General features: G+C 44.1%; 3 protein-coding genes, 5 long non-coding RNA genes and 1 pseudogene across 13 annotated transcripts in view; 4 read left to right on the top strand and 5 right to left on the bottom strand.

The window, feature by feature from the left end:
• The window catches only part of LOC127299277 (putative pentatricopeptide repeat-containing protein At3g16890, mitochondrial), a 2,375-nt gene extending 828 nt beyond the window's left edge, over positions 1-1,547 (top strand). Inside the window, exons 1-2 of the mRNA XM_051329224.2 lie at positions 1-1,321; positions 1,441-1,547. The exon at positions 1-1,321 is cut by the window's left edge and continues 828 nt beyond it. Of these exons, the coding sequence (XP_051185184.2) occupies positions 1-1,233 (1,233 nt within the window). The 3' untranslated portion in view covers positions 1,234-1,321; positions 1,441-1,547. The remainder of the gene's footprint in view (positions 1,322-1,440) is intronic.
• Positions 1,546-3,195, top strand: LOC139830015 (uncharacterized). Of its 2 annotated transcripts, XR_011744806.1 has the most exons (3): positions 1,546-1,565; positions 2,608-2,722; positions 2,800-3,195. It is a non-coding gene; the product is annotated as an uncharacterized lncRNA (long non-coding RNA). The 2 variants fall into 2 exon arrangements; XR_011744805.1 differs by lacking the exon at positions 2,608-2,722 and having other exon boundaries at positions 2,761-3,195.
• A 4,623-nt stretch (positions 3,196-7,818) lies between these two features.
• LOC127299278 (uncharacterized) lies at positions 7,819-9,714 on the bottom strand. Of its 2 annotated transcripts, XR_007850363.1 has the most exons (4): positions 9,657-9,714; positions 8,984-9,249; positions 8,296-8,395; positions 7,819-8,152 (listed from the first exon to the last, which is right to left on the bottom strand). It is a non-coding gene; the product is annotated as an uncharacterized lncRNA (long non-coding RNA). The 2 variants fall into 2 exon arrangements; XR_011744807.1 differs by having other exon boundaries at positions 8,296-9,249.
• Positions 9,715-67,507: 57,793 nt separating this feature from the next.
• Positions 67,508-209,013, bottom strand: LOC127299280 (uncharacterized). Of its 3 annotated transcripts, none has more exons than XR_011744808.1 (4): positions 208,495-209,013; positions 68,814-68,910; positions 67,694-67,796; positions 67,508-67,608 (listed from the first exon to the last, which is right to left on the bottom strand). It is a non-coding gene; the product is annotated as an uncharacterized lncRNA (long non-coding RNA). The 3 variants fall into 3 exon arrangements; XR_011744809.1 differs by lacking the exon at positions 68,814-68,910 and adding an exon at positions 208,302-208,397; XR_007850365.2 differs by lacking the exons at positions 67,508-67,608; positions 67,694-67,796; positions 68,814-68,910 and adding exons at positions 206,580-207,609; positions 208,302-208,397.
• On the top strand, positions 156,351-159,715 carry LOC139831163 (protein FAR1-RELATED SEQUENCE 5-like; annotated as a pseudogene).
• LOC127304660 (uncharacterized) lies at positions 161,768-163,233 on the bottom strand. The gene is made up of 3 exons (XR_007853483.2): positions 162,498-163,233; positions 162,305-162,418; positions 161,768-161,881 (listed from the first exon to the last, which is right to left on the bottom strand). It is a non-coding gene; the product is annotated as an uncharacterized lncRNA (long non-coding RNA).
• Positions 185,205-187,914, bottom strand: LOC127304661 (uncharacterized). Of its 2 annotated transcripts, none has more exons than XR_007853486.2 (8): positions 187,348-187,914; positions 187,070-187,187; positions 186,750-186,967; positions 186,471-186,660; positions 186,282-186,365; positions 185,896-186,148; positions 185,727-185,801; positions 185,205-185,621 (listed from the first exon to the last, which is right to left on the bottom strand). It is a non-coding gene; the product is annotated as an uncharacterized lncRNA (long non-coding RNA). The 2 variants fall into 2 exon arrangements; XR_011745941.1 differs by having other exon boundaries at positions 186,282-186,371.
• Positions 209,014-234,885: 25,872 nt separating the features above from the next.
• Positions 234,886-236,110, top strand: LOC127303364 (uncharacterized). The gene is made up of 2 exons (XM_051334107.1): positions 234,886-234,948; positions 235,598-236,110. Exons 1-2 carry the CDS (start codon positions 234,886-234,888, stop codon positions 236,108-236,110), a joined length of 576 nt encoding a protein of 191 aa, XP_051190067.1.
• Positions 236,111-240,220: 4,110 nt separating this feature from the next.
• Positions 240,221-241,318, bottom strand: LOC127303365 (serine/threonine-protein phosphatase 7 long form homolog). Its single transcript, XM_051334108.2, has 4 exons — positions 241,301-241,318; positions 241,104-241,220; positions 240,606-240,884; positions 240,221-240,520 (listed from the first exon to the last, which is right to left on the bottom strand). The coding sequence occupies exons 1-4, from the start codon at positions 241,316-241,318 to the stop codon at positions 240,221-240,223; spliced, it is 714 nt and encodes a 237-aa protein (XP_051190068.2).
• Positions 241,319-288,358: the final 47,040 nt, after the last annotated feature.

Raw genomic sequence — 288,358 nt, forward strand, 5'->3', positions numbered from 1 at the left:
GGCGTGTCGCCGAATGAGGCCTCGTACAGGGCGTTGGTCCATGGCGTGTTCCGGTGTTTGGGGAGATACAAGGCGTATGAGATGCTGAGTAAGTGGCTAGGCCGCGAGCCACCTCTGCACCCAAGTGCATGGCATACTATGCTCTACTGCTTATCAAAGAACGAGATGGCCAAAGAGGTAGTTGAGATTGCGAAGAAGATGAACACTCGAGGTTATCTCATCGACAATGCAACATTTGGCACTGTGGTCTCATGTGCCATGAAGTGCCTGGAGTTGAGTAGTTTGTGTCAGCTGCTTGATGATTTCGTGAAGAAAGGTGGGAATCCTGCATTTGATGTCTACATCATGGTTATCAAATCCTTACTAGTAGACTGCAAAAGTTCTTCAAAGGCAAATCAGTATTTAGAGTGCATGGTTTTGGATGGGCTCTTGTCCAGTGTGGCATCCTATAACATGGTCATAGATTGCTTTGTCAAGGCAAGTGCAGTGGATAGGGCAGTGGAGATCATAGAACAGATGCGAGAGAAAGGTTTCCTTCCTAACCTTGTGACCTTTAATACACTGCTAGATGGTTATTCAAAGTTAGGGGATGTACATAATGCAAAGGCTGTTCTTGAGATGCTTATGGAGCATGGGTTCATGCCAGATATCATTACCTTTACCTCCCTCATTGACGGGCTATGTCATACCCATCAACTGGATGATGCGTTTGATTGCTTCAAGGAGATGACAGAGTGGGGTGTTAGACCAAATTCTCATACTTATAATGTACTGATGCGTGGGCTTTGTTCAGCAGGGCATGTTAACAAGGCTATTGATCTTCTTAGTAAAATGAAAATAGATGGTATTACTCCTGATGCATACTCCTTCAATGCCCCCATTTTGAGTTTCTGCAAAATGCAGAAAGTAGATAAAGCTCGGATTGTTTTTAATGCCATGCTGAGATTAGGTGTTGTTCCTGACAGTGTTACATGCAATACCCTGATTAAAGCTTTTTGCGATGAAAGAAGAGTTGACGAGGCCAAAGAAATTCTACTTGCAACTGAGTCTAGTGGCTGTAGTGTGACCGATCATCACTCATACTGGCCAATTGTTTCCGCACTTACTAAAAGGGGTCGATTCAGTGAGGCAGGACAGTTGATGAACAAATATCACACCAGAAATGTTCAATTGGGTTGTGGTTCTAATCGTACCACAGAGCCTGGTATTGATGTCCGAGTTGTCAATGTGTGAATGCGAGTTGGTATCTAGATGCTATTTGATACATGAATGATGCCCTCTGTTGCAGTGAAGGGTGCAAAGCAGTATCATCTTTACTAAGGTGCAGTAGACCAACGCCACTATCCGTAACTGCTCCTCACAATCTGTTTAGATGTTTTTTTTTGTCCTACTCTCTTTTCTTACTGATCCACAGCATAACTGTTAAATCTAATTTTCCAGATGAAGCACTTGGACCTTCTCTACGCTTTTATGCTCACTGCTATGTACTACTGCATTTCAGGAAGGATATGGTGGATGGGTGCTTTTCTGTCTGGAAGTCTTTGCAGTCTTTGCAGAAGAAGTCGGTATGTTTCTTCTAGCTCTTTACATGTTTCCATGTATTGCTGATTTTGAAGTGGTGAACTTCATACAAAAAATTGTAGCTGCTTTTAAGTAGACCGCAAGCTAACAAAAAGTCAAAAAGTGAATTTCATGTACTTCCAGCATTAGTTTCATTTTATTTTGAGTCATATATGGAAATTTAAGTGAAGACGGATCAGAATATTTAGTTTGAAATGAAGGGTAGTCAGAAAATATCAAAATAATCACTCTTGAGGAAATTCTGAACAACAAAAGAACCCTCAGAATTCTGAAGCAAGTATAGCTCTAAGTGTCACACCTGCAAGTATCGTGAATGCACCCCCTAAAGAACAAGTTGACACATATGCCAGCAAGTATGGCACCAAGATCAACTCCATTGTTGAGCGCTCCATCCAGCTCATGTTGTTGGCCCCGATGATGTTGTTGCAACGGTGTCATTGTAATCCCTCCTGCAAGTGCAACACTTTACATTGTGATGTTTCTCATCAATGCTAAAAACCTCACCTAGCTTAATTAATTCTCTCTGAAGTAATCAAGAAATGCAGAACACAGGCATATCTTATATATTCATAGAGCATCAGTGTATAGATTGTATGAACTAAACCTTGTTGGTTGGTTTAGAAATCTCATGTACATTTTAATTTGCAGAGATGTACATATTATGTTGCAGGCATTACAACCCTGACTAGTTATTTATATCCAGCCAGCTCTATTTAACGAACATAACGACACTTGTTTCTTGTATGAACTAAACCCTGTTTCAGTCACAGAGACATAAAAAAACACCATTTTTATTGTCCAGAACCGGCACTTGCATCATCATAAAATTAGTACAAAAATGATTACATAGTCCATTGATTCCTTTGTGCATATTACACAAAATGTAAAATAGTTTTCCCAATTCATGGTTTCCTATCACTAGAGTCCGTAGTAACTAGTAAATATTGGTCAAGACTAAGCTAGCTAAATAACCATATGAACATCATCCTCTGCAACATCATCAGTATTCTTTTTCTTCAACTGCAGCCTTTTCAAGGCAGCCTCTTCCTCTGCAACAACCAGCAGATGGATTTGTTCCTTGTCAATCATTGCATCACCCAACTGTTGCAGCTGTTGCCCGTTTAATGTGCTTCCAGAGGAGGTAGACTATAATAACATTGACATGAATTTATTAAACAGATGAAGAAGTGAAAGTACTCATCACTACTACGTCATCAGAAGTTTAACCAGATGGAAGGCGCTGGGCGGCCAGGAGCGGGGTGCAGGGCGGTGACAAGCTATGCAGATGATCATATGCTGGGCGGCGACGAGCGACGCGCCGGCCCGACCGTGGCAACCAGCGTGGTGGGGTACCCCTGGTGGCCCAAGTGGGCACTGTCCTTGAGTCCGCCCCGCTTATGTGGCCTGGCCTCTACGCTGTTTGGGCCGTTTTAGCGGCGGACGAAGCGGATGTCCGCCTCTGCCTGCATCGCGAGTCCTCAGTAAACATGTAACACCAGGGGCAACATTTCTGTAATTATGCGTATTGTTTGTTAGAGGCTTAAAGTTGCTCAGGTGCAAATTTGGCCATGGAGAGTTGGAGACAGCCATGCTTTGTTTACAGAAACTAGCACAGTGGCCCTCGCAAATGCGAGGGCACCATCTTTAGTTACCTGAGATTGCAGAATTAAATTTTTGTTTCATACATTATTTTGAAATTCGTATTATGTGATACGAAATAATACTACTCCACTACCACCAAAAATATTATTCAAAGCAGATAGAAAATCATGATGCAAGGTAATATATGTAATACTTAATTTGTGGGTGATTGGCATGCCATACGACTTTCTAATAATTCAATAGTGAGAATCTAAATGCACCAGATAATCACAGCACAACATTGCAAAATAAATATATCAAATCTCCACTTATTCATAGCTAGATAAATAATAAAAAGCTAACAATAAATTATGTAGTGATTACTCTATTCATTTCCACACAAATTACAGCTGTATACATGGCAAAAAAAATTACAATTGTATCTGAATTTCTTTAAAAAGCTATAATTAGCTTGTGAAAACTAAATTTTTATTCAGTTTCCACACAAATTACAACTGTATATATAATTTCTTACAATACAACTAAAATTATCTCATGAAAACTTAAGCTAATATTTAACATACCTTTCGGATGTATCAAACTCACCACTCCAAGCCTGAACCCGTAGACCGATTGTGCTGGTAGCCAAATAGCCAAACCGATGTTTTTATGCATAGGCCAAAACAATGTTAATATGTAACGATGCACTTGTCCTGCATGGGTGCAGCCGTATGCTACCTCCGCTGTGTACATACACTGATACACCAGCACCCACATTGCTGTCTAAGTTGTGCTACGCCTACGCGTTTGTTTGAAGCTGTGATTCAGACGAAGCATTAGAGGAGGTTATTAGGTTGAGGCCAGCGTTATTAGGTCGTACCGCAACCAAACTCTATTGATACAGTCGTACAATGCATGGTCATCATGTAACTTGTTGTTTTTTTTCTTTAGCTTTGTAGTCAGCGGAAAACTCGTACATGTGCCTGACCCATTATAGCCATTAGTTTTCGTTTGGACTTACCGTGCCATGTACTCATCTGTACAATTTTAATGTTATACGTAATAATTATAACTATTAAAGTATATTTATCTACAATATATGAATTAACATGGTGTCTCTATTTTAGATATCCGTATATTGTAGGCGAAACATACCGGTATTCAAATTATGAATTTTGATAAAATTTGGATTATTTATAAATATGTTCGCAAAATAATTGGTGGTATTTTGATCAGTATTATTGATATTTCCGAAAATCGGTAATACCATTGGCCAATGATTGTACGCAATACTTTTTATCTTTTAATCTCAACCGTTAAAATAAAGATCAATAGAGTATTTTTTTAGTGTATTTGGATTAACATGGTGTCTCTATTTTAGACAACCGTATATATCTGGCGTAATATAAGGATATTCAAATAATTTGTGAATTTTGATAAATTTTGAATTTTTTTTTTGCAAAAGCTCAGGTGGTATGTTGATAAGTGGTACCGCTATTTACGAAAACTGGTAATACCGTTGCCAACGGTGTTTTTTCCAACTGTACCACTGGGTGTCTCTATTTTAGGCAATTGTATATTCCTGGCAAAATTTATGAGTTTTGATAAAATTTTAATTGACTTATAAATTCATCGGGAAAATCTCGGGCGGTATTATGATTAGTACCGTTATTTACGAAAACTTCTAATACCGCTGGCGAACTTTAATTTCTCCAACTTTACCACCGGAAAAATCTAGTATAGAGATATATACCGGTATTCCAATACTTTATCAATTTTGAAAAATTACGGACAAATTTATAAATTTGATTTGGAAATATCAGGTAATATTTTGATCAATATTTACATATATCTTCAAAAACTGGTAATACTGCTGGCCAACGATTTTTTTTCCAACGTTACCACCGAAAACTTCAATACTGACAAAATACACGGGTATTAATTTATCAATTTTGATATACTTTGGAAAAACTTATATGTTCATTTACAAAATCTCAGGTTGTCTAGATTAAAAAGAGGAATCAGTCACAAGTACCACGTGGTTTCAGCAAGTTTTTTTTTATTCACAAGTTGACGGCTGTTACATTTTTTTAGCAGATACGACTGCTCCAAGTCCATGTCTAACACGATGATCTAGCGCAGATACGGCCTCTTATATTGTTTTCTTTGTATATAACAATAGATACATATTTTCACGTGAAAGCACCCCGTTTTAATTTTTTTTGATGCTATCCTACCGAATTCAATCTGCTGAGTCCAATCTATATTGTATATGGAAGCTATCCTACGGGACTCTTTTTGTGAAACATAACATGCATCATTTTTTTCTTTTCAAACAGACTGATCTCTTTGTTTTCTCACGTACGGTCTATTCCATACACGTCACACGTGTAACAGAAAAAATGAGGTAATACATCGATCATACCCTTTGTTAATATAAAACGTACCTATGTAGGTTCAAACGTGCAATAAGTTTTCTTTGTACAGCTAAACTGTTGTACGTAACACTTTTTATCTTTTAATCTCAAACGTTAAAATTAAAATCTATGGTTAATATATTTTAAGCATATGTGGATTAACCTGGTGCCTCAAAAAACATCCTTATTTTGCTTTTAGTATATAATAGATTAGGACAACAAAAGTTCTTTGGTTTTGTCAGCTACCTATGCCCTTGCATATTTCGTAGCGACTTTGTAGTGGTAACAATTAACATAACACCCAGTCACCCAGTACGGCAATGCTCAACTTTAGTTGCACTAGCTTCTCTCAACTTCTAATCGAAGATGTATTCAGAATTGTTCATTTATCGCATTGTTTTCTTGCAGGGCTGCTGATATCCAAAAGGATTCTTAGTCTTGTGTGCAAATGCTGCTCTTTCTGGAAACAAGCATTTCATATCATCCAAACTCAGATGTGAGAAGGACGGTTGCTCTCATGTTGTCTTTTTTGAGGAAGTATATGGTGCTTCAGATTGCACCCCAACAACACTTATTGCGGAGTATGTTTTCCGGCCGTGGGGGAGTCTGTTATGTGAATTCTCATCACTGGTCTAACTTCCGTCAAACCTTATTAGGGTTCGCTTCTTTTCTTGTTAAGAGCATCTCTAGTAGCGAAGTGAAAAAGTGGAGTTCAGTTCACCGAAAACGTAAGTTCTGTCGATTTTCGCAGTGGCGCAGAATAGAAACCGTAAAAATGGAACTGAACAGCGGAATTCAAAAAGGCGCGGGTAAATTAGGCGATGATCATAGTTCGAAATGACATAGATGCTCCGACTGAGCATCGATACTTACATTGTTCGATAAATTGAATCTAAATTAGTGGTACACCAGCAAGGGCGACCTAGCTAAAGCAAAATGCGGCCTATAATGACCTATGGCGCGCGGCGGTGCCGGTGGTGGCGCAGCTTGTCGGCGGCAGAAGGCGCCGACGCTGTTGTCGAAGATCTTCACGCGTCGTCGGCGTCAAGCTCGAATTGACACGGCGGACGCGGGCCTCCCGGCGGGCGGCCTCGTACCCCGGACCTGGTGGACGGCGTCCGCCTCCTCCCAGCGGAAGCGCGCTCGAGCCTCCACCTCGCTGACGGCCTTCGTCTGTGCAAGGACGGCCTCCTCCTTGTCGCCGCCGTGGACGTAGTCCCCGGCGAGAAGGTCGGCGACCGCGCGGGGACGAGGTCGTCCTCGTCGCTGCTCTCCGCGACGGGGAGCCGCGGTGCGCGGCTAGACTGGCCGGACGAGGAGCCCTCGCCGGCGTTGCCGTAGCGCGCGAGCTTCCCTGGGGGCGTGAGCCCCCAGTTCGTCCACCGGCGGGCGCTGCGCTTGCGCGCACCAACGCTCTGGTTCCACTTGCGCCGCTCGGCGTCGGTGCGGAAGATAGGCGGACGCGGCGGCGAGTCGCCACCGCCCAATCCGGTGGCACGCCCGTCGGAGCCTCCACGGGACGCCATCGCGTGGTGGCGGGCGCTGGGTCGCTGGCTTGGGCGAGCTGGATTGCTCGTCGGAAAATGGTGAGTGGCGGCAGCGGAGGGAGAGGAACGGCGGAGGGGAGTAGCGTCTTGCGAACCGAACTCCCCTCCGCGAACCCTTTTAATACGGGGCGTGCGGGGAATTTCTCGGGCCCCTGAACTTCTTTTACGGGTCGGCACATGTTTTCAGCCTCCGTTCTGCGACTGATTCGGCCCGAACCCGTAAATCCGCCGGAAAAATTCAGTTCCAGCGGGATTTATGGGCTCTGTTAGAGATGCTCTAATGGCCAGTTTATGCCGAGGAGTTGTGCCCCGGTCTCAAGGCCACCGTGAGTGTCGAACAGTGTGACCTAGAAATGAAGAAAGCTGGTTAACATACAGGGCCTGTTGTGCCCATTGGTTACAGTTGTTCATATAGTTGCTGATAAAATTCATTGTACAAAAAATTACATTTGTTGCTTCAGACCAGATGTATATATAACTCATTGAGTCAGACATCTCCTTATTATGGGCACCGTGTTGCTTACAGAGACCAAATGCTGCACATAGATATAAAATCAGTTTCTGAGCTAGGAGAACCAAGGTGGGAGAAAAATGCAAGTACCAGAATGCAAGTAGTTTTTGGACCATTTCCACTTCAATAGATTGCTGCTGGAAGGTTCACGTGGGAGAAACAGAATGCAACTGCCAGAGTGTTTCATCGGAATAAATTGCTTGCCAGGAGAGTTAACCTCGTCGCTTATTTTCCTTATACATCGTGCTTACATGCTTTACTGAACTTGCAGTTGCAGAGTTGTAACCTATATTCCATAGTTATGAACCTCCCCATACTACACTCCTCACTAATTTGAATACAACCACTTATATTAATTAGTCCTTGGACAACAAAGGACCCATTTGTAAGAGGTTAAATTAGCAGCTCCGTGGAACTGTGGCCATCGGTGATCAAAATGCTCATGGTCTGCCTTCACCTCTGCTCGACATGTTCATGCCAAACATGCATTGTCACCACCCCTGAAAGAGCTCTCCCTGGAAAACATTTGTAAATAGTAAGTTGCTAGAGAAGTAGACTACTGCCGAAGCTTTTATATATGTAATTTATCAAACCAAGATGAATTTATCAAAAAAGTCTGATGTGCATAATATTATGAAAAGCAGAATCAGTCACTCACAGTCAATTTCCTATGTCATCCATTCCTGAATATGAAGACATGTAACATGCAAATAAAGTCAATATCAAATTGCAGTACCCTGTTTTATGTGTATAGTGCCCTGTTTTATGTGTACAGACAAAAAAAAACTTAGTTAGAACCTAGAGAAGGGATATGTGTAATTGGATAAGGAAGGTGTGTAGATGAGAATAACATAATAACTTGGATGGTATCTTTTCAATTGCTGAAGGTTTGGATCACTGAAACAAGAGGGATGAGCTGCTATTGAACCATGTAGAGGGAAAGTTTGAACTTATCAATTTTACTAGCTACTTATTGGGGAGGTTAAAGTAAGAGGGGTGTTTGAAAACATGTAAAAATCAAATCATATATAACTATGTTCGTGCATACATACAGGTCATTCTAGCATTCAGATTTTGTTCGCATATAAATGTCAGTCCAATGACTAAAAAATAAGTTGAAAATAGGGTGTTGTTCCGTCTCGTTAAAACAGATAGACAAACAGGTAGACGGACACATTAAAACCTAAACACTATGAAAGAAAGATTATCAAACTCATTTCTTCGAAAGACGGTTCTGGCAAGTGCACACACAACATGAATCTTTTAAGGTAATTAATAAATGCTATAAAAGTGGGTATAGCGCAGATATGTTATAGTAACAGATGCGCAATAATCATAATGCTTACCTAAAAAATATCATGATCAATGAATATTTTTTAATGATAGAATAAATATGAAGGTGAAGACCATCTTCCTCCAGGACACCACCAGCTCCACCTCTCCCCATCAGCTTCTATGTAAGGATGATCCAGGTCCGCATCAATTTCATCCAACTGACAGATTTGAGGCGGTTCATATAATTAGGTAGCAAGAATCATTGGTAACACAACGATCTTTTTCTCCATGAACTTCCCACTCTTCAATTACATAATAGTGCGTGGTCGCCTTAGAGCTGAGAATAGCAAGAAAGGTAACAAAAGCTTCAACAAACTTTTGAACAATATTATATGATGTATAGAATAACGAAATAGATACATCAAGAGATACCAAAATTTTGAACAATATTATATGATGTATAGAATAACGAAATAGATACATCAAGAGATACGGCAGAACCACAGCAGGGCCTCATTCAAACTCAATTTCTTTTTTGATTATGTCATATTCCTTAATGGCACCATCAACCCATCACATGATATTATCTGAAACGTAAAAACTATAAGACTAAAATGCAGAACTACATAAGCAGCTCTGGATATGCATAACAAGAGAAATCGGCCATGAACAACGAAATAGAGTAGAACTAATAGCATAACAAGAGAAATCTGCCATGAACACCGAAAGAGTAGAACTAAGTACCTGCTTAGCGATAAATTCATCCATAATTGTTTTCCCGCCACCTTTTCAGCTTTCTCAAGCGCTGCTGCTGGCTGATTGCGGACATCGCAATATTTAGTGCACTATGTGGCAAACCCCTTCCAGAATTGCCGCTGACGGCTAGCCGATCTGTCCATGCTGCCAAAACTTTGTCAGTGCTTCAGGCCAAAACAAGGTAGTATAAAACACCGCTTTGCTCTCATCTGCACAAAACCAGCAAAAAAAACATATTAGAGGTAAAGGTAAACACATAAAAACTATGTACATAAAACTAGCGTCTCCTTTTGGTAAACATAGAAAAACTATCTAGATAAACCAACTTTGTTTTCACTATACATTCCTCACAGTCTCAAGGGTCGGCTTACGAAATTCGTAATTGGAAATGCTCACGCTTATGCATTCACTTTAATTACTTGTTTGAACAATCTGAGTACTGGATTTGTAAATGGATTTCTAAATTATTATTTTTTCTCATTGCACAATATTCATATTCAATCAAGACCAACACAGACTCTGACGGCAGATCAAAGGCAACCTATTGCAAAAAAATAAGATTGAAATCAAGCAAGATAAGAACGTGATAGAGCACGATAAAATAGTTTGATGGATGAGAAAAAAGAGGAGATAAATGCAAGGCAGTGCACATCAATGCAAAGCATAACTTATGAGAAGGGGTGGTTAGCAGGCTAAACGTTGCGGCCAGGAGGAACACCCCGTGCACTGAATCCATCAAGATGTCGTGCCCAAATGCAACATTTTTTCCTACGAAAAGAGTGCCACACACGGATGGGATCACCCACCAGAGAGGAAACTACTTCAGCTCCTGCCTCCCCCCTTGAACGAGCACGCTCGGCAGGCATGGGGTCCGGACTACTGCAGTCCCCGCGGCGTGGCTCCCAATGGCTGACCGCATCGCATCGGGCATTCCGGATCCATTGATTGGAGTTGTGTGCCATGATAATTGGGTACATTCCGCGCTGCCGATGCCCACGTTGGAATTTGGAATTGTGAATGGGCCAAAATTAACATTAAGATCCTCGCCATTAAGGACAGTGGAAAGGATAAGACCAAAAAAGAGAAAAAAAAAAGACTCCTTAGTAACGACCACACTGAACATAGTCTACCAGGAAGTCCTTAGCACTTGAACTGGATGAACCAGATTTTAACATATTGCATTTGCCTATTTCATGCTCAGCAATAAAGCGTAACAAAATCTGTATTGAGGGAGAAGCGGCGAGCCTTCATCGTTCAGGATAATAACTAATAAAACTCGAGCACTATCAGTTGGAAAATTCCACCGTTAAATAATTAAATATTTGATCTCTTAGCATAAAACAGGTCTATCAGCTCCTCATTTAGTATATGTGCATCACGTGTTAGGGAAAAACATACCAGGTTATGCAGAATCAGGCCCCACTTTGAAGATTGAGAAACAGTATTGCAGGACTGCAGACCAGAAGTATTATCTTCGCTTAAACTCCTTTTTTTTGCCTGCTTTTGGCGTAGGTTCTCTTATTATTTCCTTCGCCACTTCATATACACGCTCCCTGGTAGATTTTGCATTCTGAATATATGCCTGTTTCTGATAAATCAAACTGCAAAAAATAAAAAGTTCATATGTTGTGGCGTTAGTAGAGTCGTGCCAGCTTACAATTACCCTAAAGAGTCCAGATCCATTAGTAGTCCAGACAGCTGAATAAAATATGGTTATATGAGTCCTATTCGTAGTTGGATACTTCAATTCATAGTGCATTGGTCCTCCTATAAGAGCACCTGTATCTAGTGTCTTTTGAAAAGCAATAAGCAATCAATCTACCTTCTACATGATATCCCCAACCCCTCTGAATTATCTTGACCTACTCCTACTATCACATCTAATCGCAGATAACAGCACCGAGACACAGAGGACAAACTCGTCCTCATATATCACCTTGGAAGCTCTAAGCAGCCACAACAGCATATGTTACATAAATTTGATTAAGTAACATACCTCAAGATTATTTCCCAGTTCTTCCAGATCAGCCTGCATAATTGTGGAAGCTGATTCCACGGGACTACAAGAGAGGGGCGATAACACAGGCAGCTCATTTGCCTACAAGATGAACAAGGGAACAAAGCAACTCAGGAAAATACCGACTGTGGAACAATTTGCACCGCTTTCTCATTATCAACATAGAAAAGAACAATGCAATAAAACAACTAGGTACAGAACAGTGCATATGTTACATAAAACAATGTTCATAAAGTTAGCTTAAATTACTTGATGAAAAATTGAGCAAAACAGTCATAATCCTGAGTTGGATACTTCAAGTCATGGCGGGTTGGCCCTCCTCCTACAAGAGGACATGTATATGGTGTCTTTTGGAAGCAATAAACAATCAGTCTACCTTCTACATGCTATTCTTGACCAACCGCATCACATCTAATCGCTGGCAACGACACCGAGACGCATAGGACAACCCCTATCACCTTCCAAGCTCTAAGCAGCCACAACAACATATGTTACATAAATTTGATTAAGTAACCTACCTCTAAGATTATTTCCGAGTTCTTCCAGATCAGCTGATTCTACAGAACTACGAGAGGAGCAATACCACACTTGCCTGCAAGATGAACAAGTTAACAAAGCAACTCATGAAAATACCGAATCAACATAGAAAAGAACAATGCAATAAAACAACTATGGGTAAAACAGTGATATGTTACATAAAACAATGTTCATAATTCGGCAAAACGGTCATACTAATATACTCACATTCTCTTCCAGATGTCTCTTTCCTTTTAGTCTCGAAAGGAACCGAACTTTGCATATTGTGTTGACCACCTTGCTCGGACTCTGCAGTATGCAATATCAGTATGTACTCATCCATTTCACCTACCAGCTTCGTATTAGATTCGTCCATAAGGTGTCGACTAAATATTTGTTTCTTACAAATCGTACTTCTGTGAAGAAGCACTAATTAGGATTTCTTAAAAAATGAGCGAGTACCTTCCTACAATATGAATCAGACTGACGCCAAGCATGTCTAGTGACATACTTACCTTGATCTAAGCAAGACTGACAAAGTTCAGCCTAAATTTTCTGGTTTTGTTTACCATGGACTTGCACTAAACCAACGAGCGACTCCTTGTGCTTCTTAATCTCATCTATGATAGATGCCCTTTTTGCATTTAAATTGTCCTCTAATAGAGCAAGGTCGTTCTTATTTTCATCGGACGCCTTCTGCTTGAAATCCTTAATCAAGTTGGCTTCTTCTTGATGTGCAGCAGATACCTTAAGCTCTAATTCAGAGACCCAATTCAAAGTCACCTGACCAGGCAGGAAAAAATTAAAGCTTTAGCGGCAATAAGAGTTTTTATACTTAGGTTGTCCAGGAGCTATTTTCAGATGATGATCGTACCGATATTCTTGCATTAGCCGCTCAGGGCTCGCCACCTCTCCCACTTGGTAATCCTCCTTGTACACCGTTTGATCTAATGGCTTGACCTGCAAAAAGGTTTCACATGAAAATATTGGTAAACCAGATTTGAAACTCCAAGGTGCACGCACAATCGGTACGATATCTTACTTCCTTCGATAATTCAACCACGTTCTTATGGTAGAAAAGGTAAAATAATATTCTAGAGCTGATCTTTGAGAGCAATATGTTCTTTTCCTGTTTCCAAACGTTTATCATCAGTGTAAGGAAGGCCTAACAACATGATTTGCATGTTTATCTGGTCCGGAGTGACTAAATAGCATGGTTCCTATCATCCTATGCTCCGAAGCACCGATACTTCAAAGTCTGCCGTGTTCGCGTATAATACTCCGCCGATACTCCGATACCCCGATACACAGGCGATACACGCATCCCAGGAGTATCGGCTTTTCCGATTTTAAAAAGAAAGAAAAAAATACCGATACACCACCGATACACCGCCAGGGACATCATCGACACATCTAGGACACTGTGAATCCCAATCAATGCCCACTAGTGACCCTAATAGCCAGTGCGCTATCTATCTATTTGCTTGATTAACCATGTAAGTGGTTTGGATTGAGGCCTCAGGATTGAGCGCACCGCCACCGTCGCCGACTGGAGTCGCTCGCCGCCATCTAGAATCGCCTCCCCACAACCTGGAATCGTTCTCTCCTCCGCCGCCTCAATTATTCTTGGACTTCACAAGTCATTGCATAGCATTTCATTAATTTTATATGTATATTCGCCGTATCACTAAGTAATTTAATATCACATATCATTTCAATTACTACTTTAGAAACAATTTAATATCACTAAGTAATAAAGTATGAGGTTCTATAGACTAAGGTCATTACCTCATATTGAATTACTTAGGACAATGATTTAAATGAGAGAATACCTCTCATACTATTTAATTAATTAATTGGGGTAATTTAAATGGACTAGAAATGGCCACATAGCCATTATTTTGCTCTAGCCCATGATCATGGTAAACACCACTGTCATATTTTTGCATAAACAATTAGAGTTTTTGAAATGTGAATTATGACAATTGGAATCACCTCAAAATTCATTATGGTTGATTTTTAATAATTGTTTGTATTTGAAAAAGGCACTGCCTTGTTATTTTTACTACATGAGTTCTATAATGAACTAGGGTTTGAGACCAGTGGGGTTTGCTAGATAATTTCATCTACTTTCAGACACAATTGGAATTACTCAATTTGGATTTGTAGATTTGAAGTTATTCAATTTCTAGCAAAGCACCAGTATTGAAATTAACTAACTAAACAAATTTGAATTCGTGGGCTCTGGCGGGAAAAGAAACTGGGCCAGAGAGAGAAAAGGAAATGGGCCGGCCCAACTGCGCGTCTCGCACGCGTGGGCCTGACAGCAGGACCCACCCATCAGCGGCTATTTAAACAACGAAACGGTACGCTAGCGGTGGACCGTAGGATTAGAAGTAGATCGAACGGCGGTTGATCATCGTCGTCTCCGACGAGATCGAGCGCTACTGGCGGCGAGGCTAGGGGGTCAGCGGCTCACCGAAGGTCCGGCAGTCGTTGGCGTTGATGTAGGGCGGCGTTGTCGATGATGGCGAGGCTCCTGGTACCGGCGGCGTCTCCTGGGGCGGCTCCTAGCTTCGTCTTCGTCTGCGGCTGCTCCGCGGCACTCCGGCGACGAATTGGTGGGCTACGGTGTCAATTGGAACTGGAGAATGCTCGAGGAGACTCAGGGATGAGAGGGGAAGCGACTGGTGTGGTGAGATTGTGCTGGGGCGTGCTCTATTTATAGCGGCGAGGGGGTGCTGCGGGGCATGCTCGGGTCGTCCATGGCGATGGCTCTATGGGTTGCGAAGGGGCAAGGCGAGGACGGCGTGAGGTTGCTGGCATCATGGCGATCCTCGAGTGCTTGCTGGCGCAGAGAAAAGGGGACGGGATGGCTCGGGAGGCTTCAGCGTCTGCCACGGGTCCGGCGGAAATCTTCGACGAGGACGACGGCGACAGGGCACGCGCGGGCAGATGAGCATGTCTAGGAGGTAGCTGGTGGCGTGGTGATGCTCTGTGCAGAGGCAAGGGTGAAGGGGAGGACTGAGGCGACGAGGCGAGCTCGCGCTCTGGCGCGTCCGTGCGTCGCGCGCTGGCATGCCTAGGCGTCCTGGGCGCGTACGGTGCTGGCCAATGTGAGCCTCTCCTGGGCCAAGGGGCTGGCGTGGTCATGATCAGGAGAGAGTGGAGAGTCTCCAGGACATGGTGTAGGGGAGAGGAGAGAGCAGAGGTGATGAGTGGCATGGTGGGTGGCATGGTACAATGGCATGGCCAGGTTTAGTCATATCTTTGTTTTGATCATTGAGGGAAAGTGCATGGCTTGGTCCAGGGGGTGTAGAAGTACAGTAATGATCACATTTGATCTCTGGTTTAGGCAAAAATCCAATGGATATAAGCATGTATGATCAAACCAGATTCATGCCTGCCAAGTGTTTGATGAAATGGCTGCATGAACTTTATTTTTGAATTTTGCCAAACTTTTGCATGGCTGTGATTCAAATAATGTTTGGAACTTATTGGTGGTGTTGGTTTGCAAAATGGAGCTGGTTTGGTGAAATCCAAATGTGGGGTGATCTTGTTTCTATTTCAATGTTGCCACTTTGCATTCTTATATTAAGCAATTGAAAAAGAATTTGCAAGGTTGGTCTTTACCAAAGATGATCCTCTCGATGAGTTCTTGGATGAGGTGCAAAGAGTTGAGAAGGTTTAGTTTAAATATTTCTAAATACAGGGGCTCAAAGTGGGTACCTGATATAAAAGTCAGATTTGACCATTATCTTATGTGAGTGTGTTTTGCTGTTTCTTTTGATTTGCTTTGCCTTTCCTTGATTCAAATGTTGTTATTATTGGTTTAGTAAGGTTTCCAAACTATTGGCACAAGGTCAAATGGCCTAGATTAAGACTTTACAAAAATGGCCATAGGCTCATATGTGGGGTTATTTTGATTTTATTCTATTTTTCTTTGTCCCTCTTGGATACCATTTGGCATGGTTTAGGGTTTAGAGTCTTGTTAATTAAATTCAAACAATCATCATAACCAGATCACAATATTTAGGCATGAGCACTATGCACACCATATAACTCAATTAAAGTTTTTGTTGGTTCCAATGTTTGAATAATAGAAATTAATTCTCTTTATTGATTTGAAAACTTGGATGTTACGAACCCTTCCCCCTTACAAAAGATCTCGTCCCGAGATCTTAAATAAAACTAGGAACTAAAGAGATCTGGGAATTCAGTCCTCATATAGTCTTCTCGCTCTCAAGTGGCTTCTTCTTCGGTATGGTTACTCCATTGAATCTTCAGGAACTTGATACTCCTGGTGCGGGAGGTTTTGAATGCTTCCTCCAGGATACGAATAGGTACTTCGTGATAGGTCATGTCCTTGTTGATATCCACAGATCTGTGATCGATGTTTTTGAAAACCTCGGTCTTCTTAGGAACTCCCAAGCATTTCCAAAGTAACGAGATGTGAAACACATCATGCACAGCTACCATTTCCTCCGGCAGTTCCAGCTGATATGATACTTCTCCTCGGCGACTCAGAACTTTGAAGGGTCCAACATATGGTGCAAGCTTTCCTCTAAGTTGGTATCTCTGCATTCCTTTAAGGGGTGATACTTTGAGATACACAAAGTCTGCGATATTGAAGGTCATTTCTCGGCGTATCTTGTCAGCATAACTCTTCTGTCGAGATTGGGCAGACTTGAGGTATTCACGGATCTTGTGAACCTTCTCTTCAGCTTCTCGGAGAATATCTGGTCCAAAGATTTGACTATCTCCGACTTTTGACCAGTTCAGAGGGGTACGACACTTCCTTCCGTACAATGCTTCAAAGGGGGCCATTTGCAAACTGGCTTGATAACTGTTGTTGTATGAGAATTCTGCATAAGGCAGACAATCTTCCCATTTAGATCCATATTCTAGCACACAGGCTCTCAACATATCTTCAAGTACCTGGTTGACTCTTTCGGTCTGTCCATCAGTCTGCGGGTGATAAGCTGTACTGAAATTCAGACGGGTTCCTAGTCCTTTGTGTACCTTCTGCCAAAATCTTGAGGTAAATTGGTATCCTCTATCTGATACAATTGACTTGGGTGTTCCATGCAGGCTGACTATTCTTGAGATATATAACTCTGCTAGGTTGGGGCCTTGGTATGTGGTCTTGACTGGTATGAAATGGGCTACCTTGGCTAATCTATCGACCACTACCCAAATAGAATTATTTCCTCTACTTGACTTGGGCAATCCAGTTATGAAATCCATTCCTACAGAATCCCATTTTCATTCAGGGATCTGTAGTGGCTGTAGTAATCCTGCGGGTCGCTGATGTTCTGCCTTGAGTCTTTGACAGATATCACACTTGGCTATGTAATTTCCAATCTCCCTCTTCATTCCGTGCCACCAAAATTGTTCCTTCAAATCTTGGTACATCTTTGTTCCACCGGGATGAATGGAGTAAAGGGTATCATGGGCTTCCTTCAAAATGACTTGTTTCAACTCCGAATCTGCTGGCACACATAGGCGTCCATTGTACCAAAGAACTCCTCCTTCATCTTCGGTAAATCCAGGTGCTTTTCCTGCAGCTATTTGGCTCTTGATTCCATCAATGCTGGCATTTCCATTCTGGGCTTCCTTTATCTGACTAATCAAGGTAGGCTGGAGCTCAATGCTTGCTAGGAATCCTTCACTAACTAGCTCCAGTCTAAACTGCTCAAATTCCTGATGCAAACTAGGTTGCTCTTCTGCGATCACATGGAGTTCAATCGACACGGCAGTCTACTCAGGGCATCCGCTACCACATTGGCCTTGCCGGGGTGGTAGTGAATTTCCATGTCATAATCCTTGATTAACTCAATCCATCTTCTCTGCCTCATATTTAGCTCTTTCTGGGTGAAAATGTACTTCAGGCTCTTATGATCCGAATAGATCTCGCATCGATTACCCATTAGGTAATGACGCCATACCTTCAAGGCTAAGACTACTGCTGCTAGCTCTAAGTCATGGGTTGGATAATTCTGCTCATGTTGCTTCAGTTGCCTAGACAGATATGATATCACTTTGCCTTCTTGCATCAACACACATCCAAGACCAATCTTGGAGGCGTCACAATAGACGTCAAATGGCTTGGTGATGTCCGGCATGATCAATATTGGGGCTGAGGTTAATCTGCTCTTGAGCTTCTGGAAACTCTCTTCACATTTATCCGCCCATTCAAACTTCTTGTCTTTCTTCAACAACTGAGTCATTGGTCTGGCTATGCTTGAAAATCCTTCAACAAACCTGCGGTAATATCCCGCTAATCCAAGAAATGCACGGACTTCAGTCTGAGTGGTTGGGGCTTTCCATTCTTCAACGGTCTTGATCTTTGCGGGATCAACGGCAATTCCTCCTGCAGACAGGATATGTCCCAGGAATCCTACTTCCTTTAACCAAAACTCACATTTGCTGAACTTGGCATACAACTGATGCTCCCTAAGGGTATCCAGGATAACTTCCAAATGTTGCTCATGTTCTTCTTCTGACTTGGAGTAGATTAGGATGTCGTTGATGAATACAACGACAAACTTATCCAAAAAGTTCATAAAGATCTTATTCATGAGATTCATGAAATAAGCTGGGGCATTGGTTAATCCAAATGACATGACATTGTACTCATACAATCCATATCTGGTGGTGAAGGCAGTTTTGGTGATATCCGTTGCACGAATCTTCAACTGATGATAACCAATCCTAAGATCAATCTTAGAGAACACTCTGGCACCGGTCAGCTGGTCAAACAGGTCTTCTATCTTCGGCAAGGGGTATTTGTTCTTGATGGTGACGTCGTTCAATTTACGGTAATCCGTACATAAACGAGTGGCACCGTCCTTCTTATCCACAAACAATACCGGTGATCTCCAAGGCGACGCACTTGGTCGAATCAGACCTTTGTGCAACATGTCATCCAGTTGCTTCTTCAGTTCCACTAACTCTGCCGGGTTCATACTAGTCATGGTGATGGCCTTCTTGGTACAATCAATCAATCCATGATGTTTTGACATCCAATTCATACCCAGTACTACTTCCAAACCTTTTGTTCCCAGAACAATCAAATTTGCATAAAACTCTATTTCATGCATTCTTATAGGCACATCTTTGCAAAATTTTCTAGCTTTTGTAGTTGAACCAGGTATTTGAACTATCATAACATGCTTCAAACTGATTGGTTGAATCTTACTAGTGCATGCAAAATCCTCAGTAACAAACGAATGCGATGCTCCAGAATCAAACAACACTCTTGCAGGTACTGAGTTAACAGAAAACATACCCAGCACGACATCTGGCGCTTCCTGGGCTTCTTCGGCACTCATGTGAAAGAGACGGCCGCTGCGGTTGTTCGGGTTGCCTGGGGCACACTTCCTTCCGGTTGAGACACGGCGTTGCTGCTGAGCAGGTGCAGCGGTATTGGGGGCAGTCTTGGCAAGCTTCTTGGGGCACTCATTGGAGTAGTGACCCACAACTCCACATTCATAACAAGTCACAGTTGACTTGTCCTTTGGGGTAACGGGGACAGCATTGCTCCCAGTCCTTGGAGCAGTGCTGGTGTTGTTGTGGTTGCCGGGGGCTCTCATCGGGGCACGGTTGAAGTGATTGTTGTTGGTATGGTTGTTGTTCTGGCCTCCTGGCCTTGGGTGTCCTCCACTCCGATTGGGGAAACTCGGACGTGACAGCGGCACATGTGGCTTGTTGTTTCTTGGGGCAAATCCTCCACTTGAGCTAAAGCGATATCTTGCGGTATTGCTGGGCCCACTCTGGTTCATCATTCTGTGCTTGCGGTTCTCATTGGCTTGATGCAGCTTCCCTTCCATCTGGATGGCAGAGTCCACAAGGGCTTCCAGGTCAGCAAAGGGGATGTTCACAAGTACAGTCTGCATCTCATCATGCAGTCCATTCAGGAATCTCTCATTCTTCTCGTTGGTGTCGGTCTCATCAGGGGCATACCTAGACAGAGTGAGAAATCTGTCACGGTATTCCACCACGGACATCCTTCCTTGTTTCAGTTCCCTGAACTCATCCCTCATCTTCTTGATTAGACCCGGGGGCACATGGTACTTGCTGAACTTGAGTTTGAAGTCTTCTCAGGTCATCATCTGTCCTGCATTCATTGCACGGGTACTTGTCCACCAAGCTCTGGCAGGTCCTGACAGGTAGTGGGTGGCAAACAGTACTTTCTCAGCGGCTTCTACTCCCGCAACTTCCAGATTGTTTTCCATGGTTTGGAGCCAATCATCTGCATCTAGGGGCTCTTCAGTCTTGCTGAACATGGGAGGATTTGTGTTCTGGAAATTCTTTAGCTTAGATCCAGGATGATCGTGGTTTCCATGGCCTTGATTGTTATGGGCTATTTGCTGCAGTGCGGCAATATTGGCTTGTCGTTCAGCTCTCTCGGTTTCTCTACCTGCCATCAGTGTTTGTAAAAGTTGCAGCATTGCATCTTGATTGTTGTTGCAAGTTGGAGGGGCCATCTGAACATTGAGATAGATCATGAGATAAGAGGGAATTTTCTATGGCTTGTTTGGGTAAATTTTCAAAAGTTTAAAACTTGAGTACTTGTCATGTTGAAATCAAACAACACTTTCATTCATTGCAAACAACACACCTTACAAGCTAACACATCAATGGTTTTAAGAACCATTCCTTCATGCTACGATACAAGGGATTGGATACAAACTCACACCTACGCAAGTGATCAAGTGATACTACTCCTCATCATCGACATCTATCGGAATGAAGCCATCTTCTCCGGTTTCCATGAACTCATAGCCTTCCACATCAGTGTGGAAGTCCAGGTCTTCATCCTCCTCAAAGTCATCATCATCACTCAGGAAGGTTGTTCCTCCCTGAATGTCTTCTCCTTCTCCTTCCAAGTCCTTCAGCTGATCCTCTTGTGCCTTGACAGTTTCCTCCAGGGACACTATCTTCGCGCGAAGGCGAGCGATGGTGTAGTCCTTCTTGGCACGCTGCTGGCGGAGTGACTTGCGCTCCTTTGCAAGGATCTTGATGGTCTCGATCTGCTGTGACATATGGATGTGAGTCTGGTTGGCGTAGACGCGGGAGTTGTCCAGCTCCTTGCGGGTCTCGTGCAGCATGAAGTCCAGGTGCTCCACGTGATACTTCAGCTCGGGGTGCGGTGACAGGTCCATGGGTCCTCCAATGGAGTCATGCCTTGCAAGGTGAGCAAAGCGAGTCCCCTGGATCTGAGTCACATTCTGAACGCACAGACGGGCAAATGCTTCCTGCAGAGCACGAGCGAGTCCATCCAGCCAGTTGTTCTCCCTAATGGAAAACTGGATCCTCTCGGACATGGGTGGCTTCATCTTCCCCCTCAGATCTGCAACGACAACCCACTGTAGTTCCCCTCCGGGCAGGTCGTTGACTTGAGTTCCAAAGAACTCCGGGTGCGGGCGCTCGAGAAACTCAGATAGGGCATCTAAGTCCCTCTCGAAGATCAGGCTCCCGCCGTTGCCCAGCTGGTAAAACTTGGTGTTGTTGACTTGCTCCATCTGTAAGTGAATTGGATGAGTAAGTTAGAGAAGTGAGCAAGTGTGTTAAAATTTTATGTAGAATTACAAAAAAAAGTAGAGCATGGATTTCTCATTTTGAAAACATCTCAAAGGTAAGAGTGTCAATAATTTTTCGTAGATATTCACTTCATTTGTTTTTGAAACTAGTCCATTCTAACTAGGGCATCCTATGGTCAAACAATGGCTCTGATACCAACTAAGAAGAAGTCTACGAAGAAGAAGAAGAAAACTTTGATCACTACACCACTCAAGGCAAGCTATACTCTTGCAAGCTACCCTAGTGCAAGCTCTACTAGAGCAAGGCACCATTACAAAGTTACTTTGTGCTTAAGGATTCCAACCCCAAGTTTTTATCTTGCAAGCTTTTACTATTGGTTATCAAAGTTTATTTGTCCATAGTTCACTTTGGTCTAGATATGGAGTATTACAAGAGCATCAAATCTAACCTAGAGAGCTACAAGTTAGTTAGCACCCCTCATGACTAGTTGCTGGTGCTAAAACTAAAATTGACTACTCTAGATGGGAACATGTGAAACAAATTACTTTGAAAACCTTGGAATGATAAGTCATTCTATTGAAAGATTTTGAAGGTGAAAATGACTTGATTGACATGGTGATCTTGATAAAAACTGATGATTGGGTTCGGATGCGATACCATTCCAATTTTAGAGTACCCCCACAATACCTGATTATGGGTAGGGCTTAACTGGAAATTTATGCACTTTAGTATGGGTTCCCTCTAAACAAGCGTCATAGGGGTTATGCCGAGGCTGCCTCCGTGAAATGTGAAATGACGTGAAAATAAGGTGAATGTCCTACCCAAGCCCTGTGCAGTTCCCAGGATAGCAGATTGCTATCACTAGGAGGCCAAGCTCATGTGGAGAGGTGCCTATACTAGGGTACGTAAGTGAAAGGTTAATGGTTGATGATCCGCATACTTTAGTATGATTATTCAGGGTTATCCCTGACGGATGTAATCAAAAGTTGTGGCAGAAGTGTACAACCTCTGCAGAGTGTAAACCTATTCGAATAGCCGTGTCCGCGGTTATGGACGGTTGGATGGCCATACTGTTCTGTTGTCAGATGTTTTCTAACAATGAATGGTGAATTGAAAAGTGAATTTCACTTGATCACAACAGAGTTGTGGGAATGACACTAATTTTCCCACTTGAGTTAAGTTAGACAAATAAAGAGTCTTTTACTACTAAGTGCTTATGAAATAAAACTAGCTTTATGCAAATGAACCTAGAACTTAGAACCTCCTTACTATAGTTAATAGTGCTTACACTAGCTTTATGCCATGAGTACTTTAAAGTACTCATGGCTGTGTCCCTGGCTATTCAAATGGCCAGACTATGAAGAGGAGCAGCAGTATCAGGATGATGGACAGCAGGACGTCTACGATAACTAGGATCGTCTCCTGACGTCAAGCGTTGCCTGTGAAATAGATGGACCACTACTACTTTGCTTCCGCTATGTGTTTTCTATGTTGATCTGTAGATCAACTGTTGTTGAATATTGGATCATGTGATCCCTTGTTGTAAGACATTTATGGTTTGTAATGAATGATGTTCTATGATATCAACTGTTATGTCTCGCAAAAACAATTTTCCTGGGATTGCGATGTATGGCATAATAGGCATCTGGACTTAAAAATCCGGGTGTTGACACGTGAGCTGCCTGACAGAGGGCTCCACTTGTCGGTGGCTATTTGTCAACACCCGGACTTTTAAGTCCAGATGCCTATTATGCCATACCTCGCAATCCCAGGATAATTGTTTTTGCGAGACATAATAGTTAAGTAGCATAGAGTCATCATTTATTACAACACGTAATCGTCTTACAACCATAGATCACATGATCCAATATTACACAAATAGTTGACCTAATGATCAACGAACACAAATACATAGCGGAAGCGTAGTAGTAGTGGACTATCTATTCCACATGCAACGCTTGACGTTAGAAGATGCTCCTAGTTATCGTAGACGTCCTGTTGTCCGTCCTCCTGATACTGTTGCTCCTCTTCATAGTCTGGCATTTGAATAGCCAGGGACACAGCCTTGAGTACTTTAAAGTACTCGCAAACTACTACTAATGTAATTACTTATCAATTTTAATAAGGGGTGCTAAGCTCTACGTTTATTTGCATAAAGCCAAGTTTAGTTTATAAACATTTAGTAAAGATGCTTCATTTTGCTAGACTAACTCAAGTGGGAACATTAGTGTCATTCCCACAACTCAGTTGTGATTCAAGTCAATTCACCTTTCAATTCAACATTCATTTTCAAGATAACGTTCTGACAACAGAACAGTATGGCCTTTCCAATCGTCCGTAACCGTGGACACGGCTATTCGAATAGGTTTAACACTCTGAAGAGGTTGTACTCTTGTGCCACAACTTTTGATTACATCCGTCGGGGATAACCCCAAATCATCGTAACTCAGTACGCGGATCATCAACCATAACCTTTCACTTATATAACCTAGTATAGGCACCTCTCCCCATGAGCTTGGCCTCCCGGTGAAGACAAATCGTCAACCCGGGAACTGCACAGGGCTTGGGTCGTACATTCACCTCATATTCACATCATTTCACTTTTAACGGAGGTAGCCTCGGCATAACCCCTATGATGCTTGTTAGAGGGAACCCATACTAAACTACACAAGTTTCTAGTTATGCCCTACCCATAATCAGGTATTGTGGGGGTACTTGTATAATCAAAAAGGTATCGCATCCGAACCCAATCATCAGTTTTCATCAAATTTCACCAAGTCATTCATGTCATATTCACCTTCAAAATCTTTCAAAGTCATTTCATTTCACATGTTCCCATCTAGAGTAGTCAATTTTATTTATTTAGCAATAGCAACTAGTCATGAGGGGTGCTATCTAGCTGTGTTTGCTCTAGGCTAAATTTGATGCTCTTGTTCTATCCTAGACCAAGTGAATCATGAATCAAAAAGTAAACTTTGCAATACAAAGCAAAAATAATTGCAAGGTAAAAACGTAGGATAGGATCATTAAACATAAAGTAATATGTAATTGTGCCTTGCTCTTGTGGAGCTTTGCATTAGGGTGGCTTTCAAGAGTGTTAGCTTGCCTTGAGCAGGGTAGTAATCAAAGTTCTCTTCCTCCTCCTGGGAGTAGCCCTCCTCCTCTTGATACTCCTTGGTACTAGCGTCTATACACGAATACGAGGTATACAATCACCACACCAAACTTAAGTGCTAAGCTAAACACACCAAAGGTTCACACAAGCCTATGCTAGCATCACATCCTTATTAGCATGGTGATTTACTTTGTTTTATTTTAAAGAAAAATAATTTCCTCTCATTATAAATATTGATTGGTATAGCTATTTAATTCTTTGGAGGAAATAATTTCCTCTCATTGAATCTTATTAAGATTTAATCTCTTCAAATAATAATAAGGTATGTATGAGTATAGGTTGACCAAGGTCAACACTTCATATCTATTATTTGAGAGTATGATTTAAATGAGATGCTACACCTCATGCATTTTAATAATAGCATGGTAATGATTTAATATCACTAAGTAATAGAATATGAGGTTCATTAGACTAAGGTCACTACCTCTTATTGAATTACTTCGGATCAAGATTTAAATGAGAGAGTAGCTCTCATACTATTTAAATAATTTAATTTAGATGAGTTAAATGGACTAGAAATAACCACATAGCCATTGTGTTGCTCTAGTCCATGATCATACAAACAACTATGCTATCTTTTTGCAGAAACAATTAGAGTATGTCAAATGTGATTTATGAGAGTTAGAATCAACTCAAAATCAATTATAGATAATTTTTTAATAATTATTTGAAGTTTAGAAAGGCCCTGCCTTGTTATTTTTGCTATTTGAATTCCACATAGAATCTACAAGTGAGACCAGTGGGGTTGTGTAGATAATTTTACAAGCTTTCCAGATATATAAAATTTGATGAATTTGGTTCAGTGGATTTGAAACTATTCAAATTTGAAAACAGTGCCATTATTGAAATTCTAACCAATCCTGAAATTTGAATTCAAACTAATGGGCCTAGGCGGGAAAGGAAAGTGGGCCGCAGCGATGAAAAAGAAGTTGGGCCAGCCCATCTGCGCGTCTCGCGCGAGTGGGCTGCCTGACAGTGGGGCCCTTCTGTCAGCGAGCGTTTCACAGCGAAACGGTACGAGCGACGTGGGGCGTTTGATTAGATTGGAGATCAACGGCGCACAGGCATCATCGTCTCTGACGAGAGGCCGTGGCTCTGGCGGCGAGCCTAGGGGGTCGGAGGGCGTACCAGGCCTCCGTCGGTCGACGGCGAGGTGCGCGGCGACGTTGGCGAGGGTGAGGAAGCTCCTGGTACCGGCGGCGTGGCGTGGGGAAGCTCCAATCGCCGGCGATGATCTCCGAGTACTGGCGGCTCCGATCTTCAAATTGCGGCTACTCCGGCGACGATCGAGTGAGTGGCTTGGTCGAGGAGAAGCAGAGAAGGGAGGAGAGCTGGATGGTGTGAAGGATTGAGACGCGGGAGTGCTCTATTTATAGGGTCATGAGGGTGCCGCGGGTGCTGAGAAAGGTCGTCCATGGCGTGGCGTCTCCGGTGCTCGAAGGGGCAATGCGAGTACAACACTCGATGGGCGACGACATGGCGGTGCTCAACCTGCTTTCGGCGCTGAAAAAGGTGGACGGGATCGATCATGCGCTTGTATTGAGTGCTACGGTACTGGCGGCTCGATTCCGACGAGGACGACGGCGGTGTTGCTTCTGCGCGCTCTGGAGCGTGTCTAGGAGCTAGAGGAGATGGAGGCGTTGCTCGATGCAGGAGTAGGGATGCAGGGAGGTACTGAGGCGATGGGGCGTTGCCACGCTCTGGCGCGTCCAGGGCGTGGTGATCACGCGTACTGGCGTGCACTGGCATGGTTCTCGGCGTGCTGGGCGTGTCTGGCTCGGCCAATGCCGTCCTTGCGCGAGCTTGGGCCGTGCGGCGTGATGATCAGTAGTGCCAGGGGAGTGTACTGGACAAGGTTTCGGTGAGAGAGAGAGAGATCAGAGAAATCAAGTGTGTGTGTGTTGGCATGTGCACGGCATTGCATAGTTTAGGGCTTCTCCACGCTTTAATCAACCAGGGCAAGTACTGGCATGATGCAGGGGACACAGGGGATCAATGATCATCTCTGATCAAAAGAGGTTTAGGCCAAAATCTGTTGTGTAATAGGGTGTGTGCAATTTCTGAAATATTGCCTGCAAGGTGTTTGAGGAAATGGCCGCATGAAGATTCTTTTTGAATTTTTCAAATCTTTTTGGTGGAATGTGTTTGAATATTAAATGGAGTAGAATGGTGGTGGTGGTGTTCATTTTGGTGCTGGTTTGCAAGTTTTCAAAAATGGGATGATCTTCTCTTTACTCTCATGTTGCAACTTGTCCTATTTACCATGGTCAAACTAGGCAGAGTCAACACTCATGGTCAACACCAAAAATGTTCAACTTGACCTTGTCTTGGATGAGGTGGAAAGAAGTAGAGGGTTTTAAACCAGGGGTGCAAAGTGAGCAACATTTTATAAATCCCACTTTTGACCATTATCATATGTATGTGTGTTTTGAATTTTCCTTTGATTTTATTCTTGTTTCTTTGATGCAATTGTGTTTGTTATTGATATATAAGTGTTTCACAACCAAGAGAGCAAGCCATGGTGGCCTTGATTAGGGTTTTGCATAATTGGCCAAAGTTGTATGTGAGTGAGATGTGCAATATTGCATTTCTTTTATTTTTCTCTAAAAGGGGTTCTAGATTCATGCATTAGGGTTTAAGATCACTTGATCAACAATAAACACTCATCATGGCAAATGCACACAAGAAGAATGCACACTATGCATAAAACTATATGTAGCACTAGATGCATAATAAAAGTTTTTGTTAGTTGCAACTTTTGAGTATTTGAAATTCACATCTCTTTATTATGTTGAAACTTGGGATGTTACAAACCCTTCCCCCTTACAAAAGATCTCGTCCCGAGATCTTAAAGAAAACTAGGTACTAAAGAGATCTGGGTATTCAGTCCTCATGAAGTCTTCTCTCTCCCAAGTGGCTTCTTCTTCAGTATGGTTACTCCATTGTATCTTCAGAAACTTGATACTCCTGGTGCGGGTGGTTCTGAAAGCTTCTTCTAAGATGCGAATAGGTACTTCGCGATAGGTCAAGTCTGAGTTGATATCCACTGCTCGATGATCGATGTTCTTGAAAACCTCGGTCTTCTCCGGCACTTCTAAACATTTCCGGAGTAATGAGATGTGAAACACATTGTGTACCGCTGACATTTCTTCCGGTAATTCCAGTTGATAAGACACTTCTCCTCGGCGACTCAGGACTTTGAAGGGTCCAACATATCGGGGCGCAAGCTTTCCTCTAAGCTGGAATCTCTGCATTCCTTTAAGGGGTGTGTTATCACCAGATTTTGGCCAAATCAGGAGATGGGCCGTAAGTGAAGATGGGCTTTGAAGATTACACGTGGAGCGTCTTTGAAGCGGCCTTGCGCTAAGAGTTTGGGCTAGATTGCCCGTGTATCTGTAATATAGTAGATCGCATCTTAGTTTGGAATTAACAGATAGAGTTTAGCCCGTGCACGTTTAGGTGCACGCCTCAATTAGAAAGTCCCTTGGACTATAAATATGTATCTAGGGTTATCGAGAAAGGAGGACAATCATCGTTCAACAAACACAAAATCAGGCGCATCGCCACCCCTTCCTTCGAGGGTTTCTCCCGGGTAAGCACCATGCTGCCTAGATCGCATCTCGCGATCTAGGCAGTATACGTTTATTCGTTTACCATGCGTTGCTCGTGCTGAAGCCTTGTTGATGGCGAGCAACGTAGTTATCATAGATGTGTTAGGGTTAGCATGGTTTTACCTCGCCATATGCTATCGTTCATGCAACCCTTAGACGTCTAGCCATCCTTACGCCTTTCTTAGGCGTAAGGGCGGCACCCCGCTTGATCATTATCTAGTAGATTTGATCTGTTATGATCGCTCCTTGTTCTTCAAGGATTAGTTTAATATCTGCATAGTTAGGCCTTGCAAACGGGTTGAAGGATCCGGTGGCGCGTAGGGTGCAGTCTACTGACCCTAGATAGGATGTTCCGGAGATCAACTTCATGTTGGTTTTTAGGCCTTATTTAGGGTTGGTTTACTGATACCGTGCGTAGCTGTTAGGCTCAATCACGAGCAGGATGTTCCGATTATGCGGTGAAAACCCCAGATCGTCGTAGGTCGTTTTAGCTATATTCCGATCAAGCAGGACCACCATGTGATCGTAGACCTCATACGAACCATGGGTGGATCGGCTCCTTGAGCCGATTCACGGGAATACCTGAGAGCCGATCGAGGCTCGTATTTAATGTTTACGTGTCTACCATGCAGGAACAATCGAAGCAATCTAACACCTTCCTGATCGGGTCTAGGTCAGGTGGCACGCCCAGGCAACCGCCAGGTCGTGGCTGGAAGATTTGCGGGACGACGTGAAGTGCCAAGGTCCACTAAGCGGCCTTGGGAGCTTCCCGGCTCTTCGTGTTGCTTAACCATTGCCCGTCGGTGGGTTTTGGCAGGTAACACATTCTGGCACGCCCGGTGGGACACTTCTACAACATCCATGTCAAAATCGGCATCCGAGATGGCAGAGGAAAAGATCAAGTACGAAGATCTGCCTCCGAAACAAAAGAAGAAATACGATGAGCTGAAGGCCATCTGTGAAGCCGAACTCATCGGCTCCTTTGAGAAGACACGTTCGCACGGCATCAGGTTCAAAGGCTTCACGCCCCAAGGCGCACTCGAGGGGATAGACATGTCTCTCCCTTCAGAGGAACGTACCAGAGCCCTGCGACAAGAAATCAACTACGTGGTGGCCCATTCACTGCATCGGCATGCTGAGAGCCTGATAAATTCTTTGGAGCGCGTTGCGCTTCATGTGGTGCAAGAGATCATGAAGCATCAGTACTCCCCTTCAGGACCTGCTCTAGGGACTCTCCAGGGAGAGATGCAACTCCACAACAGGCCACCACTGCCGTACACGATGGCAGCTCCGCCACAACAAGGTTCACCGGCATACGTCGTCTACAAGGTTGGAGGTGATCCGGGCGACTACCAGTTCTTATACGAGCCGCCCAAGGAGATCCCACACGGATACGTGTGCATGTTTGTGCCGGACTGCAACAGCTGGACGCAATCGATCCAGGCTCCAACAGGAGCGTTTGCCGGAACATGAGCCATTGTTCCGGCAGGAGGGATGGCTGCAGCAGCGGGGAGTTTGGGAGCAGACGTTGAGAAACAGGCGTGGCTAGCTAAATATGCCACTGCGCCAAGTCATGAAAGCTCAGCTACTACTGCCCCCACCGCGGATCAGATCTCTGCAGTCTTGAGAGACCAGTTCGGCATCTTGCCGAAGAAGAAAACAATCGGCTACTCAAAGCCGTATCCCAATGAGTTTGACCTGATCCCGCTGCCACCTAAGTATCGGCTCCCTGACTTCACAAAGTTCAGTGGATCAGAAGGCTCTAGCTCCATCGAGCACGTAAGCCGGTACTTGGCCCAGCTGGGCATGGTTTCAGCGTCGGACCCGCTACGTGTGAGGTTCTTTTCGCAGTCCCTCACCGGTCCAGCTTTTGGATGGTACACCTCGTTGCAGCCAAATTCTGTGCGATCATGGAAGCAGCTAGAGGAACAATTCCATACACAATATCATTCAGAAGCTACTGAAGCTGGTATTGCCGAACTAGCACAGGTTCGGCAAAGACGAGGAGAGACAGTGTCTGAATACATTCAGCGTTTCAGAACTGTCAAGAACCGATGTTATTCGGTTCATTTAACTGAGAAAGAAGCAGTCGAGCTGGCCGTGGCAGGCCTCGCAGCGCCACTCAAGGATCTGACGTTCCAAGTGGAGTACAGTTCGTTGGCACACATGGTCCAGAGGCTGACTTTGTATGAACAGCGCCATCCAGAACTGTACCAAGACAAGTACAAGCGCGCGATAAGCCTGGTCGATGCTGATGATGAAGATCCTCCGGAGGGTCAGGAAGTCGCGGTGGCTGAATGGACTCGGACGTCAGTGCCCGTGTCCTGCAAATGGGTGAACCCGCCAGGGCCTCTAAGAGGGTTTGACTTTGATGTGATCAAAGCTGAGCAGATTTTTGATCTGCTACTGAAAGAGAAACAGTTAAAGCTACCCGAAGGCCACAAGATCCCTACGGCACAAGAGTTGAACGGAAAGCCATACTGCAAATGGCATCATACGTTTACTCACACTACCAACGACTGCAAGGTGCTGCGCGCACAAATTCAGATGGCGATAGAATCAGGCCGATTAACTTTCGGACAGTTTGCTATGAAGGTAGACATGCGTCCGTTTCCGGACGTTAACATGGTGGATTTCAGCCACTCCATAAGGGAGCCAGAGTTCTCCTTTGGTGTCAACATGGCAGGACTTGCAGGCCGCCATGGCAAAGACGAAGCAGAGAGCAGCCACTCCCGTGGCAAGGACAAAGAGGAGGCCGTTCCGCGCGACCGGCCCCAAGATGATGACAGACGGTACCTGACTGAGGAGGAGGTGAGAAGCATACGGTATCAACGCCCACTCTCCGTGCATCTCCTCAACAAGTATGAGCAGCAGTATGACCGACGTCGGCGCTACGACGAAGACGATGAAAGGTATCGTCGGTCTGATGCAAAGGACAGGAGGTATCGTCAACATGACAGAAACAACGACGGGTATGAGCGTCACGCTAGAGGGAGGTCAAGGGAGCAAGACAACATGGATAAGCACTGGAACTGCCCTTTCTTCAAACATTGCTGGGACTCAGGAATGAGCCGATTGCCAACAATCGAGAATTGCCCAGAATGCAAACAACAAAGGAGGAAGGCAAATGAAGTTTCAGTGTTTGAGCGTCTAGGACCTCTCCCACCTCAGAATAAACGAGCTGAGTCATCTCAAGAAGAAGAGTTTGAAGAGTCAGATGAAGAAGATAGGTATCACCGACCAAGGTGGTGCCCTGATGGACTCAGCCATTCTCAAAAGCGTAGGGTGCAGCGGCTGCGAAACCTGGAAGAAGCCGAGGCACAGTACCTGTACACGTTGAGGAAGGCACGGCCCGATCTGGCCGTGAAAATTCAGCAAACGCTGGAGACAAAGGCGCGCCAGCCAAAGAAAATATGGCGCCCTAAACAGACGAAAGCCGATGCACAGACATCGGCTGACGCCGATGCAGAGGCATCGGCTGATACCAATATGGTATTCATACTCCCGTCGGAATTTCGCGTTCCATACGACAAGGAAGTATCGGTGGCTCAATTTGACTGCGGGCCGAGGCCAATCGTCTTCGAGAAGCCACAAGAGAGAAGCTACAGGCATTTGAAAGCCCTATACCTGAGAGGTTACATCAATGGGCACCCTGTCAGCAAGATGTTGGTCGACACGGGAGCGGCAGTCAACATAATGCCGTATTCCATGTTGCGACGTTTGGGACACTCAAGTGATGATCTGATCAAGACCAACGTCACATTAAGCGATTTCAACGGCCAAGCTTCAGAGGCAAAAGGTGTACTGAATGTAGACCTGACTGTAGGCCGAAAAACAATACCCACTTCGTTCTTCATCGTCGACAACAAAAGCAATTACGCTGTCTTACTAGGAAGGGATTGGATTCATGCTAACTGCTGTATTCCATCCACAATGCACCAGTGCATCATACAGTGGGATGGAGATGAAGTGGAGGTCGTTCAGGCAGATGACTCAATCGATATATCACTAGCTGCCATGAATATCTGGGAGGCAAACGACCAAGAGCCACTTTCGGGAATCAGTCTAGAAGGCTGTGAGCGCATCGAGGCTTCGAAAAATGGGGTGAGGCTGGTTTTATCTACTGGCCTGACAGAGTAGCAGATCCAAGACATTGGACGAACGTGGCAAGGCCGATCCTTGCGATCGGCCCCAAAAAATGGAAAGTGGAAATCTTATCTCAAGCACGCCACGTAGCTACAGTGGAAATCCAGGAAGTTGCAAACCATCATCAAACATTGCAACGAGAAAGGAGGCCGGTTCCAACAATCGGCCAAATTTATCCTCAGCATACGTTTTGTTTGGATTCAGTATTGGTCCAACAGATGCCTGAAGAGCCGATACCATCAATTCCTTGACAGAATCGGCTCGGGGGGCACATATAAGGATAGAACACGAGGATACAGAGTGTGAAGCAATTCAAGATATACTCTCTGATAAAGTATGGGGGCCGATACGTAAGCAAATCGGCCGTAAAAAATTGAATTTTTTTAAGCAAAGCCGATGCATGGCCATCGACTCAAGAAGCCCAATGGAGCAGATATCGAGTTACATGGAGAGACTCTACTGGATCCTCAATGGAACTGTTTGGCGTCCTCTCTTCAAGGACCCCTAACTCCAATTGGCAAGACTTCAAGTTTAGCGGTGCTAGCAGGAGCGTCAGTTTTGGCGTCCAGAGCCACGTTTGGCTCATTTAAGGCTACTGGTAGTTGTCTGCAAGACGGAGGATCACAGCCCTGGCCAACAACAGGAGCATGCAGATCAGGTTAGGATCATGAGAACAGCCGATGGGCTGTGACGTTTTCTCCTGGGGCTTGACCATTTTCACCAGAAACTGCATCAGTTTGCCCAAGATATTGGGCCAATCTAAGCAGCAAGACGCAGGAATGGAGCTGGGAGGAGTTGGAGGGCCACTATGTTGAGGCTTCTTGGTTCAAGGGAGCTGCTGATCCTTCCAAAGCCTTTCCAGCGCGCTGGCTCATTGGGCGTAAGCGTTCTTGCCCTGTTTTTGATGGAAAGCTGGAGTAGCTCGGGGGGCAGCTCGCCCTGAAACATCGATGATCTGGAGAGCCGATTTTGTTGAAATCGGCTGACGCAACACTACAGTTGGGAAGCCGATGATAGCCCATTCGGCTGGTCCACTTTTATCCCCGCCTTGACTGAGGCTCGGGGGCATCTCGCCCTTAAGGTTTCTTGTTTTGCGGAGCCGATTTGGTTGGAATCGGCTTGCTCTGCATCACGGCTCGTTGAAAAATGGTGAGTTATTGCAGAAGGGAACTGCTGGAGCTAATGGGAGGAATTTGGAGAGGGATCAACGATCGTTGATGGGCTCCGGACCAGTTGTGGCTGCAAAGAAATGAAGCATCACAAGGACAGGTGTGGGCGGATAGTGCCTGTTCCGCAAAAGTGTTAGCTTCAGCAGTCGAGTTGATCTAACGACGGTCCTAAGATCTCCTGAAGGCAAAGAGGATCTGGAAGAGGAGGGTGCGGCAGAAGAATGTCTGAAATTTAAAGTTAATAAGGGGACTGGACATTATTTCAGGAGTTTTGCCGCTAAAGTCTAACATTCCATTCAGTTGGATCTGCATTTCCGAGATCTGGTTTGCACGTCTGTGGCTGGACCGGGAGTTGGAGGTCCGAATGGATCTATCTCGAATTGGCCATGAGAGACCGATGCGCTGCCATCGGCTCATTGAGCACTGACCAAATTGACAGTCGGCAGGCTCAGTACGGAGGGCAATCGGCTAAATTATCATGAAGAAAGTCGGCAAAATCAAATTGGGGAAATTCTTCATTGATAAACTAGATTTATTACATAAAGAGCTGATTGCTCTCAAAAGGAGGTCCTAGGGGATACATTGCCCCGTCTACTACTGCTGGCCCTAAGCTAAGATCCTATCTAGGGGTCGTTGCTGCCCTCGTCGTCGTCGTCGTCATCGCCGTCGTCGGCACTGCTCCCAGCCGGCTCGTCGTCGCTGCTGTAGCGACCACCGGCAGGACCCTCGTTGTCCTCGTCCTCCTCGTCAGCATCGTCGTCGTCGCTGTCGAAGTCGCTGAGGTTCCCGGGCCAGGGGCAGTGGCGCTTGGCCGGCGGCTCGTCGAAGGAGCTGTCATCCTCTTCCTCCTCCTCCTCCTCCGCCTCCTCGGAGGAGGGGGGCCCGTCCCAGGGAAGGTGGTCATCGTCGCTTTCCTTCACCGCTTCCTCATTGGCGAGGAAGCGGAGGTCGCTCTCCCCGTCGGTCAGGGACTTGTCGTCCTCTGACCAAATGGAGAAGTTGTGGCTCGGTTCGTCCCCTGCCTCGATGGCGCGGCGGATGTTGGCCGCATGGGCCTCCACCGGGTTCCACTCCGGCGTCGACTCGCGGAAGGGGGAGGACTACGCAGAAAGACCCGACGAAGAGGAAGAAGGGGAAGACATGGTGGCAGAGAAGGGCTTTTTGGAGGTGCTAATGCGAAGAGGATGGAGAAGAGTACTGTTCGATGCGGTTAAATAAAAGGAGACGGAAATTAAACTCGAACGGTTCTCGAGGACGTGGTGCCAAAACCGTCAAATCGTCCAGAAGAGTTGGGAAGGCAAGTCGTCATGATGAAACATACTGCGACGGTTCTGCTCTGCCACGACATGACCCTTCGAAGAAAAAACAGAGTGGTTTTGGAATTATCATTACCAAAACCAGGGGGGCATGTGTTATCACCAGATTTTGGCCAAATCAGGAGATGGGCCGTAAGTGAAGATGGGCTTTGAAGATTACACGTGGAGCGTCTTTGAAGCGGCCTTGCGCTAAGAGTTTGGGCTAGATTGCCCGTGTATCTGTAATATAGTAGATCGCATCTTAGTTTGGAATTAACAGATAGAGTTTAGCCCGTGCACGTTTAGGTGCACGCCTCAATTAGAAAGTCCCTTGGACTATAAATATGTATCTAGGGTTATCGAGAAAGGAGGACAATCATCGTTCAACAAACACAAAATCAGGCGCATCGCCACCCCTTCCTTCGAGGGTTTCTCCCGGGTAAGCACCATGCTGCCTAGATCGCATCTCGCGATCTAGGCAGTATACGTTTATTCGTTTACCATGCGTTGCTCGTGCTGAAGCCTTGTTGATGGCGAGCAACGTAGTTATCATAGATGTGTTAGGGTTAGCATGGTTTTACCTCGCCATATGCTATCGTTCATGCAACCCTTAGACGTCTAGCCGTCCTTACGCCTTTCTTAGGCGTAAGGGCGGCACCCCGCTTGATCATTATCTAGTAGATTTGATCTGTTATGATCGCTCCTTGTTCTTCAAGGATTAGTTTAATATCTGCATAGTTAGGCCTTGCAAACGGGTTGAAGGATCCGGTGGCGCGTAGGGTGCAGTCTACTGACCCTAGATAGGATGTTCCGGAGATCAACTTCATGTTGGTTTTTAGGCCTTATTTAGGGTTGGTTTACTGATACCGTGCGTAGCTGTTAGGCTCAATCACGAGCAGGATGTTCCGATTATGCGGTGAAAACCCCAGATCGTCGTAGGTCGTTTTAGCTATATTCCGATCAAGCAGGACCACCATGTGATCGTAGACCTCATACGAACCATGGGTGGATCGGCTCCTTGAGCCGATTCACGGGAATACCTGAGAGCCGATCGAGGCTCGTATTTAATGTTTACGTGTCTACCATGCAGGAACAATCGAAGCAATCTAACACCTTCCTGATCGGGTCTAGGTCAGGTGGCACGCCCAGGCAACCGCCAGGTCGTGGCTGGAAGATTTGCGGGACGACGTGAAGTGCCAAGGTCCACTAAGCGGCCTTGGGAGCTTCCCGGCTCTTCGTGTTGCTTAACCATTGCCCGTCGGTGGGTTTTGGCAGGTAACAGGGTGATACCTTGAGATACACAAAATCTCCGATCTCGAAGGTCATCTCTCGACGTCTCTTGTCAGCGTAGCTCTTCTGTCTTGATTGGGCTGTCTTGAGGTACTCGCGAATCTTGTGCACCTTCTCTTCAGCTTCTCGGAGAATATCTGGTCCAAACACTTGGCTCTCTCCGACTTCCGACCAATTCAGAGGGGTACGACACTTCCTTCCGTACAATGCTTCAAAGGGGGCCATTTGCAGACTGGCTTGGTAGCTGTTGTTGTACGAGAATTCTGCGTAAGGCAAACAGTCTTCCCACTTGGATCCATACTCAAGCACACATGCTCTCAACATGTCCTCAAGTATCTGATTGACTCGTTCAGTTTGTCCATCAGTCTGCGGGTGATACGCTGTGCTGAAATTCAGCCGTGTTCCTAGTCCTTCATGTACTTTCTGCCAGAATCTTGAGGTGAATTGGGATCCTCTATCCGATACGATTGACTTCGGAGTTCCGTGCAGGGTGACTATCCGTGAGATATACAACTCAGCTAGCTTTGGTCCTTGGTAGGTGGTCTTGACGGGGATGAAATGAGCGACCTTGGTCAATCTATCAACCACTACCCAAATAGAATCATTTCCTTTACTAGATTTGGGCAATCCGGTGATGAAGTCCATTCCTACCGAATCCCACTTTCACTCGGGAATCCGCAGTGGCTGCAGCAATCCTGCGGGTCGTTGATGTTCTGCTTTGACTCGCTGACAGATATCACACTTGGCTATGTAGCTTCCGATTTCTCTCTTCATTCCATGCCACCAAAATTGTTCCTTCAAATCTTGGTACATCTTGGTTCCTCCGGGATGAATGGAGTAAAGGGTGTCATGGGCTTCCTTCAGAATAACTTGCTTCAACTCTGAATGTGACGGCACACATAGGCGTCTGTTGTACCAAAGCACTCCTTCTTCATCTTCGGTGAATCCCGGTGCCTTTCCTGCAGCTATTTGGCTCTTGATTCCGTCAATGCTAGCATTTCCCTTCTGGGCTTCCTTTATCTGACTAATCAGGGTAGGTTGGAGTTCAATGCTTGCTAGGAATCCTTCACTAACTAGCTTCATTCTAAACTGCTCAAATTCTTGATGCAAACTAGGTTGCTCTTCTGCGATCATGGAGTTCAACTGACACGGCAGTCTACTCAGGGCATCCGCTACCACATTGGCCTTGCCGGGGTGATAGTGAATTTCCATATCGTAATCTTTGATTAACTCTAACCATCTTCTTTGCCTCATATTCAGCTCCTTCTGGGTGAAGATATATGATACGTCTCCAACGTATCGATAATTTCTTATGTTCCATGCCACATTATTGATGTTATCTACATGTTATATGCACACTTTATGTCATATTTATGCATTTTCTCGAACTAACCTATTAACAAGATGCCGAAGAGCCAGTTGCTGTTTTCTGCTGTTTTTGGTTTCAGAAATCCTAGTAAGGAAATATTCTCGGAATTGGACGAAATCAACGCCCAGGGTCCTATTTTGCCACGAAGCTTCCAGAAGTCCGAAGACGAGAAGAAGAGGGGCCACGAGGGGGCCACACCCTAGGGCGGCGCGGCCCCCCCCTTGGCCGCGCGGCCCTGTGGTGTGGGGCCCTCGTGCCGCCTCTTGACCTACCCTTCCGCCTACTTAAAGCCTCCGTGACGAAACCCCCAGTACCGAGAGCCACGATACGGAAAACCTTCCAGAGACGCAGCCGCCGCGAATCCCATCTCGGGGGATTCAGGAGATCGCCTCCGGCACCCTGCCGGAGAGGGGATTCATCTCCCGGAGGACTCTACGCCGCCATGGTCGCCTCCGGAGTGATGAGTGAGTAGTTCACCCCTGGACTATGGGTCCATAGCAGTAGCTAGATGGTTGTCTTCTCCTTATGTGCTTCATTGTTGGATCTTGTGAGCTGCGTAACATGATCAAGATCATCTATCTGTAATACTATATGTTGTGTTTGTCGGGATCCGATGGATAGAGAATACTATGCTATGGTAATTATCAATCTGATGTTTATGTGTTGTTTAAGATCTTGCATGCTCTCCGTTATTAGTAGAGGCTCTGGCCAAGTTTTTGCTAGTAACTCCAAGAGGGAGTATTTATGCTAGATAGTGGGTTCATGCCTGCATTGATACCTGGGACAGTGACAGAAAGTTCTAAGGTTGTGTTGTGCTGTTGCCACTAGGGATAAAACATTGATGCTATGTCCGAGGATGTAGTTGTTGATTACATTACGCACCATACTTAATGCAATTGTCTGTTGTTTGCAACTTAATACCGGAGGGGGTTCGGATGATAACCTGAAGGTGGACTTTTTAGGCATAGATGCAGTTGGATGGCGGTCTATGTACTTTGTCGTAATGCCCAATTAAATCTCACTATATTTATCATGTCATGTATGTGCATCGCGGTGCCCTCTCTATTTGTCAATTGCCCGACTGTAATTTGTTCACCCAACATGCTTTTATCTTATGGGAGAGACACCTCTAGTGAACAGTGGACCCTGGTCCATTCTTTTATACTGAAATACAATCTACTGCAATACTTGTTTTCTACTGTTTTCTTGCAAACAATCATCTTCCACACAATACGGTTAATCCTTTGTTACAGCAAGCCGGTGAGATTGACAACCTCACTGTTTCGTTGGGACAAAGTACTTGGTTTGTGTTGTGCAGGTTCCACGTTGGCGCCGGAATCCCTGGTGTTGCGCCGCACTACATTTCGCCACCATCAACCTTCAACGTGCTTCTTGGCTCCTCCTGGTTCGATAAACCTTGGTTTCTTTCTGAGGGAAAACTTGCTGCTGTGCGCATCATACCTTCCTCTTGGGGTTCCCCAACGAACGTGTGAAATACACGCCATCAAGCTCTTTTTCTGGCGCCGTTGCCGGGGAGATCAAGACACGCTGCAAGGGGAGTCTCCACTTCTCAATCTCTTTACTTTGTTTTTGTCTTGCTTTATTTTATTTACTACTTTGTTTGCTGCACTAAAACAAAACACAAAAAATTTAGTTGCTAGTTTTACTTTATTTATTGTCTTGCTCTCTATATCGGAAACACAAAAAAATTAGTTACTTGCATTTACTTTATCTAGTTTGTTTTATTTACTGTTGCTAAAATGGCCAACCCTGAAAACACTAAGTTGTGTGACTTCACAACCACTAATAATAATGATTTCTTATGCACACCTATTGCTCCACCTGCTACTACAGCAGAATTCTTTGAAATTAAACCTGCTTTACTAAATCTTGTCATGAGAGATCAATTTTCTGGTATTAGTTCTGATGATGCTGCTGCCCATCTTAATAATTTTGTTGAACTTTGTGAAATGCAAAAGTACAAGGATGTAGATGGTGATATTATTAAATTGAAATTGTTTCCTTTCTCATTAAGAGGAAGAGCTAAAGATTGGTTGCTATCTTTGCCTAAGAATAGTATTGATTCATGGACTAAATGCAAGGATGCTTTTATTGGTAGATATTATCCTCCCGCTAAAATTATATCTTTGAGAAGTAGCATAATGAATTTTAAGCAATTAGATAATGAACATGTTGCTCAAGCATGGGAGAGAATGAAATCTTTGGTAAAGAATTGCCCAACCCATGGACTGACTACTTGGATGATCATCCAAACCTTCTATGCAGGACTAAATTTTTCTTCGCGGAATTTATTGGATTCAGCTGCTGGAGGTACCTTTATGTCCATCACATTGGGGGCGGCTACAAAACTTCTTGATGATATGATGATAAATTACTCTGAATGGCACACGGAAAGAGCTCCACAAGGTAAGAAGGTAAATTCTGTTGAAGAATCCTCCTCCTTGAGTGATAAAATTGATGTGATCATGTCTATGCTTGTGAATGGTAGATCTAATGTTGATCCTAATAATGTTCCTTTAGCTTCATTGGTTGCCCAAGAAGAACATGTTGATGTAAACTTCATTAAAAATAATAACTTCAACAACAATGCTTATCGGAACAATTCTAGTAATAACTATAGGCCATATCCTTCTGCTAATAGTAATGGTTATGGTAATTCTTATGGGAATTCTTACAACAACAATAGGAGTGTACCCCCTGGTCTTGAAGCTATGCTTAAAGAATTTATTAGTACACAAACTGCTTTTAACAAATCTGTTGAGGAAAAGCTTAATAAAATTGATATTCTTGCTTCTAGAATTGATAGACTTGCCTCTGATGTTGATCTTTTAAAATTGAAAGTTATGCCTAATAATGATATTGATAATAAGATTACTACTACAGCAAATGCCATCCAAGTTAGAATTAATGAGAATATAAGATTAATGGCTGAACTGCGTGCTAGGTGGGATAGAGAAGAAAATGAAAAACTAGCTAAAGAGAATAATGTAGCTAAAGTTTGGACTATTACCACCAAAAGTAATGTTGATTACTCACATGTTGCTGCACCTCCTACTATCAATGGTAAAATAATTGGTGTTGGCAATGTTTCTACTCCTAGTGTAAAGCGTGCAAAACTGCCTGAAATTGCTAAAACTGCTGAAACTGCTTGTGATAAAGCTGCTGAAATTTTTTCCAACCTTGGGGATGATGATCCCATTGCTGTAGCTCATAATGATTTAGATTTTGATGATTGCCACATCTCTGAAGTTATAAAGTTCTTGCAAAAACTTGCTAAAAGTCCTAATGCTAGTACTATAAATTTGGCTTTCACAAAACATATTACAAATGCTCTCATAAAAGCTAGAGAAGAGAAACTAAAACGTGAAACTTCTATTCCTAGAAAGTTAGAAGATGGTTGGGAGCCCATCATTAAGATGAGGGTCAATGATTTTGATTGTAATGCTTTATGTGATCTTGGTGCAAGTATTTCTGTTATGCCTAAGAAAGTCTATGATATGCTTGACTTGCCACCATTAAAGAATTGTTATTTGGATGTTAATCTCGCTGATAATGCTAAAAAGAAACCTTTGGGGAGAGTTGATAATGTTCATATTGTGGTTAACAATAACCTTGTCCCCGTTGATTTTGTTGTCTTGGATATTGAATGCAATGCATCTTGTCCCATTATATTGGGAAGACCTTTTCTTCGAACCGTTGGTGCTACTATTGATATGAAGGAAGGTAATATTAAATATCAATTTCCTCTCAAGAAAGGTATGGAACACTTCCCTAGAAAAAGAATGAAGTTACCTTATGACTCTATTATTAGAGCAAATTATGATGTTGATGCTTCATCTCTTGATGTTACTTGATTACACTTTCTGCGCCTAGCTGAAAGGCGTTAAAGAAAAGCGCTTATGGGAGACAACCCATTGTTTTTACTACAGCACTTTGTTTTATATTTGAGTCTTGGAAGTTGTTTACTACTGTAGCAACCTCTCCTTATCATGTTTTTGTGCCAAGTAAAGTCTCTATAGTAAGGTTCATACTAGATTTGGATTACTGCGCAGAGACAGATTTCTTTGCTGTCACGAATCTGGGTCTAATTCTCTGTAGGAAACTCAGAAAATTATGCCAATTTACGTGAGTGATCCTCAGATATGTACGCAACTATCATTAGTTTTGAGTTTTTCCATTTGAGCAAGTCTGGTGCCATTTTAAAATTCGTCTTTACGAACTGTTCTGTTTTGACAGATTCTGTCTTTTATTTCGCATTGCCTCTTTTGCTATGTTGGATGAATTTCTTTGATCCATTAATGTCCAGTAGCTTTATGCAATGTCCAGAAGTGTAAAGAATGATTGTGTCACCTCTGAACATATAATTTTTTATTATGCACTAACTCTCTAATGAGTTTGCTTGAAGTTTGGTGTGAAGGAAGTTTTCAAGGATCAAGAGAGGAGTATGATATACTATGATCAAGAGGAGTGAAAGCTCTAAGCTTGGGGATGCCCCGGTGGTTCACCCCTGCATATTTTAAGAAGACTCAAGCGTCTAAGCTTGGGGATGCCCAAGGCATCCCCTTCTTCATCGACAACATCATCAGGTTCCTCCCCTGAAACTACATTTTTATTCCGTCACATCTTATGCACTTTGCTTGGAGCGTCGGTTTGTTTTTGCTTTAGTTTTTGTTTTGTTTGAATAAAGTTGGATCCTAGCATTCACTTTGTGGGAGAGAGACACGCTCCGCTGTTGCATATGGACAAATATGTCCTTAGGCTTTACTCATAATGTTCATGGCGAAGTTTCTTCTTCGTTAAATTGTTATTCGGTTGGTTAAGGAAATGTTGCATGTGGTAGTGGTATAATGAAACACTTGCATAATCTTGTAGATCATTGAGCTTTGATAACTTGATTCTTTGCAAATGTTTTGAGGTATTTAGATGGTAAAACTTGTTGGTTGAATAAGTTAAAATTAGTAGTGGATTGTTGTCTTTAAGCTTGTGCCGTACTACAAACTCTATTTAAATAGTTGAAGGCGTAGTTGGACTTGATAGCTTTCCATGTCTAAAGGTTTATCGTAATGACTAAGTTGCGCTGAAGGTCGGTAAAATTTTAAATTATGTTCCTAATGTTGAACCTGCTAGATGTTTGCAATAAGCTTGTGAGTTCTTTTTGACTAATGTTAAGCTACGGTTTTTGGCACTTCCACCATCCATATTTGCTAGCCTCTTCGGTACTGTGCATTGCCTTTTGCTCACATTGAGAATTGTGCATACTTCGCCTGTACATCCAAACCCGTGGGAGGACTTCCTTTTGTTCTCCTGCACATAAGCCCATACATCTCCTCAAAACAGCCACCATACCTACCTACCACAGCATTTCCATAGCTGTTCCGAGATATATTGCCATGCAACATCCATTTTACATTACATGCCATGTTGTCATTTATTATTTGTATATTGCTTTGCATGATTCTATACAGCTGACGTGTGGTTTACCCATGTTACGCTAGATCATTGCACATCCTGCTACACTGGCAGAGGCATACAGTTTCATACTTCATGTTTTATTCATTATGAGTTATTTGTACCAAAAAGTGTGTTGTCATATTAGGATGTTGCCCCTAAAAGTGAAAAGAGCCGTGGAGGCCATCAAAAAGAAAAAAAAAGAAAAAAAATAGAAAAGAAAAAGAAAAAGGAAAAAAAAAGAAAAAGAAAAAAAAAGAGAATAAAGAAAAAGGGGGCAGCATTACTATCTTTTATCCACACTTGTGCTCATGTTTTAGCACCTACATATTCATAGTCATCATTTGTGCTCATGTTTAGCACCTACACTCCATATGAGAGAGTTTTCATGTTTTACTAGTATAACTATGTGGGGAATTTACACTATAGAACTTGGGTTGTATATTCCAATGATGAGCCTCCTCAAAAGTGCTCTAGGTCTTCGTGAGCAACCAAGTTGGATGCACCCCCACTAGTTCCATTGGAGAGCTTTCATACACATATAGCTCTATGTGCATCCGTTGCATGGCAATCACTACTCCTTGCATAGATTCGATTATAAGACTTCCTCTTGTCTAGTAATCATTTACAGCTGTGTAAGACTTTCTCTCATTGGCCTTCCAAACCCCCATTAACGTTCTTTATGCCATAACATCCTGGTGCTAATACCAAATGCTTGCGCTCACCGGTTGAGTAGACTTCAAAACAGTTGATTCATGACGTTCATGTTTATGTTTACTTGACTGAATCCTTCTTATGTTGTGAAAATTTACTTGATGCTTGGAATGAAGGATAGAACTTCTACGCTGAATACTTAACACATCTTTAATGAACCTTGTGCGGTTTCATGTCTTTGAAGCAATAGTTCATGAAAACTTCTAGCTTGTTTAACTCTTGCATTATCATCTCTTATATCAATATAGATATTTGCTTTGAGTGATTTGATCTCAGTTCATATGCTTTACATTATTATATGATCAAGATTATGTTGGTAGCATGTCACTTCAGAAATTATCTTTGTTATCGTTTTACCTGCTCGGGACGAGCAGAACTAAGCTTGGGGATGCTGATACGTCTCCAACGTATCGATAATTTCTTATGTTCCATGCCACATTATTGATGTTATCTACATGTTATATGCACACTTTATGTCATATTTATGCATTTTCTGGAACTAACCTATTAACAAGATGCCGAAGAGCCGGTTGCTGTTTTCTGCTGTTTTTGGTTTCAGAAATCCTAGTAAGGAAATATTCTCGGAATTGGACGAAATCAACGCCCAGGGTCCTATTTTGCCACGAAGCTTCCAGAAGTCCGAAGACGAGACGAAGAGGGGCCACGAGGGGGCCACACCCTAGGGCGGCGCGGCCCCCCCTTGGCCGCGCGGCCCTGTGGTGTGGGGCCCTCGTGCCGCCTCTTGACCTACCCTTTCGCCTACTTAAAGCCTCCGTGACGAAACCCCCAGTACCGAGAGCCACGATACGGAAAACCTTCCAGAGACGCAGCCGCGAATCCCATCTCGGGGGATTCAGGAGATCGCCTCCGGCACCCTGCCGGAGAGGGGATTCATCTCCCGGAGGACTCTACGCCGCCATGGTCGCCTCCGGAGTGATGAGTGAGTAGTTCACCCCTGGACTATGGGTCCATAGCAGTAGCTAGATGGTTGTCTTCTCCTTATGTGCTTCATTGTTGGATCTTGTGAGCTGCCTAACATGATCAAGATCATCTATCTGTAATACTATATGTTGTGTTTGTCGGGATCCGATGGATAGAGAATACTATGCTATGGTAATTATCAATCTGATGTTTATGTGTTGTTTAAGATCTTGCATGCTCTCCGTTATTAGTAGAGGCTCTGGCCAAGTTTTTGCTAGTAACTCCAAGAGGGAGTATTTATGCTAGATAGTGGGTTCATGCCTGCATTGATACCTGGGACAGTGACAGAAAGTTCTAAGGTTGTGTTGTGCTGTTGCCACTAGGGATAAAACATTGATGCTATGTCCGAGGATGTAGTTGTTGATTACATTACGCACCATACTTAATGCAATTGTCTGTTGTTTTGCACTTTAATACCGGAGGGGGTTCGGATGATAACCTGAAGGTGGACTTTTTAGGCATAGATGCAGTTGGATGGCGGTCTATGTACTTTGTCGTAATGCCCAATTAAATCTCACTATATTTATCATGTCATGTATGTGCATCGCGGTGCCCTCTCTATTTGTCAATTGCCCGACTGTAATTTGTTCACCCAACATGCTTTTATCTTATGGGAGAGACACCTCTAGTGAACTGTGGACCCCGGTCCATTCTTTTATACTGAAATACAATCTACTGCAATACTTGTTTTCTACTGTTTTCTTGCAAACAATCATCTTCCACACAATACGTTTAATCCTTTGTTACAGCAAGCCGGTGAGATTGACAACCTCACTGTTTCGTTGGGACAAAGTACTTGGTTTGTGTTGTGCAGGTTCCACGTTGGCGCCGGAATCCCTGGTGTTGCGCCGCACTACATTTCGCCACCATCAACCTTCAACGTGCTTCTTGGCTCCTCCTGGTTTGATAAACCTTGGTTTCTTTCTGAGGGAAAACTTGCTGCTGTGCGCATCATACCTTCCTCTTGGGGTTCCCCAACGAACGTGTGAAATACACGCCATCAATATACTTCAAGCTCTTGTGATCCGAATAGATCTCGCATCGATTACCCATGAGGTAATGACGCCAAACTTTCAGGGCTAACACCACTGCTGCAAGTTCTAGATCGTGGGTTGGGTAATTCTGCTCATGTTGTTTCAGTTGCCTAGACAGATATGAGATCACCTTGCCTTCTTGCATCAGCACACATCCAAGACCAATCTTGGAGGCGTCACAATACACGTCAAATGGCTTGGTGATGTCCGGCATGATCAATATTGGGGCTGTGGTTAACCTTGTCTAGAGCTTCTCGAAGCTCTCTTCACATTTGTCAGTCCATTCAAACTTCTTGTCCTTCTTCAACAGTTGAGTCATTGGTCTTGCTATGCTTGAGAATCCCTCAACAAATCTGCGGTAGTATCCGGCTAATCCGAGAAAAGCACGGACTTCAGTCTGAGTGGTTGGGGCTGTCCATTCTGCAACGGTCTTGATCTTTGCGGGGTCCACGACGATTCCTCCTGCAGACAAGATGTGTCCCAGGAATCCTACTTCCTTCAACCAAAACTCACACTTGCTGAACTTGGCATACAACTTGTGTTGTCTAATGGGTTTCTATGATGATCTCCAGTTGTTGCTCATGTTCCTCCTCGGACTTGGAGTAGATTAGGATGTCATCGATGAAAACAACGACAAACTTGTCCAAGAAGTTCATGAAGATCTTATTCATGAGGTTCATGAAGTAAGCGGGGGCATTCGTCAATCCAAATGACATGACGTTGTACTCATACAACCCATATCTGGTGGTGAACGCAGTCTTCGGGATATCCGTTGCACGGATCTTCAGCTGATGATAACCAGTCCTAAGGTCAATCTTAGAGAACACGGTGGCACCGGTCAACTGGTCAAACAGGTCTTCTATCTTTGGCAAGGGGTATTTGTTCTTGATGGTGACATCGTTAAGCTTGCGGTAATCCGTACATAAACGGTTGGCACCATCCTTCTTATCCACAAACAAAACTGGCGATCTCCAAGGTGATGCACTTGGTTGAATCAAACCTTTGGCTAGCATATCATCCAGTTGCTTCTTCAGCTCCACTAATTCTGCCGAGTTCATGCTGTAAGCTCTCTGGGCTATGGGTCCTGTTCCAGGGATTAACTCAATGATAAACTCGATATCCCGATCTGGGGGCATACCGGGTAGATCATCAGGAAACACATCAGGGTATCTACAGACGACCCTGATCTGATCCAAGGTGGGCTTGGCTAAACTCTGGTTGCAGGTAAACTTTCTGGGTAGTCTTTCAGATATGTGTTCTACTAACACTCCGGTGCTACTAGTCATGGTTATGGCCTTCTTGGCACAATCAATCAGTCCATGATGTTTGGACATCCAATCCATACCCAGTACTACTTCCAAACCTTTTGCTCCCAGAACAATCAAATTTGCATAAAAATCTATTTCATGAATTCTGATGGGTACATCTTTGCAAATTTTTCTAGCTTTTGTAGTTGAACCAGGTATTTGAACTATCATGACATGCTTCAAATTGATAGGTTGAATCTTACTAGTGCATGCAAAATCCTCAGTAACAAACGAATGCGATGCTCCGGAATCAAACAACACTCTTGCAGGTACTGAATTAACAGAGAACATACCCAGCACGACATCTGGCGCTTCCTGGGCTTCTTCTGCACTCATGTGAAAGAGGCGGCCGCTGCGGTTGTTGGGGTTGTTGGGGGCGAACTTCTTGCCGTTGGTGACACGGCGTTGCTGCTGAGCAGGTGCAGCGGTGTTGGCAGCAATCTTGGCCAACCTTTTGGGGCACTCGTTGGAGTAGTGTCCCACAATTCCACATTCATAGCAGGTGATGGTGGCCTTGTCCTTGGGAGTGACGGGGATAGCGTTGCTCCCAGTCCTCGGAGCAGTGTTGGAGTTGTTGTTGTTGGCGGGGGCTCTCATCGGAGCGCGGTTGAAGTGGTTGGTGTTGGCATGGTGGGGGTTGTTGTTGTTGTTGTGGTGCCCTCCTGGCCTAGGGTGTCCTCCACTCCGGTTCTGAAAACCCGGACGTGACATCTGCATCTGGGGCTTGTTGTTTCTTGGGGCAAACCCTCCGCTTGAGCTGGGGCGATACCTTGGGGTATTGCTGGGCCCACTCTGGTGCATCATGCGGCGCTTGCGGTTCTCGTTGGCTTGGTTCAGCTTGCCCTCCATCTGGATGGCGGAGTCAACCAGGGCTTCAAGGTTAGCAAAAGGGATGTTGACCAACACAGTCTGCATCTCATCGTGCAGTCCGTTCAAGAATCTCTCCTTCCTCTTCTCGGTGGTATCAGTCTCATCCGGGGCGTACCTTGACAGAGTGAGGAATCTGTCGCGGTATTCCACCACGGTCATTCTGCCCTGCTTGAGTTCCCTGAACTCGTCCCTCATCTTCTTGATCAGACCCGGTGGCACGTGATACTTGCTGAACTTGAGCTTGAAATCTGCCCAAGTCATCATCTGTCCGGCATTCAATGCGCGGGCACTCGTCCACCAGGCACGTGCAGGTCCTGCCAAGTAGTGCGTAGCAAACAACACCTTATCATTGGCTTCCACTCCGGCAACTTCAAGATTGTTCTCCATGGTTTGGAGCCAATCATCAGCATCAAGGGCGTCTTCAGTCTTGCTGAACACATGTGGGTTAGTGTTCTGGAAGTTCTTCAGCTTGGATCCCGGGTGATCATGGTTTCCATGGCCTTGGTTGTTCTGAGCGATTTGTTGCAGTGCAGCGATATTGGCTTGCCTTTCAGCTCTTTCAGCCTCTCTATCTGCCATCAGAGTCTGCAGCAGTTGCATCATAGCATCCTGTGCACCGCGGCCTGGAGGTGCCATCTGAACATTGAGATAGATCATGAGACGAGAGGGAAATTTCTATGACTTATTTTGGATAAGGTTCAAATTTAAAACTTGAGTTCTTGATATGATGAAATTAAACACAATTTTTATTTCATTCAAGGAGCACACATTACAAACTAACACACCGGAGGGTTTGAAGAACCCTTTCATCATTCTACGATACAAGGGACCGATACAAATCACGCCTACTCAAGTGCTCATGGGAAACTACTCTGCATCAACATTGATCGGGAAGGTGTTATCCATCCCGGCTTCCAGGTGCTCATAGCCATCCACATTGGGGTGGAAGGCCAGGTCTTCGTCTTCCTCTTCTTCATAGTCATCATCGTTGCTCACATAGGAGTATCCATCTCCCTGGATGTCTTCTCCCTCGCCTTCTCCCTCCAGGTCCTGGAGCTGTTCGGCCTGGGCTTCGACAGTCTCCTTCAGTGAGGCTATCTTTTCCTTGAGGCGGTGGATGGTGTAGTCCTTCTTCGCGTTCAGGCGGCGAAGAGCCCTGCGCTCCTTGGCGATGACCTTGATGGTCTCGGCCTGCTGAGCCAGCTGGAGGTAGGTGTGGTTGGCGTATGCGCGGGAGTTGTCCAGCTCTGTGCGAGTCTCGCACAGCATGAAGTCGAGGTGGTCCACATGGTGCCTCAGCACGGGGTGGAACGGCAGGTTCAGGGGTACTCCAAGGGAGTTGTGCCTTGCGAGGTGAGCAAAGCGTCCCCCTTGGATGGCCATCGCGTTCTGCCCGCACAGACGGGCGAGTGCTTCCTGCATGGCGCGAGCGAGTCCATCCGCCCAGTTGTTCTCCCTGAGAGAGAACTGGATCTTTCCAAACATGGGGGACTCAGGCTTCCCGGGGAGGTCGGCCATGATGACCCACTGCAGCTGTCCTCCGGGCTGGTCGTTGACTTGACCCCCGTAGAACTCAGGAGGCGAGCGTCCAAGAAACTCCGAGAGGGCATGAAGGTCCCTTTCGAAGATCATGTCTCCGCCATTCCCTAGCTGGTAAACCTCGGTCTGGACATCTGTAGAGGAATTTGATGAGTAAGTTAGAGAAGTGCAAGTGTTCAAATTTTTACATAACTTCTAAGGAAGAGCATGAACTTAGGATTTGAAAAAGTTCTTAAAGGTAAGAGTGTGAATATGTTTTCATAGCTATTGACTCTCACCGTCCTGGGAGGGTACTGGCAGGTTCAGTGGAGCTAGGGGGAGGTACTAGACATGGATGGCGAGGATGGGAGGGAGTGTGGCAGTGGGCATGGTGGAGGTGGCCAAATGGGCTCGGCATGGCCATGCCATGGTCAAAATGAGAAAAGGCACAGGGTTTGCAGGACAGGGCATGAGGTCAGGGGTGTAGAGGACATTGTGGAGAGGCAAGGGTGACATGGGCTAGGTCAGAACAGTGATGGAAATAGTGTTTATACCTTATTTGATTCTTGCCCACCAAGTGTTTGTGAAAATGACCGCAAGAAACTTTTATGTAAATTTTGAATTCATATTTTTACAATAGGTTGAGGTTGATCTAGATGATCATTGTGTAGCACTTGTTGGTAAAGGAGAGGTGGTTTGGGTGAAATTCATATTTGGGGTCATGTTAAATCTGTTTCAAAGTTGCCACTTTGGATGCTTATTATAAGCAATTGAGAGTGACTCGGCAAGTTTGGCCAACACCAATTTACTCACTTTTATGTGTACTTGGGATGTGGGCAAAAAGACTATGGTGTTTGATTTAGAAAAGAATACCCACAGGGGCTCAAAGTAGGCATCAGGCTAATAAAGTCAAAAATGACCATTATCATATGTGCCTTACTTTTTATTTTTATTTTTATTTTTATTTGCTTTGCTTTGCTTTTCTTTGACTCAAATGTTATTGTTTTGGGTTCAGTGAGTATTATGTTGAGTTTATTAATGTTTTCAAACCATCTAAACAAAGTAAACATGGCATATGCTAATATTTGCAAATGTGGCCATATGCTCATATATGCTTCTATTTTTATTTTATTTTCTTTTGCTTTGTTTCTCTTTGATCCAATAGGCATGGTTTAGGGTTTAGAAACATTTTCCAAACACAAATATGGCAATTGCAATCATTCACTCCTTCACCTAATAGAAAAGATTTTGAAACAGGCAAGTTTTTGTTGACTCTAAATTTTTGATAAATGAAAATTGATTTTTCTTTGTTTTGAAATTTTGGGGTGTTACAAGACCTGACTCTATGAGAGAGCACGGCGAGACAACAACAGGACCCGGACAGAAAAAAGGCCGAAAACAACTAGCAGGGTGGGACAAAGGATAGAGACACGCGCTGTCAACACCCGAATTTTTAAGTCCGGATGCCCTATTACATCATACATCGCAATCCCAGGAAGATTGTTTTTGCGAGACATAATATTAAGTAGTTCAGAGTCATCATTTATTACAACACATAATGTCTTACAACAAGGGATCACATGATCCAATATTACACAAATAGATTGTTCAACATCACAAATAAGTAGCGGAAGCGTAGTAGTAGTGGACTATCTATTCCACAGGCAACGCTTGACGTTAGAAGACGATCCTAGTTATCGTAGACGTCCTGTTGTCCGTCATCCTGATACTGTTGCTCCTCTCCAAAGTCTGGCATTTGAATAGCCAGGGCAAAGCCATGAGTACTTTTAAAGTACTCGCAACTAATACTAAGGTAAAACATATTAAGTGTAGTAAGGGGTGCTAAGCTCTAGGTTTATTTGCACAAAGCCAAGTTTTAATTTGATAAACATTTAGTAAAAACCCATCATTTGCTAGACTAACTCAAGTGGGAACATTAGTGTCATTCCCACAATTCCTTTGGAATCCAAGTCAAATCACCATTCAAATTCCTCATTTCAAAAATTCTGATAACGGAAGTAGTATGGCCTTTCCAATCGTCCATAACCGCGGACACGGCTATTCGAATAGGTTTAACACTCTGCAGAGGTTGTACTCTTGTGCCACAACTTTTGATTACATCCGTCGAGGATAACCCCGAATCATCGTAACTCAGTACGCGGATCATCAACCTTAACCTTTCACTTATATGTCCTAGTATAGGCACCTCTCCCCATGAGCTTGGCCTCCCGGTGAAAACCAACTGTTAACCCGGGAACTGCACAGGGCTTGGGTCGTACATTCACCTCATATTCACATCATTTCTCATATACGGAGGCAGCCTCGGCGTAACCCCTATGATGCTTGTTTAGAGGGAACCCATACTAAAATACACAAGTTTCTAGTTAAGCCCTACCCATAATCAGGTATTGTGGGGGTACTTGTATAATTGGAAGGGTATCGCATTCAAACCCAATCATCAATTTTATCAAAAATCACCATCTTCTCTTGTTCACATCCACCTCCACTTTACTTTCTTTCAAAGTCATTTCACTTCACCATGTTCCCATCTAGAGTAGTCAATTTTAAATTGATTAGCACTAGCAACTATATGAGGGGTGCTATCTAGCTTTGAGTTGTGCTAATCTAAATCCAAGTATTGTTCTACTCTAGACCAAGTGAATCATAAATCAAAAAGTACCTTGAAATAAATAAGCAAAAATAAAAGTAAGTAAAAACCTGGGATAGGTAATACATAAAAGTAAAGTGTGATGGTGCCTTTGCTCTTATAGAGCTAAGCACTTGTGTTTAGCAAGGGTTAGCTTGCCTTGAGCTGAGTAGGTATCGAAGTTCTCTTCTTCTTCCTGAGAGTAGGCCTCCTCCTCTTGGTATTCCTCGTTACTAGCGTCTATATACGAATACGAGGTATAAATACTAAACCAAGCTCACATACAATACTAGAAACACTTAAAAGGGTTCACACACTAATCCTATCACCAATCAAACATGGCATGGTGAATTGTTGGATGAGTTCTTAGTAATTTCCTCTTATTATTACTATTTCTTAACTTTGGTATGTAGCTCCTTAGAGAAATTAATTTCTTCTTCTTACCTCATATTAAGATTTAATCTCTTCATATAATAATCAGGTATGAAATATAGGTTGACCCAAGGTCAACATTTCATATCTATTATATGTGAGTATAAAATAATTGAAGTGCTATACTTCACATAGTTTTAATACTTAACATTTAAATGAATTAAAATCTCTAAGTAATAATTATCAGAGGTTCATGATGTCTACGGGTGCTTCTATTCTTGTAGACAGTGTTGGGCCTCCAAGAGCAGAGGTTTGTAGAACAGCAACAAGTTTCCCTTAAGTGGATCACCCAAGGTTTATCGAACTCAGGGAGGAAGAGGTCAAAGATATCCCTCTCATGCAACCCTGCAACCACAAAGCAAGAAGTCTCTTGTGTCCCCAACACACCTAATAGGTGTACTAGTTCGGCGAAGAGATAGTGAAATACAGGTGGTATGAATAAGTATGAGCAGTAGTACGGCGCTAGAAAATAGCTTGCTGGCGTGCAGTTGATGGTAGTAATATTGCGGGAAGTAAACAAGCAGTAGAACAGTAAACAAGCAGCGATAGCAGTATTTAGGAACAAGGCCTAGGGATTACACTTTCACTAGTGGACACTCTCAACATTGATCACATAACAGAATAGATAAATGCATACTCTACACTCTTGTTGGATGATGAACACATTGCGTAGGATTACACGAACCCTCAATGCCGGAGTTAACAAGCTCCACAATTCAATGTTCATATTTAAATAACCTTAGAGTGCATGAAAGATCGAAACGACTAAACCAAGTACTAACATAGCATGCACACTGTCACCTTCATGCTTATGTAGGAGGAATAATACACATCAATACTATCATAGCAATAGTTAACTTCGCAATCTACAAGAGATCATGATCATAGCATAAACCAAGTACTAACACGGATGCACACACTGTCACCATTACATCGTGCAGGAGGAATAAAACTACTTTAATAACTTCACTAGAGTAGCACATAGATAAATTGTGATATGATGCACATTGCAATCATAAAGAGATATAAATAAGCACTTCACTATGCCATTCATAACAGTGAATAAGTATTCTGTGAAATATAGCCTAAGAGACCCACACGGTGCACACACTGTCACCTTTACACACGTGGGACAAGGAGTCTCCGGAGATCACATAAGTAAAACTCACTTGACTAGCATAATGACATCTAGATTACAAGCATCATCATATGAATCTCAATCATGTAAGGCAGCTCATGAGATTATTGTATTGAACTACATAGGAGAGAGATGAACCACATAGCTACCGGTACAGCCCCGAGCCTCGATGGAGAACTACTCCCTCCTCATGGGAGACAGCAGCGTTGATGGAGATGGCGGTGGTGTCGATGGAGGAGCCTTCCGGGGGCACTTCCCCGTCCCGGCGGCGTGCCGGAACAGAGACTCCTGTCCCCCAGATCTTGGCTTCGCGATGGCGGCGGCTCTGGAAGGTTTCTCGTACCGTGGCTTTTCCGTATCGAGGTTTTAGGTCTGGGACCTTTTTATAGGCGAAGAGGCGGAGTCGGAGGGTCGAAGAGGCGGTGGCACCATAGGGCGGTGCGGCCAGGGCCTGGGCCGCGCCGGCCTATGGTCTGGGGGCCCAGTGCCCCCCCTCTGGTCCTTCCCGGGTGTTCTGGAAGCTTCGTGGAAAAATAGGAACCTGGGTCTTTATTTCGTCCAATTCCGAGAATATTTCCTTACTAGGATTTCTGAAACCAAAAACAGCAGAAAACAGGAACTGGCACTTCGGCATCTTGTTAATAGGTTAGTTCCAGAAAATGCACGAATATGACATAAAGTGTGCATAAAACATGTAGATATCATCAATAATGTGGCATGGAACATAAGAAATTATCGATACGTCGGAGACGTATCAGCATCCCCAAGCTTAGTTCTGCTCGTCCCGAGTAGGTAAAACGATAACCAAGATAATTTCTGAAGTGACATGCCATCATAAACTTGATCATATTGTAAACATATGTAATGAATGCAGCGATCAAAACAATGGTAATGACATGAGTAAACAACTGAATCATAAAGCAATGACTTTTCATGAATAGTACTTCAAGACAAGCATCAATAAGTCTTGCATAAGAGTTAACTCATAAAGCAATAATTTAAAGTATAGACATTGAAGCAACACAAAGGAAGATGAAGTTTCAGCGGTTGCTTTCAACTTATAACATGTATATCTCATGGATAATTGTCAATGCAACGCAATATAACAAATGCAATATGCAAATATGTAAGAATCAATGCAAAGTTCACACAAGTGTTTGCTTCTTGAGGTGGAGAGAAATAGGTGAACTGACTCAACATAAAAGTAAAAGAATGGTCCTTCAAAGAGGAAAGCATCGATTGCTATATTTGTGCTAGAGCTTTTATTTTGAAAACATGAAACAATTTTGTCAACGGTAGTAATAAAGCATATGAGTTATGTAAATTATATCTTACAAGCTGCAAGCCTCATGCATAGTGTACTAATAGTGCCCGCACCTTGTCCTAATCAGCTCGGGTTAACACTGATCATCATTGCATAACATATGTTTCAACCAAGTGTCACAAAGGGGTACCTCTATGCCGCCTGTACAAGGGTCTAAGGAGAAAGTTCGCATTGGATTTCTCGCTTTTGATCATTCTTCAACTTAGACACCCATACCGGGACAACATAGACAACAGATAATGGACTCCTCTTTTAATGCTTAAGCATTCAACAACAGTTAATATTCTCATAAGAGATTGAGGTTTTATGTCCAAACTGAAACTTCCACCATGATTCATGGCTTTAGTTAGCGGCCCAATGTTCTTCTCTAACAGTATGCATACTCAAACCATTTATTTGTGAAAACCGCCCTTACTTCAGACAAGACGAACATGCATAGCAACTCACATGATATTCAACAAAGAGTTGATGGCGTCCCCAGAAAACATGGTTATCGCACAACAAACAACTTAATAAGAGATAAAGTGCATAAGTACATATTCAATACCACAATAGTTTTTAAGGCTATTTTGTCCCATGAGCTATATATTGCAAAGGCGAATGATGGAATTTTAAAGGTAGCACTCAAGCAATTTACTTTGGAATGGCGGAGAAATACCATGTAGTAGGTAGATATGGTGGACACAAATGGCATAGTGGTTGGCTCAAGGATTTTGGATGCATGAGAAGTATTCCCTCTCGATACAAGGTTTTAGGCTAGCAAGGCTATTTGAAACAAACACAAGGATGAACGGTGCAGCAAAACTCACATAAAAGACATATTGTAAACATTATAAGACTCTACACCGTCTTCCTTGTTGTTCAAACTCAATACTAGAAATTATCTAGACCTTAGAGAGACCAATTATGCAAACCAAATTTTAGCATGCTCTATGTATTTCTTCATTAATGGGTGCAAAGTATATGATGCAAGAGCTTAAACATGAGCACAACAATTGCCAAGTATCACATTATCCAAGACATTTTATCAATTACTACATGTAGCATTTTCCAATTCCAACCATATAACAATTTAACGAAGAGGAAACTTCGCCATGAACATTATGAGCTAAGAACACATGTGTTCATACGAACCAGCGGAGCGTGTCTCTCTCCCACACAAGGATGAACTTATTCAAACAAAAGCAAAAACAAAAACAAACAGACGCTCCAAGTAAAGTACATAAGATGTGACCGAATAAAAATATAGTTTCAAGAGAAGGAACCTGATAATTTTGTCGATGAAGAAGGGGATGCCTTGGGCATCCCCAAGCTTAGATGCTTGAGTCTTCTTGAAATATGCAGGTATGAACCACGGGGGCATCCCCAAGCTTAGACTCTTCACTCTTCTTGATCATAGTATATCATCCTCCTCTCTTGACCCTTGAAAACTTCTTCCACACCAAACTTTAAGCAAACTCATTAGAGGGTTAGTGCATAATTAAAAATTCACATGTTCAGAGGTGACACAATCATTCTTAACACTTCTGGACATTGCCCAAAGCTACTGGAAGGTAATGGAACAAAGAAATCCACCCAACACAGCGAAAGAAGCAATGTGAAATAAAAGGCAGAATCTGTCAAAATAGAACAGTCCGTAAAGACGAATTTTAAAATGGCACCAGACTTGCTCAAACGGAAAAACTCAAAACTAATGAAAGTTGCGTACATATCTGAGGATCACTCACGTAAATTGGCATAATTTTCTGAGTTACCTACAGAGAATTAGGCCCAGATTCGTGACAGACAGCAATGCTGTTTCTGCGCAGCAATTCAAATCTAGCATCAACTTTACCATAGAGACTTTACTTGGCACAAAAACATGATAAGGAGAGGTTGCTACAGTATTAAACAACTTCCAAGACACAAATATAAAAACAAAGGTACTGTAGCAAAATAAACACATGGGTTATCTCCCAAGAAGTTCTTTCTTTATAGCCATTAAGATGGGCTCAGCAGTTTCAATGATGCACTCTCAAGAAATAGTAGTTGAAGCAAAAGAGAGCATCAAGAAGCAAATTCAAAACAAATTTAAGCCTAACATGCTTCCTATGCATAGGAATCTTGTAAATAAACAAGTTCATGAATAGCAAAGTAACAAGCATAGGAAGATAAAACAAGTGTAACTTCAAAAATTTCAGCATATAGAGAGGTGTTTTAGTAACATGAAAATTTCTACAACCATATTTTCCTCTCTCATAATAATTTTCAGAGGCATCATGAACAAACTCAACAATATAAGTATCACATAAAGCATTCTTATTCACATGCATAAAAGTATCATTACTCTCCACATAAGCATAATCAATTTTATTAGTTGTAGTGGGAGCAAATTCAACAAAGTAGCTATCATTATTATTCTCATCAAGTGTAGGAGTCATATTGTAATCATAATTAAACTTATCCTCCATAGTAGGCGGCACCAAAAGACCAATATCATTATAATCATCATAAATAGGAGGCAAAGTATCATCAAAGTAAATTTTCTCCTCAATGCTTGGGGGACTAAAAATATCATGCTCATCAAAGCCAGCTTCCCCAAGCTTAGAATTTTCCATATCATTAGCAACAATGGTGTTCAAAGCGTTCATACTAATGTGTTCCATAGGTTTTTTAATTTTCGCATCAAACCATCCATGTCTTAAATCAGGAAATAGAATAAGAAGCTCATTGTTGTCCATTATGCCTAACTAGTGTAAACAAGAAACAAAAAGATGCAATTGCAGGATCTAAAGGAAATAGCTTCGAGTACTTACAACGGCGCCGGAAAATAGCTTAGTAGCCGAGATCCGGAGTGTGAGTACCTTTTACCTTTCCTCCCCGGCAACGGCGCCAGAAAATAGCTTGATGTCTACGGGTGCTTCTATTCTTGTAGACAGTGTTGGGCCTCCAAGAGCAGAGGTTTGTAGAACAGCAACAAGTTTCCCTTAAGTGGATCACCCAAGGTTTATCGAACTCAGGGAGGAAGAGGTCAAAGATATCCCTCTCATGCAACCCTGCAACCACAAAGCAAGAAGTCTCTTGTGTCCCCAACACACCTAATAGGTGTACTAGTTCGGCGAAGAGATAGTGAAATACAGGTGGTATGAATAAGTATGAGCAGTAGTACGGCGCTAGAAAATAACTTGCTGGCGTGCAGTTGATGGTAGTAATATTGCGGGAAGTAAACAAGCAGTAGAACAGTAAACAAGCAGCGATAGCAGTATTTAGGAACAAGGCCTAGGGATTACACTTTCACTAGTGGACACTCTCAACATTGATCACATAACAGAATAGATAAATGCATACTCTACACTCTTGTTGGATGATGAACACATTGCGTAGGATTACACGAACCCTCAATGCCGGAGTTAACAAGCTCCACAATTCAATGTTCATATTTAAATAACCTTAGAGTGCATGAAAGATCGAAACGACTAAACCAAGTACTAACATAGCATGCACACTGTCACCTTCATGCTTATGTAGGAGGAATAATACACATCAATACTATCATAGCAATAGTTAACTTCGCAATCTACAAGAGATCATGATCATAGCATAAACCAAGTACTAACACGGATGCACACACTGTCACCATTACATCGTGCAGGAGGAATAAAACTACTTTAATAACTTCACTAGAGTAGCACATAGATAAATTGTGATACGATGCACATTGCAATCATAAAGAGATATAAATAAGCACTTCACTATGCCATTCATAACAGTGAATAAGTATTCTGTGAAATATAGCCTAAGAGACCCACGCGGTGCACACACTGTCACCTTTACACACGTGGGACAAGGAGTCTCCGGAGATCACATAAGTAAAACTCACTTGACTAGCATAATGACATCTAGATTACAAGCATCATCATATGAATCTCAATCATGTAAGGCAGCTCATGAGATTATTGTATTGAACTACATAGGAGAGAGATGAACCACATAGCTACCGGTACAGCCCCGAGCCTCGATGGAGAACTACTCCCTCCTCATGGGAGACAGCAGCGTTGATGGAGATGGCGGTGGTGTCGATGGAGGAGCCTTCCGGGGGCACTTCCCCGTCCCGGCGGCGTGCCGGAACAGAGACTCCCGTCCCCCAGATCTTGGCTTCGCGATGGCGGCGGCTCTGGAAGGTTTCTCGTACCGTGGCTTTTCCGTATCGAGGTTTTAGGTCTGGGACCTTTTTATAGGCGAAGAGGCGGAGTCGGAGGGTCGAAGAGGCGGTGGCACCATAGGGCGGCGCGGCCAGGGCCTGGGCCGCGCCGGCCTATGGTCTGGGGGCCCAGTGCCCCCCCTCTGGTCCTTCCCGGGTGTTCTGGAAGCTTCGTGGAAAAATAGGAACCTGGGTCTTTATTTCGTCCAATTCCGAGAATATTTCCTTACTAGGATTTCTGAAACCAAAAACAGCAGAAAACAGGAACTGGCACTTCGGCATCTTGTTAATAGGTTAGTTCCAGAAAATACACGAATATGACATAAAGTGTGCATAAAACATGTAGATATCATCAATAATGTGGCATGGAACATAAGAAATTATCGATACGTCGGAGACGTATCAGTTCATTAGGCTAAGTCATTCCCTCTGGTTGTACCAGAGGTACATCTTGGTACCTCTGGTTGTATTACTTAGGATCAAGGTTTAAATGAGAGAGTAGCTCTCATATTACTTATTGAATTTGAATTCAAGTTGAAAAGCACTAGAATTGACTACATAGCTATTTTATTTCATCTAGTCCATGATCATACAAATAACATGTCTATATTATTGCATAATCAATTAGAGGACATCATTTGTGATTTATTAGAATTGGAATCAACTCAAAATCAATTATGGTTGAATTTTAAATTAAGTTTCAAGTTGCAAAAGTCCCTGACTTGTGATTTTTAGCATTTAAATTTTACTACGAATTTGGAGATGGGGCCAGTGGCCTTGGTTAGATAATTTCATGGGCTTTCCAATGGTATAAAGTTTGCTAAATTTGGTTTGGCAGATTTCAAACTATTCAAATTTTACTAAACCATCTGCTGAACAAATTTGAGTTAAGATTAAATCCAAATTTGAATCGTGGGCTTAGGCGGGAAACACTACTGGGCCGAAACAGGAATTAATTTCACTGCGCAGCCCAACAAGCCACGGGTGCGAGTGGGCTGCCCTGACGAGGTGGGGTCCACCTGTCGGCGACGTTTTAACCAGCGAAACGGTACGCCGCATCTTAGCCGTAGGATTAGAAAGGAGATCGACGGCGTGTGAGCGTCGTCGTCCCCGACGAGATTCCGGCGAGCTCCAGGCGTGATTAGGGGGTCGGAGAGCATACCAGGCCGTCGGAGAGGGAGGGCAGGCTGCTCGGTGAAGTGGAAGTGGATGAGGAAGCCCCTGGTACAGTTGTGGAGCTCGGCGAGGCTCCAGGCGAAGCAGGGCTTCCGCCGGCTCCGGCGGACTCGAGCTCGCAATTCGAGCGTCTCCGGCGACGATTGGTGAAATTGATGGGTGGAGGTGGCTCAGTGAGGAGAGGGGAGTGAATGGTGTGAGGAATGGAGGAGCCGATCGCCTCTATTTATAGGGTCGAGAGGTGGCCGTGGGGTGCTGCAAGGGCGCGTTGACGGCGTGGCCTCTCCGGCGATCGAAAGGGCAAGGCGAGGACGGCATCTTGTAGGAGGCGTTCTAGCGATGCTCTAGGACTAGCTGGCGCAGAGAAAGGGTGAGAGGATGGCTCGGGCGCGTGTGATGAGTGAGGCAGTACCCGCGGTACTTCGCCGGCGAGGACGACGGTGACGAGGCCTCCGCAGTCGCTCGAGTATGGCTAGGTGGTAGAGGGCATGGAGTAGATGCTCAATGCAGCGGTAGGGGTGCTGGTGGAGGACGGCGTCGCTCGAGCGCGCGACGTACTGGCGCGGCCAGTGCGCGGTGAGCGCGCGTGCTGGCACGTCCTGGCATCGTTTTGGACACGCGCGTTCCGGCCAATGGCGTTCGTGTGCAAGGTACTGGCGCGGTCCTTGTGCTTCCAAGATGCTCCAGGACAAGGAGATGGGTTGAGAGGAGGGCTGGAGAGAGGGATGCCAAAGGTGGCCGGCATGCTACGGTGAGGTGCATCTCTCCTCACTTTTCTGCTTTAAACGACCAAGCCAAGTACTGAGCTAGATGCAGGGAGCATGGAGGGAGCTAATGATCACGAAATGGGAGTGGTTTAGGCAAGAAACCGATGGACAAAAGCATGTAACCTAATTTGCAAATGATGCCTGCCAAGTGTTCGATTAAATGGCCGCAAGAACTTTTTGTTTGAATTTTGGTTTTCTTTTTGGTGGATCTCATTTATATAATTAATGTGTTGGATTGGTGGTGGTTTTGGTCAATTTGGAGTTGTTTTGCAAAATGGCAAATGTGACATGATCTTCTTTTTATTTCAGCATCACTACTTGTCACCTTGTTACTGGTCAACCTAGTCAACTCTAGTCATGGTGGTCAACATCAAAGTTACACACCTTGACATGGTCTTGGATGACATGGCTTTGGTTGACCTAGTTTAGTTTAAGAATAGAGAAAACCAGAGGGGTAAAGTAGTGAAGAAATTATTTTTGGGCCATATGACCATTATCATATGTATGAAGAAATCTTGATTTCTTTGGGTTTGATTCTTGATCTAAGGATGCAATTGTGTTAGTTTATCATATTAAAGTATTTTACAAGCAAGAGGGCAAGCAATTTTGGCCTAGGTTGAAGAGTTGCAATTTGGCATATTGTGTATGTAAGTGAAATATGGGTTTTTCCCATTTTCTTTATTTCTTATCAAATTAGGGTTTGATCATCTTTGTTAGGGTTCATATAGCAATTGATAAACATACTAACACTCATCATGGCAATTGCACATAAGAAAAGCACTCAAATGCATAAAACTATATGTGGCACTATATGCATATAAAAAGTTTTTGTTTGTTGCAAATTTTGAATAGTTGAAACTCTCTCTTGATTTTATTATTGTTGAAACTTGGGATGTTACAAACCCTTCCCCCTTACAAAAGATCTCGTCCCGAGATCTTAAAGAAAACTAGGTACTAAAGAGATCTGGGTACTCAGTCTTCATGAAATCTTCTCTCTCCCAAGTGGCTTCTTCTTCGGTGTGGTTAATCCATTGTATCTTCAGAAACTTGATACTCCGGGTACGGGTGGTTCTGAAGGCTTCTTCCAGGATGCGAATAGGTACTTCGCGGTACGTCAGATCTGAGTTGATATCCACGGCTCGATGGTCGATGTTCTTGAAAACCTCGGTCTTCTCAGGTACCTCTAAGCATTTCCGGAGTAACGAGATGTGAAACACATTGTGCACCGCTGACATTTCTTCCGGTAACTCCAGTTGATAAGATACTTCTCCTCGGCGACTCAGGACTTTGAAAGGTCCAACATATCGGGGTGCAAGCTTTCCTCTAAGCTGGAATCTCTGCATTCCTTTAAGGGGGGACACTTTGAGATATACGAAATCTCCGATCTCGAAGGTCATCTCTCGGCGTCTCTTGTCGGCGTAGCTCTTCTGTCTTGATTGAGCGGTCTTGAGGTACTCGCGGATCTTGTGCACCTTCTCTTCGGCTTCTCGGAGAATATCTGGTCCAAAGACTTGACTCTCTCCGACTTCTGACCAATTCAGAGGGGTACGGCACTTCCTTCCGTACAGTGCTTCAAAGGGGGCCATCTGCAAGCTGGCTTGGTAGCTGTTGTTGTATGAGAATTCTGCGTACGGCAAGCAGTCTTCCCACTTAGATCCATACTCTAGCACACATGCTCTCAACATATCTTCTAGTATCTGGTTGACTCGTTCAGTCTGTCCATCTGTCTGCGGGTGATAGGCTGTGCTGAAATTCAGACGAGTTCCGAGTCCTTCATGCACTTTCTGCCAAAATCTGGAGGTGAATTGGGATCCTCTATCGGATACTATCGACTTCGGGGTTCCGTGCAGGCTGACTATTCTTGAGATGTATAACTCTGCAAGTCTCGGTCCTTGATAGGTGGTCTTGACGGGGATGAAGTGGGCGACTTTGGTCAACCTGTCAACCACTACCCAGATGGAATCATTCCCTTTACTAGATTTGGGCAATCCGGTGATGAAGTCCATTCCTACCGAATCCCACTTCCATTCGGGAATCTGCAGGGGCTGTAGCAGTCCTGCGGGTCGTTGATGCTCGGCCTTGACTCTCTGACAGATGTCACACTTGGCGATGTAACTCCCGATTTCTCGCTTCATTCCATGCCACCAGAATTGTTCCTTCAAATCTTGGTACATCTTGGTACCTCCGGGGTGAATGGAGTAAAGGGTGTCATGAGCTTCTTTCAGAATGACTTGCTTCAACTCTGAATATGACGGCACACAAAGGCGTCCATTGTACCATAGCACTCCTTCTTCATCAATAGTGAATCCCGGTGCCTTTCCTGCAGCTATTTGGCTCTTAATCCCGTCAATGCTTGCATTGCCCTTCCGGGCTTCCTTGATTTGACTAATCAGGGTGGGTTGAAGTTCAATGCTGGCGAGAAATCCTTCACTCACCAGCTCCATTCTAAACTGTTCAAACTCTTGAAATAGGCTAGGTTGCTCTTCTGCGATCATGGAGTTCAACTGGCACGGCAGTCTACTCAAAGCATCCGCTACCACATTGGCCTTGCCGGGGTGGTAGTGAATTTCCATATCGTAATCCTTGATTAGCTCTAACCATCTTCTCTGCCTCATGTTCAGCTCCTTCTGAGTGAAGATATACTTCAAGCTCTTGTGATCTGAATAGATCTCGCATCGATTACCCATGAGGTAATGACGCCACACTTTCAGTGCTAAAACCACGGCTGCTAGCTCTAAGTCATGGGTTGGATAGTTCGCTTCATGTCGTCAGTTGCCTTGACAGGTAAGATATCACTTTCCCTTCTTGCATCAACACACATCCAAGACCAATCTTGGAGGCATCATAATACACATCAAATGGTTTGGTGATGTCCGGCATGATCAGTATTGGGGCTGAAGTCAGTCTGCTCTTGAGCTGTTGGAAACTCTCTTCACACTTGTCCGTCCATTCGAACTTCTTGTCCTTCTTCAACAATTGAGTCATCGGTCTGGCTATGCTTGAGAATCCTTCAACGAATCGGCGGTAATATCCCGCCAATCCGAGAAATGCACGGACCTCAGTCTGAGTGGTTGGGGCTTTCCATTCTTCAACAGTCTTGATCTTCGAAGGGTCAACGGCAATTCCTCCGGCGGACAATATGTGTCCCAGAAATCCTACTTCCTTCAACCAAAACTCGCATTTGCTAAACTTGGCGTACAGCTGGTATTCCCGAAGGGTATCCAAGACCGCTTCCAGGTGTTGCTCATGTTCTTCTTCGGATTTGGAATAGATAAGGATGTCGTCGATGAAAACAACGACAAACTTATCCAGGAAGTTCATGAAGACCTTATTCATGAGATTCATGAAATAAGCGGGGGCGTTGGTCAATCCAAATGACATGACATTGTACTCATACAATCCATATCTGGTTGTGAAAGAAGTTTTGGGGATATCGGTGGCACGAATCTTCAGTTGATGGTAACCAGTCCTCAGATCAATCTTCGAGAACACTTTGGCACCGGTCAGTTGGTCAAACAGATCTTCTATCTTCGGCAAGGGATATTTGTTCTTGATGGTGACATCGTTAAGTTTACGGTAATCCGTACATAAACGATTTGCACCATCCTTCTTGTCCACAAACAAAACTGGTGATCTCCAAGGTGACGCACTTGGCCTAATCAGACCCTTGAATAGCATATCATCCAGTTGCTTCTTCAGTTCCACTAACTCTGCCGGGTTCATACTATAGGCTCTCTGGGCTATAGGTCCGGTTCCAGGGATTAACTCAATGATGAACTCGATATCCCGATCTGGGGGCATACCGGGTAGATCATCAGGAAACACATAGGGGTATCGACAAACAACCCTGATCTGATCCAAGGTGGGTTTAGCTAGACTTTGGTTGCAGGTACTGGGCAGTCTTTCAGATATGTGCTCGACTAATATTCCGGTGCTACTAGTCATGGTGATGGCCTTCTTGGCACAATCAATCAGCCCATGATGTTTCGACATCCAGTCCATACCCAGTACTACTTCCAAACCTTTTGTTCCCAGAACAATCAAATTTGCATAAAATTCTATTTCATGAATTCTGATAGGAACATCTTTGCAAATTTTTCTAGCTTTAGTGGTTGATCCAGGTATTTGAACTATAATGACATGCTTCAAACTGATAGGTTGAATCTTACTAGTGCATGCAAAATCTTCAGTAACAAACGAATGCGATGCTCCAGAATCAAACAGCACTCTTGCAGGTATTGAGTTAACAGAGAACATACCCAGCACTACATCTGGGGCTTCATGAGCTTCTTCCGCACTCATGTGAAAGAGGCGGCCGCTACGGTTGTTCGGGTTGTTGGGGGTGAACTTCTTGTTGTTGGCGACACGGCGCTGCTGCTGAGCAGGGCCAGAGGTGTTGGCAGCAGTCTTGGCGAGTCGCTTGGGGCACTCGTTGGAGTAGTGCCCCACCACTCCGCACTCGTAACAAGTGATGGTGGACTTGTCCTTGGGGGTGATGGGAACAGCGTTGCTCCCAGTCCTTGGAGCAGTGTTGGAGGTGTTGTTGTTGTGGTTGGGGGCTCGAGGTGGAGCGCGGTTGAAGTTGTTGTTGTTGTTGTAGTTGCTGTTGTTGTGGTGGCCTCCTGGCCTGGGGTTACCTCCACTCCGGTTCTGATAACCCGGACGTGAGTTCTGCATCGGGGGCTTGTTGTTTCTTGGGGCAAACCCTCCACTTGAGCTGGGGCGATACTTGTGTGTGTTGTTGGGCCCACTCTGATTCATCATGCGGCGCTTGCGGTTTTCATTGGCCTGATGGATCTTTCCCTCCATCTGGATGGCGGAGTCAACGAGGGCTTCTAGATCAGCAAAGGGAATGTTGATCAGCACAGTCTGCATCTCATCATGCAGTCCATTCAGGAACCTCTCCTTCCTCTTCTCGTTGGTGTCGGTCTCATCCGGGGCGTACCTTGACAGAGTGAGGAATCTGTCGCGGTATTCTACCACGGTTAGACGGCCTTGCTTCAGTTCGCGGAACTCATCCCGCATCTTCTTGATGAGACCCGGTGGCACATGATACTTGCTAAACTTGAGCTTGAAATCTGCCCAAGTCATCATTTGCCCCGCATTCAATGCGCGGGCACTTGTCCACCAGGCACGCGCAGGTCCTGCTAGATAGTGGGTGGCGAATAGTACTTTGTCATTCTCCTCCACTCCGGCCACTTCAAGATTGTTCTCCATAGTCTGGAGCCAATCATCGGCATCAAGGGGTTCCTCCGTCTTGCTAAACACCGGTGGATTGGTGTTCTGGAAGTTTTTCAGCTTTGACCCAGGGTGGTCATGGTTTCCGTGGCCCTGATTGTTCTGTGCAAGCTGTTGAAGTACAGCTAGGTTGGCTTGTCTTTCAGTTCTCTCAACTTCTCTATCAGCCAACATCTGTTGCAACATCTGCATCATCGCCTCTTGAGTCATGTTGCGAGTTGGGGGTGCCATCTGAACAGGGATATGGATAATGAGATGAGAGGGAAATTTCTATGGCTCATTTTGGGATAAATTCACACAAATTAAACTTGATTCATAATAATAATATTACACATACGAACATAGTCATGAAGGTAGCAAATATTACAAGCCAACAATCCGGAGGGTTTGAAGAACCCTTTCAACAATCTACGATACCCGGGGCGGGTACAAAGGACCGATACATATCACGAGACGCAAGTGCTCAGAGGGGGATGGAAACTATCCATCGATGCGGAGCGGGAAGGTGGTGTCCATCCCGGCAGGCAGGTGCTGGTGGAAGTCCAGGTCTCCATCTTCCTCCTCCTCGTAGTCATTGTCATTGCTGACATAGGAGTAGCCATCCCCTTGGATGTCTTCCCCCTCACCCTCTCCTTCCAGTATCTGGAGCTGTTCCGCCTGAGTGGCGATAGTCTCCTTCAGGACGGCGAGCTTGGCCTTCAGGCGGTGGATAGTGGAGTCCCTCTTCGCGACCAGCTGGCGGAGAGTTCTACGCTCCTTTGCGATGACCTTGATGGTCTCCGCATACTGGTTCAGCTGGTTCTGGGTGTGGTTGGCGACGGAGCGGGAGTTGTCCAGCTCAGCACGAGTCTCAAACAAGACTTGGAATTAAAAAAATGTATTAGTGACTTCAACTTGGACCTTGCTGACGCTCAACTCAGGGAGGAAGAAGTATGGGGTTCAATACCTGATGACTCCCCTCCCTCGGTAGGGATGCCTATTTCCTATGCGATCCATTCCAAATATGAGGACCTGTTAACGTGCAAACAGAGACAACAAAACAATGTCAATATCAAGTTGCAGTAATCTGATTTATGCACGCCATTGAAAATCTTACATTTTGTTCTTGATCCGGGGGTTTCTTTTTCTTCATATTAAGGGAACTGCAGACGTAAGTGCTCACTACCCGATCAGCCCAACTTTTTAAACCATGCATAAACCTAAGATCCAAGAGAAGCAAGTACGTGAAAATGGTTCTCTGCCGATGTGGTAAATGGAAAATAAGGTGCGAACACAGCTGAGGGCACTCTGTACGTTTCGTACCTGAAGTTGTATCATAGAATTTGAATAGACATATAGATACAATACTTCCAACGATTTGTTTTGCCATCTACTAGCATTACAGGTTTGTTCCATGTTTCTGGCATCTTCTCAAATAAGATTGCACAATATCAGAGCAAAACTTTCAACTGGACAGATCCTTCTGCGCACAAGAATTTATCTGATGAATTATCAATTTGATCAAGAACTGAACTAGTACCTGGACAGATTACATGCAAGTATTTGATTACGGAATCATCAAATTCGAACAAGAAGTCAACTCTTAACTAGATAGATAGTTGTGCTTGTAATAATTAGCCACGGAATCAAGTTCTTAACTGAAAGTATAAACTGATGACAAAAAGTTTTATATTTAATTATTTATCAACAATTTACCAAAGAGAAGTGTACAGCATATATATACTATATAAAGTTATAAACCATGTTCTGTAGCTTCATGATAAAATTTCTGAAACCAATCAGAGAACAAAATCCAAGAACAAATCTTCAGTGGATAATCAGCTGAGGTGGACAAAGTAATGAATAACAATTCCAGCAATTTGTTCCCCATCGAACAAACATGAACTAAGAAAATAAAAGATTGCGAACAAACATGAACTAAGAAAATAAAAGATTGCTTGGGTGCAAGAATTTCACACCAGGTGCGGGTATGTCAATTAGCAGTCCTAATAAATCTACAGAAAGCTTGTGGTAACCGCGTGCAAATCAATACATGAAACAAAGAAGCGCTATCAGTTAGTAGTATGCATCAGATGAATAGATGATTCAGATCTGCCAAACTCGATCAAAGATTAGCACTTTAGCAGTGCATGCCGGTCGATGCAAATAATGTAGATGGAAGCAACATAGATGGATCCTGTGATAGGGAGACCAAGTGAGGACTAGCAGTAACTTACTTAGTGCGCTACGGATCTAGGCGGGCGTGTGGAAGAAGATTTCTTGAAGCGACTCACTCCTTAGCTAGCTGCTCGTTCGTCGGCGAGTTCACAGCCTCTGCACAAGGATATGGAACAGCTACTAGCTAAAGATGGCAAAATGCATTTACACAACTAAATGATAAGTATAGAGAGAAGGGGTTGCGTTCTGCTGACTCACCTTGTCTATTCTATTCTCTTGGAAAAGACGGGAGGCGGAGCTCGCTTTCTCAGCGGCGGGGAGCAGGTGAGTGAGGAGATCGTGGACAAGGCCGCGCGTAGGGGAGTGGTGGTCTCGTCGCCCGACAGCGGAGAGGCTGGCGAGGAAAAGATCTGCAGCAGCGGCTGCAGTTCCACGCGGCTCGTGCTTCTCGTCGTCGAGGTGGAGTTCAGAGTAGGAGCTGCGGAGCTCGCTTTCCCGGTGGTGGAGGCCTAACAGAGTGGCGGGCGGCGGAGCTCGCTTTCGTCGAGGTGGAGTTTCGGCGAGGGATCCAGGCCGCGCGCAGGGTGAATGGTCGTCGATGGAAGCCCAGTCACCTCTCTCCCTTGAGTCCAGCGGGGGAGGAGAAGGACAGCAGTTGCTACGCCCGGGACGTGTGCACTTCGTTGGCTGCTCGTCGGCGATGAGAAGAGGAGAAGGGAGCTGGAGGTGGAGTGGAGTCGTGGAGAGGACAATGGTTGTCCGGCGCTTCGAGCTTGCTTGGAAAGTTTGAACCAGCTTGGCCTCTATTAATGGCCTCGCCGGTGGCTGGAGCTGAAAGGTCTTGTCACTGCATCACTGGACCTGAGAGCTTGCTTCGTGCTCTGCCCTCTGTCAGGAGACCGGACCATCGCTGCTGTCATCGGTGCCTTGGCCGCTGGCACACGACGTGCATTTATCAAGCAAGGACGGACATGCACAATAAGTTTTCAACAGTTCTACGAACTTTATTGTTGTCTACCAACTTTGTACCGGTCAAATACGTTGCACTGCACTGCCATCAGTTCTTAATTGGGATTTCTATTTTCGTGCCCTCAGGTCCTTAGTTGTACTCAGTTTTTCCCAGCTACTTAGTTTTTCCTCAGTTTTACCCAAACGTTTGTCTGAAACCCGCAGAAGCAGCTCAGACGGTAGGATTCCCGTTTAGTTGACCGCTCTGTCACGTGTGGGGCCGCGTCGCGTGGGGCTGGTAGAAAGAGACCGCGTGGGACAGGACGAGAAGCGTTTGGTTGCACGTGAGCAGGAGCTGGGTTCTGTCTCTCTCGGCCCAAAATTGGCATTATTAAGTGCACTTTTTTCCCCTCTTTCTCTCTGTCCTTTTCACCAAATTAGTATAAAATCTAGAGAAGCTTGCATTTCTGACTTTCTTCAATTATTTGTGCATTTTGGCCCTCGTTGTTTGCCCAATATGGCAGCAAATCTAGTACTCCCTCTGGTCCATATGTATGTAGTTAAATCTAGAAGCAAATCTCCAGGATAATGTACGATAAATTCACAGTCATAGTAAATCAAGAAAACTAAGTACGGCCAACAAAATATAGTAGACTAGGGATAGATAATCCCTAGATAATATGGATAGATAATAGGCTGCATATACAGCAGCCAACATAGTAACAGGTTCTTCACAGCACCATCATACTAACATAACAACAAGGGATCCCTAGCTAACAACAAAGGGATCCCAACAACAAACTAGGAGGCAGCAGCAGCAGCACAAGTCCAGGACTCCGCCTACCCCATCTGGCTCTGCCTCCACTTGTTGCTCTTGCTCCCCTTGGGAGCCTTGGGCTTGAGCGGAGGCATGCGCCCGGCGGAGATCTTCACCCGCTGCAAGCTGCGGAGGTGCATGCCGAGCGCCCTGTGCTTGGCGCGGAAGGAGTGGACGTTCACCGTCGTGCCGACGTTGGGGAAGGTGTTGCTGATGTTCTCAGCATGCGTGACGAGGCAGTTGAAGTCCGTGGCGCCGAGTCTCCTGGTGCAGAAGGGGCACCTGTACACCTCCTTGGCGAAGTAGGAGATGTACTGGCCGACCTGCAGCCTCCGCAGCACTTGGCGAGTCTTGACGTCCTCCTCCTCTTCGTCGCTGCCGACGTCGCTGCTAGACATCTGATCCATATCAAACAGAAACTAGTGAATGAGTTGCAACGATGACTAACGTACATGATAACAAAGTTAAGAAAAACAGAGTCAGCCTCAGTTAGAGTGGACATGATTATATATCTACAGGGAAGGTGTTAGCGAACTAAAGCTCATGCACAACAGATTTGTACACAGCAATGGTTCGCTGAACCCTCCCTGTAAAAATTTGTGCCCAACCATTCATCATAGGCAAAGAAACAGATTGTAGATCTGAACTAGATCTGAACTTGAACACATTCGAGATTATTTGCAAAATTAAACGGTTGATATCTTTTGATTAGTGCATAAAATAACTGATTGAGATCCCATGATTACTTGCATAAATTAACTGATTGAGATCCAATATTACTTGCATAAATTAACCGAACAGCCGAATCCCAAATCTTAAACGAAATCAAGAAGTGATCAAAACAAAATGGAATAAAATCGGCGCAAATATTAGCCCAATACTCATCCATCTACAGATCCATCTACACCAGCAAAAATAGGGTTCAAAAAGGAATGGGGAACAAAAAAGGAAGCAAACCGTAGTTACCTCGTTCCATGGGTCTTCCAGGGAGGTGTCGTAGGGGTTCAGGGGCGGGACGTACGGCACGGGGTCGTAGGGGTCCCATCCCGCCGGGATCTGACTGCCACCGGCGGCAGCAGCCTCCGATGCACCGGCGACGGCGGCGGCGGCGGCGGCCGTAGAGGGGACGGCGCCGAAGATGGAGGCGTCGCGCTTCGAGGCAACCTCGACGATGGGATTGGCATTCTCCTTGTCCATCTCTCCGGCGGAGGAAGAGGAAGAGGGAGAGGGAGAGGGTTTTTTGCTTTGAAGAAGATGATGGGACGTGAGAGAGTTGGCGATGCGTGAGCGAGTGAGAGTGACAGAGAGAGTGCGAGGAGGCGTCTATAAAGGCGAGGGGTGGTTAATGCGACCCGCGTCCTACGCGTGCACAGGTGCACGTCTGCACGTCTTGGACTCTGCAACGCGACACGCGTCCACGATTGCACGTCTCGACTTCTCCAATGCGACCCGCGTCTACGCGTCAACAATTGCACGTGTCCTCGAGTCTAACCCTGGAAATTTAGATATACTCAGGTATACCCTCGAGTCTTATACTAGCATTTTTTGTGTGCTCAATTTTCCCCTCGAGTGCTAATACTGGCTAGTGCAATATACTCAGTTTTACCCTCAAGTGGCTGGTCAATAGAGAGTCAACAAATGGGATTAACTAGTTAAATGAGTCATTTAATGTGCAAAAAAATCCGAAAAAGAGTGGCACTTACTCATGGAGTCTTTACCACAAATTGCCACTTCTCAAATCATAGATAAATCATAGATAAATCAAGTTTTACCACAAATTGCCACTTCTCAAATCACCTAGTAGCTATGAAGGTGCATGGTTTTCCACAATAAGCCCTTCCCAAAACAGCTTCCCCCAAATCATACTTTGTCTAAATGAGGCCACAATTCTCACACTGATGTATATTGGTATTGCAAATAGTTTGAGGTAGGCCAAGATGGGTTTCATTGTACAAAACACGCATTTTCCATTTTTTAAATCTCATATTTGAATCCCTTAGTCTATTTACTACTCAGGTGCCCTTGGTTTCCTGATAGTACTCAGTTTTGTCCTCTCTCTTCACAAATTCTCGCAGACGTGCATCATCGCCCTGATTGGTCTAGCCCATGTCACGCGAATCGTGCCCGCCGACCGTTGATCGTATGATATAGGGAACGGGCAGGATAACCCCTCTCTCTCTCTGTTGGCGGTTAATTAGCTTCCACCCTCTAAGTATGCTGAAGGGCGGTTTTCTGTATTATTTTTCACGCGCTAAAAATTATAAACTATTTTAGGCGTTACTTTTCACGCAAAAAAATGATAAACCATCAACAATTTGTTGTAGCCATTACTTTTCACGCAAAAAAAATGATAAACCATCACCGATTTGTTGTTGCCATTACTTTTCACGCAAAAAAAATGATAAACCATCAACAATTTGTTGTAGCCATTACTTTTCACGCAAAAAAAAATAATAAACCATCACCGATTTGTTGTTGCCATTACTTTTCACGCAAAAAATGATAAACCATCAACAATTTGTTGTAGCCATTACTTTTCACGCAAAAAAATATGATAAACCATAACCGATTTGTTGTAGCCATTACTTTTCACGCAAAAAAAATGATAAACCATCACCTAATTTGTTACAAAAGCTAGTTTCAGTGAGACCTAACCAAGTTTGGCATACATGATGGCATACCTATAACAACAAGGAATATCTAAAAGGGAAAGTTTCAGAAAATTTGAAATTTAGGGTGAAAATGATGCCATACATGATGCTGTTTTTCGAGGTTTTGACCTGAAAATCAATTGGGTATTATAAAGGGAAATAAAAAGTTCGAAAAATGTAAAAACGAAACAATCTATCTATCTATGTATAGAAGATCAGCTGTATGAAATTTGAGGTTATTTAGAGAAGGTAGAAAAAATCACCTTGTTAGAAAAGCTGGTTTCAGCGAGACGAAACGGCATGCGCTTAAGCAAAGTGATTTTTTCGAACATCTCCAAATGACCCCAAATTTTCCATACATGATGCCATACGTGTAACAACAAGGAACCCTATCTAAAAAGTGTCAAAAAAGTTTACCCAACCGTATAGCTCTATCAAAAAGAACCTCACCATGGCGCTAGTATAATTTTGGGATAGTTACAAACTTTCGTTACCTAACCTTCAACATGAAACTTGTTTCAAATTCATTTTGGCCTACGAGAAACAAATCCCAACTTGATTCGAGCACCACAGCCTCCAAACGATGCCGATGCCGATATCGGCATGGTCAGAACGGCTATGCTCGCCGCCACTGCTAGGTCAACGTCGGGATGCACCCTCAATCCCGTCCCCTCATTCGATCACTGACACACCAGAGATACCGCCGAGGCCAATGCCGAACGTACATGTTGATGCCAATGCCGAACATGCATGCACGCCGCTGTGGGCACGGCCACGCCGACCCGCTATGCTGGACGCCACAGACCGCCGCGAGGTCTTTCCCTTCGCCACCATACTCTCCTAGCACCCACCTATACACGCCAGAAAGGAGAGACACTAGTTTTCTCTACATTGCTCGCGTTCGTGTCCGACACGGTCAGTCAAAGTTTTGAGGTGGTCGTCGATGTCGTCGACCATTTCTTCTCTTCTTTGCATGGTTAATCGCGTCTAGTTCATATCTATCTAATGCGTCTGGTCTCGCCTCATGCAGTTCTTTGTGGACGTCGATCTCATCTCGGCACCCCGCATGCCACCTCCTCCGTGCCATCGCTGTAGAGCTCCGTTTAAAAATCTAATCCTACCCGTGTATTGCCCCTTGTATCAGCATCATGGCCCCACTTGTCATTTAATATACCGAAGCCCCACTCGTTCGCGTTTTGGTCAGGGATACAGCGATGCTTACGGTCAAACAAAGATGGATGGTCTGACGTGTCTTTGCAGGCTCTACGTGGCCCCACTAGTCAGAAGATAACGGTCAACCGTCGGGCAACCGGCCGTTACATCACGTGTGATGGTTTCAGACAAACGTTTGGGTAAAACTGAGGAAAAACTAAGGAGCTGGAGAAAACTGAGCACAACTAAGGACCCGAGGGCACGAAAATAGAAATCCCATTAGCTTAATCGACCTATTTCTTATGTATCAATGTCTACTTAAACATGCTAATTTTCTCAGATCTAATTCGTCAACAAATTTTGTGTACGGTTCATTTTTTGGACAGAAAAATATATTCCAACAATTTGTTTAGTTTGACACGATTATTTGCAAATATAAACAGACCAAACATTCTTATAGGAAACATTAATGTTCAATATAAAAGGGATCTACTACAGATTTACAGCCTATGGTGCACCCAAAGTAAACATATTTTTGATGGATAATTGTTCCTTATAAATTTTGTACAATTTACAAATCTTGTGCATGACCCACAACAGTGATATGTGAGATAATCTTTTCACGCCTAAGAAAGAGGAAGGTCGATCCGTAGCTTACGCAGCCATCAATGTTGGGAAAATATCCCTCGCAGTATTCTTCAATCGTGTAGATACCTCCATAAATAGCTCGCGATACTCCATGCGTTTGAAGCAATGACCATGAACGTAGCAAAGTGGTGCATCGGTGAATATCCTGCAACAAAAAATAGTTTTATTATTAAAAACCTTCTCATATATACATAGCCATAGCGACCAAATAAGAACAATCGCTGCCACACTAATAAAAGTTTTAAACATATTATCCACCCTATTAAGCCAGTTGCCAAAAATATTTACAACTCTCAGCGACGGGTACATGTAAAGCCACTTTAGGTTACTGGCCATACATATCTTCCGAATTGGCACTGGAAGAAAAGATGTTTTATGGTTTCTCACTATCACCTCGCAAAAAGAATCTAGATCAAACTCCTTTGAGTAATTAGAAGAAGGAAATCATATACAATATCATATTACTGAGTACTGAATAAAGAGAACCAAACATCCATCAAGAGATAGTAATTTGACTTTCCAACTGGATAAACGCATATGTAGTCTTTCCCTGACGTGTTTCCATTCAGCTAAAGTTATGCGTCCGTAATGAATCGGATACCCAAATAACTAATTGGAAACTGACCGATCCAGCAGCCAAAGAGCTCATCATAGAGGGTGTCCTTGTCGTTAGTTTTGTTCACTTTTATGGAAGTTGATACGTGAGATATGACCATCTATTTTAATGTTGCCGCGCTAAGCAGTGTATGAAGTGACAATTGGTTGAATATCAAAATCTGAGACATAGAAGTGGTGAAAACTACAAAAGAAATCATTAAAGTCGTGATACTTACAAATCTTCTTGTGGAAGCCGGTGAAACTGCAGCTTTCTCCGATAATGCAAAAGCGTGAGATGAAAAAAGAAAGAGATTTCTATTTTCGTGCCCCTGGTTCGTTAGTTGTACTCAGTTCCCCAGCCGCTTAACTTTTCCTCAGTTTTCTCCTCCCTCTAGTTTGAAACCCCTCGCAGGCGCTCGGACGGGAGGGTTGCCGTCTGCTCAGAGGCCTTGACCGTTACCGGTGACGGATAGGGAGCCGCGAATTTACCGTTGCTTTCGAACTGTGTTGACTGTTGACTGGAGGAGCTCACACACCGCCCCTCCGCCCGAGATTGGAGGAGCTCACACACCGCCCCTCCGCCGCCACGCCGTCCTGCCCACCTAACTTATGGCGTCGTCCGCCGCCGAGCCGCCCCCTCCCCCACCACCACCCCCGGGAGGCGGAGAGGGATCCGCCTCCACCAGATCTAGATTTACCCCTGTCGCGGTAGAGTTTGTATTTCCGTCTGGTGTGCCGCCTCATCCCGTCAGCCGCGGAGAAGATTGGGAATCGGAGGGATCTAACGCATGGATTCCATCTGGGTAAGCATCGTCTGCCTATGTGAATTAACAGTAGGCATTTTTTGAGCGCCAATCGTTGTTGCTCAACTAACTGCGTTGCTTTTCGAATAGGATTGATCCAGCGCTGGCTTTTCGGCTGGTGGTTAGGCTGGATTCTAGCTTTACGCGTGATTCTAAACGTCAAATGAATGGGTTTAACTTCCCTGCGGTGGTTGCAACCACCATCTCGTTGAGGGATTTGAAAGCTAACATCTGCGATAAGTACTCCTGGAGCCCTCGCGATGCAGTTCATTCCGAATATTTCAACAGCACGGAGCGAAGATTTGTTCCACTAATTCCCGACGATGATCTGTGAATTCTTTTTTGCTTTGAATGCTTCTTGCCGTTTCGGTAAAATTCGTATCCATGTGGACAGGGGCCAGGCATCATCTGGTGTTGGGGCATCATCAGGTGTTCGGGCATCATGTCTCTCTACTTCTGCTGCCTCTGCTAATAGTGTGGGCGCGGCGCTCCTTGTAGGTCCACAGCAGCACCATCTGTCCCCAGTGCGAGTGGTAGCCAGATCGTTCCTGTGGTCGATGTGGAGGACGATGCAGAGATTGGGGATCAGTCTCCTGAAGATGATGAGGATGAGTTGATGTTTCCTGAATTGGTAGATCGATGCAGTAAGCAGGCAATGGAGGATCAATACATGCAAGATATTGCTTTTGGTGCCAGATTTGATGAGACTGATGATGAAGAGAAGAATGAGAACGATGACAGCCTCGTTTTAGCCGATTACGAAGGTGAAGACTTGCCAACAATTGAGTGGAACAGGGAGGATCCTCAGCTTGCAGAAGGCACCGTGTTTCAAACGATGATGGACTGCCGTAATGCAATTACTACATATCACATTCTCACTAAGAATAATTATGAGGTTATTAAAAGTGAGCCAGGTAGGTTCACAATTAAATGCCCATACCTAAGGTGTAGGTTTAGGCTGCATGCATCCACAATGCACAGAAGCAGCTTGGTTCAGGTAGGACGCCAACCAGTTGTGTATTTAGATCACGGTGTAAAATTTGGTATCTATTACTGACATCCCTTATCATTATGTTTCAGATAAAGAAGAATGAGCACGTACATGCTTGTCCACCTCTAGGGGGAGAGCCAGAGCTGAAAACAAATCTAGCGAAGACTACATGGTTGGCAGATATAATTCTAGATTGGCTGAGAGAAACTCCTTCACTTAGTCCAACAGCACTCCTGAAAAAGGTGGCTGACAAGTATAAAATGAAAGTACCTTACATGAGGATGTTCTATGCAAAGGAAATGGCTCTTGACAAGATCAATTGTTCATGGAATGAAAGCTTTCAGTTGCTTTACACTTTCAAAGCTGAAGTGGAGATGGCTAGTCCAGGCAGTGTTGTGGCGATAGACAAGCATACAGTTCCCTACAAATTGAAAAGCGGGAAGGTAATGCACAAGGAATGTTTTAGAAGGGCTTTTGTTTGTTTCAAAGCTTGCTGGAAAGGCTTTTTGGACGGTTGCAGGCCTTATTTGGCCGTGGATGCATCAGCTCTTCATGGCAGGTTTAAAGGACAGCTAGTTGCTGCTACTGCAGTTGATGGACATAATTGGATGTTCCCTGTTGCTTATGGAGTTTTGGAGGTTGAGTCAGAGGAAAGTTGGACTTGGTTTCTGCAGAATTTGCGCGACCTTATAGGTCATCCACCAGGACTTGTTATCCACACAGACGCTTGCAAAGGTTTGGAGAGTGCGGTAGAAGCAGTATTCCCTGGAGTGGAGCATAGGGAATGTATGCGACACTTGGTACTGAATTTTACAAAGAAATTCAAGGGTAAAGTTTTTACTGACAACCTATGGCCAGCTTCATACACATGCAGCTCTAGGAAGCATATGTTTCATTTGGATGTGTTGTATAAACAAAAAACCTGGGGTGAAGGAGTACTTGGATGAACATCATGGTAGGGTGTGGTCAAGAAGCCAATTCAATGAAATTTGCAAGGTAGACTATGTAACAAGTAACCTTGCGGAGAGTTTCAACTCAAAGGTCAAGTCATTGTAAGGGCTTATGATGTGGCAAATATTTGATAAGATTAGGCAGATGATCATGATAAAGATCGATCTGCGTCAAAGAATTGCATCCACAAAATATGCTGGCCATCTCATGCTCCCATCTTTGATTAAGTCTTTGCATGACAGGGCAAAACAATTCAGGATGCAATGCGTCATAAAAGGAATGGAGGCTGAGGTAACCTACACTGACAGTAAAAACAGGCAGTGGAGGTATCCAGTGAGTTTGGTTGATAGGACATGCCATTGTAGGGGATGGAAGATCCGTGGGATACCCTGCATACACGCATTGTTTTTCATGAGTGTTATAGGGGGTGAAGATGGTGAAGTTGATCAGTATGTGTCAGAGTATTTCTCTGTTGCCAAATTTAGGGCTGCATATGCTATGAATGTTCCTACCTTGTTGGGAAAAGACCAATGGATGAAAGTCGATCCATGCTTCAAAATGTACTCTCCAGTATTGACTAGACCGGCAGGTAGGCTGAGGAAGAATAGGATCAGAGCTAGTGCAGAGGGTGGTGCACCGATTCGAAAACGTAAGTGCAAACGTTGTGGAATCCCTGGACACATTGCCAGGCTTTGTAAAAATGATGTTGACCCAGCTTTTGGAATGGAAGATCAGGCGGGAGCAGCAAATGCAGAGGAGATTGAAGCAGCAATTCAACTTGAGGAGATTGAAGCAGCAGTTCAACATGAGAAGATTGAAGCAGCAGTTCAACATGAGGAGATTGAAGCAGCAGTTCAACATGAGGAGATTGAAGCAGCAATTGAACATGAGGAGATTGAACCGATAGATCGAGAGCAGAGGGAACAGATGGATGTAGAATGGCTTCGACCGATGAGTCCAGAGGAGAAGGAACAGTATAATCGAGATTGCTACGACAGTACCTTTGCCCAGATTGCTGCTAACTTCGAAGAGCATATTCAAGAAGAAAAAGCACAAGCTTCGCAGAAGAAGAAGAACAAGAAAGAGGGCAAAAGGAAGGTAGACACCGATAATATCCCTGGTAGGGTTACCCGGAGTAAGGTGGTGGCCCCAGCGAGTCACACCAGGAGCAAGAGAAAGATTTTATTCTGAACAACTAATTTGTATTTGTATGAACAATTTGTATTGGGGTTCCCTTTGTATTGGGGTTCCCTTTGTGTTGAACAATTTGTATTGGGGTTCCCTTTGTATTGGGGATGCCTTTGTGTTGAAAAATTTGAATTTGAATAAGGGTTCCCTTTGTATTGGGGATCCCTTTGTGTTCAACAATTTGAATTTGTATGAACAATTTGTATGCCACATTTAAGCCACATTTATCATTTTCTCTAGGGTTTAGGGTTTTAGGGTTTTAGGGTTTTATTCAAAATAATTCAAAACATGGTGGAACCTTCTCATGGAGTCTTGTTATGTTACCTACAACCTAGAGAAATAATAATGGAAAAGGAAATATAGAGATATGAAGTTTTTATGCCAAAAGCTTCAAAACCACTTCCTAGTCCATGAGCTACTAGCTATGAAGATGCAGGGCTTTCTGCTCAATACACCTCCCAAATACCCACTATGCTTACAAACTTCGTCCAAATGAGTCCAAATTCGTCACACTTGTGTATCTTTGTATTGCAAACAATATCACGTCAGCCAAAATGTAATATATTGTTCAAATAACACAATTTTACAATTTTTATGCCAAAAGCTTCAATTTCCCTTAGTCCCTTTATTATTTGGGTGCCCCTGTTTTACTTAGTGTTACTCAGTTTTCCCCCTCCGGGCCCACTTGTTTTACTCAGTCCTACTCAGTTTTGCCCTTTCGATAAACATTTCCTCACTTTTCCCCCTCTTAGTTCTACTCAGTTTTCCTCACTTGTACTCACTGGCTGATCTCTGATTGGTCGAGATGTATGTCACACGGATCTTGGTTGGTTGAAAGCTCAACGAACGCTTGCACCGTTCGATCATTTATGATCGGACGGCCTGTATATCTCTCTCTACCACGATGGACGCATACGGAGAGAAGAGCAGAGCACATACCTACCAACCCTGGCAGTCGCATATTCCAGTCGCATCTTCCTCTCTCCTATTTCCTCCCTTACTCCGGCGGTCGCGGCGGCGCGGATCTAACCGTGCGTGCGGCAGCGTGCGGCGGCGCGGATCTAACCGTGCGGCGGCGTGGATCTAAGAGTGCCGGTGAGGATCTAACCCTTAGAAATAGTTGAAATATCTCTCTCTGTCTCACTTTCGTTTCTCTTCTCAGATCTGTTGAATGATGAAGAGCACCAAGACGGCGGCAGATCATTGAAGCCATCTCCTACAACATCGCTTCGACGGCGCAGATCCAGCATTCAATGTCGGAGCCTGTTGATGTCTCACTTCTGTTGCCCTCCTCAGATCCGTTGCTGATGAAGGACACCAAGACGGCGGCGGTGCCGACAGTGGTCATCGATGTCACGAACATTGAAGCCATCGCCTACAACATCGCTTCGACGGCGCAGATCCAGCATTCAATGTCGGAGCCTGTTGATGTCTCACTTCCGTTTCCCTCCTCAAATGCGTTGCTGATGAAGGACACCAAGACAGCGGCGGTTCCGAGAGTGCGAATCGATGCCAAGACGATTGAAGCCATCGTCTACAACCGCGCTGCAAAGCCGCCGATGCAGCCCTCCTCAGATCCGTCGCTGATGAAGTACACCAAGACAGCGGCGGTTCCGACAGTGGTCATCGATGCCACGAACATTGAAGCGATCGCCAACAACATCGCTTCAACGGCGGATGGCGCAGATGACCACCCCTCAGCCGCCCGTCGTCCCGGCCTTTCTTGCCCATCGGTGCGCAGCCGTGTTCGACGCCGCAAATTGGGATAAATTATGATAAATTTGTATTTTTCAATTTCCAATTGGGATAAAATTGTTCAAACTACTACGTCCGTCTCAAAAAGAGCTTCTCCACGTTCTTGATGTGTCCATGTACATCAGTATGTATGATTTGAATTCTATCCCAATTTGATTGGGAAGATTTTGATATGTATTTGATTCGAGAGGCTGGTACATGCTTTCACTTTTGGGATTGTACGCTAAAATACAGTGGTTAGAGCCATCTACATGATTTGAATTGTACGCCAAAATACGGTGCTTAGAGCCACAACAAAATACAATGGTTAGAGCCATCTACTGAATAACAATTCTATACTAAATCGTCTACCAGAACCACATAACTGCTAGGACAGGGATGACACCTAATAAAACTGCCCAGATGAATCTACTTTTCTCCTCTCCCATCACTTGAAGTTCATGTTCTAGATTTTCTACCACTTGATCAAATACGGCAAGATCTGTCTCAAATCTCAACTTCTCCTTGCGAATAAGCTCTGAATTCTTCTTTTCTTCCTCCACAGTACGCTTCAGCTCGAATATCATCAGGTTTTTACGGGCCAATTCATCACCTAAATTGGCCACCTTCTCCTCCAAATCCATCCTCTGGCTACACCACTGGGTTGATTCATCTTGGTATGCAATGTACGATGGATCATCGGCTTTCCTGGCTAACTGTAACAATAATGGAAAAAAGAACAACTGAAATCACTCCAACAGGCCATGGCGGCACTTCAAATTCAATGTTAGTACAGAGAGCTGAAGCTAGATACCTGCACTTCCGACGAGGTAGGAGAAGTAGAACATGGCCACGACATGATCGAATCCCCACCCTCGCTGGTGTACCCGCTACGACCAGACATTGAGGACTATTTCGCACCTGCAAACTCCAATAAATTACGGGACGAATCGATTAGGGGGCGGGGGAGGCAGAAGCGGAGGTCTTACCAAGCTATACTACCAATTGGTGCGCGGAACAAATCCCGGTCGTCGTGGGCGGCGGATCTGCTTGCGGCGGACTTTCCTGCGGTGGGTACAATGCATGCGGACGAAACAAGTGCTGGAGCCGTGGTTGACTTGCGGCGTCGCAGTCCGTCCAACGCCGCCGGGGGACAGAGACGGCGGTGCGACGAGGCGCCGGCGATGGCTGCTCCGTCCGACGGTGGGGAACGAGCTCCGGCGATGGCTGCTCCGTCCGACGGTGGGGAACGAGCTACCAGCGGTTCTCCGGTGACTAATGATGGGTCTAGCTTATAAGAATAATTAATTAGCGAACTTGTTGCTTCTCTCTATGATATTCTCTAAATAAATAGACGACCCCACTGGTCATTGGCTGCGGCAGCCCCACAGAGCGGCAATATATGTCTTTTCCTGAAAAATAGACGACCCCACTGGTCATTGGCTGCGGAGGCCCCACCGAGCGGCAATATATGATTTTCTCTAAATAAATAGACGACCCCACTGGTCATTGGCTGCGGCAGCCCCACAGAGGGGCAATATATGTCTTTTCCTGAAAAATAGACGACCCCACTGGTCATTGGCTGCGGAGGCCCCACCGAGCTGCAATATATGCTTTTCTCTAAATAAATAGACGACCTCACTGGTCATTGGCTGCGGCAGCCCCACAGACCGGCAATATATGTCTTTTCCTGAAAAATATACGACCCCACTGGTCATTGGCTGCGGCAGCCCTATAGAGCGGCCCCATTTGTCATTGGCAGCACCGCGTATAAAATCATGAAATAAAACGGCCCACAGGTCAGCGATAGATTGATGGCTGCTCCGACGTGTCTCCTGACCCTACCCGTCAGCACGAGACGGTCAGGGAGGAGCTGCCCCTCTGCGGCCTCACCCGGTCAGACTAACGGTCAAGGCCTCTGACCTGATGGCTACCGGCCGTTCCAGCACTTGTGCGTCTTCCAAACTAGAGGAGGGGAAAACTGAGGAAAAACTAAGGGGCTGGGGAAAACTGTGTACAACTAAGGACCTGAGGGCACGAAAATAGAAATCCCAATAATTTAATATCACCAAATAATACAATATGAGCTTATATAGACCAAGGTCATTTCCTCATGTTGAATTGCTTGAGACAAAGATTTAAATGTGAGGATACCTCTCATACTATTTAATAAATAATTCTGGATAATTTAAATGGACTAAAAATAACCACATAGCCATTATTTGTTCTAGCCCGTGATCATATGAAACAACCATGTCATATTTTTACATATTCAGATAGACAATATGAAATGTGATTTTTGAGAGTTGGAATCAACTCAAAATCATTTATGGTTGATTTTTAATAAATGTTTGAAATTTCAAAAGGCCCTGCCTTGTTATTTTTAGTTTTTTACTACATGAGTTCTACAATGAATCTAGGGTTGAGACCTGTGTGGTTGTTTAGAGAATTTCCTAAGCTTTCCAGCAATATTAAATTCATGCAATTTGGCTCAGTAGATTTGATTCTATTAAATTTTGAATATGGCATCACTAAAGAATTTCAGTTAAATGAATAATTCCGAATTAAAATGTTTGGGCTTGGCAGGAAAGGAAACTGGGCCAGAGAGAGAAAAAGACAGATGGGCCAGCCCAACTGCGCGTCTCGCACGCAGCGGGCCGCCTGACAGTCGGTCCCACTATCAGCGACACTTAAACCGTGAATCGGTACGAGGGATGTGGGGCGTTGGATTAGGCGGGGATCCAACGGCTGGCGATCATCGTCGGCTCCGACGAGATCGAGCACTGGCCGCGGCGAGAGTAGGGGTTCGGCGGCTCACCGGTGCTCCGGCGATCGTCGGCGAGGGTGTATGGCGAGGTTGTCGACGACGGCGGTCCTCCTGGTACTGGTGGCGTCGCCTGAGGTGGCTCCTAGCTCCGGCTCCTTCTGCGGCGGCTCTACGGACTCTGGTGATGAAATTGGCGAGCTACTGTGTAAATTGAGGAGAGGGAGAGCTCGTGGAGGATCAGGGATGAGAGGCGATGAGAATGGTGTGAAGAAATGTAGAGGGGAAGGCCCCTATTTATAGCGGGTGAGGGTGCTGCGGGTGTCCGGGGAGGTCGTCCATGGTGTTGCCTCTCTGGGCCGTGAAAGGGCAAGGCGAGGACGGCGTGAGCTTGCTAGCATCATGGCGATGCTCGCGTGCTAGCCGGCGCGGAGAAAGGGGGACGGGATGGCTCGGGATGATGCAGTGTCTGCCACAGGTCCGGCGGGAAAGTTTGGAAGGGGACGACGGCGACAGGGCTTCCACGAGCATCTGGGCGTGTCTAGGCGCTAGCTGGAGGTGTGGTGATGAGTTATGCAGAGGCGGAGAGGTAGGGGAGGACTGAGGAGACGGGGCTTGCTCGCGCTCTGGCGCGTCCAGGGCGTGGTGAGCGTGCACGGCTGGCATGCCTGGGCGCTCTGGGCACGTACGGGGCTGGCCAATGTTGGCCTCTCCTGCGTCGAGGGCGTGCATGGTCATGACTAGGGATGGCTGCTGAGTCTCCAGGACATGGTGGAGTGGAGAGGAGAGGGCAGGGTGCTTGAGTGGCAAGAGGAGTGGCATGGTGCACGACATGGTGGTCATGATCAGGGATGGCTGCTGAGTCTCCAGGACATGGTGGAGTGGAGAGGAGAGGGCAGGGTGCTTGAGTGGCAAGAGGAGTGGCATGGTGCACGGCATGGTCATGTTCTAGTCCTCTCCTTGCTTTAATCATCAAGAGCAAAGGCATGGTTTGGTCCAGTTTGTGTAGAAGTACAGTGATCATCAAAAATCCTCTCTGGTTTAGTCAAGAATTCAGTGGATAATAGCATGTGTTCATAAAGCAGATTCTTGCCTGCCAAGTGTTTGATGAAATGGCCGCATGAGTTTTGAATTCAAATTTTGCCAAACTTTTTCTTGGGAGTGGTTCAAATAATGTTTGGCACACAGTGGTGGTGTTGGTTTGCAAAATTAACCAAGTTTTGAAAAATCCATAATGTGTATGATCTAGTTTTTGTTTCAATGTTGCCACTTGGCATGCTTGTATTAAGCAATGGAGATAGAGTCAACAATGTTGGTCAACACAAAAAGTGTTCACCTTGATGTGCTCTTGGATGAGGTGGAAAGAGTTGGGAGGGCTTGGTTTAAGATTTGCTTAGTACAAAGGCTCAAAGTGGGTAACATATTAATAGTGGCAGATTTGACCATTATCACATGCAACTTGAATTTTATTTTTCCTTTGATTTGATTTGTGTTTCTTTGGTTCAAAAGTGTTTGTTTTTGGTTTATTGATGTTTCCCAACCATCCCCACAAAGTAGAAATGGCTTAGGCCAAGATTTGAAAAATGGCTATTTGCCCTCATATGTCTTTTTCTTTTATTTTCCTTTTCTCTTATTTGATTTCTTTTTGACCTCAAATAGCAAGGGTTAGGGTTTTAGAGGTATTAGTAACACTCAAGCAAACAATCATGGCAAACATCAAACCAAACATGCATGATCACTATGCACACATATTAATTCTATAAAAGTTTTTGTTGGTTTTGAAATTTGAATAATTGAATTTGTCTCTTTATTGATTTGAAATATTTGGGATGTTGCAAACCCTTCCCCCTTACAAAAGATCTCGTCCCGAGATCTTAAAGAAAAACTAGGTACTAAAGAGATCTGGGAATTCAGTCCTCATGTAATCTTCTCGCTCCCAAGTGGCTTCTTCTTCGGTATGGTTACTCCATTGGATCTTCAGAAACTTGATACTCCTGGTGCGGGTTGTTCTAAAAGCTTCTTCCAGGATGCGAATAGGTACTTCGCGATAGGTCAAGTCCTTGTTGATATCCACAGCTCGGTGATCGATGTTTTTGAATACCTCGGTCTTCTCTGGTACTTCCAAACATTTCCGGAGTAATGAGTTGTGAAACACATCATGTACCGCTGACATTTCTTCCGGTAGTTCCAGTTGATATGATACTTCTCCTCGGCGGCTCAGAACTTTGAAGGGTCCAACATATCTAGGTGCAAGCTTTCCTCTAAGTTGGAATCTCTGCATTCCTTTAAGGGGTGATACCTTGAGATACACAAAGTCTCCGATATCGAAGGTCATCTCTCGGCGTCTCTTGTCCGCATAACTCTTCTGTCCCGATTGGGCCGTCTTGAGGTATTCACGGATCTTGTGAACCTTCTCTTCAGCATCTCGGAGAATATCTGGTCCAAATACTTGGCTATCTCCGACTTCTGACCAGTTCAGAGGGGTACGTGATGTCTACGCACGCTTATATTCCTGTAGACAGTGTTGGGCCTCCAAGAGAAGAGGTTTGTAGAACAGCAGCAAGTTTCCCTTAAGTGAATCACCCAAGGTTTATCGAACTCAGGGAGGTAGAGGTCAAAGATATCCCTCTCAAGCAACCCTGCAATTAAGACACTACAAGAAAAGTTGCCATGGCCGACGAAGTTGAAGTCGCGCCGTGGTTGCTGGTGTACCATGGCCGACGATTTTTGGTCCCTCCGTGGTTCATGTCAAAACTTTTTTTTCTCGTTTTTGAGGCCACCTAGCCCGACGAAAGCGGCCAAAACGTCGCGTATGGTGGCCTGGGACGTGGTGCATCTCGAAATCTCGGGTTCGCCGGCCGAGTCAACGCAAATCCGCACCGCCGAGGGATGTAGGGCCCAGATGGCAGCCTCTCTGGCATTGTTTTTTTTCTAGATCGCGCCATCTCGTTCAACGTTCTCCGATCGAGCCGTTTACGATGCAGGATCATGGGTCCCGCATGTCATCCTCTATGAACCAAAATTCTTTCTATTCTTGGATTTTTTTTGACCCCCTGATTTCTGGCTACTTCCTTTTTCTTTTGATCCCTTGCCGCCTTGGAAACGTTGAGACCGCTGCTGCTAAATGGGACCCGCATGTCATCCTCTATGTGCAATCAACTTTCTTTTCTTGGAGTTTTTTTTGGCACCTCAAATTTGCTCACTTGCCTTTTTCTTTCGATCCCCTGCCGCCTCTTAAACGGTGATACCGCTGCTGCTAACTGGGACCCGCATGTCATCCTCTATGTACTATAAAACTTTCTTTTCTTGAATTATTTTTGGCACCTCATATTTGGTCACTTACCTTTTTCTTTCGATCCCCTGCCGCCTCTCAAACGGTGATACCGCTGCTGCTAAATGGGACCCGCATGTCATCCTCTATGTACTATAAAACTTTCTTTTCTTGAATTATTTTTGGCACCTCATATTTGGTCACTTACCTTTTTCTTTCGATCCCCTGTCGCCTCTCAAACGGTGATACCGCTGCTGCTAAATGGGACCCGCATGTCATCCTCTATGTAATATAAAACTTTCTTTTCTTGGATTTTTTTTGGCACCTCATATTTGGTCACTTGACTTTTTCTTTCGATCCCCTGCTGCCTCTCAAACAGTGATACCGCTGCTGCTAAATGGGACCCGCATGTCATCCTCTATGTACTATAAAACTTTCTTTTCATGGATTTTTTTTGGCACCTCATATTTGGTCACTTGACTTTTTCTTTCGATCCCCTGCTGCCTCTCAAACAGTGCTACCGCTGCTGCTAAATGGGACCCGCATGTCATCCTCTATGTACTATAAAACTTTCTTTTCTTGGATTTTTTGGCACCTCATATTTGGTAACTTGACTTTTTCTTTCGATCCCCTGCTGCCTCTCAAACAGTGATACCGCTGCTGCTAAATGGGACCCGCATGTCATCCTCTATGTACTATAAAACTTTCATTTTTTGGATTATTTTTGGCACCTCATATTTGGTCACTTGACTTTTTCTTTCGATCCCCTGCCGCCTCTCAAACGGTGAGACCGCTGCAGCTAAATGGGACCCGCATGTCATCCTCTATGAGCAATCAACTTTCTTTTCTTGGAGTTTTTTTGGCACCTCATATTTGGTCACTTGCCTTTTTCTTTCGATCTCATGCCACGTTTGAAACGTTGAGGTACCTGCTGGCTCATGGGACCCGCATGTCATCCTCTGTGTGCTATAAAAGTTTCCTTTGTTGGATTTTTTTTCACCCTCTGATTTTTGGCTTGCCTTTTTCTTTTGATCCCCTGCCCCCTTTGAAACGTTGAGTAAGCTGTTGGTTCAAGGGACCCGCATGTCATCCTCTATGTCCATCAACTTTCTTTTCTTGGATTTTTTTCACCCCCTAATTACTAGCTACTTTCTTTTTCTTTTGATCTCAAGCCGCATTACAAACATTGAGACCGCTGCTGCAAAATGGGACCCACATGTCATCCTCTATGTACAATAAATCTTGGATTATTTTTGGCTCCTGATATTTGGTCACTTGCCTTTTTCTTTCGATCTCATGCCGCCTTTGAAACGTTGAGTAAGTTGCTGGCCCATGGTTCCCGCATGTCATCCTCTACGAACAATAAAAGTTTCCTTTCTTGGAGTTATTTTTTACCCCTAATTTCTGGCTATTTGCCTTTTTCTTTTGATCCCCTGCCCCCGTTGAAACGATGAGGACGCTGTTGGCAGGTCGGTCCCACATGTCATCCTCTATGAACAATAAAAGTTTCCTTTGGTGGATTTATTTTTGACCCCTAATTAATTTCTGGCTATTTCCTTTATTTTTCTTTTGATCCCCTGCCGCCTTGGAATTGTTGAGAATGCTGCTGCCTCATTTTTCTTTTGGTCCCGTGCCGCCTTGGAAACGTTGAGACCGCTGCTATAAAATGGGACCCGCATGTCATCCTCTATGTATAGTAAAGTTTCTTTTCTTGGATTATTTTTGGCTCCTGATATTATGTCACTTGCCTTTTTCTTTCGATCTCATGCCGACTTTGAAACGTTGAGGATGCTGCTGCCTCATGGGTCCCGCATGTCATCCTCTCAGAACGATAAATGTTTTCTTTTCTTGTATTTTTTTACCAACTGATTTTTGGCTTTTTTTATTTTCGATCCCCTGCCGCCTTTGAAACGTTGACTCCGCTGCTGGCTCATGGGTCCCCGATGTCAGCCTCCCCGTACAAGAAACATGTGATATTTTATTTTGCAGACAATAAACGTTGTATTTCGCTCTGAGCTATTGCAAACGGATAAATTAAATCTTTATATCTACATAAACAAACTTATATGTTGAATCTCCTTGTTTTTTGTTTTTGCGAAGCATAGGACTTTCCTGTTTTTTTTTGAGAAAAATCCGACCTTTCCTGTTTTGGAGTGGGCTGAAATTGTACGAGTCAAAAGGCCCAGCAGGATAGTTCGAAGGCCCAGATGTCCAGATACAGCCCAATTGAAATCTTTCTTTTCTTGGATTTTTTCACACCCTGATTTCTGGCTACTTCATTTTTCTTTCGGTCCTGTGCCGCCTTGGAAGCGTTGAGACCGCTGCTACAAAATGGGACCCGCATGTCATCCTCTATGTATAATAAAGTTTCTTTTCTTGGATTATTTTTGGCTCCTGATATTATGTCACTTGACTTTTTCTTTCAATCTCATGCCGACTTTGAAACGTTGAGGAAGCTGCTGGCTCATGGGTCCCGCATGTCATCCTCTATGAACAATAAAAGTTTTCTTTGTTGGATTTATTTTTTTCCCCTAATTTCTGGCTATTTGCCTTTTTCTTTTGATCCCCTGCCCCCTTTGAAACGATGACGACGCAGCTGGCAAGTCGGTCCCACATGTCATCCTCTATGAACAATAAAAGTTTCCTTTGATGGATTTATTTTTGACCCTAATTAATTTCTGGCTATTTCCTTTTTTATTTTGATCCCCTGCCGCCTTGAAATAGTTGAGGATGCTGCTGCCTCATGGGTCCCGCATGTCATCCTCTCAGAAAGGTAAATGTTTCTTTTCTTGAATTTGTTTACCAACTGATTTTTGGCTTATTTGGTTACCACCCGATTTTGGCCAAATCAGGAGATGGGCCGTAAGTGAAGATGGGCTTGAAGGACGTACACGTGAAGCATCTCCGAAGCGGCCTTGCGCTGAGAGTTTGGGCTAAGTCGCCCGTGTATCTGTAAATTATTAGATCGCGTTGTAATTTAGATTAAAGAGATATAGTCCGGCCCGTGCACGGTTAGGTGCACGCCTCAATTAGAAAGTCCCTTGGACTATAAATATGTATCTAGGGTTATCGGAAAAGGAGGACAATCACCGTTCAACCAAAACAAACCAATCTCGGCGCATCGCCACCCCTTTCCTACGAGGGTTCTTACCGGTAAGCATCATGCTGCCTAGATCGCATCTCGCGATCTAGGCAGCGTAAAGCTTAGTATTGTTCATGCGTTGCTCGTACTGAAGCCTTTTTGATGGCGAGCAACGTAGTTATCATTAGATGTGTTAGGGTTAGCATTGTTCTTCACGTAATATGCTATCGTAGTGCAACCCTTGCATATCTAGCTGCCCTTACGTCTATCCAGACGTAAGGGCAGCATCTTGCTTGATCATGCTTAGTAGATCCGATCCGTTACGGTTGCTCCCTGCATCTGCAGGGATTAGTTTGATATCTGCATAGTTAGGCCTTATGCTGGGGTCGGAGGATCCGGTGGTGCGTTAGATGCTGTTTACCGTCCCTGCGAGGGATGTTCCGGGGATCAACGTTATGTTGGTTTTTAGGCCTCTCGTAGGGGTAGTTTGCATCATCTCTCGTAGCTGCTAGGCCCGATCGCACGTAGGACGTTCCGATTATGCGGTGAAAACCCTAAACTGTCGTGGATCGCTTCAGCTTTGTCCTGATCAAGCAGGATCCCCATGCCATTGCTAATCCATCAAGGACCATGGGGCGATCGGCTCGTTGAGCCGATCCACAGGGAAACCTGAGAGCCGATAAGGCTCGTATTTAATGTGCACGTGTCTACCATGCAGGAACAATCGAAGCACTAACACCTTCCTGGCCAGGTCTAGGTCAGGTGGCACGCCCAGGCAACCGCCAGGACGCGCGCCAGAAGATTTGCGGGACGACGCGAGGTGCCAGGGATCCACTAAGCGGCCCTAGGAGCCTCCCGGCTCTTCGTGTTACTTAACCAAAGCCCGTCGGGGGGTTTTGGAGGGTAACACATTCTGGCACGCCCGGTGGGACCTCTTCTGCAACATCTACGTCAACACCGACATACGAGATGGCAGGGGAGCAGATCACATACAAGGATCTCCCTGCGGAGCACAAGAAGAAATACGATGAGCTGAAAGCCATCTGTGAGGCCGAACTCATCGGCTCCTCTGAGACAACCCGTTCTCGCAACATCAAGCTCAGAGGAAACACGCGTCTGTCGCATGGCGTCAATACGGTAGATCTCAGCCACTCCATAAGAGAACCAGGGTTCTCTTTCGATGTCAATATGGCAGGGTTCGTGATTCGCCATGGCGCGGACAAAACAGAGAGCAGCCACTCTCGTGGCAAAGATAAAGAGGAGGCCGTTCCACGTGACCGGCCCCAAGACGACGATAGACGGTACCTGACCGAGGAGGAGGTGAGAAGAATACGGTATCAGCGCCCATTATCCGTGCATCTCCTCAACAAATATGAGCAGCAGTACGACCGACGTCAACGCTACAATGAAGACGATGATAGATGTCGTCGGTCTGATGCGGAGAACAGGAGGTATCGTCAGAACAGCGGCAACAACGACGGGTACGAACGTCGCGCCAGCGGGAGGTCAAGGGAGCAAGACAACGTGGATAAGCACTGGAGCTGTCCCTTCTTCAAACATTGCTGGGACTCAGGAATGAGCCGATTGCCAACAATCGAGAACTGCCCAGAATGCAAACAGCAAGGAAGAAGGGGGGCAAACGAAGTTTCAGTGTTCAAACGTCTAGGACCTCTCCCACCTCAGAGTAAACGAGCTGAGTCATCTCAAGAAGAAGACTTCGAGGAGTCAGATGGAGAAGAAGATAGGTATCACCGACCAAGGTGGTGCCCTGATGGACTCAGCCATTCTCAGAAGCGCCGGGTGCAGCGGCCGCGAAACTTGGAAGAAGCCGAGGCACAGTACCTGTACACGTTGAGAAGAGCGCGGCCCGATCTGGCCGCGAAAATCCAGCAAATAGTGGAGACGAAGGCGCGCCCGCCAAAGAAAGTATGGCGCCCCAAACAGGCGAAAGCCGATGCACAGGCATCGGCTGATGGCGATGCAGACGCATCGGTAGACACAAACATGGTTCAGAAGTTGACAACATATGAACAGCGCCATCCAGAATTGTACCAGGACAAGTACAAGTGCGTCACCCTGATCGAGATGGACGAAGATGAAGACTCTGCAGGAGATCAGGAGGTCGCTGTTGCTGAGTGGACCCGGGGGGCAAAACACGTGTCCTGCAAGTGGGTGAAACAACCAGGGCCTGCAAAGGGGTTCGACTTCGATTTGAGCAAAACGGAGCGAATTTTTGATTTGCTGCTGAAGGAAAAACAGCTGAAGTTACCCGACGGCCACAAAATCCCCACGTTACAAGAGATGAACGGTAGACCATACTGCAAATGGCATGACACGTTCACCCATGCCACCAACGACTGCAAAGTCTTGCGCGGACAGATTCAGATGGCGATAGAGCAAGACCGGTTACTCTTCGGTCAGTTTGCCATGAGAGTTGACACGCAGCCGTTTCCGGAGGTCAACATGGTCGATCTCAGCCACTGCATAAGACGCGAGCCAGGTTGCTCGTTTGATATCAATATGGCAGGGCTCGCAGATCGCCATGGCGAGGATAAGCCCGAGAGCAGTCGCTCCCGCGGCAAAGGTGAAGAGGAGGCCGATCCACGCGATCGGCCCCAGACAATGAAAAGGGGTGAATTCTCAGTAAGCATTACGATGAAAATGGACGCCGACTCCAGCGATTGGCCAATATTATCCTCAACATACGCTTTACCTGTGTTCAGCATTGACCTAGAAGGCGATGGAGAGCTGGGGTATGGGTTTACATCAGCTGACGAGCTAGAAGAGATTGAGAAAATCGAGAAGGAGATCAAGAAGTTGTTGGACGCCGGGTTCATCAGGCCATGCAGGTACGCTGAAAGGATTTCCAATGTAATACATGTGGAGAAAAAGGATGGCCGATGGCGCGTTGCCATAGATTTTCGAAATCTCAACAATCTGTAAATAGTCGGATCGACAACTACAAGGGAAGACGATTCCAGCAATCGGCTAAAATTATTCGCACCACCCGTGTTTACTGATGTGCTATTTCGCATGGTGAGTGGCGAGAGAAGCTTGAATTGGCTGAAAAGCCGATATCTTCAATCACTTGAAGGATTCGGCTCGGGGGGCATACACACGGAGAAGGTACAAAGCCACGAAGTATGTACCCAGGGGAAGCCGATTCATGAATCGATCGGCTAATAAAAAAATCGAAAATACAAAAAATTTCAGCACAGCCGATGCTCGGCATCGACTTTAGAATTACAGAGTTTAAGCTGCCACTTGATCAGGCCTCACGATTGGCCAGGGCTTCAACTGCAGAGTCATCGTCAAGGATGGTGAACTGATCTAAGCAGCGAATCGCAATAATTGAGCCAGGAGGAGTTAAAGAGCCATTGCATGAGAAGCTTCTTGGTTCAAAGAAGGGATTTGCTGGTTCTGCTGAGCCCTCGTGGTACATCGACTCCTGGTGCATAAGCTTTCCTATCTTGTTTTGATGAGAGTGAAGGGCTGACCCTTTTCGTGGAAGCCGATGGTGACATATATGGCTAGTTCTACATGGTGGTGTACCCGGAGGTGTCCAAGTTGGGGCTCCGTCAGCTGGATTGCATGTCCTTGATGATATCATCTTCGGGGGAAGTCTACAAGAGCAGGATTACTGGACTAGAGGGGTGTTTGCCCTTCAAAGTTTTCCTGGCAGCCACCTTCTTTGCTACTATTCTCGCCTTGACTGAGGCTCGGGGGGCAGCTGCCCCTGAAGATCCTTTGCTCTTGTGAGCTGATTTTAGTTAAAATCGGCTAGCTCTGCACCACAATTGTTACAAAACAGTGGTGAATTGTTGCAGAAGGAAACTGCTGGAGTTGGTGGGAGGAGTTTGAAGAGGGAGCCATTAACAGTGAAAGGCTCTAGACCAGCTTGTTGCTGCAAAGAAATAGAGCATCACAAGGAAAGTTGTGGGCAAATGGTATCTGTTATGCAGAAGTTCTAGCTTCAGCATCAAGGTGTTCAACAATAGTCCTGGGGTTCTCCTGAAGGCATTGACTCCGGAATTTTGGCCGTTAGAGCTACCATTAAGCTCAGGAGGTTTGGATTTCCAAGATCTGAGGTTTGCACAATTGCAATTTGGTCCTGTTCGATTGGATCTGGACTGATCTATCTTGAAATTTATCATAAGAGACCGATGCGGTGCCATCGGCTCATTGAGCGTTGATCAGGTTAACAGTCGGCAAAATCAGTTTGAGGGGACATCGGCTAAATTGACGTAAAAGGGATCGGCAAAATCAAGTTAGAGGAAGTTCTTCATTGATAATAAGATTTCTTACATAGAAGAGCCGATTGCTTAAGAAGGGAAGAACAAAAGAAGGGGTCTGTTGACCAATCTGCTACTACTAGGCCTACGCTAGTAGATCCTAATCTACGGGCCGTCACTGCCTTCATCATCATCCTCGGAACTCTCATCGGCGCCGCTACCGACGGGCTCCTCATCGCTGCTCCCGTAGCCCTCTGCAGGGGCTTCATCCTCCTCTTCGTCATCACTGTCGTCGTCGTCCCACCACATGCGGAGGCGTTTCGCTGGTGGGTAACCTTCGAGGGAGTCATCGTCGGCGTCTTCCTTTTCTTCCTCTTCCTCGTCGGAGGAAAAGCTCCCTTCCCAGGGGAAGAGGTCGTCGTCGCTTGGTGCTTCCAGTTCCCCGTCGACGAGGAACTGAAGGTCTTCTTCCCCATCGGTGAGGGGTTCATCATCTTCCGACTCGTTGGAAGAGTCCCAGTCCCGCGCGTCCCAATACTCCGGGGCGCAGGCTTCGTAGATGGCCATCAGATCGACCTCTTGCTCGAGTTCGCTGGAGGAGGAGGACTGGAGAGACAGGCCAGAGGAAGCGGAGGAAGAGGAGGAATCCATGGGGACTGAGGAGGGTTTTTTGGTTTGCCGATGGCTACTGTGGAGCAGGGGGATGAAGAGAGGAACCACAGGATGTGGCCAGATAAAAAGGGAAATAACGATTTAATGCCTAAGCAGTTCCCGAGGACACGGTGCCAGAACCGTCAAGTCGTGCAGAGAAGGCGAGGAGGCAAGACGTCATCATGAAGAAAACTGCGACGGTTCTGCCACGACATGACCCTTCGAAGAATGCAGATGGTTTTGCAATTATCATTATCAAAACCAGGGGGGCATGTGTTACCACCCGATTTTGGCCAAATCAGGAGATGGGCCGTAAGTGAAGATGGGCTTGAAGGACGTACACGTGAAGCATCTCCGAAGCGGCCTTGCGCTGAGAGTTTGGGCTAAGTCGCCCGTGTATCTGTAAATTATTAGATCGCGTTGTAATTTAGATTAAAGAGATATAGTCCGGCCCGTGCACGGTTAGGTGCACGCCTCAATTAGAAAGTCCCTTGGACTATAAATATGTATCTAGGGTTATCGGAAAAGGAGGACAATCACCGTTCAACCAAAACAAACCAATCTCGGCGCATCGCCACCCCTTTCCTACGAGGGTTCTTACCGGTAAGCATCATGCTGCCTAGATCGCATCTCGCGATCTAGGCAGCGTAAAGCTTAGTATTGTTCATGCGTTGCTCGTACTGAAGCCTTTTTGATGGCGAGCAACGTAGTTATCATTAGATGTGTTAGGGTTAGCATTGTTCTTCACGTAATATGCTATCGTAGTGCAACCCTTGCATATCTAGCTGCCCTTACGTCTATCCAGACGTAAGGGCAGCATCTTGCTTGATCATGCTTAGTAGATCCGATCCGTTACGGTTGCTCCCTGCATCTGCAGGGATTAGTTTGATATCTGCATAGTTAGGCCTTATGCTGGGGTCGGAGGATCCGGTGGTGCGTTAGATGCTGTTTACCGTCCCTGCGAGGGATGTTCCGATGATCAACGTTATGTTGGTTTTTAGGCCTCTCGTAGGGGTAGTTTGCATCGTCTGTCGTAGCTGCTAGGCCCGATCGCACGTAGGACGTTCCGATTATGCGGTGAAAACCCTAAACTGTCGTGGATCGCTTCAGCTTTGTCCTGATCAAGCAGGATCCCCATGCCATTGCTAATCCATCAAGGACCATGGGGCGATCGGCTCGTTGAGCCGATCCACAGGGAAACCTGAGAGCTGATAAGGCTCGTATTTAATGTGCACGTGTCTACCATGCAGGAACAATCGAAGCACTAACACCTTCCTGACCAGGTCTAGGTCAGGTGGCACGCCCAAGCAACCGCCAGGACGCGCGCCAGAAGATTTGCGGGACGACGCGAGGTGCCAGGGATCCACTAAGCGGCCCTAGGAGCCTCCCGGCTCTTCGTGTTACTTAACCAAAGCCCGTCGGGGGGTTTTGGAGGGTAACACCTGCCACCTTTAAAACGTTGACGACGCTGCTGGCTTATGGGTCCCCAATGTCAGCCTCCCCATACTGCAAATCCTCTTTCTGCAAAGGTTGTATTTCTAGATAGATAAGGTGGATTCGAATCTGCCATGGTTCAAATTTCGGGTAAGCCTTCTTGCACTGATTAATGGAAGTAGTGTATCGCAATGTCAAGACATGTGGCTCGGTGTAATGAATCTATATAAATCATGTTGTGGGTTCAATCTGATAGTTCTCTAACAGGTCAGCCAAAATAGAAATTAAGTTTTTTTCTAAAACGGAAATGCAAATTAAGATGAACACGAACATTAGTTATCATAATAGCTGATCATACATACATACTTGCTAAGAGCAAAAGCTTGCCAGAGTTTTACCACCCATACAATTAATTAGTAGTTCAGATAAGATAACCTTATATAAGTATAACTACAAATGCATTTGCTAAGGGCTCATGGGACAACAGAACTAGACAACCGCGAACTTTATGACCAGCATGTCACAGCGGCATCGAAAGATCTTGACCTTCAACTTTGATCCAATGCGAAGTTTGGCACCGTCAATGAACTTTTTCCACCTGGAAGTAACAGCCAAGCGGCCATCTGTGGGACTGACAGAGTACCGTCCCTCCACGGTGAGACCTTCACTCTCCATGACGAGGGATATCTTGCCCCTTCGGCCAGCATTGAGATCCTTGGAGATACTTTTAGGCAATTTCTGATTCAAAGCAAGAGATACCACCAAAAATTAGTCAATGGCACCAATGCACTGAACCATGTGAGACTTTGAGCAGAGAAGACATCAAGATAAGAGCAGTTATGCTGTCATATACTCACGAACATAGCCTTCAGATGCGTCCTGGTCACCACACGGGTGGCCACAGCAATGAGCTGAGACCTCGGTGATCTGGCTGGGGCAGGTGCATGAGCCTGGGCTGGTACACGAGCTGGTGCTGATGCAGGAGACTGCTGGGCAGGTGCAGTAAACGGTGCCTCTAGAGGAACCGGTGCTGATGCAGGAGACTGTTGGGTGCAGCTAGAGGAACCAATGCTGATGCAGGAGCCTGCTGGGCATGTGTAGTATATGGGGCCTCTACAGGAACCAATGCTGTTGTAGGGGACTGCTGGGTAGATGCAGTAAACGGAGCTGGTACAGGAACCGGTGCTGATGCAGGAGAGTGGGAAGCCGGTGCCGGTGCTGGTGTGGTTGCCCTTTGTGACATCCGCTCCTGTTCCATCAGGGGATCTGCAGCTTTGATCATGTTAAACCCAGCAAGCTAGAACAGAGGGAATGGTTTAGAACAACTGCTCAGAATGCAGTTATCAAAAGATATGAGTAGAAAAAAGTTACATATTATATATTTGGAAGTGTCTCCAACTCTGTAAGCAGTTACGTATATCTGCCCGTTTGAGTTTCTGATCCTCAGCTCGTCGCCCTTCTTCAGACCGTAGTCAAAAGCAAACTTTCTCCAATCATGTCCATACAAATATGTGATGGCCTGCGTCTTGTAGACATACACCTCATAGACCGTGTAGGTGTTCATCAATTTGCCATTGCCATGCATAGTGAAAGATCCTTCATGCGGACACATCTGGTTAATCATTGGACGAAGTTCACAAGGTACAGTCTGCATGTGAAAATTGATACAAATGTAAGAAGCAGGAAGACTAAAAACAAGACTTTACTATATGCCAATTCATGCTAAACCACGGAGAATACATACCGTAACTCGTGAAGGAGCTACTAGAAAGGTAGATAGAGCCATAGGAGGTGTTATATGCGGGGTATGTACATGGGCCCGCCATATCCCCGCAAGCTCGGCATCGGGATGGTGAAGGAAACATGGGAGGTACTACTGGTGCGTAGCGCTGAACGTAAGTGGAAGAATTAGGTTGTGTAAAGTGCATAGTTCAGAGCAATGCAAATGTTGACAAGCAAGTGCATAACACTATGTTACAAACTGAACAGTGAAAAATTAGTGTATGATGAATATAAGCATGCTAATTTGGTGTTTCCGAATTCCAAAAAGCATTAGACAGAGCCGGTGATAATATCAGACATAAATCATGGCATGTATATGTGGCTTAAGAAAATATACCCGAACCCTTGGATGGTTACGGCCCGGCTGGTCCTTGGACTTGAGCTTATATAAGCATCCGAAGGTGGGGCCGACAAGAACTTGGTGGCAGCCTCTGCAGATGCCTCATCAAGAAGCTTGCAATCATTTTGACCAATGAAGGCTTAGCAGCTTTGATCTGCATATAAAAATTGAAGAGCAACAGACATCAGCAGTGATATATAAAATGAATCTATGAGACACTGATGCATATAGTGCTGGATGTAAGTGGAAGAATAGGTGTGTGTGTTTCTGAACTATTGGTAAACATTAGACAAAGCCGGCAATAAACAGACAAAAATCAAATCATGTATGAGGATTAAGAAAATATACCTTCTTGAAAAGGGTACCACCCAAATGGCCCGTGGCCTTGTGCTTGAGGAGGTTTTCAGAAGATGGTGGCAGCACCATCGTCTTCACAAAGCAGCCTCATCAGATCATTTTTTATCCATTTGAGTAGAGGCACGTAAGTTTCATCCCGCATATGAATAGCAACAGAACTCATCATTGATATTTAATAAATCTATGAGATAGACTGATGCAAATAGTGCGGGGTGTAAGTGGAAGAATAGGGTTGTGCATAGAGAACAGTTGACAACAATGCAAATGATTACAAAAGAAGCCAATGGAAATCAACAGTTTATATATCGGATGAGACAGATCAAAAGTGAAAAATTAGTGTATGATGATTGTAAGCAAACGCAGTGTTTCTGAACTTTTGGTAAGAATTAGACAAAGCCAACAGTAATTAAACAGATAATAATGAAATCATGTATGTGGATTAAGAAAATATACCAGATTCATTAAAAGGTCACCACCCAGCTGGCCCATGGCCTCGTGCTTGTAGAGGTTTTCGGAAGATGGTGCCGGCACCATCGTCCTCACAGCAGCCTCATTAGCCTCATTTTGCATCCACTTGAGTAAAGGCGCAGCAGTTTCAGCCTGCATAAGAATGGGAACAGATCTCAGCAGTGATATTGAATGACTCTGAGACAGACTGATGCATATAGTGCTAGATGTAAGTGGAAGGGTATGGCCGTGTATGGACAACAGTTCACAACAATGCAAGGGTGTGTTCGGTTCAAACAGCGTGGAATGGAATGGAATGGTTCCATTTCAGAGGAATGGAATGGTTACATTTTTGTTCGGTTGGGAAAAATGGAGAGCAGAAGAGATCGAGGTTAAACTAACCAATTGTCTCAAAATTGTAATTAACAATTGCAAATGACATTTTAATCTCAAAGTCGTAATTAACAGCGCCTAATGGTGCTCTTTTAATCTAAAAATCGTAATTAACATCATTTTATGTTGGGTTAGGGGAACTGGAGTAGATGAACATTACTGTATGATGATTGTAAGCAAACGAATTTGGTGTTTCTAAACTTTTGGCTTCGAGATCTTATGGGTTTCAACTCTAGCCTACCCCAACTTGTTTGGGACTGAAAGGCTTGGTTGTTGTTGTTGTTGTAAACTTTTGGCAAGCATAGAAAAAACCGACAATAAACAGAGAAAAATCAAGGCATGTTTTGTGGATTAAGAAAATATACCATATTCATTAAAAGATCACCACCCAGCTGGTGCGTGGCCTTGTGCTTGTAGAGGCATTTAGAAGATGGGGGCGGCATCAACATACTGGCAGCCTGATCAGCCGCAGTTTTGATCTTCCTTTTGAGTAAAGGCCCTAAAGTTTCGATCGCATATGAATAGCAAAACAAAAGGCAGACCTCACAAAGGATATTGAATTACTGTATGAGATAGACTGATGCATATAGTGGATGCTCTTAGCCTTTTGCAGCGTGAACACTAGCTATGGACAGACAAAAAAACTAGTTAACTCAGCTTTGTCTAGATATGAATGTACTACCACCATCCAAAAGCTTAAGCCTTATTTATTTTTGAGAAATCAAAACAAGCAAAGTTTGACAAAATTTTTAGAACATTCTATCAACAAATATAATACTCTGTAGATACCGTAGGAAAATATATTTTATTATCTATTTAATGATATTAATTTTGTATTTTGCATGTTACTGATTTTTGGTAAAAGCTTAGTCAAACATGGTATAGTTTGACTTTCTAAAAATAATATAAGCCCAAAGCTTTGGGATGGAGGCAGTAGTATCTAGAGCTAAAACACATCTAGATACATCCGTATCTACAGATAGTTGAGTCAATTAATTTGGATCTGAGGGAGTATCAGATTCAGACTACATCATGGTAAGTTGGTTAAAAAAAATTACCCCTGGGCGGTCCCTGCCCAGCTCGGCAGTGGCATTTCGCTTCTTGTGCTGCAGATCGGGCCATGCTCCTGCAGCAGGTGGGGCGCTATTCTCGTTCCCCATAGCCTCAGCACGGAACCTGGAGGTACCAACCTGATACAGAGAATATAGAGCATGGTGTCACAGAGGCTTTACGCACAAACAGCTGAAGACATGTGCTACTTTAAGCATATTCCAGAATAGGAACAGATTGAGGATGCAGAGACCAGAGAGACACTTAAAAGGTAAAGAGTGGATAAGCCAACGGAGTACCTGCTTCGCGGGGCTGGGGACGTAGCTCAGGCTCAGCCAACTGCCCACATGCGTGGTGGCCTTACGCTCCATTGCCCCCACCGCCGAGGTCTTACCTTTCCTGTACAAGCTGACAAAAGATACAGTGAGGATCAGCAGAAACTACAAAGGTTGCAAATGTCGACAAATAAAGGAAGAACACCCCAATCCAAGCAAAGGTAGCCCCCGCCCCCACCCCCATCAATCACTCCCAGCTCGAGGGTGACCAGAAAGACACCCCTTCGCCCAGAATAGGAAAGAGATGCGCAAGATATCGAGGAGAGGAAAAAAGAACCGATCTCGAGAATAGAGAGAACATTACTAGTCCTACCTAATCCGCCTGGGCTAGATGCAGCTTGCCCCTCCAAGCTGGATGCCTGGACGGTGGAGGCGAAAGGAGGGGATCGAGCTAGCGGCTTGCATCCGTCGGCAATCGGCACTCGATCGGGAGAGAAGGGGTGCTACATAAAGGGGAGGGGTAACATATTTTATTACACAGTGAACTTACTGATGTGACTAGTCATTACATGTCTCACTGAAACTAGGGCCCATAGTGTGGCACCCCAAATTTACTTGAAGCTGCCCGGCGGGACGCATTGGCGCGTCAAGAAACCCCCGAATTGTAGCGGGGAAATGAAACATTTCACAAAAATTCGAAATTCAAGCACACCGCCACGCGCCAAGCACGCGACTGTTCCTTCCTCTTCCTCGGTTCCTCCTCCCCTATCCGAAAAAACCCCAAATCCCAAGCTCAAACCAAAAAAAAAACAAACAAATCCCCTGGCCGCCATGCATGTCCTCGTTAACCCGCTGGAGATCGTTCCCGGACGATGCGGACCACCCGCCCTGAGATCCAGAATTCCGTCCACCTCGAGGCACTGCGTGCTGTCTCGCAGCAGCGGCTTGAGGGCGCTGAAGAGGAAGTTCCGCCGGAAAGTGCTCATGGCAACCGTGCAAGCTCACCGGCGTGCTGTATCCCGAGAGGAACTGGTCAAAGCTTTGCTATTCGCCACACAAAAAAAATTGCGGGCCAAGATCTGGTCAAAGCTTCGTCGATGGCTTGCCGCGAGAGGCTTGGAGTCCAGAGTCAATAAACTAGCTGCTCGAGGACTTGGGCGGTTTACACGGATTCATATTAACTGACTCAAGTTTGTTAGTCTAGTTAACAAATGCATCTAGATACATCCATATCTAGACAGAATTGAGTCAATTAATATGAATCAGAGGGGAGTACCTGAAAGTGTTTCATGCTACCAACTAATGCGCTGGCAGGAATCGCTGTAGAAGTAATTGTGCTACTACTCATACGATGAACTGATTGTGTGGGTGTCGAATTTTGCAACGCGATCATCCACTGAATGCTTAATCTAGCGCCAAAGGCGTACAAATCATAACATACTACAGCACCAGAACATAAGAGTACGAATCATAAAGTAGCTCAACATTTTGCATCAGGGCTGGGTGGCCCTGAGACTACCGGGACGCCCCTGATGATCTCCGGGTGTGCATCCTCTTCAACGCAAAGCTGTGTACTCGGTCCACGGCCTCCTTCTGTAGGCTGGATAATCTCAGGTGCAGGACCTTCGTCTATGAGAGGCTCGTCATCAGTACCATCCACAGGTGCATCAGGGCTGGGTGGTCTTGAGACTACCCGGACGCCCGTGATGATCTCCGGGCGTGCATCCACTTCAACGCAAAGCTGTGTACTCGGTCCACAACCTCCTTCTGTAGACTGGATAATCTCAGGTGCAGGACCTTCGTCTATGAAAGGCTCGTCATCACTACCATCCACATGTGCATCAAACTGAGATTCATCTTCAAATCTCCCATCAAACTGAGAGACCTCTTCAACTCTATGCTTCTGCAATTAGTACATCAACCGATTAGACAAACATCTAAGGGATGCAACCTGAACAAATGCCGTTTTACATATTTACCTTCTCATCTGGCACAGCACATGTCCCAGAGCTGAAACCCGTTTCCTGAAGCAAGCGCTTTTTCTCTCCTTCCCGCCCATCCATCTGCAACAAGTTAAATTTGAGTACAGAACCTTGCACAACAATGCAAACTATTGATTGAAACAGCGGCAGCATCAATATAAATAATTAACTACATATGCCAGCACACATACAGTGTGAGCAAGATCTGCTTCTCCTGCTAAAGGATCATTATATGGTTCACCATGCTAAACCCGCCTAACATATGTGCGGTCCATCCCAAAAATGTGTAAATGATCTGCCACTACAGGGTGAGGCCTCTTCTCACCATTCATACATGTGCAGCGCGGGCAATACACGTCCAGGTTGTGACCAACATGAGCTCTAATAAACCCCATAAAGGGTTGAACACCATTTATATATGAAGGGGAACATAAGTGTCCATGCAGTATCCAAGTTCTGTCCATCTGTTTAATTATGAGATACAGTGGTTGGTGATTAATTTAAGGCGAAGTAGGAAATGTATATCCATCGAGTACAAAACTATACTACATGATTATGCATTTCAGCAATCATGTCGAGTACACAACAAAAAATGCCCATCGACATTTTAGCAAACAGATCGTGTACAAAACTCTGCCATGGCATTTCAGCAAATTAACGGATCGAGTGCAGAACTGACTCTATATGCCCACGCAAATGAACAAATTGATCGATGAAAAATCGAGCGGAAAACTATAAAGTGCCAATTAGTTCGAGCATACTGACGATTTTTTTTAGCAGCATCAAGAAAATATAAATCGTTAGGCTGTCTTGCCCGATACATGATTGAGCTAGAGATAGTAGCCCTACCGTGGATCAACTTGACCGCCGGTGCGTCTCGAGAAGAACGACGGGGAGGAGAAGCTTCTTCTTCGCACGGACGGGACGGGGAGGGGAAGCTCTTCGCACAGACGGGGATAAGTTGTGTACGGGTGGGTGGGGGGTCATGCGGCCGGGCCGCCGGGGTGATAATTAAGGTCGGTAGGTGGCGTTTAATGGAGTTGCGTGTGTAATTTGCCGTGCACAAGGTTGAGGAATAAGCGGTTCCCTTTGCCGCGCGCACAATTCAAACTATCCCGCCCATGTAGTTTAAATTCGCCATATTTTCGTTAAATCGACATAAAGTCATGTGAGTGGGGGAAAATTAGCAAAGTTGCTTGAAAAATAGTAAAACTCTGGAATTATCCTTTAAATATGCTCTACTTCGTGTGAAAATCGGGGTGTGGAAGCATGTTGAGCTGTTTTATTTGTACTTTATTCATTAAAACTCCCATTTTATGCACTTTGGATGGAAAGAAATCATTTGTACATAAATTTTGACAATGCCATTTGCAAACACTAATTGTTTACATGCCAAGATGCACCCATCCACCAAATATATATGTGGCAAAAGTTTATCACAATCTAGCAGATATGCATAATTAGTGAGGGACCCCTTTTGATTTTGTGCAATTTCCACTAATTAGGTAGAGATCGAGAAGGGTTAATTAATTAGGCCATGTTAGGGGTTATGTGTTTTAGATAAGGTTGTGTGGATTCAAATACAACTTCTTTATTTGTGTGCTATGATTAATCAAAACTAGATCGATCGACTGCGCACACATTATTAGAGGCGCATGCCTTTGCGCACAAAGTGCATGTGTGTGTTGTTGGCCACCAACGAGAGAGAGAGAGAGAGACAGAGAAAGAGAGAGAGGTAGAGAGAGCTACATACGAGAGAGCGATTGAAATCCCCAAATTAAACACATATATATGCATGGCACATTTAATTTAATTAGAGGACCGCGAGGCACCCCTGGCCTGCTTGATGCACAATTAAGTGTCATTGGCCTATATATAGGGTTTAATTAGGGTTTAGGGTTTAGGGTTAGGAGGTTAGGGTTTAGGGTCTAGGGTTTAGGGTTTAATGTTTATGGTGTTTAGGGTTTAGGGATTAGGGATTAGGGTTTATTTAGGGTTTAAGGTTTAGGGATCATCGATCGAGTGCGCACACACACATTATTAGAGGCACACGCGCCTTTGCGCATAAAGTGCATGCGTATATGTGTGTGTTTTTTGGCCACCAACGACATATAGATGATCGAGAGAGAGAGAGATTGAAATCCCCCAAGAATATGTTCAAATATATATTAAAATATATGCACGAATGCATGCATGGTAGGCCATGCATGCACACTAATTATATATATATTATGAGGAAACTTAATCAAATGTGTTTTCATTCGAGAGAACTTGTCAAAATTCAAGTTAATTAATTTATCATCGATAATTATATAATTAATTAATGAATCTCAGGGAGATGTTATACAACATATGATCGATATAGGCCATGTATATATTAATTGGTTTTAATCTACCGTTTAATTTGCTAGCTAGCTGCATGCTATATATAGAGCATGTTTTTATTAGATCGGGTTATAGCTAGTATAGTTTAGGGTTATGTGTTTTAATTAACTAGGGTTTGATTAGCTAGGGGTTAGTTATATATATATGGTTTAGGGTTAATGCATGGCACATTTAATTTAACTAGAGGACCGCGAGGCACCCCTGGCCTGCTTGATGCACAATTAAGTGTCGTTGGCCTATATATAGGGTTTAATTAGGGTTTAGGGTTAGCTAGCTGGGTTTAGGGTTTAGTGTTTAGGGTGTTTAGCTAGGGTCTAGGGTTTAGGGTTTAGTGTTTACGGTGTTTAGAGGGTCTAGGGTTTAGTGTTTAGGGTGTTTAGGGTCTAGGGTTTTGGGTCTAGTGTTTGGGGTCTAGGGTTTAGGGTTTAATTAGTGTTTAGGGTGTTTAGGGTTTAGGGTTTAGTGTTTACGGTGTTTAGGGTCTAGGGTTTAGGGTTTAGTGTTTAGGGTGTTTAGGGTCTAGGGTTTAGGGTCTAGTGTTTAGGGTCTAGGGTTTAGGGTTTAATTAGTGTTTAGGGTGTTTAGGATTTAGGGTTTAATGTTTACGGTGTTTAGGGTCTAGGGTTTAGGGTTTAGTGTTTAGGGTGTTTAGGGTCTAGGGTTTAGTGTGTTTAGGGTGTTTAGGGTTTAGGGGATTAGGGATTAGGGTTTTAGGGTTGTTTAAGGTTTAGGGATCATCGATCGAGTGCACACACACATTATTAGAGGCACCCCGCGCCTTTGCGCATAAAGTGCATGCGTATATATATGTGTGTTTTTTTGCCACCAACAACGATATATAGATGATCGAGAGAGAGAGAGATTGAAATCCCCAAGAATATGCATGTTCAAATATATATCAAAATATATGCACGAATGCATGGTAGGCCATGCATGCACACTAATTATATATATATTATGAGCTAGGCAACTTGATCAAATGTGTTTTCATATGAGAGAACTTGTCAAAATTCAAGTTAATTAATTTATCATCGATAATTATATATATAATTAATTAATGAATCACAGGGAGATCGATAATTAATTTAGGGTTTTAGGGTTGTACGTTTAAGGTTTAGGGATCATCGATCGAGTGCGCACACACATTATTAGAGGCACCCGCGTCTTTACGCATAAAGTGCATGCGTATATATGTGTGTGTTTTTTGCCACCAACGTTATATATAGATGATCGCGAGAGAGAGAGAGAGAGAGATTGAAATCCCCAAGAATATGTTCAAATATACATTAAAATATATGCACGAATGCATGGTAGGCCATGCATGCACACTAAAATTATATATATATATATATTATGAGGCAACTTAATCAAATGTGTTTTCATTCGAGAGAACTTGTCAAAATTAAAGTTAATTAATTTATCAAGATAATTACATAATTAATTAATGAATCTGAGGGATATGTTATACAACATGATCGATATAGGCCATGTATATTTTAATTGGTGTTAATCTACGGTTTGCTAGCTAGCTGTTATATATATAGAGCATGCTTTTATTAGATCGGGTTATATCTAGTATAGTTTAGGGTTATGTGTTTTAATTAAGTAGGGTTGATTAGCTAGGGTTAGTTACATATATATGGTTTAGGGTTAATGCATGTCACATTTAATTTAATTAGAGGACCGCGAGGCACCCCTGGCCTGCTCGATGCACACAATTAAGTGTCGTTGGCCTATACATAGGGTTTAATTAGGGTTTAGGGTTAGCTAGGGTTTAGGGTTAGGGTTAGGGTTAGGGTTAGGGTTAGGGTCTAGGGTTTAGGGTTTAGTGTTTAGGGTGTTTAGGGTTTAGGGATTAGGGATTAGGGATTTAAGGTTTTAGGGGTTGTTTAAGGTTTAGGGATCATCGATCGAGTGCGCACACACATTATTAGAGGCACTCGCGCCTTTACGCATAAATTGCATGTGTATATATATATGTGTGTGTTTTTTGGCCACCAACGATATATTGATGATCGAGAGAGAGAGAGATTGAAATCCCTAAGAATATGTTCAAATATACATTAAAATATATGCACGAATGCATGGTAGGCCATGCATGCACACTAATTAATTATATATATATTATGAGGCAACTTAATCAAATGTGTTTTCATTCGAGAGAACTTGTCAAAATTCAAGTTAATTAATTTATCACGATAATTATATAATTAATTAATGAATCTGAGGGATATGTTATACAACATGATCGATATATATAGGCCATGTATATTTTAATTGGTGTTAATCTACGGTTTGCTAGCTAGCTGCTATATATAGAGCATGTTTTTATTACATCGGGTTATATCTAGTATAGTTTAGGGTTATGTGTTTTAATTAAGTAGGGTTAATTAGCTAGGGTTAGTTACATATATATGGTTTAGGGTTAATGCATGGCACAATTAATTTAATTAGAGGACCGCGAGGCACCCCTGGGCTGCTCGATGCACAATTAAGTGACGTTGGCCTATACATAGGGTTTAATTAGGGTTTAGGGTTAGCTAGGGTAGAGGGTTAGGGTTAGGGTTTAGGGTTTAGTGTTTAGGGTGTTTAGGGTTTAGGGATTAGGGATTTAGGGGTTTTAGGGTTGTTTAAGGTTTAGGGATCATCGATCGAGTGCGCACACACATTATTAGAGGCACCCGCGCCTTTACGCATAAAGTGCATGCGTATATATGTGTTTTTTTTGGGCCACCAACGATATATAGATAATCGAGAGAGAGAGAGATTGAAATCCCCAAGAATATGTTCAAATATACATTAAAATATATGCACGAATGCATTGTAGGCCATGCATGCACACTAATTATATATATATTATGAGGCAACTTAATCAAATGTGTTTTCATTCGAGAGAACTTGTCAAAGTTCAAGTTAATTAATTTATCACGATAATTATATAATTAATTAATGAATCTCAGGGATATGTTATACAACATGATCGATATAGGCCATGTATATTTTAATTGGTGTTAATCTACGGTTTGCTAGCTAGCTGCTATATATAGAGCTTGTTTTTATTAGATCGGGTTATAGCTAGCTAGTATAGTTTAGGGTTATGTGTTTTAATTAAGTAGGGTTGATTAGCTAGGGTTAGTTACATATATATGGTTTAGGGTTAATGCATGGCACATTTAATTTTATTAGAGGATCGCGAGGCACCCATGACCCGCTCGATCGATGCACAATTAAGTGTCGTTGGCCTATACATAGGGTTTAATTGGGGTTTTGGATTAGCTAGGGTTTAGGGTTAGGGTTAGGGTTAGGGTTAGGGTTAGGGTACGTTTAGGGTCTAGGGTTTAGGGTTTAGTGTTTAGGGTGTTTAGGGTTTAGGGATTAGGGATTTAAGGTTTTAGGGTTGTTTAAGGTTTAGGGATCATCGATCGAGTGCGCACACACATTATTAGAGGCACCCGCGCCTTTACGCATAAATTGCATGCATATATATGTGTGTGTTTTGGCCACCAACGATATATAGATGATCGAGAGAGAGATTGAAATCCCCAAGAATATGTTCAAATATACATTAAAATATATGCACGAATGCATGGTAGGCCATGCATGCACACTAATTATATATATATATTATGAGGCAACTTAATCAAATGTGTTTTCATTCGAGAGAACTTGTCAAAATTAAAGTTAATTAATTTATCACGATAATTATATAATTAATTAATGAATCTCAGGGATATGTTATACAACATGATCGATATAGGTCATGTATATATTAATTGGTGTTAATCTACGGTTTGCTAGCTAGCTGCTATATATAGAGCATGTTTTTATTAGATCGGGTTATAGCTAGTATAGTTTAGGGTTATGTGTTTTCATTAAGTAGGGTTTATTAGCTATGGTTAGTTACATATATATGGTTTAGGGTTAATGCATGGCACATTTAATTTAATTAGAGGACCGCGAGGCACCCCTGGCCTGCTTGATGCACAATTAAGTGTCGTTGGCCTATATATAGGGTTTAATTAGGGTTTAGGGTTAGGGTTAGGGTTTAGGGTATAGGGTTTAGTGTTTAGGGTGTTTAGGGTTTAGGGATTAGGGTTTCAGGGTTGTATAAGGTTTAGGGATCATCGATCGAGTGCGCACACACATTATTAGAGGCACCCGCGCCTTTGCGCATAAAGTGCATGCGTATAGTTTAGGGTTATTTGTTTTAATTAAGTAGGGTTTGATCAGCTAGGGTTAGTTACATATATATGGTTTAGGGTTAATGCATGGCACATTACATATAGTTTAAATCTCAAGAATGTTTATACATGATAGGCCATATGTGCAAAGGAATTTTTTTCCCTGTGAACTTGTCAAAATTCAAGTTTATCAGTGCCAATGGAAACTAGTCCAAAAAATTACATAGAGGACCAAAAGTACTAGACAATAACTAATAGAACCTGCAACTTTACAAAAAGGACCCCAAAACATATAGAAGGAAATCAATCGAGTCCTTCTCGACCGCACATCAGATCTCTGCTCCGCATCCTTTCCAGCAACTCCGTCGCCGGGGACGCACCACTTGGGACGGTGTCGCCGGGTCGCCAGGACGAAGGAGAAGAAGGGCCTCAGCAACGGCATATTGGCTCTGAGAAGGGCCGCTGAAAGTACAAGATGTGCACGGGCAAGACGGATGACACCGTCGTATGCCCCGAGCTTGTGAACTTTAGCAGCTTGACTTCCCCATTGGCCAGATCTGAAGCACTGACCAAAGCAAGCCTCACCGTTAGCGCCATCACATTGATGGCACCAGATCGGGGTTTGGCCGGCAAGATCCGCCAGATTCACCATAGGCCAGATCTGAAGCCGATGACGAGATCCCCGACTCCATTGCGCCATTCTGCTCATGGGAAACACTGGATCTAAGCTTACAACAACACTAACTCCCTCGGATCCAAATTAGCTGACTCAACTTTGCTTATCTAAATATGGATGTATCCACACATGTTTTTACTCTAGATACATACACGTCTAAGGAAAGTTGAATCAATTAATTTAGTTCGGAGGGTGTACAATATACAGAGAGAAGTCGGCCTCGTCTCCGGCCGGCGAGGCCGCCGGAGAGAAGGGGGAGAGGAGCCGGGGGAGTGGGAGAGACTCGAGAGAGAAAGAGAAGAGGAAGAAATGAGAGCTCCCTGGGGAAGAACATTATTTTTGTCGTTCTGCTCGTAGCTTGAAACTGAAAATTTCGGCCGCGCGCCAAATCATCCCGCCGCATCCATTCGAAAATCCCGTGACCAGTTTTACCCTTTTAACCCTGGTCCGGAAGCTACAACCCACCGACCATGGAGGGCTCATTCGGTAACAATGAAATATCTTGCCTAGATCCCGAACCCTCCCCACAGGCCCACACCCACCCACCAACCATTCGCCCCATTAGCTCAAAAATACTCTCACACGCCAAAGCTCTGACTCTCTACAGTACTAGATCTGCTTCGCCGCCGGCATACTCCTCCACAGCGTAGCCTTGATCGTGTTGGCTGTCCACCCACCTGATCCGCTCCCCCGCCGCCCTCGTCACCGACGGATCTGCTTCACCGCCGACCTCGCCACCGACGGATCTGCTTCACCGCCGACCTCGCCACCGACTACCTCGCCGCAGCAGCTGTATCAACTTCACCGAATACCTTGCCAGCTAACCAGATCTGCTTCACTAACGCCCGCTTCTACTGAAACAGGGTCGATTCATCGTCTCCCGCGTTCGCCACCGCTGGAATGCAAGTTGCCGCCCCCGTCCACCCCGCCGCAGCTTGGTTAGTACGCTGGCCCGTTAGATCGCGGTGTTTCTTTAGCCATGTTTTGTGTAGTTATTTGCAGATCTCATATGCCGTTAACTTTCTTGATGTGTTGCTTCGCATGAAGTTTGTTTAAATATTGTACAGTACAAAAGCATTATCCGGTCGCTACCATCCTGTTCATTCTACTGACACCTGTGTGCATCCACATATTTATAGCCTTGTACCCATTCATTTGATGCCAACTGTTTTTGTACTACATGCTATTGTCGCACTGCTTTTATAGTCGTGCTATGGGCATTTCCAATCTGCTTGTTCTTATACCACGTCATTAGCTCACCGCTAGCTGTTTTCTCGTGTCTGCTATTCTCACACTGCTTTTATAATCATGCTATGTGCATTTCCAATCTGCTTGCTCTTATACCTCGTCTTTAGCTTATATAGTTATTGTTGCGTGCATGTCTGGTCTTTGTATTATCGTAGACTGACTTGTCAATGTTATTTTTCCTAGGGATTGATCATGCGAACCACTTATTAGAACATCCAACATTAACAGCGGGGACGCTAGGTAAGGTTGGAATCTGAGTTCGTGGTTGGTAATTTTGGCAGTTTACTTCCGTTATTATCTATAACCTATATGCATTGTTCCTTATGCAAGAGATTAACACTTGGAACCCTGCCATAGCAATGCCATTCATGCTTTACTATGTTTCTGCCTATTTGATATGCTTGTCTTGGAGAAACTGCGAGGGTGATTTGAACCTGACATTTGGTCATTCTTAATGCCAGTTTATTTTATGTGTAAAACCTTGGCATTACCCTACTCTAAATCTGAATGTCTGAAATTCGTATCTCATGCAAAGCAACATCTAGTTGGTTTTAATCTGATATCTGGTAAATATTGGCTTATTCATTTGGCAGCTCAAGTTTTTTGTTATTTGAAACCAGCTGACTTGGTCTTAAATGTGATATCTAAACACAGATTAAGGACAATGGAGCAGGAGGATTAGCATTTCACTTGATGGCTGAACCTAAAATGATAGGCATGTTGACCACGACTAGTGCACGCAAGAGAAGGACCTGCAGTGAGCCAGTATGTGCTTAGTACATGCATCTTATCTTATCTTGTGCTTATTTCTGCTACATGCTGTTATCTGATCTCTACATTGCGTAATACATGTTTGAATAGTTAATTGTTGTAACTATGTTTACAATGTTACCAGAATGCAGTTTTAATGAAGCAGTCATCATTAGAAGATAGTCGCCAAAAAAGGATCTGTAGCGACCCTGTGCAACATTATGATGTAAGTTTGTGCTTAGTACAAGTTCCATACATGTCTTATTTATGCAACTTGTTATTATCTTATATCTACATTGCATAATAAATGTTTGCATAGTTCATCGTTTAACTCTTTTTGCATTATTATCAGAATACAGTTGTGATGAAGCAATCTTCATTAGAAGTGAGGCCCACAAAAAGTTCTGATCTTTCTTCTGATGCATCTTCTCATAGCCGTCAACCTAGACCATTTCTTTCATCAAACAGTAAATATCTCAAGGCTGTACTTTATAAAAGACATGGTATTGCTGCTTTAAGATCTGTAGCTGATATGTTGACAAAGAGTACACAAGATTCAATCAAGGCGATTGCCAAATGTCAACGTGTTATTGATGATGCTAATAGAAGTCCTCAATGATTCTATGTAATTTTTTTATTTGGGCACATTAATTGCCTTGTAATTTTCCTATTTGTTTTATTTGTGTATGTACTTGTGTGTATCATTGAAATCAGATTTTAGGCTCATGAAATTTAATGCAAGTTGACTAGTCAAACAAGTAGGGCCCTACAACAGATTGGGCCGGCCCACTTACAGTAGTGTGGGACCCACTTTCATTTTGGGCCGGCCCACTTCTTTAGTAGGCCGGCCCGGTTACACGATAATGGGCTCCACATGCTTATTGGGCCGGCCCACTATCTTGTTGGGCCGGCCCACTTGCTCTATGGTGGTCCCGCATGGTAAATGGGCCGGCCCTTTAATAGGAAGGTGGGACCCACTTGTGTTTTTGGCCCGGCCCACTATCTTGTTGGGCCGGCCCACTTTCTATATGGTGGACCCCACATACCAAATGGGCCGGCCCATTAACAGGAATGTGGGACCCACCTGTGTTTTTGGCCCGGCCCACTATCTTGGTGGGCCAGCCCACTTGCTATATGGTGGGCCCCACATACTAAATGGGCCGGCCCTTTAACAGGAAAGTGGGACCCACCTGTGTTTTTGGCCCGGCCCACTATTTTGTTGGGCCGGCCCACTTGCTATATGGTGGACCCCACAAACTAAATGGGCCGAGCCTTTAACTGGAAAGTGGGACCCACCTGTGTTTTTGGCCCGGCCCACTAGCTTGTTGGGCCGGCCCACTTGCTATACGGTGGACCCCACACACTAAATGGGCCGGCCTTTTAACAGGAAAGTGGGACCCACCTATGTTTTTTGGCCCGGCCCACTTGCTTCTTGGGCCGGCCCAGTTGCTGTAAGGTGGACCCCACATGTTAAATGGGCCGGCCCATTTAAGTTTTGACCAGTCAACCTTAGAGGTTAGGCCCGGCCCACGTAACTAATGGACCAGCCCAGCTATATAGTTGACCGGTCAAACTATGTCATCTGGCCCGGCCCGCTTAATACGTGGTAGGCCTCGTGTGGGCCTACCATCTACCACGGGGTTTCAGCCGGTTAACGCCATTAACTGGCAGTTAACGGCGTCTGCCACGTGTCAGTTTGCATGACGTCAACAGTCAACGGGCTCCCGAAAACACTTCCGCAACGGTCTGATTTTCCGTGGCGGAAGGGCGCCCAAGCGCGACGGACCGAAAAAATCGTCGTTGGACTTTGCCTGACGCAGTTTCGACAACAGAACCCATATCGTCGGGTTAGGCCCATAGGCGACGAAAAATGCCCCTTAGTTGACGATTTTGGGACGTTGTCTATCAGAACTTTTCTTGTAGTGAGATACAAGAAGTCTCTTGTGTCCCCAACACACCTAATACACTTGTCAGATGTATAGGTGCACTAGTTCGGCGAAGAGATAGTGAAATACACGTAATATGGATGATTATAAGTAGTAATTGCAATCTGAAATAAAAATGGCAGCAAGCGAACATGTAGCAGAACTTGTTGGAAACGGTGTTTCAATGCTTAGAAACAAGGCCTAGGGATCATACTTTCACTAGTGGACACTCTCAACAATGATCACATAATTGAATAAATAAATGCTACTCTCAAACACTCTCTTGTTGGATAACAAACACCATTCATTGTGTAGGGCTACAAAAGCTCCCTCAAGCCGGAGTAAACAAGCTCCACAACTTCATAAAGGAATCACACATGATGCGCACACTGTCACCATCACACCGTGGAGAGTGACTCCGGAGTTCATATTAAAGTAACCTCTAGAGTGCATAATAGACAAGAGTAACATCTACATATTCAACTAGATTACAAAGCTCATGATCACATAAAGATCACACCATGGGAGAGAGAGATGAAACACATAGCTACCGGTAGAGCCCTCAGCCTCGGGGGAGAACTACTCCCTCCTCATCATGGGAGACAACAACAACGATGAAGATGACGGTGGTGTCGATGAAGATGGATTCCGGGGGCACTTCCCCGTCCCGGCGGCGTGCCGGAACAGAGACTTCTGTCCCCCGAACTTGGCTTCGCGATGGCGGCGGCTACGTAACTTTTCGTGGAGGAAGACCGATTGATTTAGGGTTTTCGCGACGGAAGGAATATATAGGCGAAGGGGCAGCGTCGGGGGAGCCAGGGGGCTCCCTCCCCACATCTGGGCGCGGCCAGGGGGCCACCCGCGCCGCCATATGGTGTGGCCCCCCTGCTGCCCTTCCCCGACTCTTCTTCGGTGTTCTGGAACACTCCGTGGAAAATAGGGTCGTGGGCTTTTGTTTCGTCCAATTCCGAGAATATTTCCAGTGTAGAATTTCTGAAACCAAAAACAGCAGAAAACAGGAACGGGTGCTGACATGGGCATACCCTTCGGGTACCCATTATTAGTATACCTGGCTCGGCCCAATATAGAGAAGACTCAATATGGAGAAGGCCCAACAAGGCAACCCGAAGAAGTAGTCGACTAGGACTCTTGTAAAACCCTAGGCTGGTTGCATATATAAAGCTAGCCAGGGCACCCGAAATAAGGAGGCCAACAGATAGACACAATAGATAGACACATAGCTCCGCCTATGGCGGCACCCTGTAAACATACTTATGATCATATAGTGGATTGCTAGCAGCACGTAGGGATCCTCCACCGAGGGGACCCGAAGCTGGGTACGTCGTGTGCCTAATCTCGTCCCCGGAATTTCCATCGTCGCTCTTCCCGAAAACCCTAGTCTACAATACGTAGGCATTGGCTAGGTGATCCTTCGTCAATTGGCGCCGTCTGTGGGAATCGCGGCGACTGGATTTTGTTATCCGGGCGAGATCCTTGTCATCTTCAAAAGTTTGGTCGTTTCCGTCGATCTACGTCAACAAGCAGGCCACGGTGCGCCGATCTACATGACCGGAATATCTGCGGCGCTGCAAGCAATAGATCTCATCCGAAGAAGATACAAACATATCGGGACTGTTTCCGTGTGTGCGGCTGGGTGCAAGAAAAAAAAAATCAGATCATCTAGGTGCAATTTTTGCGTCGACAGCAGGCATCGCAAGGTCAGGCCAAAATTACACCCGGCGTTTACCTTGGACCGGTCCAAGATGCTGTTAGCAGATATCCAGGAAGTTAAAAAAAAAATCAACCAGGGCGGCAGGAGAGATACGCGGCTAAGAGAGAGGAGCACATGTCTCCTCGAGGAGAGTGCATGCACATGCACCCATCGTTTTGTGTCCAAGATCTAACATCTTGTGCGGAAAATCAGATTGGGAAACTAGCTGACCGATTCATCTACGTAAAAGGGAATCCGAAAAGATTTTCTACGGCACGAACGCCTGAACCAAGACTCAACATCAAACACTGGATCAAAAAAAAGACTCAACATCAACACTGCCTGCCATGTGCCTTGAAGATCGAACGGGAGAAAGCATCGGGATGGCGGCCGCACTCGGCGAGATCGGATCAAACTTCGTTCCGTCTTGTTGAGTTGCTTCCACGAAATTTTTTCCATCGGATCAAGAGATCCTGGATCAAGTACTAAGGCGCGCACCATGGCCAGTAATAAGAACAGTATATACCAAAATCAGATGAATTTCCATCCGCCGCAAGGACCAAGTCAAAGGCCAGCACTTTGCTAATTCGCGCCATCCGCCGCATGGATGCTGCTACATCGACTACATCCACAAAAGGATTATCAGGTGTTATATTTTCAGTTAATTACTATTCGCTAATTTACTTGGACAAGTATTTGTCGGCTCGTACTATTATTTGCGCAGTTTTTTTTTCCGCTTCAATACAACTGCGGATTGGAACAAGCTTCAGTTACTTCGTCATCGCACGTCGGTCACGCTCGGGGGCTCGCCCGCCGCGAACTCGAAGATTCTCTCCTCCATGCCGATTACTACCACCGTGTTGAATATTTTCGGCTAAACGCCGCACGGCTCCGCTGTATCGTCTACATCCGCTTCATCGACTCCGTCTGCCGGATGAACTATTTCCACCTCTACTCTGCCGCATCCAACAATAAAGCTAAGTATTCCTCTTCCAATAGTTAATTATCATTTACTTTTGCCACATCCAAATACTCGGGGCTGTACCATTACAATATTACAGCACATACACCCAATACTTGGACTGCGCTATTACTTCGTTACCACAAATATACTTGGTTACTTGGTGAATTTCTTTTCTTCGGCTCTGGATATATCTTCTCCGGCTCAGTGAAATTATTTTCTTCGGCTCAGTGGAATTATTTTCTTCGACTTAGTGGATTTATCTTCTTCGGCTCAGTGGATTATTTCTCTCTGGATTACTGGACTGTTTTTCTTTGGGTTATTATTGGTTCATTTATACAATATTACCCGACGCGTTTCCGAGTCAATGGATTCATCTTCTATGGTTATTACTGGAACTATTTTCTTCGGCTCAATGGATTCATCCTCTATGATATCAGCGGATTCATCTTCTATGATTATTACTGAATTATTCGGGTCAATGGATTCATCTTCTATGATGTCAGCGGATTCATCTTCTATGATTATTACTGGATTCTTCGGGCCAATGGATTCATCCTCTATGATATCGACGGATTTATCTTCAATATATGCATTATATTTAAATGGTGTAATCTTCAATATGGATTCATCTTAAATACTTCATCTGGGATTCATCTTCGTATATTATTGTCTATGGCTTCATCTTAAATGGCTTCACCAAATATGACGCTGCGATCCCGTCAACTTCTTTCGACATTTTGGCTAAACACTCGGGGGCTCGATCATGACTTTGCCTCGAGTAACAACTGTGGCACGACATCTAAGCAACAATCATGACATCACCCCAGCAGTGCTCAGGGGCTTGGCTATTTCTTCATCAATAATATGGCGGCATCTACTTTCGTTATTTGGTGGTTTCTACTTTGGCTAGATTTCTTATCTACACTCGAAGACTTCATCATGCATCGACTTCGTCATGTCCAAAAAGCTAAGTGTTCCTTTGATTTGCATAAAGTTGATTATCATTTACTTTCGCCGCACCCGACACTCGGGGGCTGCGCCATACTTCTTCACTTTACGTCTCAGGTCGACAGAAAGAATAATTGTGCCTACAAAAAGTCTTCAAGGATGAACCCGACAAAATTGTCTTCAAGAATGAACCCGACGAAATCTTCTTCAGGGAAGAACCCGACGAAATCAAAAGAGAACCCGACGAAATCTTCTTCAGGAAGGAACCCGACGAAATCTTGAGAGAATCCGACGAAATTGTCTTCAAAAGAGAACCCGACAAAATCTTATTCAAGGAGGTGCCGAAGAATTATCCTCAAGGAGGTGCCGAAGAATTATCCTCAAGGAGGCGCCGAAGAATTATCCTCAAGTAGGTGCCGAAGAATTATCCTCTAGGAGGTGCCAAAAAATTACCTTCAAGGAGGTGCCAAAAAATTATCTTCAAGGAGGTGCCGAAGAATTATCTTCAAGGAGGTCCCGGAGAATTCTCTTCAAGGAGGTCACGAAAAATAATATTCAAGGAGGTCCCGAAGAATTATCCTCAAAAAGGACTCGAAGAATTGTCCTCAAAGAGGACCCGAAGAAATTTTCCTGAAGGAGGAATTCGACGAAATTTTCATCAAGGAGGAACAAAAAAAAAAAAAGAGGTGGACAAATCTTCGGGTCCATTGACTCGTCATATTGTTCCGAGCAAAAGCATCAGTGATGTACCCGACAATATAGAAGAATCAATATATTCGGCTGTCTCATCAAGCCCGAGAGAAAAATAGAAGAACCCGCAAAATGGGTCATTGCATCAGCCGAACAAGGCACTCGACAATATATTCTCAGAGCGCTAAAAGTCGCGAATAATCTCTGAATGCCGCAAAACTCTGCGAAGGTAAGACCCCGGATCCGTCCTGTGTGGCGTGGCATCGCCAAAGACTGCGCTCTGCTACTTTTTTCCATATCAACAGATACGAAGAAAAATCCTAACGGACGCGTTAGGTACCCGATAAAACATGACTGGGACTCGACAGAATGGTAAGACCTTAAGCGGCACCTGTCGAGTTAACACCAGTATCCCGAGATCATGTCCAGGGACGTGATCTTGAAGTAGGTTTTTGCGGATTGCCACTAGAGCAGTTAACTAGTACCTGATCCGTCAGATGAACTAGCCCCAATTACCATTATCCCTGAACAATATAGATATGGATGTCAAATAAAAATAGCAACGGCCTGGAGTCGATAAAAAGAGGGCTGCGCCCAGAAATATAGTCAAGTTCCTTATCGAGTAGTACAACTTGAGCCTATGTCTAGGTGCAAGCACCTGCCCATAGGCTCGGGGGCTACTCTTATCGAGAGTATTGTTCACCCTCCCGATAAGATACAAGAAAGAGGAAAAATTGTGGTGTCGATTAAAAGCAAGTTGAGCCTACACCCAAGTGCAAACACTTGGCTGTAGCCTCGGGGGCTACTCCCATCGGGAGCGCTGGTCGCGCACCCGATAGAAAAATAACTTCGACAGCATCTACGACAACCAATCTTTGTAGACTCAACTCGATTCTACGATTCGAGTGGAGCCTACTCCCATCGGGAGCCCATGGATTTCATCAAGTCCTCCAGAAATATAGTTAAGTTCTTCATCGAGTAGTACAACTTGAGTCTATGCCCAAGTGCAAGCACTTGCCCATAGACTCGGGGGCTACTCCCATCGGGAGCGCTGCCGCGCACCCGATAGAAAATTAACTTCGAGAATCATCGACATCATCAACGCTACACATGATCTACGGCATGGACCTCGCCTTGTATTTTCTTCGACTTCGGAGATGGTTATGCTTGGAGTTTCTACGCAAGTCTTCGACTTCCCTTTAAACTCGGGGGCTACTGACATGGGCATACCCTTCGGGTACCCATTATTAGTATACCTGGCTCGGCCCAATATAGAGAAGACTCAATATGGAGAAGGCCCAACAAGGCAACCCGAAGAAGTAGTCGACTAGGACTCTTGTAAAACCCTAGGCTGGTTGCATATATAAAGCTAGCCAGGGCACCCGAAATAAGGAGGCCAACAGATAGACACAATAGATAGACACATAGCTCCGCCTATGGCGGCACCCTGTAAACATACTTATGATCATATAGTGGATTGCTAGCAGCACGTAGGGATCCTCCACCGAGGGGACCCGAAGCTGGGTACGTCGTGTGCCTAATCTCGTCCCCGGAATCTCCATCGTCGCTCTTCCCGAAAACCCTAGTCTACAATACGTAGGCATTGGCCAGGTGATCCTTCGTCAGGTGCTTCGGCATCTTGTTAATAGGTTAGTCCCGGAAAATGCATAAAAATGATATAAAGTGTGAACAAAACATGTAGGTATTGTCATAAAACTAGCATGGAACATCAGAAATTATAGATACGTTGGAGACGTATCAGTACGGCACTTCCTTCCGTACAATGCTTCAAAGGGGGCCATTTATAAACTGGCTTGATAACTGTTGTTGTATGAGAATTCTGCGTAAGGCAGGCAGTCTTCCCACTTAGATCCATATTCAAGCACACAAGCTCTCAACATATCCTCAAGTATTTGGTTGACTCTTTCAGTCTGTCCATCAGTCTGCGGGTGATACGTTGTGCTGAAATTCAGTTGGGTTCCTAGTCCTTCATGTACTTTCTGCCAGAATCTTGAGGTGAATTGGGATCCTCTATCTGACACAATTGACTTTGGAGTTCCATGCAGGCTAACAATTCTGGAGATATACAACTCTGCTAGCTTTGGGCCTTGGTAGGTGGTCTTGACGGGGATGAAATGAGCTACCTTGGTTAATCTATCGACCACTACCCAAATAGAATAATTTCCTTTACTTGATTTGGACAATCCAGTTATGAAATCCATTCCTACATAATCCCACTTTCATTCAGTAATTTGCAAGGGCTGCAGTAATCCTGCGGGTCGCTGATGTTCTGCTTTGACTCTCTGACAGATATCACAGTTGGCTATGTAGCTTCCAATTTCTCTCTTCATTCCATGCCACCAAAACTGTACCTTCAAATCTTGGTACATCTTGGTTCCTCCGGGATGAATGGAGTATAGGGTGTCATGGGCTTCCTTCAGGATAACTTGCTTCAACTCTGAATCTGCTAGCACACATAGGCGTCCGTTGTACCAAAGAACTCCTTCTTCATCTTCGGTGAATCCTGGTGCCTTTCCTGCAGCTATTTGGCTCTTGATTCCATCAATACTAGCATTTCCTTTCTGTGCTTCTTTGATCTGGCTAATCAAGGTAGGCTGGAGCTCTATGCTTGCTAGGAATCCTTCACTAACTAGCTCCAGTCTAAACTGCTCAAATTCTTGATACAAACTAGGTTGCTCTTCCGCGATCATAGAGTTCAACTGACATGGCTGTCTACTCAAAGCATCCGCTACCATATTGGCCTTGCCGGGGTGGTAGTGAATTTCTAGGTCATAATCGTTAATCAATTCTATCCATCTCCTCTGCCTCATATTCAGCTCCTTCTGAGTGAAAATGTACTTCAGGCTCTTATGATCCGAATAGATCTCGCATCGATTACCCATGAGGTAATGACGCCATACTTTCAAGGCTAAAACCACGGCTGCTAGTTCTAAGTCATGGGTTGGATAATTCTGCTCATGTTGCTTCAACTGCCTTGACAGGTAAGATATCACCTTGCCTTCTTGCATCAATACACATCCAAGACCAATCTTAGATGCGTCACAATAGACGTCAAATTGCTTGGTGATGTCCGGCATGATCATGATTGGGGGTGTGGTTAATCTTTCCTTGAGCTTCTGGAAGCTCTCTTCACATTTATCAGTCCATTCAAACTTATTGTCTTTCTTCAACAGTTGAGTCATGGGTCTGGCTATGCTTGAAAATCCTTCAACAAATCTGCGGTAATATCCCGCTAATCCACGAATGGCACGGACCTCAGTCTGAGTGGTTGGGGCTTTCCATTCTTCAACGGTCTTGATCTTGGCGGGATCTACGGCAATTCCTCCTGCAGACAAGATATGTCCCAGGAATCCTACTTCCTTTAACCAAAACTCACATTTGCTGAACTTGGCATACAACTGATGTTGTCTAAGGGTTTCTAGGATAATCTCTAGATGTTGCTCATGCTCTTCTTCTGATTTGGTGTAGATTAGAATGTTGTCGATGAAGACAACGACATCCAAAAAGTTCATAAAGATCTTATTAATGAGGTTCATGAAATAAGAGGGGGCATTGGTTAATCCAAATGACATGACATTGTACTCATACAATCCATATCTGGTGGTGAAGGCCGTCTTGGGGATATCCGTTGCACGGATCTTCAGCTGATGATAACCAGTCCTAAGATCAATCTTAGAGAACACTCTGGCACCGATCAGTTGGTTAAACAGGTCTTCTATCTTTGGCAAAGGGTATTTGTTCTTGATGGTGACATCGTTAAGCTTACGATAATCCGTACATAAACGAGTGGCACCGTCCTTCTTATCCACAAAAAAAATTGGGGATCTCCAGGGTGATGCACTTGGTTGGATCAAACCTTTGGCTAGCATATCATCCAGTTGCTTCTTCAGTTCCACTAGCTCTGTCGGGTTCATACTATAGGCTCTCTGGGCTATGGGTCTTGTTCCAGGGATTAACTCAATGATAAACTCGATATCCCGATCTGGGGGCATACCAGGTAGATCATCAGGAAACACATCGGGGTATCTACAGACGATCCTGATCTGATCCAAGGTTGGCTTGGCTAAACTCTGGTTGCAGGTAAACTTTCTAGGCAGCCTTTCAGATATGTGTTCTACTAACACTCCGGTGCTACTAGTCATGTGATGACATTCTTGGCACAATCAATCAATCCATGATGTTTGGACATCCAATCCATACCCAGTACTACTTCCAAACCTTTTGTTCCCAGAACAATCAAATTTGCATAAAAATCTACTTCATGTATTCTGATAGGCACATCTTTGCAATTTTTTCTAGCTTTTGTAGTTCAACCAGGTATTTGAACTATCATAACATGCTTCAAACTGATTGGTTGAATCTTACTAGTGCATGCAAAATCTTCAGTAACAAACGAATGTGATGCTCCAGAATCAAACAACACTCTTGCGGGTATTGAGTTAACAGAAAACATACCCAGCACGACATCTGGCGCTTCCTGGGCTTCTTCAACATTCATGTGGAAGAGGCGGCCGCTGCGGTTGTTCGGGTTGTTTGGGGTAAACTTCCTGCCGGTAGAGACACGGCGTTGCTGCTGAGCAGGTGCAGCGGTGTTGGGGGTGGTCTTGGCAAGCTTCTTGGGGCACTCATTGGAGTAGTGACCCACAACTCCACATTCATAACAAGTCACTGTTGACTTGTCCTTGGGGGTGACTGGGACAGTGTTGCTCCCAGTCCTTGGAGCAGTGTTGGTGTTGTTGTGGTTGCCGGGGGCTCTCATCGGGGCACGGTTGAAGTGATTGTTGTGGGCCTGGTGATTGTTGTTGGGGTGGCCTCCTGGCCTTGGGTGTCCTCCACTCCGATTCTGGAAACTCGGACGTGACATCTGCATCGGGGGCTTGTTGTTTCTCGGAGCAAATCCTCCGCTTGAGCTGGGGCGATACCTTGGGGTATTGCTGGGCCCACTCTGGTGCATCATGCGGCGTTTGCGGTTCTCATTAGCTTGATGGAGCTTTCCCTCCATCTGGATGGCTGAGTCCACCAGGGCTTCTAGGTCTCAGCAAAGGGGATGTTGACCAGCACAGTCTGCATCTCATCGTGCAGTTCGTTCATGAATATTTCCTTCCTTTTCTCTGTGGTGTCGGTCTCATCCGGGGCGTACCTTGACAGAGTGAGAAACATGTCGCGGTATTCCACCACGGACATCCTGCCTTGTTTGAGTTCCCGGAACTCATCCCTCATCTTCTTAATCAGACCCGGGGGCACATGGTACTTGTTGAACTTGAGCTTGAAATCTGCCCAAGTCATTATCTGTCTTGCATTCATTTCACGGGTGCTTGTCCACCAGGCTCTGGCAGGTCCTGCTAGGTAATGGGTGGCGAACAATACTTTTTCTGCGGCTTCTACTCCCGCAACTTCCAAGTTGTTGTCCATTGTTCGGAGCCAGTCATCAGCATCTAGTGGCTCTTCTGTTTTGCTAAACATTGGAGGGTTTGTGTTCTGGAAATTCTTGAGTTTAGATCCAGGATGATCATGGTTTCCATGGCCTTGGTTGTTGTTAGCAATCTATTGCAGTGCAGCGATGTTGGCTTGTCTTTCAGCTCTCTCGTCTTCTCTATCTGCCAGCAGGGTTTGCAAGAGTTGTAGCATTGCATCTTGATTGTTGCTGCGAGTTGGAGGGGCCATCTGAACATTGAGATAGATCATGAGATAAGAGGGAATTTTCTATGGCTTGTTTTGGGTAAGTTCAAAAGTTTAAAAACTTGAGTTCTTGTTATGTTGAACACAAACACACTTTCATTCATTTAGAACAACACACATTACAAGCTAACACATCCATGGTTTTAAGAACCATTTACTCGCGCTACGATACATGGGGATCCTGATACAAACTCACACCTACACAAGTGCTCAAGTGAAACTACTACTCATCATCCACATCTATCGGGATGAAGTCATCCTCTCCGGCTTCCATGAACTCGTAGCCCTCCACATCAGTGTCTTCATCCTTCTCAAAGTCAGCATCATCACTCAGGTAGGCTGCTCCTCCCTGAATGTTTTCACCTTCTTCTTCCAGGTTCCTTAACTGGTTCTCCTGTGCCTGGACAGTCTCCTCCAAGGATGCTATCTTCGCGCGGAGGCGAGCAATGGTGGAGTCCTTCTTGGCACGCTGCAGGCGGAGTGACTTGCGATCCTTGGCAAGCATCTTGATGGTCTCGGTCTGCTGGGACAGGTGGAGGTGAGTCTGGTTGGCATAGACACGAGAGTTGTCCAGCTCCTTGCGGGTCTCGTGCAGCATAAAGTCCAGGTGCTCCACATGATACTTCAGCTCCGGGTGGGGTGACAGTGCCATGGGTCCTCCAGTCCAGTCATGCCTTGCAAGGTGAGCAAAGTGAGTCCCATGGAGCTGAGTCACATTCTGCCCACACAGACGGGCAAGTGCTTCCTGTAGGGCTCTAGCTAGTCCATCTAGCCAGCTGCTTTCCCTGACGGAAAACTGGATCCTCTCAGAAGTAGGAGGCTCCATCTTGTCTCTCAGATCCGCAACTACAACCCAGTGTAGTTCTCCTCCGGGCTGGTCGTCGACTTGAGTTCCAAAGAACTCCGGGTGCGGGCGCTCGAGATACTCAGACAAAGCGTCCAAGTCCCTCTCGAAGATCAGGTTTCTGCCATTGCGCAACTGGTAAAACTTAGTGTGGTTGAGCTGCTCCATCTGTAAGTGAATTGGATAAGTAAGTTAGAGAGGTGAGCAAGTGTGTCAAAATTTTATGTAGAATTACAAGTAGAGCATGTCTTCCTTATTTTGAAAAGATCTCAAAGATAAGAGAGTGAATAAGTTTTCATAAATATTCACTTCCTTTGTTTTTGAAACTAAATTTTTCAGACGTCCATTCTAACTAGGGTCTCCTAAGGTCAAACAATGGCTCTGATACCAACTTGTCAACACCCGGATTTTTAAGTCCAGATGCCTATTATGCCATACATCGCAATCCCAGGAAGATTGTTTTTGCGAAACATAACAATTGATATCATAGAGTCATCATTCATTACAAACCATAGTCGCCTTACAACAACAGATCACATGATCCAAAATTACAATAATAGTTGATCTAATGATCAACGAACACAACACGTAGCGGAAGCGGAGTAGTAGTGGGCTAGCTATTCCACAGGCAACGCTTGACGTCAGAAGATTCTCCTAGTTATCGTAGACGTCCTGTTGTCCGTCGTCTTGATATTGTTGCTCCTCTTCATAGTCTGGCCATCTAAATAGCCAGGGACACAGCCATGAGTACTTTAAAGTACTCGCAAACTAATACTAGTGTAAGCACTATCAATTGTAGTAAGGGGATGCTAAGCTCTAGGTTTATTTGCATAAAGCCAATTTTAGTTCATAAGCATTTAGTAAGAGACTCTTCATTATCTAACTAACTCAAGTGGGAACATTAGTGTCATTCCCACAACTCTGTTGTGATCAAGTCAAGTCACCTTTCAATTCATCATTCCTTTTTAGAAAATATCTAACAACGGAACAGTATGGCCATCCAACCGTCCATAACCGCGGACACGGCTATTCGAATAGGTTTACACTCTGCAGAGGTTGTACACTTGTGCCACAACTTTTGATTACATCCGTCAGGGATAACCCTGAATAATCATAACTCAGTATGCAGATCATCAACCGTAACCTTTCACTTATATACCCTAGTATAGTCACCTCTCCCCATGAGCTTGGCCTCCCAGTGAAGACAAACCGTCATCCTGGGAACTACACAGGGCTTGGGTAGGATATTCACCTCATTTCGCGTCATTTCACTTTCAACGGAGGCAGCCTCGGCATAACCCCTCTGACGCTTGTTTAGAGGGAACCCATACTAAAATACATAAACTTCCAGTTAAGCCCTACCCATAATCAGGTATTGTGGGGGTACTTGTATAATTGGAATGGTATCGCATCCGAACCCAATCATCAGTTTTTATGTTATTCCAGACACATTCACCTTCAAAATCTTTCAATAGAATGACTCATCATTCCAAGGTTTTCAAAGTCATTTCATTTCAAATGTTCCCATCTAGAGTAGTCAATTTTAGTTTTAGCACTAGCAACTAATCATGAGGGGTGCTAACTAGCTTGTATTGCTCTAGGCTAACTTTGATGCTCTTGTACTACTCTATATCTAGACCAAGTGAATCATGAATCAAAAATAAACTTTGTTAAACAAAAGTCAAAAACTTGTAAGTTAAAAACTTGGGTTGGGGTCATTAAACAATAAGTAATATGTAATGGTGCCTTGCTCTATTAGAGCTTTGCATTAGGGTAGCTTGCAAGAGTATAGCTTGCCTTGATTGGTACAATGATCAAAGTTTTCTTCTTCTTCCTCGAAGTAGACCTCCTCCTCCTGGTATTCCTCGGTACTAGCGTCTATAAACGAATACGAGGTATACAACCACCAAACAAATCTTAAGGGCTAGACTAAACACAAAAATGGTTTACACAAGCTATTCTAGCATCACATCCTTATTAACATGGTGGGTGGCTTTGTTTTCCTTTTAAGAAAAATAATTTCCTCTCATTAAAAATATTTATTAGGGTTTCTATTTAGTTATTTGGAGAAATAATTTACTCTCATTGAATCTTGTCAAGATTTAATCTCCTCAAATAATAAGGTATGAACACATGTTGACCATAGTCAACACTTCATATTTATCATTAGGGAAAATGATTTAAATGAGGTATTACACCTCATGCAATTTAACACTACTATGGTAATAATTTAATATCACCAAATAATAAAATATGAGCTTATATAGACCAAGGTCATTTCCTCATGTTGAATTGCTTGAGACAAAGATTTAAATGAGAGGATACCTCTGATGTCTACGTTCCCCCTCCTTTCCTGTAGACAGTGTTGGGCCTCCAAGTGCAGAGGTTTGTAGAACAGCAGCAAGTTTCCCTTAAGTGGATCACCCAAGGTTTATCGAACTCAGGGAGGAAGAGGTCAAAGATATCCCTCTCATGCAACCCTGCAACCACAAAGCAAGAAGTCTCTTGTGTCCCCAACACACCTAATAGGTGCACTAGTTCGGCGAAGAGATAGTGAAATACAGGTGGTATAAATATATATGAGCAGTAGCAACGGTGCCAGAAAATAGCTTGCTGGCGTGTAGTTGATGGTGGTAGTATTGCAGCAGTAGTAACGCAGTGAAACAGTAAACAAGCAGTAGTAACGCAGTAGTATTTAGGAACAAGGCCTAGGGATTACACTTTCACTAGTGGACACTCTCAACATTGATCACATAACAGAATAGATAAATGCATACTCTACACTTTTGTTGGATGATGAACACATTGCGTAGGATTACACGAACCCTCAATGCCGGAGTTAACAAGCTCCACAATAATGCTCATATTTTAGTAACCTTTAGTGTAAGATAGATCAAAACGACTAAACCAAGTACTAGCATAGCATGCACACTGTCACCTTCATGCATATGTAGGAGGAATAGATCACATCAATATTATCATAGCAATAGTTAACTTCGCAATCTACAAGAGATCATGATCATAGCATAAACCAAGTACTAACACGGTGCACGCACTGTCACCTTTGCACACATGCAGGAGGAATAAAACTACTTTAATAACACATCACTAGAGTAGCACATAGATAAATTGTGATACGATGCACATTGCAATCATAAAGAGATATAAATAAGCACTTCACTACGCTCTTCAACAGTGAATAAGTACTTCGTGAAATATAGCCTAAGAGACCCACACGGTGCACACACTGTCACCTTTACACACGTGGGACAAGGAGTCTCCGGAGATCACATAAGTAAAACCCACTTGACTAGCATAATGACATCTAGATTACAAGCATCATCATATGAATCTCAATCATGTAAGGCAGCTCATGAGATTATTGTATTGAAGTACATAGGAGAGAGATGAACCACATAGCTACCGGTACAGCCCCGAGCCTCGATGGAGAACTACTCCCTCCTCATGGGAGCAGCAGCGGTGATGAAGATGGCGGTGGAGATGGCAGCGGTGTCGATGGAGAAGCCTTCCGGGGGCACTTCCCCGCTCCGGCAGGGTGCCGGAACAGAGACTCCTGTCCCCCAGATCTTGGCTTCGCGATGACGGCGGCTCTGGAAGGTTTCTCGTATCGTGGCTTCCCTCGTAAGGGTTTTCGATGCAGGGGCTTTATATAGGCGAAGAGGCGGCGCAGGAGGGTCAAAGGGGCGACCACACCATAGGGTGGCGCGGGCCCAGCCCTGGCCGCGCCACCATGTCATCTGGGGCCCACAGGGCCCCCCTCTGGCGGCTCTCGGGTGTTCTGGATGCTTCCGGGCAAAATAGGAACCTGGGCGTTGATTTCGTCCAATTCCGAGAATATTTCGTTACTAGGATTTCTGAAACCAAAAACAGCAGAAAACAGGAACTGGCACTTCGGCATCTTGTTAATAGGTTAGTTCCAGAAAATGCACAAATACGACATATAATGTGCATAAAACATGTAGGTATCATCAATAATGTAGCATGGAACATAAGAAATTATCGATACGTTGGAGACGTATCAGCATCCCCAAGCTTAGTTCTGCTCGTCCCGAGCAGGTAAAACGATAACAAAGATAATTTCTGAAGTGACATGCCATCATAACCTTGATCATACTATTTGTAAACATATGTAATGAATGCAGCGATCAAAACAATGGTAATGACATGAGTACACAAGTGAATCATATGACAAAGACTTTTCATGAATAGTACTTCAAGACAAGCATCAATAAGTCTTGCATAAGAGTTAACTCATAAAGCAATAAATCAAAGTAAAGATATTGAAGCAACACAAAGGAAGATTAAGTTTCAGCGGTTGCTTTCAACTTATAACATGTATATCTCATGGATATTGTCAACATAAAGTAATATAACAAGTGCAATATGCAAGTATGTAAGAATCAATGCACAGTTCACACAAGTGTTTGCTTCTTGAGGTGGAGAGAAATAGGTGAACTGACTCAACATAAAGGTAAAAGAATGGTCCTTCAAAGAGGAAAGCATCGATTGCTATATTTGTGCTAGAGCTTTGGTTTTGAAAACATAAAGAGAGCATAAAAATAAAGTTTTGAGAGGTGTTTGTTGTTGTCAACGAATGGTAGTGGGAACTCTAACTACCTCATCAACCAGACTTTCAAGAGCGGCTCCCATGAAGGACGTTATCTCTACCAGCAAGGTAGATCATCCCTCTTCTCTTTTGTTTACACATGTACTTTAGTTTAGTTTTTCTTTATTTATGGATGACACTCCTCCCAACCTTTTGCTTACACAAGCCATGGCTAACCGAATCCTCGGGTGCCTTCCAACATTCACATACCATGGAGGAGTGTCTATTTGCAAAATTAAGTTGCTTACTGATGAATCAGAGCAAAACATGTGAAGAGAATTATTAATGCAAGTTAATTAATTGAGGCTGGGAACCTCATTGCCGGCTCTTTTTGCAAGATTATTGGATAAGCGGATGAAGCCACTAGTCCATTGTGAAAGTCTGTCAGAAGTAAATGACAAGATTGAAAGATAAACACCACATACTTCCTCATGAGCTATAAAACATTGACACAAATAAGAGGTAATAACTTTTGAATTGTTTAAAGGTAGCACTCAAGGAATTTACTTTGGAATGGCGGAGAAATACCATGTAGTAGGTAGGTATGGTGGACACAAATGGCATAGTGGTTGGCTCAAAGATTTTGGATGCATGAGAAGTATTCCCTCTCGATACAAGGCTTAGGATAGCAAGGTTATTTGAAAAAAACTCAAGGATGAACTGGTGCAGCAAAACTCACATAAAAGACATATTGTAAACATTATAAGACTCTACACCGTCTTCCTTGTTGTTCAAACTCAATACTAGAAATTATCTAGACCTTAGAGAGACCAATTATGCAAACCAAATTTTAGCATGCTCTATGTATTTCTTCACTAATAGGTGCAAAGTATATGATGCAAGAGCTTAAACATGAGCACAACAATTGCCAAGTATCACATTATCCAAGACATTTTAGCAATTACTACATGTAGCATTTTCCAATTCCAACCATATAACAATTTAACGAAGAGGAAACTTCGCCATGAATATTATGAGCTAAGAACACATGTGTTCATACGAACCAGCGGAGCGTGTCTCTCTCCCACACAAGGATGAACTTATTCAGAGAACTAAGATAACAAAACAAAAATAAAAGAACATAGACGCTCCAAGTAAAATACATAATATGTGACCGAATAAAAATACAGTTTCAGGGGAGGAACCTGATGATGTTGTCGATGAAGAAGGGGATGCCTTGGACATCCCCAAGCTTAGACGCTTGAGTCTTCTTAAAATATGCAGGGGTGAACCACGGGGGCATCCCCAAGCTTAGAGCTTTCACTCCTCTTGATCATAGTATATCATACTCCTCTCTTGACCCTTGAAAACTTCCTTCACACCAAACTTCAAGCAAACTCATTAGAGGGTTAGTGCATAATCAAAAATTCACATGTTCAGAGGTGACACAAACATTCTTTTCACTTCTGGACATTGCATAAAGCTACTGGACATTAATGGATCAAAGAAATTCATCCAACCATAGCAAAAGAGGCAATGCGAAATAAAAGGCAGAATCTGTCAAAAACAGAACAGTCCGTAAAGACGAATTTTAAGATGGCACCAGACTTGCTCAAATGGAAAAACTCAAAACTAATGAAAGTTGCGTACATATCTGAGGATCACGCTCGTAAATTGGCAGATTTTTTCGAATTTTCTACAGAGGACTGTGCCCAGATTCGTGACAGACAGCAATGCTGTTTCTGCGCAGCGATCCCAAATATAACATCAACTTTAACATAGAAACTTTACTTGGCACAAAAACATGATAAGGAGAGGTTGCTACAGTAGTAAACAACTTCCAAGACTCAAATATAAAACAAAGTACTGTAGTAAAAAAAACACATGGGTTATCTCCCAAGAAGTTCTTTCTTTATAGCCATTAAGATGGGCTCAACAGTTTTAATGATGCAATTGCAAGAAATAGAAGTTGAAGCAAAAGAGAGCATCAAGAGGCAAATTCAAAACACATTTAAGTCTAACATGCTTCCTATGCATAGGAATCTTGTAAATAAACAAGTTCATGAAGAGCAAAGTAACAAGCATAGGAAGATAAAACAAGTGTAGCTTCAAAAATTTCAGCACATAGAGAGGTGTTTTAGTAACATGAAAATTTCTACAACCATATTTTCCTCTCTCATAATAACTTTCAGTAGCATCATGAGCAAACTCAACAATATAACTATCACTTAAAGCATTCTTATCATGAGTCTCATGCATAAAATAATTACTACTCCCAACATAGGCATAGTCATTCTTATTAATCGTAGTGGGAGCAAATTCAACAAAGTAGCTATCAAATATAGGAGGTATATTGTAATCATAATCAAATTTATCCTCCATAACAGGTGGTAACAAAAGACTACTATCATTATAATCATCATAAATAGGAGGCAAAGTATCATCAAAGTAAATTTCCTCCTCATTGCCCGGGGGACTAAAAAGATCATGCTCATCAAAACCAGCTTCCCCAAGCTTAGAATTTTCCATAGCATTCGCAACAATAGTGTTCAAAGCATTCATATTAATAACATTCCCATTAGCATGCATATAAAGTTCCATGGGTTTTTTAATTCTCTCTTCAAACACATCATGTCCTAATTCAAGATAAAGTTCATAAAGATCTCTCATATTTTTGTTGTTTTCCATTATGCCTAACTAGTGTAAACAAGAAACCAAATGTCGCAATTGCAGAGTCTAAAGGAAATAGCTTCGAGCACACACACAATGGCGCCAGAAAAGTACTGTTACCTGGAACCGAAGTATTAGTGCCTTTTACCTTTCCTCCCCGGCAACGGCGCCAGAAATTAGCTTGATGTCTACGTTCCCCCTCCTTTCCTGTAGACAGTGTTGGGCCTCCAAGTGCAGAGGTTTGTAGAACAGCAGCAAGTTTCCCTTAAGTGGATCACCCAAGGTTTATCGAACTCAGGGAGGAAGAGGTCAAAGATATCCCTCTCATGCAACCCTGCAACCACAAAGCAAGAAGTCTCTTGTGTCCCCAACACACCTAATAGGTGCACTAGTTCGGCGAAGAGATAGTGAAATACAGGTGGTATAAATATATATGAGCAGTAGCAACGGTGCCAGAAAATAGCTTGCTGGCGTGTAGTTGATGGTGGTAGTATTGCAGCAGTAGTAACGCAGTGAAACAGTAAACAAGCAGTAGTAACGCAGTAGTATTTAGGAACAAGGCCTAGGGATTACACTTTCACTAGTGGACACTCTCAACATTGATCACATAACAGAATAGATAAATGCATACTCTACACTTTTGTTGGATGATGAACACATTGCGTAGGATTACACGAACCCTCAATGCCGGAGTTAACAAGCTCCACAATAATGCTCATATTTTAGTAACCTTTAGTGTAAGATAGATCAAAACGACTAAACCAAGTACTAGCATAGCATGCACACTGTCACCTTCATGCATATGTAGGAGGAATAGATCACATCAATATTATCATAGCAATAGTTAACTTCGCAATCTACAAGAGATCATGATCATAGCATAAACCAAGTACTAACACGGTGCACGCACTGTCACCTTTGCACACATGCAGGAGGAATAAAACTACTTTAATAACACATCACTAGAGTAGCACATAGATAAATTGTGATACGATGCACATTGCAATCATAAAGAGATATAAATAAGCACTTCACTACGCTCTTCAACAGTGAATAAGTACTTCGTGAAATATAGCCTAAGAGACCCACACGGTGCACACACTGTCACCTTTACACACGTGGGACAAGGAGTCTCCGGAGATCACATAAGTAAAACCCACTTGACTAGCATAATGACATCTAGATTACAAGCATCATCATATGAATCTCAATCATGTAAGGCAGCTCATGAGATTATTGTATTGAAGTACATAGGAGAGAGATGAACCACATAGCTACCGGTACAGCCCCGAGCCTCGATGGAGAACTACTCCCTCCTCATGGGAGCAGCAGCGGTGATGAAGATGGCGGTGGAGATGGCAGCGGTGTCGATGGAGAAGCCTTCCGGGGGCACTTCCCCGCTCCGGCAGGGTGCCGGAACAGAGACTCCTGTCCCCCAGATCTTGGCTTCGCGATGACGGCGGCTCTGGAAGGTTTCTCGTATCGTGGCTTCCCTCGTAAGGGTTTTCGATGCAGGGGCTTTATATAGGCGAAGAGGCGGCGCAGGAGGGTCAAAGGGGCGACCACACCATAGGGTGGCGCGGGCCCAGCCCTGGCCGCGCCACCATGTCATCTGGGGCCCACAGGGCCCCCCTCTGGCGGCTCTCGGGTGTTCTGGATGCTTCCGGGCAAAATAGGAACCTGGGCGTTGATTTCGTCCAATTCCGAGAATATTTCGTTACTAGGATTTCTGAAACCAAAAACAGCAGAAAACAGGAACTGGCACTTCGGCATCTTGTTAATAGGTTAGTTCCAGAAAATGCACAAATACGACATATAATGTGCATAAAACATGTAGGTATCATCAATAATGTAGCATGGAACATAAGAAATTATCGATACGTTGGAGACGTATCAACCTCTCATACTATTTAATAAATAATTTTGGATAATTTAAATGGACTAGAAATAGCCACATAGCCATTATTTGTTCTAGCCCATGATCATATGAAAAAACCATGTCATATTTTTACATAATCAGATAGACAATATGAAATGTGATTTTTGAGAGTTGGAATCAACTCAAAATCATTTATGGTTGATTTTTAATAAATGTTTGAAGTTTCAAAAGGCCCTGCCTTGTTATTTTTACTACATGAGTTCTACAACGAATCTAGGATTGAGACCAGTGTGGTTGTTTAGAGAATTTCCTAATCTTTCCAACAATATTAAATTCATGCAATTTGGCTCAACAGATTTGATTCTATTAAATTTTGAATATGGCATCAATAAATAATTTCAGTTAAATGAATAATTCCGAATTCAAATGTTTGGGCTTGGCGGGAAAGGAAACTGGGCCAGAGAGAGAAAAAGACAGATGGGCCAGCCCAACTGCGCGTCTCGCATGCAGCGGGCCGCCTGACAGTGGGTTCCACTGTAAGCGACACTTAAACCGCGAATCGGTACGAGGGATGTGGGGCGTTGGATTAGGCGGGGATCCAACGGCTGGCGATCATCGTCGTCTCCGACGAGATCGAGCACTGGCCGCGGCGAGAGTAGGGGGTCGGCGGCTCACCGGTGCTCCGGTGATAGTCGGCGAGGGTGTACGGCGAGGTTGTCGACGACGGCGGTCCTCCTGGTACTGGTGGCGTTGCCTGAGGTGGCTCCTAGCTCCGGCTCCCTTTGCGGTGGCTCTACGGACTCCGGCGATGAAATTGGCGAGCTACTGTGTAAATTGAGGAGAGGGAGAGCTCGTGGAGGATCAGGTATGAGAGGCGATGAGAATGGTGTGAATAAATGTAGAGGGGAAGGCCCCTATTTATAGCGGGCGAGGGTGCTGCGGGTGTCCGGGGAGGTCGTCCATGGCGTTGCCTCTCTGGGCCGTGAAAGGGCAAGGCGAGGACGACGTGAGCTTGCTAGCATCGTGGCGATGCTCTCGTGCTAGCCGGCGCGGAGAAAGGGGGACGGGATGGCTCGGGATGATGCAGTGTCTGCCACAGGTCCGACGGGAAAGTTTGGAAGGGGACGACGGCGACAGGGCTTCCGCGAGCAGCTGGGCATGTCTAGGCGCTAGCTGGAGGTGTGGTGATGAGCTATGCAGAGGCGGAGAGGTAGGGGAGGACTGAGGAGACGGGGCTTGATCGCGCTCTGGCGCGTCCAGGGCGTGGTGAGCGTGCATGGCTGGCATGCCTGGGCGCTCTGGGCACGTACAGGGCAGGCCAATGCTGGCCTCTCCTGCGTCGAGGGCGTTCATGGTCATGATCAGGGATGGCTGCTGAGTCTCCAGGACATGGTGGAGTGGAGCGGAGAGGGCAGGGTGCTTGAGTGGCAAGAGGAGTGGCATGGTGCACGACATGGTCATGTTCTAGTCCTCTCCTTGCTTTAATCATCAAGAGCAAAGACATGGTTTGGTACAGTGTGTGTAGAAGTACGGTGATCATCACAAATCCTCTCTGGTTTAGTCAAGAATTCAGTGGATAATAGCATGTGTTCATAAAGCAGATTCTTGCCTGCCAAGTGTTTGATGAAATGGCCGCATGAGTTTTGAATTTAAATTTTGCCAAACTTTTTCTTGGGAGTGGTTCAAATAATGTTTGGCACACAGTGGTGGTGTTGGTTTGCAAAATTAACCAAGTTTTGAAAAATCCATAATGTGTATGATCTAGTTTTTGTTTCAATGTTGCCACTTGGCATGCTTATATTAAGCAATGGAGACAGAGTCAACAATGTTGGTCAACACAAAAAGTGTTCACCTTGATGTGCTCTTGGATGAGGTGGAAAGAGTTGGGAGGGTTTGGTTTAAGATTTGCTTAGTACAAAGGCTCAAAGTGGGTAACATATTAATAGTGGCAGATTTGACCATTATCACATGCAACTTGAATTTCATTTTTTCCTTTGATTTTATTTGTGTTTCTTTGGTTCAAAAGTGTTTGTTAATGGTTTATTGATGTTTACCAACCATCCCCACAAAGTAGAAATGGCTTAGGCCAAGATTTGCAAAATGGCTATTTGCCCTCATATGTCTTTTTCTTTTATTTTCCTTTTCTCTTATTTGATTTCTTTTTGACCTCAAATAGCAAGGGTTAGGGTTTTAGAGGTATTAATAACACTCAAGCAAACAATCATGGCAAACATCAAACCAAACATGCATGATCACTATGCACACATATTAATTCTATAAAAGTTTTTGTTGGCTCTAAAATTTGAATTATTGAATTTGTCTCTTTATTGATTTGAAATATTATGGATGTTACAGGGCCGTTGGCGTGCAAGGCGGACACCCATTGCTAAGACTCAGGAATCTACATCGTTGCAGCCATTAACTCGCTTGGCAGAATTTTGGGCGTGTTTGCGTTCCCGTGGATAGACCGGATATTTTACATCGGCCGCTGGACTTGGGTGTGGACCTATTTATCGACCGTACTGACGCACTTTGCGTATGGTTACCTAAGGGCATCTCCAACGGGGCGACGCATTTCAGACGCCGAAAAGTTATCGCGAGCGTCCGTTTGCGTCACCCCGCGGACATATTTTGTCCGTGCGTCCGTTTGCGTCTGGGTGTACTCCCACCGGGGCGACCCATTTTTAGTTTTGCAACATATTTGATAGCAAATAAAGTAGTACATTTGAAAGCATAGAAACCATACAAAATAGTTCTAGAACCCTAGACTACTTGCTGCCTGACGGGCCTGCCCCGTCGTTGCGTCGCTCCCTCGCCTGCTTTTCTACCGCCTCCCGTGCGGCCGCTATGGCTCGGTGCGCCGCCGCGTCCTCTTGAAAGCACTGCTGCAGCCTCGCGTTGGCGGCGTCGCCCTTGAGCATCTCGAAGGACTCGACTATAGCCCTTTGCTCCGCCGCCCTCTCCTCCGGGGTAGGCGCAATAGGGTTATCGGAAGACCATGATATGTCGGAGTCAGAGTTCCATCTCGGCGTTGACCGCCGCATGCGTCGCCCGCTCCTCCTCTGCTTCCTTCTCCGCTTCAGCCAGGGCCTCGGCGTCCCTGTCCGGGTCAAGGAGAGGTCGGTGCTGTCGTCGGAGTCAAAGTCCTCGTCGGAGCTCGAGGCCGGGGGAGGTGGAATGGGAGGTGGAGGTGGAGGCGCGGCAGCCTGGCTGCGACCGGCGCTGCTAATGGTGGCTCCGGTGGAGTCTGAGCGGCAGCGGCGCTACGGTGGTGGTTGTGCGGCGGCTAGGGTTTTGTGGGGAGGAGATGAGATGCTCGCGCCCTGATACGTCTCCAACGTATCTATAATTTCTGATGTTCCATGCTAGTTTTATGACAATACCTACATGTTTTGTTCACACTTTATGATGTTTTGATGCATTTTCCGGAACTAACCTATTAACAAGATGCCGAAGTGCCAGTTCCTGTTTTCTGCTGTTTTTGGTTCCAGAAATCCTACACAGGAAATATTCTTGGAATTGGACGAAATCAACGCCCAGGATCTTATTTTTCCACGAAGCTTCCAGAGAGCCAGAGAGGGGCCAGAGGGGAGCCCAGGGGGCCCCACCCCACAGGGCGGCGCGGCCTGGCCCTTGGGCGCGCCAGCCTATGGGGGGCCACCCCCTGGCTCCTCCGAGGCAGCCCTTCCGCCTATAAAGTCTCTCCGCCTCGAAAACCCTAAAAAGATAAGCCACGGGACAAAAAAAATTACGCAGCCGCCGCCATCGCGAAGTCAAGTTCGGAGGGCAGAAGTCTCTGTTCCGGCACGCCGCCGGGACGGGGAATTGCACCCGGAATCCATCTCCATCGACACCACCGCCATCTTCATCGTCGTTGCTGTCTCCCATGATGAGGAGGGAGTAGTTCTCCCTCGAGGCTGAGGGCTCTACCGGTAGCTATGTGGTTAATCTCTCTCTCATGCACCTCAATACAATGATCTCATGAGCTGCCTTACATGATTGAGATCCATATGATGAGCTTTGTATCACTATTAATCTATGTGCTACTCTAGTGATGTTATTAAAGTAGTCTATTCCTCCTTCATGATGTAATGGTGACAGTGTGTGCATCATGTAGTACTTGGCATAGGTTATGATTGTAATCTCTTGTAGATTATGGAGTTAACTATTACTATGATAGTATTGATGTGATCTATTCCCCCTTTCATAGTGTAAAGGTGACAGTGTGTATGCTATGTTAGTACTCGGTCTAAATTGCAATGATCTATTATGCTCTAAAGGTTACTTAAATATGAATGCCGAATGTTGTGGAGCTTGTTTACTCCGGCTTGAGGTAGCTCTTGTAGCCCTACACAATGAATGGTGTTTGTTATCAAACAAGAGAGTGTATGTAGCACAAGTGAGGAGAAGTTATTTATTTATTATGTGATCAATGTTGAGAGTGTCCACTAGTGAAAGTATGATCCCTAGGCCTTGTTTCCAAATACTGCAAACATCGCTTATTTACTGTTTTACTGCATCTTTACTTCCTGCAATATTACCACCATCTATACCACCTGTGTTTTACTATCTCTTCGCCGAACTAGTGCACATATACATCTGACAAGTGTATTAGGTGTGTTGGGGACACAAGAGACTTCTTGTATCTTAATTGCAGGGTTGCTTGAGAGGAATATCTTTGACCTCTACCTCCCTGAGTTCGATAAACCTTGGGTGATTCACTTAAGAGAAACTTGCTGTTGTTCTACAAACCTCTGCTCTTGGAGGCCCAACACTGTCTACAAGAATAGAAGCACACGTAGACATCACGCCCCTGTTTATATAAATCGGAGGCAGGGCGACGGCCGCGGTATGTGTGGCATCGCCATTACTTCGTGCGCAGAGGTAGGCGACGGCTGCACGCCACGCGAGGCATCGCTATTTACGCGGCCGCAGACTGCCGAAGCCACGCCTCGGCGCCAGTACTGGCGGAGAAGACGCATCGACGCCGGGTCTCTGCCAGGCTGGCTAGACGAAACGTCCGCCAGACGCGAGCGGACACTTTGTGCGTCCGCGCAGCGGCCGTAGAGACGCATATTTGGGCCAGATTTCGTCACCGTGGACGGCCCAGTTACTTTGTATCGCCTCGCTGAAGGTGGTACCAGAGGCATTTTTTCGGCTTGGCGGACGCAAACGGACGTTCACGCGCCGCTCGTGAGCGACCGTTTGCGTCCGCTTTGACCGAAAATGCTGGCACCCTCTCCAACGGCGCGGCGCAAAGTGACCGGGCCGTCTGCGGAGACGCAAACCTGGCCCAAATATGCTCCAGGTTTGCGTCTCTGTGGACGCTACGCGGACGCGCAAAGTGTCCGCTCGCGTCTCCACCGGGCCCGCCTGGCAGCGAGTCTGCATCGAGGGCACCGCTTCGGCGGTCAGCGCTTCCGCGTCTGCGCCGCAACCTTCGCCATCAATGGCGCGGCTGCCTGTTCTGCGCGCGCACTTGCGGAAGGCGGCTGGGCTTCTGCGCCGCCTTCAATGGCATCGTATCCCGCGCGCGGCCGCCCTTAAAAGTCCACCGACCGCGTTGCTCCTTCGCCCACAGCTCCACTCGCACCACCACCGCCGCAGCGCCATGGGGAAGAAGAACGACTTCGAGGCCTCCGGCAGCGGCAGCAAGAGGATGCCGCTCCCCGTCACGGTGGGGAGGCTCATGCACGGCAAATGGTTGCCGTGCGACGACGCCTGGCCCGGCGTGCAGCTGCCTGGCGGCTGGCGGCTCAGCTGCCGCCGGGTGCCCATCCCTCATGTCCCCACGCGCGAGTCCGATCGGAGCGCGGAGATCCGACGAAGGAGGCGGTATCTGCCGGCGGACCTCCGCGCCGATCCGGCGTGCGCCATCGACTCGCAGAGTTGGCGTACGTACCTGTCAATGGAGACAGATAGAAGAAGAAGGGCGGGCTTCATGGGCGACAGGGATTATCCCTTCGGCCTTGCACCGCCGGCTCGTCGTCAGCAGGCGCCGACGTGTCGTCAGCAGACGCAGCACAACGACGCCGACGACCGCGACGACGACGACGACGACGAAGCCTACGACGTGTACGACGACGACGACGACGACTACATCGAGGCGCTCGCGTACTATAGCGAGGAGGTGAAGGACGACAGCGACGACTACGTCGCTGTCGTCTTCCCCGAATGGCAGCAGGCCATGGCGGAGGGCCGCAACTTCGACTTCCCGGAGAACATGACGGACGACGAGATGGCGAAGCTCGGCATCCTCGTCTCCGAGAACGACGCGCCTGTGCAGCCGCCGCTGCCCCGCTACGCCACCGCCGTCATGCCGCCGGGCCTGTCGGCGGAGGAAGCCCTTCGACAGGCTCTCCTGGACTCGGCGGCGCCTCCTCCACCGCCGCCACAGCCTTATCCCTGGGCGCCTCAACCGCCGCCACAGTCGCAGCACCTCCAGCACCGGCGGCGCGCCCGGCGTACCCTCCCCCGGCTGGCTACTGGTCGTGGGCGATACCGGAGCTCATCGTGCTCGGCAGCGACGAGGAGCAGCACAGCGACGATGAGCAGCAGTAGGCATTTATGTTTTTTTTTATGTTTTAAGTATGTAAATTTGTTTCATGTTAAAAAAAAATTCGTCCAAAAAAATGCGTCGTTACGCTGGAGCCACCTCCGACGCAAACAGACGCGTGGTCGATTTCGACCAAAAACCAACGCAAACGGATGACGGGCGGACGCTGAAATGCGTCGGACTGCTAGAGATGCCCTAATTCAAGATGAATGAATTCAAGAGTCCGTTGATAAATGTGGCATGGTATGGCATCTATTGCTGCAGGCTGTAGAGTCACGTCCCGTCGTGTGGGTGCTAGATTCTATCGATTGAGGCGATCGAGGAGACTGCTTAAAACCACGGTGAAACTTGCAGACACACTTGGATGGCGACAATACTCGTACACAGGGGTTCCTGCCCGTACACGTTCTCATCAAAGAAAGCATGGAGAAAAGCATGGCCGACATCAAATATTAAATGTAGCACCGGTGAGAGACAGCAGGAGAGACCACAAGCCAAACAGTGATAAGCATGGCCGACATCAAATGTTAAATGTAGCACCGGTGAGAGACAGCAGGAGAGAGCACAAGCCAAACAGTGATAGGCACCAGAGGGTTGAAATATTGTCATAGTCAATATCGTGTTGTGGTGTGAAGCCATCCCTGCCCTATATATAAAGCCATCTCCAACCGGACGATATATTTTTGACATAATTTATATTCATTTGCGTCAGACACGGACACAAAAAATATCTCATGTTCGCATGGCTCTGCCCCTTTTTCAACTGTAGGGGCGTATTTTTTTGACCGCAAGGTTTGCTATGCATGATTAGGGAGGAGAGAGGAAAAGATTTCATTTGTGTGGCTAGGAATAACTAGCGCATGGGTCTGCCCTGCATTAAAAGAGGAGAGGAATGGCTAGAACATGTTCACATATTTAGTTCACTTGTGTCAGAACGGAAGCTACGGTCATTTTGCGTTTAGTCGCTGGAGCGCGTTTTTTATCCGGCGCAGACACAAACGGACGTTTTTAATTCGTTTGCGTCGTCCCGTTGGAGATGCCATAAGCCTTCTATCTGCTAATAGAACCATCATGATGAAATTTTACCCTGCCAACATTATTAGTACGGGGCAGTTGAGGATTATTGAGGAACTAGTGTTCATTCTAATTTAATCGAATAGCTCAGAGCATCTCCAGTCGCGTCCCCCAAATGACGTTTGGGGGATCGCGGATAAGAAATGGGGAAAAAAGTTATCCAGTCGCGGTCCTCAAAGCTAAATAGCGTCTCATTTTGTGTCCGGCAACCCCGGTAGAGACTCTATACCGGAGATGCCGGACACAAAAACAGCGTCCGCATGCATGCATGCAGCCCCTAGTCCCCACATGCCATTCTCTTTTCCCACACTTTCTCTCACCTATTTTGCCACATGGGGTGATACCTTATATTAAAATGCATGCATCCGGACACTGTTTGAGGGACACGGCTGAGAAGGATTTTTTTTAAAAGGTTTTTACTCTTTTTGTCCGACGCGGTCTCAAACGTGTCTCAAATCATTTGTGCCGGAGAGTTTTTGAGGGACGCAATTGGAGATGCTCTCAAAGTCGTTTTTCATTGTAGACCACCAAACAGGCTCGGAGAGAGAAGTATGATGTGATGCCGAAATACGTAGAAAAGCACCACGCCGGTATGGGTCATATGGAACGGTGTCATCCGTGTAGATCCTGGGAAGAGAAACAACAGTGTGCTGCCGAGTCACCACCGAGCTGAACTGCCGGTGCAGGTCTAGGAGGAGCTGTGGTCGCCCGAACGTTCGTAGGCGCACTAGCCTGAGGCGTGAAAGAGAGCGACCTAGCCGATGGTGGGCTAGGTGTTGGCGACGACCAAGACTCGCAGTTAGAGTCGTCAGAAAACGACCCCTACTCCCCGAAAGAAAATCTAGGCTCCCACCCCGTTCCCCCTCCTCCGCCGTCAGAGGTCCCGCTGGGCAAAGCCTGGGCGGTGACGGCGGCGGGGGGGCCTCTCCCACGCGCGATGGCGGCCTCCTTTTTCGGCGGCGACGGTGCGTGACGCGGCGGCGCTCCGGCGGCGAGGTGCTGCAGGAGTCCAGCGATGGGCGCATCTCGGTGACGTCGACGGAGGTGCTGCTCTCCCCCGCGATGGAGGCGTCCCCTGCGGTGGCGGCCGGGAAATCAGGGCCCGCCATGGCTGCAGGCCGGCGCGTGGACGCCTATAAGCGTTGGCTGCTGGGCACCATGGAGGTGTCGGCGGCAGGCTGGAGTCTCACCATCCAGTCCCCGTGCTTCTTGCGGTGAGACGGAGGTCAGCACCTCCCTCTCCGACGACGGCAGGGTTGCTTCTCGACGGCGGTGTGGCCAAAAGGCGGCTCCTTGCGGCGCTTCTCTGACGGGTTTGAGCTTGGCGGCAGGACCGGGGAGAAATCCCTGCGTAAGCTAGCGACGGCGACACCCGCGGGAGCTGTCACCTCGTTGGAGGCGTCGCTATGGTGCTGCTCGCTCTTCCCCGCGTCGAACATCGGGGGGAAACCTTGATCCGGTCTTCGGATCGGGCGGCGGCGGCACGGCTGTGTCGTTTTCCTTCTGGGAGGCGTCGCCTAGATGGTTTGGGAGTCCTCGGTGCGCCATTTGGAGTCGGTGGTGGCCGTCGCTCTGAGCTTGGGCTTCCGGGGCGCTATGTACATCGTGGCGGCACTTCTTCATGGTCGACACCTCCTTCGATCTGGTTCAGCCCTGCCGTTCACTCGCCGTTCCTGGGCACTTTTGGGTGGGCGGTGCGTTGGCTTGTGCCATCATGGAGTTGGAGTTGGCTTCCCGGAGTTCCCTTCTTCGGTCGTGACGCGACCCAATAACTTAGTGTATCGTCTCCTCTTGACGGTGCAAGGCGAGTTTATTGTTCGGCTGGTGTGTTGTGTTGTAATCCGTGTGGCATCGTGTTTGTATCGGGTTGCCTTTGTTGGCGTTGTTCGGCCGTCTTGGCCTCTTCTTCTATGAAATTCGATACATCTTTCAGGGTGTATCCTTGAAAAAAAAAGACTCACAATTAACTGGAAATGCGAGGTCGGGTGGAGCGGGTGGTGCTATATGCTGACCTGGTCGGCGTCGGCCACGTCCCGCACACCTCGGTCGTCTGTGGGCTTGGCCCATTAACGTTGATTCCCTGGTGGTTCGGTTCCCGCTCGTAACTGTCGCGCTGGTTCATTTCGGAACGTGTCAGCCTCTGGACCTTTTTTTTGAAACACTTTACTTTTAAAAAATTTGAACAATTTCGAAATTTGAAAATATTTTAAATTTGAACTTTTTGAAAAAAAATCAATAAATTTTATTTTTTGTGCATGAACATTTCCGGATTTTTTTTGAATATTAACAATTTTCAAAATTAAACGCTTTTTGAATAGGAACAAATTTCAAATTTAATTTTTTTTTGAATTTGAACAATTTTCAGATTTGAACATTTTTTGAATTAGAACAATTTTCAGATTTGAACAATTTTCAGATTTAAACAAAAAGAAAAATAAACAAAAAAGTAACAAAAACAAAAAAAACAAAAAACAGAAAACAAAAATAAACGACGAACTGGGCAGACCAGGCCGGCCCAAACCGCGCGCGGGGGTGTGCGGCGCGCGGTAATGGCAGACCTGATCGTTGTATAGGAATTGCCGGTAGAGCCAACCCATCCGAGGGGGCGGCCCAATACTGGAGGAGCTAGACACTATGGGTGTGTTTGGTAGGTCGGGGCAACTCAGAAATTCTCCTCCCAACCAAGATTTTCAGGAGATCCGGTGTTTGTTAGGCCGGCTCGTGCCATCTCCACACTGCTGAAGAGATACGAAAAAGTGCCCAGAGCCGGGATGAGGAGCGAAGCCCAAATCGAGCTTCGCTGCGGATGAGCTAATCCCGCAATACACTGTACCAGTGGCCCGCACCACCCCCAGACCCCCACCCCGCACGAAATCTCTCCTCATTTCCCCCATTTTCTTCTCTCCCATCGGGCTCTAGGCCGCCTCCCTCCCTCAGGCCGGCGCCCTTCCACGCAAAGGCCGGCCTCCCGCCGGCGCCGTCCTGCCCCGCCGCGTCCCTCCCTCCCTCCCGCCGACGCCGGCCAGCCCCGCCGTGTCCCTCCCTCCCTCCCGCCGACGCCGGCCAGCCCCGCCGCGTCCCTCCCTCCCGTCGGCGCCGCCCCGCGGCCTCCATCCCTGCAGAAGGCAGCAGCTCGCACCTCCACGCCCACCACACGACGCCGCCTCCTTCCGCCGCACCAGCAGCAAGCTCCGCCGCGTTTCCTCATACCAGCGGTTGGCATGACCTCGTGGAGGAGCAGCGGGCAGAAATTCCACACGCCTGCGCCGTCCCGCGCCATGGAGACGAATCTTCTCCACGAGGTCGACCAGGCACGGGGTCCTCTGCCCCAAGGTCGGCGCCGGAGCTCCCTCGACTCGCCGGAGCTCCCTCACCGGAGCTGCCAGGGACGCGTCTCCACCTCTCCATTGACGCTCCAGGACGAAGAGTCGCTGGTTGTAAACTAACAGAAGAATTGGAGAAGGCGAGATGGCCCTCAGGCTCATCTACCACATGTATTTATATGCCAAAGACTTGTACAAGGGTTCAGCTAACAACCACAGATCGCATCTACAGCTGACGATCATATCCTATACAACAACCTCGTATCTATCTGAAACTAGATACTAACAAACTATGCTACACAATCTTAACTGTCTAACACGCCCCCTCGATCTGAGCAGGGTAAGCTCATGTTCAGATCGTTTCTGAACTTTACAAAGGACTGTGTAGCAAGAGGTTTTGTCAGAACATCAGCCAGTTGATCATGAGTGGAAATAAACCGAATGTCAAGAGCTTTGCGCGCTACTCGCTCTCGAACAAAATGGTAATCCACCTCAATGTGTTTGGTGCGGGCATGAAACACTGGGTTCATTGATAAATACGTAGCACCGAGGTTGTCGCACCAGAGAACGGGTGCTTGACGCAGATAAACTCCAAGTTCCCGCAGTAACCCTTGTATCCAGATGATTTCAGCAGTCGCATTCGCGACAGATTTGTACTCGGCCTCCGTGCTTGATCGTGAAACAGTGGGTTGCTTCCTAGAGCTCCATGCAACAAGGTTGCCTCCAAGGAACACCGAAAACGCTGATCAACATAGCCAGGAGGCTGTACCATGTAGACATCCTCTTCAAGGTGTCCATGAAGAAATGCATTGTCAACATCGAGCTGCCGAATTTGCCATCCACGTTGTACTGCAAGTGTCAAAATCACACGGATGGTAGTGGGCTTGATCACAGGGCTGTAGGTGTTGTCGTAGTCAATGCCATGACGCTGTTTAAATCCCTTGGCGACGAGACGCGCCTTAAACCGATCAACGGAGCCATCTGGTTTGCGCTTCACCTTGTAGACCCATCGACTATCAATGATATTGAGGCCGCGCCTAGCAGGTACCAACCTCCAGGTCTGATTGCGCTGCAGAGTTGAATATTCTGCATCCATGGCAGCCTTCCACGCCGGAATCTGCAAAGCAGCACGGACTGACAAAGGCTCGCCGTCCGCCACACGAGCAGCAGAATAGGTGACCGCGCCATCTGTCCTCTGTTTGGGGACGGTTTTGCCAGCACGAAGACGCGTTTGCATCCGATGCTCACGATCAGGTGCAGGTGGTACAAGCACAACTTGAGAAGAGGTGGACGACGACGAGGAGCTCGGTGCAGGCGATGGCGAGGGCGAAGCAACCTCATGGACCGCAGGATCTGTCGTGCGCGAGTCCGGCCCAACATGGGCCGAATCACCGTCCGCAGACGGCCCAGCATGGGGAGGCTGGGGCACATGATCGTCGCGATCGACGTGAACACCAGGGACGCCGACCGCTGGAGACCCTGCATGAGGAAAAACAACGGGGTTTTGCACATCGATACGATCATTAGTACAAGAAACAATGTTGCCAAGGTCAAGAAGAGACTCATATGTGTAAGATGGGAAATTTTGAGAGGAATCAAGCCGAGAAAATGGAAAGGATTGTTCATCAAAGATGACATCCCGTGAAATATACACTCGGCCCGTGGCTACATCGAGACATTTATACCCTTTGTGGTGACCACTATAACCAATGAAGACGCACTCCTTGGATCTGAAAGAGAGTTTTCGAGCATTGTAGGGACGAAGAAGGGGCCAACACGCGCATCCAAAGGATTTGAGCATATGATAATTTGGTTTGGCTTTGTCACCTAGGAGACGCTCGAGAGGAGTGGCATTATCAATAACTCGCGTGGGTAGACGATTTATGAGATAAGTGGCAGTGCAAAAGGCTTCATCCCAAAACTTAAGAGGCATAGAAGATTGTGCTAAGAGTGCAATTCCCGTTTCAACAATGTGTCTATGTTTCCGCTCGGCGGATCCATTCTGTTGGTGGGTGTGAGGACATGAAATGGTGTGAGAAATTCCAGTGGAATCAAAATATTTGTGAAGACGACGATATTCCCCACCCCAATCAGATTGTACCCCTTTGATTTTGTGATTAAGAAGGAGTTCAACATGTTTCTGAAATTTGAGAAAAGTGTCCTCAACTTCAGATTTAGCGTGGAGAAGATAAACCCATGAAAATTTGCTAAAATCGTCAATGAAACTCACATAGTATTTAAACCCTCAAACAGAAGTAATGGCAGGACCCCAAACATCAGTATAAATGAGTTCAAGTGGAGAGGTTGAAACATGTCTAGAAATCGAATAAGGGAGCTGATGGCTCTTAGCAAGTTGACACGCATTGCAAACATTTGCATGCTCATTATTACAAAACGATAAATTGTTCAATCGTAAAATGGATTGCACTACTTGAGATGATGGATGTCCTAGGCGCCGATGCCATTGCTCTTTGCTGATCCTAGCAGTGAACATGGCACACTTGAGGGCGCTTATTTCTGATGACTCGATGGGGTAAAGTCCTCCCTTACACCTGCCTCGAAGCAGAGTTCTCCCCGTCTCCAGATCCTTGATAAGAAAATAGTGAGGATAAAATACTATGAATACACCATTATCTTTGGCAAGTTTATGAACTGACAGAAGGTTTTTGGAGATTTGGGGAACTCGAAGGACATTGTTAAGGACAAGAGGATTGGCAACAGTGTTAATTGAACTTTGACCAGTATGGGTAATGTGCAAACCTGTCCCGTTGCCGACCTGCACGCGATCATTGCCGTTGTAGCCATCGCGCATGTGGAGACGCTCTAGGTCTCCGGTGATGTGGTCGGTCGCTCCCGAGTCCATGTACCAGGAGGGATCCATCTGATAGGAGGTGGAGGCGTGGTTGGCGAAGTGGTGCTCCTCCTCGCCGCCGTAAGCGTGGTCAAAGCGGCTATAGCAGCGAAGGGAAATGTGCCCAACCTTGTTGCAGATTTGGCAGACTGGGCGCGATCCACCAGTGCCACCAGAGTGGCCACCGCGCCCTTGGTTGCGGCCTCCATTGCCACGGCCTCCATTGCCGTGGTTGCCACCGCCATTGCCGCCGCCACCGCGGCCACCGTTGCCGCCACCACGGCCTCCATTGCCGCTGTTGCTATTGTTGCCGCCACCGCGGCCTCCATTGCCACGGCCTCCAGGGTGACCACCAGGGTGGCCGCCATTGCCACGCCCCTGGTTGCGGCTGGTGAAGTTGGCAGTGATGCCGCCGCCGATGGTGTACTCGGCGTCTTGAACCTCGTGGCGATGCTCGTACGCCAGCAGGTGAGAGTAGATCTCATCGAGCGTCAGATCATCCTTGACGCTGAGCGAGGTGACGAGGGAGTCGTAATTGGGGCCGAGCCCGGCGAGGATGTAGGAGATCACCTCCTCCTCTTGCAGGGGCTGGCCGATCGCGGCGAGTGTGTCCGCCAGCATCTTCATGTTGCGGAAGTAGTCCGCAGCAGAGACTCCTTTCTTCTTGGCCGAGGTGAGCTGCGATCGGATCTGAATGACCCGCGCACGCGACCTTGAAGAGAACATGCGCTGCAGGATCTGCCAAGCAGTGCGCGCCGTGGGCGCGTTCATGATGTGCGCGAGGATCTTCTCCGTCACCGTGGAGAAGAAACCGCTCAGCACGGTCTGGTCACGGATGTACCAGGTTGCATACTCAGGGTTGACAACCTCAGCACGGCCAGCATCAGTGGTGGTGAAGATAGTTTCCGCCGGCGCCTCGATGGACGCGTCGATGTAGCCGAGCAGGCTGTGAGTCCGCAGGTGGGTGAGCATCTGCGCTTGCCACAGCATGAAGTTGGAGTTGCTCAGCTTGACGGTGACTGCGGCGGTGACGGAGGGCGCCATGGCGTTGGTGGAGGAAGAGGAAGACATATGCCGTTGTGGCTCTGATACCATGTAAACTAACAGAAGAATTGGAGAAGGCGAGATGGCCCTCAGGCTCATCTACCGCATGTATTTATATGCCAAAGACTTGTACAAGGGTTCAGCTAACAACCACAGATCGCATCTACAGCTGACGATCATATCCTATACAACAACCTCGTATCTATCTGAAACTAGATACTAACAAACTATGCTACACAATCTTAACTGTCTAACACTGGTCTAGGACCCGATTGCTTTTTCTCTTTTTTGTTAAGGTCCTTTTTGTAAAAAAGTTGGAGGTGGGCAGTGCCCCGGTGAGAAGCGATGCCAAACACACTCTCTATTCAGCCTGTTGCAATACCTACGAGCTAACAAACAAACACCAAATTCTCAGCTCAGCTAGTCTCAGGTGGAAAATTCTTAGATGAGAAAGTGATTCCCAAGTGAACCGGGCTACCAAACACACCCTATGTCTCCCTTTCGTGGTTGAGGCCGACTCGTTAAGCAAGGCATTCACGCACTAGTGGAAAACGGGGCTATAGGCCCGGTTCATTTGGGCCTTTAGTCCCGGTTTCCAAACCGGGACCAATTAGGCGGGACTAAAGGTCCCCCCCTTTAGTCCCGGTTGTAAAACAAACCGGGACTAAAGGTCCCGCCACGTGGGCTGCTGGCGCGCGTCGAGGAAAAAACCCTTTAGTCCCGGTTTGTAACACGAACCGGGACTAAAGGTTATTTCGTTATTTTTTTTTCTATTTGGTTCCCAATTATTTTTCGCTCCTCTCTTTTTTCCTATTTTTTCAGAATTTCTAGTATTTCAGTTATTTAACTAGTTTAGTTTCTAACTCCACTTAATCTCTAACTATCCTTAATCTCTAGTCAAATTACTTACTCGTGGTCCAACTTCCCGCTCGGTCACCCATCCTCCCACTACTCCAGCACTAGCACGCTTAACTTCCAAGTTCCTTTCCCATCCCGCTTCCAAGTGCTTCGCGCGCATGTTGTGATACTAGTATCATATCAATCCTATTAACATGTTGGTCGATGTCACACTTATTTATTATTCGAAATCCAAATAATTATTTTAATAAACAAAACTAATAACGTACATGTTGTGGTAATGGTATTATAATTATAATTTTTTAAATCTGTATTATAATTGTTTTTTTAATTTATTATTTTTTAATATTTTTTTGCCAAACTTGAAAATTTGAAAATCTAAAAAATTGGCTAACTTTGTGGTTAAGTAATAGTAATCTTTATGCATGATGTAATTATTATTTTAAAAAAATTTAAAAAATAAAATTCCGAATTTCTGGCAAAAACTAAAATCTTCCTGCTTTCATATTTTCATTTGGAATTTTGAGAATCTAAAAATTGGCTAACCGGGTAAACCCTGGTGAATTCGGATGTAACTTTTTCCCAGGATTTTTTTGATATATTATACGTTTTTTTTCGACGTCGTACGCAAAAGTTATTGCGGTTTTACCATTTTTCAAAACATTTTTGCAAAATAAGTGAAAATTCAAATTTGTTAATTTTCCCTAATAGTAGGTTGCATAACATACAAGAATCCGAAAACATTTTATTTTTTGAATTTTGTATCATTTTCTTTTATATTTTACAGTGTTGAAAAAGGCGATCCACGGGGGGGGGGGGGGGGGGGGGAGGTGCATGGGGAGGCAAAAAACCCTTTAGTCCCCCTTCGTATTACGAACCGGGACTAAAGGGTAGACCTTTAGTCCCGGTTGGTAATACGAAGGGGGACTAAAGGGTTTTGCCCCATAGACCACCCTTTAGTCCCGGTTCGTAATACGAAGGGGGACTAAAGGGTCCAAACGAACCGGGACTAAAGGGTTTTCATGATGAACCGGGACCAATGCCCCTCATTGGTCCCGGTTTGGTTCAAAACGGGGACTAAAGGGTGGGACGAAAGGCCTCTTTTCCACTAGTGACGCTTGTGGTTCAGTGCATGTTGATCGTGTCAGAGGCTGGAACCTACACAGGAGCACCAGAAGCAACACCAAAGGCATCAACTTGTAACATGGGTGCCATAATTACACATGTTAGTATTGTGAAGAGCTCGTTCATGCGGGGAAAGACACCATGTGCACTTTGGAAACATCAACCGCTACTACATGGTGGCAAACGGAAAACACTCTTGTCTAAGACGACATCACGTGAGATATAGATGCGATTGATGCAACGATCAAGGAAATTTTAGCCTTTATGTATAGGACTATATTCAAGAAAAACACACATTTTGGATCGAAGTTCGAGTTTATGCCAATTTACTTGCGTAGTCTCGGCCAATACACACAACCAAAGGTGCACAAAAAAGAATATTCATGAGACATGTTGAGGAGTCAAAAATATTGGTGTGGTATTTTCAAGCACCGGTGAGGAAATTTGGCCATTATATTTATAAGATAGCAAGTGATGAGAAAAGCTTCATCCAAAAACCAAAGTGGGAGAGACGAGTGAGCTAGGAGAGCTCGACAAGATGTCGATTCTTGCACTCGGCAATACTATTTTGTTGAGATCTATGAGGACAAGAAACACGAGGAGAAATACCCGTGCGCTGAAAATAAGCATGGAGACAATGGACCGCAAAATTTTTGGTGCTTAGGAGGCGCTCAAAATGGTTCTGAAACATATAGAAAACACTCTCAACATAAGATTTGTTTTTAATCAACTATATCCAGTGAGGACGACTACAATCATCAATAAAATTAACGTAGTATTTAAAATCTCCATAAAAGGCAAGGCAGGTCCCCATTCATGGTTATGTATAAGCTCGAGAGACATGTGAGAAACATGTGAAGAATAACTATATGACAATCAATGACTCATAAAACGTTGACAAGCATCACACACAGATGAATCAAAGTTTGGGGAACATGAAATATTGAACTTGACAATATGAGGAACTACATTATTGGAGGGATGACCAAGATGTTGATGTCGATGGGGCAAAAGCTTGACGCATGTCATTCAGAGGATATGGCTCGACCGAATGGAAGCACATAAAGACCACCGCGACTCCTGCCGCAAAGAATGATTTAACTCATAGCCTTGTCCTTGACAAAGAAAAAATAAAATCGATAAATATGTTATTAGCGGAAACAATGCGATAAATCGAGAGCAAAAAAACTCTAATGTTGGGAAATTGGAGGATATTTTTCAAGTCAAGGAAGCTCAAGGAACCAACTAAAGGAGAATGATCAACATGATGCATAATAGACAAACCTACATCTGACAACGGGGCCAAAAGCGGTCGTTGTAGTTGTTGTCGCCACCGCCATGATTGTCATTTTACCGCCACCATTGTTGCCAGCGCCACCGTTGCCGTTGGCATAGTTTCCTTGCTGGCCACCGCCATAGTAACCGCCACCGCCGCCTCCTTGTTGTCCACCATTCATGCGGCCTCCAGAGTGGTCGTTGTTGGTGTTGTTGTTGAAGGGCCGCCCACCGCCACGACCGGAGTCACTGCATGAGGCACCGTGTCGACTAATAACGTTAGACGAAGTGGAGTAATCTCCGATCGACTAGCAAACTTTTCTTGTGGATAGCCTCACACGAGAGCATCATCGCGTAGAAGTCAAAGAGGGTTAGCAAGGTCGTAGAAATGTCGAGGACGGTGAGCGAGGCATGCAGCTCCTTGAACTAGGACCCAAGACCGATGACAATATAGTCAACTAGTTCATCATCGCTAATGGGGAAACCAACCATCGTTAAAGCATCGCCAAATCCCTTCATGTTGTTGAAATACTCGCCAGCGGACAAGTCGTTCTTCTTCACCATACGCGAGGTTAGGCCCCGTGAACCCTGCATCTCCTTCCCCCCGTGGTGGTCATCATGGGTGGCGCGGCGCAACTCCCGTCAAGGAAGCCATACCAGCCCTGGCCTGCAATGTTGGGGACGACTTGAGTCTTCCATAGAAGGAAGTTTGTGCAATCGAGACACACGGTGATGGTGTTGGTGTATGTGGTCGGCATGGTGTTGGAACTGGAAGCAGAGGAGGTGAGAGCGCCTGTGGTGGTGGAAAGCTGCAGCCCGGAGGTTGTCATCGCTCGCAGGCCCTAGGAGCGAAAACAACACTATGATACCACGTTAAGAAAAAGAAAAAAAGATTTTGTCATATGACCTCGATCGGGTGTCTCTCTATTTATACAACAAGTGGAGATACAAATCATAAACTTTTAAATTAAGGGTGTTTGGTTTTACTGAGAGAGCGGTAGGTCGTTGCCACCCGCATTCCGATTTCCGATGATAGTTAACAGCAAAAAGATAAGAGTTTCACCACATTCCCGTTGCAACTTCCAGGGATTCAGATATACACATATTTTCAATTTCTTTAATTTATTTGAAGATTCTTCTTTGATTGATCATTGGGATGTCTGAAATCATCGGAATTCCGCTTCAAATATGGTTCAGTCGGAAAGTCAGGTATAGTTTGACCAAAAACTAAACATTGAATCAACCAAATTATTTTAGTCCATAGATGAACGTTTAATTTCTGCCCCAATAGGGAATAGGCATGTCGTTGGTTATTTTTAGTTGGGACAGGAGTAACTCGGAGTTTATCTGTTGTTCTACGACAGAGAGGATGATGGGCTTACAGCTCATCTATATGACTATATAAGAACGTAGTACCTCAAAACAAAGTCACACAAAATATCGAAAACCATCAGTGTAGACCGAGCTACATGTAGCTCGCTTTTGAAAAACTCAAAACCGGCAGTTCAAAGTTCCAAAAAATCTTTTCTGTAGACAATGTTGTGATCTAAGTACCTGCAAAATTTCAACTCGAAATACCATACATTCGGGGCTGTGCAAAAATGACAAAATCTGACACCCATTGTAGCAAACAGTGCAAGATTTCAAAACCTCCAAATCTGTCTGATTTTGTTATTTTTGTGGTACTCCGAATATGAGGTATTTCGAGTTGAAAATTTTCACATACGATAGATCCCAACATTACCTACATCAAGATTTTTTTAGATTTTTTTGAAACTTTAAAGTATCATTTTCAATTTTTTGAAAAAACCCGAGCTATGTGTAGCTCAAGCTACAAAAATCCAGACTCCACAAAATATGTTCTAGCTTACCCGCAAAAGAAACATGTTCTAACTATGTTGTACTCCCTCTGATTCATATTACTTGCCACTAGTATGGATATGCCTAGAACTAAAATATGCCTGATACATCTATATTAGTGGCAACTAATATGGATCGGAGGAAGTACCAACAAAAAGAAATTGTTAAGACTTTTAGAGCAAAAAATGTACTCAGACAAGTAGATACAATGAACACTGAAGCGTAAGAAATGAGACAGAAAAGGTGACACGTATATTTCCGGTTAAAATTAAGGTTAAGGTCACAAAGCGGAACAGAGATTGGTCACCGAGAAACAAATATGCACATTTATACATGTGTAAATAACATAGGATGACCACCGGTCAGAACTATATTGTGCAGTCTTTGCATCGTTTCTACAACACACGTGTGCATACATGTGAGAAGGGAATAAGGCAGCATTATAATTAGGCACTCGATCATGAGAAAATCCTCAAGTCTACACCATTGCATTAGCTCAAGTACCTGCGCATGCCCTTGACGTCAAGGGTCCTTTCATAGTCGTCAAGATTGGCGGCGTCGATTTCGTCACCAAGGTAGGAATAGAGAGAAAGATCATGGTAATCGTCGTAGTCGTAGTCACTCAGTTGGCCATAGGACATTGGTGAAACGCAGTCGCAAGGTTCAGATGGCGGGAAGTACTCACGGTAATCCATGATGATATTGGCGCACTTCACAGTTAGGTTGCCATCCATGCTGACATTCCAGCAATCGTGAATGCACAGATATTTTAGATTGGGACAGTTGTCGATGATGGCTGCCAGGCCTTGGTTACCGAGACTGTCCTCGACGAGCTTCAAGGAACGTAGCCCGTGCATCCTTGCGATCGCGAAAGCTTTTCTGTCATCAGCGCACACCCTGATACGATAGGAGTGACATCTAATTTCGTGGACAAGTTCGAAGTGCGTCAGGCATGGGCACGCTTTTGCGATGAGTTGGAGCGCTTCTTCATTGCAATAACAGTTAACAAGCGTGAGGTACTCTAGCATAGGAAACTTCTTTATTGCATTCGCAAATCCTCCTCCGCGGAAGATGGGATAGCAATCCGTGAGATTAAGGCTCTTCAGAAAAGGCGCTCTGCAAGATAAAATTAATTTATAATATGCCACTAATTCAACGATCTGCCTAGCTTTTCCGTTCAGAACAAAATTGATGGAAATCTTTTTTTTCTTTCAAGTGAGCCAGTAAAAGCGCAGAATTGAAAACGTGAAGGGTAGCAGTTCCAACATTTCATAGCTAAGGTTCAATCGACTGTCTGAATATTTGCACGGGAAGTCGGAAAGTAATTGTTCTTTCTGTCTATTATTGTACTGTACAAGTCTAGGCTGTATGATAATCCTCTAATTTGGGCCTAAAAACATATTCCGCTACAGAAGAGTAGTAGTACATAGGTTGATTAAGAAGAAGAAAATATGTTACCGCTGAGCGAGGAGCATGAAGAGGCGGTCGTCGAGATGCTCGCCGGAGAAGCTCCGGCACTGCCCCGCGCTGAGCCGCAAGGCAGACCTCATGATGTTTTCGAGCGTGGCCCGGTGGGTGAAGGGCGGGACCTTGGGCAGCCAGCGCACGTTGATGTACCGCCATAGCTCGGGCTCCTCCCTTGCGGCGCGGCGCCAGGAGCGGCACACCTCCGCCACGCCACCCAGCAGGAGCTCAGGAAGGCGCAGCTTGTGCAGGACGCACGAGATGGCGTCCGCCGGCAGCTCCGCCCAGTCCCGCTCCCACGGCTTCCATGGCTCCGGCATGCAGTTGAACACCGAGACGTGGAACGTCGGGGATTTCCTTGCTCGCCCCCTTCGGGTCCGGTTACGCCGAGCAGCCGGCGGCGGCGGCATCGCGATGTGGAGCGTTAAATAGATCGGGGCAATGGCTTGGTGTAGTATTCTTTTTTCTTGCACACTTTCGGGGGGATTATGGAGAGTGGTAAGTCGGTGCCTGGCCCAGGGGCGCAGCTCCTATGCAGTTCAAGTACTACTGTAACCCGTACAGTACTGTATAATATCTGCCGTTTATTCAATCTAACGGCCCTCCTTTTAGTCAACTGGTGGACATAAAATTAGAAACAAATTTCCTACGTTTAAGGAGGCATGGAGATATCACACGTATCTCTCTTTTTATTGGCGCCAAATTACTTTCTAAACTGGCGCCAAAAAAATCAAAGCACGATACTCTCCTCGGATTGAGGATCAATCGGGCCAAACAGGTGCATCGCGGGATGTGCATCTCTAGTCCCTCCTCCAGGTAACACCTCCACTGGTAGCGACACAGGGCTCGTCATTGATGACTTGCGGCCGGAAGATTGACACAGTGTCTTTCCTCGACGCCGGCAGCGACCTTCGTCGACGCCAGCAGTGACTTGGAGCCCATCCTCAACGCTCGTCGCCGCCGCGACACAACTTCGTCGACTCCAGCAGTGACTTGGAGCCCATCCTCAACGCCTCGCCGCCGCCGGCGACACAACACCTTCCTTGATTCTGTGCTTCCCTTGTCGTCTGCTGCCTTCGGAGACCTCTCCCCCCGCCTGTCCAAGGTATTATCTGTTATATATTGCAAATTCAGAATATGAGTCTAGATAATCTATAAGAGTAAAATTTACTTTCAGTGTAGGTAATCTATGCATAGACGATGATTGGTAGCTTTAATATGCTATTCACTTGTACATTGTAAATGACACAGATATTAACTTTTTGGTACATTGATACATTTTTTAAGTTCCGCACTTGCACAATTCAATTGAGGCACACAATTTTTGAACAGGTCAAATATGATACCTAGTTGGATGCCTCAGATTGGGATGAAATTTAAATCTAGAAGAGAGGCTTTGGACTTTTGGACACTGATGGGGTGGTAACTTCTGCAAGATATGTTTGCTCCAATGAGGGTTATCGAGCAAAATACAAAAGAGATCATCAGACACGATGTCCTCGTGCGGAAACAAGAACAGGTTGCAAAGTAAAGATGGACATCACATTAGATCGAGAAGTAGGGGATTACCAGATCCATAATTTGAATCTTGAACACAACCATGTTCTTCAATTTCCAGGAACATGCCACCTCATGCCATCACAACGTAAGATATCAGCTTTGCAAGCTTTTGAAATTGACACCGCAGACGCTTCAAGAATACTTCCGAAAGCAGCACATGAGCAAGCAAGCCGGCAAGTTGATCGATCAGCAAACTTGGGATATTTGCGCCGTGACCACAAAAACTACTTGCGTACAAAGCGTCAAAGGGGGTTGGTGCATGGCGAAGCCGGAAGTATGCTGAAGTACTTTGGAGACAAAGTTCGGGAGAACCCTTCATTTGAGTCTGCAGTACAACACGATTGTGAAGGAAAAATAGCAAACATCTTTTGGGCTGACGCTAGGATGATCATTGACTATGCTCTTTTCGGTGATGTTGTGACCTTTGACACTACTTTTGGGACAAACAAAGAGTATAGACCTTTTGGGATCTTCGTCGGATTCAACCATTTTAGAGAAGCTGTGACTTTTGTGCTGCTCTTCTATATGATGAAACATTTGACTCTTTCAAATGGCTATTTGAAACATTTTTATCAATTCATAAGAACAAACAACCCAAAACCATCTTCACCGATCAAGATGTCGCCATGGGAAATGCAATTGAGGTTGTATTTACAGAAGCATGGCATGGATTGTGCACTTTTCACATAATGTAAAATGCTGTGAAACATTTGCCTCCTCCCAAGAAAGATGAAACAAATGTGCTTTCAGATTTTAGTGCTTGCATGTATGGGTACGAGGACGAGGAAACATTTGAAGAAGTTTTTCATGTCATGAGAAGCAAGGTGGATACACAGACATGGTTGGATAGCATTTATAAAGTAAAGCAGAAGTGGGCAAATTGTTACATGAGGAATGTTTATACACTAGGAATGAGAAGCACACAATTAAGTGAGAGCTTGAATAGTGACTTGAAAAAGCATTTGAAGTCAGATCTTGACATCTTGCGTTTTTTCAAGCATCTAGAGAGAGCCATCCAAGGAAAGCGAGATAACGAGTTAAATTCAGAGTACGAGTCTCGGAAAAAGTTACCTAGACTGAAAGTGAGAACTCCTATGTTATTGCAGGCAAGCAAAGTTTATACTCCAAATATATTTGAGAATTTTCAGAACGAATATGAAAGGTCCATGTCAGCATACATCAAGGCAGTAGAACACAATGAATATATAGTTGCAATTGGAAGTCTCGACAATGAATCAACATTTGAAGAAGAGTGCAGAGTTCTAGGTAATTATTCAGAGCAACTGGTTACATGCAGTTGTGGGAAGTTTGAAAGAGCCGGTATACTTTGTAGTCATGCTTTAAAAGTCCTTGATGTGATGAATATTAAGTCACTTCCAGAACGATATATATTGAAGCGATGGACTCGAGAAGTTCGAAGTGTTTCTATTGAGGACATGTGTGGCAATATTGTTTTGGAGGACCCTAGGTCTGAAGATAGGCACCGCTTGAAGTTTCTCATTAAAAAAATTATTGGTATAGCTTCTCGAGCAGTGAAGTCCGAAGAATGTAGCACACTGCTAGATAATGCTCTCGATGATTTCAGCAAGCGAGTTGATGAAAAAGCTCCTAGTTGTATGTCTAATATTGAAGCTACGCTTGAACAGCCAGATGACCAGTTCCAGAGTGCATGCTTAAAGAAAAAGGAACCTCAGAAGAAAAGTTCAAGGCGGAAGAGGACATGGCTTGAGGAGCAGCGCCCCCGTAAAAAGAAAAAGGAATCAAGTAAAGAAGTACCACAGGAAGAACTTGGTTCTGTAAGTTACTTATCCACATCTTTGAAAATATTAATTGAAGTTATTCAATTTAGAGTAATATTTTGTACATTTATTTGCTTAGAGAGAGGGGGAAGAAACGGCACCACTGCAAGACCCAACTCCTCTGAAGCCAACCACTAGAACAAATGAGAATGGGTTTGGGGAATATGGATGGATCCCGAGCTACACCCAACTACTCATGGTATTCAACTTAACATGTCTAAATCCAATTATCAATCTGTACTATTGGGCTAATCATACCCAATTCTCTCTGTCATCTGTAGGGCTCTAGCACAGGGCAGAACATACCTGGTGATACTTGGAACTTTGGGAACAGCACATATTTTACTGGCTGGCCAAATTAGCTTCATACATACTGAAATAAATTCTGCTATTAAGTGTGTTAATTTCTGCTATGTAAAGATCTACTTATTCTGAAGATACAAATGCTTATTCTCATGTACATTATGCTATGCAAATTGAGTACACCGTAAATTTCCAGTAAAGCCTCTTCCTATGGATATTTCTTATTGTCTCTTTTCTTTTTGGCTAGAAAACGCTGCCGGCGGTTGACTAAAAGAAGGGCCGTTAGATTGAATGAACGGCAGATATTATACAGTACTGTACGGGTTACAGTAGTACTTAAACTGCAGAGGAGCCGCGCCCGTCTGACAACCGTCAGATGCGTTGATTCCGCCCATGCAAATCGTCGCTCTTCTACAGCGCACATGTTTCGTGGCCTCTTTCATTTTCTGCAGGTGGTCCTTTCCAACCCCGTGAGACATGCAGTCACTTTGGTAGCACTGAGCCATGCAAGCTTTTCTAGCTGTGAGACATTCATGTCGCATTCAATACTACTAGGAAGTGGGCGGCGCGGCGCACGCCGCCGCGCCCATGCTGTCTACCGGGTGGGAGAATTTTTTTTATTGTAGATGGCTCCACATAGAACCATTTTGTAGGCCAATTTAGACTGCAACATAGCGTTGCTGATGGGATGTGGTTGTCTGAAACACGGAATTCTACGGGGTCTAGTCAGTGAGTGGAATTTATCTTTCCTCAGTGAAAAACAATGCGAACGAAGCTTCTATTACCTCCCCCTTGTTCTTCTTGGACGATGATTTTTTGCGGTAGGATCCGTATGAGCGATAGACAGAGTTGTTTTGGGATAGGAGGAAGAACGGAGTGCTCATTGAAATTTCGTCTGTCCCTTCTAGATTCGACGATGGGTGAGTTGTCGAGCACGGACTGGAGAAGCAATTAGTAATGACCCCCGCCTTGGATGTCTCGGGATCCGAGGCAGCGGAGCACATAGGGCAAGCGGAGCTAGGCTAGGATGCTTCGCTTTTATTGGGGATGTGCATATGCAAAGGAGGCGGCCATCAACTTTGCCGCAGACAGCGGTTCTTCGTCTCCTCCCTCCTTGTGCTCTTCCTATCGCATCTCAAGCGGAAGCAGACCACCATCGCCGCGGAGGTAGATGCTTGATTTGACCGTTTCTTCATGCGTGCAGGTGGGGCTGGTGGTCGGCAAGCTCAGGGCCTCCTCCGACCGCACCCTCATCTACTCCCTACGCCGCCCACCGACGCGGTGAACCTGCTTGCTCCCTTCCTTCAGGTGGCCGCCCCGTAAACTGTCAAGGCCAAGTCCAAGGGGGGAGGGAAAGGGGTGCCACACCTTCTTCAGACGTGCCGCCGACGCTCCAGTTTGATGTCGATTGAGGCAATGAGCATGCTTGCAGGTGCAATCTCCTGTCATCCATTTAGGGTTGCAAGATTTGGTCTTCCTAACATTGGCGAGAGGATAACATGAGTCGCTAGGCATATACCCCTTTAATGTTTTAATGTGCATGGGCTGCCACCGTGCCGCTACCCTGTTATCATACAAACACATAGTTCTAGCTAAGAGCTGAGTGTTGTTCTTCTGTTTTATTTCTTTTGTTCATAGGAATAACAAAAGTGTGTTCTCCTCTTTATCCTCTCCCTCCATGAAAGGGGAGAAATTAGAGGGAAAGCTCCTGTGAAACACACTGGCTCGTTCTTTTGACGTTTTCAGCTGATTCTTCTTGGCAGTAAGAAATAGATCCCTCATTGTTAGATTGTGCCATGATTCCGCGCATGAATTGAACTTCAAATTTATTTCTGTATTTTGTTTATCATTCTTCATCTAGAAACCACACAAATTGTAAGAACTATCTCCATTGTTTCTCTCTCATCTCGGCATCTACAAATCGCCAGTTGTTCGTTTCTTGTCCAATAGGGAGCTAAAAACGTTGGCGATATAGATGAAAATCTTGAACAATGAAGGTAGACAACATCATTAGTGATATACTTAGATTATCCATGGTACCACAGCTTTTGTTACGTAGTAAGCCAGTATAAAGAGTTGGGGTACGGTTTAAACAGGAGATGGTGGAGAAACACAGACTGATTGCAGAGCACACATGTGTACAGAAACAACGTGTCATCCCAAAAGACTCCAGTTCCGACTACCCGCTGCACAAACGCTTTAGAACTAACTATCAATATAAGAGACTGCAATTTAGCGCTGGCAATAAAAAAAACCTCACCACTGCTGTACTGTTATAACAAAAGGCTTCAGCATAAGGCACTGGCATACAGCGGAAGGGTAAGCACCTATCTAGGTTGGTGGAGCTGAAAAAGATCCTGAAAAGGAAGAACATAAAACAACATTAATTCAGTAAGCATGCAGTGTATACATACTGAAAGCATAGATCTTTTCTAAAAAGAAGTTAACTCCATTTGGCAGCTCCAATAGGAGGATAAATGTGGCACGCGCTGTACTCTATAAAGCACCGACAACAAATCCCTATTATACAAAACCGCTTATCAAAAAAGTGATGCAGACTTTGTAGATGGCACCATTTTAGTAATTAGTTTGCCTGAACCAATACATGACCACATAATGTTCCGACAGGGTGCTCTATTTTCTAACAGATCTGATATAGTGCTTGGCCTGAAAATAGCAAGTTTGTGCTATAATCCACTGAGCTAGAGAACATGACATAAGCTATTCGGAAAATTAATTGGAAAATTTTGAGCCCTCTGCTACTGAAGTTAGTACATTACCTGTCCTGTTGCAGGCAAAAACCATCTTGAAATCAGCCTGTAGTTGAACACTGTGGAGTAATACTTTGAAACACGGTCCCTTTAATTCGTCTGTACGGCACAAAAAAACTGTAGCTGCAGCAAGACGTTTGTGAGGAAATTAAGCAATGATTCCTGAAGAAATAAATTCTTAACTTGTGATCAATATAGCTACCTGATGCAGTGATGCCTTATCTCTGTCTCATGCACTGGCTACTGTATTATAGTTGAACAAATTACTACCTCTGGTCGCTTTTAATTGACGTTGCTCCATGCCTAGCTGCGTGTATGTAGTGAGCTAACCCCGCGTCGATTAAAATCGACCGGAGGGAGTGCTTGTGAACCCTATATAAATAACAATTCACCTGTCAAGGGAGGGAGCAGCTTGAGGTCAAAGTTATAATCAGATCACCTTCTAGGAAAGGAAAACGTTATCTGAACGGTAGCAAGCAGATGGTTCAGAATCTCAAATACAGTACAGTGCTTAATCTCCATCAAGGAAGATGTCATGGAAGATCATTCAAAATCTCAAATACAATGGTACAGTACTTAATCTCCATTAAGCATATATCTTGTCAATTTCTAGAGAAAACCACACCATTTATGGCATTGGCTACATTATTAGTAGGATAACCTATAGCATGCTGTGCCAGATAAGATGGATCGGAATAATTTCCAGAAAATTAATCATATATTGCATTAACAATAGTAGAAACATGGCGAGAATCAGGTTACAATATCATATTAGGTCGTATAAATTCTAAGAAGGGGTAGCTTATCCCCTTTTGGAGTCATTAGTACAATTCCGTTCATTGAGAACCCACTGTGCAAACATCGCTAGATCCTGCCGCTCTTCAGGAGAGACCGTAGAATTAAAAAGCTTCATATTCATGTGCAGCAGAACCACAGTAACATGCTGAAACAGTGGCGAAACAGCTTAGTAGTTAGTACATATATGAATCATCTGAACAAAAAACTTTCCGAATACAAAAACCTTCGTCAGGTTTGTCAACTGAAAGATGAACACAAAAATATATTCAGTTATACTTAATCTAAGAAGAAAAATCAGCTTTCACCTGGTTCCAGCAGATCACAACTTGAACCTGTGTTCAAGTTGTCCACTGAATTTCAAATATTGCTAAAACATACAACATTGCCATAAATATGTTCTCGAAAAATAATAGGAAGAAGTTGAAGGACCATTTTCTTTTATTTATTTATCTTGAGGAGTAAAAATATAAATACCTATCCAGAACTCCCGAAGTAGAAAAGGGCATCACACACTTGCCTCTCCATGGTATCCATAGGCCGATCATTTGCTATTGGAGCAGAAGCTAACTTTATACATCACCATGTCGAAGCGATTTATCTTTCGGGTTTGCAGGTTAAGCAAGCAAAGCATACATGACTTCCCTTCAATGCATCTTCATCAGATTTTCCACTTGAAACATGGATAAGAACATCTGCACTTTGTCTTACCCCAAGAGGCAATTCAACAAACAATCTGCAATATCACCAACAAAGGCTCCAGCTAAATATAACTAAAGTGAGTTTTGCTTAAGGCTCCAGCTTCAATTTGTATATCTAGCTGAGAGTAAGAACATAAAGTTGAAATAAATAGTATGCTCACAGTTACATACCTGCGAGTTTTTAAGTGTGGATCTTCATTGGTAAAGTGAATATTAAAAAAAATCCTTGGAAAATAATTCAGAGAGAAGAGCTAGCGTATTTAAGTGAATGGTGGAGTTATCTCCACTGATAATGACAACACTACCTCCATTGATAATGACCACACCGAGATAGAGCCTGCAACCCCATTCATATATAATCATGTTGCCCTTCCAAATGCTAAAAGACATGTTTCATTTATGGTTAAGAACACTTCATAGTGCCCCTATGCACCTACATGTTTGAGGAAAGATTTATTAAGCCACCATTTCATCTATCATTTGTAGGACCATAACATCACACTCTGTTAACTAAAGGATCAAAATAAATTGCACAGAACATACATGTATAATCAAAAAAGGTTTAATATAATGCCATTTTTTTACATCTCTCCCTTTGTGAGATCATCGACATGGCTAACATGTAACTTATCAAGAATAAGTAGAGAAAGAAAATACACTAATTGCTATTTCCAATGTTTCTTTTAGGCTCACCTCAAAATTCTATTTTTTTTGTGCTACCAAGCTCAACATTGTGAATGAGATAAGTTCCTAAAGAGGCGCATGATCCAAATACTTATATAAGTAAGCATAGTAGAACATAACCAGACAGCTGGCCATATGCCATACATATAATGATATCATTTTAAAGAGAGCTTGTATTTTGCCAAATCATAGACAATCCTTACTATAAAAGTCATGAACAGAATTGCATTTAGTGGAAGAATGATAAATTGAAGAATAAGAGTTGGTAACATAACTAAATTCTGATGCGAACAAAATGCATGTCAGTTTTTTATGAAGCGATGACCACTCTTAAGCCTGCACTCATCTTTTTTTTACAATCTTCTCTGCTGCTGGTAGCGACACTCGGGAGAGTAACATCTGCAAGGTAAGAGGAACCAGACGATAAATAAGGTGCTTGAAGGTTGCAAAGTTTCCCCATGCACAAAGAAAATGATAGCTTAAGAAGAACAGCTAGAAGCTAGATTTTCAGAAGGAGAAAATGACATGAGAATTTGATGGACTTGACCGAAACATGTAACACCATAAATGCTAAGAAACTGAATCTGCCTAAGCAACGAAATAGCTAGAAAGTACAGAAGAGCATGGAACTAACCTGAATATATTACGGAACAGTTTTGACACTCCTCATGGGTACATTCTGGTTCCATCACCTAGGTTGTCTGTTGGAACTACACCAGAATAAAGGCACATGAGTATCACATGTTAAATCGTTGTGCATTTCAAGCATGACTACTGGTACGGACATTAATAATGAAAACGATGTTAAGCTAAGGGATCAACATATTTACTTAATCAACCAAGATTTGGAATGAACAGTCGGTTTCCTAGAGGAACTCTTGTGCAATCACTGCTGGCATACAAAAGAGCAAACAAACAAAATTTATTCTGGTGTAGATTGATCATACCATGGTGCAATTAAGGAGCAAAATACTTCTAGGAAAAATTAAAATGTATATAGGTACAGTCGTACAGACTAAGCTAATGAAATCTGGTTAGAAAAAATAGAAACATAATTTCTTAGTTAACCTGGCAATTCTTTATTTTCATACCAAGCAGTTGGTTGTTTTGGTTCTCTAGTTAAGCACGGGTGAAAGAATATGACATGTCACCTATGTACCAGCACAGCAATAACAACAACAGATGCCTTCATGAGGAGAAGGAGCAACGAAACGCAAACAGCAGGGAGGGATAGTGCAGGCTTATAATATGCATATATGCATCCATATGAATTCGGAGAGATGGGAATCGCGCTAAGCGATGCATCGACTCCTCACCCTGACCTCTGAAACAAATCTAACCTGCATACAGAAACAATTTCGTCAGGAACCAAATAACGAACGGAAAGAAAAGAAAGCTTGCAAGATGAGGTGGAGGAACGATGAGCAGGAGGTTGGCTGTTCGCTTACTTGAGATTTGAGAAGGCCGTATGTGAGCAGTGAGAGTCTGATTTCCTTCACCCTGGCTACCGCGGAAGGGTACGGGAACACCGACCTGGCCGACACGGTGTGCTGTGGACCGCCAGCGAGATACAACTTCTCTCGTCCAGTCGTCCTGCACGTCGTCATCACCGCTGCATTAGAGAGAGAGAGAGAGGGAGAGAGAGAGAGATCACCAGGAAGAAGATGATGTATTACGTCAAATTGACCTGGAGGGGAAGGAGGATGCCGAGATCCTCCACCGCATTGCCAACCACCTCGAGGGTGAGGTGCTCGTCCGCGTGACCAGCCGCCTCATGAAGGAGATGACGGCGCCGACTTCTTCTTCAGGTCGCTAGCCGCCCAAGGAGGGAGAGGAGGGCGCTGAACCCGAGGGAGGGTGCGGGTGGTGGCGATGCGGCGATGGGGATGTAGGCGGCGGCGATGGGAAGATCTGGCTCCCTCCGATGTGTGGCGACATCGCTGGCGCTGCTCCTCCGGGTGCAGCCGGGCGACACATCGACTCATGGCCGTGGCGGCGAACGGACGGGCCAACGATATTGCACGATTTTTTTTTCTTTCTACCCAACTCTTGTCGCTTCGGTGGTGGAGCCTCTAGAAGTTTACCCTTCGGTCGGTTTCTAGACGGTGGACACGCGTACACATGTAACCCATCTACAATATCCATCGCCATCTACGGTAAAAATCAGAAACGTGGCAACATTTGATTAGACAAACAGCTACCATGAATGTGTAACCCATCTACAATATCCATCGCCATCTACGGTAAAAATCAGAAACGTGGCAACATTTGATTAGACAAACAGCTACCATGAACAGTAGCTAAACTTATGAGAATTCAGCAAAGTGGTTCAGCTTTGATATATAGTAAATATGTAAGACAGCCGGCCAATCTCCGAAAAATTGGTGTTGAACCGAGCGGTACGTGAGCCGGCCGCATCGACGGCGGCAGGCGCCGCGAGATTAGGGCATTGAGTAGCAAGCGCCACGGTATTCGTACATGGGTTCGAGGAGATATAGCGTATTTAGGGCATCTCCAGCGGCGCGACGCATTTTGGACGCTCAAATTGTCCACTGGCGTTCGTTTGCGTCGCCTGGCGGACACCAAAATGATCGCCAGGGGCAAAATATCCGTTTGCGTCGGGGACTACCTCCAGCGATCCGACGCATTTTGGACATGCAAGTGTTTTTTTTGTGCTACTTATTTTCAAATTTGTTGAATGATCAAGTTTAAACGTGAAAAAGTAGTACTCAATGATGTCATGTTGCTCCAATCGAATAGATTATAGCCTAAACAATTAATCGGATACTTCAATCGACTAGATTCAAACATATTTAACATACAAAGAAGAACAAATTTAAAAACATATAAACTAAAACTATTTTTTGGCCTTCTTGTTAGAAGGCCCTGCCTCGTCGTCGATACTCCTGCGCCTCTTGCTTGTCACCTCCTCGTCGGAACTGGAGGACGACTCGCCCGTCGAGGAGTTGAAACTGGAAGAAATGGCGTCTTCGTCATCGTCGTCGGTGAACGGACGACGACGCGCCGGCCGCGCTAGCGCCCTTGCCCGGGCCCTGGACTTCTTCCTTGCCGCCGCCTTGTCGTCTGCCGCCTCCTGCGCCTCCAACCGGGCGGTGTCGGAGTCCTCCTCCTCCTCCTCCTCCTCCTCCTCCTCCTCCTCCTCCTCCTCCTCCTGGCCCTCCTCCTCGTCCTCGGCGTCGCTGGCAGCGCCGCCTCCGTCCTCCTCATGGCCTTCGCTGCCATTGCCGCCTTCGTCCTCCTCCTCCTCACTCGGCGTGGAGGCAGGGTCGCTGGGTGTGGAGCCCGGATCGCATGGCGTCGCAGGGGATTCCCACCAGTGCAGAAATCCGGGCGACTTGCCCTCGCTCTCCGAGTTGGACGACAGCGTGTAGTCGCTCATGGCGTGCCGGTGTTGGAGAAGAAGAACAAGAGGAGGTTGAACTTGAATTACCGTAGACGCGGGGGTTATAATGTGCGGGGATTAACGGCGGCGCGTATAACGAAGAGGCCGGCGGTTGCTCTTCCGCGGCGGTTCGGCGCTCCATGGCGGTGGTTGCTCTTCGCGGTTGCCACACCGGCGCGCGTTGTGAATTCGAGGCCGATCGAACCTAGGTCGCTGCCATGAGGGCCCTTGGGGAAGCGAGCGGACGCTAGGTGATACGTCTCCAACGTATCGATAATTTCTTATGTTCCATGCTACTTTATTGATGATACCTACATGTTTTATGCACATTATATGTCGTATTTACGCATTTTCTGGAACTAACCTATTAACAAGATGCCGAAGAGCCGATTCTTTGTTTCTGCTGTTTTTGGTTTCAGAAATCCTAGTAAGGAAATATTCTCGGAATTGGACGAAATCACCGCCCAGGGTCCTATTTTTGCACGAAGCTTCCAGAAGACCGGAGGGGAGTCGAAGTGGGGCCACGAGGTGGCCAGGTGATAGGGCGGCGCGGCCTAGGCCCTGGCCGCGCCACCCTGTCCCCTGGGCCCCTCGTGCCGCCTCTTGACCTGCCCTTTCGCCTACTTATAGCCTCCGTCGCGAAACCCCCAGTACCGAGAGCCACGATACGGAAAACCTTCCAGAGACGCCGCCGCCGCGAATCCCATCTCGGGGGATTCAGGAGATCGCCTCCGGCACCCTGCCGGAGAGGGGATTCATCTCCCGGAGGACTCTTCATCGCCATGATCGCCTCCGGAGTGATGAGTGAGTAGTTCACCCCTGGACTATGGGTCCATAGCAGTAGCTAGATGGTCGTCTTCTCCTAATTGTGCTTCATTGTTGGATCTTGTGAGCTGCCTAACATGATCAAGATCTGTTGGAGATATGCCCAAGAGGCAATAATAAATGGTTATTATATATCTTTGTGTTTATGATAATGTTTACATACCATGCTATAATTGTATTAACCGAAACATTGATACATGTGTGATATGTAGACAAACAAGAAGTCCCTAGTATGCCTCTTAAACTAGCTTGTTGATTAATGGATGATTAGTTTCATAATCATGAACATTGGATGTCATTAATAACAAGGTTATGTCATTGTATGAATGATGTAATGGACACACCCAATTAAGCGTAGCATAAGATCTCGTCATTAAGTTATTTGCTATAAGCTTTCGATACATAGTTACCTAGTCCTTATGACCATGAGATCATGTAAATCACTTATACCGGAAAGGTACTTTGATTACACCAAACACCACTGCGTAAATGGGTGGCTATAAATGTGGGATTAAGTATCCGGAAAGTATGAGTTGAGGCATATGGATCAACAGTGGGATTTGTCCATCCCGATGACGGATAGATATACTCTGGGCCCTCTCGGTGGAATGTCGTCTAATGTCTTGCAAGCATATGAATAAGTTCATAAGAGACCACATACCACGGTACGAGTAAAGAGTACTTGTCAGGAGACGAGGTTGAACAAGGTATAGAGTGATACCGAAGATCAAACCTCGGACAAGTAAAATATCGCGAGACAAAGGGAATTGGTATTGTATGTGAATGGTTCATTCGATCACTAAAGTCATCGTTGAATATGTGGGAGCCATTATGGATCTCCAGATCCCGCTATTGGTTATTGGTCGGAGTGAGTACTCAACCATGTCCGCATAGTTCACGAACCGTAGGGTGACACACTTAAAGTTGGATGTTGAAATGGTAGTACTTGAATATGGAATGGAGTTCGAATATTTGTTCGGAGTCCCGGATGAGATCCCGGACATCACGAGGAGTTCCGGAATGGTCCGGAGAATAAGATTCATATATAGGAAGTCATATTCCAAGTTTGGAAATGATCCGGTGCATTTATGGCAGGTTCTAGAAGGTTCTAGAAAAGTTCGGAAGAAATCACCATGGAAAGTAGAGTCCCGGAGGGACTCCACCTTGCATGACCAGCCAACCCTAAAGGGGAGGAGTCCATGGTGGACTCCCCTAGGGTGGCCGGCCAAACCCCCTCATGGAAAGGGGGAATCCCACCCCAAGTGGGATTCCCACCTTGGGTAGGTTTTCCCACATATGGGAGGTTTTAGTGTTGGGGTCTTATTCGAAGACTTGGACTAGAACTCTTGGTGCTTCCACCTATATAATGAGGAGGAGAGGGAGGGGGGCAGCCACTCTTTTGGCTCAGCCTTGGCCGCACCCCTTAGAGGGCCGGCGCCCAACCCCCCTCTCTCCCCAAACCCTAGCGGTCTCTCTCCTCCACCACATCCCGCACGCTTAAGCGAAGCTCCGCCGGATTTCTCCACCGCCACCGACACCACGCCGTCGTGCTGTCGGATTCAAGAGGAGCTACTACTTCCGCTGCCCGCTGGAACGGGGAGGTGGACATCGTCTTCATCAACAACCGAACGTGTGACCGAGTACGGAGTTGCTGCCCGTTCGTGGCGCCGGAACCGATCGTGATCAAGATCTTCTACGCGCTTTTGCAAGCGGCAAGTGATCGTCTACCGCAGCAATAAGAGCCTACTCTTATAGGCTTTGGAATCTCTTCAAGGGTTAGTCTTGATCATCCCCTCGTTGCTACCGTCTTCTAGATTGCATCTTGGCTTGGATTGCGTGTTCGCGATAGGAAATTTTTTTGTTTTCTATGCTACGTTTTCCTACAGTGGTATCAGAGCCGTGTCTATGCATAGATGGTTGCACGAGTAGAACACAATGGTTTGTGGGCGTTGATGCTTTTGTTATCTTTAGTTGAGTACTTTGCATCTTTGTGGCATAGTGGGATGAAGCGGCTCGGGCTAACTTTACATGACCGCGTTCATGAGATTTGCTCCACGCTCGACATGCAACTTGTATTGCATAAGTGGCTTTGCGGGTGTCTGTCTCTCCTACTATAGTGAAGATTCAATTTACTCTTCTATTGACAACACTAGTATCACCGTTGTGGTTCATGTTCGTAGGTAGATTAGATCTCACTCGAAAACCCTAAACCACGTAAAATATGCAAACCAAATTAGAGACGTCTAACTTGTTTTTGCAGGGTTTGGTGATGTGATATGGCCATGATGTGATGATGAATATGTATGAGATGATCATTATTGTATTGTGGCAACCGGCAGGAGCCTTATGGTTGTCTTTAAATTTCATGTTGAGTAGTATTTCAAAGTAGTTGTAATAGTTGCTACATGAGGTGAACAATCATGAAGACGGCGCCATGGACCTTGACGCTACGCCGACGATGATGGAGATCATGCCTGTTGATGATGGAGATCATGTCCGTGCTTTGGAGATGAAGATCGAAGGCGCAAAGACAAAAGGGCCATATCATATCACATATGAACTGCATGTGATGTTAATCCTTTATGCATCTTATTTTGCTTAGATCGCGACGATAGCATTATAAGATGATCCCTCACATTAATATCAAGATAATAAAGTGTTCTTCCCTCGTATGCACTGTTGCATTGTTCGACGTTTTGAAGCATCTCGTGATGATCGGGTGTGATAAACTCGACATACAACGGGTGTAAGCCATGTTGCACACGCGGAATACTTGGGTTTGCTTGACGAGCCTAGCATGTACAGACATGGCCTCGGGACAACGGAAACCGAAAGGTTGAACACGAGTCATATGGATGATATGATCAACATGTTGATGTTCACCATTGAAGCTACATCATCTCACGTGATGATCGGTTTTGATGTAGTGGATTTGGATCGTGTACCACTTAACAACTATGAGGGATGTTGTATTAAGTGGGAGTTCATTAGTAATTAGATTAAAACATGAACTAATTATCATAAACATAGTCTGAGTAGTATTTTGAATTAATTTTGTAGTATTGGCATCCGTTTACTACTATGCGCTAGTCTTGTTATTGAGATAGAAATACTGTTAAAATCTGATAAGAAACTTTACGGATTAGTACCGTATTGTTAAAGAATCAAGAATTGTTTAAGTCCTATTGCAAACTTTTAGTAAACCTCACTTTATTGATTCAAAGAGCTATGGTTTCAATTAGTACCTAAAGTTATCTTGTCTCCGTGAAACTTGAAGTTCAAATCTGTTTGAAAAGTAAGGAGCTGAAAATTTAGTTTTCAGAAATAATCAAGGTATGAGATATATATGATATCTAAGACCTTATTGCAAGATGATAGAATATAATTTGGTGAGACTACATAAACTCATAAGTTTTATGGGAATGTATGAAGGTTGAAGACGCCAGGCGTCACAATCCTCCAACTATTGGAGCACTAACGATATTCGCATATCCATGAAGTTATCATCCTTAGTATGCACCGTTGCTAAGACTCGTCGTATCGAAGCATCACGTGATGATCGGGTGTTATAGATTCTACGTGTGCTTACAATGGGTGCAAGCCAGATTTGCACATGCGAATACTAAGGTTAAACTTTATGAGCCTAGCATGTACAGACATGGTCTCAAAAAGTCGTCATGATATGATGGATAAAATTATGAGTGAAATTGTTCATCATATTAAAAGGTTACTAATAGTGAAATCCGGAACACTTGTCATATGATGATCAACTTCAAAGAACCTCAAGGTTATTGGTATTTGATCAACAAACCTAGAAGTTATTGATATTGAAGTGTTTTTCTGAATAATGAGGAAAGCTAAAAGAGAAACTATAAAAGATATTTTGGCAGAAAGAAAAGAAAAGACTAGAAAGTCTAGCTCAGGTGTATATAAATGATATACATGTTATGGTTGTCTTCCTAGTTTGGTCACACAATAAAATTCTTGGGTATTTGTACCATATTGGTTGGTATGAAGTGTCATACAAAACAACGCAATACAAGAATTCAATGGCCTAAGTGACTGACAAGGAATATGATAGGAATACACGTCTGGAACAAAAATAAAGTGTTATTATGTTCGTCGTTGGTATTCTATCTAGCCCTTAGAATTTATAATAAAGAACTTAATAATTGTCATTTTGCTCTGGTCAAATGAAGACAATAAGTTGTTAAAATTATGACATTACTCCATGTACGATGGATAAGTTATTATAAATCTTAATGGTGAAACACACATACATAACACTGACGCTAAAATGCCATAAGGCAAATGATTTGAATTCCACTCATTTGTGGAACCGCCATTTAGGTCATGTTAGAGAGGAACGCATTAAGGAACTCCATGCAAATGGATTTTTGGAGTCACTTGATTTTTGAATCATTTGACGCTTGCAAATCTTTTCTAAAGAGAATGATTAAAATACCGTTCATAGGCCAAAAGTTGAACGGGCAACTAACTTAGTGGAAAAATACATGATGATGTATGTGGTTCACTGGGCATAGTTGTGTGTGGGAGATTCTTCTACTTCATGAAAACTTTCAACAATGAATTGAGTATATATATGTTGATATATTCAATAAGGAAGAAGTTTGAAACATTTGAATGGATTCAAATAAATTTCAGCATGAAGTGGAAATCATCGTAATAGAAAAGTCAAATATCTATGATTGGATCATGGTAGAAATATTTGAATTACGAGTTTTAGCGAACATCTAAGAGAGTTATGAAATTGTTCTACAACTCACATTTCTTGGAGTATCGTAATGATGATATAGTATCCAAGATATGTATCCAAACCTTGTTGGATTAATGATGAGATAAAATATTATGACGCCATTATATTTTTGTGGATTATGCTTTAGTGACTACCGCTTTTACACTGAATAGAGCATCATCATGATCCGTTGAAATGACACCATACGAGTTATGGTATGGGTATAAACCCTAATAGTCTTTCTTTAAATTTTGGTCTAAGAGTTTACAACCAAAATCGGATGAATGTCTTTGTTGGTTATCCCAGAGAATTAATTGGGAATTCTTCCCACGAGACAAAGACAAAAGTGTTTGTCAATGTTTCTTATTTCCGAGAAATTGTTTCTAGTAAAGTATTTGAGTGGGAGGACAATATAATTTGATAAGGTTTATGAACCTGAGCATAATGATCAGAGTAGCGCAGCATCGGAATTTGTTTCGGAAGCGGCCACGACGATCATGGCTCCCATGACTACAAAGTGTTTTTGCCATGGAGATCGAAGTACATATTGAACCTTGTAGGTATGGTTTACTTTGTGATCAAATAAATGATTTGTGAACAAAGGATTGATTTTGAATAATGATAAACCAACTACAAACAAAGAAGTTATGATGGGCCCTGACTCCGTTAAAATGGCTATACGCCATGAAATCCAAGATAGATAAATACTTTTTGAAAGTAAATGGATCTATAAAATTGATGGACTTGGATGGAATATCCTTAAAGAAGCTCGACTTGTCGAAAAATTGTTTACGACAAAGTTCAAAGAGTTGACTACGATAAGATTAGATCTTCCGTAGCAATGCTTATAGTCTATGTGGATTATTCTAGTAATCACTACATATTTCTTTTATGAGATATGCTAGTAGGATGGCAAAATACACTACTTAACAGAAGTGTATATTAAAGGTGTATACAAGATACAACCAAGAGTTTTGCTGGTCCGTGGAATACTAGATAGGTATACGAACTTCAATTGAATGAAGTAAGTATCACGGAGTTAGAATCTTCACCAGATGAAATAGTCAAAGAGTTTTTGATTTCATCAGAGACGATGAAGAGGCTTGCATTTGCAAGAAATTAAGTGGGAGCGCTAAGACACATTTATAATACTTTATGTAGGTGACATATAGTTGGTTATAAATGATGTAATTATATACTTGATTAAAAGGTTTCATTGAGAATTAACTTCAATGAAAGGATATGGACTGAAACAAATTTAGTGTCAAGATCTATTAAGATAGATTGAAACACATAAATAAGTTTAAGTCAAAGTACATATGATGGATATTGAAGTAGTTCAATATAGAAATATTAAGAAAATGTTCTTGTCATGTGAAGGTTTAACAAGACTTGAGTGTATCTGACACTCAATGAGTAAAAACACATGACTGATTATAGATCACAAATAACATGTACACAATCAGATATCATGTGCTATAAAGTGTTATGAGCATATACCAGAATGATTCATATGATGATCATTGAACGACAGTAAGAATATCCTTAAGTACTTTAGAAGAACTAAGGATATATATATATTTTTGTATGAAGAAATGACAAACAAATTGCTGTAAGGTGTTACACCAATATTGGTTTTGTCACATATAAAATATAATTTCAAATCTCAAATTAGACTAAGTGTTGTTTAAAAGGTAGCACAATGAGCTAGAAGTTGTCTATGCTAGATTTAGAAGAGTTCTAAATATTGTGATGGATTCTACAAAAGAAGGCAGAATATGTCATTGTTTTGAAAATGACAAAGGATGTTAAGTCAGGAGGTTCTTTGAGAATTTGGTGTAGTTCCGACAAAGTCAGAACTTTGAAGCTATATTGTGTGTGACAATATTAGTGACATATTTCAGACCGCGGAATTAAGGTTCCACCAGAGGACTAAGCATATATGCCGACTCATTTGGAAAATGAGTGATGCGCTGAGACGCATATGAATTGCAAAATACATACGTTTCTGAGCATGTCAGAACCGTTGACTAAAACCTCTCCCGTGAGCAAAACATGATAAAGCACCAGAAGGCCAAGGTGTTATATCTTTACATATGTAAACTAGATTATTGACTCTAGTGCAAGTGGGAGACTGTTGGAGATATGCCCAAGAGGCAATAATAAATGGTTATTATATATCTTTGTGTTTATGATAATGTTTACATACCATGCTATAATTGTATTAACCGAAACATTGATACATGTGTGATATGTAGACAAACAAGAAGTCCCTAGTATGCCTCTTAAACTAGCTTGTTGATTAATGGGTGATTAGTTTCATAATCATGAACATTGGATGTCATTAATAACAAGGTTATGTCATTGTATGAATGATGTAATGGACACACCCAATTAAGCGTAGCATAAGATCTCGTCATTAAGTTATTTGCTATAAGCTTTCGATACATAGTTACCTAGTCCTTATGACCATGAGATCATGTAAATCACTTATACCGGAAAGGTACTTTGATTACACCAAACACCACTGCGTAAATGGGTGGCTATAAAGGTGGGATTAAGTATCCGGAAAGTATGAGTTGAGGCATATGGATCAACAGTGGGATTTGTCCATCCCGATGACGGATAGATATACTCTGGGCCCTCTCGGTGGAATGTCGTCTAATGTCTTGCAAGCATATGAATAAGTTCATAAGAGACCACATACCACGGTACGAGTAAAGAGTACTTGTCAGGAGACGAGGTTGAACAAGGTATAGAGTGATACCGAAGATCAAACCTCGGACAAGTAAAATATCGCGAGACAAAGGGAATTGGTATTGTATGTGAATGGTTCATTCGATCACTAAAGTCATCGTTGAATATGTGGGAGCCATTATGGATCTCCAGATCCCGCTATTGGTTATTGGTCGGAGTGAGTACTCAACCATGTCCGCATAGTTCACGAACCGTAGGGTGACACACTTAAAGTTGGATGTTGAAATGGTAGTACTTGAATATGGAATGGAGTTCGAATATTTGTTCGGAGTCCCGGATGAGATCCCGGACATCACGAGGAGTTCCGAAATGGTCCGGAGAATAAGATTCATATATAGGAAGTCATATTCCAAGTTTGGAAATGATCCGGTGCATTTATGGCAGGTTCTAGAAGGTTCTAGAAAAGTCCGGAAGAAATCACCATGGAAAGTAGAGTCCCGGAGGGACTCCACCTTGCATGACCAGCCAACCCTAAAGGGGAGGAGTCCATGGTGGACTCCCCTAGGGTGGCCGGCCAAACCCCCTCATGGAAAGGGGGAATCCCACCCCAAGTGGGATTCCCACCTTGGGTAGGTTTTCCCACATATGGGAGGTTTTAGTGTTGGGGTCTTATTCGAAGACTTGGACTAGAACTCTTGGTGCTTCCACCTATATAATGAGGAGGAGAGGGAGGGGGGCAGCCACTCTTTTGGCTCAGCCTTGGCCGCACCCCTTAGAGGGCCGGCGCCCAACCCCCCTCTCTCCCCAAACCCTAGCGGTCTCTCTCCTCCACCACATCCCGCACGCTTAAGCGAAGCTCCGCCGGATTTCTCCACCGCCACCGACACCACGCCGTCGTGCTGTCGGATTCAAGAGGAGCTACTACTTCCGCTGCCCGCTGGAACGGGGAGGTGGACGTCGTCTTCATCAACAACCGAACGTGTGACCGAGTACGGAGGTGCTGCCCGTTCGTGGCGCCGGAACCGATCGTGATCAAGATCTTCTACGCGCTTTTGCAAGCGGCAAGTGATCGTCTACCGCAGCAATAAGAGCCTACTCTTATAGGCTTTGGAATCTCTTCAAGGGTTAGTCTTGATCATCCCCTCGTTGCTACCGTCTTCTAGATTGCATCTTGGCTTGGATTGCGTGTTCGCGATAGGAAATTTTTTTGTTTTCTATGCTACGTTTTCCTACAAGATCATCTATCTGTAATACTATATGTTGTGTTTGTCGGGATCCGATGGATAGAGAATGCTATGTTATGCTGATTATCAATCTATTGTTTATGTGTTGTTTATGATCTTGCATGCTCTCCGTTATTAGTAGAGGCTCTGACCAAGTTTTTACTCTTAACTCCAAGAGGGAGTATTTATGCTCGATAGTGGGTTCATGCCTTCATTGACACCTGAGACAGTTAGGGCTGGACAAAAAGCTCGAAGCTCGGCGAGTTAAATGAGTGCTCGTTTGCTCGACTCGTTTGACCTCGGCTCGTTTTGTTAACGAGTCGAGCCGAGCATCAGTTTTTGCTCATTAAGGTTAACGAGCTAAACAATCAAGCCGATTATGTTCGTGAGCTACTCGTTAAGATCGGTAACAAGCTAGGCTTCACCAGTTTTGACTACGAGTCATTTTAGTTATCTCAAATAGGGCCAAGCAAAATAATGTTCTTTAACCATGCTTGAAACTCCTACATTAGGATCTAAAAACCTATGCTTCCTCTCTTCCTCACCTGGCAATGCACACATGTTTGTTTTTCATTGCCTCCTGAACGATCCTTAACGAGCTGCTCGCGAGCGCTCGCAAGAACATAACGAGTCGAGCCGAACAATGATTTCAGCTCGTTATTCTTAGCGAGCTTAATGATTCGAGCCTTAACGATCACGAGCTTAACGAGCCGAGCCTTAACGATCCGAGCAGCTCGTTAGTCCACCCCTAGAGACAGTGACAGAAAGTTCTAAGGTTGTGATGTGCTGTTGCCACTAGGGATAAAACATTGATTCTATGTCTAAGGATGTAGTTGTCGATTACATTACGCACCATACTTAATGCAATTGTCTGTTGCTTTGCAACTTAATACTGAATGGGGTTCGGATGATAACCTGAAGGTGGACTTTTTAGGCATAGATGCAGTTGGATGGCGGTCTATGTACTTTGTCGTAATGCCCGGATTAAATCTCACTATATTTATCATATCATGTATATGCATTGTTATGCTCTTCTCTATTTGTCAATTGCCCAACTGTAATTTGTTCACCCAACATGCTTTTATGTTATGGGAGAGACACCTCTAGTGAACTGTGGACCCCGGTCCTATTCTTTACATCGCATACAATCTACTGCAATACTTGTTTACTGTTTTCTTGCAAACAATCATCTTCCACACAATACGGTTAATCCTTTGTTACAGCAAGCCGGTGAGATTGACAACCTCACTGTTTCGTTGGGGCAAAGTACTTGGATTGTGTTGTGCAGGTTCCATGTTGACGCCGGAATCCCTGTTGTTGCGCCGCATCACATTTCGCCACCATCAACCTTCAACGTGCTTCTTGGCTCCTACTGGTTCGATTAAACCTTGGTTTCATACTGAGGGAAACTTGCTTCTATACGCATCATACCTTCCACTTGGGGTTCCCAACGGACGTGTGCATCTACGCGTATGAAGCTAAATTTCTGGCGCCGTTGCCGGGGAGATCAAGACACGCTGCAAGGGGAGTCTCCACTTCTCAATCTCTTTACTTTGTTTTTGTCTTGCTTTATTTTATTTACTACTTTGTTTGCTGCACCTAAACAAAACACAAAAAAATTAGTTGCTAGTTTTACTTTATTTACTGTCTTGCTCTCTATATCAAAAACACACAAAAATTAGTTACTTGCATTTAGTTTACTTTTGTTATCATGACTAGTTCTGTACTTGTTACTTCTTCACCTGAGGAATTAGTTTTTACTTTTAAACAAGGGGATGAGGAAAGTTTTAAAGATGCTTGGTCCAGGATTTTTACTTCTTATCGTAGAACTGAACCTCAAATGACTCTAAGTTTGCTCCTTAGTAATTTTTATTTTGGTCTTATGATTCGCTATAGATATGCCTTGGATGCTCTAGTGGGAGGAGATTTCCTTCATTGTAATGGGGATCAAGCTTTTAATGCCATAAAAAATTGGTTGCATCACATGATTCAACTAATAACTTTGATTCAGCCCTTATTAGCATTTATAATAGATTAAACACTCTTGAAACAAGTGCATGTCGCCTAAATGAAAAGTATGAATATATTTGTAACCGTCTTGATCAAGTTTTAGTGAACTCTGAACCTTCATTGTGGGATCCTACTATTAAAATTGTCATGGGAAACCAAACTCGTCGTGCTAATTGTGATATTATGACTGAATTTTGCCTAATGCCTGAGAGTATTCATAAATCATTGAAACTTTGGGAATTCTCTGAAGGGGGAGAAGGAATAACTCTTATTGAGAACTCTGTTATAATTCCCAAAGGGATAGCTGCGGGTGTGCATACAACCATTCTTGGGATAACAATATCTATTGATTACCTTGTCATTGAATGCGCAGGAACAGGACAAATCACACTCGGAAGATCCCTGTTGAAACTGTTGGGAGCAGTCATAGACGTGAGAGAAGGCACTTTAAAATTCACCTCTACACCCGGGGGTAGCCATACATTCCCTAATCCAAAAAGTAAGAAAGAGGACAAGAAAGGTAAAGGTAAAACCCAAGGTAATAATGTTGATGCTTCATCTCTTGATAATACTTGATTTGCACTTTCTGCGCCTAGCTGAAAGGCGTTAAAGAAAAGCGCTTATGGGAGACAACCCATGTTTTTACTACAGTACTTTATTTTATATTTGAGTCTTGGAAGTTGTTTACTACTGTAGCAACCTCTCCTTATCATGTTTTTGTGCCAAGTAAAGTTTCTATGTTAAAGTTGATGTTATATTTGGGATCGCTGCGCAGAAACAGCATTGCTGTCTGTCACGAATCTGGGCACAAGTCTCTGTAGAAAATTCGAAAAAATCTGCCAATTTACGAGCGTGATCCTCAGATATGTACGCAACTTTCATTAGTTTTGAGTTTTTCCATTTGAGCAAGTCTGGTGCCATTTTAAAATTCGTCTTTACGGACTGTTCTGTTTTTGACAGATTCTGCCTTTTATTTCGCATTGCCTGTTTTGCTATGTTGGATGAATTTCTTTGATCCATTAATGTCCAGTAGCTTTATGCAATGTCCAGAAGTGTAAAGAATGATTGTGTCACCTCTGAATGTGTGAATTATTAATTGTGCACTAACCCTCTAATGAGTTTGCTTGAAGTTTGGTGTGAAGGAAGTTTTCAAGGGTCAAGAGAGGAGTATGATATACTATGATCAAGAGGAGTGAAAGCTCTAAGCTTGGGGATGCCCCCGTGGTTCATCCCTGCATATTTTAAGAAGACTCAAGCGTCTAAGCTTGGGGATGCCCAAGGCATCCCCTTCTTCATCGACAACATCATCGTGTTCCTCCCCGAAACTATATTTTTATTCAGTCACATCTTGTGTTCTTTACTTGGAGCGTCGGTTTGTTTTTGTTTTTGTTTTTGTTTGAATAAAATGGATCCTAGCATTCACTTTGTGGGAGAGAGACACGCTCCGCTGTTGCATATGGACAAATATGTCCTTAGGCTTTACTCATAATGTTCAAGGCGAAGTTTCTTCTTCGTTAAATTGTTATATGGTTGGAATTGGAAAATGCTACATGTAGTAATTATAAGATGTCTTGGATAATGTGATACTTGGCAATTGTTGTGCTCATGCTTAAGCTCTTGCATCATATGCTTTGCACCCATTAATGAAGAAATACATAGAGCTTGCTAAAATTTGATTTGCATATTTGGTCTCTCTAAGGTCTAGATAATATCTAGTATTGAGTTTTGAACAACAAGGAAGACGGTGTAGAGTCTTATAATGTTTACAATATGTCTTTTATGTGAGTTTTGTTGCACCGGTTCATCCTTGAGTTTGCTTCAAATAACCTTGCTAGCCTAAACCTTGTATCGAGATGGAATACTTCTCATGCATCCAAAATCCTTGAGCCAACTACTATGCCATTTGTGTCCACCATACCTACCTACTACATGGTATTTCTCCGCCATTCCAAAGTAAATTGCTTGAGTGCTACCTTTAAAATTCCATCATTCACCTTTGCAATATATAGCTCATGGGACAAAATAGCCTTAAAAACTATCGTAGTATTGAATATGTACTTATGCATTTTATCTTTTATTAAGTTGCTTGTTGTGCGATAACCATGCTTCTGGGGAACGCCATCAACTATTGTTGAATATCATGTGAGTTGCTATGCATGTCCGTCTTGTCTGAAGGATCTATCACCTTAATGATTGGAGCATGCAAATTGTTAGAGAAGAACATTGGGCCGCTAACTAAAGCCATGAATCATGGTTGAAGTTTCAGTTTTGGACATATATCCTCAATCTCATATGAGAATAATAATTGTTGCTACATGCTTATGCATTTAAGAGGAGTCCATTATCTGTTGTCCATGTTGTCCCGGTATGGATGTCTAAGTTGAGAATAATCAATAGCGAGAAATCCAAAATGCGAGCTTTCTCCTTAGACCTTTGTACAGGCGGCATGGAGGTACCCCTTTGTGACACTTGGTTGAAACATGGCATTGCGAAGATCCGGTAGTCCAAGCTAAATAGGACAAGGTGCGGGCACTATTAGTATACTATGCATGAGGCTTGCAACTTGTAAGATATAATTTACATAACTCATATGCTTTATTACTACTGTTGACAAAATTGTTTCATGTTTTCAAAATAAAAGCTCTAGCACAAATACAACAATCGATGCTTTCCTCTTTGAAGGACCTTTCTTTTACTTTTATTGTTGAGTCAGTTTACCTATCTCCCTCCACCTTAAGAAGCAAACACTTGTGTGAACTGTGCATTGATTCCTACATACTTGCATATTGCACTTGTTATATTACTTTATGTTGACAATATCCATGAGATATACATGTTATAAGTTGAAAGCAACCGCTGAAACTTAATCTTCCTTTGTGTTGCTTCAACACCTTTACTTTGATTTATTGCTTTATGAGTTAACTCTTATGCAAGGCTTATTGATGCTTGTCTTGAAGTACTATTCATGAAAAGTCTTTGCTTTATGATTCACTTGTTTACTCATGTCATTACCATTGTTTTGATCGCTGCATTCATTACATATGTTTACAAATAGTATGATCAAGATTATGATGGCATGTCACTTCAGAAATTATCTTTGTTGTCGTTTTACCTGCCCGGGACGAGCAGAACTAAGCTTGGGGATGCTGATACGTCTCCAACGTATCGATAATTTCTTATGTTCCATGCTACTTTATTGATGATACCTACATGTTTTATGCACATTATATGTCGTATTTACGCATTTTCTGGAACTAACCTATTAACAAGATGCCGAAGAGCCAGTTGTTGTTTTCTGCTGTTTTTGGTTTCAGAAATCCTAGTAAGGAAATATTCTCGGAATTGGACGAAATCACCGCCCAGGGTCCTATTTTTGCACGAAGCTTCCAGAAGACCGGAGGGGAGTCGAAGTGGGGCCACGAGGTGGCCAGGTGATAGGGCGGCGCGGCCCAGGCCCTGGCCGCGCCACCCTGTCCCCTGGGCCCCTCGTGCCGCCTCTTGACCTGCCCTTTCGCCTACTTATAGCCTCCGTCGCGAAACCCCCAGTACCGAGAGCCACGATACGGAAAACCTTCCAGAGACGCCGCCGCCGCGAATCCCATCTCGGGGGATTCAGGAGATCGCCTCCGGCACCCTGCCGGAGAGGGGATTCATCTCCCGGAGGACTCTTCATCGCCATGATCGTCTCCGGAGTGATGAGTGAGTAGTTCACCCCTGGACTATTGGTCCATAGCAGTAGCTAGATGGTCGTCTTCTCCTAATTGTGCTTCATTGTTGGATCTTGTGAGCTGCCTAACATGATCAAGATCATCTATCTGTAATACTATATGTTGTGTTTGTCGGGATCCGATGGATAGAGAATGCTATGTTATGGTGATTATCAATCTATTGTTTATGTGTTGTTTATGATCTTGCATGCTCTCCGTTATTAGTAGAGGCTCTGGCCAAGTTTTTACTCTTAACTCCAAGAGGGGGTATTTATGCTCGATAGTGGGTTCATGCCTTCATTGACACCTAGGACAGTGACAAAAAGTTCTAAGGTTGTGATGTGCTGTTGCCACTAGGGATAAAACATTGATTCTATGTCTAAGGATGTAGTTGTCGATTACATTACGCACCATACTTAATGCAATTGTCTGTTGCTTTGCAACTTAATACTGAATGGGGTTCGGATGATAACCTGAAGGTGCACTTTTTAGGCATAGATGCAGTTGGATGGCGGTCTATGTACTTTGTCGTAATGCCCGGATTAAATCTCACTATATTTATCATATCATGTATATGCATTGTTATGCTCTTCTCTATTTGTCAATTGCCCGACTGTAATTTGTTCACCCAACATGCTTTTATCTTATGGGAGAGACACCTCTAGTGAACTGTGGACCCCGGTCCTATTCTTTACATCACATACAATCTACTGCAATACTTGTTTTACTGTTTTCTTGCAAACAATCATCTTCCACACAATACGGTTAATCCTTTGTTACAGCAAGCCGGTGAGATTGACAACCTCACTGTTTCGTTGGGGCAAAGTACTTGGATTGTGTTGTGCAGGTTCCACGTTGGCGCCGGAATCCCTGTTGTTGCGCCGCATCACATTTCGCCACCATCAACCTTCAACGTGCTTCTTGGCTCCTACTGGTTCGATTAAACCTTGGTTTCATACCGAGAGAAACTTGCTTCTATACGCATCATACCTTCCACTTGGGGTTCCCAACGGACATGTGCATCTACGCGTATCACTAGGCGCGACCGCCGAGCGTCCGCGGAGATGCAAACCTGGCGTATATTTGGGCCAGGTTTGCGTCTCCGCGGACGGTCCGATCACTTTGCGTCGCCCCGCTGGAGGTGGTGCCAGACGCATTTCCGTTCCGCGCGGACGCAAACGGTCGCTCAACGTCCGTTTGCGTCGCGCCGCTGGAGATGCCTTTAGGACTGGAAACAGGACACCAACCAGCAGGCATGCACCGACGGCACGGCATCCACAGCTGACAAAAACGACCGTTGAGCACTTGTACACGGCGACTAGCACTGTATAACGTTCGAATCCTTGATGTTTTTACCATCACCGTTTATAAGGAGCGGGGTAGGAACAGCAGGAAGTCGTCTCCCTCCTCCGCACAGTTCTTGCAAGCTGCACCCAAGCACAGGATCCATTGCTCGGCAAGCGGCACGTACGTAGCACAATAATGGTCAACACAATAAGAGGATTTGCTGGAAACATGGTAAAAGCAAATTAGTTTTGCAACAATTCAAAGCCAGTGCACACGGCTCCACTGGAGTAAGGCCTGAGGCACACAATTTTCTTTAGGAAACGAGCTGCCTGATTTTCAATAGAATACATAGTCAAAGCAAACAATCCAAATTATACTAGCTGCTAGTATGAGTAGACAACATGAAGATCAGCCGATGGAAAGATGGTCCATGCAAATTAGTTTTGCAACAATCCAAAGCCAGTGCACACGGCTCCACTGGAATAAGGCCTGAGGCACCAAATTTTTTTGGGAATCATGCAGTCTGATTCAAATATAATGCATAACTAGACAAGGAGTTGGCCATGCCAACAACATTTTTTCCAGCCGAACTGAAATAACACGGCACAGACATTGGACTGGTCCAGAGTAATCCCACGTAGCGCACGCAAGGATTACGAGTCGACGAGTCAAGCCGAGTCGTCACGGTATCGACTCATGGACTAGTCAAGACTAGTCTAGACTCACAGTAGACTAGTCGACGTGGACTAATATAAATGTATAATATAATACCTAATACATATATAACAATATAAAATATATTTGAAGGCATGGAAAGGATGTATGAAGACAGTAAATATATAAGTTCAAGATAGGTCCACAGCAAACAGCACCAGACCAACATAAGTGGTCTGAAATTCGAAAATAAAGCAGTCCAGCAAAAGAATTTCAGGAAAATTTGAGACGATCGACTCACACATTAGGACTAGTCTATACTAGTCCAGGACTAGTCGCTCGACTCGGTCGACTCATGGTTTGAGTCAACTCGAAGACATGAGTCGAAAGTGAAGTTGCGACTTCTAGAAGTCGCTCGACTAGTCTAGACTAGTCTCTCGACTCGTAATCCATGAGCGCACGTGACTGCTGTTACAAACACCGCGTGATCCAGTTCACTGCATACGAGACGGAAGGTCACCAATGTTCTCTGGCATGTGAAGGACATCACGTAGGAGCTTCTTCTTCAGACGGAAGCATTGTTCCTGATTACGTTTCGAAGGCAGCCATCAAATAAATGTCACATAGATAAATCAAAAATCAATACAAATACTGGCAAACAAATTGGTTGGTAACTCATATGTATATACCTCACTCAGATTCAAAGGTGTCAGGCTGGAACAAATGTTATAGCGTGGTGCAGTACCTGGATAGCTGTGTCCGTGCTGTTGAGGGGGGAAAACAACAAATAAATCAGAGAGGTTACTGGATTCAAGCAAAATACATAACCCACACTAGTCGGCCGTCTCCCACGCTTACCTCTGATTGTTGTATGTACCGTGAAATTTGTATCGCCAGTGTGAACTGAAGGTAACTTGCCAAATGCACAGAAACTTGACCCACAAGTGATGAATGCATCCAGAAGTGTCCCTATGGTTTTGCCATGCTTGTGGCGCAGCTCGGAGAGGTCGGTCAGAGGCCCCTTAGTGGGATCAAGGACGTATACCGTGCGCTTCAGTGTGTCGAAGCCATATAAGTTCCATGCCCTAGTTAGGTGCACAAATGCCAACGCCTGCGAAGGACGCAATAAACAACATCAGATGCTTCCTTTTTGCATCTGGGAGCATTGGTCAGCACATGCTATGGCACAGCCCCACAATTCTAGTACTACTGAAGTTGCAACAATTGGAAGGAGGAACAATTACCAGCATGCCACTCCCAGCACCTCAGTACTGCCCGAACAACATCCTCACCCCAGCCAACTTCATATAATCCCGGCTAAAAGTAATCTGCATCTGAAACATTAAGCATCACAGTCTAACACTGACCCACGCACGATCCCAGGAGTTTTTTAAAGTCACAAACATAACCATCGTGGCCGTTTATATGCTCACCGTCCATCCAGCACCGAGTAAGCACCTCCCCGTAGATGGCTGGAAGGAAACCCCTGCCTTGATCGCTATCGGAGACGTTAGGTACCTAGACACGATGTCCAATCCTACTTTGGCCAGGTAATTGTCAAAGTCCTTGTGAATCGCCAGCCCTGCAACACATATCTTGATCGGGGTGTTGTGCTCAAATCAGCTGCATTATGAACTGATAAGCATGATCAGTTCACAACGCCACGTATATTCGTCCTTGATGGACCCAACATAGAATTTTACAGTGTGCACCTATCAAGCTCATGTACGGTTGCTTCCATAACCTTCTTGTACACTGCATCATCCTTCGAGGGTCCCGAAACATAGGGGTTTAATAGATCCTCCTGACGGGAACAACTCCGTCATAGGAAAGAGCAATCTTGAGGTCGACGCCACCGTCCTTTGATGCAATGTGGATGGACCAGCTACCTCCCCTGACATCCAGCTGGACAAACTTGTTTGGAACATGGCTGCAGTTCAATTTGGAAAAGGGCGTATCAGCACATGGAAATAACACCGAAGCTGATCGGATTTGCTATCATGCACACAGTCGAACCCAACGCAACACATACCTCTCTTCTTGGCAGGCAAGTGGCTGTCCAGAAATGGCGTAGCCCCAAGGTTCAGTGTTGTGTCAACATCATTGGCAACCATCATCAAGACCCTCGTTCAAGTCGAGCTTCCTAGCAACTGAAAAATTATCGGTGCAAGGGGCGTCACGTTACCGCACGCAATTTGAAAGTCAACCCACATAACGCAATTTGAAAGTCAACCCACATATTTTTTGGTTCAGACCGTGAATTGGTACACACATAAAACAGCTGCAATGATGCCGAGGCTGAAAACCTACCTCTATTTTTGGGAGCACCAGAATTTGACCGTATCCTGGCCCTGGTTCAAATCCAGACTTGATGGGCTGACATACGGCTGAAGGAAGCCCCGGGCAAGAGAACCGGCGCCATTGGCCGCTGCTTGCCTCGACAAGCAAAGTTCCATAGATGGATCCTCCTGTTTTCAAAATTGTACATAAGTTAGTGCAGTTAATTTTGGGAGGTTCGGCACAGACTCGAAAGCAGGCTTCTAGTGAACACTGCCTGTGATGGACGAATGGGTGGTGAACCGAAACTAATTTTCCTGTAATCTACGCAGAGCCATGCAGCAAGAGTAGAAAGCCACATCAATTCCTATTCCTGTAGATAATCTGGATAGAGGATAATTATCTGTACTGCATGTGGACTCACCTTCGTTTCCAGCCCACGGATGTAGTTCGATCAGGTACCCCCGCTACGCCGGAGCTGCCAACACCGTGGACCGATTGATCAACTGTAGCCTCCGTGGAGTCCGAGGTAACGAGGTTAGCATGGACTTCTCGCCACCAAATCCGGATGCGAGGCAGTTGGCGGTACTTGGGGCACAGCTCGCCATGCCACCACAGTCCGTGGAGGCCGGCGAGATATGGGGCATCTTCAGGTGGCTCATCTGGCACATCGCCGGATTCGGCCCGCCTACCGAAAACTGGGAACAGGCAGCGAAACCCGTTACGGAGTTCGCCGCAACCTCCACGGCGGTGGCCGCCACGCATGCGTCGGCCATGCGCTGCGACTTGGCGGCCGCTTCCGGGGGGCTGATTAACCCTTGGTTCGAATCCGCCGACGTCTCCTGGCCGCCGGCGTTAGATCCTCCGCAACTGAAGGAGTCAGCGGATCGGACTCAGCACGTTTGACACGGCGCACGAGGCGGCGTGGGCGTACGACGTTGTCGCCGGCGGCACGGCCGCTCCCGCCGGACCATGAATTTTCATGATGTCTGGCCGTGGGAGCAGGCGGAGATGCTCGCGCCGCCGCCGCCGGCCATCACGCGCGAGCAGCAGCGCCGCCAACGGGAGCTGTAGCAGCGCCTCCTCATCGCCGAGCGTGACGAGGCCCTCCGCTTCGAGTGGGCGCACCGATTCCCGGAAGACGTCGCCGCCACGGAAGCCTTCTACACGCAGAAGGAGGAGGAGAAGGAGGAGAAGGAGGAGAAAGCCAGCCGCGACAAGCGCCGCGCCGACTCCGCGGCGAGGAAGGCGGCGAGGGCCGAGAAGGCGTAGCAAATGCCATCTTTTCCGTGTAAGGTGGGTATGAAGTCATCTATGAGAGGGTGAGCCCTGGAGCCTCCATCCATCACCTTGGACTCCAGGTGCTCGATCAGTTCCTGGTCCGTCGGATCGAACTTGATGCCGGCAGGAAACCCAGCCATGTCCTTGTGACAGCAACCGCGGGACATAAACCCAAAATGAACATCACTAGAGAGATATAATTTTGTCCTCGCGCCCAAGAGAAATGTTGTAATATATTTACCGGTGTGCATTCCAGCTCATGGCCACAGCTGGGGCAGCGTAGGGAAGCGGAGATCCGGTGCTCCTGGTGCTTGTCGTCTACCATGGAGTATCCAGGTTGGCCCCTGTTCATGCTTGCTATCTGCAGATCGCGTGCTAAATGATGTCAGTAACACGTTAATCAAAATTCAATAAAACATGAGATGTTTAAGAATCAAGAGTAGCAAATAGTGATCAAGAAAGAAAAGTGCACACAAAAGAGTTATTTGTCATTACAGATAGTTGGGGATCGATCCTTCAACCCGAGTTAGCACTCAGGTGACTCACAACTCATCAAGAAAGAGTAAGAGGAGGTCCCCTAAAATTGTCCTCTCGGCCTCTACTATCTATATATTATGTCTATGCATGTCAGCTGTCACCGGGCCCAGGAACTAAACAATGGAGTCTGAGACTAGCCAGTACAATTTGAAGTGTGGACATAACCTAATTATTATTTTTATTTAATTACATTACACACAGAAAAAAACATTCAGACAGATTTAATTAAATCAATTAGAGTTTGAGACTAGTAGGCATTCGGGAGCAAATCGATACTCGCACTTCTCCAGTATGGGCTTCTAGAAGGGCAAATTGAAATTAAGAAAAAGTCCAAACAGGCCATCGACGAGCAAAAGAAGAACAGCGCAGGGCCGTCCACCATCGTCCTCTCCTCCTCCTCCTTTGAGTGGACGACGACGCCGGTGTCGGAGACGACTCCGAGCACCCACTCCTCGGACTTCGACTGGGAGTCGGACGAGTAGTTTAAAAATTAGTCAAATTTCGTATTTTCGTCCTCTATGTCGCGTTGTGTCGTTGAGTTTTTAATATATTCGTATTTTCGTCCTCTATGGTATGAGCGATGTGAGGCGTAGGATTACAATCAGATCGGACGGCTCACGGCCGTCGTCATCTCCGGCGAGACACGGGCTTACTGGCGGCGAGGCTAGGGGGTCGGAGGGCCTACCGGTGCTCCGGCGATCGTCGGCGAGGTGCGCAGCAACGTTGTCGTGGACGGCGGGCCTCCTGGTCCTGGTGGCATCGTTGGCTCCAATCGACGGCGAGGTGCTGCGGGTACTGGCGGTGCTCCGGCGTCAAATTGAGGTGGCTCCGGCTACAATGTGGCGAGGGAAGTGGTCGAGGAGAAGCGGAGATGGGAGGAGAGCGAGATGGCGTGAGGAAATGAGGAGCGGGAGGCGTCTATTTATAGCGGCGCGAGGGTGCTGCGGAGGGGAGCTCGGAGTACTCTTGTGGACACGGCTATTCGAATAGGTTTAACACTCTGCAGAGGTTGTACTCTTGTGCCACAACTTTTGATTACATCCGTCAAGGATAACCCCAAATCATCGTAACTCAGTACGCGGATCATCAACCTTAACCTTTCACTTATATGTCCTAGTATAGGCACCTCTCCCCATGAGCTTGGCCTCCCGGTGAGAACCAACTGTTAACCCGGGAACTGCACAGGGCTTGGGTCATACATTCACCTCATATTCACATCATTTCTCATGTACGGAGGCAGCCTCGGCGTAACCCCTATGATGCTTGTTTAGAGGGAACCCATACTAAAATACACAAGTTTCTAGTTAAGCCCTACCCATAATCAGGTATTGTGGGGGTACTTGTATAATTGGAAGGGTATCGCATTCAAACCCATATTAGTTTTATATCAAAAATCACCATCTTCTCTTGGTCACATTCACATTCAAAGTCATTCAATGGAATGAACCATCATTCCAAGGTTTCAATTTCATTTCAAAGTCACATGTTCCCATCTAGAGTAGTCCAATTTTATTTGTTTAGCACTAGCAACTATGTCATGAGGGGGCTATCTAGCTTTGAGTGTTTCTAATATCACCTTTGATCTTGCTCTAATCTATACCAAGTGAAATCATAAATCAAAAAGTACTTTGAAGTAAATAAGCAAAAGTAATTGCAAAGTAAAAACATGGGATAGGTAAAGCATAAATTTAAAAGAGGTGATGGTGCCATGCTCTGGTAGAGCCTTGCATCATGATGGTTAGCAAGATTATTAGCTTGCCTTGAGCAGAGTAGTGATCGAAGTTCTCTTCTTCTCCTTGGGAGTAGGCTTTCTCCTCTTGATACTCCTCGTTACTAGCGTCTATATACGAATACGAGGTATAAATACTAAACCAAACTCACATACTAAACTAAAAACACCCAAAAGAGTTCCCACACTAATTCCATCATCAATCAAACATGGCATGGTGGATTGTTGGATGAGTTCTTAAAAATAATTTCCTCTTATTATTATTATTTCTTAACTTTGGTATGTAGCTTTTTAGAGAAATTAATTTCTTCTTATTACCTCAGATTAAGATTTAATCTCTTCATATAATAATCAGGTATGAAATATAGGTTGACCCAAGGTCAACATTTCATATCTATTATATGTGAGTATATAATAATTGAAGTGCTATACTTCACATAGTTTTAATACTTCTCATTTAAATGAATTAAAATCTCTAAGTAATAGTTATCAGAGGTTCATAATTCTAAGTCATCCTCTCTGGTGGTATTACTTAGTGATCAAGATTTAAATGAGAAGATAGCTCTCATATCACTTATTGAATTTTAAATTCAAGTCGAAAAGCACTAGAATTGACTACATAGCTATTTTATTTCATCTAGTCCATGATCATGCAAATAACATGTCTATATTATTGCATAATCAATTAGAGGACATCAATTGTGATTTATTCGAATTGGAATCAACTCAAAATTAATTATGGTTGAATTTTAAATTAATTTTCAAGTTGCAAAAGTCCCTGACTTGTTATTTTTAACATTTAAATTCTACTACGAATTTGGAGAGGGGACCAGTGGCATTATTTAGATCATGTTATGAGCTTTCTGAATATATAAAATTCGTTAAATTTGGTGTAGTAGATTTTAAGTTATTCAATTTTAAAGTGGGCAGCATAATTGAATTTGAACTAAATGAATTAATTCATTTTTGAATTATTGGGTCACGCGGGAAAACCTAATGGGCCGAAACGGGTTAAACCATCACTGCGCGGCCCAAGACGCATCTGGTGCGAGTGGGCTGCCTGACGAGCAGGGGCCACCCGTCAGCGGCTCTTAACGCGCGAAACGGTACGCGCAAACTAGGCCGTTGGATCTGAGCAGCAATCAACGGCGTGTGAGCGTCGTCGTCTCCGACGGGATTCCGGCGAGCTCACGGCGTCAGTAGGGGGTCGGAGAGCCTACCAGGCCGTTGCAGGTGTCTGGCAGTAGGCGCGAGGAAGTGGTGGTCGTCGAGGAAGCTCCTGGTGCAGCGGTGGCGCTCGGGGAGGCTCCAGGCGTCGCAGAGCTTCTGCGAGCTCCGGCGGACTCGAGCTCGCGATTCGAGGTGCTCCGACGGCTACTGGTGAAATTGATCGGGGGGTGTTGCTCAGTGAAGGGAGGGGAGTGTTTGGTGTGAAGAAAGGAGGAGCCGATCGCCCCTATTTATAGTGTCGATCGGTGGCCGTGAGGTGCTGCAAGGGAACGGCCATGGCGCGGCGCTTCTGGCGATCGAAAGGGCAAGCGAAGGACGGCAGCGTGTAGGCGTTGTCCTGGCGATGCTCTAGGTGTAGCGGGCGCAGTGATAGGGCTACGGAATCGCTCGAGCGCTTGCGGTGATCATGACAGTACCCGCGGTACTTCGCCGGCGAGGACGACGGTGACAAGGCCGCCGCAGTCGTTCGAGTGTGGCTAGCTGGTAGAGGGCGTGTAGTGGATGCTCGACGCGGCGCTAGCCTTTGCAGGGGCGGCGTAGGGCGCTCGAGGGCACGACGTCCTGACGCGCCCAGAGCGTGATCACCACGCTGGCTGGCATGCTCTGGCGCGTTTTGGACGCGCCGATTGTGGCCAATGTCGTGGCTTGGCGTTGCTAGGGCGTGTACCGTCGGTGTCCTTGAGCTGCAGGGATACTCCAGGACATGGAGAAAAGTCGAGAGAGAGGCCAGAGAGGTTTTTGGCCAAAGGTGGCCGGGTGTGCTTTGGCCTGCATAGTCTAGGGTTTCTTTTACCCCTTCTCTCACTTTAATCGACCAAGGCAGGTACTGGGATGATGCAGGGGCTGTAGGAGAGTGTAATAATCACAGGTTAAAGGGATTTAGGGAAGAAACCAGAGGATAATAGAGTGTAACTAAATTCTGGAATCATGCCTGCCAAGTGTTCGACACAATGCCCGCATGAACATTTTTGTCGAATTTTGGAATTCTTTTTGGTACATCTCAATTATATAATTAATGTGTTGGATTGGTGGTGGTGGTGTTCATTTTGGAAGTGATTTGCAACATTTCAAATTTGAGGTGATCTTCACATTGATTTAAAGTCTTCTCTTGTCCAATTTCTACTGGTCAACCTGGTCAACTTTAACCATACTGGTCAACATGAAAGTTGTAGACCTTGACATGGTCTTGGATGACCTGGCTTTAGTTGACCTTGCTTAGTTTAAGAATTGAGAAATACAGAGGGGTAAAGTAGTGAAGAAAATATTTTTGGGCCATATGACCATTATCACATGTATGATGAAATCTTGATTTCTTTGGATTTGATTCTTGCTCCAAGGATGCATTTGTGTTAGTTTATCACTTTAAAGTATTTTAGAAGCAATGGGGCAAGCAATTGTGGCCTAGGTTGAAGAATTGCAAAAAGGCATATTGTGTATGTAAGTGAAATATGGGTTTTTCCCATTTTCTTTATTTCTCCTCAATTTAGGGTTTGATCATCTTGGTTAGGGTTCACATAGCAATTGATAAACATACTAACACTCATCATGGCAATAGCACATAGGTAAAACACTCAAAGGCATAAACTATATGTGGCACTATATGCATGTTAAAAGTTTTTGTTTGTTGCAATTTTTGAATAATTGAAATTCTCTCTTGATTTTATTATTGTTGAAACTTGGGATGTTACAAACCCTTTCCCCTTACAAAAGATCTCGTCCCGAGATCTTAAAGAAAACTAGGTACTAAAGAGATCTGGGTACTCAGTCTTCATAAAGTCTTCTCTCTCCCAGGTGGCTTCTTCTTTGGTGTGGTTACTCCATTGGATTTTTAGAAACTTGATACTCCTGGTGCGAGTGGTTCTGAAAGCTTCTTCCAATATGCGAATAGGTACTTCGCGATATGTCAAATCTGAGTTGATATCGATGGCTCGATGATCGATGTTCTTGAAAACCTCGGTCTTCTCAGGTATCTCCAAGCATTTCCGGAGTAGCGAGATGTGAAACACATTGTGCACTGCTGACATTTCTTCTGGTAGATCCAGTTGATAAGACACTTCTCCACGGCGACTCAGGACTTTGAATGGTCCGACATATCGGGGTGCAAGCTTTCCTCTAAGCTGGAATCTCTGCATTCCTTTAAGGGGGGACACTTTGAGATATACGAAATCTCCGATCTCGAAGGTCATCTCTCGGCGTCTCTTGTCGGCGTAGCTCTTCTGTCTTGATTGTGCGGTCTTGAGGTACTCGCGGATCTTCTTTTTTTTTTGAAACCTTGGACAGTAGGGTGAGAAACCCTACTGACTTAATGCATTAAACTGGGACAATGACAGTTACATATGTACAAAGGTGGAGGGGGGGGGGTGTGAGAGAGATCTTGTGAACCTTCTCTTCAGCTTCCCGGAGAATATCTGGTCCAAAGACTTGACTCTCTCCAACTTCCGACCAATTCAGAGGGGTACGACACTTCCTTCCGTACAGGGCTTCAAAGGGAGCCATTTGCAAACTGGCTTGATAGCTGTTGTTGTACGAGAATTCTGCATATGGCAAGCAGTCTTCCCACTTGGATCCATACTCCAACACACATGCTCTCAGCATATCTTCCAATATCTGGTTGACTCGTTCAGTCTGTCCGTCCGTCTGCGGGTGATAGGCTGTGCTGAAATTCAGCCGGGTTCCGAGTCCTTCATGTACCTTCTGCCAAAATCTGGAGGTGAATTGGGATCCTCTATCGGATACTATTGACTTTGGGGTTCCGTGCAGGCTGACTATTCGTGAGATATACAACTCTGCAAGTCTTGGTCCTTGGTAGGTGGTCTTGACGGGGATGAAGTGGGCGACTTTGGTCAATCTGTCGACCACTACCCAGATAGAATCATTTCCTTTACTAGATTTGGGCAATCCGGTGATGAAGTCCATTCCTACCGAATCCCACTTCCATTCGGGAATCTGCAGGGGCTGTAGCAGTCCCGCGGGTCGTTGTTGTTCTGCCTTGACTCTCTGACAGATGTCACACTTGGCGACATAGCTCCCGATGTCTCGCTTCATTCCATGCCACCAGAACTGTTCCTTCAGGTCCTGGTACATCTTGGTACCTCCGGGGTGAATAGAATACAAGGTGTCATGGGCTTCCTTCAGAATAACTTGTTTCAACTCGGAATCTGACGACACGCACAAGCGTCAGTTGTACTCAAGCACTCCTTCTTCATCTACGATGAATCCCGGTGCCTTTCCCGCAGTGATTTGGCTTTTGATTCCGTCAATGCTAGCATTTCCCTTCTGGGCTTCTTTGATCTGACTAATCAGGGTGGGTTGGAGTTCAATGCTGGCGAGAAAACCTTCGCTAACTAACTCCATCCTAAACTGTTCAAACTCTTGGTGAAGGCTAGGTTGCTCTTCGGCGATCATGGAGTTCAACTGACATGGCAGTCTACTCAAAGCATCTGCTACCACATTGGCCTTGCCAGGGTGATAGTGGATTTCCATATCATAATCCTTGATTAACTCTAACCATCTCCTTTGCCGCATGTTTAGCTCCTTCTGGGTGAAGATATACTTCAAGCTCTTGTGATCCGAATAGATCTCGCATCGATTACCCATGAGGTAATGGCGCCATACTTTCAAGGCTAACACGACGGTTGCTAGCTCTAAGTCATGGGTCGGATAGTTCTGTTCATGCTGCTTCAGTTGCCTTGACAGGTACGAGATCACTTTGCCTTCTTGCATCAACACATATCCAAGACCAATCTTGGAGGCATCACAATACACATCAAATGGTTTGGTGATGTCCGGCATGATCAGTATTGGGGCTGAAGTCAGTCTGCTCTTGAGCTGTTGGAAGCTTTCTTCACACTTGCCCGTCCATTCGAACTTTTTGTCCTTCTTCAACAGTTGCGTCATAGGTCTAGCTATGCTTGAGAATCCTTCAACGAATCGGCAGTAATATCCCGCCAATCCGAGAAATGCACGGACCTCAGTTTGGGTGGTTGGGGCTTTCCATTCTGCAACGGTTTTTATTTTGGCGGGATCAACGGCAATTCCTCCTGCTGACAAGATGTGTCCCAGAAATCCTATCTCCTTCAACCAAAACTCGCACTTGCTGAACTTGGCGTACAGCTGGTGTTCCCGAAGTGTATCTAAGATCACTTCCAGGTGTTGCTCACGTTCTTCTTCGGTTTTGGAGTAGATAAGGATGTCGTCGATGAAGACAACGACGAACTTATCCAGGAAGTTCATGAAGATCTTATTCATGAGATTCATTAAATATGCGGGGGCGTTGGTTAATCCAAATGACATGACATTGTACTCATACAATCCATATCTGGTGGTGAAGGCAGTTTTGGGGATGTCCGTTGCACGGATTTTCAGCTGATGGTAACTTGTCCTAAGATCAATCTTAGAGAACACGGTGGCACCGGTCAACTGGTCAAACAGGTCTTCTATCTTGGGCAAAGGATACTTGTTCTTGATGGTGACGTCATTGAGCTTGCGGTAATCCGTACATAAACGGATCGCACCATCCTTCTTGTCCACAAACAATACTGGTGATCTCCAGGGTGATGCACTTGGTCTAATCAAACCTTTGGCTAACATATCATCCAGTTGTTTCTTTAGTTCTACTAATTCTGCCGGGTTCATACTGTGGCTATGGGTCCGGTTCCGGGGATTAGCTCAATGATAAACTCGATATCCCGATCCGGGGGCATACCGGGTAGGTCATCTGGAAACACGTCAGGGTATCTACAGACGACCCTGATTTGATCCAAGGTGGGTTTGGCTAAACTCTAGTTGCAGGTAAACTTTCTGGGCAGTTTTTCTGAGATGTGCTCTACTAACACTCCGGTGCTACTAGTCATGGTGATGGCCTTCTTGGCACAATCAATCAGTCCATGATGTTTGGACATCCAGTCCATACCCAGTACTACTTCCAAACCTTTTGTTCCCAGAACAATCAGATTGGCATAAAAGTCTATTTCATGAATTCTGATAGGAACATCTTTGCAAATTTTTCTAGCTTTAGTGGTTGATCCAGGTATTTGCACTACCATGACATGCTTCAAACTGATGGGTTGAATCTTACTAGTGCATGCAAAATCTTCCGTAACAAATGAATGTGATGCTCCAGAATCAAACAGCACTCTTGCAGGTATTGAGTTAACAGAGAACATACCCAGCACGACATCTGGGGCTTCCTGAGCTTCTTCCGCTCTCATGTGATAGAGGCGGCCGCTACGGTTGTTCGGGTTGTTGGGGGTGAACTTTTTGCCGGTGGCGACACGGCGTTGCTGCTGAGCAGGGCCATAGGTGTTGGCTGCAATCTTGGCGAGCCTCTTGGGACACTCGTTGGAGTAGTGCCCCACCACGCCACACTCATAGCAGTTTATGGTGGACTTGTCCTTGGGGGCGACAGGGACAGCGTTGCTCCCAGTCCTTGGAGCAGTGTTGGTGTTAGGGTTGGCAGGGGCTCTTATCGGAGCGCGGTTGAAGTTGTTGTTGTGGTGGACAAAGTTGTTGCTGTTGTGATGCTGTCCTCCTGTCCTAGGGTTTCCTCCACTCCGGTTCTGATAACCGGGGCGTGACATCTGTGCCGGTGGCCTGTTGTTTCGGGGGGTGAATCCTCCGCTTGAGCTAGGGCGAAACTTGGAGGTGTTGCTGGGCCCACTCTGGTGCATCATGCGGCACTTGCGGTTTTCATTGGCTTGGTTCAACTTGCCCTCCATCTGGATGGCGGAGTCAACAAGGGCTTCGAGGTCAGCAAAAGGGATGTTGACCAACACGGTCTGCATCTCATCGTGCAGTCCGTTCAGGAACCTCTCCTTCCTCTTCTCGGTGGTGTCAGTCTCATCCGGGGCGTACCTTGACAGGGTGAGGAACCTATCGCGGTATTCTACCACGGTTAGACGGCCTTGCTTTAACTCGCGGAACTCATCCCGCATCTTCTTGATGAGACCCGGTGGCACATGATACTTGCTAAACTTGAGCTTGAAATCTGCCCAAGTCATTAGTTGCCCCGCATTCAATGCGCGAGCACTTGTCCACCAGGCACGTGCAGGTCCTGCCAGATAGTGGGTGGCAAACAGCACCTTGTCATTATCTTCCACTCCGGCAACCTCAAGATTGTTCTCCATTGTTTGGAGCCAATCGTCAGCATCAAGGGGTTCCTCTGTTTTGCTAAACACCGGTGGGTTGGTGGTCTGAAAGTTCTTCAGTTTGGAGCCCGGGTGGTCATGGTTCCCGTGGCCTTGGTTGTTCTGTGCCAGCTGTTGCAGAGCAGTGATATTGGCCTGCCTTTCAGTGCGTTCAGCCTCTCTGTCCTCCATCATGAGCTGCAGCATCTGCATCAGCGCATCCTGATTTGCGTTGCGATTTGGGGGTGCCATCTAAACAGAGATATGGATCATGAGATGAGAGGGAAATTTCTATGGCTCATTTTGGGGGTAAAATCACATAATTTAAAACTTGATTCATAAGATAATAATATTACACACCACATAGTCATGAAGGTAGCATTTATTACAAGCTAACAAACCGGAGGGTTTGAAGAACCCTTTCAACAATCTACGATACATGGGGCGGATACAAAGGACCGATACATCTCATACTACGCAAGTGCTCAGAGAGGGATGGAAGCTATCCATCGATGCGGAGCGGGAAGGTGGTGTCCATCCCGGCAGGCAGGTGCTGGTAGAAGTCCATGTCTCCTTCTTCCTCCTCTTCGTAGTCATTGTCGTTGCTGACATAGGAGTAGCCATCCCCTTGGATGTCTTCCCCCTCGCCTTCTCCTTCCAGGATCTGGAGCTGCTCTGCCTGAGTGGAGATGGTCTCCTTCAGGACGGAGATCTTGGTCTTGAGGCGGTGGATGGTGGAGTCCCTCTTCGCGACCAGCTGGCGGAGAGTTCTACGCTCCTTTGCGATGACCTTGATGGTCTCCGCATACTGGTTCAGCTGTTGCTGAGTGTGGTTGGCGGCGGCGCGGGAGTTATCCAGCGCAGACCGAGTCTCGAACAACATGTAGTCGAGATGATCCACATGGTGCCTCAGCACGGGGTGGTATGGCAGGCTGAGGGGCAGCCCAACAGAGGAGTGCCTTGCAAGGTGTGCAAAGCGTTCCCCTTCAATAGCCAGCGAGTTCTGCCCGCACAGACGAGCGAGAGCCTCCTGTAGAGCATGGGCGAGTCCATCCACCCAGGTGTTGTCTCGGAGAGAGAACTGAATCTGGCGGAACATGGGTGACTCCGGCTTCCCAGGAAGGTTAGCCATGATGAGCCACTGGAGCTGGCCATTGGCTTGGTCAGTGATCTGGACTCCGTAAAACACGGGAGGCGAACGTCCGAGGAACTCCGTGAGGGCAAACAGATCCCTTTCAAAGATCAGATCCCCACCGTTCGCCAGGTCGTACACTTGAGTTTGGATGAAGGGCTCCGTCGGGATGATAGGCTCCATCTGTAGAGGGGGTGACAATCAAGTTAACAAGTGAAAGTGTTCAAAATTTTAAGTAATAAGAACATGAATTTGGTTATTTTGAAAAGATCTCAAACGTAAGGGTATGATTGTATTTTCATAACTGTTCCATTCATTATATTTAAAACTAAGTTTGCCGAACGTCCATTCTAACTAGGGTCTCCTAAGGTCAAACAATGGCTCTGATACCAACTTGTAAACACCCGGATATTTAAGTCCGGATGCCCTATTACATCATACATCGCAATCCCAGGAAGATTGTTTTTGCGAGACATAATAGTAAGTAGTTCAGAGTCATCATTTATTACAACACATAAGGTCTTACACCAAGGGATCACATGATCCAATATTACACAAATAGATTGTTCAACATCACAAATAAGTAGCGGAAGCGTAGTAGTAGTGGACTATATATTCCACAGGCAACGCTTGACGTTAGAAGACGATCCTAGTTATCGAAGACATCCTGCTGTCCGTCATCCTGATACTGTTGCTCCTCTTCAAGGTCTGGCATTTGAATAGCCAGGGCAAAGCCATGAGTACTTTTAAAGTACTCGCAAACTAATACTAAAGTAAAACATCTTAACTGTAGTAAGAGGTACTAAGCTCTAGGTTTATTTGTATAAAGCCAAGTTTTCATTTGATAAACCTTTAGTAAACACCCATCATTTGCTAGACTAACTCAAGTGGGAACATTAGTGTCACTCCCACAAATCATTGGGGATCCAAGTCAAATTCACCTTTCAGTTCACCATTCCTTTTTAAGATCACAAAATTCTGATAGAGGAAATAGTATGGCCTTTCCAATCGTCCATAACCGTGGACACGGCTATTCGAATAGGTTTAACACTCTGCAGAGGTTGTACTCTTGTGCCACAACTTTTGATTACATCCGTCAAGGATAACCCCAAATCATCGTAACACAGTACGCGGATCATCAACCTTAACCTTTCACTTATATGTCCTAGTATAGGCACCTCTCCCCATGAGCTTGGCCTCCCGGTGAGAACCAACTGTTAACCCGGGAACTGCACAGGGCTTGGGTCATACATTCACCTCATATTCACATCATTTCTCATGTACGGAGGCAGCCTCGGCGTAACCCCTATGATGCTTGTTTAGAGGGAACCCATACTATAATACACAAGTTTCTAGTTAAGCCCTACCCATAATCAGGTATTGTGGGGGTACTTGTATAATTGGAAGGGTATCGCATTCAAACCCATATCAGTTTTATATCAAAAATCACCATCTTCTCTTGGGCACATTCACATTCAAAGTCATTCAATGGAATGAACCATCATTCCAAGGTTTCAATTTCATTTCAAAGTCACATGTTCCCATCTAGAGTAGTCCAATTTTATTTGTTTAGCACTAGCAACTATGTCATGAGGGGGCTATCTAGCTTTGAGTGTTTCTAATATCACCTTTGATCTTGCTCTAATCTATACCAAGTGAAATCATAAATCAAAAAGTACTTTGAAGTAAATAAGCAAAAGTAATTGCAAAGTAAAAACATGGGATAGGTAAAGCATAAATTTAAAAGAGGTGATGGTGCCATGCTTTGGTAGAGCCTTGCATCATGATGGTTAGCAAGATTATTAGCTTGCCTTGAGCAGAGTAGTGATCGAAGTTCTCTTCTTCTCCTTGGGAGTAGGCTTCCTCCTCTTGATACTCCTCGTTACTAGCGTCTATATACGAATACGAGGTATAAATACTAAACCAAACTCACATACTAAACTAAAAACACCCAAAAGAGTTCCCACACTAATTCCATCATCAATCAAACATGGCATGGTGGATTGTTGGATGAGTTCTTAAAAATAATTTCCTCTTATTATTATTATTTCTTAACTTTGGTATGTAGCTTTTTAGAGAAATTAATTTCTTCTTATTACCTCAGATTAAGATTTAATCTCTTCATATAATAATCAGGTATGAAATATAGGTTGACCCAAGGTCAACATTTCATATCTATTATATCTGAGTATATAATAATTGAAGTGCTATACTTCACATAGTTTTAATACTTCTCATTTAAATGAATTAAAATCTCTAAGTAATAGTTATCAGAGGTTCATAATTCTAAGTCATCCTCTCTGGTGGTATTACTTAGTGATCAAGATTTAAATGAGAAGATAGCTCTCATATCACTTATTGAATTTTAAATTCAAGTCGAAAAGCACTAGAATTGACTACATAGCTATTTTATTTCATCTAGTCCATGATCATGCAAATAACATGTCTATATTATTGCATAATCAATTAGAGGACATCAATTGTGATTTATTCGAATTGGAATCAACTCAAAATTAATTATGGTTGAATTTTAAATTAATTTTCAAGTTGCAAAAGTCCCTGACTTGTTATTTTTAACATTTAAATTCTACTACGAATTTGGAGAGGGGACCAGTGGCATTATTTAGATCATGTTATGAGCTTTCTGAATATATAAAATTCGTTAAATTTGGTGTAGTAGATTTTAAGTTATTCAATTTTAAAGTGGGCAGCATAATTGAATTTGAACTAAATGAATTAATTCATTTTTGAATTATTGGGCCACGCGGGAAAACCTAATGGCCGAAACGGGTTAAACCATCACTGCGCGGCCCAACACGTATCTGGTGCGAGTGGGCTGCCTGACGAGCGGGGGCCACCCGTCGGCGACTCTTAACGCGCGAAACGGTACGCGCAAACTAGGCCGTTGGATCTGAGCAGCGATCAACGGCGTGTGAGCGTCGTCGTCTCCGACGGGATTCCGGCGAGCTCACGGCGTCAGTAGGGGTTCGGAGAGCCTACCAGGCCGTTGCAGGTGTCTGGCAGTAGGCGCGAGGAAGTGGTGGTCGTCGAGGAAGCTCCTGGTGCAGCGGTGGCGCTCGGGGAGGCTCCAGGCGTCGCAGAGCTTCTGCGAGCTCCGGCGGACTCGAGCTCGCGATTCGAGCTGCTCCGACGGCTACTGGTGAAATTGATCAGGGGGTGTTGCTCAGTGAAGGGAGGGGAGTGTTTGGTGTGAAGAAAGGAGGAGCTGATCGCCCCTATTTATAGTGTCGATCGGTGGCCGTGAGGTGCTGCAAGGGAACGGCCATGGCGCGGCGCTTCTGGCGATCGAAAGGGCAAGCGAAGGACGGCAGCGTGTAGGCGTTGTCCTGGCGATGCTCTAGGTGTAGCGGGCGCAGTGATAGGGCTACGGAATCGCTCGAGCGCTTGCGGTGATCATGACAGTACCCGCGGTACTTCGCCGGCGAGGACGACGGTGACAAGGCCGCCGCAGTCGTTCGAGTGTGGCTAGCTGGTAGAGGGCGTGGAGTGGATGCTCGACGCGGCGCTAGCCTTTGCAGGGGTGGCGTAGGGCGCTCGAGGGCACGACGTCCTGGCGCGCCCAGAGCGTGATCACCACGCTGGCTGGCATGCTCTGGCGCGTTTTGGACGCGCCGATTGTGGCCAATGCCGTGGCTTGGCGTTGCTAAGGCGTGTTCCGTCGGTGTCCTTGAGCTGCAGGGATACTCCAGGACATGGAGAAAAGTCGAGAGAGAGGCCAGAGAGGTTTTTGGCCAAAGGTGGCCGGGTGTGCTTTGGCCTGCATAGTCTAGGGTTTCTTTTACCCCTTCTCTCACTTTAATCGACCAAGGAAGGTACTGGGATGATGCAGGGGCTGTAGGAGAGTGTAATGATCACAGGTTAAAGGGATTTAGGGAAGAAACCAGAGGATAATAGAGTGTAACTAAATTCTGGAATCATGCCTGCCAAGTGTTCGACACAATGCCCGCATGAACATTTTTGTCGAATTTTGGAATTATTTTTGGTACATCTCAATTATATAATTAATGTGTTGGATTGGTGGTGGTGGTGTTCATTTTGAAAGTGATTTGCAACATTTCAAATTTGAGGTGATCTTCACATTGATTTAAAGTCTTCTCTTGTCCAATTTCTACTGGTCAACCTGGTCAACTTTAACCATACTGGTCAACATGAAAGTTGTAGACCTTGACATGGTCTTGGATGACCTGGCTTTAGTTGACCTTGCTTAGTTTAAGAATTGAGAAATAAAGAGGGGTAAAGTAGTGAAGAAAATATTTTTTGCCCATATGACCATTATCACATGTATGATGAAATCTTGATTTCTTTGGATTTGATTCTTGCTCCAAGGATGCATTTGTGTTAGTTTATCACTTTAAAGTATTTTAGAAGCAATGGGGCAAGCAATTGTGGCCTAGGTTGAAGAATTGCAAAAAGGCATATTGTGTATGTAAGTGAAATATGGGTTTTTCCCATTTTCTTTATTTCTCCTCAATTTAGGGTTTGATCATCTTGGTTAGGGTTCACATAGCAATTGATAAACATACTAACACTCATCATGGCAATAGCACATAGGTAAAACACTCAAAGGCATAAACTATATGTGGCACTATATGCATGTTAAAAGTTTTTGTTTGTTGCAATTTTTGAATAATTGAAATTCTCTCTTGATTTTATTATTGTTGAAACTTGGGATGTTACACCAATGCCGGCCTCTCGCGTGCCAGGGGTTGGCATGGGCTGGTTCAGGGTTGCCTGGAGATGCTCTAGGACAAAATTAAAGGAAGAGAAAGGATCAGAGATGGGGGATGGCATGGAGGTGTGTAAGGGTGCACGACATGGGCTTGTGCTGCTCCTCTCCATGCTTTAATCACCAAAGTAATGGCATGGTTTGGACCAGAGAACATAGGAGTACAAGATTGATCAGGGTTGGTCTCAGGTTTAGGCCAAAAACTGCTGGGTAATAGCATGTGTGTGCAAAGTTGATTCCTGCCGGCCAAGTGTTCGATCAAATGGCCGCATGAACATTTTATTTGAATTTTGCAACGATTTTTGGTGGAGTTGATTCAATTAATATTTGGCACACAATGGGGGTGGTGGTGTGCAAAATTGAGTTGGTTTGTGAAATTCCAAAATGTGTAAGATCTAGTTTTTGTTTCAAAGTTGCCACTTGCCATTCTTATATTAAGCAATTGAGACAGAGTCAACCATGTTGGTCAACACAAAAAGTGTTCACCTTGATGCGCTCTTGGATGAGGTGGAAAGAATTGGAAGGGTTTGGTTTAAGATTTGCTTAATACAAGGGCTCAAAGTGGGTAACATATTAATAGTGGCAGATTTGACCAATATCATATGTAACTTGAATTTGATTTTTCCTTTGCTTTGATTTGTGATTCTTTGATTCAAAAGTGTTTGTTATTGGTCTATTGATGTTTCCCAAGCATTGGCACAAGTCATTATGGCCTTGGTTGAGGATTTGCAAAAATGGCCATTTGCTCTCATGTGGCTTTTTCTTTTATTTTCCCTTTCTCTTATTTGATTTCTTTTGTACCTCCATTGGCAAGTGTTAGGGTTTTAGAGGTACTAGTAACACTCAAGCAAACAATCATGGCACAACTCAAACCAAACATGCAAGATCACTATGCAACCTATTACAAGTTTTTGTTAGTTCCAAAATTTTGAAAATTGGAAACTCCTTTTCTTATTGATTTGAAATTTGGGGATGTTACACTAGCTGAAATTTTCTCGGTGCCCTTTGGTGACCAGGAGCCGTCCCGCGGTGTCGGTGTGCGGCGGTGGCTGGTTGCTGGACAGGGCGATGGAGAATTGGGGATGGTGGATGGATGCCTGGTGCGTCCGAGAGGAGTACTTATTGCTTCCGTGCGAGGGTTAAATAATAGGGTTTACCAAACGGCATGCATGCCGCCCCACACTGCACGTTGTCCGTTGTCCGTGTTACAGGCCATTCTCTAAGACTGCTCATAGTGGGAGTAACATAGCTAGTAGCATCACACATCTCAAGGCATTTTGGTGATAATGCATGCTAATAAATGAGGAAAGAGAATGAGATGGTAATTAGCTATGTTACCATAACATCACACACATCAAGACAAGATGAGTCATTAACATAATAAATGATACAATACTTGACACCACATATAAGTTACTACCCACTATGAAGGTAATAACCTAATCTAGTAACATGGTATATGCTACTAGTCTAACTCCCCACTATGGCGTCCCCACATCCTGCCACCATATCGATCGTGTATTCCACTGTTTTGGCTAATACGACGGCTTACCACCATTATTAAGGCGTGCATCGCGAGCACCAGCCACAGGCTGGATATCGGCGCTCACATGTCGCCCGGTCCCATATATGCAGTCTCGGCCAATCTCGTGCTTTTCTAACACCATTTCAGTCAAAACTCTCCACCACGGCACTTCTATCCCAATGCCCCGATGAGCTTCTCCGCCAACCCATCGACACTGCCCCACGTCTACCCCGTCGCCCCAACGAGCTCCTCCTCCAACCATGTTTGAATCAATGGTAAGATCTTCCTGTTTTTTTCTAGCTAATAATTAGCTCTGATGGTGTCCAGCGATTTATGAAAATATTAATCAAAAATTATCCAAAAGTATATTTTGTGTACTAGATCTGATTGATGTTGTGAACTGATTTTGCAATGCCCGAATTCATCCACTCGTCACTCATGACAGGAACCTTAATTTCAGTTGCACCGAGGTAGGACCAAACTGACGCTTTGCAGCAAACGTCAACTGTCAAGTTGTAAACTGCACAGTATAGTAAGAACTCAACCATCCTTAGAGTAATATAGTATATGTACCGATTTAGAATCATTGAGCTGATGTACTGAACTGATGACTGTTTTGTATGTGACTGTTAGACAAGGTGATCAAGGGGAATAGTAATGAAGCATACCAGGGGGATAGATTGCTCGCTACTGCATTATTCAGTTAAGGCTAATGCATGATCTGTGAACCTGATGGTTTGTTATCTCGGTCAGATATTTGAACGGTTTCTATTAGATATTAACTGTCAGTCAGTTACAACTATGAGAACGTGGTGATTGATGTCTCAGTCAGTCAGATATCAGATATATGAATCTTTTCAGTTCTGTCATTTATTTACATTTTAATAGCTGTTAAATAGGCGGAACTCAATCGCCGAGAACAAAAAAGAAGAGGCGGGCAATATTTTTGATTTGATCGGTATTTACTCACAATGACAGGCCAGCATTTGCCAACATACTTCAAAGAGTTGCTAGAATCCGTGATCGCCCGACACATAGAGCTCTAAAAATGATTTGATTGAGCGTATTTGGAAAAAATTTAGGCTAAAATAGATTATTTGCTAGTCCTGGTCTGTGTAATGCTAAATATAGTTTATATATATTTTAGCAATATTACATTCAGACTAAATTATTTATCCATGTGTACCAATAACAATGTGGGGTAACTAATGTTAGGAAATTAGTTATCTCGAAAATTTATAGCCAACGAATAGGGAGAATAATGTTGGTGAATTACTATGTTACTGTTGACGAACTACCGTAGGATAACTACCGTGGAAAAATTACGGTCAAAAAAGTGTGTGGAAGAACCATTGTCGAATAATTGAAAAAAAGCAACGTCAAAAAAAGTCGGGGCTAGAGGGTAAGTACAGTCGGGCCGATATGTCATGTCAAAAAGTTGACGCAATCAGTGATCGGAAGAAAATAGTTATGTTATCGATTGGGAAAAATAATTATGATAAAATAAAGCTAGTAGTCATCAAGCACTCTGAAAACAATGTCACTATATTCATCATGCAGGAGTAAGTCTTTTCAGGACGTGGACTTTTTGTAAATTTCTAAGAAGTATTATGTTCAGACATTGCACTCAAATTGGAGACTTGGAATTTAAAAAATGCATTAGTGACTTCAACTTAAACCTTGGTGACTCAACTCCGAGAGGAAGAAGAAGTATGTGGTTAAACAGGTTGTGGTGTTCTACCTGATGACTCCCCTTGGTAGGGATGTCTATTTCCTATGCGATCCATTCCAAATATCAGACCTGTTAACGTGCAAATAGAGACAAGAAAACAATGTCAATCTCAAGTTGCAGTAATCTGTTTTATGCATGCCACTAAAAAACTTACATTCTGCTCTTGATCCGGAGGTTTCTTTTTCTTCATATTAACGGAACCGCAGATGTAAGTGCTCACTACCCGATCAGCCCAACTTTTTAAAACCATGATAAACCTAAGATACAAGAAAGCAAGTACGTGAAAATGGTTGTCCGTCGATGTGGCAAATGCAAAATAAGGTGCGAACACAACTGAGGGCACTCTCAGTGGTTCGTACCTGCAGCTGTTATTAACTGAATCAAGTTATTAACTGAAAGTTTAAGCTGATCATAAAAAGTTTTATATTTATCAATTTACCAAAGAGAAGCGCACATCATACTATATAAAGTTATAAACCATGTTCTGTAGCTTCGTGATAAAATTTCTGAAACCAATCAGAGAACAAAATCCAAGAACAAATCTTCAGTGGATGATCAGCTGAGGTGGGCAAAGTAATGAATAACAATTCCAGCAATTTTTTTTTTTTTTTTTGCGGGGGAATTCCAGTAATTTGTTACCCATCGAACAAACATGAACTAAGAAAATAAAAGATTGCTTGGGTGCAAGAATTTCACCAGGTGCTGGTATGTGCATTAGCAGTACTAAATCTACAAAAAAGATTGTAGTAACCGCGTGCAAATCAATACATGAAACAAAGAAGCGCTATCAGTTAGTATGCATCAGATGAGTAGATGATTCAGATCTGCCAAACTCGATCGAAGATTAGCACTTTAGCAGTGCATGCCGGTCGGTGCAAATAATGCAGATGGAAACAACATAGATGGATCCTGTGATAGGGAGACCAAGTGAGGACTAGCACTAACTTACTTGGTGCGCTAGGGATCTAGGCGGGCGTGTGGAAGAAGATTTCTTGAAGCGACTCCTCCTTCGCTAGCTGCTTGTTCGTCGGCGAGTTCACAGCCTCTGCACAAAGGATATGGAACAGCTAGTTAAAGATGGCAAAATGCATTTACACAACTAAACGGCAAGTATAGAGAGAAGGGGTTGCGTTCTGACTCACCTTGTCTATTCTCTTGGACCTGAAGGGAGACGGAGCTCGCTTTCCCAGCGCCGGGTGATTCGGAGGAGGGCAGTGAGGAGATCGTGGGCAAGGCCGCGCGTAGGGGAGTGGTCGTCTCGTCGCCCGACAGCGGAGAGGCTGGCGACGAAAAGATCTGCAGCAGCTGCTGCAGTTCCACGCGGGTCGTGCTTCTAGTCGTCGAGGTGGAGTTCAGAGTAGGAGCTGCGGAGCTCGCTTTCCCGGCGGTGGAGGCCTAACAGAGTGGCCGGCGGTGGCAGATTCGTTTCGGCGAGGGACCGAGGCCGGGCGCAGGGTGAATGGTCGTCGATGGAAGCCCAGGTCACCCTGTCCCCCTTGAGTCCAACAGGGGAGGGGAAGGGCAGCAGGCCAGCAGCTGCTACGCCCGGAGTACCCGGACGTGTGCACTTCGTTGGCTGCTCGTCGGCGATGAGAAGAGGAGCAGGGAGCTGGAGGTGGAGTCGTGGACAGGACAATGGTTGTCCGGCGCTTCGAGCTTGCTTGGAATCAGCTTGGCCTCTATTAATGGCCTCGCCGGTGGCTGGAGCTGAAAGGTCTTGTCACTACAGCACTGGGGTCTGAGACCTGGACCACCGCTGCTAGCCTGCTATCATCGGTGCCGTGGCCGCTGGCACACGACGGGCATTTATCAAGCAAGGACGGGCAACGGGCATGCACACTACGAAAAAATGTGTAGTTTGTACCGGTCAGATACGTTGCACTGCACTATCATCAGTTCTTAATTAGTGCATTGCTTACCTAAGTTAATCCGGAAATTCAATTCGGAACATGGGAGCATATGCTCCTGCCACCGGAAAAATATTTTGAAATGTTCAAAAAATTCGAACAAAAAATTTCTTGCTTACGTATCAACATTTTACGTGCGCAGACCAAGTCTTGCGAAAAACCGACATTTTTTGTGACTTGTGCGAAAAAGATAAACAAAACGTCTCATACACAACCATTTTTTACAGAAAAATTTGTCTTTTTTACAGATGACACTCAAAATGTCGGTTTTCTGTGGAACCACTTTGTGACTGTGTAGAATTTCGAGATGTATCTACTAAATTTTGTGTTCAAATTTTTCAACATTTTAAAAGTGCATTTAAAATGAAGTTTAAAAACCGGGAGCATATGCTCCCGGGTGCCAAAACGCCACTCCCAAGTTAATCGACCTATTTCTTATGTATCAATGTCTACTTAAACATGCTAATTATCTCAGATCTAATTCGTCAACAAATTTTATCTACGGTTCATTTTTTGGACAGAAAAATATCTTCCAACAATTTGTTTAGTTTGACACGATTATTTGTTTTGGAAATATAAAAAAGACTAAACATTCTAATAGGAACCATTAATGTTCACTATAAAACGGATCTGTTACATATTTACAGCCTATAGTGCACCCAAAGTAAACATATTTTTTATGGATAATTATTCTTTATAAATTTTGAACGATTTACAAATCTCGTGCATAACCCACAACAGTGATATGTGAGATCTTTTGTAGTAAATGACGTTTTATTATTTAAAAAAAATACAACTTACATCTGACCTCTGCAAAACATGGATGCACGCAGCCGCATACATAACCAGAATCTTATTACAAAAATGAAAATACTAAAAAGAAACAACTAAAAGGTGCACGCCTAAGAGAGGAAGGTCGATCTGCAGCTTACGCCGTCATCCATGCTGAAAAAAAAAATCTCGTTGTATCCTCTAATCGTGAAGATATCTCTATAAATAGCTCGCGATACTCCACGTGCTGAAAAAAGACCACGAACGTAGCAAAGCGGTGCACCGGTGAATAACCTACAACAAAGAATTTATCATTAAATTTTTTTTCATTTCTACATAGCCATAATGACCAAATAATGGTAATCGTATCCCACACGAATAAAAGTTTAAACCTATGATCCACCCTATTAAGTCAGTTGCCAAAAATATTTGCAACGCTCCGCGACAGGTACAAGGTAGAACCAATTTAGATTATTGACCATATAGATCTTGTGAATTGGCATGGGAAGAAAAGCTACTTGATGATTTCTTACTATCACCTTGCAAAAAGAATTTTTATCGAAAATAGTCTAATCTACGCAAGACTCCTTTGAGTAATTGGAAGAAGAAAATCATATACAATACCATATTATTGAGTACGGAATAAATGAGAACCAAACATCCACCAAGAGATAGTAATTTGTCTTTCCAATTGGATAAACATATATGTAGTCTTTCCTTGACGTGTTTCCATTCAGCTAAAATTAAGCGCCGATAATGAATCGAGATACCCAAATAACTAATTGGAAACAGACCGATCCCGCAGCCAAAGAGCTCAGCATAGAGGGTGGCCTCGTAGTTAGCTTTGCTGAAACAGGACATGTCACTTTTATGGAAGTTGATACGTGAGATGTGATTGTCTATTTTAATGTTGATGAGGACATCCCTACTGAACTACTACCTCCGTCATTGCAAGATGAAGCCGATGTTGCTGTGAAGCTCAAGTCCAATGAAGTTTGGATTGGACCCATTACAAGGGCTCGTGCGAAGCTACTTAAACAACAGGTGAATTCGCTCTTGAATGATACTTTGATCAATGAGATCTTTATACTACTAAGTCTTTCCACTTATGTATGATCAGGTATGAAGATGGAGCAAGTGTCGCACGAGGAAGAGAGGAGCAGCTTGACATGGTGCTGGACGTGAAGACATCCCATGGACGCACGAGGGAGGAGAGGGAGGCATGCGCGAAGGAGGGAGAAGAAAGCATCGAGGCCGGCGCCACGGGGTGCCACACCGGATGGGCCGGTCCCGGCCGGGCTGTACACCGGTGCACACCGGAGCAAGATCCAGGAAAGGAGGCGTGTTGGCCCGGTGCCAGGCCCGGCGGCCGCCGGATGACCCGGTGCCTCGGCCGATCCCACCGGACCGTATGCCGGTCGAGTCCGAATCAGTTTCGACCGAGTCCCGATCTGGGTCGGATTGTATCCCCTATTTTCGACCCCTTGTCGTCCTGGACCCCTATATAAGTGTCAGGGACGCCCGAAATTAGGTTTAGACCATGTTTAAGATAAATCCTAGTTCATAGTTGTTTGCTACACAAAACTATTGATACCAACACTCTCCAATTCGTTTCGATCTGGAGTTTTATGCTACTGAAAGTTTGTGTGATCTGTTGTTCCATTGGGGATTAGAAGATTGCAATTTACCGCTTCGTGGTCGGCGGCTACGTGCACAAGTGTGTGGATTGCGAATATCTTGTATGGTTGAGAGTTGTTGCATTGGCGATAGGAATCAATCGAGAGACTCGTCAGCGTCATACAAGTTATCATCTACTTATCATCATATTCATCTGTTGTGTTCATCGCGTGTTCATCACCATCCACCTCGCTTACTGAGAAGATCGGGCAATGCAACATCTCTCAACCCTGCAAGATATTCGCAACTCTACACACTTTCGCACGTAGCCGACGACCACGAAGTGGTAAATTGCAATCTTGTAATCCCCAATGAAACAGCAGATCACACAAACTTTCAGTAGCATAAAACTCCAGATCAAAACGAATTGAAGAGTGTTGGTATCAATAGTTTTGCGTAGCAAATAACTATAAACTAGGGTTTATCTTAAACGTGGTCTAAACCTAATTTGAGGGCGTCCGTGACACTTATATATGGGTCCATGACGACTAGGGGTCGAAAATAGGGGATACAAACCGACCCAGATCAGGATTCAGTCGAAACTGATTCGGACTCGGCCGGCATACGGTCCGGTGGGACCGGCCGAGGCACCGGGTCATCCGACGGCTGCTCGGCCTGGCACTGGGTGGGCACCGGCCCAACGTGCCTCCTTTCCTGGATCTTGCTCCGGTGTCAACCGGTGTATAGCACGGCCGGGACCGACCCATCCGGTGTGGTACCCGGTGGCGCCGAGCATGGCGCCGGCCTCGACGCTTCCTTCTGAAAGTATAGAGATGGTAAACCTAGAGGGGGGGTGAATAGGTTTCTACAGATTTTAATTCTTTCTTTGCAATATTAGGCTTTGCGGAATATAAAGGTGAGCCTAATGCAAACTAGGTGAAGCAACCTATATGAGGATACAACTAACTCGAGCACGAAGGCTCTCACAGGCAGTTAAATCACAAGTAAAGAGTTCGGTTAGAGATAACCGATAGCACGTGGAGACGAGGATGTATTCCCGTGTTCCCTTGCTTTGCAACAAGGTACGTCACGTTTGGAGGAGTGGAGGTCCCACGAAGGATTCCCCGCGCCACGAAGGCTCACCCTATTCTCCGGAGCCTATCCCACGAAGGAATAGCTCTCTCACTTGTGGTAGACTTTGAGGTAGCCTCCAAACCTTCACAATCTTGCCCGGAGCAGATCCACAGCCCGGATGCTTCCGGACTCCTCTTGCCCACCTAGGGTTTCCAAGGAACCCTAGGAAGCAAGCTTCTTGATGAATACAAGGGGGAATAAGATTTGGCTTGGTAGAACGGTAGATCGGGTCCTCCTCTATCGTTTCCCCGGAGGGATTTGAGTTTGGGTGGAGGAGGAGGGAGATCTGAGGCTTTTGGTGTTTCTAACAATGGAGTATGGAAGAAGGAGGTCAAGAACAGCTTGTAGTGTAGTGCCTAACTGTTCAGAGGTAGAAGAAGGCCTATTTATAGTGTACTTCGAAATATGGCCGTTGGTCACTTGCCACATCAGCAGATTCCTCGAGGAGCCCGGTCGACCGGATCTGGCGCCGGACAGGCCGGTCCACAGCCCGGTCCGACCAAGACCATCGACGGACCGGCCGGTTTCCAACCGGAGCTGGGACCGGGTCTTGACCGGGCAGGCGCCATTCTTTACTGGATAGTGCCCGGATGGCACAGGCGCAAAGGCCGGTTGCAGACCGGGATGCCCGGTCTAGAGCCCGGTCCGACCGGGCCAGGAACCGGAGCAGCCGGTCCAAACCGGGCTGGCGACCGGACACTGACCGGGCCATTCTTCATTCTTTACTGGATCTCGTCCGGATGGCACTGGTCCTTGGTCCGGTTGGTGACCGGGTCGTCCGGCGCCAGGGCCGGTCCGACCGGATCTAGGACCGGCCAGACTCTGCAAACCTTGCTGATTCTTCATCGAATTGGGGGGTCTCCCGTTGCCTTCTTGTTCCATCGATACACCATTATACCTCTTTGGCTAATACCTGTGAATTATCTTGTAGACATGTATTAGTCCAAATACTCTAGCACGGTGTCATAGTTACCAAAATAATGGATAAGGGTAAAATACCCTTACAATCTCCCCCTTTTTGGTATACGATGACAAACCGAGCTAAAGTCACATATAGATATTATGATAAGCTCTAAACCTTGATTCCATATAAGATATTACGATAGCTCCCCCATAATGTGTGCACTTGGAGAATTTGCGTTTGAATGCAAAGTGCACCATTTGTGGAATATGAGAAGCTCCCCCAATATCTTTAGGAAACAAGCATGGTATGGACAAGTATATCAAGATATATAAGCATAAAGCATGATTATCCTAACATAGAGTAGCACACATAATAGTCGTCCATACATATCCATACATGAATTATTCGAAGTAGCAAATGGTTCTTGAGAAATCAAACAAATACGCACAAGCCATATAAAATCCAAATAAAGCAACTCCCATGGCTTGTGACAATCAAAGAACCCCGTGATTCTAGACTCTACTCTCTTCTCCCCTTTGGCATCGGAACACCAAAAAGGCGAAGAAAAAAGGAGAGATGCTAGCGTCCCATCAATAGAACTCGTGCCCCGTGGATGGAGAGCTGCCATCACCATCCTCATCGTCGGCTTCCTCATCATCATCCTCACCATTGTCATCCTCATCACCTTCATCCTCTTCATCATCAGCATCAGCAGTAGGTGCACGGGCAGGTCTAGGAGGAGGACCACCAAAGTACAAGGAAGGATCAAAGTTCTGGAACATCTCATCAGAGAGGAGAGGCATCTCCCAGTTTGGTGCATGGACAGGCTCCAACTCAGGGCCAGGAGGAGGAACAGGTGCATTCCTAGTAGCCATGAACTCATTTTGGCGCCGCCTCGTCTCTTGGTTCAAAGAAAGACTTTGATGTGCAACATCATTGGTGTTCTTGCACATCTGCCATAGGCTAGAGAAGAACCGTGAGACACCATGCTGTGGGCGCCTAGAGTGGCTGGAGCTAGCATGGTCATGGCGTTCCTTGGACCGGCGCTCAGAAGGCCTCATGGCAGCGACTTCCGGTCTATCACCTTGGGCAGGTACCCTGAAGGCTGCCATCCTGACCCGTTCACCTTGCGTATTGAGAGGTGCTGGCACAACCCTGTTGATGAGCAGCTGAACATACTGGGCAAGATTAGGAGTCAATCGTTCATGAACACAGCGCCGTAGCTCACAGTAGATGAGATCACAGCCGTCAATAAGTTGCTGATGCTCAGGATGGCAATAGTACATCAAGTTCAGATGGTATGCACGACATTCACTTGTGTCGCCAATCTTGCTAATGAGACTCTCTCGGAATAGCTTGGCAAGGATAAGGTATGAGTAGTACATGCCATAGATGCTGGGAGGTCCAGGTGCGGGATCCGGAGGATAGCAAAAAGCAATGTCCCCTCTGGTGAACGTCTGCTGAGAATAGATCTTGAAACCACGAGCACGGCCTCCACCAAACCCCAAGGCTTCACAGAGATCAAGATAGTTGCAAGTGTATTTCTGTTTGCCAGTCATCCAAGTCATAGTCCTAGCTGCATCATCATGGAAAAAGACTGTGCAATGAAACTGTCTCACCAAGATTGGACAGTAGCATCCATCAGAAGGTGTCAAACACATGAGGTCATACAACCCCATCCGCCTCAAGGTCTCAACCACAAAGCGAAACTTGCTGGTTTCATACATTCCAATGACATCCTTGATGGCCTTGGGCATAATAATGGTGCCAGTCTTCATATGCTCTTGGGAGTTATAGTAGTCGTCCCACATGACTTGTTGTGTCTTGTTGGTCCAGAAAAACTTATCTCCCCCTTGGTAAGTAGGTGCCTCATACCGATAGGGGTTGGACTCTCTGAGTCTTCTCCATGCCCCAACATGTACATCACCAACATGGCAATCTGGCAATACCTCATCACCGTCTTGTGCTACATGTTTATCTTTCCTTTTATTGGCAGATGTCTTGTTACGGCCCCTAGCTGAGCTGCCACCAGTGGTCGGAGCTGCACGGCCACTTGCAAGCCTTCCTCTCTTGGCGGTAGTGCCACGATCCTCACCGCTCCAACTTCCTGTGAATCAGCAAAATAGAACAAGAGGGAGCAGGGGGGATAAGTGTACATGTCATCAGTAAATATGAGGAAGCCAAAAGCATAGCCTATATCCAAGTGTCTCGACGAAATTATGCGAAAAAGCTGGGCGGGCCGGCGCAGGGGCCGGTCAGACCGGACGGTGGACCGGACCAGCCGGTTGTCCATCCGGTCGACCGGACAGGGCGCCGGACCGGCTGGTTGAGAGGCCGGTCGACCGGGCTGTAAACCGGGTTATGCTGAGTTGTGATGTTTGCCCAGAAATTCGACACAAAATCATGCAAAAACTCACAAACTTGAACATAGACTATACTAGGAGAGTGAACAATGTGCATAGGCATGTGAGACACTCTAGTTGGCATGAGGACTTACTAACCCTAACCCTAACCCTAATTTTTCTCAAAGTTCCTCAAAATTTGGCAATGGGAGAGGAAAAGTAAGAGGGAGAGGGATAGGGAGAAGGAGTTACCCGAAGACATTGTCCTCTTTGCCCAAGTGAGCAGGAGGAACACGTGAACAAGGGGTTGAGGACCAAATCCCCAAGATCTCCCAAAATAGCTTGGGAGGAGCCAAATCCTTTGGTGAAGAGGCTTGAGGGATCCCGATCTATGGTTGAGTGTAGTTTGGGGAGAAACTAGTGGGGGGAAGGGCCTAGGGCGTGGTGGAGCTGGAGGGGGCGACGGCCATGGAGTGTTTGGAGGTTGGGGAATGATGAGGAAGAAGCCCCCAAGGGGTATCCTTCCTCAAATCATAACAGCCGCCCCGCCGGTCGTGCGTCCGGTCGACCGGACCTGGCGCCGGCTGATCCGGCCCAGGGGCCGGTCCAACCGGGCCAGAGACCGGCCACTCAGTTGTGCCTCGTTTTTGCCTCGTTTTGCCCCTATTCTTTGTGTAAGTGTGTATGAATGCTCATATGATGATGACATGTACATATAGAAAGATAGAGGATGATGAGATGAGCATAGACATGGGGTTGGGAACACAAAATTCTCTAGGCATACCCATTGGAGTGAAAATCCAAACAAGATGTAAATAGCAACAATGGGCATGATTCGAAGTATAAATCAAGAGTCATAAGTCATTTTTGAAGTGATTTTTGCAATAAGATCATTTAGCCTTGTATAGTCAAATCAAGTTGCAATTGAGACCAAATGAGGGGCGGGGGATTACTCCCCCTATGTGAAAGCGCAAATGTCATGTGACCTCGAAGAGACGTGCTTGGGTCCATATAATGACATTGGGTCTTGATACGTCTCCAACGTATCGATAATTTCTTATGTTCCATGCTACTTTATTGATGATACCTACATGTTTTATGCACATTATATGTCATATTTATGCATTTTCTGGAACTAACCTATTAACAAGATGCCGAAGAGCCGATTCTTTGTTTTCTGCTGTTTTTGGTTTCAGAAATCCTAGTAAGGAAATATTCTCGGAATTGGACGAAACTTTCGCCCAGGGTCCTATTTTTGCACGAAGCTTCCAGAAGACCGAAGAGATAACGAAGTGGGGCCACGAGGCAGCCAGGGGCTAGGGCGGCGCGGCCCAAGCCCTGGCCGCGCCGACCTACCCCCTGGGCCCCTCGTGTGGCCCCCCGCGTTGACCTTCCGCCTACTTAAAGCCTCCGTCGCGAAACCCCCAGTACCGAGAGCCACGATACGGAAAACCTTCCAGAGACGCCGCCGCCGCGAATCCCATCTCCGGGGATTCAGGAGATCGCCTCCGGCACCCTGCCGGAGAGGGGATTCATCTCCCGGAGGACTCTACACCGCCATGGTCGCCTCCGGAGTGATGAGTGAGTAGTTCACCCCTGGACCATGGGTGCATAGCAGTAGCTAGATGGTCGTCTTCTCCTTGTTGTGCTTCATTGTTGGATCTTGTGAGCTGCCTAACATGATCAAGATCATCTATATGTAATTCTATATGTTGTGTTTGTCGGGATCCGATGGATAGAGAGTACTATGATTATGGTGATTATCAATCTATTGTTTATGTGTTGTTTATGATCTTGCATGCTCTCCGTTATTAGTAGAGGCTCTGGCCAAGTTTGTACTCTTAACTCCAAGAGGGAGTATTTATGCTCGATAGTGGGTTCATGCCTCCATTGAATCTGGGACAGTGACAGAAAGTTCTAAGGTTGTGGATGTGCTGTTGCCACTAGGGATAAAACATTGATTCTATGTCTAAGGATGTAGTTGTCGATTACATTACGCACCATACTTAATGCAATTGTCTGTTGCTTTGCAACTTAATACTGGAGGGGGTTCGGATGATAACCTGAAGGTGGACTTTTTAGGCATAGATGCAGTTGGATGGCGGTCTATGTACTTTGTCGTAATGCCCAATTAATCTCACTATATTTATCATATCATGTATATGCATTGTTATGCCTTTCTCTATTTGTCAATTGTCCGACTGTAATTTGTTCACCCAACATGCTTTTATCTTATGGGAGAGACACCTCTAGTGAACTGTGGACCCCGGTCCTATTCTTTACATAGCATACAATCTACTGCAATTGTGTTTTACTATTTTCTTTGCAAACATCTTCCACTCGATACGTTTAATCCTTTGTTACAACAAGCCGGTGAGATTGACAACCTCACTGTTTCGTTGGGGCAAAGTACTTTGGTTTTGTTGTGCAGATTCCACGTTGGCGCAGGAATCCCTGGTGTTGCGCCGCATCACATTTCGCGACCATCAACCTTCAACGTGCTTCTTGGCTCCTCCTGGTTCGATCAACCTTGGTTTCTTTCTGAGGGAAAACTTGCCAGTGTGCGCATCATACCTTCCTCTTGGGGTTCCCAACGGACGTGTACATTTACGCGCATCAAGCACTGTTTTCTGGCGCCGTTGCCGGGGAGATCAAGACACGCTGCAAGGGGAGTCTCCACTTCTCAATCTCTTTACTTTGTTTTTGTCTTTCTTTATTTTATTTACTACTTTGTTTGCTGCACCTAAACAAAATACAAAAAAAATTTAGTTGCTAGTTTTACTTTATTTACTGTCTTGCTCTCTATATCAAAAACACCAAAAAAATTAGTTACTTGTCTTTACTTTATTTGCCTAGTTTACTTTATTGCTGTTATCATGAGTAATCCTGAAGTTGAAGTTCGTTCTTTTAAGCAACAAGGTGGAGAAAGTTTTAAAGATGCTTGGTATAGAATTAGTAATGCTCATCATAGGTGCATTAAGAAACACTCCACCACTATCCGTCTTAGGAACTTTTATGTTGGTTTATCTAGTTGGAATAGATATGTTCTTGATACCCTTTCGGGGGGTAATTTCCTAGGTACTCCCGCTCTAGAAGCTAGTTGCATCATTGAGAGTCTAGTTGGAATACCACCTGTTAATGAAGTTAAAATTGAAATCTCTCTTGAGGATGTTATGAAAAAATTGGAAACCATAGAGAAAAAATTTCCAAGTGTTGAAACTAAATTGGGAATGTTATTTGACAAAACTTATGAACTTGATAAATCCTTAGGAGGAATTGATGAAAGAATTAGTGTCCTAGGAACTTGTGTTATCCATGATAATCAAACCAATAGGATTGATGAACTTGAAAAAGCTATGGGGACCTTGGGTTCAACCTTTTCTTCTCTCAAGTATAGTGAGAAAGCTTATGTGGGTAAAGAGCAAAAATTCATGTACGCCTCTAAAGTGCCTAAACAAAAGAATTATTATAGGCCTAAAATTTCTAAAACCCCTAGCACCACCATAGAAAATTTAGATAATGGAGCACCTAAAGTACCCTCTGCAACAAGTTGTGTTTGCATGAAAAATAATAATGTTGATGCTTCTTCATTTGATAATACTTGATTTGCACTTTCTGCGCCTAGCTGAAAGGCGTTAAAGAAAAGCGCTTATGGGAGACAACCCATGTTTTTACCTACAGCAATTTTTTGTTTTGTTGAGTCTTGGAAGTTGTTTACTACTGTAGCAACCTCTCCTTATCATGTTTTTGTGCCAAGTAAAGTTTCTATGTTATAGTTGATGTTATATTTGGGATCGCTGCGCAGAAACAGCATTGCTGTCTGTCACGAATCTGGGCACAGTTCTCTGTAGAAAATTCGAAAACATCTGCCAATTTATGAGCATGATCCTCAGATATGTACGCAACTTTCATTAGTTTTGAGTTTTTCCATTTGAGCAAGTCTGGTGCCATCTTTAAATTCGTCTTTACGGACTGTTCTGTTTTTGACAGATTCTGCCTTTTATTTCGCATTGCCTCTTTTGCTATGTTGGATTTATTTCTTTGATCCATTAATGTCCAGTAGCATTATGCAATGTCCAGAAGTGAAAATAATGATTGTGTCACCTCTGAATGAGTGAATTATTAATTGTGCACTAACCCTCTAATGAGTTTGCTTGAAGTTTGGTGTGAAGGAAGTTTTCAAGGGTCAAGAGAGGAGAATGATATACTATGATCAAGAGGAGTGAAAGCTCTAAGCTTGGGGATGCCCCCGTGGTTCACCCCTGCATATTTTAAGAAGACTCAAGCGTCTAAGCTTGGGGATGCCCAAGGCATCCCCTTCTTCATCGACAACATCATCAGGTTCCTCCCCTGAAACTATATTTTTATTCAGTCACATCTTGTGTTCTTTACTTGGAGCGTCGGTTTGTTTTCGTTTTTGTTTTTGTTTGAATAAAATGGATCCTAGCATTCACTTTGTGGTAGAGAGACACGCTCCGCTGTTGCATATGGACACATGTGTCCTTAGGCTTTACTCATAATGTTCAAGGCGAAGTTTCTTCTTCGTTAAATTGTTATATGGTTGGAATTGGAAAATGCTACATGTAGTAATTCTAAAATGTCTTGGATAATGTGATACTTGGCAATTTTTGTGCTCATGTTTAAGCTCTTGCATCATATGCTTTGCACCCATTAATGAAGAAATACATAGAGCTTGCTAAAATTTGATTTGCATATTTGGTTTCTCTAAGGTCTAGATAATATCTAGTATTGAGTTTTGAACAACAAGGAAGACGGTGTAGAGTCTTATAATGTTTACAATATGTCTTTTATGTGAGTTTTGCTGCACCTGTTCATCCTTGAGTTTGCTTCAAATAACCTTGCTAGCCTAAACCTTGTATCGAGAGGGAATACTTCTCATGCATCCAAAATCCTTGAGCCAACTACTATGCCATTTGTGTCCACCATACCTACCTACTACATGGTATTTCTCTGCCATTCCAAAGTAAATTGCTTGAGTGCTACCTTTAAAATTCCATCATTCACCTTTGCAATATATAGCTCATGGGACAAAATAGCCTTAAAAACTATCGTGGTATTGAATATGTACTTATGCACTTTATCTTTTATTAAGTTGCTTGTTGTGCGATAACCATGCTTCTGGGGAACGCCATCAACTATTGTTGAATATCATGTGAGTTGCTATGCATGTCCGTCTTGTCTGAAGGATCTATCATTTTAGTGGTTGGAGCATGCAAAATTGTTAGAGAAGAACATTGGGCCGCTAACTAAAGCCATGAATCATGGTGGAAGTTTCAGTTTGGACATATATCCTCAATCTCATATGAGAATAATAATCATTGCTACATGCTTATGCATTTAAGAGGAGTCCATTATCTGTTGTCCATGTTGTCCCGGTATGGATGTCTAAGTTGAGAATAATCAAAAGCGAGAAATCCAAAATGCGAGCATTCTCCTTAGACCTTTGTACAAAGTGCATGGAGGTACCCCTTTGTGACACTTGGTTGAAACATGGCATGCAAAGATCCGGTAGTCCAAGCTAAGTAGGACGAGGTGCGGACACTATTAGTACACTATGCATGAGGCTTGCAACTTGTAAGATATAATTTACATAACTCATATGCTTTATTACTACCGTTGACAAAATTGTTTCATGTTTTCAAAATAAAAGCTCTAGCACAAATACAGCAATCGATGCTTTCCTCTTTGAAGGACCATTCTTTTACTTTTATTGTTGAGTCAGTTTACCTATCTCCCTCCACCTAAGAAGCAAACACTTGTGTGAACTGTGCATTGATTCCTACATATTTGCATATTGCACTTGTTATATTACTTTATGTTGACAATATCCATGAGATATACATGTTATAAGTTGAAAGCAACCGCTGAAACTTAATCTTCCTTTGTGTTGCTTCAACACCTTTACTTTGATTTATTGCTTTATGAGTTAACTCTTATGCAAGACTTATTGATGCTTGTCTTGAAGTACTATTCATGAAAAGTCTTTGCTTTATGATTCAGTTGTTTACTCATGTCATTACCTTTGTTTCGATCGCTGCATTCATTACATATGTTTACAAATAGTATGATCAAGATTATGATGGCATGTCACTTCAGAAATTATCTTTGTTATCGTTTTACCTGCTCGGGACGAGCAGAACTAAGCTTGGGGATGCTGATACGTCTCCAACGTATCGATAATTTCTTATGTTCCATGCTACTTTATTGATGATACCTACATGTTTTATGCACATTATATGTCATATTTATGCATTTTCTGGAACTAACCTATTAACAAGATGCCGAAGAGCCGATTCTTGTTTCTGCTGTTTTTGGTTTCAGAAATCCTAGTAAGGAAATATTCTCGGAATTGGACGAAACTTTCGCCCAGGGTCCTATTTTTGCACGAAGCTTCCAGAAGACCGAAGAGATAACGAAGTGGGGCCACGAGGCAGCCAGGGGCTAGGGTGGCGCGGCCCAAGCCCTGGCCGCGCCGACCTACCCCCTGGGCCCCTCGTGTGGCCCCCCGCGTTGACCTTCCGCCTACTTAAAGCCTCCGTCGCGAAACCCCGGCATCGAGAGCCACGATACGGAAAACCTTCCGGAGACGCCGCCGCCGCGAATCCCATCTCGGGGATTCAGAGATCGCCTCCGGCACCTGCCGGAGAGGGGATTCATCTCCCGGAGGACTCTACACCGCCATGGTCGCCTCCGGAGTGATGAGTGAGTAGTTCACCCCTGGACCATGGGTCCATAGCAGTAGCTAGATGGTCGTCTTCTCCTTGTTGTGCTTCATTGTTGGATCTTGTGAGCTGCCTAACATGATCAAGATCATCTATATGTAATTCTATATGTTGTGTTTGTCGGGATCCGATGGATAGAGAGTACTATGATTATGGTGATTATCAATCTATTGTTTATGTGTTGTTTATGATCTTGCATGCTCTCCGTTATTAGTAGAGGCTCTGGCCAAGTTTGTACTCTTAACTCCAAGAGGGATTATTTATGCTCGATAGTGGGTTCATGCCTCCATTGAATCTGGGACAGTGACAGAAAGTTCTAAGGTTGTGGATGTGCTGTTGCCACTAGGGATAAAACATTGATTCTATGTCTAAGGATGTAGTTGTCGATTACATTACGCACCATACTTAATGCAATTGTCTGTTGCTTTGCAACTTAATACTGGAGGGGGTTCGGATGATAACCTGAAGGTGGACTTTTTAGGCATAGATGCAGTTGGATGGCGGTCTATGTACTTTGTCGTAATGCCCAATTAAATCTCACTATATTTATCATATCATGTATATGCATTGTTATGCCTTTCTCTATTTGTCAATTGCCCGACTGTAATTTGTTCACCCAACATGCTTTTATCTTATGGGAGAGACACCTCTAGTGAACTGTGGACCCCGGTCCTATTCTTTACATAGCATACAATCTACTGCAATTGTGTTTTACTATTTTCTTTGCAAACATCTTCCACTCGATACGTTTAATCCTTTGTTACAGCAAGCCGGTGAGATTGACAACCTCAGCAAGCTTCGTTGGGGCAAAGTACTTTGGTTTTGTTGTGCAGATTCCACGTTGGCGCAGGAATCCCTGGTGTTGCGCCGCATCACATTTCGCGACCATCAACCTTCAACGTGCTTCTTGGCTCCTCCTGGTTCGATCAACCTTGGTTTCTTTCTGAGGGAAAACTTGCCACTGTGCGCATCATACCTTCCTCTTGGGGTTCCCAACGGACGTGTACATTTACGCGCATCAGGTCTATTTATGTTGCACACATGGGTATGCATCATACCAAGACATGGTAAGATGACTATCCCCATATGTGCTATGCCTCTAAGCTAGATAGTTAGATAAATGCAAGAATATAGTGCAAGAAGTTGATTCAATCCAAGTTTTTAGGGTCAAGAATACCAAGTTCTCCTCTCAAGTTTACAAACCGGGCTTCATCCAAAGGCTTAGTGAAAATATCCGCCAATTGGTAGGTTGTTCCCACATGAGTGAGATCAATATCCTTATTGGCAACATGGTCACGTAGGAAGTGATGGCGAATGTCAATATGTTTGGTGCGACAATGTTGAACCGGGTTATTGGCGATCTTTATTGCACTTTCATTGTCACATAGAAGAGGCACCGTACCAAGAGACACACCATAGTCTTTCAAGGTTTGCTTCATCCATAACAATTGAGTGCAACAAGATGCCGCGGATATATATTCGGCTTCGGCGGTGGATAAAGCGGTGGAGTTTTGTTTCTTGGATGACCAACTCACCAATGACCGGCCAATAAATTGGCAAGCCCCGGAGGTAGACTTCCGGTCAACCTTATCACCGGCCCAATCGGAGTCCGAGTAGCCAATGAGTTCAAAGGTTGACCCCTTTGGATACCATAGCCCGAGAGTAGGAGTGAGAACAAGGTATCTTAGAATCCGTTTGACCGCCATCAAATGGCTCTCCTTAGGAGCGGATTGAAAACGAGCACACATCCCTACACTTAGCATGATATCCGGCCTAGAGGCACAAAGGTAGAGCAAGGATCCTATCATGGAACGGTATACCTTTATGTCCACATCCTTCTCACCGTCACATGAGCCAAGTTGCCCCTTTACGGGCATGGGTGTCTTCATTGGGCTTGCATTGGTCATGTTGAACTTCTTGAGCATGTCCTTCACATACTTTTCTTGAGAGATGAAGGTGCCTTTTGCAAGTTGCCTCACTTGGAAGCCTAGGAAAAACTTCAACTCCCCCATCATGGACATCTCAAATTTCCTAGTCATCAATTGCTCAAAAGCTTTGTTATGATTGGGGTTAGTTCCACCAAATATAATATCATCAACATATATTTGACATATAAACAAGCCACCCCCTTTAACCCGCTTGGTGAAAAGGGTGGAATCGACCGTACCCATGCAAAACCCATCTTGTAGTAGAAAATCCCTAAGGAACTCATACCAAGCACGTGGAGCTTGCTTGAGACCGTAGAGTGCCTTATGGAGTAAATACACATGGTTGGGTCGGCATGGGTCTTCGAAACCCGGGGGTTGAGCTACATATGCGGTTTCTTTTAGAGGACCATTCAAAAATGCACTTTTCACATCCATTTTGTATAGTTTGAAATTGTGGAAAGATGCAAATGCAAGCAAAATACGAATAGCTTCAAGACGGGCTACCGGCGCAAAGGTATCCTCAAAGTCCATACCTTCTATTTGGGCAAACCCTTGCGCCACTAACCTTGCTTTATTTCTAATAACAATACCATCCTCATCTTGCTTGTTCTTGAACACCCATTTGGTCCCAATGACATTGATGCGATGATCCTTGGGTCTCTCAACTAGAGACCATACTTCATTGCGAGTGGAACACTCCAATTCTTCTTGCATGGCAATGACCCAATCCGGATCAACCAAGGCTTCATGTACCTTGAGTGGCTCAAAACTAGACACAAAAGCATGATGTTGACAATAAGTCATAAGTAATGCATGGTGTCTACGAGTTACCACTCCTTTTGAGATGCTACCAAGGACAAGATCCACTTTCATGTCACTTGCCCTTGTAGCCGCCTTGATCTTCCGAATGGTTCCTTCATGATCAATGAATTCATCTCTTGCTAATACTTGATCATGAGGGACAACTTGAGCTTGAACATGAGTTGAAGATGTTTCTTGATCATCATCATGATCTTGCTCAGTGGGTTGAGGACTTTCTTCTTGTTCTTCGGGATGTGGCTCATCTTGAGTGGAGGATACATCTTGGGTTGCACTTGATGGTTCAACTTGAGTTGAGCTAGGCTCAACTTGAGGTGAGCTTGATACTTCTATTCCATCACCTTGATCATCACTATGCACTTCCATGGGCCGGATGTGTCAAATGCCCATATGCTTGATGGCACTAGATGGATCATCATCATTACCTGCAACACATGGAACAACTTGCTCCACTTGGGAGCCATTATCCTCCAAGAACACCACGTCACAAGATACTTCAATAGTCCCAGTGGACCGGTTGTAGTATCTATAGGCGTGAGAGTTCTCCGCATATCCAACAAAAATGCCCTCTATAGTTCTAGTTTCAAATTTACCAAGCTTCCCTTTATTGTTCTTAACAAGACATTTGCATCCAAAGACACGAATGTACATGACATTAGGCTTGTTACCTGTGAGAAGCTCATATGGAGTTTTGTTGTGGAGGGGGCGGAGGAAGAGCCGGTTGGAGTAGTGGACAGCTGTAGAGATGGCTTCTCCCCAAAAGTTGTGGGGTGAGTTGAATTCACTCAACATGGTTCTTGCCATCTCAATGATAGTCCGGTTCTTCCTTTCAACAACACCATTTTGTTGAGGGGTATATGGAGCTGAAAACTCATGCTTGATGCCCTCATCATCAACAAACTCTTGCATAGTGTAGTTCTTGAACTCGGTACCATTGTCGGTCCTAATCGCCTTGATCTCGGATTCATATGTACGTTGAGCTTTCTTGGCGAAGGTGATGAACTCCCTATGGGTCTCATCCTTAGACTTAAGGAGAAATACCCAAGAGTATCTTGAGTAATCATCAACAATGACAAGACCATACTTGCTCCAACCAAGAGTATCATAATGTGATGGCCCAAAGAGATCCAAATGAAGGAGCTCCAAAAGCCTAGATGTGGTGATGATACTCTTGATAGGATGTTTCTTCTTGAGTTGTTTTCCCGCTACACATGCACTGCATACACGATCTTTCTCAACAGAAATGCCGGTTAGTCCAACAATGTGCTCACCCTTTAGGAGTTGTTTAAGATTCCTCATGTTAACATGACCAAGGCGGCGATGCCACAACCAACCTTCGTCATGCTTGGCCGCCATTAGACATGTGGAGGGAGATGGGCTCTCTTTCGAGAGGTCAACCACGTAAAGGTTGTTCTCCACATATCCAACAAGGACCAATTTGAGATTGTCACTCCTAAAGACTTGCACATAATACTTAGTAAAATATGAATTGTAACCGGCATCGGCAAGATGATATATAGAAAGCAAGTTATAACCAAGGTGTTCAACTAGCATGACCGTCTCGAGGCACAAGTCCTTAGAGATTGCCACCTTGCCATACCCAAGTATCTTTCCCTTTGAGTTGTCACCAAAGGTAATGCTTGACTTCTTGTTAATATCTTCAATGAATTGGTCAAGCACACCTTTTCCTCCGGTCATATGATTGGTGCATCCACTATCAAACACCCATTTTGCACCACCGGAGGAATACCCCTACAAAATCAAGTAGAGGATTTAGGAACCCATTGATTAATGGGTTCCCTAGTCATGGCAACAAGATCTTTTGGTACCCAAATCGAGTACCCTCTATAAGCATAGCCATTACGAGGACCAACATAGTTAGCATAAACATCACCATAATAATCAACAAATAAAGCATAGTGATTGTTCGGCCCCGTGCGATCACCACTAGTGGCTTTGCCCTTTGGGGCTTTGCCATCATTAGTGACCTTCTTGTTCTTTTCTTGAGCGGGCTTCTCTTTCTTGTAGTTGTTCTTCTTGTAGGGTTTGGGAACATACCCAAGTCCATACTTTTGATTGTTTGACCTTTGCTTACTCAAGAGGTCATCCAATCCCATCTTACTCTTGGTTGTGGTGAACTTGGCAAGTTCTTTCTTCAACCTAACATTTTCCTCAAGAGTAGTTGCTTGCTCACAAGCCGATTCATTAGGATAATAGTTGAGACCATATTTTGTTACCAAAGATTCAAGATATGCATTGGTCTCAACATGCAAAGATAGTTCCTCTTGTAGACGAACATGTTCCGCAACAAGCTTAGCATGCTCACTAGTAAAGGTGGTAGAGGAACTAGCAACATCTTTATCAATAATAGGATCATTCATTGATTCAAGAGCCTTTGAGTAGGTTTCTTGGAGTAGGTCATGGTTCTCTCCAAGTTTCTTGAGCTCATCCTTGACAAGCTTGTTAGCTCTTTCAAGGTGGTCAAGATCCCTAGTGAGAGAAGCATGAGCAACTTCAAGCTCCTCCTTTGAAGCATTAAGCTCTTGAGTCAATGATTGAGCCCTTTCAATAGTTTCAAGATCCTTAACTTTATCTAGTTCATAAGTTTCAATTTGTTGCTTAAGACCTTGTGATATGCACCTTTCGGTTTTTAGCTCTTGTCTTAGGAGATTGAATCTCCTTTCCTTCTCATTCAAATGATATTCTAATTCCTCAATGGACTCATCCTTTTCTTTAAGAGAGTCCATCAAGAAATCAAATTTGACAAGAGCTTCACCACGAAGGGTGCATCTAACATTGTAAAGTTCCTTAAGCACATTTAATTCCTTTTGATTCTCAGCTTCATCATCAAGGACACTAGACAAAGAAGGTGGGGGTTCCATTACCTTGGTTTCTCTTGCCATAAGACAAGAGCCAATGGTTGTAGATGAGGAAGAGTCGTCGGAGTCATCATCTTGAGTTATTCTTGCCATAAAGGAAGAACCAACATCATTCTCCGTGGAGTAAACCTTGGAGTAGTCATATGTGAAGAGTGACCCGGGCTTAGAGAAAGCCAAACCGGCCACTCCGGCCTCCTTCTCCTCATCTTCCTCTTCTTCATCGGACAAATACTCGGCCCCAACAAAGGCTCTTCCCTTGTTCCTCTTGTATTGGTCGTTGATTGGGTTTGGCTTCAATCTTGGCTTGACCCCTTTGATGAACTTTGGCTTGTCTACCCTTTTCTCATAAGGGCACTCATTTGCAAAGTGGCTCTCTTCATCACAATTGTAGCAAGTTCTCTTCTTCTTCTTGTCATTGAGGAGCATTGGCAACTTTCCCTTGTACTTCTTGGCAAAGAAGGCAAAGTCGGTAGCGATGTCACTAGTTGAGGTCATCTCCTCATCTTCCTCAATTTCATATTCTTCTTCTCCTCCATGGTCAGCTCTAGCCTTGAGAGCAAGGTTGTGTGACGCTTCATGGTTGTGTGAGGCTTCATCAACACGGTTCATTGCCATGAGCATTTTTCCTGCCTTGGCCATGTTTTCATTGGTGGCCACATAGGAGACTAGATCATCGGAGTTCAGATCGACACTCTTGGTCATGATTTGCAAGTTGAGTGCAAGGTTGGTATCCTCTTGCTTGACAGCAATCATTGCAATGACCTTGGACTTTATGAATCCTTCATTCATCTCAAAGCCGTCATCATACTTCTCAGCACCAAGTCCCTTGATCCTTACTCTAAGAGCACCAAGCCTTGCATAGGCATCGGCTATGGATTCTCCTTCTCGAATCATGAACCGGTGAGCTTCTTGCTTTGCGGTCTCATAAAGAGATGATTGGATCAAATCGGTTCCCTCTTGGAGTACTACGATTCAATCCCACAACTCTTTAGCGGAGCCGATGTCATTGACTTGATCAAGGAGCTTGCGATTGATTCCACTTCTAATCTTGTCACGTGCGGAGGCATTGAGTTGACGGTTGTAGAACTCGGTGGAGGTCAACCGAACGGGATCTTGTGGCTCCCGGTATCCATGAAGAATGATATCCCATAGCTCCACACTGCAGCTGCGAATATGAGATTCCATAGAAGATTTCCAATGTGGAAAGTGAGTTCCATCAAAATGGGGAACGGTCCCACTATGGTTTATATGAGGCATGGGTGAAGTGTTTCTAGGATAGTCATGGTTAACTTCATGGAAGGATTCCTTAGAGGCCGAAACCCCACTAGGAGCTCCTCCAGTAGTTAGGTTCTTAAGCATGACAGACATTTCTGCCATTTGGCTTTGTAGTTCATCCTCCTTTTTCTTCTTCTCGGCCTCATATGCCAAGAATCTAGATTTCATTTCTTTAACCGAAAGGTTAGAGTCATCATCTAGACCCTCGAATAGTTTTTCCATCTCACTCTTAAGGCGGTGAAGCCCTTAAAAAGAGTCCAGGCTCTGATACCAATTGAAAGTATAGAGATGGTAAACCTAGAGGGGGGGTGAATAGGTTTCTACAGATTTTAATTCTTTCTTTGCAATATTAGGCTTTGCGGAATATAAAGGTGAGCCTAATGCAAACTAGGTGAAGCAACCTATATGAGGATACAACTAACTCGAGCACGAAGGCTCTCACAGGCAGTTAAATCACAAGTAAAGAGTTCGGTTAGAGATAACCGATAGCACGCGGAGACGAGGATGTATTCCCGTGTTCCCTTGCTTTGCAACAAGGTACGTCACGTTTGGAGGAGTGGAGGTCCCACGAAGGATTCCCCGCGCCACGAAGGCTCACCCTATTCTCCGGAGCCTATCCCACGAAGGAATAGCTCTCTCACTTGTGGTAGACTTTGAGGTAGCCTCCAAACCTTCACAATCTTGCCCGGAGCAGATCCACAGCCCGGATGCTTCCGGACTCCTCTTGCCCACCTAGGGTTTCCAAGGAACCCTAGGAAGCAAGCTTCTTGATGAATACAAGGGGGAATAAGATTTGGCTTGGTAGAACGGTAGATCGGGTCCTCCTCTATCGTTTCCCCGGAGGGATTTGAGTTTGGGTGGAGGAGGAGGGAGATCTGAGGCTTTTGGTGTTTCTAACAATGGAGTATGGAAGAAGGAGCTCAAGAACAGTTTGTAGTGTAGTGCCTAACTGTTCAGAGGTAGAAGAAGGCCTATTTATAGTGTACTTCGAAATATGGCCGTTGGTCACTTGCCACATCAGCAGATTCCTCGAGGAGCCCGGTCGACCGGATCTGGCGCCGGACAGGCCGGTCCACAGCCCGGTCCGACCGGGCCACTGACCGGACCGGCCGGTTTCCAACCGGAGCTGGGACCGGGTCTTGACCGGGCAGGCGCCATTCTTTACTGGATAGTGCCCGGATGGCACAGGCGCAAAGGCCGGTTGCAGACCGGGACGCCCGGTCTGGAGCCCGGTCCGACCGGGCCAGGAACCGGAGCAGCCGGTCCAAACCGGGCTGGCGACCGGACACTGACCGGGCCATTCTTCATTCTTTACTGGATCTCGTCCGGATGGCACCGGTCCTTGGTCCGGTTGGTGACCGGGTCGTCCGGCGCCAGGGCCGGTCCGACCGGATCTGGGACCGGCCAGACTCTGCAAACCTTGCTGATTCTTCATCGAATTGGGGGGTCTCCCGTTGCCTTCTTGTTCCATCGATACACCATTATACCTCTTTGGCTAATACCTGTGAATTATCTTGTAGACATGTATTAGTCCAAATACTCTAGCACGGTGTCATAGTTACCAAAATAATGGATAAGGGTAAAATACCCTTACACCTTCTCTCTACTTCACGCATGCCTCCCTCTCCTCTCTCGCGCGTCCATGAGATGTCTTCATGTCCAGCACCATGTACAGCTGCTCCTCTCTTCCTCGTGCGACGATTGCTCCATCTTCATATCTGATCATACATAAGTGGAAAGACTTAGGTAGTATAAAATTCTCATTGATCAAAGTATCATTCAAGAGCGAATTCACATCTTGTTTTAGTAGCTTCGCTTGAGTCCTTGTAATGGATTCAATCCTAACTTCATTGGACTTGACCTTCACAGCAACATCATCTTTATCTTGCAATGACGGAGGTAGTAGTTCAGTAGAGATGTCCCCATCAAATGTTGACCGAGCTAAGCATTGCATTAAGTGACAATTGGTTGAACATCAAACATATAAGACATAGAAGTGGTGAAAACTACAAAAGAAAACATTAAAGTCGTGATGATTGCAAATCTTCTAGAGAAGCTTGTGAAAACTGCAGCTTTCTCTGATAATGCAGATGCCTGAGATGCAAAGAAAAAAGGGGGTCATAACTGTATCTTTAGACATCATGTTAAGTTGGTGTGCAAAAACGAGATATAGTAAGCTCAGTTTAGCTCATAATGAAATTCGAGCGAGCTTCGATTACGTTCGTACTTCCACATGTTAGATTGTAAATTTAAGCACAATTAAGAATATGAAGGGAAATAATTGCACATTTTGATATTTTTATTTTACTAACCTCACCGTGAGGGCATAGACTCACGAAATTTTATTAGGTCGGAAAACAGTGTATCCTTATTTAAGAGACACATGTAAGCATACCGAACAATCTAACATCCCTTTTGCTCAGGCAGCTGCCGGGCTTGTCTGCCGCTGACACCTTACATAGCTTTATGTTTTATGTGATTTTACATGTTAAACACGTTAACATGTGATTTTACAGCCTTCAACATCACTAATAGTTGTTTTGAGTGAGAAGGTAATCATATACAATAATATGTTACTAAGTACCGAATAAATGAGAACTAAACATTCTCCAATAGATAGTAATTTGTCTTTCCAACTAGATAAACATATTTGTAGTCTTTCATTGATGTGTTCCCATTCAGCGAAAGTAGGATCCCGCGGCCAAAGAGCTAGGCATAGAGGGCGACCTCGTTGTTAGCTTCACCGAAATAGAACATTACTTTCATGAAAGTTGATAGCGTGAGATATGATCATCTATTTTAATGTTGATGGAGCTAAGCAGTGCATTAAGTGACAATTCGTTGAATGTCGGACATAGAAGTGGTGTGAAAACTACAAAATAAATCATTAAAAACGTGATACTTGCAAATTTTCTAGTGAAGCTGGTGAAAACTGCAGCTTTTCCGCTAATGTAGAAGCGTGAGATGAAAAAATACGGATCATAGCTGTATCTTTAGACATCATGTTAAGTTGGTATGCAGAAACGGTTATAACAAGCTCAGTTCAGCTCATAATGAAAATTCGAGCAAGTTTCGATTACTTTCATACTGCCACATGTAAGATTGTAAATTTGAGCACAATTAAAAATGTGAAGGGAAATAATTATATCTTTTCATATGGATATTTTACTAACCTTGACGTGAGGGCATAGATTCATAAACTTTTACTGGGTTGGAAAAACATTGTATCCTTATTTACGAGACAGGTGTAAGCATACCTATAGTCCATTTCACTTGTTGGCCGCTAGACGTCTTACATGGCTTTATGTTCTATGTGATTTTACATGTTAAACACGAATAACCTGTGATTTTACAGCCTTCAACGTCGCTGGTAGTTGTTTTAGCGAGAACTAGAAGAACCCACCGTTCTTTTTATCGTTGAGCATATATTGACTTTTCTCGAGTTAATTAGATCAAAGCCAATGAAATTATTGCAGATTCGTTACATTCCATTCAGATTTTCAATCTTCAGAAAAATCAAATTGCAGTTTTCTCAAGATTTTACGAAAAACGACACCTTCATCCATCAAAAAATGACATTGACATTTTTTTTTTCAAAAGACAGCAGCGGTATTTCTCAAATATGAAATAATTACGGTCGTATATAACTAACCAAATTTTCTTTCGTGACATACTTTTTAAAAATTTGTTATAGCATACAGAAATATGAGTGGAGGTTTTGGAGGCCGAGCTACATGTAGCTCTTTATTTTCAAAGAATCAAAATACATATTTTAAAGTTTTAAATAAATATGAAACAAAATTCTAGAGGCAGCCACTGATGTATGCTATAATGATGTAAAAATCTCAGTGCAAACTGATTTGTATTCTAGGCTATAGGATTTTAAAATTTTATTAGTCTTAAAATATGCATTATTCACTTTAAAATTTGCCAGAATTTGTTATTTTTGTGTAGGCTACAATCACTGTTCAAAAAATCGTCAGATTCAACGATTAATCCCTATTCAGTGATCACCGATTAGCCGATAAATTCATTTATCGCCCGATTAACTCATTTATTGCCCGATTAATCGGCCGATTTGCCGATTAATCGGTAATCGTCAGCCGACCGAGTTGACCCCGATAAACGATTTCCTCAACATTGGCTACAATATAAAGTATTTTGTGTTGAGATTTTATATCATTAGAGTATACATCATTTACTATCTTAAAAATATTAATTTGATTTTTTTAATTTAAAATATAAATTTTGAATGTTTGCAAATAAAGAGCTACGTATAGGTCAAGCTGCATTTTAAATTTTCCATACACTAGCTCTACATGGACATGCAAAGTTACAAACTGCCCTATAAGGATGGTAATGCTTACCCATAACCCGCGTATCGGGGAGGTAAAAACAAAATAAAAGTTATAGGATAAAATATTACCTATGAGTTTGTAAATGGTGAAGTATCATACCCATTGGGTAGAACGGGTATGAGTATGGGATCGTAGAACACGTATTCCCATTATCATTTACCCATCTAATTTTGACTAGTTGGTCGTCATAATAAAACTACTTAATTTCTCCCTAATCACACTTCATGTTGTTAGGCTTAACCTAACACTTTCAGGTCTCACAATCCTTGGTAGGTTAGTAAATATTAGACCCCTATTTAGAATCGTTTCACCTCTTGTTAGATTTTAGATAAATTATGTTGTAAGCACGGGTATTTTTACACACGGATACCCATTAGGTGTCGGGTGAGTGTGGGAAAAATTTATACCTATTGAGGCTGGTGCCAATGCTGGCTGGAGTGCGGGCGGTACCTCCTGCGACGGGGCGATAGGGAGGCAAGAGCGGGGCGAGACGACAGCGGGGGGCGGTGGATCCACCGCCCGGCAGTAGCGCCCGCTACCGCCCGGCTGCCGCCCGCGCTGGGGGCGAGAGGGGGGCGAGAGCGGGGGCGATGCGTTGGCGAGTCGGGGCGAGAGCGAGGGGTAACGGCTAGCTGAGGTGGCGCGATCTGATTCGTCCACGTCAGCTAGCCGTTGGGGTAGCCGTTGCTGGCTCAAAAAATTCGAAAAAAGCCAAAACCCCCAAAATTTCATCCTCACCACCTATAAATACCCCTATATGGTTTCACTCATTCCACACCTCACTTCATCTCATCCACTCTCCATTTCCACTCCTCTCAACGCCATGTCTTCGTCTAGCAGCAGTTCGAGCGACAGAATGGAGGGTGATATGATCGGTGCATTCCAGGCGGAGTATGAGGAGGCGATGCTCAACCTCGAGGCAGAGCCAAGACGGCCGCGACGCCATTGAGAGTTCATCAGGCGTGATCGTCTGGGTGCCCACGATCGGCTCTACGACGACTACTTCACCGACAACTGTGCTTATCCTCCGAGCTTCTTTCGGCGAAGGTATCGGATGAGGCGATCCCTGTTTCTACGCATTGTGGATAGATTGGGTGAATACTCTCCGTATTTCACCCAAAGAGTTGATGCTCTCAACCGTGCTGGTTTTTCTTCCCTACAAAAGTGTACTGCGGCTTTGCGTTTATTAGCTTATGGAGCCGCTGCAGATACGATAGATGAGTGGCTTAAGTTAGCTAGACAAACTTCATCAGATTGTCTAGATAGATTCTGTGAAGGCATCATTCACTGTTACGGGGAAGAGTTTTGCCGTCGACCAAATGTCGCGGATACTCAGCGTCTGTTAGCGAAAACCGAGGAGCGTGGCTTTCCGGGCATGTTAGGGAACATCGATTGCATGCATTGGCAGTGGAGGAACTGCCCAGTGGCGCATGCCGGTCAATTCACAAGGGGAGACATCAAACACCCTACCATAATCTTAGAAAGCCGTTGCGTCATATGATCGTTGGATCTGGCATGCCTTTTTTGGAGTGGCCGGGTCCAACAATGACCTCAATGTACTCAATCAGTCGCCGTTGTTCACTGATGTGCTTAGGGGAGAAGCACTCATAGTGAACTTCACGGTGAATGGACACGAGTACAACTGTGGTTACTACCTTGCCGACGGCATCTACCCCTCCTGGCCGGTGTTCATGAAAGGTGTTACTCTTCCACAGAGTGAAAAGCATCGACCGTTCACTGCTGCTCAATCAGCTTGGCGCAAAGATGTCGAGTGTGCCTTTGGAGTGCTGAAGGCTAGGTTCAACATTCTAGCAGTCCCGGGACGCTCCTACTCGAGGCGTACTCTTGGGTTGATCATGCGTGCATGTGTCATTCTGCACAACATGATCATCGACGATGAGCGTGATATAAATTTGGAGGACATTTATGAGACAGTTGATTCCAATGCCGGCCCTGCGATACACAACAATGCACCACCAAGCCTAGCAGCCAGGATTCAGATGGACAACGAAATGAGGGACTCACCGATGTATACACAGCTCCAGCATGATTTGATTGAGCATGTGTGGGCTAATGCCTAGATTATGTAATTTTTTCACATTTTTATGTAATTTTTTTATATAATGTAATCGGTAATAATTTCAGTTGAATAAAATAATTTTCTTGCATTATTTTGAAAGCTAATGTCGAGGAGAGAGAAAAGCTGATGTGGAGGAGAGAGAAGTGAGAGCTGGCGCTATAGCCCGTGCACTGGCACCGTGGGGTGAGAGTGGGGTGAGAGTAAGGATAAAATCTGACCGTGGCGACCAGCCTGATAAGAGCATCTCCAGCCGCGTCCCCCAAACCGTCCCCCAAACCGCGCCGGATTGAGCGTTTGGGGGACGTGTTTTGTTCGTGCCGCGTTTGGGGGACGCGGCTGGACGTCGCTCCCCAGCCGCGTCCCCCAAACGCCGCCCCCAAACATTTAAAATAATTTTTTAACACATAAACCATTTATATCAAATGTAGCATATGAAAAAAAATGTTTTCGAGGATTGTTTTCAAATTAAATTACAACAAACAATAAAACAAGTAATCAAATATAATAAAAAGGGCTAGATGATACATCAAGGTGCCACGGTATTTCCTTTGATCCTCCACAAATGCTCAACGAGATCAGCTTGAAGTTGCTCATGCACATTGCTGTCACGGATCTCTGCGTGCATGGCGAGAAAATCAGCAAAATCACCAGGCAACTCATGATCAACCTCTCATCGTCGCTGTCCATGGCTAAAGCAAAATCAATGGTTAAAATTGCGCCGAGGCAGACGACGCAACAAACAGCGACCAATCGCGCCTACCTGGCAAGTCGTCGAGCACCTTCTGTGCGCGGAGGTGGGGCGGATTTGACGGCGCGTTCTGGGAGGCGCTGGCGACGCGGCGGCGGCACGACCGGCGGGAGCCCCAGCCGCGACAACGGTGCTGACTCGCAGCACAGATCAGCCGCCCAAACGGCCGGGAAATCCAGCGGCGGCGGTGGGGTGGGAGGCGCGGGAAGGAAGGAGCGACGAGAAAAGAGGCGCGAACCAACGGTTTATGCAAATAGTCGCCGACATGTGGGAGCCCGCCTCGCTTTTCGTTGTGTCCGGCGTCCCCGGTGCGTCCCCTGTGGGACGGGGACGGGCTCGGGACGCCGGACACCGTATCGGGCCGCGCCGGACAAAAATGGGCTTTGGGGGACGCGGCTGGAACGCTTTTTTTGTCCGGCGCGACCCAAATCGCTTTGGGGGATGCTTTGGGGGACGCGACTGGAGATGCTCTAAGTATGGGTACAGTTAAGATTGAAGTCAATAGGTAGGTATGGAATTAATCTACCTGTCTCTGCTGGTGCCATCCGTACTGCCGTATACTCCGTATGTCGCAGTCGATTTCGCAGACAAGTCTCGCCATGAGTCAGCTTGGTCATACCGGAAGATGCCCGTTCGCATTAATACAGTGCACAGGGCTGAAAGGTCTAGTCGGTACGAGCGAGCTTTTATCAGAGCTGAACGGAGCATTGATTCATGGATGGAGCACGCCAAAGGCAACGCAGACACGTCCGCCAGTGCCATGTGACCGTGTTGTATCAGTGCAAAGACAGGCGTCAGGTCGATCGACAAGACAACACACTAGTAGTACGTGTATGCATTTGATACAATAAAATTAAACTTTTGACGAACGCCAGAAACTATATCGCGAAAAATCACCCTTGGGCGAAAGGGTTGGCAAAAATGGACCGTCGGCGAAACTATTTCGCGAAACTAACCCTCGAGTGCCGCGCCTGCCAACACGGTTTTGCAATCCTCTGTGCCACGCCCTAGAGCTCGGCGCGGCAGGAGTGCCAGCGTGGCCAGGCGGGCCCCGGTGCGCGGTAGTGCAACGCCCAGGGCCAGGGCGCGGCACGTAGACGTGCAACGCCGGCACCTGGGGCGCGGCACGGGCGCACGCTTAAGGCCGCCCAGGCCCGCCCGAGCCGGTCAGTTCTCCCCTTTTCGCTGGTTGAGAGGAGTGGTGGCGCCTGCTAGGGTTTTCTCTCCCCCTCTTCTAATCTCCACCCAAACTTCACAGATCTGAGGCATTTGTCTGTGGATTTCAAACCCTCCAAGTTCGTAGAGGTGCTCTCCCTCATTTCTCTTGTTTTTGACCTATTGGATTATTGTTTTTGTTGTTGCACATGTCCCAATCTTGGAATCTCTAAATATATGAATTGACCCAAATGTTTGAAATGTCTAGTTGTTTTGGCCAATTTTGGACTCCTATGGTGTATATGATGCATTTTGCTTAAGATTGGTAGGTTAGATTGGTAGGTTAGGGTTAGTGCTATTGATATGCTTTTGTTATGATCTGTTATGATTAGGGTTAGGATTAATGTTTGGTTGGTGTATATAAAGCGGTTCGTTGTATGTTTGTATATTTTAGGGATGGCGAGAATTGTCCATGTTCATCATGTGGACAAGGACTCTTTTTTGAAAGGAAACATTGACCCGGATCCGGATGAGGTTGACTTGGTGTTCGAGCGTAGCCCTAATTATGCGGAGGTCTTGGAACAGGTTAGGATTGATTTGAATTGGATGGACCCGAGTTATGTAGTTGAGTTGGAGGGAAGACATAATGCGGGGTTTGGAATGCATGTTCGTTGGAAGACAATGCGTATCAACTCGGAGCAACGTTGGGTTGCATACAAGGAGGTTGTGGCAGAATCACTAGATAAGGCTCTTGAGTTGTTTGCCACGAAAAAGTTTGATACAGATTTGCACTTGGACTTGAACCGGCTTGCCTCCCCGTTGAATGGTACGAGTCATCAACCTTTGAACCAAGAGGAAATAAGCGAGCCTCGTTGTAATCATGAGGCAAATGATGAGGAGGAAGAAGATGGGAATGAGGTTGAGCTTCACGAGAACAATGTTGGAGATTTGGATAAGTATTATATCCAAGAAAATATGGACCGTGAGCTCCCGTATAGTCGATGCTATGCATCAGACTCAGATGATGATGGACCCGATGAAGAAATTGATGAAGATGGATTCACGGCCAAGGAGGCGGAAGCCCACGAGAAGGTATTGGGACGAGATCATCGGGTACCCTTGTTTCATGATCTTAGTCTTGCGGATGAAGCCATAGTTGATGGCGGTATGGGTGTAGTGCTTGGACCAAGGCCTATTTCTCACCGGGATGATAATCACGCGATGAATGGGATTGCTTCCGGAATAAAGTTCTCAACATTGTTGGAGTTGAAGCATTGGCTTAAGGAGTACTCGGTGAAGCATCATCGTCCGTACAAGGTGGTTCACTCGAACGTCAAGCAACGTTACACAGTTAAATGCGAGGAGGATGGATGCCCTTGGGTTGTGCGTGCAAGACCATTGAAGGGAGGTCCCGATTGGCACATATCTAGTTGTGTATCAACTCACATGTGCCGAGGAATGAGGATGGATGGAAAAGATGCCAAGCACGAGCACCGACAACTTAAATCTGAGTTCATCGCATATAGGCTTTCGAACTCCATCTCGTCACTTCCAACAATGAGCATCAAGAGTGTGCAGGAGCTTGTGCAAGCTATCTTCAACTACGAGGTGAAGTACGGAAAGGCATGAAAGGCGAAGCAAGCCGCGTTCAAGATGTTGTATGGTGATTGGGAGGAAGCATATAACCGACTCCCAAGGTTGTTAGGAGCGATGGCTGCCGCTAACCCGGGCATGGTTCATGTGGTTGAACCGTATGGCAATAAGACAAGGATTTACAACGGGAAGAAGGTTCGAGTATTTGGCCGTGCATTTTGGGCATTTCAGCAATGCGTGAGAGCTTTTGAACATTGCAGGCCTATCATCTGCGTCGATGGTACCTTCTTGACCGGACAATTTAAGGGCACTCTCTTGGTTGCAATAGCAAATGATGGACAAAACCGGTTGGTTCCTTTGGCCTTTGCTTTGGTTGAAGTGGAGAACAATGATAATTGGGAGTGGTTCTTCCATATTTTGAGAACGAAGGTATTGCCAACCCATAGAGAAACATGTGTCATCTCAGATCGTCATCAAGGAATCCTCAATGCGGTGATGATTGACATTCCCGGTTATGCTCCTTTGCACTATCGATGGTGCATGAGACATTTTTGTGCAAACTTCTATAGGGCTTGTGGGAGCAAGGAGTTGGCGGATGATCTCCAAGATTGTTGTCTAGCTTACACGGACCGACGTTTCGCAAACTTGTACAACAGATTGCTTGCTAACAAGAAACTCAATCTCGTTGGTGTACGTCTGATAGGCCGCTATTGGGTCGCCACTGAACTCGGAGACAATGTCCCACTGATAAGCCCAAGTGGGTCGCCGCAACTGGTTGCCGTGATCATTGTAATTCTTGTAATCGAGAACACGAGGCCTTCCGACAGGGAAGCGCTCCCAGCTCCAAATCGATAGAAGAAGCAACGGACCACCAATGCAAGCGTCCTTACTGATCCTGCAACAAGCTTCGTCCAACTACACAAAAAGGGAACAAATATTAGTCTTGTCCCAAAATGAAGATGTAATGTACAAATGGGTTAGGGTTGATACAAGTGATTACCTGGCGGTACAAGAAGGCCAATGCCGCCGAACCCCAACTCCATTTAGTCTCCATTTTGGTTAACGCCTTCAACCAGTGCCACTGAGCGGTATTCCCACTGCAGTCAGGAAATAGAGTTCTCGTGATAACATACCACACATACACACGTGCGTATAGCTTAATCAGATCACGGCTAGCTCCCTCCGGGCATGTCTTGAAGTTCTGTGAGATCCAAGTGAAAGTAGCCCCGGCGGAGACCCTTAATTTCTCACCCCTCTTGTTTACAATCTCATCAGGAGCCTTGCCAATAAGGTCAAACATCTTGCCACGCCAGTCTTCACAAGATGTGTCGATACATAGTGGCTTCCCCTCAATGGGGAGTGCAAGTATCATCGACATGTCCTGCAAAGTCACGGTCATCTCACCGGTTCGGAGGTGAAAACTATGCGTCTCCGGTCTCCAGCGATCAACAAGAGCAGTGATGGCGGAAGGGTTCATGCTCGGTGTCCGCCGGGTCACCATATGGATGAATGGAAGTAGACCTAGCGGCTCGATGTACTCCGTGTATCGCTCATCGTATGGCATCTTCTTTAAGGACGAGGCCTCGTGACACCTAAGTCGGAGGGGTCCAAAGACCTACACAAATAGAAGCCTTATTATTACATATGCATATAGCATTGGAAAATAATATGTACCACTAGGTTTATTTCTATTACCTGTTTCTTCTCGGACATTAAGTACGCATGGTGTCTAGTATCGTAATGAGGTTCGAGAAGCGACATCCTACACATATGTGAGCAATAGTAACAACATTAGAGCTAATATGTGAGCAAATGTGACAAAATATAAAATAATATGTGACCATGTCGGTACAAATTCTAGCACACAAGACCCAAACAATATGAACACAAATGCTATTCACATCCTACAAGATTAAAAATGGGTATAAATTTCTAGATATCTTGATGAACTAGGGTTTCCCAAGAGCTAATATGTGAGCATTTTACTTCAAAATCTAGGCCACAAATAAACTAGGTTGACAAATAAACTAGGTTTCCCATGCTACAAAATTGGTTTCTAGAACTATTCATGAACTAGGTTGACAAATTTCTTCACATTTTCGGATAAAATAGATGGGGATTGAGAGGGAAAATACCTTGGAGAAAGGTGGGGAGCAAGATCCCGGATTGGAGGAGGGAGAGAGGGTGGATTGGAGGAGGGACAGAGAGGACAGCAGCCGCCCTCGACGCCGCCGACGCCGCCGCCACCGCCGCCACCGCCGCCGCCTGGTGCCTCCCGCGCCGCCTGGTCCCTCCCCGGTCTGGAACCCTAGCGAAATAGGGAAGAACTGACCGGCTCGGGCGGGCCTGGGCGGCCTTAAGCGTGCGCCCGTGCCGCGCCCCAGGTGTCAACACCCGGGTTTTTAAGTCCGGATGCCCTATCATATCATACATCGCAATCCCAGGAAGATTGTTTTTGCGAGATATAATAGTAAGTCGTTCAGAGTCATCATTTATTACAACACATAAGGTCTTACATCAAGGGATCACATGATCCAGTATTACACAAATAGATTGTTCAACAACACACATAAGTAGCGGAAGCGTAGTAGTAGTGGACTCATAATTCCACAGGCAACGCTTGACGTTAGAAGACGATCCTAGTTATCGTAGACGTCCTGCTGTACGTCATCCGGATACTGTTGCTCCTCTTCATAGTCTGGCATTTGAATAGCCAGGGCAAAGCCATGAGTACTTTTAAAGTACTCGCAAACTAATACTATGTTAAAGCATATTAAGTATAATAGAGGGGTACTAAGCTCTAAGTTTATTTGCATAAAGCCAAGTTTTCTTTGAATAAACATTTATTAAAATCCTCATTATTTAATGGACTAACTCAAGTGGGAACATTAGTGTCATTCCCACAATTCATTTGGGATTCAAGACAATTCATCAATCACCATTATTATTTTAACATAAATCCTGATAACGGAAGTAGTATGGCCCTTCCAACCGTCCGTAACCGCGGACACGGCTATTCGAATAGATTTAACACTCTGCAGAGGTTGTACTCTTGTGCCACAACTATTGATTTCATTCGTCGAGGATAACCCCGAATCATCGTAACTCAGTACGCGGATTATCAATCATAACCTTTCACTTATATGTCCTAGTATAGGCACCTCTCCCCATGAGCTTGGCCTCCCGGTGAGAACCAACTGTTAACCCGGGAACTGCACAGGGCTTGGGTCGTACATTCACCTCATATTCACATCATTCTCTCATACGGAGGCAGCCTCAGCGTAACCCCTATGATGCTTGTTTAGAGGGAACCCATACTAAAATACACAAGTTTCTAGTTAAGCCCTACCCATAATCAGGTATTGTGGGGGTACTAGTATAATTGGAAAGGTATCGCATTCAAAACCATATCAGGTTTATATCAAAAATCACCATCTTCTCTTGGTCATATTCCAAGGTTTCAATTTTATATCAAATCCACTTGTTCCCATCTAGAGTAGTCAAATTTTAATAATTTAGCAATAGCAACTATATGAGGGGTGCTATCTAGCTTGAGTGGTGTTCATCTAAACCAAGTATTGTTCTATTCTATACATGGTGACTCATAAATCAAAAGTACTTTGAAATAAATAAACCAAAGTAAAATTGAAATAAAAACATGGGATAGGTAATACATAGAAGTAAAGTGTGATGATGCCTTTGCTCTTGTAGAGCTAAGCATTTGTATTTAGCAAGGGTTAGCTTGCCTTGAGCTGAGTAGTGATCAAAGTGCTCTTCCTCTTCTTGGGAGTAGGCCTCCTCCTCCTGATAATCCTCGTTACTAGCGTCTATATACGAATACGAGGTATAAATACTAAACCAAACTCACATGCTAAACTAGGAACACTCAAAGAGTTCACACTCTAGTCCTATGATCAATCAAACATGGCATGGTGATTTATTGGATACATTCTTATTTAGTAGAGGAATAATTTCCTCTCATTATTCTTATTTCTCAAAATTAGATATGTATATTTTTAGAGAAATTCATTTCTTCTCTTTACTTCATAATAAGATTTAATCTCTTCATATAATAATCAGGTATGAAATATAGGTTGACCCAAGTCAACATTTCATATCTATTACATGTGAGTCCAATTTAATTAAAGTGCTACACTACACATGTTATCATACTATTATTTTAAATGTATTAAAATCTCTAAGTAATACTTATCAGAGGTTCATTAGCCTAGGTCATTTCCCCTGGTTATATTACTTAGGATCAAGATTTAAATGAGAGAGTAGCTCTCATACTATTCATTAAATTTAAATTCCAAGTTTAATTGTTCTAGAATTAACTACATAGCTATCTTATTTGATCCAGTCCATGATCATACACCTAACATGGCTATATTATTGCATAATCAATTAAATGACATCATTTGGGATTTATTAGAATTGGAATCAACTTAAAATCATTTATAGATTATTTTTAATAATTATTTGAAGTTAGAAAAGGCCCTGCCTTGTTATTTTTGTCATTTAATATTTAATACGAATTTGGACATGAGGCCAGTGGCATTAGTTAGATAATTTCATGAGCTTTCCAATGATATAAAGTTTGCTAGTTTTGGTTTGGCAGATTTCAAACTATTCAATTTTTACTAAACCATCTGCAGCACAAATCAAATTAAGTTTAAACATTTATTTGAATTCTGGGCTTGGGCGGGAAAGCTACTGGGCCGAAACGATTTAAACAGCACAGCGCGGCCCAGCAAACAACGGGTGCGGGTGGGCTGCGCTGACAGGGTGGGGGCCACTCGTCAGCGCCTCATAACACGCCGAAGCGGTACGAGCGATGAGAAGCGTCGGATCAAGAGGCTGATCAACGGCTGGTGTGTGTCGTCGTCCCCGGCGGGATTCCGGCGAGCTCAGGGCATGGGTAGGGGGTCGGAGGGCTTACCAGGCCGGTGCAGGACTCTGGCAGTGTGCGCGGAGAAGCTGTCGTCGATGAGGAAGCTACTGGCGCAGTCGTGGCGCTCGGGGAGGCGTCAATTGAAGCAGGGCTTCCGCGGGCTCCGGCGGACTCGAGCTCGCAATTCGAGCGTCTCCGGCGGCGATGGATGAAATTGATTGTGGAGTAGTGCTCAGTGAGGAGAGGGGAGTGAGTTGGGTGCTGAAGGGAGGAGCCGATCGTCGCTATTTATAGCGGCCGATGGTGGCCGTGGGGTGCTGTGGAGGAGCGGCCATGGCGCGGCGCTTCTGGCGCTCCAAAGGGCAAGTGAAGGACGGCTATCGATAGGCGGTGTCCTGGCGATGCTCAACGTGTATTGGCGCAGAGAAAAGGGCGACGGGAGAGCTCGAGCGTTTGCAGAAATCATTGCAGTACCCGCGGTACGTCGGCGATGAGGACGACGGTGACAAGGCCCTGGGCGGTGCTTGAGCATGTCTAGTGCGTAGAGGGCTTGGAGTGGAGGCTAGACGCGGCGGTAGGGATGCAGGGCGAGGACGATCGCGTTCGAGTGCACGGCGTCCTGGCGCGCTCCAGAGCGCGGTGACCACGGCATGGGCGTGTACTGGCATCGTTTTGGGCATGGCTGTTCTGGGCAGGGCCGTGCACGATCGATCGAGTGTGCTGTACCGTTGGTGTCCTTATGCAGTGTAGATGCTCCAGGACAATGGCACGGGTTAAAACGAGGGCTAGAGGTGGAGATGCCAAAGGTGGCCGGCATGGTGTGGGTTTGCATTTGTTTGTGTTTTTCCTCGACTTTAATCGTCCATGCTTGTACTGGGCTAGAGGCAGGGGATGTAGAACTAGCTAATGATCACCATTGCAAAGTGGTTTAGGCTCAAATCTGCTGGACAATAGCATGTAACTACAATTGGAAAAGCTGCCTGCAACCTGTTCGACAGAATGGCCGCAAGAGACTTTTCTTTGAATTTTGCAGATCTTTTTGGTGAATCTCTTTTATATAATTAGAGTGAAGTATTGGTGGTGGTGGTAATCATTTTGGAAAAGAATTGCAGAGTTTCAAATTTGAGGTGATCTTGTTTTTCTTCTCAGATCCTGTTTTGGCAATTAAATTCTGGTCAACCTAGTCAACTCTGGCCATGGTGGTCAACATGAAAAGTACTCACCTTGACATGGTCTTGGATGACATGGCTTTGGTTGACAAAGTTTAGATTAGGTTTTAAGAATTACAGGGGTGCAAAGTGGTGAAGAAAATATTTTTCACCCAAATGACCATTATCACATGTATGTTGAAATCCTTATTTTTCTTGATTTGATTCATGATCCAAAGATGCAATTGTGTTAGTTTATCATATTGAAACATTTTAGAAGCAAGGAAGCAAGCAATTATGGCCTTAGTGAAGGATTTGCATTGTTGCATATGGTGTATGTGAGTGATTATGGGATTTTTCATATTTTCTGTATTTCTCCTCAATTTAGGGTTTGGTGATCTTGATTAGGGTTCACATAGTAATAGATCAACAATGCTAACACTCATCATGGCAATTGCACAAAAGAAATATTACTATATGCATGAATCTATATGTGACACTATATGCATAGAAAAGTTTTTGTTTGTTGTAAATTTTGAGTAATTGAACTCTCACTTGCTTTATTATTGTTGAAAACTTGGGATGTTACAAACCCTTCCCCCTTACAAAAGATCTCGTCCCGAGATCTGGAAGAAAACTAGGTACTAAAGAGATTGGGGTATTCAGTCTTCATAAAGTCTTCTCTTTCCCAAGTGGCCTCTTCTTCGGTGTGGTTACTCCATTGGATCTTCAGAAACTTGATACTCCTGGTGCGAGTGGTTCTGAATGCTTCCTCCAGAATGCGAATAGGTACTTCGCGGTAGGTTAGATCTGAGTTGATATCCACAGTACGATGGTCAATGTTCTTGAACACCTCAGTCTTCTCAGGTACCTCTAAGCACTTCCGGAGTAACGAGATGTGAAACACATTGTGCACGGTTGACATTTCTTCTGGTAATTCCAGCTGATAGGACACTTCCCCTCGACGACTTAGGACTTTGAAAGGTCCGACATACCTGGGTGCGAGCTTTCCTTTAAGCTGGAATCTCTGCATTCCTTTAAGGGGGGACACTTTGAGATATACGAAATCTCCGATCTCGAAGGTCATCTCTCGGCGTCTCTTGTCGGCGTAGCTCTTCTGTCTTGATTGAGCGGTCTTGAGGTACTCGCGGATCTTGTGAACCTTCTCTTCAGCTTCTCGGAGAATATCTGGTCCAAAAACTTGACTCTCTCCGACTTCCGACCAATTCAGAGGGGTACGGCACTTCCTTCCGTACAGAGCTTCAAAGGGGGCCATCTGCAAGCTGGCTTGATAGCTGTTGTTGTATGAGAATTCTGCGTACGGCAAACAGTCTTCCCACTTGGATCCATATTCTAACACACATGCTCTCAGCATATCCTCTAGTATCTGGTTGACTCGTTCAGTCTGTCCATCTGTCTGAGGGTGATAGGCTGTGCTGAAGTTCAGCCTAGTTCCAAGTCCTTCATGCACCTTGTGCCAAAATATGGAGGTAAATTGGGATCCTCTATCAGATACTATTGACTTCGGGGTTCCGTGCAGGCTGACTATCCGTGAGATATACAACTCTGCAAGTCTTGGTCCTTGGTAGGTGGTCTTGACGGGGATGAAATGGGCGACTTTGGTCAATCTATCGACCACTACCCAGATAGAATCATTCCCTTTACTAGATTTGGGCAATCCGGTGATGAAGTCCATTCCTACGGAATCCCACTTCCATTCGGGAATCTGCAGGGGCTGAAGTAGTCCTGCGGGCCGTTGGTGTTCTGCCTTGACTCTCTGACAGATGTCACACTTGGCGATGTAACTCCCGATTTCTCGCTTCATCCCATGCCACCAGAATTGTTCCTTCAAGTCCTGGTACATCTTGGTACCTCCGGGATGAATAGAATACAAGGTGTCATGGGCTTCCTTTAGAATCACTTGTTTCAACTCTGAATCTGACGGCACGCATAAGCGTCCGTTGTACCAAAGTACTCCTTCTTCATCAACAGTGAATCCCGGTGCCTTTCCTGCTGCTAGCTGGCTCTTAATCCCGTCAATGCTTGCATTATTTTTCTGGGCTTCCTTGATTTGACTAATCAAAGTGGGTTGAAGTTCAATGCTAGCGAGAAATCCTTCACTTACTAGCTCCATTCTAAACTGTTCAAACTCTTGGTGAAGGCTAGGTTGTTCCTCGGCAATCATGGAGTTTAACTGACACGGCAGTCTACTCAAAGCATCTGCTACCACATTGGCCTTGCCTGGGTGATAGTGGATATCCATATCATAATCCTTGATTAACTCTAACCATCGCCTTTGTCTCATGTTCAGTTCCTTCTGAGTGAAGATATACTTCAAACTCTTGTGATCCGAATAGATCTCGCATCGATTACCCATGAGGTAATGACGCCATACTTTCAAGGCTAACACGACTGCTGCTAGCTCTAAGTCATGGGTCGGATAATTCTGTTCATGCTGCTTCAGTTGCCTGGACAGGTACGAGATCACCTTGCCTTCTTGCATCAACACACATCCAAGACCAATCTTGGATGCATCACAATACACATCAAATGGTTTGGTGATGTCCGGCATAATCAGTATTGGGGCTGAAATCAATCTGCTCTTGAGCTGTTGGAAGCTCTCTTCACACTTGTTCGTCCATTCGAACTTCTTGTCCTTCTTCAACAATTGAGTCATTGGTCTGGCTATGCTTGAGAATCCTTCAACGAATCGGCGGTAATATCCCGCCAATCCAAGAAATGCACGGACCTCAGTCTGGGTGGTTGGGGCTTTCCATTCTGCAACGGTCTTTATCTTGGAGGGGTCAACGGCAATTCCTCCTGCGGACAAGATGTGTCCCAAGAATCCTACTTCCCTCAACCAGAATTCACACTTACTGAACTTGGCATACAGCTGGTGTTCCCGAAGAGTCTCTAAGACCATTTCCAAGTGTTGCTCATGTTCTTCTTCGGTTTTGGAGTAGATCAGGATGTCGTCGATGAAGACAACGACGAACTTATCCAGGAAGTTCATGAAGATCTTATTCATGAGATTCATGAAGTAAGCGGGGGCATTGGTCAATCCAAATGACATGACATTGTACTCGTACAATCCATATCTGGTGGTGAAGGCAGTTTTGGGAATGTCCGATGCACGGATCTTCAGCTGATGGTACCCTGTCCTAAGATCAATCTTAGAAAACACGGTGGCACCGGTCAACTGATCAAACAGGTCTTCTATTTTGGGCAAAGGATACTTGTTCTTGATGGTGACATCATTGAGCTTGCGGTAATCCGTACATAAACGAATCGTACCATCCTTCTTGTCCACAAACAAAACTGGTGATCTCCAGGGTGATGCACTTGGTCTAATCAAACCTTTGGCTAACATATCATCCAGTTGTTTCTTCAGTTCCACTAGTTCTGCCGGGTTCATGCTGTAAGCTCTCTGGGCTATAGGTCCTGTTCCGGGGATTAACTCGATGATAAACTCGATATCCCGATCTGGGGGCATACCGGGTAGGTCCTCCGGGAACACATCAGAGTATCTACAGACGACTCTGATTTGATCCAGGGTGGGTTTGGTTAAACTTTGGTTGCAGGTAAATTTTCTGGGCAGCTTTTCTGAGATGTGCTCAACTAACACTCCGGTGCTACTAGTCATGGTGATGGCCTTCTTGGCACAATCAATCAATCCATGATGTTTGGACATCCAGTCCATACCCAGCACTACTTCCAAACCTTTTGTTCCCAAAACAATCAGATTGGCATAAAAGTCTATTTCATGAATTCTGATAGGAACATCTTTGCAAATTTTTCTAGCTTTAGTTGTTGATCCAGGTATTTGCACTACCATGACATGCTTCAAACTGATGGGTTGAATCTTACTAGTGCATGCAAATTCTTCCGTAACAAATGAATGCGATGCTCCAGAATCAAACAGCACTCTTGCAGGTATTGAGTTAACAGAGAACATACCCAGAACGACATCTGGGGCTTCCTGAGCTTCTTCCGCACTCATGTGAAAGAGGCGGCCGCTGCGGTTGTTCGGGTTGTTGGGGGCGAACTTCTTGTTGTTGGCGACACGGCGTTGCTGCTGAGCAGGGCCAGTGGTGTTGGCGGCCATCTTGGCGAGTCGCTGGGGACACTCTTTGGAGTAGTGTCCCACCACACCGCACTCATAGCAGTTGATGGTGGACTTATCCTTGGGGGTGACAGGGATAGCATTGCTCCCAGTCCTTGGAGCAGTGTTGGTGTTGGGGTTGGCAGGGGCTCTTGTCGGGGCGCGGTTGAAGTTGTTGTTGTGGTGGACGAAGTTATTGTTGTTGGGGTGGTGTCCTCCCGTCCTGGGGTTTCCTCCGCTCCGGTTCTGATAACCGGGGCGCGACATCTGTGCCGGTGGCCTGTTGTTTCTGGGGGTGAATCCTCCGCTTGAGCCAGGGCGAAACTTGGAGGTGTTGCTGGGCCCACTCTGGTGCATCATGCGGCGCTTGCGGTTTTCATTGGCTTGGTTCAGCTTGCCCTCCATCTGGATGGCGGAGTCAACAAGGGCTTCGAGGTCAACAAAGGGGATGTTGACCAACACGGTCTGCATCTCATCGTGCAGTCCGTTCAGGAACCTCTCCTTCCTTTTCTCGGTGGTGTCAGTCTCATCCGGAGCGTACCTTGACAAGGTGAGGAACTTGTCGCGGTATTCTACCACGGTCAGACGGCCTTGCTTTAACTCGCGGAACTCATCTCGCATCTTCTTGATGAGACCCGGTGGCACATGATACTTGCTAAACTTGAGCTTGAAGTCTGCCCAAGTCATGAGCTGCCCTGCATTCAATGCGCGAGCACTTGTCCACCAGGCACGTGCAGGTCCTGCCAGATAGTGGGTGGCAAACAGCACCTTGTCCTCAGCTTCCACTCCGGCAACCTCAAGATTGTTCTCCATTGTTTGGAGCCAATCATCCGCATCAAGGGGTTCCTCCGTCTTGCTAAACACCGGTGGGTTGGTGTTCTGAAAGTTCTTCAACTTGGAGCCCGGGTGATCATGGTTCCCATGGCCTTGGTTGTTCTGTGCTAACTGTTGAAGTACAGCTAGGTTAGCTTGCCTTTCAGTCCTATCAACTTCTCGTTCAGCCAACATCTGTTGCAGTATCTGTGTCAGCGCATCCGGATTGGCGTTGCGATTGGAATGTGCCATCTGAACAGAGATATGGATCATAAGATAAGAGGGACAATTTCTATGGCTTAATTTTGGGGAGTAAACTCACATTTATTTAAAGCTTGGTTCATAATATAAAAATATTACACATACGAACATAGTCATGAAGGTAGCAATTATTACAAGCCAACATTCCGGAGGGTTTGAAGAACCCTTTCAACAATCTACGATACAAGGGGCGAATGCAAGGGACCGATACATCTCAGGCTACGCGGTGCTCAAGGAGAGATGGAAGCTATCCATCGATGCGGAGCGGGAAGGTGGTGTCCATCCCGGCAGGCAGGTGCTGGTGGAAGTCGTCGTCTCCCTCTTCCTCCGGCTCGTAGTCGTTGTCGTTGCTGACGTAGGAGTAGCCATCCCCTTGGATGTCTTCTCCCTCGCCTTCTCCCTCCAGGATCTGGAGCTGCTCCACCTGAGTGGAGATGGTCTCCTTCAGGACGGCGATCTTGGTCTTGAGGCGGTGAATGGTGGCATCCCTCTTCGCGACCAGTTGGCGCAGAGTCCTGCGCTCCTTCGCGATGACCTTGATGGTATCCGCGTACTGGTTCAGCTGCTGCTGAGTGTGGTTGGCGGCGGAGCGGGAGTTGCTCAGCGCAGACCGAGTCTCGTACAGCATGTAGTCGAGGTGGTCCACATGGTGCCTCAGCACGGGGTGGTACGGCAGGCTGAGGGGCAGACCAACAGAGGAGTGCCTTGCGAAGTGCGCAAAGCGTTCCCCTTCGATGGCCAGCGAGTTCTGCCCGCACAGACGAGCGAGAGACTCCTGCAGAGCATGGGCGAGTCCATCCACCCAGGTGTTCTCGCGGAGCGAGAACTGGATCTGGCGGAACATGGGCGACTCCGGCTTTCCCGGAAGGTTAGCCATGATGAGCCACTGGAGCTGGCCATTGTCCGAGATCTGACCCCCGTAGAACACGGGAGGCGTGCGTCCGAGGAAGTCGGTGAGAGCGAACAGATCTCGTTCAAAGATCAGATCCCCACCGTTCGCCAAGTCGTACACTTGGGTCTGGAGGAAGGGCTCCGTCGGAATGATAGGCTCCATCTGTAGAGGGAGTGACAAATAAGTTAATAATTGTCAGTGTTCAAAATTTTAAGTAATAATCAATGAAATGGATTATTTCGAAAAAGAATTTCAAGGTAAGGGTATGAGTGTATTTTCATAACTATTTTATCATAAACTAAGTTTGTTGGACGTCCATTCTAACTAAGGTCTTCTAAGGTCAAACAATGGCTCTGATACCAACTTGTCAACACCCGGGTTTTTAAGTCCGGATGCCCTATCATATCATACATCGCAATCCCAGGAAGATTGTTTTTGCGAGATATAATAGTAAGTCGTTCAGAGTCATCATTTATTACAACACATAAGGTCTTACATCAAGGGATCACATGATCCAGTATTACACAAATAGATTGTTCAACAACACACATAAGTAGCGGAAGCGTAGTAGTAGTGGACTCATAATTCCACAGGCAACACTTGACGTTAGAAGACGATCCTAGTTATCGTAGACGTCCTGCTGTACGTCATCCGGATACTGTTGCTCCTCTTCATAGTCTAGCATTTGAATAGCCAGGGCAAAGCCATGAGTACTTTTAAAGTACTCGCAAACTAATACTATGTTAAAGCATATTAAGTATAATAGAGGGGTCACTACAAGAAAAGTTGCCATGGCCGACGAAGTTGAAGTCGCGCCGTGGTTGCTGGTGTACCATGGCCGACGATTTTGGTCCCTCCGTGGTGCATGTCAAAACTTTTTTTTTTCTCGTTTTTGAGGCCACCTAGCCCGACGAAAGCGGCCAAAACGTGGCGTATGGTGGCCCGGGACGTGGTGCATCTCGAAATCTCGGGTTCGCCGGCCGAGTCAACGCAAATCCGCACCGCCGAGGGATGTAGGGCCCAGATGGCAGCCTCTCTGGCATTGTTTTTTTTCTACATCGCGCCATCTCGTTCAACGTTCTCCGATCGAGCCGTTTACGATGCAGGATCATGGGTCCCGCATGTCATCCTCTATGAACCAAAATTCTTTCTATTCTTGGATTTTTTTTGACCCCCTGATTTCTGGCTACTTCCTTTTTCTTTTGATCCCTTGCCGCCTTGGAAACGTTGAGACCGCTGCTGCTAAATGGGACCCGCATGTCATCCTCTATGTGCAATCAACTTTCTTTTCTTGGAGTTTTTTTTGGCACCTCAAATTTGGTCACTTGCCTTTTTCTTTCGATCCCCCGCCGCCTCTCAAACGGTGATACCGCTGCTGCTAACTGGGACCCGCATGTCATCCTCAATGTACTATAAAACTTTCTTTTCCTGGATTATTTTTGGCACCTCAAATTTGGTCACTTGCCTTTTTCTTTCGATCCCCTGCCGCCTCTCAAACGGTGATACCGCTGCTGCTAACTGGGACCCGCATGTCATCCTCTATGTACTATAAAACTTTCTTTTCTTGAATTATTTTTGGCTCCTGATATTTTTTCACTTGCCTTTTTCTTTCGATCACCTGCTGCCTCTCAAACAGTGATACCGCTGCTGCTAAATGGGACCCGCATGTCATCCTCTATGTACTATAAAACTTTCTTTTCTTGGATTTTTTTGGCACCTCATATTTGGTCACTTGACTTTTTCTTTCGATCACCTGCTGCCTCTCAAACTGTGATACCGCTGCTGCTAAATGGGACCCGCATGTCATCCTCTATGTACTATAAAACTTTCTTTTCTTGGATTTTTTTTGGCACCTCATATTTGGTCACTTGACTTTTTCTTTCGATCACCTGCAGCCTCTCAAACTGTGATACCGCTGCTGCTAAATGGGACCCGCATGTCATCCTCTATGTACTATAAAACTTTCTTTTCTTGAATTATTTTTGGCTCCTCATATTTTTTCACTTGCCTTTTTCTTTCGATCCCCTGCCGCCTCTCAAACGGTGATACCGCTGCTGCTAAATGGGACCCGCATGTCATCCTCTATGTACTATAAAACTTTCTTTTCTTGAATTATTTTTCGCTCCTGATATTTTTTCACTTGCCTTTTTTCTTTCGATCTCATGCCATGTTTGAAACGTTGGGGAACCTGCAGGCTCATGGGACCCGCATGTCATCCTCTATGTACTATAAAAGTTCTTTTTCTTGGTTTTTTTTCACCATCTGATTTTTGGCAATTTCTTTTTTTCTTTTGATCCCCTGCCACCTCTCAAACGCTGATACCGCTGCTGCTAAATGGGACCCGCATGTCATCCTCTATGTACTATAAAACTTTCTTTTTTTGAATTATTTTTGGCTCCTCATATTTGGGCACTTGCCTTTTTCTTTCGATCTCATGCCACGTTTGAAACGTTGAGGAACCTGCTGGCTCATGGGACCCGCATGTCATCCTCTATGTGCTATAAAAGTTTCCTTTGTTGGATTTTTTTCACCCTCTGATTTTTGGCTTGCCTTTTTCTTTTGATCCCCTGCCCCCTTTGAAACGTTGAGTAAGCTGTTGGCTCAAGGGACCCGCATGTCATCCTCTATGTCCATCAACTTTCCTTTCTTGGATTTTTTTTCACCCCCTAATTACTAGCTACTTTCTTTTTCTTTTGATCTCAAGCCGCATTACAAACATTGAGACCGCTGCTGCAAAATGGGACCCACATGTCATCCTCTATGTACAATAAAGTTTCTTTTCTTGGATTATCTTTTGCTCCTGATATTTTGTCACTTGCCTTTTTCTTTCGATCTCATGCCGCCTTTGAAACGTTGAGTAAGCTGCTGGCTCATGGGTCCCGCATGTCATCCTCTACGAACAATAAAAGTTTCCTTTCTTGGAGTTATTTTTGACCCCTAATTTCTGGCTATTTGCCTTTTTCTTTGGATCTCCTGCCCCTTTGAAACGATGAGGACGTCATTGGCAGGTCGGTCCCACAAGTCATCCTCTATGAACAATAAAAGTTTCCTTTGATGGATTTTTTGAACCCCTAATTAATTTCTCGGATATTTCCTTTTTTTCTTTGATCCCCGTCGCCTTGGAATCGTTGAGGATGCCGCTGCCTCATGGGTCCCGCATGTCATCCTCTCGAACGGTAAATGTTTCTTTTCTTGGATATTGTTTACCAAATGATTTTTGGCTTATTTTTTCTTTCGATATCCCTGCCGCCTTTAAAACGTTGGAGGACGCTCATTGGCTCACGGGTCCCACATGTCAGCCTCTATGAACAATAAGCGCCGAGGACGCCGCCTCATGGGTCCCGCATGTCATCCTCTCAGAACGAAAATGTTTCTTTTCTTGGATTTTTTACCAACAGATTTTTGGTTTATTTTTTCTTTCCATCCCCTGCCGCCTTTAAAACGACGCTGCTGGCTCATGGGTCCACGATGTCAGCCTCCCCGTACAAGAAACATGTGATATCTTGATTATTTTGCGTAGACAATAAATGTTGTATTGCGCTCCGAGCTATTGCAAACGGATAAATTAAATCTTTATTTTTACAACATATATCTTGAATCTCCTTGTTTTTTGTTTTGGCGAAGCATAGGACTTTCCTGTTTTTTTGAGAAAAATCCGAACTATCATGTTCTCGGAGTGGGCTGAAATTGTACGTGTCAAAAGGCCCGAAGGATAGTTCGAAGGCCCGTATGTCTAGATGCAGCCCAATTGAAATCTTTCTTTTCTTGGATTTTTTCACCCCCGATTTCTCGCTACTTCATTTTTCTTTTGGTCCCGTGCCGCCTTGGAAACGTTCGGACCGCTGTCTGCAAAATGGGACCCGCATGTCATCCTCTATGTACAATAAAGTTTCTTTTCTTGGATTATTTTTGGCTCTGATATTTGGTCACTTGCCTTTTTCTTTCGATCTCATGCCACGTTTGAAACGTTGAGGAATCTTTGGCTCATGGGACCCGCATGTCATCCTCTATGTACAATAAAAGTTTGATTTCTTGGATTTTTTTTCACCCTCTGATGTTTGGCTATTTCCTTTTCTTTTGATCCCCTGCCGCCTTTGAAACGTTCAGAAAGCTGCTGGCTCATAGGTCCCACATGTAATCCTGTATGAACGATAAAGCTTTCCTTTCTTGGAGTTTTTTTTGACCCCCTAATTTCTGGCTACTTTCTTTTTCTTTTGATCTCAAGCCGCATTTGAAACGTTGGGACCGCTGCTGCAAAATGGGACCCGCATGTCATCCTCTATGTACAATAAAGTTTCTTTTCTTGGATATTTTTGGCTCCTGATATTTGGTCACTTGCCTTTTTCCTTCGATCCCATGCCACGTTTGAAACGTTGAGGAACCCTTTGGCTCATGGGACCCGCATGTCATCCTCTATGTACTACAAAAGTTTATTTTCTTGGGTTTTTTCACTCTCTGATTTTTGGCTATTTCCTTTTTCTTTTGATCCCCTGCCGCCTTGGAAACGTTGAGTAAGCTGCAAACTCGTGGGACCCGCATGTCATCCTCTATGTACAATCAATTTTCTTTTCTTGGAGTTTTTTTACGCCCTAATTTCTGGCTACTTTCTTTTTCTTTTGATCTCAAACCGCATTTGAAACGTTGGGACAGCATGTCATCCTCTATGTACAATAAAAGTTTCTTTTTTTGGATTATTTTTCACCCTCTGATTTTTGGTCACTTGCCTTTTTCTTTCGATCTCATGCCGCCCTTGAAAACGTTGAGGAACCTGCTGGCCCATGGGACCCACATGTCATCCTCTATGTACTATAAAAGTTTCTTTTCTTTGATTTTTTTCACCCTCTGATCTTTGGCTATTTCCTTTTTCTTTTCATCCCCTGCCGCCTTGGAAATGTTAGTAAGTCTTGATCGGTGGGACCCGCATGTCATCCTCTATGTACAATCAAGTCTCTTTTCTTGGATTTTTTTTACCCCCTTATTTTTGGTCACTTGCCTTTTTCTTTCGATCTCATGCAGCCTCTGAAACGTTGAGAAGCTGCTGGCTCATGGGACCCACATGTCATCCTCGATACTATAAAAGTTTCTTTTCTTGGATTTTTTCACCCTCTTATTTTTGGCTGTTTCCTTTTTCTTTTGATCCCCTGCCGCCTTGGAAACATTGATTAAGCCTTGACACAAGGGGCCCGCATGTCATCCTCTATGTACAATCAACTTGCAAGATCTTGGGGCGGAAGAGCTTGTATAAGTGGGACCCATATGTCATCCTCTATGTACAATAAAAGTTTCTTTTTCTTGGATTATTTTTTGCTCCTGGTATTTGGTCTCTTTCCTTTTTCTTTCGATCTCATGCCGCCTCTGAAACGTTGAGTAAGGTCTTTGGGTCATGGGACCCGCATGCCATCCTCTATGTACAATCAACTTTCTTTTCTCGGGAGTTTTTTTACCCCTAATTTCTGGCTACTCTTTTTCTTTTGATCTCAAGCCGCATTTGAAACGTTGACACCGCTGCCGCAAAAATGGGACCCGCATGTCATCTTTTATGTACAATAAAGTTTCTTTTCTTGGATTATTTTTGGCTCCCCGATATTTGGTCACTTGTCTTTTTCTTTCGATCTCATGCCCCCTTTGAAACGTTGAGGAAGTCGCTAGCGCATGGGTCCCGCATGTCATACTCTATGAACAATAAAAGTTTCCTTCCTTGGAGTTATTGTTTACCGCTAATTTCTGGCTACTTCCTTTTTTCTTTTGATCCCCTGCCGCCTTGGAAACGTTGAGTAAGATGCTGACACAAGGGGCCCGCATGTCATCCTCTATGTACAATCAACTTGCAAGATCTTGGAGCGAAAGAGCTTGTATAAGTGGGACCCATATGTCATCATCTATGTACAATAAAAGTTTCTTTTCTTGGATTATTTTTTGCTCCTGATATTTGGTCACTTTCCTTTTTCTTTCTATCTCATGCCGCCACTGAAACGTTGAGTAAGGTGCTGGCTCATGGGACTGTACAATAAAGTTTCATTTCTTAGATTTTTTTTACCCACTGATTTTTGCTAACTTGCCTTTTTCTTTTCGATCATATGCCGCCTTTGAAATTGAGGTCGCCGCTGGCTCATGAGTCCCACAAGTCAGCCTCTATGAACAATAAACCTTTCCTTTGTTGTATTTTTTTTACCCCTAATTTCTGGCTATTTGCCTTTTTCTTTTGATCCCTGCGGCCTTTGAAACGATGAGGACGCCGCCGCAGGTCGGTCCCACATGTCATCCTCTATGAAGAATATAAGTTTCCTTTTTGGATTTATTTTTGACCCCTAATTTCTGGCTATTTGCCTTTTTCTTCGATCCCTGCCGACTTCGAAATGATGAGGATGCAAATGGTGCAGATCGGTCCCACATGTCAGCCTCTATGAACAATAAATGTTTCCTTTGTAGGATTTATTTTTTACCCCTATTTTCGGGCTACTTGCCTTTTTCTTTGAAACGTTGAGGACGGTACTGTCTCATGGGTCCCACATGGCATCCTCTCTGAACGATAAACCTTCATTTCTTGTTAACGACAGGTTTATCGCATTATTTTCGCAGACTAATACAAGCTCTTTGGCTCCAAGATCTTGCAAGTTGATAGATTAAATCAAGGAATTATTAGGATATGTTTTAAATTTCAAATCCACTTTATGAATTTTTAAAAATACCGTTATCCATGTGGGTATGGAGCGATCAAGGATTTTCATATTGGGCATGAGCAGTTTCAAAAATTGGAACCCTATAATTCAAAATAAATAAAAACAACTTTTATGTAGAATCTCCGTGTTTTTTTTTTGCCAATCATAGGATCTGTGTTTCATTAGAAAAGGGCCGAAATTGCATGAGCAGAAAGGCCCATTTGAAGTTATTGGGCTTCGACGGCCGGAGCAAGTAGACCGATAACAATTACCATGTAGATGTTCCTTGGCAACCCAAAAGTGAAATATTGGGCCCAACAGGGGAAGGTTGAACAGTACTTTTTCTATTGGGAAGGTGGTACATGGGGTTATCCGGACAAAAAAAAAATGGAACATGGGTTACTGAAGGTTGCCCATTTGTGCCTAATATGTTTGTCAGCAGGAGCTTTACCTTCCGCCGCCGCCGCTCCGCTTCCGCCGCCGCCGCCATGCCTCGTCGCGGGTCGAGCTACCGGTACGGCGGCGTCTCGAGCTCGGGGTACCGCAGCGTCCGCGCGCGCCCCAAATTAAGGTACTTCCTCCTCGGGACGGCACCTACGATAGGCTCGGCTGGCCTTGGGGCATTTACCCCTAGCCTCTTCCATGCTCAAGTTTTTGAAATGTTTCTGGCTCTGTTCAACACTGGATCAAATTTGTCAACATGACCATTCTTATGGATTTTGATGCCACTATTTCGTGTCTTCAAATGTTGTTCACGCTCATAGGAGCTGTAATGGACACCATTGGCATTGCAAGCTGCAGCTACCAACACCCTCTTATCTGGACCACGTGATAGGACAAGGAGATCAGCACTAACAGCGCCTGGATTCTCCGCATGGAGTTTCGAGATCTACGATTACAAAATAGACAAGAGGTCATCTCATGTGAAAACACATAGACAAGTCAGAGTGCAATTGAACATCTTACATATTTCTCAAACCAGTCCTGAAACCCACTCCCACGTGCCGATAGCTTTCCATTCGTTTCCATGTACAACCTGCAAAACATAGCCAAGTCAGCTGAATATATTTCATTTTGATACAAGTTCATAGTATATGCGAGGAACTGAGTAGTTCGTGTGCATAGTACTCACTTAACATATTCATCAGCCTCTGTAGCATTATTCAGCACTTACCAAGACAGCTGTTCAAATTCAGACTGCTCTAATGTTTTTTCGGTCCTCTTTCCTATTAGCTCAACACCATGTTTAAAAACAGATCCTCCAACTTCCAAAATTCTGCGACCCCGATTGAATCTGGTCTCAATATCAGGAATATATCTTGAGGCAAATGTATATGCTTCAGCAGCAATATACGCCACTGCAATGCAAGCCTCCGGTCTAGCTTTGTTCCTAACTGTATTCTTGAAAGTGCACAGTCGACGTTCTATAGGGTACATCCATCCATACTGTACCGGACCTCTTAAAAGTGCCTCATCAGGTAGATGAACAGCCAAATGCACCATCACATCAAAGAAGGCTGGAGGATATATCAGCTCCAGCTTGCACAGGATTACTGCTATGTCCACCTTAAGACGTTCTACAACAGCTCTGCTTAGAGTTTTACTACATATTTCCCTAAAGAACCTTCCCAACTCTGCAATCACGTTGTACATATTTGGCTTCACTAAATCTTTAATGCCAATAGCTAAAAGCCTTTGCAGCAGGATGTGACAATCGTGAGTTTTCAACCCTTGGAGCTTGTTTCCTTCAGCATTGAGACAATTTGCAATGTTGGAAGCAAATCCGAACGGGAACATCACACCTCGGAGGTACTCACAAAATAATCTCCTTTTAGGCATCGGCAATGTGAATTCCGCGCCTCGAAATTTATAATGTTTTTCCTTGCCTTTGTTCACTTTGTCATTACGATCCAGTTGCAAGTGCCTGTTAACATTCAATGTTGCACAATCAATCCTAGCATTTGAGCTATCTTTTGTCTTGGATGGAATGTTGAGTAATGTGCCGACAATGCTGTCACATATATTCTTCTCCATGTGCATGATATCAATATTATGCCGAAGCTTCTTACCAGCCCAATACGGCAAGTCCCAAAGAGTGGTCCTGCGCTTATAAAATATTCTCGGTCTATCATTTTCCATTTCCTTCCTCTTGGTACGTGCTGCTATTTCACCTCCCATCTTCCTTTTGGTAGCTGCTAGACTCAGTTCATCTCGTCTCTTCTTCCTTTTTCTATCTGCTACTACTGCTGCTGCATCTTCTGTATTCTTCTCTGCTGTACCTCCATTTGGCAACGGGGAGAGAAACCGCTGGTTATTACTAAACCAAAACCGTCCCCGTGAGGCAAAGTTCTTCCCGTCCCCATCCCTGATAACTGCCACGGGGACATACTGCATACCATAACCACCACCATCGGGTTAACGGCTAACCAGCGGTTACCCATCCCTGACAATAGGCTAAAAAAAATTGAGCAGCACTTCTCTAGTACCTTAGCTAAAAATATTGACAGCAAATCAATAGGAGAAAACTGGGCACATAGCCGCACAGGGACACATAGCAGTTTAAGTTTCAGCCATTACATGACACAAATGGTAGGAGTAGCAGTTTAAGTTCAGCCATTACATGACACAAATCAATTGGCAGTTTAACTTCAGCCATTACATGACAAGAGTCATGACTCATGACAATACAGAATTCGAATGAACCGAAAATGAAGATAAATTGCAGTCTTTACTCCAAGCTTTGCTTCATCATTTCAGACTTGTAGAAGCACTGAAGTGCAGGCTGCGACTCACTAAACATTACAGCTTCAGGCCCTGCATAAGGTGAAAAGATTAGACTGAAAGCTTGTTCTATACAAGTATCATCATCCTGTCCGAAACAAGTGAATAACTGATGATCCATTCATCTATCATAGTAGTATCATCATCTTGTCCGAAACAAGCAAGTGAATAACTGATGATCCATTCATCTATCATAGTAGTATAGTGAAAATGCTAGAGATTAGAGATAGATGCTAACCTCGAGGCCTTCCTCAATATCTTCAAGAACACTCCAGAAGCTAGCTTCTTGTCCATTGTCATCATCTACAAGCAAACACAAATACAACAATTTAGACATGAAAAATAAAGGAATATAACTAGAGATGTTGCTCTATGCTCTCTGCTGTACGCCTGTACCTGCTGTGGCGGCTGGTGGTTTTCCTGGTTTAACATTTCTGACCGCTTCTAGGTGCGCCTCCAACTCGTGACTCTTAAAGTGCTGCGGTTTAGTCTTTTTACAGGCCTGATCACCAATAAATTGCAATTTTTTTCTATTTTTTCGGAAACTGTGATCTAATGGAAGGAAACGGCGATGGCCCATATAGCATATCTTGTTTATTATCCTCACTGCCAGCTGATCAGTATCACAGTGAACACATGCATTATAACCTGATGTTACTCTGCTCGACATAGTGCCCAAAGCTGGATAATCATGGGTGCAATACGACAAAGAAAGACGTAATAGAAAATTTTGTTCTTTAGGTTGACACACATCCCATGTAGGGACACCCTCCCATAATGTTTGCAAGTCTCTAATAAGAGGCTGCATGAACACATCAAAATCCTTCCCAGGAGATTTGGGACCTGGGATGAGTAAGGCCATCATACAGTTCGACTGATCGGTGCATGTCCAGGGAGCCTGGTTGTAAGGTGTAACTAGTACCGGCCACATGCTATACGAGTTGCTCATGTTGCCAAATGGGTTGAATCCATTTGTAGCAAGGCCAAGTCTCAGGTTCCTTGGATCTGCAGCAAAATCTGGATGATCCAGGTCGAATTGCTTCCATTCATCGCCATCAGCAGGATGCCTCAAAAAATCAGGGTCGGGCGTGAGAATCTCTTTGTGCCATCTTGTTTCCCGAGATGTTTGTTCTGAAGCAAAAACCTCTCGCAATCTTTGTACAAGTGGAAAGTATCTCGGAACCTTCCAAGGAATCTTTTTCTTACCACCAGCTCCATCATGTTTCCATCTTGATTCCTTACATACCGGACATTCATCGAGGTCATTATACTCCATCCAAAACAGTGCACGCTTATTTTTGCAAAAATCAATCTTCTCATATCCAAGTCCTAGTACCTTGATGTACCGCTTCACCTCATAAAAGGATTTTGGCAGTCCAGCCCCAGGAGTGCATCGCTGTATGTCTTCGCAATCGCATTGAACGCTTTATTGGTAATCCCCTGGTATGACTTGTCATGAAGTAATTTCACAATTAATTCGAATCTTGACACAACAGAACCGGGGGCCACTAAGCGCTTAGCATCTTCTATCGTGTCATGGAAAAGAGGCTTTTTGTGATAAGCATGGGGCTGTTGGCTTGCATATGGATACAGATCCCGTAACAAATTAGCAAGTAGCCTCATCCTGGACGAGATCTTCAGCCGATAACCATCAGTAATAAAGAGGATCAATAATGTCAGGCTGATCATAGTGTTCACCATGGTTAATCCAATTGATATATGTCCGGTCCATCCCATAAACGAATAAATGATCTCGAGACTACATGTTGAGGCTTGGACCCAATATTCAAACATACGCGGCATGGACAAATCACTTCCTTTGTCTTGTCGCCGTCGCAAGAAATCACTAACGTGCTTCATGAAGTCTTCAATACCACTCAAATATGTTGGTGTGGTTAATGAGTCAAATAATATCCAAGTTCTGTCCATCTGTTGAGGAGATAGATGGTCGTGAGAAGCGATAAGCTATTTCAACAAACAGGTCACCTAAGAATGTAAGCAAGCATACCTGAGCAAGCAGGTGGAATATAAATCTATTAATGCTACATTATTTGAGCCGATTTCAGCAAACAAACCGAGTGCAAAACTACGGCTACCTAGCGAACAGATTTTTTTAGGCTGACCACCTGGGTTTCCCCACTTTGTATTTTTTTATTAATAAAAAGAGGGAAATATGTACAAAAGTTGCTGAGAGCAAAGAACTAAAAGGATCATAGATCCCAAGCAGCAAAATATATATATAATGTTCTACCCATGATATGATTTCCTCTTTGCCTTATGAACAAGGAGAGCAATTTCATCCTTGAATCTCTTGTGCCATCTATAAATGCTTGGGGGGGGAGGGGCGAACAGATCTATCGAAAGCAATACAATACCAACACATTCTTTCTTCTTTTTTGCCGTAATTCCGCCGATCTATTAGCAGTGCAAAGAAGCCAAAAGTAATAAGATTACATACAGGTTCATAGACCACCAGGGCCGTACCTGAGAATACGGAGGGCCTGAGCAAAACAAGAAATAGAGGCCCTCAACATGATCATTGGCAACTAAAATGATTTTATATATACTACTCACTCCATTTCAATAAACAATGCACCCTTGTTTTTCGTATTTTATCTTCGAAAAAATATTAATCTATATCTCTCTATTTAAAAATGATGTTTCAATTTTATGTAGATATACATGTATTTAGATGAGTTTAGTTTGCAGATACATGCAAGTTTTGATGAAGTTGAAACATATTTTTCAGGATGAAGTATATAAAAAAATTGATATAAAACTGGTATCATTAGAAAGTATTTTCCAACACGATTCTAACAATGCTGCTTATGTATTATATGATCGTGATATTGTTGTCCTATTTATTTGGTCAAGGTTCACATTGAAATGTGGTAAAATAAATTAAAAGAAGTGCATCGTGTGAAAAAGCAATCTAAGAATTCAAAAGTGCTAATTGTTAGTCGAAACATGACATCATTGAGACAAAATATTAATATTCATTGGAAGACTAACTGAATTAGCTGCACTCGCGATGAAAAAGAAAGAGAAGATATGGGTAAGAGCAAGTACAATAAGGTACAGTCTTTTTGTTTGTTTGTTTGGGTTGCTCATCAAGCTTATCGCTCGATACAATAAGGTACAGTCAGCGGGAGTGGTGTTTGGAACATGGGTGCATAGTGGGTGGTATCATAGAGTACTATCATAGATATGCTATATTTATTATAGTGGAGTATTGAAAATGGCATATATAGAAGGGGATATTGAGAATTGAGAGTGGCATAAACACAACTTCAGTTTTTGTAATGGCATAAACACAACTTGTGAATTGAGGAGTGGCATAGAACCAATTAACACTTGTTTCAATAACAGCCATCAAAAGCCAATCGAACGCACGAGAATGGATCCAAAATTTACCCATTTTAAGTTTCACGAGAAAATTTTAAACTTAAAATTCGTATCGCCTAGAAGTTTTTGAAACAAAAATCCAAGAAATCTTATATGTCGGGTTATGCATTCTGGGGAGTTTCATCAGATTCAGCCATATTGTTTATCAATAAACCTCATTTTATGTTTTACAACCAACTTTAAACTTAAAATTCAAACTGTCCAAAGAAAAAGAACAACATTCCAAAGAAATCTTATATATTTCTTCTCGCATTCCGGGAAAGATTGGTCGGATTCAAAAAATAGTTTGGGAATAAACATTGTTTTTGTCTGGAAACGACTTATTGTAGAGTGATTTTTGGTTGGATACATTCATGTGTGTTCGATTGGCTTTGGATGGCTGATATTGAACCAAAGTCAACGCTGGGCTTTTGACCTAGCTGAACGTCACTGGAGCTGCGTCAAAAGTCCAGCCATGACTTTGTCTCAATAACAGCCATCAAAAGCCGATCGAACGCACAGGAATGGATCCAACCAAAAATCACTCAACCGCTGGAATTTTGACCTGAAAGTCACTGAAGCTGTGTCCATACTTGCCCAACAGGTTGCGTATGAACGTAAACCAACATATCTGAGCAAACAGGTCGAATATAAAACTATATAACTAAATGCCACGTTATTTGAGCCGATTTCAGCAAACCAACTGAGGTCTATTTTTTTTAGGCTGGACAGTGGTTTCCTCGCTGTGTATTTTTCACTGTAATAAAAAAGAGGGAAAATGTTACTGGAGAGCAGCAACTAAAAGGATCATAGATCCCAAACAGCAAAATCTAGCTAAAAAGGTTATACCCATGATGATAAGCCATGATATGATTTCCTCTTTGCCTTACAAACAAGCAGTGGCGGACCTAGGATTTTAGGAAAGGGTATGACACAACAAAATTTTGGAGTTTCTATTGAATTTCTTTTGTCCTAATAAAAATAATTAAATAAAATACTTTCTCGGATTCATACTAATTAACTCAAATTTGTCTAGATATAAATGTATCTACTCAACAAACTTGTCTAAGATACATCAGTATCTAGACAAAGTTGAGTCAATTAATTTGGATTGAAGGGAGTATGTCAAAATGATTAAATAAAACAGATTTTGCATATAATCAAAATGTAAATTGTTGAAAAATGCACCGTTGACAGGGTGCTCTAATTTTGAACTGAATTCTCACTAAATATATATAATTAATCATATACTTGACTACCAAAGATTAATTATCAGTTGATTAATCGTATATACAGTAGCAAGATATTTCCTTTGATTAATCATGATATCTAATCAGGTCATGGTGCATGGCCATAGCTGGCCTTGTAGGCTTACACGCGAGACAAAATCGCACATCTTGAAAAACATGCAAGTAGACTGTTGGCTAAAGCCAATGCATTAATCAATCGGATGTCTAATCAATCGGTTACATGCACTAGCTCAGTGTTCGCATGGCTGCACGCCACATGTATTAGCACCGCATGTATACATATACATCACTCATCTTGATTAATTGCTCAGCTCATTAAACTATCAAAGATCTTGCACGGCTTGGACGCAGGGTATGCCGTGGCATATACGGCATACCCTGTAGATCCGCCACTGCAAACAAGGAGAGCCATTTCATCCTTGAATCTCTTGCGGCTTCTGTAAAAGCTTGGGGGCGAACAGATCAATCGAAAGCAATATAATACCAACAAATTATTTCTTCTTTTTGGCCGTAAATCCACCGATGTATTAGCAGTGCAAAGAACCCAGAAGTAATAAGATTACAAACAGGTCCATAGAGGACTGGCACCAAGCGACGACTACAAACATTGGGCAATGGTGAGCAAGATAAAGGTGGCCAAAACATTTAAACGAATTCGAGCAAATAGGTAAAGCGGAAAACAATGTCAAACAAACACATCGAGAGGAAAACAATATCAACCGATCGATTCGAACGAACTAACGAACTTATAAGGGCTGGGCGACGGCGACTGACTTCGATTGAGCTATAATGAATCGTACTTGCCCAGGCCTGAAGATAGCATGCATACCGTGAGGATCTACCAGCTGACCGCGCCTGCCGGTGCGGTTGGAGAAGAACGGCGCCACCAGCAGTCGCCGGGCGACGCGGCCGATAGACAGCGTGGGGAAGTTTTGGTGCGCGGCCTGGTTCACCGAGGGTGTGTCTAGAGAAGAACAGGGCGCCGAAGGAGGTGTCTAGAGAAGAACAAGGTGGGCTGGGTGCTGAGTTAAAGGCGAGCGTTCGAAATATTGGGCGCGCGTTCGAAAGTTTAGGAGCGCGAGGGAGGTGTCTCGCCGTGTCGAGTTAAAGGCGAGCGTTCGAAATTTCCCCGTCCTCTTCTTTTTTGGGCTAATCTATCTATACCTCTATTCTATCTACATGTTTTTTATTTTTTTTCTATTCTATACATGAGTTTTTGAAATTGAATTTTTTCACTCTGTCAGCCTTCCGGCCAATGCTCATTTGAAGTAATTGAAGCTGTTGATTTGCAGCTTAGAGGTGCTATCTACCGCTCATCATACAAGGACTCTTCAGATCTAAACGGCTGTGAATGCACGGATTCGTCACCCATCCTTCCCTTGGACTGGCGATGCTGAAAGCCTGAAACACTGGAACCCTCTAGATACTTCGGGATACCTCACTGCCCCACATTATTAGACAGGCCTTTTCCGACACGGGAAGTCAAAAGTTGGGGGCTCCATGCAGTACATATGAATACTCGCTAGCTGCATGGTCTAGAAGCAGACTAGAGTAAATCATCAATTCACAAATCAATTGGTGTATAATTTTTTTTAGCAGCTAAGACGCCGGCATGAACCATTTTATCAACTTGAATGCTTACTACATGACATAAGAAGACTATGTACTTTGGTTTTTCATTTTTCTGATTTTTTAAATTTTGTGCCCATTTGAATCTTGGTCAAATCCTAGGTTTGACCAAGATTAAACAAGTTTAAAACATGAAAATGAAAAGGTAATCATGGATCCTTCTTAGTCACTCTAAAATGAAGCTTTTGGGATGTTCTTGAAAATTCCATGTTTGAAACCCAAAACGACTTCTCTTCATGCTTGACTTCATAAGACAGAGTTTAGGGGTTAGGGGGTAGATACATGATTTCTCTAGTTTGCATATATCTAGACCTTTTTTGTCAACTTTAATGCTTACTATATGACACAAGGAGACTATGTGCTTTGGTTTTTCATTTTTCTATTTTTTTTGAATTTTTTGCCAATATATTCGAATCTTTGTCAAATCCTAGGTTTGACCAGGATTTAAACAAGTTTAAAACATGAAAATGAAAAGGTAAGCCTGGATCCTTCTTAGTCACTCTAAAATGAAGCTTTTGGGAGGTTCTTAAAATTTCCATGTTTGAAACCCAAAACCACTTCTCTTCATGATTGACTTCATAAGACAGAGTTTAGGGTTAGGGGTAGATATATACATGATTTTCTGGTTTGAATATGTCTAGACCTTGTTTATCAACTTGAATGCTTACTATATGACATAAGAAAATTATGTGCTTTGGTTTTCATTTTTCTGATTTTTTTATGCCCGTTTGAATCTTTTGGTCAAATCTTAGGTTTGACCAAGATTTAAACAAGTTTAAGACATGAAAATGAAAAGGGGAGAATGCATCCTTCTTAATTAGTCACTCTAAACTGAATTTTGTAAGAGGTTTTTGAAATTTCCATGTTTGAAACCCAAAACCACTTCTCTTCATGTTGGACTTCATAAGACAGAGTTTAGGGGTTAGGGGGTAGATACATGATTTGTCTAGGTTGAATATGTCTAGACCTTGTTTATCAACTTTAATGCTTACTATATGACATAAGAAGACTATGTGCTTTGGTTTTTCATTTTTCTATTTTTTTGAATTTTATACCCATATATTTGAATCTTTGTGAAATCCTAGTTTTGACCAGGATTTAAACAAGTTTAGAACATGAAAATGAAAAGGTAAGCTTGGATCCTTCTTAGTCACACTCTAAAATGAAGCTTTTGGGAGGTTCTTGGAATTCCAATGTTTGAAACCCAAAACCACTTCTCTTCATGATTAACTTCATAAGACGGAGTTTAGGGTTAGGGGTAGATATATACATGATTTTTCTGGTTTGAATATGTCTAGACCTTGTTTATCAACTTGAATGCTTACTATGTGACATAAGTAGACTATGTGCTTTGGTTTTCATTTTTCTATTTTTTATATTTTATACACATATATTTGAATCTTTGTGAAATCCTAGGTTTGACCAGGATTTAAACAAGTTTAGTACATGAAAATGAAAAAGGTAAGCCTGGATCCTTCTTAGTCACACTCTAAAATGAAGCTTTTGGGAGGTTCTTGAAATATCCATGTTTGAAACCCAAAACCACTTCTCTTCATGATTGACTTCATAATACAGAGTTTAGGGTTAGGGGTAGATATATACATGATTTTCTGGTTTGAATATGTCTAGACCTTGTTTATCAACTTGAATGCTTACTATATGACACAAGAAGACTATATGCTTTTGTTTTTCATTTTTCTGTTTTTTTTTGAATTTTATGCCCGTTTGAATCTTTTGGTCAAATCTTAGGTTTGACCCAGATTTAAACAAGTTTAAGACATGCAAGTGAAAAGGGAAGCTTGCATCCTTCTTAGTCACTCTAAAATGAATTTTTAAGAGGTTTTTGAAATTTCCATGTTTGAAACCCAAAACCACTTCTCTTCATGCTTGACTTCATAATACAAAGTTTAGGGGTTAGGGGGAGATACATGATTTGTCTAGTTTGAATATGTCTAGACCTTGTTTATCAACTTTAATGCTTACTATATGACATAAGAAGACTATGTGCTTTCGTTTTTCATTTTTCTATTTTTTTTGTATTTTATACCCATATATTTGAATCTTTGTGAAATCCTAGGTTTGACTAGGATTTAAACAAGTTTAGAACATGAAAGTGAAAAGGTAAGCCTGGATCCTTCTTAGTCACAATCTAAAATGAAGCTTTTGGGAGGTTCTTCAAATTTCCATGTTTGAAACCCAAAACCACTTCTCTTCATAAGACAGAGTTTAGGGTTAGGGGTAGATATATACATGATTTTTCTGGTTTGAATATGTCTAGACATTGTTTATCAACTTGAATGCTTACTATATGACATAAGAAGACTATATGCTTTTGTTTTTTCATTTTTCTGATTTTTTTGAATTTATGCATGTTTGAATCTTTTGGTCAAATCTTAGGTTTGACCAAGATTTAAACAAGTTTAAGACAAGAAAATGAAAAGGATGTTTGAAACCCAAAACCACTTCTCTCCATGCTTGACTTCACAATATACAAAGTTTAGGGAAAATGTCAGTCTTTTTATGCAAATCTGCACATAAATGGCTCAAATTAAAATAGTATACTCGTTTCAGTGTTTTTGATTTCCTATAAAAAAATAGATTTTCCTGAGAAGTTCTAATTTTTGCCAGAATTTGAAAATTTTGGATTTCTTGTTCCTATTTAGATATTATAGATACTAGCAAGATGGCCCTCGCAATTTTGATTTACCATGAATAGTTACTATGACATTTCCAAGAATACCATGTCACATATTCTACAATTTATATTTGAGTTTTTGGTATTTAAAATTCCACTGGTTTGATGACTAAATATTGAAGGTGTAGCCTTGCATTAGTGGATTTTTATCGTGACAAAACAACCTATTGTTATTGCTACTCTTACACTTACATCATTATTCTCTCTAATAATAGACCGACGAACTACCTCCATATACATATTGTCCTTACTCTCTCTTCTATTTAATCCAACTATGCTAGTGGATTACTTATGTGCCTATGAGTTTGATTCCAAATAAGAACTCCAATATTGTTGACATGATCTTTCTAAAACTAACACTTAAGGTACAATGGAGCAATCTTGTCCTGATTCTATATCCATACGCCTGTGGAAATTTTGATAAAACCACTTAAATCCACGCAAAATAGTACTCTCACCCGGATATAATTGTTTTTTATTTACCGCGTCGTACCCTCTGACCCGGAGTCCCAATTAGTATAACCATAAACTTGTGTAGCCGACTTAGAAGTGGGACATGACTATCTAGATATTACACTTTGTAAAATTTTCATAAATAAACGTAGCTAAACATGGCGGTGAGCTTTAAATCCAAAATCATATAATAATGTATTTATAATCATCTATAGAGATTTTTCTAACATGTTTCTTCGAAACACAGCACTCTATCGAAAATAATTGGTCTAATTGGAACTTATTCACTCTTCAGAACCAATTACACCCTTCTCTCATAATAACTGATTTAGAATGAATTGGGATAGACCAGATGGAATGTTTGTGTGTGACGAACACAGGATAGCATGTGGTTACCATGAGTGTATATGATTATGGCAATGACCAACCGTATTACCTACAAATGAAGTTTGGGGAAAAACTTCGTATCTAACTATCGAGCAAGATAATTGTGGAGCAAGATGCGTGCTCAATATTTTTAGATAATATTTTTTTATATCATACTTCCTCTGTTTATAAATATTAGACGTTTTAGCTAGCCAATCTAGCTTGTTTAAATGTCATACATTAACAAACGGAGGGAGTACATACATGTGCTCTACTTTGTACTACCTTGTTCAGAAAAAGATGTCGCAATTCTTTTTAAATTTTGATGAATCTATACACTATTTAGTGTAGGTGTAAAGAAACGTCCCAATTTTAAAAATCTGCTATATCCTTCTCGAGAGTGAGGGTAACCTTTTTTCTTTCGATTTGTTTAAGTACACTCAATTCATGTAGTATAAACCACTTCACACTATTTAGCGTACATCCTCATCTTCCAGGCTACCCGGCTCGACGGCAGGACGACCGTAGTAGCTCGACGCATAACACGTCCTCCTCGCCGGCACTCTCGCTCAGCTCATGTGGTTACTAAAAAAATGAATTCTAATTTTAAAATATTACACGTCCTAGTTTAAAAACCTTGTCATGCACGTGTGGTTCAGAATATGTATGCACACGACACAGTCCGACGCTAGGATAATACACAGATAACTCATCTAAACTTTCAAAAAAACTGGTCTAAACGTGACGGGATAGGTCACATGCACGTAAATATATGGCTCAATCTAGATCCCATTTAAACGTGATCTGATAGGATTCTTTTCTTTTTGACAGAATCTGATAGGATTCTTACGGTCAAAGAAAGAAAACAACATATGTTAAACTCGTATGGGCAACAGACTCTGTTTCCATGTTTTTCCCCAAACTACACTTTTACGTGCAACCTTAGACTTTCCCGCGCCAAATAAAAAAAATAGATCGTGTCAAGTTTGAGTTCGTGTTACACATGTGTACGTTTAACTCGTATGGGCAACAGACTCTGTTTCCATGTTTTTCCCAAAACTACACTTTTACGTGCAACCTTAGACTTTCCCGCACCAAATAAAAAAAATAGATCGTGTCAAGTTTGAGTTCGTGTTACACATGTGTACGTTTACGTTATATTCATCTATTAGTAAATCCTAGTCACAAATTACAGATCCAACGATTAATAATAATTAAGATGATGTGGATTAACCTTGTGTCTCTATTTAAAACATCTTATTTTGCTTTTAGTATATAATAGAAGACTAGGTGACTCAACGAGAACGACTCAACATTGACTCGACTCAGACACAACTACTACATTGACACAAGTACTAATATAATAAAGTAAGAGTACTAGTTAGTTTACATTTCCACAGGCCAATTTTACGAACAAAATTTCGAAAATTAACCTTCGTAAATTCGGAAGCCAGGTGACACAACAGTCATCAAGGATTGCAGCTAGTGTGGTACACAGTGCCCTGGTCAAGATCTACCTTGAGCCTGCTTGACGCTTCAGCTCGGAGTTGAGAGCCTTCTCCTGTGACAGCTCGGCCTCTAGTTTGTCCGTCCTAACCGTGAGGTTCAGGATCAGTCCGGCGAGTTTGTCCATGGTCTCCGCCTGGCCGAGGCTCCGCCGCTGGATCTCATTACTCGTAGTGAACGATTTCATGGCGATATCGTCGAGAATGCGAATCCGGATCTTCTCAGTGGCGAGCTCAGAATAAAGTCTCATGCACTCATCGGCGAGGGCGCTTCTGTCCGCCGTCTCGACGCAGAAATCGCCCATAACCATTTCTAAAATGGGACCGATCTCGTAGCGGGGCTTCTATCAGATGGGGATGGAGCACAAAATCAGAAGTGTACCCAGAGAAGTACCAAGAAAGAGAAAATGGGAATCCCAATTTGCACGAATGTCTATACCTCGCTGCTTTGAGAACTTGGCTCCGTGGAAGATGTTTCCGCAGGCAGGAGGGCTGCGGGAAAACTAAGGCCGCCCGACCTGAATATACGATTGAGAGAAGGTAAGAAAAGGAGGGGATGATAAGTTGTGAAAGACATAGAAAGATGCGAAAGAACGGAGGATCGCCTGAAGGTAGCAGTCGCGGGCTGCGACGCCCTTGAAGACTCTTGCGCAGAAGGCACCTCGACAGCAGCACAGGGACGCCATTGCTGGGATTCCCTCAGCTTCGCCGCAGCCGCACGAGCCCTTCTGTGGCGAGACTTGCTCCCGGTCATGGTGGCGAAGTAGTATTCCAAGAGGTAAACAAAGTGGTGAACTGAGGAAGACGGCAAGAGCAAAGGTTAGTTCTTAAATTTGGCCTCCCCGTCTCCTCGGCACCTCGCGAGTAGTAATACTGGTCAAAGAGCAAACTTCAAGGCAGAGACTTGGTGGGCCATTCATCTCCAACTATACTTCCTCCGATCCGAATGATACCAAATTTTTGAATGACAAATCACCCAAAACAGTATCTAGGATTTGATCTAGATTCAAATGGGCATAAAATTTCAAAAAAATGAAAAACCAAAGCATATAGCCTTCTTATGTCATATAGTAAGCACTCAAGTTGGTAAACAAGGTCTAGACATATTCAAACCAGAAAAATCATGTATCTACCCCTAACCCTAAACTTTGTCTTAATTATGAAGTCAAGCACGAAGAGAAGTCGTTTTGGGTTTCAAACATGGACATTTCAAAAACCCTCCCAAAAGCTTCATTGTGGTGTGACGTACTAAGAAGGATACATGCTTACATTTTCAACAACCCCCCTAAAAGCTTCATTATAGAGTGACTAAGAAAGGATCCAGTCTGGCGGGCTTACCTTTTATTTTCTTGGTTTAAACTTGTTCAAATCTCGGTCAAACCTAGGATTTGACCAAGATTCAAAATGTGCATCAAAATTTTAAAAAATTTAAAACCAAATTAAAGCGCATAGTGTTCTTATGTCATATAGTAAGCATTAAAGTTGATAAACAAGGTCTAGACACATATTCAAACAAGACAAATCATGTATCTATACCCCTAACCCCTAAACTCTATCTTATGAAGTCAACAACATGAAGAGAAGTGGTTTTGGGTTTCAAACATGGAAATTTCAAAAACCTCCCAAAAGCTTCATTTTAGAGTGACTAATATATATAAGAAGGATCCATGCATGCCTGCTTACCACCTTTTCATTTTCATATTTTTAACTTGTTTAAATCCGTGTCAAATTAAACCAAGGATTTGACCAAAAGATTCAAATGGGCATAAAATTTTAAAAAAAAATCAGAAAAATGAAAAACAAAAGCATATAGTCTTCTAATGTCATATAGTAAGCATTCAAGTTGATAAACAAGGTTTGGACATGCATATTCAAACCTAGGCAAATCATGTATCTATCCCCTAGCCCCTAAACTCTATCTTATGAAGTCAAGCATGAAGAGAAGTGGTTTTGGGTTTCAAACATGAAAATTTCAAGAACATCCCAAAAACTTCTTTTTAGAGTGACTAAGAAAGGATACAGGCTTCCCCTTTTCATTTTCATGTTTTATACTTGTTTAAATCTTGGTCAAACCTAGGATTTGACAAAGATTCAAATGTGCATCTATCAAAATAAAAAAATCAGAAAAATTAAAAACCAAAGCACATAGTTTTCTTATGTCATATATAGTTAGCATTAAAGTTGATATAAACAAGGTCTAGATATATTCAAACAAGAAAAATCATGTATCTACCCCTAACCCTAAACTCTATCTTATGTAGTCAAGCATGAAGAGAAGTGGTTTTGGGTTTCAAACTTGGAAATTTCAAGAGCCCCCAAAAGCTTCATTTTAGAGTGACTAAAGGATCCAGGTCGGGCTTACCTTTTATTTTCATGTTTTAAAATTGTTCAAATCTTGGTCAAACTGTACCTAGGATTTGATCAAGATTCAAATGGGCATAAAATTTCAAAAAAAATGAAAAACCAAAGCATATAGCCTTCTTATGTCATATAGTAAGCACTCAAGTTGGTAAACAAGGTCTAGACATATTCAAACCAGAAAATCATGTTTCTACCCCTAGCCCTAAACTTTGTCTTATGAAGTCAAGCACGCGAAGAGAAGTCGTTTTGGATTTCAAACATGGAAATTTCAAAAACCTTCCCAAAAGCTTCATTTTGGAGTGACTAAGAAGGATACAGGCTTACCTTTTCATTTTCATGTTTTAAACTTGTTTAAATATTGGTTAAGCCTAGGATTTGACCAATATCAAATGGGCATAAAAATTCAGAAAAAGTCAAAAAAAAATGAAAACCAAAGCACATAGTATTATTATGTCATATAGTAAGCATTCAAGTTGATAAACAAGGTCTAAACAACAAACTAGACAAATCATGTATCTACCCCCTAACCCTAAACTCGTCTTATGAAGTCAAGCATGAAGAGAAGTGGTTTTGGGTTTCAAACATGGAAATTTCAAAAACTCCCAAAAGCTTCTCATTTTTGAGTGACTAAGAAGGATTCAGGCTTACCTTTTCATTTTCATGTTTTAAACTTGTTCAAATCTTGGTCAAACTTAGGATTTGACCAAGATTCAAATGTGCATAAAAATTGGGAGGAAGGGTATGAATTACAATTCAAAAAAACAAGGTAACTTAAATACTTGGATGCCCCAAAGATGTGTGGAAGCCCAGAACAATGGCAAAACATGTGCGCACGCTGCATCCAATTCAAGTAGAACACATAGTAGGCATCGATAGTTTGACCTAAATTTGAAATCAAAGAGAAGGTGGTTAGAAAAAATCGAATTTGGCAAAGCAAAGCATGAAATCATAAATTTGTGATGCACTATAGCTATGAAAAGTATCAAACAATGCATACCAAAATGATTTTTTTAGAGGAATACTAGTTCAACTTATTTTAATTTTATATTAGTAGCCCAAAATCGAACTAGTAGTTGGATATTTCTGAACTTGATCTGTATAGTAGTGGGCAAAACCCTAGTTTAACCTATTTAATCATAGATTCGTAGGTCGATTTTTCTACTTTTTTATTATTACTATGCAGCACATGTGTGTTTGCCCGTCGAGTGAAACTCGGAGGAAGAGGGATCACTCGGAAGGAGAGAAGAAGGGAGAGAATTATGGTGTCTCCCCTTTTTCGGGTGATGATGTTGACTTTTGTGCAGGGTTTGTCAGTGAGCAGGAGCGAGCGAGCGAGCGAGTCGAGCGAGGCCGAGAATGAGAGAGATTTGTTTTTTTTTTGTGAGAGGGACAACCGAAGGATCCAGAAGGACCCACATACTTCCAATACGCATCCTGATGCGTCTTCTCTTGACAAAGAAAATGGCTGGGAGTTTGCGTACCTATTGCACGTGACTTGTGCTCACTGAAGTGTGGGACCTCACGCATGGGCACCACACGTAAGTGACAGACCTGTTGATGTAAAAACTCGGTTGATTATTATACTACTACATTTATACAAAGTTTCCTATGGATTCAAGGGTACAAAAGCCAAGTTAAATCATTTACATGACATTATTTTTTCCATGAAGCCAAGTTAACTCATTTATCAATTGGTACATTTTGGAGTGACTAAGAAGGATCCAGGCTTACTTTTTCATTTTCATGTTTTAAACCTGTTTAAATCTTGGTCAAACCTATGACTTGACCAAGATTCAAATGGGCATAAAAATTCAAAAAAAAAGCACACCGTCTTCCTATGTCATATATCAAGGTGATAAACAAGGTCTGCCATATTCAAACCACAAAAATCATGTATCTACCCCCTAACCCTAAACAAGGATCCAGGCTTACCCTTTTCATTTTCATGTTTTTAAACTTGTTCAAATCTTGGTCAAACTTAGGATTTGACGAAGATTCAAATGGGCGTAAAAATACTTAGAAAAATCATGTACGTATCTACCCCAAACCCTAAACTCTATCTTACGAAGCCAAGCATGAAGAGAAGTGGTTTTGGGTTTCAAACATGGAAATTTCAAAAACCTCCCAAAAGCTTCATTTTAGAGTGACTAAGAAGGATCCATGCTTACCTTTTATTTTCATGTTTTAAACATGTTCAAATCTTGGTCAAACCGTACGTACCTAGGATTTGACCAAGATTCAAATGGGCATGAAAATTCAAAAAAAAAATGAAAAACCAAAGCACATAGCCTAGCTTCTTATATATGCCATATATATAGTAAGCACTCAAGCTAGTTGATAAACAAAGTCTAGACATATTCAAACCAGAAAAATCATGTATCTATATACCCCTAACCCTAAACTTTGTCTTAATTATGAAGTCAAGCACGAAGAGAAGTCGTTTTGGGTTTCAAACATGGACATTTCAAAAACCCTCCCAAAAGCTTCATTGTGGTGTGACGTACTAAGAAGGATACATGCTTACATTTTCAACAACCCCCCTAAAAGCTTCATTATAGAGTGTCTAAGAAAAGATCCAGTCTGGCGGGCTTACCTTTTATTTTCTTGTTTTAAACTTGTTCAAATCTCGGTCAAACCTAGGATTTGACCAAGATTCAAAATGTGCATCAAAATTTAAAAAAATTAAAAACCAAATTAAAGCGCATAGTGTTCTTATGTCATATAGTAAGCATTAAAGTTGATAAACAAGGTCTAGACACATATTCAAACAAGACAAGTCATGTATATATACCCCTAACCCCTAAACTCTATCTTATGAAGTCAACAACATGAAGAGAAGTGGTTTTGGGTTTCAAACATGGAAATTTCAAAAACCTCCCAAAAGCTTCATTTTAGAGTGACTAATATATATAAGAAGGATACATGCCTGCTTACCACCTTTTCATTTTCATATTTTAAACTTGTTTAAATCCGTGTCAAATTAAACCAAGGATTTGACCAAAAGATTCAAATGGGCATAAAATTTTAAAAAAAAATCAGAAAAATGAAAAACAAAAGCATATAGTCTTCTTATGTCATATAGTAAGCATTCAAGTTGATAAACAAGCTAGGTTTGGACATGCATATTCAAACCTAGGCAAATCATGTATCTATCCCCTAGCTAGCCCCTAAACTCTATCTTATGAAGTCAAGCATGAAGAGAAGTGGTTTTGGGTTTCAAACATGAAAATTTCAAGAACATCCCAAAAACTTCATTTTAGAGTGACTAAGAAAGGATACAGGCTTCCCCTTTTCATTTTCATGTTTTATACTTGTTTAAATCTTGGCCAAACCTAGGATTTGACAAAGATTCAAATGTGCATCTATCAAAATAAAAAAAACAGAAAAATTAAAAACCAAAGCACATAGTTTTCTTATGTCATATATAGTTAGCATTAAAGTTGATATAAACAAGGTCTAGATATATTCAAACAAGAAAAATCATGTATCTACCCCTAACCCTAAACTCTGTCTTATGTGTAGTCAAGCATGAAGAGAAGTGGTTTTGGGTTTCAAACTTGGAAATTTCAAGAACCCCCCAAAAGCTTCATTTTAGAGTGACTAAAGGATCCAGGTCGGGCTTACCTTTTATTTTCATGTTTTAAAATTGTTCAAATCTTGGTCAAACTGTACCTAGGATTTGATCAAGATTCAAATGGGCATAAAATTTCAAAAAAAATGAAAAACCAAAGCATATAGCCTTCTTATGTCATATAGTAAGCACTCGATCAAGTTGGTAAACAAGGTCTAGACATATTCAAACCAGAAAAATCATGTTTCTACCCCTAGCCCTAAACTTTGTCTTATGAAGTCAAGCACGAAGAGAAGTCGTTTTGGATTTCAAACATGGAAATTTCAAAAACCTTCCCAAAAGCTTCATTTTGGAGTGACTAAGAAGGATACAAAGCTTACCTTTTCATTTTCATGTTTTAAACTTGTTTAAATATTGGTTAAGCCTAGGATTTGACCAAGATCAAATGGGCATAAAAATTCAGAAAAAGTCAAAAAAAATGAAAACCAAAGCACATAGTATTATTATGTCATATAGTAAGCATTCAAGTTGATAAACAAGGTCTAAACAACAAACTAGACAAATCATGTATCTACCCCCTAACCCTAAACTCTGTCTTATGAAGTCAAGCATGAAGAGAAGTGGTTTTGGGTTTCAAACATGGAAATTTCAAAAAACTCCCAAAAGCTTCTCATTTTTGAGTGACTAAGAAGGATTCAGGCTTACCTTTTCATTTTCATGTTTTAAACTTGTTCAAATCTTGGTCAAACTTAGGATTTGACCAAGATTCAAATGTGCATAAAAATTGGGAGGAAGGGTATGAATTACAATTCAAAAAAACAAGGTAACTTAAATACTTGGATGCCCCAAAGATGTGTGGAAGCCCAGAACGATGGCAAAACATGTGCGCACGCTGCATCCAATTCAAGTAGAACACATAGTAGGCATCGATAGTTTGACCTAAATTTGAAATCAAAGAGAAGGTGGTTAGAAAAAATCGAAATTGGCAAAGCAAAGCATGAAATCATAAATTTGTGATGCACTATAGCTATGAAAAGTATCAAACAATGCATACCAAAATGATTTTTTAGAGGAATACTAGTTCAACTTATTTTAATTTTATATTAGTAGCCCAAAATCGAACTAGTAGTTGGATATTTCTGAACTTGATCTGTAGTAGTGGGCAAAACCCTAGTTTAACCTATTTAATCATAGATTCGTAGGTCGATTTTTCTACTTTTTTATTATTACTATGCAGCACATGTGTGTTTGCCCGTCGAGAGAAACTCGGAGGAAGAAGGGATCACTCGGAAGGAGAGAAGAAGGGAGAGAATTATGGTGTCTCCCCTTTTTCGGGTGATGATGTTGACTTTTGTGCAGGGTTTGTCAGTGAGCAGGAGGTGCGAGCGAGCGAGCGAGCGAGCGAGTCGAGCGAGGCCGAGAATGAGAGAGATTTGTTTTTTTTTTGTGAGAGGGACAACCGAAGGATCCAGAAGGACCCACATACTTCCAATACGCATCCTGATGCGTCTTCTCTTGACAAAGAAAATGGCTGGGAGTTTGCGTACCTATTGCACGTGACTTGTGCTCACTGAAGTGTGGGACCTCACGCATGGGCACCACACGTAAGTGACAGACCTGTTGATGTAAAAACTCGGTTGATTATTATACTACTACATTTATACAAAGTTTCCTATGGATTCAAGGGTACGAAAGCCAAGTTAAATCATTTACATGACATTATTTTTTCCATGAAGCCAAGTTAACTCATTTATCAATTGGTACATTTTGGAGTGACTAAGAAGGATCCAGGCTTACTTTTTCATTTTCATGTTTTAAACCTGTTTAAATCTTGGTCAAACCTATGACTTGAACAAGATTCAAATGGGCATAAAAATTCAAAAAAAAAAAGAAAAACAAAAGCACACCGTCTTCCTATGTCATATATCAAGGTGATAAACAAGGTCTGCCATATTCAAACCACAAAAATCTTGTATCTACCCCCTAACCCTAAACAAGGATCCAGGCTTACCCTTTTCATTTTCATGTTTTTAAACTTGTTCAAATCTTGGTCAAACTTAGGATTTGACGAAGATTCAAATGGGCGTAAAAATACTTAGAAAAATCATGTACGTATCTACCCCAAACCCTAAACTCTATCTTACGAAGCCAAGCATGAAGAGAAGTGGTTTTGGGTTTCAAACATGGAAATTTCAAAAACCTCCCAAAAGCTTCATTTTAGAGTGACTAAGAAGGATCCATGCTTACCTTTTATTTTCATGTTTTAAACATGTTCAAATCTTGGTCAAACCGTACGTACCTAGGATTTGACCAATATTCAAATGGGCATAAAAATTCAAAAAAAAAATGAAAAACCAAAGCACATAGCCTAGCTTCTTATATATGCCATATAGTAAGCACTCAAGCTAGTTGATAAACAAGGTCTAGACATATTCAAACCAGAAAAATCATGTATCTATATACCCCTAACCCTAAACTTTGTCTTAATTATGAAGTCAAGCACGAAGAGAAGTCGTTTTGGGTTTCAAACATGGACATTTCAAAAACCCTCTCAAAAGCTTCATTGTGGTGTGACGTACTAAGAAGGATACATGCTTACATTTTCAACAACCCCCCTAAAAGCTTCATTATAGAGTGACTAAGAAAGGATCCAGTCTGGCGGGCTTACCTTTTATTTTCTTGGTTTAAACTTGTTCAAATCTCGGTCAAACCTAGGATTTGACCGAGATTCAAAATGTGCATCAAATTTTAAAAAAAATAAAAACCAAATTAAAGCGCATAGTGTTCTTATGTCATATAGTAAGCATTAAAGTTGATAAACAAGGTCTAGACACATATTCAAACAATACAAATCATGTATCTATACCCCTAACCCCTAAACTCTATCTTATGAAGTCAACAACATGAAGAGAAGTGGTTTTGGGTTTCAAACATGGAAATTTCAAAAACCTCCCAAAAGCTTCATTTTAGAGTGACTAATATATATAAGAAGGATCCATACATGCCTGCTTACCACCTTTTCATTTTCATATTTTAAACTTGTTTAAATCCGTGTCAAATTAAACCAAGGATTTGACCAAAAGATTCAAATGGGCATAAAATTTTAAAAAAAAAATCAGAAAAATGAAAAACAAAAGCATATAGTCTTCTAATGTCATATAGTAAGCATTCAAGTTGATAAACAAGGTTTGGACATGCATATTCAAACCTAGGCAAATCATGTATCTATCCCCTAGCCCCTAAACTCTATCTTATGAAGTCAAGCATGAAGAGAAGTGGTTTTGGGTTTCAAACATGAAAATTTCAAGAACATCCCAAAAACTTCTTTTTAGAGTGACTAAGAAAGGATACAGGCTTCCCCTTTTCATTTTCATGTTTTATACTTGTTTAAATCTTGACCAAACCTAGGATTTGACAAAGATTCAGATGTGCATCTATCAAAATAAAAAAATCAGAAAAATTAAAAACCAAAGCACATAGTTTTCTTATGTCATATATAGTTAGCATTAAAGTTGATATAAACAAGGTCTAGATATATTCAAACAAGAAAAATCATGTATCTACCCCTAACCCTAAACTCTGTCTTATGTGTAGTCAAGCATGAAGAGAAGTGGTTTTGGGTTTCAAACTTGGAAATTTCAAGAACCCCCCAAAAGCTTCATTTTAGAGTGACTAAAGGATCCAGGTCGGGCTTACCTTTTATTTTCATGTTTTAAAATTGTTCAAATCTTGGTCAAACTGTACCTAGGATTTGATCAAGATTCAAATGGGCATAAAATTTCAAAAAAAATGAAAAACCAAAGCATATAGCCTTCTTATGTCATATAGTAAGCACTCGATCAAGTTGGTAAACAAGGTCTAGACATATTCAAACCAGAAAAATCATGTTTCTACCCCTAGCCCTAAACTTTGTCTTATGAAGTCAAGCACGAAGAGAAGTCGTTTTGGATTTCAAACATGGAAATTTCAAAAACCTTCCCAAAAGCTTCATTTTGGAGTGACTAAGAAGGATACAGGCTTACCTTTTCATTTTCATGTTTTAAACTTGTTTAAATATTGGTTAAGCCTAGGATTTGACCAAGATCAAATGGGCATAAAAATTCAGAAAAAGTCAAAAAAAATGAAAACCAAAGCACATAGTATTATTATGTCATATAGTAAGCATTCAAGTTGATAAACAAGGTCTAAACAACAAACTAGACAAATCATGTATCTACCCCCTAACCCTAAACTCTGTCTTATGAAGTCAAGCATGAAGAGAAGTGGTTTTGGGTTTCAAACATGGAAATTTCAAAAAACTCCCAAAAGCTTCTCATTTTTGAGTGACTAAGAAGGATTCAGGCTTACCTTTTCATTTTCATGTTTTAAACTTGTTCAAATCTTGGTCAAACTTAGGATTTGACCAAGATTCAAATGTGCATAAAAATTGGGAGGAAGGGTATGAATTACAATTCAAAAAAACAAGGTAACTTAAATACTTGGATGCCCCAAAGATGTGTGGAAGCCCAGAACAATGGCAAAACATGTGCGCACGCTGCATCCAATTCAAGTAGAACACATAGTAGGCATCGATAGTTTGACCTAAATTTGAAATCAAAGAGAAGGTGGTTAGAAAAAATCGAAATTGGCAAAGCAAAGCATGAAATCATAAATTTGTGATGCACTATAGCTATGAAAAGTATCAAACAATGCATACCAAAATGATTTTTTAGAGGAATACTAGTTCAACTTATTTTAATTTTATATTAGTAGCCCAAAATCGAACTAGTAGTTGGATATTTCTGAACTTGATCTCGTAGTAGTGGGCAAAACCCTAGTTTAACCTATTTAATCATAGATTCGTAGGTCGATTTTTCTACTTTTTATTATTACTATGCAAAGCACATGTGTGTTTGCCCGTCGAGTGAAACTCGGAGGAAGAAGGGATCACTCGGAAGGAGAGAAGAAGGGAGAGAATTATGGTGTCTCCCCTTTTTCGGGTGATGATGTTGACTTTTGTGCAGGGTTTGTCAGTGAGCAGGAGGTGCGAGCGAGCGAGCGAGCGAGTCGAGCGAGGCCGAGAATGAGAGAGATTTTTTTTTTTGAGAGGGACAACCGAAGGATCCAGAAGGACCCACATACTTCCAATACGCATCCTGATGCGTCTTCTCTTGACAAAGAAAATGGCTGGGAGTTTGCGTACCTATTGCACGTGACTTGTGCTCACTGAAGTGTGGGACCTCACGCATGGGCACCACAAGTAAGTGACAGACCTGTTGATGTAAAAACTCGGTTGATTATTATACTACTACATTTATACAAAGTTTCCTATGGATTCAAGGGTACGAAAGCCAAGTTAAATCATTTACATGACATTATTTTTTCCATGAAGCCAAGTTAACTCATTTATCAATTGGTACATTTTGGAGTGACTAAGAAGGATCCAGGCTTACTTTTTCATTTTCATGTTTTAAACCTGTTTAAATCTTGGTCAAACCTATGACTTGACCAAGATTCAAATGGGCATAAAAATTCAAAAAAAAAAAGCACACCGTCTTCCTATGTCATATATCAAGGTGATAAACAAGGTCTGCCATATTCAAACCACAAAAATCATGTATCTACCCCCTAACCCTAAACAAGGATCCAGGCTTACCCTTTTCATTTTCATGTTTTTAAACTTGTTCAAATCTTGGTCAAACTTAGGATTTGCCGAAGATTCAAATGGGCGTAAAAATACTTAGAAAAATCATGTACGTATCTACCCCAAACCCTAAATTCTATCTTACGAAGCCAAGCATGAAGAGAAGTGGTTTTGGGTTTCAAACATGGAAATTTCAAAAACCTCCCAAAAGCTTCATTTTAGAGTGACTAAGAAGGATCCATGCTTACCTTTTATTTTCATGTTTTAAACATGTTCAAATCTTGGTCAAACCGTACGTACCTAGGATTTGACCAATATTCAAATGGGCATAAAAATTCAAAAAAAAAATGAAAAACCAAAGCACATAGCCTAGCTTCTTATATATGCCATATAGTAAGCACTCAAGCTAGTTGATAAACAAAGTCTAGACATATTCAAACCAGAAAAATCATGTATCTATATACCCCTAACCCTAAACTTTGTCTTAATTATGAAGTCAAGCACGAAGAGAAGTCGTTTTGGGTTTCAAACATGGACATTTCAAAAACCCTCCCAAAAGCTTCATTGTGGTGTGACGTACTAAGAAGGATACATGCTTACATTTTCAACAACCCCCCCTAAAAGCTTCATTATAGAGTGACTAAGAAAGGATCCAGTCTGGCGGGCTTACCTTTTATTTTCTTGTTTTAAACTTGTTCAAATCTCGGTCAAACCTAGGATTTGACCAAGATTCAAAATGTGCATCAAATTTAAAAAAAATTAAAAACCAAATTAAAGCGCATAGTGTTCTTATGTCATATAGTAAGCATTAAAGTTGATAAACAAGGTCTAGACACATATTCAAACAAGACAAGTCATGTATCTATACCCCTAACCCCTAAACTCTATCTTATGAAGTCAACAACATGAAGAGAAGTGGTTTTGGGTTTCAAACATGGAAATTTCAAAAACCTCCCAAAAGCTTCATTTTAGAGTGACTAATATATATAAGAAGGATACATGCCTGCTTGATGGCGTGTAACTCACACGTTCGTTGGGAACCCCAAGAGGAAGGTATGATGCGCACAGTAGCAAGTTTTCCCTCAGAAAGAAACCAAGGTTTAATCGAACCAGGAGGAGCCAAGAAGCACGTTGAAGGTTGATGGTCGCGAAATGTGATGCGGCGCAACACCAGGGATTCCGGCGCCAACGCGGAACCTGCACAACACAACCCAAGTACTTTGTCCCAACGAAACAGTGAGGTTGTCAATCTCACCGGCTTGCTGTAACAAAGGATTAAACGTATCGAGTGGAAGATGTTTGCAAAGAAAACAGTAAAACACAATTGCAGTAGATTGTATGCTATGTAAAGAATAGGACCGGGGTCCACAGTTCACTAGAGGTGTCTCTCCCATAAGATAAAGCATGTTGGGTGAACAAATTACAGTCGGGCAATTGACAAATAGAGAAAGGCATAACAATGCATATACATGACATGGTAAATATAGTGAGATTTAATTGGGCATTACGACAAAGTACATAGACCGCCATCCAACTGCATCTATGCCTAAAAAGTCCACCTTCAGGTTATCGTCCGAACCCCCTCCAGTATTAAGTTGCAAAGCAACAGACAATTGCATTAAGTATGGTGCGTAATGTAATCAACAACTACATCCTTAGACATAGCATCAATGTTTTATCCCTAGTGGCAACAGCACATCACAACCTTAGAACCTACTGTCACGATCCCAGATTCAATGAAGGCATGAACCCACTATCGAGCATAAATACCCCCTCTTGGAGTTAAGAGCAAAAACTTGGCCAGAGCCTCTACTAATAACGGAGAGCATGCAAGATCATAAACAACACATAAACAATAGATTGATAATCACCATAATCATAGTACTCTCTATCCATCGGATCCCGACAAACACAACATATAGTATTACAGATAGATGATCTTGATCATGTTAGGCAGCTCACAAGATCCAACAATGAAGCACAACAAGGAGAAGACGACCATCTAGCTACTGCTATGGACCCATGGTCCAGGGGTAAACTACTCACTCATCACTCCGGAGCCGACCATGGCGGTGTAGAATCCTCCGGGAGATGAATCCCCTCTCCGGCAGGGTGCCGGAGGCGATCTCCAGAATCCCCCGAGATGGGATTCGCGGCGGCGGCGTCTCTGTAAGGTTTTCCGTATCGTGGCTCTCGGTACTGGGGGTTTCGCGACGGAAGCTTTAAGTAGGCGGAGGGTCAACGCGAGGGGCCACACGAGGGGCCCAGGGGGCAGGGCCGCGCGGCCAAGGCCTGGGCCGCGCCGGCCACCCCCCTGGCCTCCTCGTGGCCCCACTTCGTTAGGTCTTCGGTCTTCTGGAAGCTTCGTGCAAAAATAGGACCCTGGGCGAAAGTTTCGTCCAATTCCGAGAATATTTCTTTACTAGGATTTCTGAAACCAAAACAGCAGAAACAAAGAATCGGCTCTTCGGCATCTTGTTAATAGGTTAGTTCCAGAAAATGCATAAATATGACATATAATGTGCATAAAACATGTAGGTATCATCAATAAAGTAGCATGGAACATAAGAAATTATCGATACGTTGGAGACGTATCAGCATCCCCAAGCTTAGTTCTGCTCGTCCCGAGCAGGTAAAACGATAACAAAGATAATTTCTGAAGTGACATGCCATCATAATCTTGATCATACTATTTGTAAACATATGTAATGAATGCAGCGATCAAAGCAAAGGTAATGACATGAGTAAACAACTGAATCATAAAGCAAAGACTTTTCATGAATAGTACTTCAAGACAAGCATCAATAAGTCTTGCATAAGAGTTAACTCATAAAGCAATAAATCAAAGTAAAGGTGTTGAAACAACATATAGGAAGATTAAGTTTCAGCGGTTGCTTTCAACTTGTAACATGTATATCTCATGGATATTGTCAACATAAAGTAATATAATAAGTGCAATATGCAAGTATGTAGGAATCAATGCACAGTTCACACAAGTGTTTGCTTCTTAAGGTGGAAGAAGATAGGTAAACTGACTCAACAATAAAAGTAAAAGAATGGTCCTTCAATGAGGAAAGCATCGATTGCTGTATTTGTGCTAGAGCTTTTATTTTGAAAACATGAAACAATTTTGTCAACGGTAGTAATAAAGCATATGAGTTATGTAAATTATATCTTACAAGTTGCAAGCCTCACGCATAGTATACTAATAGTGCCCGCACCTCGTCCTACTTAGCTTGGACTACCGGATCTTTGCATGCCATGTTTCAACCAAGTGTCACAAAGGGGTACCTCCATGCCGCCTGTACAAAGGTCCAAGGAGAATGCTCGCATTTCGGATTTCTCGCTTTTGATTATTCTCAACTTAGACATCCATACCGGGACAACATGGACAACAGATAATGGACTCCTCTTAAATGCATAAGCATGTAGCAAAGATTATTGTTCTCATATGAGATTGAGGATATATGTCCAAAACTGAAACTTCCACCATGGTTCATGGCTTTAGTTAGCGGCCCAATGTTCTTCTCTAACAATTTTGCATGCTCCAACCACTAAAATGATAGACCTTCAGACAAGACGGACATGCATAGCAACTCACATGATATTCAACAATAGTTGATGGCGTTCCCCAGAAGCATGGTTATCGCACAACAGGCAACTTAATAAAATATAAAGTGCATAAGTACATATTCAATACTACGATAGTTTTTAAGGCTATTTTGTCCCATGAGCTATATATTGCAAAGGTGAATGATGGAATTTTAAAGGTAGCACTCAAGCAATTTACTTTGGAATGGCGGAGAAATACCATGTAGTAGGTAGGTATGGTGGACACAAATGGCATAGTAGTTGGCTCAAGGATTTTGGATGCATGAGAAGTATTCCCTCTCGATACAAGGTTTAGGCTAGCAAGGTTATTTGAAGCAAACTCAAGGATGAACAAGTGCAGCAAAACTCACATAAAAGACATATTGTAAACATTATAAGACTCTATACTGTCTTCCTTGTTGTTCAAAACTCAATACTAGATATTATCTAGACTCTAGAGAAACCAAATATGCAAACCAAATTTTAGCAAGCTCTATGTATTTCTTCATTAATGGGTGCAAATCATATGATGCAAGAGCTTAAACATGAGCACAACAATTGCAAAGTATCACATTATCCAAGACATTTTAGAATTACTACATGTAGCATTTTCCAATTCCAACCATATAACAAATTAACGAAGAAGAAACTTCGCTTTGAACATTATGAGTAAAGCCTAAGGACACATGTGTCCATATGCAACAGCGGAGCGTGTCTCTCTCCCACAAAGTGAATGCTAGGATCCATCTTATTCAAACAAAAACAAAAACAAAAA

Source organism: Lolium perenne, chromosome 5 (genome assembly GCF_019359855.2).
Source record: "Lolium perenne isolate Kyuss_39 chromosome 5, Kyuss_2.0, whole genome shotgun sequence".
NCBI classification, from domain to species: domain Eukaryota; kingdom Viridiplantae; phylum Streptophyta; class Magnoliopsida; order Poales; family Poaceae; genus Lolium; species Lolium perenne.

Excerpts from the sequence above, each read along its gene's own strand:
- LOC127303364 (XM_051334107.1), top strand. The coding sequence starts at position 234,886 with ATGGAGGGTGATATGATCGGTGCATTCCAGGCGGAGTATGAGGAGGCG. Across the intron at positions 234,949-235,597 it reads AGGCGATGCTCAACCTCGAG|TCGCCGTTGTTCACTGATGT; the intron begins GCAGAGCCAAGA and ends GTACTCAATCAG.
- LOC127303365 (XM_051334108.2), bottom strand. Across the intron at positions 240,885-241,103 it reads TACTTCCATTCATCCATATG|GCTCCTGATGAGATTGTAAA; the intron begins GTGACCCGGCGG and ends CTTATTGGCAAG. Across the intron at positions 240,521-240,605 it reads TGGCCTTCTTGTACCGCCAG|TTGGACGAAGCTTGTTGCAG; the intron begins GTAATCACTTGT and ends CTTTTTGTGTAG.